Genomic DNA, 243793 nt, shown 5'->3' with positions numbered 1-243793 from the left:
CCTGACCACTTCAGGGCTGACCAAAAATTAAAGCGTATTATGTCCTTAGACAACTAGCTTAGCAAAGCGTGGCTTAGCCAATTAGCAAAGATTATCTACTTTACCTTCAGAGGGTCTGCATTAGCTGGGACAAACCCCATCCTTCGGGTCTGTGCAAAGGACAAGAGCAGATCGATTGTATTTTCGCCTTAAGATCCCTTCCTGTCCAATGTGTGGCCACGTTGGCTTTCCAGTATCTTGAACCCTGGGGAAAAGCCCCTGCAGATACGCCCGGCGGTGGACACGAAGTCGTGCAAGTGCAATGAACGGCAAGATGCCACCAGGACCATCTGCAGAAGGAGGAGGGAGGGATGGAGGGCGCCCAGGCCAAGACCTTGGCTGCACTGACCAAGCGTTGCACGACGAACCGTGGAAGGCAGCTCTTGAGCGTGATCACTGGGGCAGGATCGGCACGAAATCAATACAGGACACTTATCGAACACCCTACCAAGCGCTTCACGTTCATGCACCCGTCAACCTCTGCGGAATTAGTTTTGTGCAGTATCAGTGTGGAGGTTTAATTCGCAGTGAAAACAAAACTTGCTCGGTGAAGCCTACTTTCATGTGATTAGGTACAACGATGTAAACACGCCATTAAACATCCCTCCATGCAGTGCTAGTAAGTTCTGAGATTCTTCTGTAGCTAGTTCTCTAAAGTGTTTGAATGTTATTTTCTTGTTGCTGCTCCTGTTGCTAATTTAAAACTTTAAATATTAATCTTTTCGACTGGTGTGAGGTGTCAGTTCTCTGCAAGTGTTAATTTACTCCCGGTTCGCCGGGAGCGGTAATACGTTACTATCGCTGAGCTCTATCATTTGTTTTATCTTGTTGTTGTTTTCTCTTTCCTAGTCGGGATCACAAGCTTCCCCCTTTCCCTCCCCAGCTCTTCTGAGTTGGGATTGTCTGCTTCCACTTACAATCCTTTATTGTAGACGACAGTCTTACTGGTGGTGGCCATTGCGATTTCCGGCTCCAGCCGAGACGTCTCAATCTGTGAATTAAAGAGAAGGCAAGATCAGAATCGGCATCGTGTTGTTGTGCTGCAGCAGGAGCTCAATAGATCAATTAATTAGTGTGGAGAAGTGGAATATGTAAATAATACCTTGTCGATCTTGTATTTTCCATGTCATTTTGATGTGCTTTGCTCTGCTCACATCTCAAAACGTCCCTGTTTGGATTGATTCGTGCTACAGGAAATAACGCACGCTCCCTGCCTTGCGATATTCAAGGAATTACATCGTCTCTGAGAATCAAACGGATCCCACCCATTGTTTTCCAGGAGAAATCCCACATCCAAGGTCCCCTCACATGGTGCTACAAGGAATCCAGTCCCCAAAGCTGCAAGTTTTGTACCCGTAGGGACCCAACAAACCACGGTGACAGAGGGGACAACACACCCTCCTTCATCTCCTGGACCAGGGCTCTACGTCCTCCAGCAATGATGGGTCACAGATTAAATCTGCCCACCCCCATCTGCACAAAATCTTCAGCCCTTTCCTAATCTGTTTGCTTTGTTCAAAGCTTTCCCATGGTGTGGAATCACTCCAAACCTTTGCATCCTCGGGAAGGGTCGTGGTGCTCCTGGATCCCACGCCAAGCAAAGATCCCGCTCCCAACCGGGACGGGGCACCTTGCGACATCAGACCTTCGGAAATCCTATACATTGCCTTGATGCTGTTGCTGACACAATGCTAGGAACCCACGTTAAAAATCGAAATGCTTTTGAAAATGTTTAACCTAGTTAGACAAATTAGCAAAAATTTGTGCAAAACAATTTAGGTATTTAAAATATTCAATGTTTTTAAAAACTGGAAAAACTGTTCTTAGCTTTCAGCTGCAAAAACCCAACAAAATATAACATCAAAGCAATCTTAACATGAGGTGCAACATAACCCTTCAGCAAAGCTGTTAAACAGCTACTGAAGCATCATGGGAAATAGCACTTCATTTATTCAAATGCACATATGTCAGGTTTTTGCACCATATGTCATTCCAAGCTATTTACAGTAATAATTAAATCTTAATCAACGTTTAACCTCTGTAAAATGTTTGAAGGGATCTAATCACCCTTCAGACTGCACTAATGAAGGAGAAATATATAAACATAAAAAGAAAATGATGCATAGATAGCACACCAGAAAGAACAGTAATTGCAAAATTGTATTTTCTTTTAAATATAATCAGCAAATTATGTAAAGTAAGCCAACGAGTATTTTAAGTGAAGACATCTTGGGTGTCAGAGGTGTGATCAGCTAATTTTGTACTGCTATCCATAACAGATGTAGCATATTTTCTTTTAGTGCCATTATTAGCAACTTCACCATTTCTTTCTGTGCTGAAACACAAAGTGAAGCATTGTGCCGGGGACAGAACCCAGCAAAGGTGCAGGAGAGGCGATTCGCACTTCCACCGGCACCGCCGGGATCCATTTTGAGGGAGGATTAACTCCGCTCTGCCTGGCTCTGACGCAGCTTTTCTTCCTATTGTTGTCTTATTTTTCTTCCCGAGACAGAACGAAAAGCTCCAAGGCACTGGAGCTGGGTGGTGTCACCCACTGGTAGGAAAATAACAAGGCGGGAAGAGCTTTAAATGATCTGGAGTTGGGTGGTCCAACCCTGACCATCTATGCTGGTGCTGGTGGACGTGGGGCACCTCAGAGAGAGCAAAACCCAACCTACTACTGGGACGTCTCTGCAGAAAGCTCATGGAGAACCACCAGTCCCTTCATCTCCAATGCGGGACGGAGAGGTGGGAGCTCCAAGGAAAACCGCGTCTGCCTTGGTGGAGCCCAGATTAGTGGTCTGAAAGCAAGACCTACGGGAAAACCTTACACTGAGGGTGGTGAGAGCCTGGCCCAGGTTGGCCAGAGAGGTGGTGGCTGAACCATCCCTGGAGACATCCCAGGCCAGGCTGGACGGGGCTCTGAGCAACCTGAGCTGCTGAAGATGTCCCTGCTCATGGCAGGGGGGGCACTGGGAGAGCTGGGAAGGTCCCTCCAACCCAAACTATTCTATGAAACACTGAGGACTTGGATGGGCTGAGTCTAGAAGAGCGAAGCTCAAGGGTAGCACGGTGGGATCTGCGTGTGCAAGAGGCGACAGCAGAGAAGAAAGGAGTAACGTTTTGGTCATACTCTCTTGGGACACAGTTCAAGAAGCAGCGAGTGAGATCCAAGCTGAACAGCAGGAAGGGTCTCCTCGTGGGACGGAGCAAAGTGTTGCAACCAAATGCTCAGGGAAGGTGTGGCGTCTCTGCAGTGGGAAGTTTTCAGCACAAATTAGATGAAACCCATCAAAAACAGGTTAAGTAGAACTGAGCTTGTTTTGGTGGAAGGAGACAGTTGAGGTAACTGCTTGTAGGTCCTTTGGGCTTCCTTCCCATGGGTCCAGGAGGGAAACAACCTCTTCATTCATGGCAAGGCTGTACACAATGCTGTTAGATGGGATGGGTCTGGGAGGGACACAACTGAGGTGGGACAGTTCAGAGCCAGATTATGGTGTCTGGGCAGAAGGACGGGCAAATGAATGCCTAATGCAAGATGGACGCACGTTCAGGGACTCCTCTGAAGATCTTCAAAGATATAATCGGTCCCAGGCATTGTTTTGGAGCTGTTACTGAGCTCACTTAAGTCCCTTTCTGAAGCCTGGGAAGAGGTGAAAGAAATTTGCTGGGGAGGGACTGGTTGAACTGGAGGAATCCCTGCACATCTGGTTGACTTTAATAAAGCAGATACTACAAACTGCGCTAGAGCCTCAGCTAGAGGAGCTCCAAGGGGTGCATCCACCCCAAGGAGACAGGTGCAGGAGGGATGTTCTCCGCAGCAAGACTGACTAAGCTGCTCAGAAGCTGGGAATAACTTACTCGTCTCACTGGGAAATCAAATGCAGAAGAACAGGGAGAAGCATTCAGGTGGTAGGCTACAGATATTAATACAACATTCACTAATCGACCTCTTGAGTACCAGTTCATTCTTTGAATCCCTCAGGGTTTCTTGTTGGAAAGTGTAATCTCGCTTGTTTTGGTGCAGACGGCATCCTGGACCTGCTTGGCCAACCTTCCACTGGCCACGGCATCGTGAAATAGATCTGGAGACCACGGAGTTTCTTGCCAAGTTTCTCATGTCTCAGCTTCCAAGAAGATGCCCAGTAGGGTCCTTCTTGGTCATGGCTGTGCTGGGAACCCCGCAAACAAGAGACACCTGCCATGGAAGGTGCTTTGAGGAACAGGTTCTACCCTGTTGGGAACACACTGATGACACCAGGCCCATCTCGTATGGGGTGGCTTTGTCCTTGGAAATTGAGTGCTCACCATGGGACTGGCTTGGAATTGTGTCCATCTTCTTCCTCTCAGTGGGGTAGATCTACTTGTGCTGGGGCAAAGGATGGATCCCCTGCCTGGATCTAGGTGACAGTGCTGAGGTGCCTACCAGAAAAGGGCCTTCACCAGTGAATCCAGGAGAAGAGAAGTCCGTGACGGACACAAGCTCCCAACAGCACTGAGGGAACTGTGGTGCAAAAGCACTGCTCCCAGAAACTGCTACCAGCTGCTTCAGGAAAAAAAAAGGCAGGTTTTCATGCTGATGGATGCATGAGCACCACTGACCCCTCAGATCCTGACATCCCAGCACAGGAGATATCATGACGAGACAGTGGGAGAAGGGGGAATCGCTACTGGAAGCTTTGCTATAGATGCAGGGATCCTCATCATAGAATCCTTTTGGTTGGAAGAGACCCTCTAGATCATCGAGTCCAACCATTACTTGACCCCTGGCACTGCCCCACGTCCTGAGAACCTCTGTCCAACCCTCCAGGGATGGTGACTCCAGCACTGCCCTGGGCAGCCTGTTCCAATGCCCCACAGCCCTTTGGGGAAGAAATTGTTCCCCACATCCAACCTCAACCTCCCTTGATGCAGCTCGATCCTCACTGGGGACACGGCCACAGTGCATCTTCAGACTCATCCAGAAACACGGTCAGTTCGAGCCACAACCCATCACAACACCCGGCAGCTGCTGTGGCCTGAGGACGCTCCTCTTCCCTCTACCAGACAGCCAAGTGGACGAAGAAAAAAGGGAAAAAAACCCCAAGAAACGGTGTTCCCTGACCTTATTGAGGCAACTGTTTACATAAACCGGCATCACCCAGGTAATGCAGGCGGGATGACAGCGCTGGCTTTTTCGCGGTGCTCCTGACCTGGTGAAATCCATCCCTCCCTCCCGGGGAACAAAGCCGAAGGGAAGGGAATCGCCTCTTGCATTGCCCACCGTGCGCCAGCTCCCTCTTCCCCCCGTCTCTGCCTTGTGGTGGGAGCCTCTCTCCTCTCATCAGCACAGACAAGGCTAATTGGGGTGATAAAGAACTGGCTCCGAGATGCTGGCGTGGGCTGGAGGAACAAATGGTGCGGTGGTCACAGCTGGTGCTGCGGAGACGGAGAGGGAGAGGGTGTGAGGAAGGCTCGCGGCGCCCAAAGTTTCGTCAGCCCGCGTTGGGTGCGGGGCGGGTGAGTTTGGGGAGGGGGGGTTGTGTGTGTTTTGCGTTCGTGGCTGACACGGGTGTAGCGTACATGCGCGGCCGGTGAAGCAGAAGCAGGCAGAAAGCAGATGCTTTTTGTTTGGGGTTGATACTCATTTCTATCCCAGCTCGGGGAAAGGTGTAGAAAGGAATGTGCTCCTCGGAGTGCAAGGAGAGAGATGGGTCTAGGCTGGCTGCCAGGGATCCTGGAATGAGATGGAAGGCAGCTAGGGGAGACAGGAGCAGATGGATTTGGCATACAGCTCATCACTCAGCCAAAAAAAGGCGGTGGCGGGGGGGAAAGAAGGAAGAAAGCAGCCAATTTTGGTAGGGGGAGGGTCATACGGGCTGAGGGATGCTGTGCCGGGAGGTGGGGGAAGGGAGGACCAGGCTGCTGCTGCCTCGGCAGGGCCAGCGAGGAGACGCGGTGGTGGCCTCAGTTTGGAACTTGGGAGGGTTCTCCCAACCCCTCCAGCAGCTCTCTGCCATCTCCTGGGCCATTAGACACAGAACAGAATCACAGAACAGTTTGGGTTGGAGGGACCTTCCCAGCTCATCCAGTGCCACCATCTTCACCACATCTTCAGCAGCTCAGGTTGCTCAGAGCCCCGTCCAGCCTGGCCTGGGATGTCTCCAGGGATGGTTCAGCCACCACCTCTCTGCCCAACCTGGGCCAGGCTCTCACCACCCTCAGGGACAACAATTTCTTCCTCATGTCCAGCCTGAATCTCCCTCCTTTAGTTTATGGCCATCAGGGCAGTGCCAAGCTGACGGAGTCCTAGTGAAGCTCGGTGAGATGTAACAAGGACCATGGTTAATAAACGGCCCCATGAAGCACCCTGAGGGACCAGCAGCTGCTGCTTGCACAGTGGTGGGCCCTGTGCACAGCTGGATGGAGAAGTGGGACATATCCAGCACTGCTAACAGACTCTGCTCTGCCCTCAGTGTCCTTGGGGAAAATAGATCATGTTTTCCCTTGGATAGATGAGCTACTGCCCATCACGGTCACCAGGCACCTCTGCTTTTAGCTTGGTATAACCATGGTGTGAAAGCACCTCTGTACAGGTCTACTGAGGCTTCCTTGCACCTTCAACCTAGTAAAACTCCACTGAGAAGCAGAACCTCAATAAATTTGCTTTAACATGCTTACTTGGGGTCAAAATCCAGCTTGGTTGGGTTTCTGATGGTCTCATTCCCGCAGTAAGACTGCCTAAATTGTTCTTCTTTCAGATATTTCAGATCTTCTTTTAACTGACAGTCGCTGAAGGAATGCTGATGGGGCCGAAACCAGAAATCTGAACCTGTGCTTAATTTTGTAAGGCTTTCCAAAATTGGAAACTGTACACTGAATGATTTAAAGACAGCGAGGCTTCTTCCTCCTCTGCTCAGATAAAACTTTTCCCAGACATCAAAAATTAAAGCGTTCTCCATGGATCCACTCGCTAAGGATGGAGATGAGGAAATCGGTGTTTGCTAAGGATGGAGATGAGGAAACCGGTGTTTGCTAAGGAGTATCTCAGACCTATAGACAACTGAAGGTGACCTGACAGGTGAGGGAATTTGAGAAATTCCCCATCTCACCCGAAAACCTTTTGATTCAATCGCATAAGATGTTTTCCAAAAGAAATAAAGCCCCTGGTTAAGGAGTCCAAGCAACAGTGGAGCTACAAGACCTCTCCATATCTCACTTCAAAGACCATCAGCCATCCCATGGTTGGTGCTTTTCCACATTCAGACCATCAGCTTTGCATTTATCTATTTGCTACACCAAGGAGCCATCTCCTGCCAGAAATTTCCTTCCCATTAAAGTATTCAGAGATCATTAAATCACCTTTGTTAAAATCTACAGACAAACCTCATTTTTCTTCTCTGCAAGGCAGATTATTGTTTGAAATACTGGTGTTAAAGCTCTTTTCTGGACACTTCCTAGTTTCTCTACATAGTTAAACTCTATGTACCCCAAAACTGGACGCACTGTTTGAGAGACGGTCTCATGACTGAAGTGCATGGTAACAAATAACTTCATAAATATTTGATGCTCAGTTTGCTGGATAAAGCACAAAGCTGGGGGAAAGCAATTTAGAGATAAGCCTGAATTTCGTTAGGTTTTCCTTCAAAATAATAATAAAAACTGACCTTAAGAGCTGACGGGTGCAATTCCCTTTTTGTTTCTCCCAAGCCTTTTAGACACCTCTCTTCTAAAGAAACAGTCAGCTTTCTAAGAAAAAAAAGGTTGCACAGACAAACTGTTTTTCTCAAAAACATGGAAACAAGTTATTTGACTCCATTTCCACCTGTGATGCTGGTTAAGGTGTTAACAAAACATAAGTGGAGCCTGCGAAGCCGCCGGGTGTCCCCGCACCCATCAAGATGTCCGAATCCGGTCCCACCTGGGACGCCAGCGCCCCGTGGCTCGGTGGGAGCCCTCTCACGGCTTTGCCACCATCCACCTTCCCAAAAAAGTGCTGACTTTGGGGTCGGTAGGAGGCAGGAGGGCTGGACCCCCCCAAAACGCAAGGATCAAAGAGCCGGCGCGGAGGCACCGAGCAGGGACGGGGTTAGAGCCTCCTTTCTCGCCATCCCTGCTTTGATCATCTCCTTTTGTCTGACACGCCAAGGTATGCGGCTGCAACGGGGACTGACATTCCCGAAGGGCTTGCGACGCTCCCGGCCACCTCACTGATCTTCCAGCCGAGGAATCAGCCCTGGTGGTCGGGCAGAGCCCGTGGGCGCTGCGAGCGGAGGCCGAGCATCCTCAGGGCACGTCCGCACGGGCTGGGCTGTGCGATGGTGTGGACCAGGGCAGCGGTGAGACCAGCAGAAGATGTTCTGGGGAGGCAGCGGCTTTGGAAAGAGTACTTAAAAGTGGCCCATAAGGAAGATGGGGACAGACTTTTCAGCAGGGCCTGTTGTGATAGGACAAGGGGTGATGGTTTTAAACTAAAGGAGGGAGATTCAGGCTGGACATGAGGAAGAAATTGTTGACCTGAGGGTGGTGAGAGCCTGGCCCAGGTTGGCCAGAGAGGTTGTGGATGAACCATCCCTGGAGACATCCCAGGCCAGGCTGGACGGGGCTCTGAGCAACCTGAGCTGGTGAAGATGTCCCTGCTCATGGCAGGGGGGGCACTGGAGGAGCTTGAAGATCCCTTCAACCCAAACTGTTCTGTGATTCCATGATTCGATGACACTGAGGGCTGGGAGATGCTGGACAAGCAAATAGGTCAAACCTCTGGTGCTCTGGACCCACCTATTTAGGAAAAAGATTCAAATTCATCATGTACTCCTTCATGAAGGCAACAACTACCATTGGTGCTTGGCTTATATTTGTAATTAAGTCCTGGCAAAGTCTCATCCAAGTGATGCGAGCCTCCAACCAGAACCCTGAAGCACCACGGTGGGAGAGCAGATACCCTCGTGGAGTAAGAGGTTCCTCTCTTACATGCTTGGAGGTAAAGCAAAGCCGGTAGCAGATAAGGACAGCTCAGGAATATGCAGATAAGAACAAGTTCAGGAGTGCATTTAATTTATACTGCCCTTTTACCACCATATAAGTAGATTCACGTGTAATTCAGTGTCTATGTAAAGTATGGAACTATCAGGCAAAGTTTCTTCTTTGGCTACAAATTGGGAAGTATTGCTATGTGGCCTAGCAGGTGGGTGACCTGTTAAATCCCTGCAATGTAGTAGATTTGTGGGGGATTTCACATAAATGGCTCTGAATTCAGAGCCCTGCTTCCATACAGTAAGTATATATAGGGATATATAATTTACCTGTAGAGAGTGAACCAGGGTAACACTGAGAAATGAATCATAGAATAGTTTGGGTTGGAAGGGACCTTCAAAGGTCATCTAGTCCAACTCCCATGCACATTGACACCAAAGATGTATCTCGGCGCTGCTGTCTAAACTGCAGCTGGACATACCTAGAACTGGCATTAAAAAGGACCATTGCTTGGAACTAATTTCATCTCTATTTTCTCTCCCCTTCTTGAAACGACAAAAAGGAGGAAAGTTGGAATATTTGGCTGCTCTGGCTCCATTTCAGAAGCTTTCTCTGGTTTCTGCCATGGATGCTCTGACCACCAGCATCCACGTCCCCAGAAAACAGGGATTCTTCTCACACCAGGCTGGAAAGGGTCTGAAGGTGGCACCACACGTACCCCGCGATGACATCTGTTAGATATAAAGTATGTCAGCGACGCTGTTAGTGCCACAAGCTATTCACACTCTATCACATCTGCTGACACCTCTGCACCGTCCCCTGCAAACGTCACCGCTTTTAGCAAAGCACGAAACGCAAAGTGTCAGCAGCACCTTGGGTGCTATCGGGTTTCTGTGTTGAGACGAGCAGGAATGTTCCTCGTGCTCGACAGATGTTTGGGTACAGACGTGTAATTGCTTTTGAGCCAGCGACAAGGCTTAAGATGTTACTGCCCTCATGTTAAATGGGAACGACTCTGGAGTTTGCGGGAGCGAGTTGAGAGAAGGGAACGGAGCTGGTGAGGGGCTGGAGCACAAGTGTGATGGGAGCGGCTGAGGGACCTGGGGGTTCAGCTGGAGAACAGGAGCTGAGGGGAGACCTTCTGATCTCTGAACTGCCTGAAAGGAGCTTGGAGCCAGGGGGGTCGGGCTCTGCTCCCCAGGAACAAGCGCCAGGAGCAGAGGAAACGGCCTCAAGTTGCGCCAGGGGAGGTTGAGGTTGGATGTGGGGACCAATTTCTTCCCCAAAGGGCTGTGGAGCATTGGAACAGGCTGCCCAGGGCAGTGCTGGAGTCACCATCCCTGGAGGGTTGGACAGACGGACATGAGGTTCTCAGGACATGGGGTAGAGGTGGCCTTGGCAGTGTTAAGTTAATGGTTGGACTCCATGATCTTGAGGGTCTTTTCCAACCAAAATGATTCTATGATCAAGGGTGGGAGTTTTTAACTTCAGCTTTAGCAGTTGCATATTCGCGTATCACAGCTTCTCTAAAGAAAAATAATACGCATATAAAAAAAAAATTAAAGATCAGATGGGAAGAAGGAAACCACGGTGTTTCTTCCTGCCCAGCCAGGCTGGAGCAGACCAAAATGGCCCCTGTGGCAATGAGCTCCCCTCACCCGGCACCATGTGTGTTTCCGATGCTCTAGAAATGACTGATGAGAACAATGTCTGCAGGTGGGATAATAACGTATGACACCTGTGGCTGGGAGGTACCTTCAACCGCTCGGCGTGTCCCTGCCTGTCCTGCAACATGGCAGCTCAGCACGTTCTACTCCTGTGCTCTGTCCCCATCAGTAAGATACCAGCTCTGACCTTCCAGTTGCCCATGGGAACCCTTCTGGTGTCTCAAGACAACACTGAAGATGAACGGACATGGTGAGACGAACGCAAGTTGCTCCTAGGAGCTGGGTTTGGTGAGCACTGGGCTCACACGGCTCTCAGCCCCTCTCAAGTCTTCCAGCTTTACAAAGAGATTGAAAGGTCAACACCGCACATGACACCATCTCCAAGTCATCGCAAAATTGTGGGTTTGAATCTTCTGGGAAAGAAGAGGGTTGCCCACAGCACCAGAAACCTCAAGTATTGAAACAAACGAACAAACAAATAAAGGCTTTGAGACCATAAGGTTTCAAATAGCAAAAAGAGACATTTCCAGCTCTCTCTAGCAATCCAAGAAGGTGAAGGGCTTTCCCTCCTTTGACCCAGTTGGAGGTACCAGCCTGTGTCCCCAGTGACTATGGCTCCTTGTTCTGGGTAAGACACAAGCGACACAAACTCACCACCCATCCAGAGAAATGGAGAAGCTCAGGCATGAGACTGAACAAAGAATCGAAGTGAAGCTGTGATGGAGAGAAGCTGAAACCGCAGCATGATGTATCTTCCATGAAGTGAAGAACCACACAGAGGCCTTCGTAGGAGCTAAGATGCCTTTTCTCCTTGACTTTGGAGAAGAAGGTTTGTTCATGTACAGGAGATAAGTGCTTATGAGGTAAACTCTCAGTTTGCCACACTGAATTGATTTCTACAGGAGCTCCAGAAAGGTGGGTGTCTTAGGCTGGTACCACAGCAGAAACGTGTGTTCTGACCTCAGGTCACTCATGAGCTAAGGACCCTTCTCCCGGAGAGGACTTGCTCCCCAAACTGTTTGCACAGGGCAGTCAGTGTAAATTAGTGTGTAGGGCAAAAGAAACGTCTTCCTGGCCTCAAGGAAGAAGCCTCATGTTACATGATGGAGATTTTGTTGGGGAACATTCAACCTGACTGATGGATGGAAGAGTCATCAGCCTACCTAAAATATGATCCTGAGAACACCCAAAATAGCAGAGTTTAGGGTCACTGCTCCTTGCTGGAATGAAAAACATTCACAAAGAGAGTGGGACTCGTCTCTCCTCTTTCAGAAGAAAAAAAAAAATCCTTGTTTTGAATGTGGCAAGTTTCCCTTTTGATGAAAATGAGCAATTAGGTCCTTTCTGATAGGAATCCCTCCACCAGCTCTGTCGAGGCAGAAAGCATTTGATGCTGTTTGGTGAGAATGTCAATCTCTGCAATCCTCTAGCTATTAGGAAGGAAGAGCATCATGAGTATCGCAGAATTTAGGCATGTCCTTGTTGATTTGAAGATGCTAAGCAAGTTCCTCAGCATCTCAACCTCCGCCACATTTCTTTCTCTTGAAGGACCAACAGCCTCACTAGAAACAGGCTGCTAGGTCCAAATGATTTTTAAAAGCAGTTACAGATAATTATATATAGCCGTGGTTGGGAAAAGTGATTAATAAGAGATTCTCTGCAGGAAGCACGGATGCTCACCGCAGGCCAGTCTGGACAACTGGCCGCCTGCCTTTACTCAGAATGTCCCACATGGAGTAGTTTGAGGTATGATTGCTTCCAATGAGCTGCAAAAACTGTCTCTGAGTTTGCAGAAAAGGACATATAAGGGGTAACAGTTTAAAACTAAAGGAGGGGAGATTCAGGCTGGACATGAGGAAGAAATTGTTGCCCCTGAGGGTGGTGAGAGCCTGGCCCAGCTTGGGCAGAGAGGTGGTGGCTGAACCATCCCTGAGACATCCCAGGCCAGGCTGGACGGGGCTCTGAGCAACCTGAGCTGCTGAAGATGTCCCTGCTCATGGCAGGGGGGGCACTGGATGGTCTTTGAAGGTCCCTTCAAACCAAACCATTCTGTGACTCTATGATTCTGGGACAGGCAACAGCTTGGGAAGAGCTGGGGACAAACGCACCAAATAAAGAGGCTGACAGCAACCAAGAAAGGGGACTGAATTGCCAGGGTGGGCTGGCAAAAAGATGGGAAAGGTCTTGACTTTCAGGCCAAGAAGAAACCAGCAAAACCAAAGACCTGCAGGAGCGCCCAGGGTGGGAGGAGACGGGACGGGACGGGACGAGCGTCCCCATGGAGCAGGGCAGGAATCCTCGGGGGAAGCGCTCGGGAGGAGCCGCTCTGTTTACAGAAGGCGCTGCTGAAAGGTGTCCTGAAGAAAGACAGCAATTAACAGGCCTGGCAAAAAAAATGGCTTCTTTCCACAAAGTGCCTTTTAAGTATGTTTTTCAAGCCACTTTAAGGGTTAATGTTTAGCTGTTTATCCGGAGTTGTCGGATGTCAGCTCTTTCTTTTGACTCCTAATGGCTTATAGCCATCAGGAGGTGAAGACTCCTCAAAAGAGATGGTGTCAGGAATGTTTTTTTATGCCCACCAGCACCCACACACCTGCAGGAGCCTGTGCTTGCAGGAGGGATAGTTTACATACTTGAACCTGTATCCCAGGGACAGAGATATAAACATGAAACCAGATCCCGTCCGACACCGCTGCCGAAGCCCCTGGGCAGTACAAATGGGGCCTTTCTCCCACACCCACCTCCCATGACCACAAATAAGTTTGGTTCGAATCATCACTTCCCAGCAAGAACAAACTCTGCTGGTCCAGGTTACAATTTTAGGGCCAGATCCTGTAAGTTTTTTCAGTAACTTTGACTCCGGTTGTGAAACAAAGGGCCTCTCTGACCAGCAAGACTTCAAAAACCAGCTCGGTGGCAAATCAAAGCCTCTCGGACAGGGAACGCGAGAACAAAGATGCAGGCTCCAAATCAATCAGAGCGCTGCTCACTCGTGACCTTCCCCAGACGAGAGATGGCACCGAACCTCATCATTACACGGGAGGTGCAAATAGGCAAAGCAGTTGTCAATCCAACCACTCCAATGTTTCCTACGGGCTTGCAAAGAGCGATGGTGGAGTTGATGCTCCTGAAAACCAGATCCTTTCTCTTGGAAAGAAGGACATTTGCTCCCAGAAGAAGATCAAGACCTCCCAGTGACAACCCATTAGGGACAGAGGAGAAAAGCTTTGATTTGGGGAAACACATGGGAAAACCAACCAACCAACCAACAAACCCAACAAACATGCAAAGGGGAGATCATGGAGAATCATAGAATAGCGCGGTTGGAAAGGACCTCAAAATACCATCTGGTCCAACCTCTCGTAGGAAAGGGAGCCTAAATGAAAGCTAAATTTCCAGTTATAAGAACATACTAAATCCCTAATATGTTAACACCGCTACAGCCACTTCAGCAATCTAACCGCTAATCATCAAAATGATTAAATTTTCCTCCAAGCATCTACTTAGTCCAAATAAAGACAAAATTTAGATTTCAGAACAGGTCATTTCACACAAGACAGCCAAGACATCTGATTTTCATTCCTGTGCAAAAATCCCTTAACTGCTTGCTGTCCAAATCATAACTCCAATGCAAACATTTAACATTGTTCCTGATGCTTTTATATCATGAGCTCAACTACTTCTTGATATTCTCAGCTTTGGATCACTGAAAAAGCAACGAGTTTCCCCTGATTTTTACATTTTTGTTTGTCTGTTTAGATGGTATTTACAAGAGCTGTAGTTTGTATTGTGCTGTCCTCTGACTTACACAAAAATGCTCATTCCTTTCTCTCTTCCACACTAAATTATATTGAAATAAAAGGTGCCTCTGTCAGAACAACTTGTCCTGATACAGAAATATTCTTTGCTTCGTGAAATTGGTTCCTTCTGTCCTGGTCATATCTCAAGCAAGTGACTCCATAGCAAGAGGAGTTTCTGTTGTGTCAGGACACGAATCAAAACGGTGCTGCAATGAAGAATTATTAAGCTTGAAGGGTCCCCATGTATTTAGGAAGATCTTGACCTGGGAGATGTGTTTGAGAAGGGGCTTTAGAGCCTGTGAGCCCATGTCCTTGTCCTGAATATGCCCGAGCTCCTCAAAAAGCTCTGCTGCCACTTCAACTTGGAAGTTTATAGTATGGAAGGTGGGTCTGACCTTAAAAGCTGTAAAGTAATTCCATCAAAAGCTCCGGGATTCTTTCCGTCTGTGTCACACAGGAGATGATGGCAGAGAGTGAGAAACTCGAGGTGGGAGCAGGAACTGAGGCAGATCTCTGCAGCCAAGAGCGAGTCATAGAATAGAGTCATAGAATGGTTTGGGTTGGAAGGGACCTTAAAGACCATCTGGTTCCAACTGCCCTGCCAAGGGACACCTTTCACTAGAGCAGGTTGATCCTGACTGAAGAACCTGTGCAGGAGGCCTACGAGGGGTTGCGAACAGACCATGAGCATCTACGGACCACAGGAATAACACCGACAATTGTAGAAACGAAATCATAGAATAGTTTGGACCGAAGGGACCTTCCCAGCTCCCCCAGTGCCCCCCCTGCCATGGGCAGGGACATCTTCACCAGCTCAGGTTGCTCAGAGCCCCGTCCAGCCTGGCCTGGGATGTCTCCAGGGATGGGGCATCCACCCTTACTGCAGAACACCAGACACAAACCTTGTTAAGCACCATCCTGCATCTGACGGCCAGAACAGGGCTCAACACTTTTCTAAATACCACAGGTTTTCTCTCCAGCCGTACTTGACCTACATCATTATTCAGCTGCTTGGTGTCCTATAAAGCGTGGGTGTTTCTGCTCAAGTTCCATGGGCATTAAAGAAGCTCCCACAGATCTCCTCTCCATTTTAAGTCCATGTGGAAAATAAAGATACTCTTGCCTACATCAACAGTTACTTTGCCAGAAAAGAAACTGGATCAGCACATAGGAGAGGAACCTCAGATGAACCTCTTAATGCTTCAGAAGTCAACGATGGAGCATCACCTGTGTGTCAGTCTGAAACCAAACCTTCAGGGCACAGCTCGAATCCTCTGCAGTCTTCAGGACACGCACACCACCGAGCTTCCAGCCTCCTGCCGGGCCTGAAGGACCTCGTGCCACTTCTCTTCTACGAGGAGTTCCTTCCCAAACCAACCTCCATCCCAAGGGTAGACCTTGGCCAGCACACTCAGGTCACCGGATTCCCAGCAAAACCATTCCTCAGACCCAAAACGCAAAGAAAAACCACCGAACGTCTCCCTTCTCAAACATTTTTTCCCCTGTGGCAGCTGGCAAATCCTTCCCGTTGCTTCTCATCCAAGTTGGACAAAATTGCTGCAGAGAATCCCTCCTGCTCCCCTCCCCCCCGCACAATGCAATCCCAAGGGAGAAATGGTTTCATGGGGACCTCCTGCTGTCTTGCATCTGATTTCCCTCCTAAGTATGGTATAGGGAAGCGTCTCGAGGGCTACGGCTGTGACCTCCATACAGCTCTTTTGTCAAGTGCCATTTCATTAAAAAATCAGCCTTTTAACTGTGGACACATTTCAACCTCACCAAATCTGCTAATTATTGACAGTTGGTGAAGAGGAGATTTCACTTGTTCCTCCTGTTAAACTGCATCTAATTAGTAATTACTGGTTCACTGTCATCTTTACTGCAATAATCCCACTGCACATTGGCTCATTAACCTTTTGCTTTTCTAAAGCAGCCTGCCAACAAGATGAAGGCTAAAACAGATTGGAAAACAATAGCTCAGCCTTGGATTTTAGGCTGTTTATTCCCCTTGTCCTAGAGATCCAAAAGGAAGATTATTTTTAAGACAAGGCTTTCAGCTGAAACAGCCCCATTCCAGAACATGGTTTAGTTTGCCCTAACCTTTAAACTTAAGCTCTGGTGAGGGCAAGTGTATTATAGCTCATGGAAGGGTTTCTGTGCCATCAGCTCTTGCTTCAGCTCCATTTCTCACCTGGGTTTATCCTTCTTTATCAGCATGGTCCAGCACACTGGGCATGGGATGAGGCAAGCTGCGATAGGACAAGGGGTGATGGTTTTAACTAAAGGAGGGAGATTCAGGCTGGACATGAGGAAGGAATTGTTGTCCCTGAGGGTGGTGAGAGCCTGGCCCAGGTTGGGCAGAGAGGTGGTGGCTGAACCATCCCTGGAGACATCCCAGGCCAGGCTGGACGGGGCTCTGAGCAACCTGAGCTGGTGAAGATGTCCCTGCTCATAGCAGGGGGGGCATTGGATCAGCTTGGAAGGTCCTTTGAACCCAAATCATTCTATGATTCTATGATTCTAAGTTTCGGTGGGTTTGCAGCACCCTGGAAGCTCAACAGCATCCCCTCGGATGCTGAAAATTAAATCAGAGAATCACACAGAATGATCCGGATGAGCAAGGACCAAAAGGTGGAAAATCAGCGGAGCAACCCCATGGTTTGTTCTTTCTTTTGCTGCTATGCTGAATTTCATTTGCACAAGTCCCAGTTTCAGTTTGGAACTGTCAACAGCTGTTTCCATTGGCAGTGCATAGCTGAGTAGGAGTTGTCAGTGGGGATGCTGTAGGAGAGGCGGTTCGAAAAGAGATTCCCCGGGGGGCATGGGAGGCAGTTGGAGGTTGTGGGCTAAATGCATTTAACTAGATGTTTCTCCTAAACTTAACAGCAGTGAATTACTTAATGCATATTGATTCACTTAGGTACCGGCATTAACACTGTATTGGGATGAAAAGTGTATTTCTCAGCATCTTAAGGGTGTTTAGTTGCAAGGACTCATGTCTTTACAGCTGATGTTATAGGGGTTTATTTTTATCAGGTGATCCTCAAAGCCAGAACATCTAGAAACAAGTCATCATTCTGGATCACCATTGCAGACATCAAAGTACAAAATCAAGGAAGGTATAAGGTCTTAGCTAGACTAAGTACCAACCCAAGAGGAGATCTGGATTCATTATCCTCAGCACATGAGGGCTGTTCAGCTCCAGGATGTTCATTTACCTGATACTGGTGTTTCTGAATTCTGATTTTCTGATATTATTTTAAAACAGGTATAACTGAAGCAGTTACAGTTGATGTGATAAGGTGGCTGCATTTATCTAGCACGTTTATTAAATCTATTGCAAGGCTTCAATTCTGCTCGGAAACTAATTGTAAGTTTGAGCCCCTTTAGAAGCATGGATCAAAGGCGGCCAGTCGAGCTCCTGTGCTAAAACAAGCGCTTAATAACACATTAGCTTCTGTGTTTGCTCTCTGACTAAAGAAAAAGGACTGTGAACGTGTGATTAAGGGCAGAATTTGGCTCATTTACAATTCCTGAAAGGGTTGCTGCTCCGACCATAATCATATTTTTGGAACAGAACACGCCTATTACATCTTGTTGTTAATAATTTGCTCCCTGGGTAGTGCTCATTACACCAGCATCATCGCAGTTGTGTTACGTTCCGAGCTGCTTCACCTACTGCGCCGTGAGAAAAAGCAAATACACACCTGTATACATACGTACACATGCATATGCGTATAAGAAGGTCAATTTTCAAACACTCAAACTCTATCAACTTAGTTAATATTATTATTAACAAGTCTGTGGACCACTGATGGGCAACCAAGAACTCTCACGTTCTGAGAAATGTTCTTTGTGAGGAGACTCAGATTTTCTACCCCAGACTGTAAAGAAATGGCTCTGGAGAGATTATTGCAGATAAATCACTTGCTCTGCTCACTTGAGCATCATCACCGTCACCACCGAGATATTGCAGAACGGGAGGAACGTCCTTTGCACACATTTATCACAAGCATCGCTGGAAGACTGATCAGGCCAGGCTGCTATGGAGAACCTGATTCCAGATGTGAGGTCCAGCTGTGCACGTGGAGCTGATTCCAGTCAAGCAGAGCCCAGATCCCAGTAAGTAACGAGCTCCACCACCAGCTGTAATGGTTTCTCTTCATTGACACGGAGCGTGGGCAGAGAGCACGTCATTCTGTTTGATCTGCTAATCAGCACTGATTCATGTTTACACTGCAGATAACATTTCAGCTGCTTTTAGAAGGTCATTTTCAAGTGATGCTGCATGGTTTCAGTACTGCCTGATGCCTGCAATTTGAATACCCTTTGAAGGAAGCCAGACCTTAATTTTCCTTGTGGGCTAGAATTCATTCAGCTCTCTGCATCGACATCATTTTTCATGCTGTAATATCAGATATTATACGCTATAAATTATCTGTCACCCATAAAGCTAAAATACAAAAGGCAAAGAGACCTCCTGAACTTGATTTTTAGATAAAGAAACTAAGGCAATGAATAATTATTTTTGTAGAGTCCCAAGTGTTTAACTCTGAAAGCGTCAGATTCTGGTACCAAAACTTTTGTTCCCACTTACTATTTCAGAACGATGCCTACAGAAAACACCGGAAGTGTATAAAATGCTGACTTTCCAAGCAGAATTGCAGGGTGTTTCCTGTCGATGTTGAAAGAATGGTTCGATTTGGCCAACGTTACCAAACATGCACGTCGTCAGTGAGAAGGGAGAAAATACGCAATGGCTGACGCTTAAGGTGATGACACAAAGTCTGGGAAAGTGGTAAATAATCAAGAGCCCAAGTCACTGAGACTGAGGTCGTGAGATATGTGGGACAGAAATCAATGTGCAGCGTGCTATGGTCAAATATAAAATTGCCTCTGGATGCAGATAGTGCACAGGACACACATGGACCTGCTGGAGAGGGGCCAGAGGAGCCCCAGAAATGACCCGAGGCTGGAACAGCTCTGCTGGGGGACAGGCTGAGAGAGTTGGGGTGTTCAGCTGGAGGAGAGAAGCTCCGGGGAGACCTTAGTGCGGCCTTTCCAGACATAAAAGGGGCTGATAAGAAAGATGGGGACAGACTTTTCTGCAGGGCCTGTTGTGATAGGACAAGGGGTGATGGTTTTAAACTGAAGGAGGGAGATTCAGGCTGGACATGAGGAAGAAATTGTTGGCCCTGAGGGTGGTGAGAGCCTGGCCCAGGTTGGCCAGAGAGGTGGTGGCTGAACCATCCCTGGAGACATCCCAGGCCAGGCTGGACGGGGCTCTGAGCAACCTGAGCTGGTGAAGATGTCCCTGTCATGGCAGGGGTGGGATTAGATGAGCTGTGAAGGTTCCTTCCAACCCAAACTGTTCTATGATTCTATGGTTCTATGATTCCTTCCCTCATTATCTTGAAAGGAGACCTGCCAGGGAAGGTCGTGGCTGCCTCTGGTGGATGAAGCTCCATTCTCTGGAAATCAGAGCACAAGGGATGCTCTCCATCCAGGTCTCCTTCCAGCAGGAACTCTGGACACACTCTGGGCATGGGTGTGAGACCTGGAAATACTCCTCAGGCTTTCATAACCAAAACCTTTTAGCAGAACTTGGGATCGCAGCAAAGAATTGACGGACAAGGAGCTGAGGTTGAGCTCGTGCCAAAATGACTAACAGGCTCTGTGGATGTACGAATTCAGGCAAATCACATTGCTCCTGCAACTGGTACTTGTGCAACTTCTTACTGGAATACTGTGTCTGGTTCTTATGGAAGTGCTCCAAAAAGGATGTTGACTAATTAGAAAAAGTTTAAGGAAGAGCCATATGAATCATTAAAGCTTCAGAAAACACGTCTTTTAGCAAGAGACTCCAAGATTGAGATATATTCGGTTTCTTAAAGAGAAGATTAAGGGACAGTTTTATCTCAGCCTGTAAACAGCTAGAAGGACAACAGAAAATTCGTAATACATTTTTCAGTCTAGCAGACAAGTGTACAACAAGATTCCCTGGCTAGAAGTCGTGGCTAAACCCATCCAGCTTGAGGAAAAATAATTAACCAGTAGAGACTGTGATACTAATTCCCGATCAACTGTTCTAGTTGACACAAACAGAACTCCAGCAAAGTCCTCTGCTCTGTTCATCACTTTAATAGTGGGCCTCCCTGTAAATGTACAAATTTACAACCTGCAAGTCTATAAGTAGCAAACACTGAATGGTCAAAATCAATGACTTAGAGATAAATGCACCTCAGCAAGTTGTTCTGCTAACTTAGAGTGATGTCACTAGTCACGCTGCCTGTTTCCTTGGCCAATTTTCCTCTGGTCACCCCCAGGCCACGTCTTCCCAGAGCCAGGCTGGAAGACGAACAGGCAGAAACCCTCAAAGAAGCTCTGGGAAAGTACATCCATGTCAAACGTGTATCAGCTCAGCTCTGACTTGAGTTCACGTCCCCGAACAAGACGGGACAAACCCAGCTGGAGTCTCAGAGCAGAAATCATCAGTCAGAAACACCAGCATCCCTTGTGATCTGGGCAGACCTGACCTGGGGATCACTGAAGAGGGACAGGACACCCAGCGTGCCAGCTGAGATGCTCCTCTAGCAGGTAGAACATTATCCTCATACATTTTAAAAAACCACCTTATTCCAACCTGTTTGTCCCCCTGATCCCTGGTGTTTTGATTACTGAATGTCCTCCACATGGGAGCAGATGACCCCTGTGGGAGAACAACAGATGTGACAGAAGGGAAGAGGATCACACATGGCCATCCCTTGTCTGGATAAGGTGTGTTTGCTGGGTGGAAAAAAGGTTCTTCTCTTCAGTCCTTCCTCTGTTGGCTTGGGAGGTACATCCCACCACACGATCCAACCATCGGTTAGAAGTACGGGAAAGCTGTGTGATGTTAATCTATGTTATGCTAGTGTGGGTCAACAGAAGAGACCAACACAACCATCGCCTGCTTGGTGAATCTGCACCCAAGTGAAGAAGACAGCAAGCAACTTCATCCAAAAATGGAGGAGGCCCCATAGGAATGAGACTGTTACCCAGGAAGGCCAAAGAAGCCCCTCTGAGACATCCCACCGCGGTGACCAGCCACGTACTGACCTCGGACATCTGCGGAAAGAGACTGATGGCCAAGGGGAGGGCCAGGCCGAAGGCAGCGAGGCACACAAGGCTTTGGACTGGGAGGATCATCCGGGGACGGGACCTCAGGAGCGACGTTCTGCAAAGGAAAGGCTTTGTTAGACCATTTCATAGACCAGAGGAGTGCATGCCACCGTCCAAATCGACACTGGTGTTCATGGTCTTCCCCTCCCTAACTGGTTTAGGTTCCTTCTTAGTAGGTCATCAACAAATTCACCCACAAAAGATACCGAGTCCTGGGGTTTCAAAGCCCACGTCAACCTAAGCGCGAGGTGTCATCTGCATAAAGGTTTTGGAGACAATGTTGAGTGAGATGAAGGAAATCAGGTTCTTGAGAGAGATTGTGAGCTTCGTGGGCTGATACTGAAAAACCCACACCGCTTTGTTAATAAATAAAGCAGTAAACTTGACAACATCTTAATTTGTTAAAAATCAAACATCTGCAGAGTGGGTGATAAGGATGTTTTAATACTTGCTGTCCCCAGGGGATATTTGTGAGTTCAAGACTTGTTAACAGCAAACATTTGAAGGTACCTGCAAGGTCAGGCTTTGATAACGACCCATTAAGTGACCCTTCTGATGCAATTAACACCTAATGACAGGGACAACATTCAGCTGGCATGTTCCGTATATCCCATGATAAGGGACCTCAGACAATTTACAAACATCGAGGGGAAAAAATGTAATTCTTGAGGGCTATTTACACCACAACGACACCTGTTATTCGACTTTTTTTCTACCAATCTGAAACAATTCAGAAAATCAGACTTGCTAGTGAGTTTTGTGTGAGGTTCGGTGGGTATCAGCAGCGTGGAGTCAGCAGATTGGCGGCCTTAGTCCCAATATGAGTCTCTCCTCTGTCCATTCTGATCTTGAGAACACCTCACATTGTCCTGCCATCAAACACGGGCAGAGATCTGCTAATTAACGCCTTTCCCCGGGGTGATGGCACAAGAGCTCTCTCCTGGCCAAGGAAGGTATAACCAGGTTACACCAACCGCTCGACATCCTCGTCTTTACCACCACGGGGGTTTAAAAAGCACATTTCCAACCCAACGCGCGCCCTCAACCCCCATCTACTCGGCGTTCCCTGCCGGCTCCGAGCACACCTGACGGCTTCTAAGGGAGCAGCTGATGTGTGGGAACTCGTTACCCTGCCGCACGTTGTCTGTGTGGCTGAACATTCAGCCTCGGCGCCCTTTGCTAGCGAAGCTTGCTGAAAGCTGTCTTCATCTTGAGCAGGTTTGGGGGAAGCAGGGAAGGAAAACAAGATCCGGAGCCTTAACTCCTCCGGTATCTCAGCTTCTCGTTAATAAGCTATCGAGACGGAGTTGATCCTATCAATTTGTGCTGTGAAAGCCGAGCTTCTGTTCTCCAATATTGAGCTACTTTGTTTTGCGTCGAGCGCGATCAGACCTAAAACACTCCTGCAGAAGTTCACGAGGGTTTTGTCAGAGTCGGGACCTCGCTCCACGCTCTTTAACAAACGCGACGTTGGAGAATCGCCGTCAATAAGCTGTGATAACTAATCCCTCGAATGCAGAGAGGGCAACTCCTGGAACTGATTTATTCTCCCGCTTAAGCTGTCGTGGTCCATGAGAGTCCTCACTGAGAAAATCGTCCAACCAGCATCCTTCAAGCCTCCCTGGAGCACAGTTTAGAATGAAGACATCACTGCTTATACCACCCCTGACATCTTAATTTGGAAGCTGCACCCTCTTTAATTACTGCCCTGTTGGGGATCTTATAATCACCCAAGTACAAACTCAACCAATTTAAAATGATCCCCGGTACAGCCCCCAGGTGTGATTTCCAGGGGTGCTTCAAACTCAGGCCAGTTCAAATTACAATGTCTAACCTCCTAATTAAGAGGAGTTATGGCTTGATTTAAAAAGGAGACGGGACTAATTAACACATGTAGTGTAATGTCTTAATTGGGATTCAGATTCTAAAATTTGTGTGGCTCAGAATAAATGACTCATAATTAGTCAAGAGGTCCACTTTTCTTCCATCCCTAAGATCTTTGCTCTCGACATGGATCTCAAAAAATATTAAGTTAAATATTGCTTGCTGCATTTTGTTAGCTGTCAAATGCAATCAAAACCCCTCTTTTCACCCATTAGCCCCCCATCGGAAGTGAATGATTAGATGTTTCCAAAGGGTTTAATTGTAGAGTGTTATAGCAGGTTTAAAATAAATAAAATTAGTATCTATTTGTTGAAGAGTGAATTAGTTTTAAACCCTGTTCTGTGTGCTCTGCCAAGGGGCTTGATCAGGGAAATAGGGGTCTGGACTTTCAGGTCCCCCCAACAGCCCAGTTTTGCCATTGGCATCTTCTGGAGCAGCCTGCAAAGAAGCAAATGCCATCTCACCCCCCCGTGATCCTGCACAAGTTGTAGGAGCTGTTCTCATAGGAGAACAGGAGCTCTACACACTGTCAGCACATACCCAGGCCAGGCTCTGCTGAGCTAAACCTCAGATTAGACAACACGGCATTGAAAAATTGACACCAAGAGAAGGTCTCACACTGGAAATCTGCAGGAAGACCATAATATACATGTTTTATTGTTACCATTTTGCAAGCCAGATTTTTGGCACCCATGATTTGCCTCCGAAGGGTAAATGACCCACGTTTATATGCCGACCTTCGGGTGGCAAAGAACACACATTTCTGCAATATTTCCCTCCTCCTCTCTCCTCTTCCTTCTTATTTTTAAGAGATTTGTTGGTTTACCCCCCTTCAAAACCCCTTCACGCCTATTCTTTCTGCGATTTGCTGTTGTAAAAATCGCCTGGTGGATCTTAAAAAGGCAGAAACACACTGGGGAGCTTCTGGTTTACTGCCCCAAGGTGGCACTTACTGCCAAGGGCTCTACCTAAAGCAGCGAGACCTTACGGGTAACATTTCGATACGCACGTCCATAGGTACATACACAGACACACATACTTGCACAGACAGTACATCTGCTCCGCGGAGCCGGCGTGTTGTAGATCTTGTAAATACACCTTCATTCAACTTTCATCACATTGTTCATTAGTGGCTTAAATTCTGCATAATTTGGCAGCTGCCTCTGGCGTTTTTCGAGAGGTACTGTAATTTCTTCCATATGGAAGTCAGTTGCTGTACTAAAAAGGAGTTATCGGGTTCAGTGAACCAGAGCTGTATTTGTCTAGAAGGAGGTGTCAGATGCTAAACTAAACATGACAGGAGTTAAGCAAAGTCTCCCAGCTGACAGATTCTGGGGGGTTTCTGGAGTGTTTGCTATAAACAGGTTCAAAGCTTAATACATACATCGCAAGATGCCGAGGATGCCGGCGGGGGATGAAACTGGAGGCTGAAGCTCTGGGTATCCCGGGGTTCAAAACACCCCCCTGACGTGCCAACAAATTTTGGGGTGGTTGTCCTACCCCAGCTCCCCGTTCTGAGAGGCTCCCGGTACCACGTCTCTGCTATTTCTGAGCTTTTCCTCACTCATTTTGGGGTGATTTTGGGAATCGGGAGCTCTTCTAGCTCTGTCTGCCGTCCTGTCCGGCCAGGCCACCGCTGTCCTCACCAAGGAGCATCTCCTGCTCTTGGCTCCAGCCCCAGACCTCCCTCCAGAGGACACAGCAGATGCAACCAGAGTGAGGTTGGGGGGTTTTTGGTGCTTGATTGACATAATTAAAGGAGCAGTTTCAATGTTTACTCTGGATACAGCCACAGCAGTTTAAGGTGTCGTTGCTGGCAGCTGTTTAGTTTAAACAAACTTCAGCGCGGGTTTCGCTGGATGGAGAGAGAAGGAAAAGCACCTGTAGGAAACGCTCTGCACACGCTGTCGAAAGGCGAATATCTGCAGGAAAAGGCCATGAACACGAGGTCCAGGAGGGCCTCCGACCTCACACACGTTTCTGCAGTGAAAAGCATGGTTTAAGCTGAAGAAAACTCCCATCCAGCACCACAACACCATGGGCTGAGCACTGGCTGTCCACCAAGAGAATCCATTTTTCATGGTTAGACTTATTTAGCTAAGCCAGAGCAGCTCTGTAATGTTGATCCAGCTTGGGAGCGTCCTAATTTTACAGCAAAACAGCCCTAAGAGCAGCTGCATGGGGATGCTGACGGGCTGGGGCAGCTCCGCCACTAGCTCAGGATGGCGTGGAGATGAAGAAAGGGCAGAAACACTCCTCTGTCACGGACACAACTCTTTGCTCACCACTTCTGTCTCAGCTCTTGCCCATTTCCAACAGTTCCAGCTTTATCTCTGCTCCACAAACTCAGCACAGTCAGCTCTAGGGCCTCCTCTTGTCTGGCCTGACATACATGAGCTCTTGGAGCTCATCATCAGACCTTCTGCTGCGCTTCAGACCCTCTGAGTTGCTTCTACTGAGAGGCAGAGAAGAGGCTTTAGGATGAGGAAATAAGGTTTTCAGCAGGGCCTGTTGCGATGGGACAAGGGGTGATGGTTTTAAACTAAAGGAGGGAGATTCAGGCTGGACATGAGGAAGAAATTGTTGTCCCTGAGGGTGGTGAGAGCCTGGCCCAGGTTGGCCAGAGAGGTGGTGGATGAACCATCCCTGGAGACATCCCAGGCCAGGCTGGACGGGGCTCTGAGCAACCTGAGCTGCTGAAGATGTCCCTGCTCATGGCAGGGGGGGCACTGGATGGGCTTTGAAGGTCCGTTCAACCCAAACTGTTCTGTGATTCTATGACAAGAAGAGCTTATGTTCTTCAGTTCTTCAATCTCCACTGCCAGCTCCAAGTCTCCACAGTGGACATCACTGGTGGACTGAGCTGTGCTCTGCTTGTCCACCACGTGTCCAGCCCACATGAAGCAAGTACCACCAAATTTGGGCTCTCCCAGCACAAAGCTGGGCCTACAGGAGAACCTGAAGTAGGACTTACACACAGACCTGGACGTTCTACACACAGACCAGCTGTGTGATGGGCTTCGACTCTGCATGGAGTCAGAAGTAAGACAAAGACCACTGGAAAAGTCTTTGGCTGAGAGAAACCTGCACCATTTCCCAAATTTCATCCTAACTACCAGACAAAAGGATTGACAGAAGCATCTGAACAAAGGGAAATGTTTGAGAGACGAAAAGTCCACCCTCATGCAGTGGATGTATTTGTCCTCACACATCCATGACCCAGAGATACTAATGAAGTTGCCATTATCTGCCCCAAAGTCAGCTACACGAGTCGCCTTCATCTCGTAGACGACGCGAAACCAATATTTTTTTCCCTATTAAAGTTGCCAGCACGGCTATTATTTATAAAACTTCGATGAGAATACATCTGCACAAAATAACTGACACCGCGTTCCCCGCGTGGCATATGTGGTCTCAAAATAAACATGGATTCTATATGTTAGCGGCTTCAACAGAGCGTCCGAGCAGCAGGAAATGCATGAAACATGGGGAAAGAATGGAGCGGCGGTGGGAGGCAACGTCGAATTCCTTGGAGAGCAGAGAAGGCGGCCCCGGGAGTTAAAATACACAGCAGGCAAAGAGACGAGAGGAGCCAAGAGAGCTGAAAAAAATGGCACAAGAGACGAGAGAGGCAGCTGGGGGAGTTAAAACATGCAGATGGAGAGATGGCTGAGAGAGAGGAAAGACCTGGATCCAAGTGGAAAGACGGCGACCAGGAACTGGCCACTTAAAATAAACTTTGGTTTTCGAATGTTGAGATGGAAACGAGAAGAGCGGGTTTTCTACGGATCTGAAAACCGCTGGTGCTCCCGGAGGCGTGGAACTGGCACCCACGAGTGGCGGCGTCACCCGGAGCCACCCGGAGCCACCCGGAGCCACCCGGAGCAGGGGAATCGCTCTCTCCTTCGCCACAGCCCCGAATACAAACGACTCGGCGGAGGATCCAGATTGCGACTTCTGATTGCAGAGCCCCAGCCTCCAAATAATAAGCTGTCACTCTTTCTCATTTATAGACGCCGCAAGGATTTCTATAAATAAATGGATAATGCGTGCCTCGGTATGACTCCTGTTACAAACGCCCCAGTCTGACTAAAATTCTACTAAATGGAAAAAGTTACACTTTTCACCAAATGCTCCAAGTTGTTGGGTTTTTTTCCCCAAATGAGGTTTCATCTCTGAGTGCATCCTTCAGAAACCACTTTAAAAGATCTGTGAGTGGACGCGGAATGCGAATCCCCGGCTATGGAAAGGGACGTTCCCCACGTCAGGTGGATGTTCTGTGTCCTACCACCGCCTCTAACCACACTCCATTCCCTATCCCAGCCGTTTTGCACTCAAAAGCTTTCAGGAATCCAGCGATTTCTGATGGAAAATGAAACATCAGGCACAAAGCTCTAAGCAGAATTTAGGCAGGCGGAAATCAGTGCCCAGATATTGTTATATCTACAGAGTTTCATTTAGGGGCATGGGGGGGAAAGTTTATCTTGCAAATCTGAATTAGGACTGTTAGTTAAAACTAGAACTTTTTGAAGACAAACTCCTGTACGTCCATACTTGCTTGACAGATAAAATCAGTTTTCATAAGTCTTGCATGTGGATTTGGTAAAACTCATCATAATACAAGAAGTTATGATGCCCCCCAGTGCAAAGCACATTTTACTATTGGTTTTCTTTGAGCTTGTGGATATTCAACCAGACCCATGATCGTCCCCAGTGTTTCCAGCTGACGACAATAATTTATAGACCAGATTTCTACAAACTTTGAATATTTGCATATAAAAAATGTTGACTGGTCATGTTGATAACCAGAAAAGCAAAGATCCTCTGAATTATATGGATAAACAGCTTGTCCGCCGGCGTGATCTTCCCTGCATGAGGTGATCACCAAGCAATGGTTAGACTGGACTCAGTGCCCAGGTTAAGCCAGCACTAACACTCACAGCAAAGCCTCAGCGTGACAAAAAGGTGGAAATAAGAGAGCTCTGTGGTAAGAATATCAGAAATGGGTGGCATTTTTGAAGTCTCTGGCATGTGGACAGATGAAAACAGGAGTCCTCTCCACTGACAACAGCAAAGCAGCTTTGATGGGATTAGAAAGGCTGGAACCACACATCAGGATTTGAAGCGGGGAAGCTGCCAAGATGCTGGGTTACAAAGTAAGTGACAAGCCCTGTTCTTCTCACACGATTTTGAGCAAGCCCTGAGGAAGGTGCTCAAGGGTAAGGTGCTCCAGGGTAAAGTACTACAGGGTAAAGTACTCCAGGGTAAGACGTGGTGACTCCTAAGCATCTCTCCTGCTGGTAGATCATGGGCTGGGGGACCACGAGGTGACACATGGTCTTGAAGTAGGAAAGAGGCCACAGAGCTTTTGTCAAAGAGGAATCATAGAATCACTTTGGTTGGAAGAGACCCTCAAGATCATTGTGTCCATGAAGCAAAAATCAAATGCTTTGTGCAAAATTAGGGGGACTGGAATGTAGCCCTTGTCCTTGCGTGTCCCCAGGAGCAGTCTGCAAAAAGTATTACCAAGACCGTGCCCTGCCACAGGGAACCACCCCAGTCCTTCGAAAAAGAGAATAAAACTGTATATTTTGGCAGAAAAGGGCTGAAAGAACTTAATTTACCGTTCTCAAAATAGAGTTTGTTGCCCTGTTTCTCCCCAAATGCAGGAACCCATCTTGGTGAGAGCCTCTAGAGGGGTACCAGCCTCCATCCATATTTTTCATTGAGGTGTTAAAAATCAGACTCCAAATTCACAGAAGCAGCCCCGACTCTTCTGTTAAGAGGAGAAAATTGCCCGGAGGTGTTTCTACAAAGGTTAACAAGGCAAACCAAAGCTACGGGTCAATCCCTAATCGTACTAATTGCTATTTACTTTGTCAGTGGAGTGCTTTAGAGCAGCCATTATCAACAGATTTGTGTAAAGGGCGCTTCCAGCTTGGACAAAGGTGGCAAGTCCTTTAGTATCCTCATCTTTCAGTGCATTAATCAGCCTGTCAAGGTGATCCCCACCCCGAGATGCTGATGGGTGTCCTGAGGAGCCAGAGGCACCAACAGCTCCAAACAGGCTCACGGGACAAAAAGTGGAGGTGCTGGAAAGCAAGGTGGGGGAATGGCCAATGGACAGGGCAATTTGGGGCTTTTTTTTTGCTATTATAGCTCTAATAGGAGATAATTAGACATTAAATAATAACCCTGCCCTTTCCTGCCCGCTCTGATGCTCCACAGAGACATATGCACAGAGACATTCGGGCTTAAATAGTGATGGAAAGCAAATTTTTGCAGAACACATGAAGAATAGATTATCCTGGGGAAGTCCAAGCCACTGGATATTATTGAAAGAAAGTACAAGTGAGTTCAAAGAGGGTGTAAGCAAGTCCAACAGTGGCCAAGGTGCCTGGATGTGGCATCAACAAGTCCCTGCGCTCCCCATCCCTGCCTGAGAACTTCGGTCTGAGCCCACGTGGCAGCTGTAATATTTGCTATAAATGGGGAACCAAAAAATATGGACATTTTTCAAGTGAATTCAGAAAGTTTTGGCTCACCCTGAGCATACAGAATAGGGTTATTCACACTGCTGGGGTTCAGAAAGATGATTTAAAATAACAACATAGCACTTTAACAGCCTACAATGATGGTCAAAAATGCTGGAAAGTGAACACTTTAATAGGCAAAAAAAAGTCTTTGGTGGACCAATGCTAAGAAACAGCAATGAATAACATCTCTTGAGCATCTTTTCTCCCTTCTCCTTGAAAAGCCTCCCCACTTGTATCACCAACACTTACTTTTCCAGTATGGACATAATAATTGGAGGTAGAACCAGTATAGGCATTGGCAGGACCACTCTCGTCAGGGCTGTTTCTAGCAGTGCCTGGAAAGAAAAAGAAACCAAATAAATAAACCCAAGACATTTAAAACCAAATCTCGGGATGTACCTGCGCTGAGCAACCAAGGTGCAGGCACAGAAATGGTTTGGCTGCCCTTTCTGGTGGTGTATTTGTGAATGAATGTACCAGCACACACTTACAGCTTTGCTATTTGTACACAACCCATTTTTGCTCTGTTGTTGTTAGAAATGATGGGCTGGAGCCCGTGCTTGGTCGCTAAGCCAGTGGAAAAAACAGAGACGCTTAATAACTTCCCTGATGTCACTTTGTGTGACCAAAAGTGCTCGGCGTATTCCTACACAAACCCGTTTGTGCTGCCTGGGGGCAGAAAAAGAGGCAAAACAGCTGCCTGGAGGATGCTGTAAGGTGCAATATCTCAGTATGGGTTGAGCAGCACCTTAAACCCTTCCTCCCTCAACTGAGTTTCAATTGCAATTACATGCTGGGGGAACACAGAACCTTATTGCCTGCTCCAAGATTTGGTATTGTCTTTTAATCACTGGTGGTTTATTGCAAAGTGTTAACACACAGGGCTCCTCTCTTCCAGGAAGATGCTCAACTGTGAGCTGTGGTTGTCGGTCCACTGGTGCTTCCATAGAATGATCAAATGGTTTGGGGTGAAGGGACCTTCCCAGCTCCCCCAGTGCCCCCCCTGCCACGACAGGGACATCTTCAGCAGCTCAGGTTGCTCAGAGCCCCGTCCAGCCTGGCCTGGGATGTCTCCAGGGATGGGAAATCTGGCCAATGACTCCTCCCTGGTAAGATGCCCCAGGAAGCAGCAAAAGCAGCATGGCATGTATAAATTACCCTGAGATGAGACCTAGAGAAGATCCTCAGCACTCTAGCAAGGTGTAAAACCAAGTCTGTGTCTCCATTTACCTCTTCCAAACACAAGTGCCAGCACCCACCTAGGATGCCCCGAGCATTGCAGCCACAGGGAGATTCAGGCTGGAAATGAGGAAGAAATTGTTGTCCCTGAGGGTGGTGAGAGCCTGGCCCAGGTTGGGCAGAGAGGTGGTGGATGAACCATCCCTGGAGACATCCCAGGCCAGGCTGGACGGGGCTCTGAGCAACCTGAGCTGGTGAAGATGTCCCTGCTCATGGCAGGGGGGGCACTGGGGGAGCTGGGAAGGTCCCTCCAACCCAAACTATTCTATGATTCTATGCATGACGCTTCAGCAGATGTAGGCAGAGGATACTGTAGATTTTGGATGGAAATGCTGAAATTTATGCCTATGGCCAGGCTTGGGAGCACTCGATCCTGGAACATGGTCTCAGAGAGGTGCAGATATGTAACAAACACTAAAGGATCTGCCAAACCAGCCACAACAAAACCCCATACTAAGCTACTCAGCAAAAAGCATTGGGATTAGATGGCAGCTGAGCAGAAGTTCTCAGCAGCCCCAAATTCGATGCTTAAACACCACCTGAAACACACTTATGGTACCTTCACTTTTAATATTTATTTTCTACGTTGTCTCTCTTCCCCTCGACCATCAGGATGGAGAGGGGCAGCTGGGTCCTGGAGCCACTGTGGAAACCTGGCCCCAATAAGTGTCTCCAAGCCCTTCAACAGATTGTTTTAAGCTCCCTGTTAAACAACAATATGGAGAGATATTAGAGATCTCCCATTTCTTGCCGAGGACTGTAAAATCTGTACATTAATTGCTGTCTACGAAGTGCCTTAAGAGCCTTGGACAGAAGGAGCGAGAGAAATGCCAAGCATTTATATTATTAACTCCTCTGCCTGGGCGTGTGCTTCGGTACATGCTTTACATTTCAGATTAAAGCCCACTTGGAAACAACACGCCTCAGACAATCAGATGATGCTCAGGAGACAAAACGATGTAAGAAGGGAAGAAAACAGAATAATTGCAGGCAGATGGCAAAGAGTAGAAGGTTATAGGGGAAAAAACAGGTGTTAGGGCGAGGATAAAACATCTGGCTACCCCCACAAAGCTTCACTTGGCAATTGTTAATGTGGTTTTGACACGGCGAGGGTTAAAAAGCTACTCTGCTCCAAAATGAAGTCTTCCTCATTTAGAAAAATGTGTAAGTTAGCTTTGCTTCATATTCAACATGAACTGCTTACAAGTTTCCAGAGAAATCCTAAGGCTGTGAAAGCGTCAGGGTAGAACAGGATCTTCCCCATGTCAAAACCTTCCAAACCATCAGGGTCAGGCACTGAATTTGCCACCGTGACACGCGCCCGTGCCCACCAGCACGCTCAGCTTTGTGGCTACCTGACCCCACACATGGGCACAACGTCAGCGTGAGGTTTTATCGCTTTGTTCTTCCTGCATGATGGGTGAAGCTCATTCATTTCTATCTCTTTCAAGTCATCGATTCCTATGGCTGTGGGATTCCTTGTGTGCAATTCATCGTGTAGAAGCTCAGGACCATCACCGGTACGTACGTGTTTTGCAGCAATTCTGGAAGACCCGACGATGTTGCCGTTATTGTCCAGAACGTCGATTCCTTCTTCCAGCTCCGTGTGCCTCATCAGGACAACGTTGCAGATATTGGCACTAGCTGAGGATGAGAAAAGCATCGTGATTAGCGAGGCAGCCCTGGTCAATCCCAAATGGGAAGCTTCTGTTCGCCGTGACAGCCCTTCAGCTTTGCTTGCATCAAGCTGCCAAGAAGTTTCTGCAAGTCAAGAAGCCAAGACAATTATTTGATTCTTAAGAGGAGGAAAACAATCAAGATAATTTTCTTTCACTTGCAAAAGGATCTGCTGCCACAATCAGAAAGGTATTGACGCAAAGAAACACCAGTATTCCCAGATATTGGTGTTCGGACCTGCTCCCAGCTCCCATATTTGACTTAGTAGATGAAAATGTTGGGTCACTATGTCCTTGCACTGGGCTACCAGTTGGTCTTGGCCAACCAGGCACTGTTGATTTACAGCTGCCTCTTCTGATGGGGTATCCCAGAGCTGGTTTTAACTCCCCTTACTAAGCCAGCAGACAAACTCTTCTCAAAAGAATGGATTTCAGCAGGTATGATGGAAACACACCATAGGGGACTGCACTGAGCCATGAAGGACAGCTTAGATCTGAGCTCTTCGAGAGGACAGAATTACAGATTTTTAACCAAATAAGACAAAGTTGGGCTGTTTTCATGGGCATGGATCCCATTAGTAGGGCCTCTGCTGACTATTTGCCTTTATTTCACATGTTTTAGCAGAAAAACGGCTCTGCGGACTTATTGTCTATTAGACACCTGCTTGTGCGCTTTAACAATATTATTCCGAACGGCGACACAAACCAGCAGTGCTGTGGAGGACTCACTCTGGCTCCTAAAATTCACATTTCCCAAATGTCAGCTCTATGATCAGCCTCTGTCACCTTTTCGAGGTGACCCCAAATTCTGCTCCTCAAGCAACGTGTGAAGAGTTGGGGTTGAGGAACATCTTCCCCAGATTCAGCTCCTCTCCAGGGCACAGACACTTCCCGATTCTTTTCCAAAGCAAAAGCTGCTAATTCCTAGAAAAGTTTGGGTTTTGATAAATTGGCATTTTCCAGCAACCCCCCTACATTATTTTTGCAAACTTTCCAACCAGAACTAACACAAACCCGCTGTTGCTGCAAGTACCACCGCTTCCAAAAATGTGCTTCTGCACTGCTTGATGGGTTAATATTCGCTAATTAATCTCAATTCATGTCATATAACAAATGTCTAATTTTTTGAGGGTGGTGGGTGGGTGAGCCCTATAGGAACGCAGCTCTCTGCAATCAGGGATGATTTGTGGTGACAAATGCTCCTTACACTCGAGAATAAGAGGAACATACACACACGCACACTCTGTCTCTCTCTTTAATATTCAAACTACCGGACCACTCTTCCCATCTATCAAAATATCTGTGTTAACAACCCTGCAGCTCCCTAATCCAAGATAAAAAAGAAAACAGGCGTTTCACTTAAAGCAAGTTTAGCCCTTTTTCCTTTTTAACCCCATCCTTTTAGATTTTCAAGACTGAACAGAAGATGCTCTGGCCAAGCTGGGATGCACCGACACAAGGGTGACACATGATGGGATGTCCAGATATGAAGCTCCCACCACACCAAGATGCTTCTCCAAGTCTCTGGATCCTCTTAGGGCTTCACTGATCTGGTCCCGAATTCAAAACCTGACTCCAGCCCGTTTATCTGAGACAAGCGACTGTCTTACCTGCCCCGGTCCTGTTCCAGTAAAACACCAAGAAAGCAGAAAATGCTGCTAATGACGGGTAAATTTGGATTTTGTGGAAGTCTCAAATACAGGGGGGAAATGAGAAATAACTAAATATATATGTAGACAACTTGATTTTCAGTGTTTGGAAAGAAATTGTGATGAGAAAGGCTGGAAAATACTTCTGTGCAAACATTTAGTGACATAGCGGGAACTGGGTTCAGATCCAGAAGCGATTCACTACCTTACTTCAATACCTGTATTAACATCCTTCCTGACCCAGGGTGCTCTCCACACACCAAACGCACCCTTGTGCACCAGCTGAACACATTTAACAATTCTAAACCCACCCACAAGAAAAGAAAAACAAACAAGGGAATAAATCCTCCTCGTCACCTTCCTTCTCTCCAACGGGGATCTTTCTAGCAGCTTTAACTTCATGCAGATCAGGTTTGAGATGTCTCCTCTGGGTTTTTTGGGGGGGTTTTCTGTGGGTTTTTTTAGCTATATACATCTCCAGTATAAAGCACAACATCACCAGCGACATCCCTCACCTTCCATACCCAGCGCTTGGGAAGAAGTGGGGAAACTGGGTTCTTCACAATAACCCTGGGCATTGATGTCCTTCACCACCTGCATCTCCAAGAAAGGGTCAAGTCCCTTCTTGTTCAAATTCAGGAATTGTGGCTCCCCACAACGCAGCGTTGACGTGTTCCTTCGCTTCTCCTGCACTGAAAACCTTCACGGAGAACAACTTCACCACCCGGATGATGTTCTGAGGTGGCCAACATGGAGCACAAACCCATTTTACATCAAGCGAAACACTGAGTAGACAGAACCTTGGCCATTTCCATGAGCTCTTCCACCCAGGATGGTTTGCTGGATCCACCCCCCAGGCCTGGGGAGGGTTTTTTGGACAGCCTGGATATCATAGTTTTGGCTATATCATAATTTTTATATAATTTGGATATCATAATTTTGGTTGAAGGAACCTTCAAAGCTCCCCCAGTGCCCCCCCTGCCATGAGCAGGGACATCTTCACCAGCTCAGGTTGCTCAGAGCCCCGTCCAGCCTGGCCTGGGATGTCTCCAGGGATGGTTCATCCACCACCTCTCTGCCCAACCTGTTTTGCTAACTAAGCCCCACAGGCAGCAATTCTGCAGATATACTTTAGTTTACTGGGCAAAGACAACGGCTACACGACCTAGAGAAGAGAGACACAACATGTGGAGCATCTCTGAGGGCTTTCCCAGTGCCCATCTCAGCTTCCCAAGGCTTCATTGACATCTCCGCAGAGACTCTGGCCATCTTCCACCCAAGCAGAAGCTGCACTTCCCCAAATCTTCATCTCTCATGACCCCTTGGGATGAGAAACCACAGAGCTTTGATGCATATCTCCAATTTTTCAGTTGCTATCAACCATCTCAGCTGAGGTCGGTGGGAGAGGGACACAAGGAAGGACTTGGGGAAAACTGCTTAATGGTAGCAGAGCAAGAGCTTTGCTTTTTACATAGAAAAAGTGAAATCCTGCCCTTTTGCTGAGGAAAAGCAACGGGAAGACGCATCTTAATTAAACAGTTTGCCCAGGTCTGCAAACCAATAACTCGCAGCTTTCGAAACCACAAAACAGCAATTAGTGGGAGGATTCCTGATGTCCTGGCACATAATGAAGGATGACAGTTACACAAACAAAATAAGAACTAGAGAATTAATTACAGGCTAAACAAATTAATTATGGGACCTCAATCAATGCCGACATGAGCGTAACCTCGTTCTCCTTACACCCGGGTATGAAAATAGATCAACGCAGTGGCAAAGGCTTCTCATGTGCATCTCTAACTCAAACCCAACCTCACCCCTGGTGCCCTCCTGGTTCTAAAAATCCAAAGAAAGCTGAAACCCTCTAAAAATATATTCCAGGAAAGATCCAGGAAAACAATATCAGCATCCACAGATCCTCTATATACAAGCAAAGTGCTCAGAAAAAAGACCGAATGTGACCTACAGACAACAGTCCCTGTTACCTCCTGTTCTGTGGACAGGTTTTCTGGTAGAAAAGCATGCTGAAAGCCCAAATAAGCTGGGAATTAAAGGGAGGAGGCTCAGAGCAAGCAGCTCTCTGTAAAATAAAGGAGCAGAAAGACCAGAGAAACTGGGAGCAACAGGTAAAGAGGCTCAGGCTCAGCATCCTTGAGCGAAGCCCTCACACAGCGAAGGAAAAAGCTTAAAGGAAAATTTTGCATTAAAACGGCTGAAAAGGGACCTGTGGCAGTGAGCAAAACTCATGTGGTTATTATTTTCTTCCATGCTCGGACAATTTTTGCGCTATCTTTATAAATAAACAAGCTTGGATAAAAAATTACCCTAATGCCGCTGGTGAATTTTGTGAATCTGTGATTTTTTCACAGCTCAAATAACTCATGGGCTGCTGAGCGCTGTAACCTGGGGCTTCAGCAAAGGTGAGTCCAGCGTGTCCCTTCCCTCAAACACCGAGCAGTTCGCTGCTGAACTGCAGAAGGGTTTATTTTGCGCTCCACCAAGCCAGCAGCAGCCTTAATTCTTCACGTGCTTGGGTCTTTCTTTAATCAGCAGCTCCTAGAAATCTGTATATTTAGAGCAGAAGCATTTCATCGCATTTTTATTGCAAATAAACCCCAGTGCTACAGCTTACTCCAAGATTTGATCTGACGTGATTCAAACCGGATCTTGCAAATTAAATGCTCTAGAATTTAGACAGTCGAGGACCAGACAGCGATGATCATTTTCTAAACCGCTTGAGAGCTTGATAAAGCTTCATGAGCTGACTCTGCCGGCAGCTTTGCATCGTTTTCCTGCCAAAATGTTGCTTTGCACCATCCTGTCGCATTCTGCATTAACTCATGTCCATGCCACCAAGGGGATGCGGCACTGAGGGTGTAAATCAAGAAGGCAGGAGTTGGGTGTCCATCACGGTGGCTTTTACCCACCCATAGCTTTACAGCCAACACTTCAAATATAGAGAAAAGGCATCACTTCTTACCGACTGCAGGGAATGGCACAAACCTCTGGATCAGGAGACGAGTGGCGGGAGTAAACTTGTTCGCTCTCTGAACCAGAACATTAAGGCCCACCTTTGAATAGAAAAAGAACAAAACACAGGCAGAAACATTTAGCGACAAGGAGCAGATGCCACAGCTTGCAGACAGCAGCAGAGCTCTGCAGGGGGGCGGATCGGGGTCTCTCCCCATGCAGAAGAGTTTGAGAACTAACCCCCCACACACACCCCGCAGGGTTTAGCTGTGTTGGGTTCAACCCTTTATTCACTGAAGAGTTGAACCCAACCATTGCATTGAACCCAAATATAGGGTTTAAAGGAAGGGTTAAACCCATTGGGTTTAAGTGAAGGGTTGAACCCAACTGTTGGGTTTAAATGAAAGGCTGAATCCAACCGTTGAGTTGAATCCAACTGTTGGGTTTAAATGAAGGGCTGAATCTAACCGTTGAGTTGAATCCAACTGTTGGGTTTAAATGAAGGGCTGAACCCAACCGTTGAGGTGAACACAACCATTGGGTTTAAATGAAGGGTTGAACACAACTGTCGAGTTGGACCCAACTGTTGGGTTTAAATGAAGGGCTGAACCTGACCATTGGATTTAAATGAAGGACTGAATCCCACCATTGAGTTGAACCCAACCACTGGGTTTAAATTAAGGGTTGAAGCTTACCATTGGGTTTAAACCCAAAGGTTTGGGCTGAACCCAATCATTGAGTTGAACCCAATCATTGGGTTACAATGAAGGACTGAACCCAACCCTTGGGCTTGAAGGAAGTGCTGAACCCAACCGCTGAATTTGAACCTAACCACTGGATTTAAACGGAGGGTTGAAACCAAGCATTGCGTTGAACCCAACAGTTAGGTTGAACCCAAACATTGAGTTTACACACAGTATCACAGTATGTTTGGGATTGGAAGGGACCTCAAAAGATCATCTAGTCCAATCCCCCTGCTGGAGCAGGAACACCCAGGTGAGGTCGCACAGGAACATGTCCAGGCGGGTTTTGAATGTCTCCAGAGAAGAAGACTCCACAACTTCCCTGGGCAGCCTGTTCCAGTGCTCTGTCACCCTCACTGAGAAGAAGTTTCTTCTCAAATTTAAGTGGAACCTCTTGTGTTCCAGCTTGATCCCATTACCCCTTGTCCTATCATTGTTTGCCACCGAGAAGAGCCTGGCTCCATCCTCATGGCACTCACCCTTTATATATTTATAAACATTAATAAGGTCATCCCTCAGTCTCCTCTTCTCCAAACTAAAGAGCCCCAGCTCCCTCAGCCTTTCTTCATAAGGGAGATGCTCCACTCCCTTAATCATCTTCGTTGCCCTACGCTGGACCCTCTCCAGCAGTTCCCTGTCCTGCTGGAACTGAGGGGCCCAGAACTGGACACAATATTCCAGATGTGGTCTCACCAGGGTGGAGTAGAGGGGAAGGAGAACCTCTCTCGATCTACTAACCACCCCCCTTCTAATACAGCCCAGGATGCCATTGGCCTTCCTGGCCACAAGGGCCCAGTGCTGGCTCATGGTCATCCTGTCGTCCACCAGGACCCCCAGGTCCCTTTCCCCTACACTGCTCTCTAATATGTAATCTCCCAACCTATACTGGAACCTGGGGTTGTTCCTGCCCAGATGCAGGACTCTACACTTGTCCTTGTTAAATTTCATTAGGTTATTCCCCGCCCAACTCTCCAGCCTGTCCAGGTCTCTGATGGCAGCACAGCTTCCAGTGTCACCACTCCTCCCAGCTTGGTGTCATCAGCAAACTTGCTGACAGTCACTCTATTCCCTCGTCCAAATCGTTAATGAATATATTGAATAATACTGGCCCCAGCACTGACCCCTGAGGCACTGCACTAGATAGTGGCCTCCAACTGGACTCTGCACCATTGACTGCCACTCTCTGGCTTCTCTCCCTAAGCCAGTTTGCAACCCACCTCACTACTCTATTGTCTAGACCACACCTCCTCAACTTAGCTGTTTAAACCCTTTCCAGCCAAAAGATAAGCTAGAAACCACCGCAACACCGTTCAGTCCTTCTGGAAATGCCCCCAGCTGCATTTTTACTCAGTTTACTGGCATTTTCCCCACCCAGCACAAAACCATTGGGGCTGCGAGTCCTCACCCCACTGGGAAAAAGCCAAATATCAGTACTGGTAATTGGCCCAACACAATTAATTCCCCCTCCAGCCCATGCCAACTACACTACCCCACTCCAATGCAAACATTTGGGTTATAAAGGAGCTATTAATAGAAAAAAAAAGAGAAAGCAAGCAGTTTGTTATAACCATGGATCGCTTTTTTTGTTGCCTCCTCCAATGCTTGAATAATCCAGAGCTCTCCGTGCTTTTACAGGGATCTAAGTCATTGCGTATGTTAATAGAAACAGCACAGAGGAGAGTTGCTGCCTCCTCAGCCTCAGCGTGGTTGGGTAGTAGCGATAGTCGGAGATTTCCACCAAAAATGTGTTTCAAACAGGAGCGGGGTTACTAATTAAACAAACCCATTTGCAGGGAATTACTTCTGTCTTCACAATTACTCTCCACTAGAATATTTTCTCCTTTTCAGCCAAAAAAAACCCCACCAAACCCAAATGCGCAAACAAAACCCAACAACCCCAAACGGGGAATTTTCGGCCGAAAATGCAAGTCTTCAGCGACGCCTGGCCAAAAAGTTTCCAGCCAAAAATGCAGTAAAATTTTAAAACAAAAATCACCCAAAGCCAAAAACCTGCCAGCAAATAGTGATTTGGGGGCTTAAAAAAAAAAGGAAAAGAAATAAAGAAAAGCATAGGAGAACATATTTTGCAAGCTGCTACATTATACATGCACCCGTAGTACATCTTGTCTCTTTGGAGGCTGAGAGGACGGTGCTGAGAGGCAGAGCGCTGGTTCTCAACCCACCGGGGAGCGTTTCCTGAGCCCCACGAAGGTCCCACCAGGACCCCCGGCAGGATCTGTCCCTCCTCTCCTCAGCTACCGCAACTCCAGACTGAGCCCAAGCAAGCCACGGCGGTTCCTCTTAGTCTAGGCAAGAACGAGGGTTTCATCTTAATCTTCTTCCCCGTCAAAAATGACTGAATGATATATTTTTTTTTCACATTTTCCAAGTATTTGCAAAATCTGAACGCTTCCAGAAACTAAAATGAGTGGTTTTAAGACTAACGGTAAGACAGCCTTAAGCCTGGCTTTGCTGGTACTGCCCCATGGGTTTGGGTATTTATAGCCTGGATAAAGTTCATTTGAGTACGTGATAAATTCTGTTGGGTTTGCAGCCTCTGCCCGTAGGTTTGATGGAAGGATTTGACTGTGAAGTGGAAGAGCAGCAGCTTTTGAAACAGAAAAGATGAGCCCGGGAGAGACACCGCTGTGAGGCCAGTGGTAATAAAAGCATTTTACTTTCAGATTCAATTTGGTGCTGTAGCTGAACTCGCTCCTCCACTTACAGCAACCACCCCGCTGTGAATATGAAATTAAATGTTGCTGTAGATTTAAATCCAATCTCCCAAATTCCCAATGTGAGGACTAGATTTCGGCAACTAATGAGGCTTTGTTTTTTTTACAGTTTGGAAATTGCTTCAGCCAATCTGTGAACTCTTTCCCGCAGGTCATGATGTGGAATGAGGGTAAACAAGCCAAGGAGAGCATCCAACAACGAGCAGGGACTCCCCAACCTCAGCAAAAGGGCCATCGCGAAGGAGAACTTAATGAGTTTAATCCCCAGGGCTTGCCCAAAGAACACTGACTATGGAGGCAAATCCATCCCTAAGAAAACAAGCACAGGAATAGTGTTATTATTCTCATCCCCCTGCCTACAGCCTGAGTCAGATCTGGGCTGCACAACACTGGCGCCGCACAAACACGTCACCGAGAGTCGGGCGGGATTCATCACACCCAACGTGCTGCCTCCAGATGGGCTCCCGTTGCAGCCCAGTGCGGAGAAATGAGCCTGTTTAAGGGGTTTTGTTCTCTTCCCAAGACAGACATTTGTGGGCGCTCATGTGAAACACCCCCAAGGGTGCCTATTCGTCCCTGCTGACTATCAAAGAAGTCCAGGGATGCAGCTCAGATGAAGACGTCTGCACTGGTGACATCTCCACTCAAGCAAGACAAGTGCTCCTCCATGCAACCAGCAGCTCTGGGCATGGATTTGCTATACTGGTTTCAGTGCAGAACTTACTGGTTTGGGATCAGGGGACAAATCAAGGGACAAATCCAGCTTTTCCATATTGCCTGTTTTCTATGGTTTCTTTCTCCAGCCCACTTCCTTATAACAGAATCATAGAATCATTTTGGTTGGAAAAGACCCTCAAGATCATGGAGTCCAACCACAACCCACCCCTGGCACTGCCCCATGTCCTGAGAACCTCATGTCCATCTGTCTAGCCCTCCAGGGATGGTGACTCCAGCACTGCCCTGGGCAGCCTGTTCCAAGGCCCCACAGCCCTTTGGGGAAGAAATTGTTCCCCAGATCCAACCTCAACCTCCCCTGGTGCAACTTGAGGCCGTTTCCTCTCGTCTTTGATCTGGTTGACAACGTCCCAGCCAGCTGGGCATGGGGGACACATGACACCACAACCGCTCCTGTCCCGCAACACGAAACCAGGTCCAACCTCAGCCGGGGCTCTGCAACGCCTCCGGCAGCACTCGGCCCTTCCTCCCTTCCTCTTCTTCAAGTGCCGAGAATTCCTGCTATTTATTTTGCTACCGGTTTTTGTTTTCAGCATCAACAATGTTATCTCAGCAGAAGGACGGAGTTTGCGGTGTTGCCGGACTTGAAGCTGCACCATCAGACACTGTCACAGAGCGACTCTGTAATAATAAACCAAGATTTCTGTTTCCTTTTCCGACCTCATGTCCACCAAGACATGAATTTGAAAAGCACAGGATTTTTTGAAAAAAAACCCTGCTTTATTATTTATTTCCTTTATGACTATGAACATTTTTGAAGCCTGAGAGATGGCTTGTGAATGCCTGAAGTTGGCAATGACCAACGTTTGATAAAGTCTAAACCTACACCTCCTAAACCAGTTCTAGAGCGGTAAATACATCAGCAGCTCAGTAAGTTATTTCACTTAATTTTGAGAGGGAATATTTAATAAAATAAAGGAATATTAAGAGTCCAGCAAGCAAGGTGGACATCATTTGGTAAATGATGCCACCTAAATGTCACTGAGCAGCTCTCCAGACTTCATTAATTGCATTGGTGGGATCTCCACTGATGTAAGGGATCTGGCTTTCCCAGGTTCCAGAAGCACTGGGACAACCTGGACCACCTGCAGGTGGCTGCTCCAAGTGACCTAGAAAGTCAACTTGGATGGAGGGACTGGCTCCAAAGCAGCTTCTCCTTCAGCCCTCGGATCACCAGATTCCTGAATTAGAGCACTAATTGGATCTGATGAGTAACATGCAGCCAAACTGAAGAAAAGAGCATTAGGAGAAGGAAGGAAGGAAAAAAATCATTCATTAAGGCTGAGATGTGAAGGTGGAGGCAGAGAGATGGAAAACTGGGCTGTTTACCAACTGGAGCTTTACCAAGTCAAGGAGAACAGAATGGAGGAGTATAAGGGATGGGAAAACACTAACAATCCGAGTGGAGAAGGCAGAGGAGTAACAGTAAGGAAAGGAGGAACCTTGAGTCCTACCCAAGATGATGGCAGAAGGGATGACCCCAGGAGCCCCACAGCTGGATGCTTCAATGGAGGAAAATGGTGCAGTCTTGAGAAAATGTAAAATTGCAGGAGAAGTATAGAATCATAGAACAATTTGGGTTTGAAGGGACCTTCCCAGCTCCCCCAGTGCCCCCCCTGCCATGACAGGGACATCTTCACCAGCTCAGGTTGCTCAGAGCCCCGTCCAGCCTGGCCTGGGATGTCTCCAGGGGTGGTTCAGCCACCACCTCTCTGGCCAACCTGGGCCAGGCTCTCACCACCCACAGGGACAACAATTTCTTCCTCATGTCCAGCCTGAATCTCCCTCCTTTAGTTTCAAACCATCACCCGTTGTCCTATCACAACAGGCCCTGCTCAAAAGTCTGTCCCCATCTTTCTTACCAGCCCCTTTTATGTCTGGAAAGGCCGCACTAAGGTCTCCCCGGGGCTTCTCTTCTCCAGCTGAACACCCCAACTCTCTCAGCCTGTCCCCAGCAGAGCTGTTCCAGCCTCGGGTCATTCCTGTGGCTCCTCTGGCCCCTCTCCAGCAGCTCCATGTGTGTCCTGTGCTGAGGACCCAGAGCTGGACCCAGGGGATCTCATCCGATGGGCAGAATCCTCTCCCTCCACCACCCACTCCCGAGGCGCCACGTCCTTTAAAATCCCTAAGGCCCCAACACAACTTTATCATCAGCTCTTCCAATCTACCGTGATTTTCCTCCTGCTACCACCTCCCCATAACATTTCACCTCCACGGCAGCGCCCGCCGTGCTCCATCCCCGCCATCCCTCCTCCTGCTCTGCACCGATTTTCTCCAGCTTCTCAGTGTCCCTCGATGTCCCCAAGCGGTGACGCGCCCTGCGGGCAGTGGGTGGCCTCCCGCGCCACCTCACGAGCTGATTTACGGGCATCACACCAAATTCACAGGCTGTCAATGCAGCCGCTCCGCACGGCTCACAGACAATTATCGGGAAGAAAGAGCTGGGATTAGAAAAATCCACAGGGGCACCTCCACCTAGAGAGGAGAGTGAGAAATGGTGTGTGTGCGAGTTAAGTGTGCGATGGGAGCGCGAAGGAGGAACAACCCGAGCTTGGTGGCACCGATGGTGTGGGAAGGAACCGCTCGCTGCCCCCGAGGGCCGCACCAACGATGCTCTCCCTGCATCACAGTCGAGACTTAAACCTTGGTCCAACAAGCTCCTGTCCTTCCTGAACACGGGGAAAAAAATATATCAATATCCTGTTTTTTTATCACTCATTAATTTTATAAGTGTAATGAGCCAGCACAACTCTAATTCATCTAATTAAAGTTCTTAGATTCTCCTCCTAACTTTGGTTTGACACCCTCAAGCATCACTCGGCTCTTTTTTTTAAAGGACAAAGCTGTAAATGTAACTTTTTATTATTCTCACTCCCCGGCGTGAGAAGATGCTTAAAGCTGCGTATCAGAGCACACGTGTCCCTTGTAAAGGGCATCAGGGACAGTTCGCTGAGCTGTGGGAGTCAGGCCTTGCCAAAGCCACCGTGACACAATCATTACAACTTTAATATTATTTTGCAGCGATAACCTCAGGCTTGAACAATCGTCACCTCTCAGCTCCCTTCGGAGAAGAAAAATAAGAATGTCTTGGGTTGTAAGGGAAGTTTTCAAGACAAAGCGCATTTTGATCTACAAACTGCTACCCACTTGTTTAAAGGTATAATTTTTGCAATGTCCATGCGTCCAGAAGCAGCCTCTCCTTTAATCCCATCTCTCAGACCCACACTGAGCTTTGCTGATTAGACTCCTACACAACTTTTTATTCCTGAGACAGCTAAATATAATATTTAGGCATTATAATTTTCGTGTAACCTCTGTGCTCGACCAGTTCTGACTGCGTCTGAGATTTCTGCACCAATTATAATCTATGAACCCCGTGGGAATACAACCAAAAATCTCAAAGACAAATTACAGTGTTTCGAGAATTCAGCAGCTCTGCAGAAACCCAACAGTAACTACAGGAGTTCCCAAAAAGCTGTATTTTCTTGGAAAGAACATCACCAAGGCTTCTGCACAGGAACAAGCTGCCCCAAGACGACTTAAGTAGAAAACGTGCATTGGAGAGGGGAGATTCCCCACGGTGAGAGCAGCAATTTGAGTCCTGGAGCATCAGGTTTGAGTTTCTGCTCTGAAGAGCTTCCTGCATCGGTTCAATACCAAGTCATGTTGCTTCCGTTTTGATTTCCCAACCGTGCAACAGAGTCCAGAGCGGAGTCCAACCTGCCAGGGGCACCCCAAGGATCTGCAGGGATCCCACAGAGCATGGTGGAGGCTCCTGCAGCACCTGCGCTGCTCCACAGCGACAGCTCTGCCCGTCACTCCTCTCCAAGAGATTCAGTTGTATTTAACTTCAGCAGATTGTTATAGAATCACAGAACAGTTCATGTTGAAGGGACCTTCAAAGCTTCCCCAGTGCCCCCCCTGCCATGAGCAGGGACATCTTCACCAGCTCAGGTTGCTCAGAGCCCCGTCCAGCCTGGCCTGGGATGTCTCCAGGGATGGTTCAGCCACCACCTCTCTGCCCAACCTGGGCCAGGCTCTCACCACCCTCAGGGACAACAATTTCTTCCTCACGTCCAGCCTGAATCTCCCGCCTTTAGTTTCAAACCATCACCCCTCGTCCTGTCACAACAGGCCCTGCTCAAAAGTCTGTCCCCATCTTGCTTATTGGCCCCTTTTAAGCACTGAAAGGTGAAATAAAGTCTCCCCGGAGCTTCTGTTCTCCAGCTGAACACCCCAGCTCTCTCAGCCTGTCCTCCCAGCAGAGCTGTTCCAGCCTCAGGTCATTTCTGTGGCTCCTCTGGCCCCTCTCCAGCAGCTCCATGAGTGTCCTGTGCTGAGGTTGTTGCTGGTTTCTCCTTCAAACTCCTGCTGTGCGCTGGTGGAGACACAAGCCCTCGGTGGGCAGGTCGGCAGGAGCAGCTGGAGGGCCAAACCTCCACCTTGGCTCAGCTGGTTGCAACCGCAGACTCACCTAACCCACCTTTCTCTTCACCCCAAGCCACGAAGTTCCCGCCCGCTCCATTTCTGCACGGCCTCTGGGAGGACAAGAGGGGTGAGAAGCAGCCAAATGGACCCAACATCTTCCCCCCAAAAATCTGCTGCAGCAGTTTGCTGCAAAAAAACCTGTTGAACCCATAAACAACAGTGTCAGGGGCACTAAAACTGATCTGTACAAATCCCCAGACTAGCAGGAATGGGGTTTTTTTCCCTTGCTTTTTTGCAATGAAAAAGTATCAAACCAGATCAGGTCATTAACAACTGTCTTGTTTGTCTCCAGTTTTAGCCTCGTTTGTTTTTATACATATTCGAGTTTAACTCCATGTACTTTCACACTTTGTGAAAGCACCAGGTGCGCACCACACACTAAGCCAGAGCCTCACTAAACCACATTGGAACTGGTTCCAAACCTCCGCTGGCTCATCCCGAGTCGGGATTTAGGGTCAGGAGGCAAGGAGGCACTTTTAAAATGAGAAGACCCGGATCTGCCTGTGAAAAGACACTTTAAACACCCTCTTGTATCCCAGCGGCGACTCCCAGGTGAGTCATTAATGGCATTAATTAATGGCCTGATTTTTTACCAGTTTTTAACTAGTAAGGTAAGTCAAAAGGAAAGCTTCAAACCCTGGGCAGGTACATTTTAAGTGTATAAATCACTCCAAAATACCCAGCCTGGCTGGCAGCCATGGTTACATGACATTGCATCTCTCTCCTTTCTACACAAAAGAAGACAAAACACCTACTTTTGTCAGAATTTAGCTCAGGTTGCTAAGTGAGAGCAACGTATTTATTTGCCTCTGTACTGACAGGACCATCAATCCCAAAGTTGCACTTAATAAAAACCTCATTAGAAGTTACAAACTCCGGTATATTTGAAAGGAGAAGGAAGGAAACTTCATTAACTGGGGCGAACCCCACTGTCCCTCCACTTCAGAGGCGCTTGATCTCACACATGGTTTTGCTCCCCCTTTCATGGGGGGAGAATCAAACCCCCATGACAAGGGGAAGCTCAGTGCCATCATCCCTACGCCATCCCTGATTAAGTTACACACACCTCTATATGTATTATAGCATTTATATATTATATATATATTAATAAAACACGCTCCGACCGCCTGCCAGGCTTGCTATGGGCTAATTAAAGCCCGTCCTCTCAAGAGGAGAGGATGATGCCAACAGCACCGATGGACGCGGCACCTCCAGGGGACACAGAGTGGACAACAGATGGACGAGGAGCTAAAGACCTGGGCACCAAGCTGAGAGGCAAGATGCTGCTTATGGGGAGACATCAGAAACGCGGCCAAATGATAGTGGCAGAAGAGAGAAACCCGTTGGAGAGTCTACAAACAGTCTCCAGTATCATCGAACCAGAATATCGTGGTTGGAAGAGACCTCAAGACCACCGAGCCCAACCATGTTGCAAGGAGCAAGATTTGGAGCTGGTCTTGGCAGAACGCGAAGCTGCGACGGTGGAAATGAAAATCCTGATTGTATAAAGCTCTGATACAAAAGATCAACAGCAACAACCCCTCTGAGATGCTTCGAGGAGAATGTGGGGACAAACCCAACAGCTCATGGGGACAAACCAGAGAGCGGCTGCTCACAGCCCTTGTCTTGATCTCATTTAATATGCAGGTGCTTAATTCCAGCCACAATTCCTGCCCTCAAACTGAGGTCTATAGTAAAAGACCAGAGTACCAAAGAGACGCAAAAAGGATCAGCAAATCGAGTTTGCACCCGAAACTAAGAAACCTACCTATAAAATACGTATAAAACAGTTATGAACAATCACATTGGGTATGATTACATTTTTTAACCTTTTAAAAGCGTGACAGAATTAGCAGAGAGCAAGAGTCTGTTTGTGCATCTGCTGGAAAGGGTTTCCCCATGATTACAAGCCCTCCGATCAGTGAAGCTCTTGGCACTAGAATATTCAAGGGAAAAAGAAGATAAAAATTAAAATAGGCTTGGTCTTTCTCAAGTCTTTTTACTACTCTTTGCCTTTGTTTGCCTTGCTTAGGAAAACCAGCTGGCATTAATTGCACTTCACACAGCACCATCATGAACAGCAGCCAGATAGCAGAAAACATGGTCTAAGCACAGGAATCCACTCAATTGCTTAGAATAAAATATTAAGAAATCAGTGCTCAGCGTCGGGAAAAGCAGTAAAATGAGAGCGATCAAAAGAAAAGGCAGGAAGGAGGCTGGTGTGTGGAGAACATGATAAAAATAAACGACAACCACAGAAGGAGAAGCAGAAATCCAGGTTACTTAGCGGTAATCAGGCTCCTCTAAACATATTGGCCGTCGCGAGCGAAGCTCGGAGCCGTCGCACGCTCGTGCGGAGGAAAAGCCGGGGCACAAGGGTCACGTAAGGAGTTAGAGATGGAAGAAATCCCTTATCTCGGCCTTTTCACCTCTTTTCTCACACTCAGCCTGGAAAATTAACCCTTGTGATGCCTTTGCCAGCCTTACTTCAAGCGATGGATTCACCCGAGCACTGCACGGGAGATGAGAGAAAATTGGGGACGTGGCAAGGATTTCCTTGCCTGAAGCTGTGAATTGGGTTGGGCTGGGGGTAGGTGGGGGAAAAAAAAGGAAAATTGGGGAAAAAATATTGAAAGAATGAAAAATATATTTAAAAAAATACCCATTTCCCAAAAAAACTCCTCCTGAAGGGATGCAGATGGATGTGAGAGAGAAGCGCTGCCTCTCTCCGACAGCAATTCCTCTCTCTCTTAAATGTGAAAAGAATCACGTTGTTTGCAAAGATTTGCTAAGGCTTCCCATTTAATTGCAAGAAGCGCAAAGCCCAAATCTGCTCTTCTTGCACACAGGGGAAAGCAATTTGTTTGTCCCTCTCGTCAGATAACGACACGGAGGGTGAAGCTGATGGGAAGCTCAATCGCAAGTCAACCGGCCTGTGGCTTCCCGAGCCCTCTCCCCGCGTCGTTTGCCAACTACAAACATGGAAGGGGCTCGTTTTAATTAATACGGGGTCTCTGCAGAGCACCGGGAGCAGCGGCACTTGTTTTCAGGTCATCTGGTCCTAATGGGCTCACACTGGGAGGTGATTTGTCGCTAACTGACAGCAGAGATGAGTTATCGAGGGCCGAGGCCTTACAACCCAAGGTAACGAACCTCAGGGCTATCGCTGTATTATTTGCCATCATGATTAAAAAAATAATAATAAACGTTTGGGGAGATGCTGGTTATTAAACCAGATATTTACAATATAAAAAGTACTCCCTGCTCTGCGGGGTTTTCTCAAGACTGCTCTGCATTGGGAATCGAGCTGCAATCAGAAGTGCTGGGAATTATCAGCACACAAGCGATTCTGCGGTGACACACACATCAGTAACGGCCCCACCGCCTCGTCTATGCGAGGACATCGGTGCACGGTGATTACGTCTCCTTTTCACACACCACAAGCACCACAGCACGTTCCGCTTCAGAAGCGGATCCCCAACATCAGGAAGGAGAAAGTGTCCACAGAATCACAGAATCGTTTTGGTTGGAAAAGACCCTCAAGACCATTGAGTCCAACCATTAACTTAACACTGCCAAGGCCACCACTGCCCCATGTCCTGAGAACCTCATGTCCGTCTGTCCAGCCCTCCAGGGATGGTGACTCCAGCACTGCCCTGGGCAGCCTGTTCAATGCCCCACAGCCCTTTGGGGAAGAAATTGGTCCCCACATCCAACCTCAACCTCCCCTGGTGCAACTTGAGGCCGTTTCCTCTGCTCCTGGCGCTTGTTCCTGGGGAGCAGAGCCTGACCCCCCCCTGGCTCCAAGCTCCTTTCAGGCAGGTCAGAGATCAGAAGGTCTCCCCTCAGCTCCTGTTCTCCAGCTGAACCCCCCAGGTCCCTCAGCCGCTCCCATCACACTTGTGCTCCAGCCCCTCACCAGCTCCGTTCCCTTCTCTCAACTCGCTCCAGCACCTCAAGGCCTTTCTTAGCCTGAGGGGCCCAAAACTGAACACAGGATTCGAGTTTGGCCTCCCCAGTGCTGGTACCAGCCAGGATGCTTTTGGCCTTTTTGGCCACCCGGGCACACGCTGGCTCATGTTCAGCCACTGTCAACCAACACCCCCAGGTCCTTTTCCTCCAGGCAGCTTTCCAGACGCTCTTCCCCAAACCTGCAGCATTTCATGGGGTTGTTGTGACCCCAGATCTACAGCTGGTGACAGAGGTGCAGAAAACGGGTTATCCACAAGACATAAAAAGCAGAGGACGGGATAACTGCCTGGTTGACGGCCTGAAGGGTTTTTTCTCTTGACAGAGGCAGAGGAAGGTGGTTCCTGGAACCCTCCCCAAATGCTGCTTGCCTGGCTGTATTTTAAATGCTGGCACATTGAGGCAAGGTCACCGCCCTGGTCCTGCTGGCCACACTACTGCTGATCCAGTATAATTCAATATATCTAAGAACTAGTGCTGATGCAGATCAGCAGGAGCAATCTGCTGGAAATTTTGGGCATGCACGGACAGAGACACCTCATGGTTAAAATATTTTCTGGTTCTGTAGACTGAATTCTGTCAATTAAAAGAGAAACACGCTTGGCAATTCAAACAAACATCTCAAAAGCTCTGCAGTACTACCGCAAGGGAGCAGTTACTTAGCAGGGAAATAGAGAGATATAAAGCGTTACCCACTGCTATTGAGACAGCACTTATGACAGCTCCCAAGTAGCCCTGGATGAACTTGGACGTCGGAGAAGGCTTTGGAAAGAGAAACAAAACATATTTTTAATAAACAAACTTCTGGTTATTAAAATGCAACCAAGGGGTTTTTTTGTTTGTTTGTTTTGTTTTCATTTTATTTGTTTTAAACCAGAGACAGGTTTAATTTTGTCATATTGTTCTGTGACACATGGTCTGTCATCTAGCAGCGGCAAAAGCAAGAAAAATTGTAGCCTCATGAGCAAGGTTAAAGGGAATGGAAGATTAATTGGCATCAGAAAATTATAATAATAGCAGCTCAAAGGAAGTAGTATGTGAATGAAATCGAGCAAATGGTACAAAATTGGTGGTTTTATACACTAGTGATGGACCCCAAACTCTCCACATTAAATATTTGTCTTTGAAATGTTATCTTGACGAGCTGGATGGTTTCCAACTCCCCATCTTGAGCTTCCCACATCCTGACATGGGATGACCAGAGGCTGAGGCGATGGGGGAGCAGGAACAGCCCCAGCACCTCCACCACCGCTGCTGGTGGCACATCTGAAGTCCTCAGGAGATGGCAACGTGACCATGGAGCTGCCTTCTGCTCTCCAAAACCCCAGATACCACTTTGCTTGGTGCTCATTATTAAACCATTTCAGACCAGTTAGAACTACACATTGGCTCGGCTCAAAGTCATTGAGCACTACCCATGTCCCTCGAGCCATTTTGGGATCCTCCTGCCATTCATGGCTGAGGTTTAAAAATGGAAGTGCGCGCAGGAGAATGGCCAATGTGTAAATCCATCACAGTGCCGACTCCGGAATTTCTATTAACAGTGAAGAGACCAGACTTATGTTTTCGTGTCAAAACAGACCTAACGCGCTGCGAGCACTGCATATGTTGGGTCTCCTCACCTTTGTCGCGTTGCGGTTTGCATAGTTGACGCAGGCATTGTGGCTCTGATTCAACCACTGAGGAGGAAACAAGAAGAGACAGGCTTAAACATAACTTCACAAAAATAATATTTAAACAAAATATCTATAAACATGAGAACACCACAAGAAAATTCATCCCCCTTTGGATGGGCTTGCAACTTGTCACCTCTTTCCAAAGGTTCCTGCATGTCCTGCATCAAGCTGGACAGGGCTCTGAGCAACCTGAGCTGGGTGAAGATGTCCCTGATCTAGATGATCTTCTGAGGTCCCTTCCAATCCCTAACATTCTGTGATTCTGTGACTTAATGTCCCTCAAAGTGATGGACAGAGATCCCAAGGCACCTGGAGGTCAACTCTACTTCCCCGGACACTTGACATCCAACTCTTCTCCTGGCCCAACCCACCTCCACACAACACCTCGGTGCTATTGGTTTTTATTTTCATCAGCACCAAATCCATACAGCTGTTAAGAGGTAGCAGTAAGTCCAGCAGCCACCTCGTCAGTCATTAATTAAGCTCCATGGCTCTTAAATAGGAGATCACAGGAGGCTTCAGCTGAGGAACAAGAGATGCACAGCTGGACCATCTTATGGATACAGACACCACTAAACTGGTATTTCTTTTGGAGCAGGATTTGCCACCAAAGTAGCAGGGTGGCAGCTGGGGATGGGTAGCACTGAACTCCTGAAGGGTTTTCCCCACAGCAAGTGCTGGCAATGTGAAGAAAAATGATCGTTTTCATCCTCAAAACGCCATGTTCCCAGTTCAGAGTGTGTCAGAAGCGGAATCCTCTCCAGCTGTGGCCAGGACTAAGATGGAGGAGGAAAGAAGTGAGGCCGAGGAAAACAAGGCACTAAAACATGGGGATCAGCCCAGTCATTGCCAAGTTCACAGCCCAAGAGCAGCTTCTTCCTGCTGACCAGCTCTCTAGCCTGGAACTTTGGACCTAGGAAACCTTGTTTGTTTTCTTTAAATAAAAATTTACCAAAAAAATTACAAAGTCAGCTTGCCAATATGTGCTGGAAACCTGCCGCAGTTTTCTGAATGTGGGGATTTTTTTTGGTCTTTCGTTTTTGGTTTGGTTTTTGTTAACCCCATGGCTCATCTTTACATCAGCAGCTCCACAGGGCCAGGTTAGACCCAACCTGAGACACGTACACTTTGGGCATCAGCAACAACTGCTTCACCGTACAGTCCTGTTCCTATAGCACCCAGTGTCTGTTACTGCAGTAAGATCTATTGTCCCTAAATCCTGCACTGTTTACCTGGACAAATCTCATTTTCAGAGCGGTGTAGACATACCGCTCAGATTTTGTCCTTAATCTAGAGTTTAAGCCATCTCTAGGTTGAAGACACCCCTACTACGCATTTCTTGACTCTGTCATCTTCTCAGGTGGCTGCTTGACACCCTCTTAGGTTTTTTGGGCGACACCTCTCTAGGTTGTTACTCCTCCCACTTGCATTTTTCAGAGAGGTGACCCATGTGCCCATCACGGTGAAGAGTTTGAGAACCGCTCGTCAAGCCGCGGTGGCCCAGGTGGGCTTCGATTGCTGGACTTGCCTGCTACAACCTCCCTCTTGAGTGGGCTCATTTGGGTTCTGCATTTGAAGCATCCTTTCTAGGTTTAAGAGGATTATTCCACCCTTTTAAAGCTGAAAGGTTCTCCCAGCTACCCCGTGATGGTGGGAACAGGAGCCCCTCGTGGAAGCCATCAACAAGAAACCCAACACAAGCCCATCATCAAGGCTGGCTTGTTCCTCACTTGTGCAAGAATCACTTCTTCAAAAGCCAACTCTTTCCATCACAGATGGGGCAGGTGAGGCAAGTTGCCTTCGAAAATATAGAATCATAGAATCATTTTGGTTGGAAAAGACCTTCAAGATGATCGAATCAAACTGTTAACCCAACACTGCCAAGTCCACCTCTAAGCCACGTCCCTAAGAACCTCATCTACATGGAACATTTAATCTGTTCATCCCAGGTTTGAAGACCGTATTCTTCAAAGCGCAGCAGTCAGGAGAAAATACTTGGAAATACAACAAATGTAAAAAGGATAACTTGGTACCTAGTAAATAATACAAAATCACAGGTGTCTCCAGCCGTTATCCCACTCCCAGCAGGTAAACACAGCCACAACTCACAGCTAAATCCACCAGACCACAAGTTACTGGCACGTACTGATATAATCTCGGTTCTGCAGTCTTTCCAACATACCAGGCAGATCCATTCTGCTTCGATATTTCTTAACAGCATAATTCTCTATCATCACTTACACTGTAGACAATAAAAAGACATTCACAACTAAAAATAAGTCTGAAAGTAACTTGGTTTTGCATTTCAGTTAGTGCTGAAATTATACTGAAGCGGGGTGTTTACTATGGATCAAACTCATTCACGTGCACGCTTCCTCCCCTTGCTCTAAATTCTCAAAATTTAATGGGAAATAACACCAACACCTCTCTACACACACTTTTTTTTTACCCCAAACCCCTATAATGCATTGAATGCAGAGCTCCTTGCACAGCTATTCCAAAAATCCATGGGCATGGGGCCTTTGGTCCCACATCTCATGTCACCTCAAAGTCTGTAAACCTGGCTGATGTGCATAACCTCACCTGCTAATATATATTTAATCTGATGTCTGGCTTTATCAATGAATATGGAAAATGGGATAACATTGGAACAGGCTGCCCAGGTGGAGTCACCATCCCTGGAGGGTTGAACAGACAGAGATGGGGTTCTCAGGACATGGGGCAGTGCCAGGGGTGGGTTATGGTTGGACTCAATCATCATGAGGGTCTTTTCCAACCAAAATGATCCTACGATTCTATGTTTTACACCTGTACCAAATGGGTTCAAAAAGCTGATTTTGAGATCTCAGGCTATCTTGCATCTCCCTTGCAATGGCATAGCCAGGCACTGGAAAGCAGACCCAATAATTTGCTTATAGCCTCTTTCAGACCTACCAAACCTTTCCCTAATTATATCCAGCCACATCATCTCCCCATTAACTGAAGCATCACCAGCGCAGAAACGCCATGTGCGTCCGTTTGTCCTCTGGACACAAGTCAACTGCTGCTTTCCTTCCCATCCCATTCTCCACCCGTTCAGATGAGGGTTACCTGCCAAAACACAGTGGATGCCAGCGTCTGGTTGGGCAGGAGAAGACCAACAACCTGCAACAGAAGAGATTTCTCTTGTTAGTAAACGCATGGTTGGTTTGCTCTCGGTGCTCTTCTAGGCATGCAAACAGCAAGCTTCTTTCTAATGACTTAAATAAATGGTCTTCACTTATGGCTTTATTTCATTGTAGTTATTGAATTTCCCTTTGGCCTATTGTCTCCCAGTTTTCCAGTGGTGAAATGGGTAACATAGCTTCCCATGAAAGCTTTGCATATTTAATTATTGCTTGTAGCCCACCTAGAAAAGAGTCTGGCAGCAGATACTGCCCAGAGAATACTTCATTAAAATACAATCAATTATTTACTCCAGGTGTTTCTGGAGGATAACACAAACATTGCACGACTGCAAGAGTTTAAAGTTGTTACAATTGGCAAGGAAGGGGGTTTTTCTTATTTTCCTTTGGCACGTTCACTGTTTCAAGCACAAGAAAGAACTCCGTATTGGAACATCTGAAGACAGGAGTGCCACCTGGAAGCACATGTGCTCCTGTTTGGGAGCTGGAATTTTGTTTTAAGAGAATTGTTGATGTGTCATCGTCTGAGCTGCGAAAACTCTTGCTTGGGTTACGAGCTCAGGCTGATGATCGTTGTCTCCCAGAGGCTGACGGGTGCTTGTCCCAGCACATCTGGCCAGATGCTGCGTGAATGTGAGATGTCACAGGCTTTGCAAGGTCACTCATCACAGCACCCGAGGCCACACACGGGTATGTTGCCTACTTGGGATCCTTGGAACATCTCAGGGTGGCCCAGGTTGGCCAGAGAGGTGGTGGATGAACCATCCCTGGAGACATCCCAGGCCAGGCTGGACGGGGCTCTGAGCAACCTGAGCTGCTGAAGATGTCCCTGCTCATGGCAGGGGGGGCACTGGGGAGCTGGGAAGGTCCCTTCAACCCAACCTATTCTCTGATTCGATGATTCTATGATGTCTTAATATACCACATAGGCACAGGCTCTGTAATTTTTTAAAGAACCCATCCCTTACACAGATCTGGCACCACCAGACTACTCCCCACCTTGTTTTTCTATCAGTCTTTCCTCTTAAAGCATAAGAAGTTGAAGAAAAGGAAAGGGACGCAATGGGACTCCCAACAACAAACCCAACAAACAAGGACAGGGAGATGAGTTCTTGGGTAAGAAACCAGCAAGATGAGATACTTCCTAACATCATTGACATTTTCTCCCCTCCTGTGCCTTCAATATCTGATAGTTTCTGAAGAAGATGGTCCTGTTGTTGCTAAATCACACTCACATCTTTGTTAAGAGTACAAAGACCAAACAACTTCACATCTGCAGCAGCATCAGTTGAGGAGGAGGCAACTTCCACGCTTAAGGACAGAAGAGAGAAATCACAACAAACAAAAGGGTAATAGGGTTGGGAGGCCTGATTTCATTTACGTCTTCTTCCCTTTCTCCTCCTCCTCCTCCAGCTTTTCCTCCCACAGCCTTTCGTGAAGTTCTCCAGTGACTTTGTACGCTGGCCGAGCGCCAATCTGTGCAAGACCCACTAATTTACCGCTTCCATTCAATACGCGGAGCTTGTCATTAATTAATCCGTCGCCGGTCTTAGCCAAGCGAATTCCAACAGGCGATGAACCTCCTCACCCCAGGCCCGACTTAAACCCTTAAACCATGGGGCTAATGAGGCTCCGGAGGAGAGGGAAGACTCCGGGCAGCCACTTTACATTGTCAGCTGAAGCTGAGCGCCCAATAAAAAACAACACACATAAAAAGTTAAAGAGGGAAAATAAATAAATAAAAAAGAGCACCCAAAATCTGTATGACTGAAAGAGGCACGTTTAAATGCAAACTCTCCATATGTGCAAGAGTCTGTCAAGAAATGTACAGTTTCACTTTTAATTACTGTCAGGGGAAAAAATAACTAAGAAGGAAAACAAAATTAAAAAAAAAAAAAAAAGAAGAAGCTTTTAAAGACTAGAAAAGTACCAGCTACAAAATTTAATTGCTGATGGGGTACGAACGGCCACAAAACCAGGACTAAAGCTGGGACACGTGTGGGCTCTGAGCAGCCTCGGGGTGTCTTTGCGTGACAAGTTCTCCTCTTGCAAGCCCCAAATTCTGCCTTGTGTCATCTCCAACCCCATATTAATACCTGGGTCTTCTCCATGCACTTAGAAACCTCAACAAGAACCCTCATTTTTAAATGGTTGGGAAAAACAAGGTGTTTAAGCTGTGAGTGGCAGCTGGGAATGGCAGCACGGCTTCTGCTCCCTGCTCTCTGCCCAGGTTTTGGGCTGAATTTCCTAAACTTAGGTAAATCTTACTCCTTGGAGCTTTTAATCCTTGGGATAAAACATAAATCCAGGGTAAAAGGTTCCAGCCCAGCAGCCGCCCCGCACATCTCACCCCTACAGCAAAGAGAGGACACCAGCGGCTGGAGTTGCCGAAATATGGGTGTGCAAACGCAAACCCCACAATCAAATATCGTCCATCCCGTCCCTTGTTCCACCACCTCAACCAATTCTGGGGTCGAACCATAAACAGAGGCTAACCCTGGGTAAAAGTAACCAGATTTGGTTGTGTCCGGCCAGAAAAGGAACTACAGTTTTCAGCAAGACCTTCATCTTTTTCACAAGGAGCTAAACCATGCTGAATTACTTTGCATTAGCTACAGGGGAATAAAAACCCCCCTATATATATATATATATAGGCAACATCATGTATTGACTGATAGACATTAAACCCGTTAACACATATTACGGCCATGTTTCTGACAGAATCTACGGAAGGTGTTTAATTAAGTGGGACAATTAGCGTGGGTTTGAGGGCCGGCCTGCTATGTTGAGCCAGGCCCAGGCCCACCCAGGCCCATCACGTCCCTCTTGAGGAAACCCCATCCCCCTCTGCGAAACGCAAGCCTCAAAACTGTTTTTATGCTGGAGCAGGCTGCCAATTTTGTCACTAAATTTCACAGATCGATTGGCATAAATGTTACATTTTAATTTTAACATTTGAAACGTTTGGGTTTTTTTTTTTTTTTAAATGACAAGAGGTTCCAGTTTATCCTTTGCAGCTAGTGAAATGGGGCTCATCTGACAGCTCTCGGCTCCTCTGACAGCTCTGGATTTGGGCCGATTTCATTGTCAACTTGATCGTTAACTCGTTTTTGTTTAACCTTTTCTTTTAAAATGCCCCACAGAAAGTCACCACCAAACCTTTACACGTGACAACAAATAGTAAGAGCCACAGTAACTTCTGGTTTTAGGTGTTAGCAACCCCGCTCTTGCTCCCTTTGGGGAAAAATCGTCGCCTTTGAGCAAGACCTTGTGCCACGGTCCACTGGGTTTAGGAAAACTAAATTTAGCAGATTTTGCTCCTTCAACCATTTTAATACAAGTGATTTAACACGCTGAGCCAAGGACCAGTGGCTCGGAGGACCATCTACCTTCTAGCACCAACTTTGGGCCATCTTGGGGAACATTCTGTGCCTCAGTTTCCCCATTCACAAAACGAGGTTAATTAATTGTTGCTGAAGATGAGCTGAGGTTCCAGTGAAGCAGAATTATCTCCCTCCTGGTTTTCGCTATCGAGAGCACACAAACACTTATAAATTTCGCAATAGCAAGTACAAACTAAAACCACCCTTAGCAATAACCCCACAGAAAGCACTCATTGCTTTAATTAATCGAGACGAGAGCGCATGACACCAGCTTGTCACATTCAGGAAACAACTTAGAAAACATGCAAATGCAAAGAAAAAAGTGTCCAAGGATGAATTCTGGAGAGTTGCAGAAGTTGCATTTTGCAGGCAATGAGCTCATCTCGGTCTTCCCTTTCCAGAAGGGAAAGATAAAGCTGAAGATGTTGCAGGGGGCTGGGTGAACAATGTTAAATAGATGTTAAATAGATGCTGAAAAGATAAATAACCTTAAGCACAACACCCACGGGGCAGGTTTGACATGATGAAGCCCTTGCTAAGGTGCGATGGGAAAGGTGGGACCCCCCTGTGAACGTGTCATGAGGAGATGAGGGGAAATTTGATTTCTTGGCACTTGCAAACAAAGCAGGGAAGGGACATAAATACTTACGATGGGTGTTCCAAACGGAATGTAACCTATTAAAAAATAAAAGAGATGCAGGCATTTTAATACACAGTTTTGGGATGGAAAAAAAGTCACATCTAAGACATGTACATGTTTAGGGCAGAAGCCACAGCTGGTGTGAGGGGTTGCATTCACTTCCAGCAGCTCTGGACCACCACGGGGACATCTGTGGACCTACACCTGATGCACCAAGTGTCAATCAGAGCAACCTCCTGACTTTTGCTCAGTATCTCCTTCCCACCCTCTATTTGCTTTTCTTGGGTTGTGGTCTAAGATTTTCCCTAAAACTTTTAACACCAAGACTCTAAAGTGGTGGAATCACCGTCCCTGGAGGGTTGAACAGATGTGGACATGAGGTCCTAAGGGACATGGGGTGGTGCCAGGGGTGGGGTAATGGTTGGACTTGATGAGCTTAAAGGTCTTTTCCAACCAAAATGATTCTATGATTGATTCTAAAGTTTATTCCAGTAAAGCCAGTCTGTGCCAGTATGTGGCGTTAGAACTTCAGAGGGCATCGTGTTGTGGAGCTGGACTGGGCCTCCAGTAAAAACCCAGATCAGCACAAGAGAAGGGAGTTGAGAGAAGGGAACGGAGCTGGTGAGGGGCTGGAGCACAAGTGTGATGGGAGCGGCTGAGGGACCTGGGGGGTTCAGCTGGAGAACAGGAGCTGAGGGGAGACCTTCTGATCTCTGAACTGCCTGAAAGGAGCTTGGAGCCAGGGGGGTCGGGCTCTGCTCCCCAGGAACAAGCGCCAGGAGCAGAGGAAACGGCCTCAAGTTGCGCCAGGGGAGGTTGAGGTTGGATGTGGGAACAATTTCTTCCCCAAAGGGCTGTGGGGCATTGGAACAGGCTGCCCAGGGCAGTGCTGGAGTCACCATCCCTGGAGGGTTGGACAGACGGACATGAGGTTCTCAGGACATGGGGCAGTGCCAGGGGTGGGGAACAGTTGGATTTTATGACCTTGAGTGTCTCTCCCAACCAAAACGATTCTATGATTCTATGAATACTGCTTGGATGCCAGCTCAGAGCAGGAGCCGCTCGGTCCGTCCAGGAGGAGCTGGATCCGGTAGCGGTGACTGAGCTGACCCAGTGTCTCGCTGCCATGGAACAGGGGGAGCTCTTGTCCCCACTTCCCCAGCTCAGTCACACAATCTGTTCCCTCCCTCCTGCCAGTTCTGTTGCTCATCAGACCCTTCCACAACCTCCCTGGAGAAAACTCTCCAGCTCTTCATGCCCCTTGTTGGGCCTGGTCCCACCAGGATGACACGGTGAAGATGCTCATCAAGCCACCTGAAGCTGCAGAGCCCAGGCCAGTTTAGGAACAGGACGATGCCACCAGCACTGGGACCTCCTTCTTTCACCATCTGCTTTATCAACCTCTCCTCTAGTGATTTAACACCAGAAGAGCTCATTTATTTCTAGGTCATTAGAAAAAAGAATAAGGTATAAGCCAAAGAAAGCATATTTGCATTTTGGAGGAGAAAGGGACTATTTGAATCACAGATGTAAGTTAAAGGTCTCTATATTAGAGATAAGCCTTTACCCCAAATCTTGCTGAGAGCCACAGAAATCAAATGCTTCACATTTTCCCCCTGCTAAGTCTGCCAATTTTTGTGCTAATTATAATTCATCTCTGTGGTTTCCACTAGAAGGTCTCAGAGCATTTTACCAATATTACTGAATTAAGCATCGTGCATCCAATTTACAGTCGGAAAGGGGAAAAGACCCGAGAGAAAGAAAATTAAATACATATACATATATATATGTAAGAAGGGAGCGAAGGAATGGGTCCTGGCTTTTCACCCTCAACATCATCCTTCTTCAAAGAACTGGGGAACCAACGCTGTCATTTTTCCAATGTGCTTAGTATTCAGGTGAAGATATTCCCCTCCAAAAATAGGGGAAAGGTCTTATTTATTTAAATAGGTCTTTGGGGAAAGGCCTAAGGCTGCATTTGCCTCCTCAAGAGAGCTGCTGGTCAACCCCCAGCAGAGTTGTGCCCATTATAATGACAGATATACCTCAAAAATGCCCGAAAAGACGTTTGCTTGAGTTCATGTTAAAATATCTGAAGGAACGGGAAATATTAAGCACTAGATCATAGGCATTTAGGATCCTAATTCTCCGCATTTGCAAAGGGATTTTGGCATTTGAATGACCTTGTGATCTTGGTCTAAACGTTTACAAGATACAGTTGAAACACATGACACACACACACACAGAAATTGTACAAATTCACAGTAAAATTAATGCCTGTCCGATGGGGACAAACTGTACCTGACATTCGGAAAGGCATGAAGATGGTCTCGTTTGTGTCGGGGTGGATGATGGCCTGAAAAACAGTCAAAGAGACACCGTGATGGCACAACAACCATGGGCAAAATGCAGCAAAAGCTCTAAAAACACATTTTATAGCAGAGAATATGGAGGAATTCAGTTGTCTCCGCACCCGCTTTGATTCTGCAGCTTGACCAAAGGCAACTGTTTGCTCCCCAAAACCTCCTCCTACCGCCGCTTACCCCTCTCCTTAAATAATATAGCGTAAGTTAATAATTTCGAAGTAAATAATTTCACCTGAAATATAAAAAGCGGCATTTCCTTGGTACAACAATGTCCCCAAAGGCCGCGCGCTGCTGCACCTCAACCCTGGGGGGAAATGTAGATTTAAGAGGGAAAAGGAAGACTTGTTTTCCATCCCTGCCTCTTTTCAGCATCTCCATCGAGGTGCAGATTAATGAACCAAGTCATAGGGCACGTCAGGCTTGAAATGATGCTTCAAGATCTGGCTGAATTGGGATAAAAAAGGTGCAGGGATAAAACGTCACCTGAATAAAACCCCCTCACATGCCACCGGATTTGCTGGGGAATTCAACATATATGTGTATCAGCGGCTTCTCAGCCAACACCGGTGGTTGCAGACAGCCCAACCTCCATCAAAATCCTACATTTATTTTACGAATAAACCACCAACAAAGCTCACTTGGCCCATTTTTACCCATTTTTTACAATGGAGGTTGATGGGGTATTAACTGGCTGGGGCTGAAAGATCCAACCCCAAGTCACGAGCCTTCCCGAAGAACTGTCAAAGTGTTTTCAAAAGACTGGAGACAAGAAATCTCTGGAGTCGACAGGGAGGAGAACATGAAGCCATCAAAATATATAAATATAAAAAACAAAGAAAGAAAGAAATCAGAGTTTTTGGTGGCAACGGCGTTCCCTGCATTTACATTTCTGTGGCAAGACAGAACAGCGACTGGGAAAAGCAATAATGGAGAGGACGGCATCGCTTAGCAAAAAGGGAGAAAAAAGCAGCAATAGTTGAAAACAATCATGAAATATAAAAGAAAAGAGGATTACCTGCTTTATTTTCTGCGCTCCCCACAGCTAGAAAAAAAATAAGAGAATATTGCATTTAAAAAAAATGAGCAGTGTGGTTTATACTGAACCTCAAATATTCATCTTTTAGCTGCTGTAGTAACCGAATGCGAGGGATTGATTTAAAACAGGCTCATTTGCTGCGTTTAAATGTGTTTAAAGATCCTTTGCACATCCCGAGCTCCTTCCGATCTGCGTGGCCACTAAGGCCAGCAAGGCAGAGAAAATATTCTGGTTTATATTAAGCAGTAAGAAAGAATAACAAGAGCCAGACCTGACGCTTTAAACCCGAGAATTATCTCGGTATCTCTGCCGCACGCAGATCTCGAGGTAAATTTAGCGCAGCCGCCCCTTGGAGGAGCTTCTTGTGGAAATCGAGGGGTTTGGGGGCACAAAGATGGAGCAAACCCCGCAGGGAAACCCCAGCAGCATCCCCATAAAACCTGTGTGCAGAATAAACCACCGCCGCTTTTCACTTATCACGAGGGAAACGCTCCGAAAAACGCCGGTGAAGAGGAAAAATCTCATTTAAAACCCTGACGAGCGCCTATTTTTGTTTACTGCCCGTAATTCGGCTCAAATCGGGTGCAGAGAGTGGAGATCGATGGGCACCGAGGACCAAACGTCACACGTGAGGCGCAGGTGGAGTCCAAGAGAAGATGCTCAACATCAAGAGATGCTCTGGCAGCTACAGGAACCCCCAGTTTGACCCCTGCTTAGTAAAGCCAGAGCCGTGAATTACACCCGAATGCAAATTATAATATACAATCTAAAATAACATATAATAATATATAACCTAAAAAAACCCCAACCAAAACATTTTGATGTACTTAATCCTAGAGAAGGATGAAAAAACAGGGTTCCTCTAAAATATCCCAACAGATCAATTGCTTTTCCTATTAAGAACTCAAGTCTGGCTTCAACTTCCAGGCACCGGTTTGTGTCACCTCTGTGTGACAATCTCCAGCGCCGCCTATTTTTGTGCTTCACGCAGGTACCCGGAGCTGCTAAATCACCCTTTAACCTCCGCTTCAAGCATAGAAATAAATATATATAAAATAAATCCGAGCCAGGAGACTGGCTGTTTCATTGGCACGGCGCATTTGCCAATCTTTTAACCACCCTCGTGGCTCTTTTATATCTTTCCAATTTGTCAACATCCTCTTGGATGGAGGACGCCAGAAACCAGACAAATTATTCCAACAAGAGCTGTGCCGGTGCCAACCCAAGGGTACGATAACCTGATGAGTTCTGCTCTTGCTGTCGATAAACCCTGAGATGGTGAGAAGATCTTTTTGCTTGGAGAGCTCAGGATTATCCACCGCAACGCCGACCCGAGCGCCGTGCAAATGTTCTGTGACCCGAGCATCCGCGCTTCAGGTTTTCTCATTATTATGGTATAAATTAAGCCCCGTTATGCAATTCTTCTTCACCTGAGGTTTAGCGCCTTCCCCAAATATAAATGCATTAAAATATTGTTGGAATACGGTAATTATTCTATTATAAACAGCGTATATTGACCCAATGATACCAGCTATTTGGATTTCACTCCAAATTCAGCTCTCACTCCAGAACTGAAGCTCCACGGCGAACTCCACTGCATGAGACAAATTACTGGAATATCTAAATATCACGGGTTGATGCTCAAACCCACAGGGCTCTTTCCTGAAGAAAAACCTCCCTAAAAATCAAGATTCCTCATTTTACAGATGAAAACCAGAAGCTGAGGGACCCAGCAGCTCAAGAACTTCCATGGGGTGAAGGTCCCAAAGTGTCCCAATAACCCCACGGCTGCCCAGGTCTCGTGTGTCTTAGATATAAAACAAACCCATGGGATTTTCCTCTCCAACTGCAAGCAAAAAGGAAGAGGGATGGTTTCTGAGCCAGCACTATGGCTTTTTTGGTCAAATTATCTAATTTCATTAATTGATCCCAATATTTATGCATCTTCCCGCTGCAGTGCAAATATTGTTAGAACACGTGATTTCATTACTTCTCGGGAAGAGACTTTACAAGATGCACCTGATGAGTCACCTCAAGATTCTGCCAGCTCATTTTCACTTCTTATTTTTTCCCTCCTCTAATTCATGTTCTGTCTGCAGCGTTTTCCAGTGGCTCCGGTTCTCCGCCGCGTCGTGCCAGCCGGGGGGCTCGTTTCGCACAGCACAGCTCTATTTCTGCCGGGATTTCATTCACGCTTTGTCCGGCCACCCCCCAGGAACAGCCGGATTTTGATCTCATTTACACGAGCGTGAATCCAAAGCGTCTTCAGCGGAGCACGTGGAATGACTCCAGATTCGTGCTCAAGTTGTGTTTGATTTAGGTCCACGGTCTCTAAATATAGTTACTCGATACTGGGTGGGTCTCCTGGAACAGATGATCTTCATAGAATCATAGACTCATTTTGGTTGGAAAAGACCCTCAAGATCATGGAGTCCAACCATTCCCCACCCCTGGCACTGCACATGTCCTGAGAACCTCATCTCTGTCTGTTCAACCCTCCAGGGAAGAAATTGTTAATAATATCTAATCTCACACATTTAATCCTTTGCAGCAGCTTTGCTGTATATTATTGCCTCAAAGCTCCATAATAGGGGGTTTGCCACCATTTAAATTTGGGTGCAAGAACCAAACCTGCTCATAAATGGGTTTACACCAAAGAAGCTTGAAGGACAAGAGGGCAGGAGGGTTGGAGAAATGTTCACATACAATCATTTTGCTTGGAAAAGACCCTTAAGGTCATCAAGTCCAACCATAACCTAACTTGAGCACTAAACCATGCCCCTAAGAACCTCATCTATACATCTTTTAAACACCTCCAGGGATGGTGACTCCACCACTTCCACCTTCCATATCCACGTATATATATATATATATATATATATATATATATATATTTATATATATATATATCTCCATATCCACTCTCCACCCAGTAACCTAAGCATGCAAGGATGGACAAGTTTCTCCAGCCTGTGGCCATCGCAACCTTCTACCAGGAGAGACCACAGAAATGTCCTTCATGGCCATGGAGGAATGGACTCCAGGACCGTTCGCAGGTGCTCCCAGCACCAGCATTTCAGGACACTGGACTCACGGATGAGATTTTATAGAATTGCTTTGGTTGGAAAAGACCTTTAGGATCATCAAGTCCTTACACTAACACTGCCAAGTCCACCGCTAAAGCTCAGAACCTCATGTCCGTCTGTCCAACCCTCCAGGGATGGTGACTCCAGCACTGCCCTGGGCAGCCTGTTCCAATGCCCCACAGCCCTTTGGGGAAGAAATTGGTCCCCACATCCAACCTCAACCTCCCCTGGCGCAACTTGAGGCCGTTTCCTCTGCTCCTGGCGCTTGTTCCTGGGGAGCAGAGCCCGACCCCCCCTGGCTCCAAGCTCCTTTCAGGCACAACAGTCTGTAAAATTCTCCTGGTCAAAGAGGAAAACCTCAAAGGAATTAGTACTTTTAGTTAATTTATTTAATTTGTCCAGCCAAGTGAAGACAGAGCTCCATCTCCAAATCTGCTCATCCCCTTCTGCTCCACCAGGAAGGTTCCCACCTTTCCATGAGACCCCACCTGCACCCACGAAATCTTGCTTTTAATAAGGTAACAGCCTGGAGTTTGCACCCCAGCGGCAATTTCCAGTAGTATCACACTCTGGGAGTCACAAGCTTTATTAAAGCAAAGCTCAGATTATCTGTCCCACACCGAATTCCAAATATTGGGTGTCAGGAGCAGAACGTGCGAGGCAGCAAAGCTCGTTCTGAGGAAGAAGTGACGCAAATTTACATTGCCATTGGGGACAGAACAATTCTGAGCATACACTACCTGAAAACCAAGGCTGGCAAGGAAGATTCAAGCATTACCCGTCGCTCCAAAGCAAACTTGAACTTCTAGCATGTCAGATTTCCAAGAGATCTTCATTTGTGCAACCTGCTCCAGTGGAAGGTGTCCCTGCCCACGGCAGCGGTTGGACTGGATGATCTTTAAGGTCCCTTCCAACCCAAACCACCCTATGATTCTATGTGCGTGGCCTTTTGGAGGGAGACCCTCCAAATCCAGACGTGCTTTCCAATAATCCCAGTTGTTTAAATGACACAAAGTCAGAGGGAAAAAAAAAATATATATATATATATAAAACCTTGCTCAAAAAGCATAACTTTTTGTGCTTGGAAAATTCGCTGCATGACACTTGAGCCCAGCAACAGGGATCTGGCATCGCATCGGTGTCAAGTGATAGCGGTGACTCTGAACAAGGTTTAATTTCATTTTAGATCCCTTAACTGGGAGTCAAATGGCCAGAGAAAGACACCGGAGGTGGGACTCATCCCATAATAATCCCATAATAAATACCTCCTGCAGCAAATTGTCTGGATTTCTTTTATACCAGTGGGCAGCAAATGGGGAATTTAACTCATGGAATATTCCCAACCTGCACTCCAGCTGTGTTTGCTTCTCTCCGTCGACTTTAAGATGGGACCTACATGATTAGTTCTGGCTCAAATTGGGTTTGGCTCAAGATGTCAAAACATCCCAAAGCATCAAGCACCTGCAGGTCATTCCAACCTCAACTCAGCTTGCAAAAATATGGCTTCTTTGGATTCCAGTTGGAATTTGATGAGAGTTGAAGATTTTATGTCAGGACATTCAGGAATCCCAGATTTAAGCACTACGCCTGTTCCAAACAGATCTTCCACAGATGGAGCTGAGCAGATCTGGTCCTTCCCCAGGGCCACCAGCGGGAACCAGAAGCGCTCAGCAGCTCCAGCACACCTCGTCAGCAGGTTTGGCTCATATTAGTCTTCATTATAAGGTTAAGCAGACTAGAAAACCTGCACAATCCCTTTTGTCGGGACATTTCCATTTGAAACCGCTCCTCACAGTCCAAGGGAGAAGGTAGAGTCTACAGCAATGCAGCTGGAGAAGAATGTCCATCCATGGCCTCACCACTGAAGAACCACTTGCTGAAATAGGAGGTCCATCCCACACAAGAGGTTCTCCTTGATAATATTTCACTGTGCTTCCAAGATTTTTTAAATTGTTTTTAAGTTTACATGGTTATGGATGAAGATCACAGAATCCCAGCCTGGTTGGGGCTGAAGGGACCTCTGGAGATCATCCGGTCCAACCCACCTGCTCACGCAGGGTCACCAGAGCAGATCACACAGGGTCGTGTCCAGGTGGGTTTGAATGTCTCAGAGAAGGAGACTCCACAGCCTCTCTGGGCAGCCTGGGCCAGGCTCTGGCACCTCAAAGTGAAGAAGTTTCTCCTCATGTTCAGATGGAGCCTCCTGTGTTTCAGTCTGTGCCCGTTGCCCTTCACCCTGTCATTGGGCACCACTGAACAGAGTCTGGTCCATCCTCTTGACACCCACCCTGGAGATATTTATAAGCATGAATAAGATCTCCAAAACATTAATAAGATCTCCCAAGTGCCCACGCTCCCCAACACATCACCCTCTCTTCCAGCACCGCATTTTTCCATACTGCTTTCCTAGTGATCAAATGCATTTACAGTGGTCAGTCCACTCCAGGCAGCATCCCCAGAACCTCTCAGCAGGTGACACGGAAAGACATAAGAAATGTATTGTTAGTATTTCACTAAAACTCAACACCCGAGCCAAACACGAGGCAGTTGGGTGCAACCCGACAGAGCTACAACGTGTTCTGCTTCGCTCTCCCCCAGGAGTGCGATCACTCATGCTGCGCGTGGCTTTCTCCCACTTCTCTCCAGCTTACGGCCCAAAATCCCACTTCTTGAAAAGTGATATTTAGCACAGAGACAAACGCACACCACAAGCTGAATGCATTGAGCAAGACTTACAGATTTACAGCGGTGGAATCCACTTTTGGTCGCACGTTTAATGTCACCTGAACGTCGGTAAGCCTGGCTGATGTGCCTAAATCTACCTGCTAATAGATGTTAAACCTGATGTCTGGCTTTACTAATGGACATGCAAAACAGGATAACATTGGCACAGGCTGCCCAGGGCAGTGGTGGAGTCACCATCCCTGGAGGGGTTTAAAATACACAGAGATGAGGTTCTCAGGGCCATGGGACAGCGTCAGGGTGGGTTATAGTTGGATTTGATGGTCTTGAGGGGCTTTCCAACCAAAATGATTCCATGATTCTAACACAAACCACAGCCTACACTTACTCCTCAGTAGGAAATCTCGCCCATGTACCTTTTTTAGCCCTGCTCCTAATAATCTTTACATTAAAAAGGTTTGAGCTTGAAGGAGATAAAGCTCAAATGACTCAATGCATGGGATAAATCACAAAGGATATCTATACATTTTCTGCCCTGTGCCTGGCACTGAAATAAGTCAAAGAAGCACCAGAAGCCACCGCCCCTCTCGGATGCCAATGGAAAACTCCTGCCCCATCTTAAGCATCGTTGATCACAGTGTCAGCTGCCCATCTGCAGGACCATAAAACCTTCAAAGAAATCCAGATGTAGCGGAGCATGGGCTGAGATAGCCCAAGATACTGGAAACCACAACCAATTCTAGAGCAATACACAGATTTACACAGACACACCCCCAAGTGGAGGTGGAAATGGAATCAAGTCCCAACTCATAAAAATACATAGCACTTAAATAACACTTTGCAGCTTCACAGCACCCAATAAACGTTCATTAATCTTCCCAGCATTCTACTGGAAAAACTTGAGCAGAGTAAGAAGCACTCTCAGAAAACCATGACTTGCACCAGGGCTGGAGAAGGACTTAGATGCCATCACACGGCTTAAAGTCCAGCTTTGGAAACCAGCCTTGCTAATCCAACTAGGTTGCCCGAGACCAGATCTGTTTCAGCTTATTTTAGCCACACGGAGCTTGCGAATCTAATCTGATTTGTAATCTAGGCATGAATTCAGATGAACTCTCTTAATCCTCAAATGATGAGATGAAGCGAAGTGGGTTTGTAACAGAGTAGGAACAACCAAAGTAGCATTTAGTGTGGTTTATTTAAGGTGCGTTAACCTGCTGCCCAAGCTCCCTGGGTGCCTTTTTTCATCTGATAGTCTGGAAACGATGCCTAAAATGTTTGACCCATCTTAGCGTCACAAGGATTACAGAAGAGAGAAGGTCCAAGCTCAGCCCTTGGAGCAGCAAACAGGCCACTTTCTGGCCAGGAAAAAGAAGCAGCAGGACAAGCGATAGATCTACGTTTTATCTACATTTTATCCTATCCTGCAAGAGACCAGAGGGGGGAAAAAAACAATACAGTTTACTGCAAATGGACCTCTTCGCTCTTCATCAACACTGTTAAGAAAAGCTATTATTCTCCAAAAGGGATGCTGTTTAGACTCTGATAGATTCATTGTTCTCTGCTGTGTCTGGGACAGCGTGAGTGGCTCTTCCCGCTGCTAACATGATTGAAGGCAGAACACAGTAATAAATATATGCCCATTAAGCCGGTGAGCCTCTTTGCACTTCACTGATACTAATGGGGAAGAAATGAAACAGTTTCAAAACAGCGAGTTGCCAAAAAACCCGCATTTGGAAAGGCTGAGGAGTGAGAAGTCACAAGTGACACGCGGCGGTTCGTGCTCCGCCAACGCGCGGGAAGGGGCTGCCTGGAGAACAGCGAGTGTCTGTCTCCAAGGGACAAGCTCAAAAAGCTGCATTTTCTCTTTTACCCTCTCACTACACTTCCATTTCCATTTATTTTTAATTGTTCTATTTATTTTTTCTTATTATTTTTACTTTTCCTCCTTGTGCAAACCAGGGGAAGCTTTCAGGGTGGAGTTTCTAAGGGTATGAAATGGGGTAATGGAGACATCTCATTGCTATCTTGATTTCTATACACGCGGCTGTAAGTCAACATGCAGTTAAATGAACAGACAGATAAATCAAGGGACCTATGTTGGACTAAATGACCTCCTGAGGTCTCCTCCAACCTGAATCAGCCTCTGATCCTATAGCAAAGATCCAGATGGATCAAAAATCTAAATACCTGGTGTCTCAGGGCTGCGAGGATTTCAGTCAGCAAGTGATCCACAGCTCGAGGTGTTTAGTCTTGGTCTTAAGAGACTTGGATTCATTTCCTACCTCTGTCACCGGCTTATCTGCAGCGGCTTGAGCTGGTTGATATTTATGGTCCCACCATCCCTCCCCATCTCAGGTGTTCGCTCATTCCAGGCAACAGAGAGCGGCCAAAAAATAATACAGAGAGCTGCTCAAGTCCAACAAAACCAAAGCGTTTGGGGAGTGGGGGAAGGGAGCTGTAGTTTGTATTATATTAAGATCAGCTCTCTGAACCAGCTGTGCCAGCAAGGAGGTGGGAACACATGGCCGGGAGGAGAGGAGGCAGAGCCGCGGCAGCGCCGAGCTGCTCACGCTGCCATGGCATCACACTTTCCCTTCCAATAATCCGGGCACGGAACAAATTTGCACCAGTTCACACCCAAAGTTCAAGGACTGAGAAATTTAATGGGTACCGTCTTTATTGTGGGCGCACATTTAAGGACGGAGGCATCACCGCCAGACTAACGGCCGCGTATGTACGAGGCATTTAGTTAATGATCCGGGTTTTTAAACCTCTTATTGGCATTAAAAAATAAAAAGCTTGCATAGAAAAAAGCATCACTCACTGGTGAGAGTCCTTGCTCAGACGCTCCTGCTGTTTGGTGGCTCTTTACCTCTCTCTGCTGGCAGGACCATGGGGAGAAGCCGGGGTACGAGCCAGAGATCAGGACCGAAGGACAGAGGGGAGGAAGATGAGGACAATGACCCTTCATCACTGTATTTCTCACAGTGAATTCTACTTCTCATGTAGACACGAAGTTTTTAGGACAGAGTGGTGGGAATCTACAAATGGGGCAAAGCAGGACCCTGGTCCTAACTTGCTCATCAGCCTGATATCGCTCCAAATATTGAATAGCAATCCAAATATCAGCCTAGGCTGCAGCTCCTCAATATCTGCAGCATTACTAAGCTGATAAGCAAATTATATTAGGCTGATAGCAGCGATTTCTACCCCAGTTTCAAAGGCAAAAATGATTCAGCGCACAACAGAAAGGACCCGTTTTGCTGGGCATGCAAGCCCGTGTAGTTCAAGCAGAGAATTATTGCAGGGAATCCTAGCTAAGAATATAAAAATATAAGCCATTTTGGGGAAAAGCTGGAAGATAAGAGCAATTTGAAGTTCCTAATTAAATCTCCCCAACTCTAATACCTTACTACAATCTTTCCAAGGCAGATCTTTGGTGCCTGAACACCAGCATCCAACGTTCATCAGCCTTTCAAAGGGCTTTTCTGCAGCACCGAGCACAAAAATCCCAGTAAAAAAGCAGCTGTGTTGTAAAACGGGAGTGATTTCCATCTCTCTGTGTCTGAGACCGCTTCTCTTTAACTTTTACCACTGCTGACATGCCAGCGTCAGTCTGTTCCTCCAATCTGTGCTGGTCTGTTGGGCAGGTTGGGAAAGGGACTCACACACACACACAGGGCACAACGCTGCAGAATTAGGGAAAGAAGCCTGAGGATAAAGGACAAAAGCCACATCGTTACACCCTGCAGTTGGGTTTAAGCTTAAACCTCGGTGTCAACACTCCCGAGAAAACATCTGTTTTTCAGCAAGCCGGCTCATCACACTTATTTATCAGGCTGATATGTTGCCACCCCTGTTTTTATACAAGTATTCCCTCAAATGAAACCTTTTTCCTCCAGCGGAGATTCCCTCCAGGAGGCAGTTTGGGGAATTGCCTGCCCTGTTTAGAATTGGATACGTTACAGTCTATACCTTCTGCTGCAAATTGGCTCCCGGTGCACCCGTGTGGATCATTTTCACCTGCGCGCGTCGCACCAACCACCGGAGCTGCGCGCGAAGGGCCGGATTCTGCCAACCCCGCGAGCCGCCCGTGGAAACCACCAGTAAAAACGGTCAGGGATGGAAGGCAAAGAGGTGGCTTAAGTATAATGAGAGAGCACTGAGTGAGGGGCATGAAGCGCAAAGAGCATATGAACAAGAGGAAGGAATCATCCTAGGAGGGCTATAATACAACAGTAGAATCATAGCATTATTTTGGTTGGAAGAGACCCTTCAAGATCATGGAGTCCAACCATAACCCACCCCTGGCACTGCCCCATGCCCCTGAGAACCTCATGTCCGTCTGTCCAACCCTCCAGGGATGGTGACTCCAGCACTGCCCTGGGCAGCCTGTTCCAATGCCCCACAGCCCTTTGGGGAAGAAATTGGTCCCCACATCCAACCTCAACCTCCCCTGGCACAACTTGAGGCCGTTTCCTCTGCTCCTGGCGCTTGTTCCTGGGGAGCAGAGCCCGACCCCCCTGGCTCCAAGCTCCTTTCAGGCAGTTCAGAGATCAGAAGGTCTCCCCTCAGCTCCTGTTCTCCAGCTGAACCCCCCAGGTCCCTCAGCCGCTCCCATCACACTTGTGCTCCAGCCCCTCACCAGCTCCGTTCCCTTCTCTCCACTCGCTCCAGCACCTCAAGGCCTTTCTTGGCATGAAGGGCCCAAAACCGACACAGGATTCAAGGTTTGGCCTCCCCAGTGCCCAGCACAGGGAATGGTCAAGTAGCTACGGAGCTGGAAAAGACGAGACGTAAATGACAACTGAACCAGTTTCTACCATCGACATGTATCCTACACATTTCCTTCTTTCTCCCTTTTTAAGGCTCCTGCTGGTTTCTGGCTTCCTCTGGGCCGGGGAAACAAGAGGACACGCACCATCAGACGACACACGAGCGCTTCAAACACACTTACCCTCAAGGGACGGACATGGATGGACAAGGTCGCCCAACAGAACCAAGCAACAGGAACTTTACTAAGCTCACCCCTTCTCTTCAGGTTTTCACAGCAAAATTTTGTACGTATAAACCATTATAAGAAACAGTTGTTTCTTCACAGAATCACAGAATCGACTGGGTTGGAAAAGACCTCAGAGATCATCAAGTCCAACCCTTGGTCCAGCTCCAGCCCATTGACTAGATCATGGCACTAAGTCCAACAAACACTTCTGGAGTTCAACCACCCCAATCCCGCACCAGGAGACCAAACCTCCCCAAAGCCTTCAGAGCATTTGTTCTCTGAGCACGTTATTATAAAATATCTAACCCTAACAACCAAGACACCAGAAATACACCCCGAATGGTCACACTACCAAGAATATCTTGTTATCTTGAGAAAAACAATGAAATTCTAAAAGGCAATCAGAGAGGGAGCTTAATTACAGTATAGGTTATTTCCACCATACTGAATTGTTTTGGTTGGTGGGGTTTTAATAAGTGGAATTTGAGCCAGTCAACTTAATATCTAATAAAAATGACATCTTCATATCTAATGAAAACCATGTCCACCTCTCAAACATGCAAAGAAAAATTCGAGTAAATAAGCGAAGCTGAAGAAGTTGAGTTTGGAACACGTTTTCTTGCTCAAATACACAGCACTGAATAAATCCTTATCAAGCAGCTATTTGTTCTCTGCTTTGCCGAGCACATAATTGATACACCCATGACAAAAATCATGTTTTTAAAACATTTTTCTAATGTAGGAAAAGCCCCTCTCGTTTCCCTCAATCAAAAGCTATCAGCAGGCGAGCAGCTATTGACAGCTGGGAGATCAATTCTTCATTTTTGCTAATGACACCCAAGAAATGGGTTTTTACCACCTTGAGTTAATTGTCGTTTTCCCGAGCGGTGAAATTCGAAAGGAGCTGCTGGATGAGCGTGAGAGACCTGAAAGTGGAAGAGATGTAGGTGTTGGCAGCACTGGTGCCCAAGAACCATCTCATAACTGGGCCAAGCCGCATTCATTCTGGAAATGAGCTTGGAAATGGTCATGGGGAACTGGAACAAAGTACGATTATGGCTCTTCGGAGATTTTTTTCTTTAGAAGATTATGCCTCTTTAGGGTTTTTTTTCTTCTTTACATAGTCCATCATTGTTCCATTTCAGCTCATTTTGAAAAATCTGCTCTGAAAATGCAGAAGAGAAAGAGTCGTTCTGCAAGAACCCTGTCAAGAAGATAAGTGTGGAGGAGATACTTGACGTTTCATAGCTCTAGGCTTTTATATTTTCCATTTTTCATGTGGTGAAACCATTTCAGTGAGCGATATAGATTGTGCTGAGCTGTTGTGATGCTTTCAGCTACTGCCTGCCATCCCTCATGAGAACCACGGATTTCTGAATGAGGAGAAGAAAAAAGGGATTTGAACACTGTCAAACACGCCGCACCACAAAAGTGGATCAGTCAGGAGCTTAGTGACACAACTCTGTCAAAACAACTTGTCTTCTTGATCTCAAAGACGATATTTGGGGGGGGGTGTTGGGTTCTTAGAAAGCCGATGCATTAAAACTCTGTCCAAGCTGCTATTTTTAAAGGTTTCTAAGGTGATCATGATTTTAATTCTGATTATAAAGCCTAGAAGACCATCCCGGAATCTCTTCTACGCAGTCCAGGTTACAAGGGCAGCAATTGCGTCTTGGTTGGTCTCTTCACAGAACCCCAGAGTGTCAGGGGTTGAAGGGCCCTGGAAAGCTCATCCAGTGCAATCCCCCCATGGAGCAGGAACACCCAGATGAGGTTACACAGGAAGGTGTCCAGGCGGGTTGGAATGTCTGCAGAGAAGGAGACTCCACAACCCCCCTGGGCAGCCTGGGCCAGGCTCTGCCACCCTCACCATGAAGAAGTTTCACCTCAAATTTAAGTGGAACGTCTTGTGTTCCAGTTTGAACCCACTGCCCCTTGTCCTACCACTGGTTGACACCGAGAAGAGCCTGGCTCTTCTCCCAAGGAACGAGCGCCAGGAGCAGGGGAAACGGCCTCAAGTTGCACCACGGGAGGTTGAGGTTGGATGTGGGGAACAATTTCTTCCCCAAAGGGCTGTTGGGCATTGGAACAGGCTGCCCAGGGCAGTGCTGGAGTCACCATCCCTGGAGGGTTGGACAGATGGACATGAGGTTCTCAGGGACATGGGGCAGGGACAGGGGTGGGGGAATGGTTGGACTCCATGATCTTGAGGGTGTCTTCCAACCAAAATGATTCTATTCAATGATTCTATCTCTAAGAGGCTCTACCAATCCAACCTGAATCAGTTCTTCAACAAAGAAGACCAAGTTGAGCGCTTCTCTCTTCAGCATCACAAAGTTCTCCCCAGCCTTTCTGATGAGTAATAATAATGGATTAGTCTCTCTTGGATACAATTATGTTACAACAACAGATGAGACAAGTCCCTCCTCCAGCATACATTGTTGGTCACAGAGAACACGAGAGGGGTTGAAACAATAAAAATCAATCAAAAAATGAAATTACCTCTCATCTGCTGGTCTTCTGCCATCAGTGCATCGAGAGGTGTGTGCGACACTCAGTTATCGGCCACGTAAAACATCAGAGGGCTCAGTCTCTTATTCCAACATCAAGTGGGCACCTCACCATCCAGGCCCTTTCCTGAACTAGCACTAGGACAACTGCTAATTGTTAATGCCTCGTAAGCAGAGCCCATCTAGAAGCCATTGAAATGGTAAACGTAGCTTGAGGAAAGCAAAAATGTGTTGCCCAAGCATCTTTCATTCACTAATAGAAAATTTGAGGTGGTTTTTAGGCAAGCGAGATGTTTCCCCTCCCCTGACGCAACCAACCAGCACATGATGTGTTCTGCAAACGCACCAGTAATTAATGGGACACAGCTGTATACATCTGGCATGTAACGAAAGCCCATTTTCATACAGGTAGAATCACAGAATGGATAATTTACGATTCTATCTTCACCCTTTGCAGAGGGGTCGCAGTTCCCTGGGTGAACATTCCAGCACCACAGCCTTGGTGGGATCTACCCAGCACTTACTCACCTCTCCCTGTCCTTCGGTTTGGTTTAATTAATGCAGCAAAGCACAGTTAAACAACGAGCACATGCTGCAATTCCACCCCAGCCTCCTCCTGGGAGAGCTACTTTTTCCTACAGCCAGCAAAACTACATCAACCCCTCCAAAATAACCAACGCCATGATCAAAGTGAAGCGCGTCAAGATTTTGCTACCAAAAAATAGTATTTTTTCCACCAGTGTACCAACATTTCTCTGGGAAAGGCATTTTTGGCATCATTTTTTCTCTCCTCCTCCACCCCATACCTTTCTTTAGACCTCTATTTATATTTAAAGCCCTGCAAGGTCCAGAACAAGCTTCCCCTCCTGCATGTGCCGTCATGACTGAGGGGAACGAGAAAGACACGCTACTTGGGTTTGCGCTCTCGCAACGCAATTCTGAGCCAGCTCTGGGTGTTTCCAAGGTTTGTCACTACATAAAACCCCAAATGTGGGTCAAAAGCCTGCGTGGTTTGCCACGGCGGATCACTTGTGTTTCATCTGCCCGAAGGCAGATGGGAACTGAGTCATTTGCTGCTGCATCATGCTTTGCTTTTCTCCTTCCCTCAACCCCGGTTGCTTTTTAATTCGCATTAGATTAAGGTTGAAAGAATAATACAGTGACAGGAGGATAAACTATTGCAGGTGAACAGGAAAAAGGAAATACAGGAGTTATTTGACTCTACAGGGTGTGGGAGACGAGCACACTACCACTTCCATCACCTTTTAGTTGGGAGGACATTTAGCACAGCTGCTTCTTATAACTCCTAAAACACATCTGCCTATCAATTAATGCTGGTTTTTATATTACATTTAATTACATAGGGCTGAAGGGGTTTGTGCTAGGTGCACAAACACGCACCACAAAAAACCTGTGTCGGTGTTGTGGTCGAGTGTCCATACAGGGACAGATAAGGAGCAGAGTTGAGGATAAAATCCACCGGGGATAAAGATGCTGATTTTTGCTTCGTGTGACTGATTTGGAGGTAAAAGGCTGAAAAAGCAGCTTAGCCCCTCAAAGAGCAGCCCTACTCATGTCTGCTTTCACAAGTTTTCTGCGTTCATATAGACAAATCGCAGAGAAAAGTCTAGAAAACAGGACTGACGGGGGCTCGGAGATCACCCAGCCCAGCCCAAAGCACAGCAACTTGACCAAAAATGACCCTTTTCTCAGCCTAAATGCCACTAAGACCTTCCCATCAATGGGGTTTCCACAAGCTCCCTCACCTTCCGTCCCAAGAGCAGGAGCATCACCCAACAAAAAGTGCCATTACTGATGGTACCAACTGCAACACAAGGACATACGAGGGGTTATACACACCCCAAATAGCATCGATTTCAGTGGAAAAATGGCCATTATTAGAACTAAAAGGAAGACCGTAGGAGAGGGGGTTGATGCATCACAGCTGCTGGTACGAGGAAGGACAGACAGAAAGGTTTCCTGCAGCTAAAATATAAAATTACTTATTATTTTAATTGCACAAGCACATTTCACAATGGAAAGGGAAGAAACAGCATTGGCCAAAGGTCGTCAATAACTTTGCAAGTCAGCAACCGCAAACTTTCTACTTATATTAAATAAAATGTGCATGTTTGTATTGCAAGCTCCTCGTTATCACTTCTGCTCAGCAACACTTATAACATGGGAACTTCAGAACAACCCAAATTCACGTTAACACCCCGGCAGTTGAGTCGCAAGGGACCAGAAGCAACATTGCAGAAGTCAACGACCAACTGAACAGAGCCGGGACCTGATTTTACCCATAGAGATACCAAAGAAAGACTAAAATGTCACCTCAACCTCCCTCCTTTAGACTGCAGGACGATGCAGAAATTTAACCAAAGCTGGTTTTGCCTCTTACCTCCTTGTTGGTGACTCCGGGGGGCAAAGTCCCATGTTTGTAATCCTCCAAGAGCTGCACGGCTTCCTTCAGACGGCTCTGCAAGTAAAAACAATGGTTTGAAACTCAATTATTTTATCGAAGGCAATGAATTTACACCATAGAATTATACCTTTTCATGCAAGCCCCATGATGGGTCCTCTTACCCATATGATATAAAAAATAGGATATACAGACACTTGTTTTGCTGGTTGCCCAGCCCTGTTCTCTTGTATCTAACTACAAAAGTGATACAGAGGAAGAAACAGAAAAGAAAATACAAAACAACTTCCCCTCGTCTATAGAAGACAACATAAAAAACTTGTGAGTCTTCAGCGTGATACCAGAGATCTGATAGATCTTGGAGATTAATGAGTCATTAAAGACAAAATAGATATATTAATGGATTTATTCAAGTGCAATGTGGATTTATTAATGGATATATTCGCGTGCAACGTGGAATGTCCACCTAAGACATTGGTGTCACCCCACGCCAGCTCTCAGATTGGTGTCTCCAAGTGATGGCTACAAGGAAACCGCTTGGATTGAAGACCCAACTTTGCTCCCGTGTCCTCTCCCAGTACATGTGCTGGGGAGGTATCACTAAGTATGGCAGAAACCTGTGCATATTAAACATCACTACAAGGAACTTGGTACCCACTAAGAAATGGGTACGTTACAATGCAGCAGGTTTTGCCCCATAACGAAGAGCAGCTCCGGCGCATCCCGCATTGACCGGCGCACAAGACAATGCGACGACACCGCTTGGAAACGTTTAGGTTGAGATAACTTATCTGAAATACCATGACATTTTCATCTTTCAAATGATTCCGTCGCGGAGATGAGGTTCTCAGGCACATGGGGCAGTGCCAGGGTTGGGTTAACATTGGACTCAATGATCTTGAGGGGCTTTTCCAACCAAAATGATTCCGTGATATTAAATATAGATCTCAGAGTGTCAGAACACCGAACCACTGACCCGTGCTGCTTTGTTACACCCACATTCAGACAGGGTTTTCACAACCGGTTGTGTTCTCTTAAAAATACCAAAATCAATCCTCAGCGCAGTTAAAGTTAGAACCTGACCATCACTAGCCATTCAAACACTTGCATGGCTAAATAAAGATCTGCTTCACATTGTGAGAAAATAGAAGAATAAACACTTTTCGTGTGTTCAAGGGCTCACAAGAGCACTGATCTTTGCTACCAGCCTGTCAGAATCATCAGGTTACTCCCAGAACAGTTATTCATATATATAGAAATATTAAGAAGTGTTCTGCAGTTGAAGCGAAGTTTATGTACACATATCATACTTTAAAGAACTAAATATATAATAATTTCAAGAATATATATATATTGTATATATATACATACACCATAGTGTGTATGTATATGTGTGTATATATATATACATATATAGTCTATGTAATATATTTATTGAAATTTAAAGACCCATAGGGCAGAACTATACAGGGAGAAAGATTCATCAATTAGTCCAAGCTAAAGAGGAAGAGGTCAGGACACAAAGAGCGGCTTCGGTGGGGTTAAATCTGCTTATCCAACCTCCAGAAAGCATCAGATCGCCCAGTAAGGGCTCCCAAATATTTGAAGCCAAACAAATCCCTCAGCTGAATCTTTTCAAAAGCCTCCTGGCAGGTTCCCCATCATCCAGATGAGTAACGTCGCTCCAACATTCCTGCACCAGCTCGGTTGTTTTGGCAGCTTTTTCTAATATTAGCGCCGGAGGACGTTTTGGAAATACAGAATATTTGGTCTAAAATAACACATAGTGTGCCGGTGGCTGATCTAAAGCCCCGTGGGTTTAATGTAATCGCATCAGTCGGTGCGAGCTCGGCTCTCACAAGCCTCCCGTAAACAAGACGCGCGTCCCCAGCTCATTACCCGCTCGCATCCATGGGATCGGCGGCGGGGAAACTACTTTTCTCCCTTTCATGCCAACATCAAAGAGTATTTTGTTGTTTCCTTGGAAGCGCCAGCAGTTACGCCAACCTGAAAGCGGCAATTAATGAATGACTATTGTCCTCCAAAACGTTCGGCACATGGGACATATGGAACCGCGGCGATCCCTTCACTCCGCAGAGCGAGCGGGTTGGGGTCCAATCCACGACCGTTTTTACGGTCCTGGTATTTTATATATCTTTAATATAAAATATATTAATATCTTATATATTCTTGCATTCATTAGCATCTACTCATTGGAAGTGGAGAGTCTATGAAGATGCCAAATGCGGCTTAGCATCCGATACGAACAAACTGCAAAGAAATTATATATTATTGGCAAAATATGTGCTCTGTTGGGTGCTCGTGCCAAGGCCAGTTCTACCAGCCTGAAGTTCACAACCCTGTGTCACTACACACATGAAATAAATGATAAATTTTCCATTTCCCGCCTTGTTTCTGGGGGTGTTGCTCTGAAATGGGCTCCCTGGTTGACATACCCTGAGCCCTGTGCTCCAGGCCTGACGTCCCCCTGTGGAAAGAGCTGCCGATCGCTCTTCTCCAACCTCTCCAAACTTCCAGAGCTGCTCAGGATTCCTCTTACCAAATGAGATTTAGATCCACTCGCAGGTTCTGGCATCGCCCTCAGCCGCTGGCACGTTCATTCCCCGTCCTGAAGGAGACCAAGTGACGTTGAGAGTCGACACATCTCAAAGAAAGATGGTCAAGGCCCAAACTGGACCATATTTTAGCATTAGGTGCCAGCGCTTTCTTTTGCTCCTCTATTCCCATTTTATTGGGGAATCAAGAGTTCAGAAAACTACATTCATCAGTTTTTACAGATTTTACACAAAATATCAAAGACGAAAGATGATTCAAGGTTAGGAAATTGCCCGTTTCTCCTGGGAGGCTGTTTGTGGAAACACTGCACCTTACCCCCAAAAATCACAGAATGGCTTAATACAGAAAAGCTCTAATTACTGGTTCAGAAAAAGCATCCACCAAGCTCAAACCTTCTCCAAGAGCGGTCACAAGCAGAGGGAAAAGCAAAAGGTGGCCAGCAAAAAAAATAATGTCTTCCCTACACAAACTTCCATCATCCAAGAAGACACAACAGAGAAGCTGTTTATAGCAACAAAAATGTGTGTCTTAACTCTTAGCTCCCTTCTCTTAAGGATACATACACTAAATCTGTCTTGAGATTTAAACTTATCTTGATAAAAAATAATATGCAAGTGATAGAGTGAATATGTGAGTCCTTTCCTGGAAGGAGCTTATGTTCTTTAGGAGCGTAAGTATGTCCTGAATACTGCAACGGATAAGGCCGGTCACTGGTCAGACTTTTCCATGTCTAACCAATATCCCAGACAGAGAAATAAGTCCTTATTATTTCTGTCAAGTCCTCCTGACATTGGACAAAAAGGAAGAGTTATGACTTAAGATGATGTTTTCTGGCAATGCCCTGTTCCTCCAGACGGGCTGAAGATCTCACATAGAAGATAAGTTGACCTTGAGAAAGGGGCACATGGGATGAAATCCCATGGCATGGATGCATGGCCACGCTCTTCTGGGCAGGCTCCAAGTTCTGCAAGACCCTCGGGGCTCTGTAGCTTATCAACTATGAGAATCATAGAAACATTTTGGTTGCAGGAGACCCTCAAGATCATCAAGTCTAACCGTAATCTAACTCTTAAGCAGATAAGAATCACAGAATGGACTGGGTTGGAAAAGACCTCAGAGATCATCAAGTCCAACCCTTGGTCCAGCTCCAGCCCATTGACTAGATCATGGCACTAAGTGCCATGTCCAATCTCAGTTTCAAAACCTCCAGGGCCGGTGAGTCCAGCACCTCCCTGGGCAGCCATTCCAATGCCTGACCACTCTCTCTGCACAGAATTGCTTTCTCATCTCCAGCCTCAATTTCCCCTGGCACAGTTGAAGCCCATGGCCCCTTGTCCTATTGCTGATGCCTGGGAGAAGAGCCCAATCCCCACCTGGCCAGAACTGCCCTTCAGGTAGTTCTAGAGAGTGCTGAGCTCAGCTCTGAGCCTCCTCTTCTCCAGACTAAACAAGCCCAGCTCCCTCAGCCTCTCCCCATAGGGCTTGTGTTCAGGTCCCTTCCCCAGTCTTGTTGCTCTTCTCTGGACTCGCTCCAGCACTTCAATCTCTTTCCTGAGCTGAGGGGCCCAGAACTGAACACAACACTCCAGGTGTGGCCTCCCCAATGCAGAGCACAGGGGAAGGATCACTGCCCTTGTCCTGCTGACCACGCTGGGTTGGATACAGGACAGGACACCATTGGCCTTCTTGGCCACCTGGGCACACTGTTGGCTCATGTTGAGCTTCTGTCCATTAGCACCCCCAGGTCCCTTTCTGCCCGACTGCTCTCCAGCCACTCTGTGCCAGCCTGGAGCGCTGCAGGGGGGTGTTGTGGCCAAAGGGCAGGACCCGCACTTGGCCTTGTTGAACTTCATCCCATTGCAATCAGCCCATTGTTCCAGTCTGTCCAGATCCCTCTGCAGAGCCCTCCTGCCCTTCAGCAGGTCGACACTCCCTCCCAACTTGGTGTCATGAGTGTTGGTTGATCACTGGAACACTACAAAGCATGGGCAGCATAAGAATCAAACAGGATTTTGAGGCTGTTTCAGGCATTTCCAACCTGTGGAGAAGAGTAACCATATAAGATCACCACAGGACTTGAGCTTCTTGAAGATGTTCTTGAGAGCTCCTTGGCCTATGCGCCTCATAGCTGTTTAAAAACATCATATTAGGAAGAAGTATTACCTAGTATCAATAACATATAATTGTATAGTATTTCAGCCAGCCAGAGGTGAGAAGCTGAATGGCTAATGACTGCAGATCCAGGGCAGACAACCCTTCTTGCCTCCAAAGCTCAAAAACAACCCGGGATGCCAGCACAACATTCTGGAGAGCCATTTGTGCTCATTACTGGTGTGTGGTTTTGTCACCGAAATTACCTACACTGGGCGTCTTGCAAATTATCTACACAGAACAGCATGTAACTCTGAATGAAAAACTGGAAGTAATAGATGAATGGGTCTGTGTTCTATTTTTTTCGCCTTCTCTTGAGGAAATCTCAGTAGTTACTATAACAACCCTGGCCAGATCCCATCTCGTTTAGTGTGCTAACAAACAGAAAACAAAAAAGCCCGATTTTGCTTTGAGAATCGCAGTTCTTCATGAATTCCCCCTTTCAGCTCCATGGGGAGGGAAGGGAAACTTTCCCAAAGCAAAGAGTCCCCAACCGACAGTGCCGATGGGTCACCAGGGTGACCAAAAGGTGGCACAGAAAGCGAACAAAAAGGGTTAAACGCAAGGACCACGGTAAGAAAACACCTTCACACAGCTTGGAGGAGCTCAGGTGGTTTTAGCAAATGATCCACAACCTCAAAATTTCATTAGGGAAAGTACGTAGTTGCCTTTCACCGCTTCTAGAAAAGCCAAGCACGGTCTTTTAACCAGTCTCCAAACCCAGGGAATTACTGTGTGCAACAGCTCCTAATGCCAACCAGCTCTGCTGCCCGGCTTTCAGCGGGATACGGCGTGATTGTGAGAGCTCATCACGTCTAAAATTACACTTCGCTTCCACTTTAACAAGGGAAAAAACAGGGCTGTCTACAAGGTTGTGCTAATGCTTCAATATTTATTGTTGCTTCATTCCTCTACCCTATCTGTAGGAAGTGTCGCTTGAGTTTTTACAGCATCACTTAAAAAAGAAAATAAGAAAAAGTAACCACAGTTTTTACTAGCATGTATCATTTCTTTCATACCTCTTTTCTCGTAAAAACGAGAGTGCTTCTACGGAGGATGATGGGGTCTCGGCTGCACAACAGGGTGCGAGACAGACCATCTGCACCCAGAGGATGTTCTTACAAACCTAAGCCCAGAAGCAGAGCCAGGGATGGAATCATCAAATCGTTCTGGTTGGAAAAGACCCTCAAGATCATGGAGTCCAACCATTAACCCACCCCAGCACTGCCCCATGTCCTGAGAACCTCATGTCCGTCTGTCCAGCCCTCCAGGGATGGTGACTCCAGCACTGCCCTGGGCAGCCTGTTCCAATGCCCCACAGCCCTTTGGGGAAGAAATTGTTCCCACATCCAACCTCAACCTCCCCTGGCGCAACTTGAGGCCGTTTCCTCTGCTCCTGGCGCTTGTTCCTGGGGAGCAGAGCCCGACCCCCCTGGCTCCAAGCTCCTTTCAGGCAGTTCAGAGATCAGAAGGTCTCCCCTCAGCTCCTGTTCTCCAGCTGAACCCCCCAGGTCCCTCAGCCGCTCCCATCACACTTGTGCTCCAGCCCCTCACCAGCTCCGTTCCCTTCTCTCCACTCGCTCCAGCACCTCAAGCCCTTTCTTGGCGTGAGGGGCCCAGAACTGAATAACTGAACACAACCCAACCATGTCCAGCGATTCAGAAGCACAAACTCAACACTTGATGCTCCACCAGAGCAGCCTCAGCCACATCCACCTGGGAAACGCCGCCCAACAAGGAGAAGTCTCTGGCAAAAGGCTCGATGATTTTCCAGCCATGTTCCACATGAGTCAACACCCCAGTTTGAACTACAGTGCAGTTCAGCGAGCCCATGAGAGGTGTGCAATGGGTACACTGACCCGTGAGACTGTGTTTACTGTTATTAAACAAGCCAGAGCCCAGGAATAAACCTGGATCAGCACGATCTCTGGCAGAGTTTTGATTCAGACCATCCAGCCCTCTTGCCAAGTGACTCCCATTCACAGTCTGGGACTCACCATGGGTCAGGAGAGCAGCCAGGAGGCACTTTCTGGATAGGAAGAGAGCTCAACCGCATGGCCCAAACCACATCAGCTGGTTGCATGGCCAAAAACCAGACCCCGACTCAGTTTGGTTGAACTGGCTTAGATTTAACCCATAGGTTTTAGTGCAAGGAGCTGATGGAACCTGGTCAGGTCAAGAGGCCTTGACTCAGAAGGTGGTTGCCTGGAGGACACTTGCAGGATCACATCAGCAGAACATGCCAATCTTTGTAGAAAGAGCTGCTGAAGGATCACACTGTTAGGGACTCAGTTCAGCCTGCCAAAGAAAGGAGAAAAACAAAACCAGTACACACATCGCACTGAGCTGATGGCACCTCCAGGGATCACAGAAGGTTTGGGTTGAAGGGACCTTCAAGCTCCCCCAGTGCCCCCCCTGCCATGACAGGGACATCTTCACCAGCTCAGGGTGCTCAGAGCCCCGTCCAGCCTGGCCTGGGATGTCTCCAGGGATGGTTCAGCCACCACCTCTCTGGCCAACCTGGGCCAGGCTCTCACCACCCTCAGGGCCAACAATTTCTCCCTCATATCTAACCTGAAATCCTTTGGTGGCACCTTGAGTCCCTCACGGCCACCACTCCAGCACCCTGATGGGACAGAGGACAACCACACTGGGTCCCAGAGATGACCACACACATGAGCACGTGTCAGACGCCTCCTTCCAGCGCGTGAGCCCTTGTGCTGATTTTCCACCGTGTCCTCCTTGCTCGAGGGCACAGTTTCTGTCTCGACGATCTGCGCCTTGTCTTCTCTTGGATCCCACCGGCTGCCTGCACATGGCTTGGAGCTGCCTCCAGAAACCCATATGTGCACATACAGACCGTAACAACAGCCACGATGCCAGGAGCACGACAACATGACTGCTACAGAATCAACACAAAGAGACTCAAGTTTTGCATTCGAGGCTTCTAAGAGAAAATCCCCCAACGGGACGGGCCACCCTGGAAGAGTTTCCATCTCGCTCCGCTCGTACCGTGCTCAGATCGGGGTTTCGAGGCCCAAGGATGATCCGCTGCACGACTGCGAGTTCCACCGGTTCCAGTTTCACCCCAACGATGACTTATTGATCCAAAACAAGAGTCTTCTGGCCACCGGCACCGCAAATTCCACGTGGGCCAGGGAAATCCAGCTGTGCGCTGCCACCAGCCGCTCAACCCGTCCCGATTTGTGTCTCGCCGCTCGACGGATGATCCATACGGCAGACGTGACTCCAGCTGGCCCTATTGTATTGGATCCGCAGCGACAGACAACAGGAGCCAGAAACTTTTTTGTTCGAGTGGAGCCAGCAGATGTGACACTGAATAAACACAGACAGTCAATCTGCTGAGTAAGAAGGTATCGTTCGTATAAATAACATACATCTAATCCTGCTTCCATTTTAAACCCAAATATGGGAATGCAAGATGCTCGGCGCTCCGGAGGTTTGTGCTTCAAACAATGATATAAAGCAAAGGCAGATAACACACGGCCCCTCTGAGCTCGGTTTAATTCTTATTTCACTTTTGCTCGGAATTATTTTCGGATCCGCGGGTTTCTCCATGAAGAGCTTCCCACAGAGTGTTAACAGTCTGTCCGGGCTCATGTCAGATGGAATAAGTTCGCCTTATCAAAATACCTGCCGGTCCCTACTGCTTCTCCCGATGGACCTTAATTACAGAGCAATTAAAAGTATTATTCCGATCATTTGAACCTCACACATTTCAAAATTAGGCGTTGCACCCACCCAGGGGTTTCTTATGGTCTCAGCGACAGGATTTGTTGGGCTCGCAATATTGACACGAGGTCAGAGAATCGTTTCGATATCATACGCGCTCAGAAGGTTAAGTTTGATACAGATAATTATTTTACTAGAACCCACTAAAGATTAAACCGCTTGCTTTATGTGAGTTCACCGACTGCAAAGTCTGGCTGCACCAAAACCCAGTTCTCAGCGCACATCCCTGGAGGACTGATGCTTTAGAAGCTCTAAAAGACAAGGATGCTCTTAATTGTGTTAAGAATTCGCTTTACTGAAAAAATAAATGAGTAAGAGAGGACTGTCACTGAGATTAATTAGTCTGGATATCAGTGTGCTTGGTTCCCCCACTCACAGGGATCGGCTCATCCTTCCTCAGAACACGGGCACCAGGAGGACGCAATGACGGAGCGCACAGCAATTAGAAAAAGGATGGAGGAATATAAAAATATTATTACATTTCCTAGCATTTTCCATGGGATTAACCTCCATTCTCATTAGAGACTCATTTATCTCTTCGGTTTTTCATTTGCTAGAGAGCTCCTCCAAGACAAACAGCAATTTATTTGTTCCCCGAGAACCCCGGGCCTGAAGGATGCAGCCATCTGTCAGGGGAAGGAGCTCTCCATGAACGGCTGCTTTCTCATCAAACCCTTCCTAGATCTTAATTAGCCACCTAAATTATCAAATGAAACCAAACAGCCTTTAGTCACATGTATATACAAAGTGTTGGTATAAATTGTTGGCCCTGAGGGTGGTGAGAGCCTGGCCCAGGTTGGGCAGAGAGGTGGTGGCTGAACCATCCCTGGAGACATCCCAGGCCAGGCTGGACGGGGCTCTGAGCACCCTGAGCTGGTGAAGATGTCCCTGTCATGGCAGGGGGGGCACTGGGGGAGCTGGGAAGGTCCCCTCAACCAAGACTGTTCTGTGGTTCTGTTTTAAAGGACAAGACCAGAGTGCAGCAGGAGGACAATCACCAAAGCAGCTTTTGTGCTCTGAGAAGTGCTGCCCATGAGCTCGTGTCTGTTTTGGCAAGAGACTTCTCTATGGAAAGAATCACAGAGTCATTTTGCTTGGAAAAGACCCTCAAAACCATTGAGTCCAACCATAACCCACCCCTGGGACTGCCCCATGTCCTGAGAACCTCATGTCCGTCTGTCCAGCCTTCCAGGGATGGTGACTCCAGCACTGCCCTGGGCAGCCTGTTCCAATGCCCCACAGCCCTTTGGGGAAGAAACTGTTCCCCAGATCCAACCTCAACCTCCCCTGGTGCAACTTGAGGCCGTTTCCTCTCAGCTCAGCTCACATAGACCTCACAACACATACTACAGAAGGTCCCCTGAGCCACCACTATCATTTAATTCTAACCCTCAAAGACAACGCACGAGGGCATTTCCTTCCTTGGGCAGCCACCAAGACTTTCCTGAAGACCACCAAGTTCCAACCTACACCCACGAGACCCCACTGAAGGTCACCAAACCTCCCTCGTGTGCTGAGTCCAGATCTCCTTGAGCCAGTCGGACCTTGACAGATGCCTCCAGGGTGACAATGCACCACTTGGCTTTTGCTCCTTTTCTACCTGTGTCTCACCTTCTCAGGACAACCCCATCAAAGGGTGTCTGGAAAAATCCAGTTACACCAGCTGTCTGTCCTGTACCACCCACCTCTTCAGAAATGTTTAACTTCTTCCCAGTTTCCTCGCTGTCTTTAGGTGTTTAATCAATGTTCTCCATGCATGACCAAGATCGTTTCCCGTCTCTAACATCCCGTTCCCTTGTGCATGGGAAGTTTCCTTTCCTTCCCTCCAAAAAGTATCGTTAGGTAGCGAAGGCCCTTTGCATCCGTTTATGAATTTCAGAATCAAAATGAAGAAAATATATGAAAATATATAAATATATATATATGAAATGTAGAGGGAGACCTCCCGAATTACATACTCTGCATCCCCAGAAACACCCGCCGGAGGATTCCCCTCACTTTTTCAATAGTTTCACACAAAATCTCTAAGGTAACAGCAGCACCAAGCTTTTCATGTGCAATATTATTTATATTCTGGCACACGTGCCTATATCCACTTCAAATAGCAGCTCTAACATCTGCAAAACGCACAGGATCCTCAGGTGATATTGTGATTTTAATTCCCTTTTATCACGACATGACGATGGCCGATGGTCCCTATGGAATTGCACTTGGGCTGAGCTCCATGTTAAGTGTCTGAAAGTCAATCTCAGACTTGATCTAAATCTTTTTAGCAGGAAATATACAATATACAATATACAATATACAATATACAATGCAATGGTGTTTCATTTTCAGCGGTTCGCCCATCCAAAAGGTGCTCAAAGGGAACGACACGACACATCTCGGCCATATGTTTTTTTGAAACAAACTCATTGATTTAGAAGTTACTATTTAAAATGTATTTAAATACTATTTAAAGTGGCATCAGGCTGGGTTTTCCCCCCTCCCATCACAGTGTGTCAGGAACCGGATTCAGTTCATCAGCTACAATAAGGAGATTGGCTCCTAGTGTTCTAAGAATTGTTTGCACATATATATACATTTTAAATCTATGAATATATAAATGAAGTGGCAGAATTTAAGGTCACCAGCAGAAATATTTCATCTAAAAGACTCCCCATAACTCTTAATCACTATTTTACCAAAGCAGAGAAATGCAATAACGCCGGAACACACCACCCAGAGCATCCATGTGCCCAAAACTCCAACGCCTGTTACAAAGAGAGCGATAATTAAAGCAAAACTACAACATTTTGCTCAGCAAAGCCCTGAGCCCACCCCAATTCCTCCACCACAATTAAGATTTGTTCTCTCATCTACTCACCTGCTGAGAAAACTACGAGTTTGACTGGAACCGGTTCATAGTCTCCCCGGTTACTGGAGGGAACTGGGAGCTGTGGATTCGCTGCTGTCTAATAACTTTCGGATTTAAGAGAACTCGGGCGATCGATCAACTGTGAGACACAAACCCACTGGAAACCTGTTTTCATTACTTGTGCTGTTCGCAGAGAGAAATTGGTTCTAATCCCAACCTATCTAATAAACGGTATTTTGAGCAAACAAGGCACTTTACCTCGGTAACGAAGAGCGTGCGCGGATCAATGATGTCCAAGAAGTGCCTGAATCTGCCATAAAACGAAGTCTGGAAGGAAAAGGAAATCGAGTTCAGTTAGAAATTGCGTTTCACCCGCTGCAGAGAAAGGTTTTATTTCCTCTGCGCAACTACGTAGCAACTAAAATGGAATAACACAGAAGTTATTCAGCGATTGAAAGGAAAAAATGAGGATTTCAATGGCGCTAATGGCAGCGTTGTTATTAATAGGACACCAATGTAGCTGCTTTAATAAAGGGAGACTATCAAATCGCTAAAGTACCCTTTATTTACCCCCCCAAAAATGAAATATTGCCTGCGGTCAAAGGAATCCCCACCCGTAATGTCTTTAATGCTGCTCATCCTCATCCCCTCATTTTGGGGAGAAGCTCCTGCACCCACACGCTGCTGGGAAATAAAAACGTCAAGTTATAGCTTGAGATGCTCTAAGAAGAGTTTAAAGTCCCAACGAGTGAACAAGGAGTTTTGTCCTTGATGGAAAGAATGAGAAAGGTAAAAGCCAAGTCTAAGTACAAACCCGGTTTTATATTTAATTGTCCAGGCGCTAAACTGGGGTTTCGTTGTGCCAGTCCCTACAGAAACACAGAGGATGGACCGTAAGCCTTAATGTACGTAAAGTAAACCGTAATTTTACGGTTTGGGCTCATTCTTATTTGCACGTTTGGAAAAATCCAACGTGGGCCGGGATAAAGCTTGAAAACGCCTTTGTCGGGAGGAGCAAAAGGACCAGAAATGGATCCACAAAGCAGGAAAAGAGTTGGGAAGGGGAAAGTGTCTGCGAAATAGGCTGGAAAAAAAGTCTCTTTTTATGCCTTTCATGCAGAATCGTGCTATAAATAAAGGGCTGGGATACGGATAAAGCAGCGAGAATGACATTTAATCACAGCCTGGCATAATTTTTATGAGACGTGCTGGTTCTTCTCTGCTGAATCCATCGAGTGCAGAGAAATACCAATAATATTGCAAGTTATTATTTGGGCAGAAATCCCTCTCCGAGGGCCGTTTCCAACCCCCCGTTCTCAGCCGCTTACAAAACTCGCCACTATTATTTTTCCATCTTCTACACTAAAAAAATAATTGAAAAACCCACAACTAAACAAAACAGCCTCACGTAACTTCAGGAAAACAAGCCCAGTGGTTTTTAATTAGCATTGATTTAATTAACGCTAATTCTGGTACTTTCCAGCTTGGTCCCTTGTCTCATTATCCTGAACACCCCATGTCCCACTGCTCCTCTGTCACCCCCCAAACTCCAACAGTGATCAGAGAATTCAGAGCGGTTGTAAGAATGTGGTTTAAACAAAAACAGAAGAAGGGAATTTTAAAATAGAAGTGGTCTGGACTTCTCACCACCTTCATCGTTGGGATCGGCATTTCACGGTGAGAAAAACGATATTAAATAGAATTATTATCTGTAGCACGGAGGGTGTTGGGCTCTGCTCCCCAGGAACAAGCGCCAGGAGCAGAGGAAACGGCCTCAAGTTGCACCAGGGGAGGTTGAGGTTGGATCTGGGAACAATTTCTTCCCCAAAGGGCTGTGGGGCATTGAACAGGCTGCCCAGGGCAGTGCTGGAGTCACCATCCCTGGAGGGCTGGACAGACGGACATGAGGTTCTCAGGACATGGGGCAGGGACAGGGGTGGGTTATGGTTGGACTTGATGATCCTGAGGGTCTTTTCCAACCAAAATGGTTCTATCTCAGTGGGTTTGAAGAGCTCTCAAAGCTGTTCCTCCACCTGTTCAGGTGGTATTAGTGCAGTTCAGGGCTCTGCCTAAGCCAGCAGCTCCTTTGGCATCACCGTCCCCTGGGGAAGGAACTTCAACCCCTCAGCCTTCTGGCAGCTGGGAAGGTCGTTATCACTCATTAAGAGCCTGAAGCTGATTAATGCCCTGTAGCCAATTTAGTACCAGAGCCCAGCAGAGCTGGCTGGATCAGATCTCAGTTGCTCTTACTCAGCACTAAATGCTGGTGGAGTCACCATCCCTGGAGGGCTGGACAGACAGAGATGAGGTTCTCAGGACATGGGGCAGTGCCAGGGGTGGGTTATGGTTGGACTCGATGATCCTGAGAGGCTTTTCCAACCAAAATGTTCTCAAGAACACCTCTGACCCTCAGGGATGCGCAAAGAGGCAGGAGACCCGCGCTCCGGTCCATCCTCCCTCCCTGAACCAATGACCCAACTCATCACCTGCCATTTCCACTTTCTTGTCGCGTTACCAAGAGCCCTCTAAATGCAATTTCACAAACGTGCTTTTCCTTGTTGCTGGAAGTGAAAAACTCCTCTTAAAAGTCTCCCAGGATGGGGGTTCTGGTGCTCAACCACCACCCAACCCTTCCAGAAGCTCCATCATCACCCTGAGGCTCCATCTCTGGCTGATTGAAGCCAAAACCTGCCCGTTGTCTTCCCCAGAAACGGATGAGGTGCAATCGCAGGACAGTCCGAGCTCCTTCAAACCTCATTCACTCCAACACCTGAGTCAAGATTTTAAAGAGCAGCAGCTTTGTTGATCAAACAACTGGAACAAAAACCAAATGAACAACGAAAAGAAAACCCAACACATTCTAACTGGTAAAAAAAGCACTTTGCTCATCCAGCTTCTCCCCATTGTGTGCACACAACCCAAAAAACACAGAGGACTATGAGTCTGAACAAGTTTTCTTGTTTTCAAACTCCGACGAACGAGAAGCTCATTTTTCCGCCACAAAAGCTCTTTCTGTGGTTTCTCTGCGAACCACATAAAACGGAACCAAACTCAACTCAAACCAAGAGCAAACTTGTCTTCTTGAGGTTGCATCTCGACATCACCCCCATGTATTTCACTGCTCAGCCCTTCCAAGTGGCTGCTGCGTATTTACCACCATTGAGCAATAAATATCTGATGTATTCACTGTTGTCCAGCCACAGGACTTTGTGTTTTCCCTTCCCAATGACTATGAAATGCTCCTTCACCACTCAACCTTGCTGGCTGCCTTCCCATCATCCACGTCCTGCTTCTTGGCTTTAGTCTCCCGACTAAATACTATTGGAATATTATTTTATTAAAGATGGGTATTTGCTGTCACAGCGCTGAACGCAAAAAGGCAAAAAAAACCCCTCCCAAATCCTAATTATGCACAAATTTAGAGGCAAATTTAAATCGGATCCAACCGTTGCACCTCAACGGCAACTCGAGCGCAAAACTGAACGCACAGATGGGGATTTTGGTCTCCAATCCGGATTCAAACCCTTTCCTGCAAATACCAAGTTTCTACAGGACATGTAAGAAATCAATAATCAAAGTACAGACTGACCATGGTCAGGAAACCCTCAAGAACGGCTTCTTTGGCTCTAAGGAACTGAATAAATAGGTTCCAAAAAATACTGAAATACGCTACACGGACAGTTTTCTTATTCCTTTCTCTTTATGATTAAAAATTTTAAAAAGCCATTTAAAATTTGGTGTTAATTTTGATCAGCCCGGACGCTGCCACATGGCGTTGGGGTTTGCAGAGCAAAGAGACGCATCAGGAAAACAAGAGACTGACCTCGGGTGAAGCCCAAAATTGCTGGTTTTACACTTGTTTTCCGTAACTGTTTGAAGTTGTGCTGTTGCTCCCCTGGGTCACGACCCATTTCTCTTGAAGCTCCATGAGATGCCTTCAGGGCACTTGGAGCAGCCGGTGCTCTTGTACTGACAGAATTAGCTCAGCAAAACGCTCCCAACTCGAAGAAGAGCGAAATTGGATTTTATTTGCCTTTTAGGTGCCGTTTTAGCGCTAAATCAGCGTCGCTCGCTGGCCCGGCGTGTCTCTTTTTTCTGTGCGTTTTATATTAACCGCTTTATTTTCCCATATCTCCTCCACCCTTTCCCCATCATTCCAGGCCCATTATAAGGGGAAAACAAAGTATTTCCACCTCCCTCCAAGGTTTGAACTGGACGCACCAACTCCGAATCCACCCATAAAACCAAGAGCTGTTGGGAGAAGCGAAGGGGACAAGCAGATTAAACCCTGGGGACCAGGAGCAACGGGACACGGTCCCATACACAGACACAGCAACAGAACACACTGAGCTCACCCAAATCCAGATTTAAGTGAGAATTCAGAATATTTCCTCTTTACCAGCTCATTTCCAGCTCTGGCCATCAACCCCATGCAAGGGATGGAGCTTGCAAGACACCCAGAGATTTGACCTTCAGCTCCCAAACACCCACCCGTTGTCTTGTCTTTGCCATTTTATTCCTCTAAATCTGTTGTAGTAAACTGTTATCTGGGGAAAAAAAACTAAAAAACCCCAAAACTGAACAACACAAATTTCCTGTGATTAATCGCGGCTATTTCGGGATCGTTTCTCACCAGCCTGCGAGATGAGGCTCTGAAGAGCAGCTGGGAATATTAATTCCCCGGTGCGGCACAGCATTTGTGGTGAGCACAGGGACACGTTGCAGCTCCAGCTGCAAGATCCAGCTCACCCCGAGCTCAAAACTGGAAGGAAATTCCTCCAGGAGCGCTCAGGAAATTTGGAGAAGGGACAAAGAGGGAAATGACCACGAGCGAACGTTTTCATCACCTTCGAGAGGGTGAATATTCCTCCAAAGCGACGCTGGGAAGAACAGCAGAGATGCACGATTTGACCAGTTTAATTACAGCGTGATTTTAAGAAGGATTTAATTAAGCCAGAGCAAAAAGGGGTGGGGGTTTTTTTGAGCTAAAAAATCAGGCTTACATCAGCTTTAAATTAATTAGGAGGAGATTTAAGCTAAAGCAAACAAAATGAAGAGGATGGAAGCCATTGAGCAGTGGACCTTGGGCAGGGCCGGACTCCAGGGCTGTGGAACTGCACTCACTGGTCCAGCCCAACTACAAGTTTAGGCTGAATCTACCGACTGTCAGCCCTTCGATACTCTAAACTCAACTTTACAATAGTTTTACTCATGCATTTGCAGGACCCTATGGATCACCACCATTGAGCGTGGTCCAACCTCACCTCATGTAGCATCTACATGCTGGGCCGGACCTGCACGTACAGGAGAGTTAAAGCAGTTGTGAACTAACCTTAAACATCCTCTAGAATACTTTTAAGAACGTTGCTTCTCCATAACAATGATCCTTTAGGAGATGAGCGTTTCATTCACTTTTTTCAAGCGGAAAATAACGTTGTGCTGAGCAGCACGAGTAGAAACTTGTGTGTTAACTTTGTGCTGTGGTTTCTCCCACCGCCCGGACAAATCCTGGCGTCGTTAAGCTCCTTAGAGGCTCATCTAATTAACAGCATCTTTATCTGTGTGTTACTGCAAGGGTTCTCCTGGACACGGGAGCCCTGTGGTTTATTGGGGTAATAAATCCCAGTTGTGCTTTGAACTTGGCAGATTAAAGTATGCAAGGAGTCGAAAATAATGACTTTTAGCACTGGACTGAGATGAACATGGGTAGAGCTCCAACATTTAAAGTATCTGCAAGGCCAAGCTCTGCCAACAGCCCATCTCTAATGATGCTGTTGAAACGGCCGTGGTAGGAACAGCACGTTTGGCCAACAGAATAAAACATCACGCGCTCCAGTCACACCTACATCGTTCAAGGAATAAAAGCAATTTATGGTTCTGGTTTGGGTTTATTCCCCTTTATTTCCCTCTTCTTCCACTGAAGGATCTAAGTTATTTCTGGCTTTGCAAAGGGGACGAGGCTCACGCGTTCTGTTCCTGCAGCTCCCAAGAATTCAACTCACTTCTCGTTCACTTTTCCTCCTCCTTGCACTTCTGCACCGGCTGAGACAACCCGGAGTTACTTTCTAGACGTCTGACCCCAATGAAAACACCCAAATTTAACCGGCACCGTCTTCTTCCGGCAGCTGACGCCCTGGTTAGCAAACAAACCCACAGCCTGCTCTATTCAGACCCTTGCTGGAAACGTTTCCTCAGGTCTTCTGATAGGCAAAAATAAAGAGCGCTTGTTTTGCTCGGGGATACAGGCAAAACACATAGTTAGTGCTCAGTGGAGAGCACTTAAATCCTTAAAGAAATGTATAAAAAAGAAAAAAAGAGGAGTATCCCTAACATGCTGATCAGAAAATTGAGTCCTTATCAAGGCTAATGTCCCTGGTTCTTCTTTTACCTAAAACCAGCCTGATTCCATCGGGAGACAGAGGCTCTTTTCACCAAAGAAATGAAAGAAAACCAAAAGAAAAAGGTGACTCGACAGAATGCCGCTTGCCTGAGGACGAAGGAAAACAAGTGAACTGCAACAACACAAGGGATGCGGAAAGGGGGATTTATTATATTACCATTACTTATTATAATAACCTGGGGACAGACGGCTCCCTCCTGATGCCTGAAATTCTGCTTTTGGGGGCCCTGGGTCACGGCGGGGGATGGAACCACCGTGTCCGACCCCAACCCCGGTGGCCGCGGTTCCTCTCCAAGGTGTTGGTTCCCCACACACGACTCTGCCTCGTCCCCCCTGCATCTCTCCCAGCCCCAGTTTCAGTCCCGTCACCCTGTAAACAGCCCCAGAGCAGCTCCCAGGCAGCGTTTGCGAGGAAAAGCAAACGCTGTCATCGCGCGGAGCCGCGTCTGGAATTTCAACAACCACCCGAAGCGTCACTAATCCCTTCCGAAACAAGCCGGGCGTCCTTTGTCAGCCGGACCGTTGCACTCGGGATCTTATAAACTAGGAAAGGAATAAAACCACTAGAGAAGGGGAATGACTTCAAATACTCGGTGTGGCTGTCAGGCAAAACACCCCAAAGCACACAAGGGAGCTTTTGTTGACCCCAGATTTGGGGTGAGGTGTAAATCACCCGGCTCATAGAATCATTTCAGTTGGAAGAGACGCTCAGGATCATCGAGTCCAACCATAACCCAACTTTAGCATGAACCCACGTCCCCCATCCCACGGGAGGGAGGACGACTCTGCTCAACGCACCCACCGTCACGAACGTTCCGCCGTAGCCCCTCGAAACGCGTTCTAAATGTTGCCACAAGTGACAGTCGCTCCTTAATGAACAGAACGCACCGATTCTGCGCCTGACTCGCTGCCAAGTTGTGCCTCGAATCATCTGTGGTGTCTAGAAGGGAGTAGCGTCTCCTCCTCCTCCTCTCCTTATTAAAAAGCTCCGTCTCCCCTGTCTCGAGCATCCCTTGGGCTCACGCAGCTGCGGGGGATCGGTCGCTCCGAGGAGGTTCCCCCCATGACCTCCCAAACTGGGGTAGGGCAATGGGGGAAGAGTAGATCCACCACCTGGATTAGGTGGTTCCCCCATGGGGAAAAAAATATATATAATAATAAAATGAAATCAGCAACCGGACATCTCAGCAACCCAAACTGGCAGCTTTGGTCCAGCCAAGCTCCACAAGCTGCAATTAGCAAGTCAGATGGTTGGCAAAGAGCGGCCCCGTACAGATTTCATATGGATGGTGGGAAGAGTCGCCTTGGAGATTGACCCAGCAGTGGAAGGGGGGGACACCTATTAAGGAGTACACTCTCGCTCCTCATTCTTGATTTGATAATTGCAAAAGCCTGTTCCTTTCCAGAGGGGTATCACCCAGCTCCAGAGCAACAGCAGGAGGTTTTATGAACTTGGTCAGCTGCATCAGCAGCCTGATGTGGCTCCATGGGAATGAAGAGTGTTCTTTGTCAGCCAGAACATGGCCAGGACCCCAGGGAGTTCTTATAGAATCACAGAAGGCTGAAGGGACCTTCCCAGGTCCCCCAGTGCCCCCCCTGCCATGACAGGGACATCTTCACCAGCTCAGGTTGCTCAGAGCCCCGTCCAGCCTGGCCTGGGATGTCTCAGGGATGGTTCAGCCACCACCTCTCTGGCCAACCTGGGCCAGGCTCTCACCACCCTCAGGGACAACAATTTCTTCCTCATGTCCAGGCTGAATCTCCCTCCTTTAGTTTAAACCATCACCCCTTGCTCTGTTGTAACAGGCCCTGCTCAAAAGTCTGTCCCCATCTTGCTTAATGGCCCCTTTTAAGCACTGAAAGGTGCACTAAGGTCTCCCCGGAGCTTCTCTTCTCCAGCTGAACACCCCAGCTCTCTCAGCCTGTCCCCAGCAGAGCTGTTCCAGCCTCGGGTCATTCCTGGGGCTCCTCTGGCCCCTCTCAGCAGGTCCCTGTGTGTCCTGTGCTGGAGGCTCCTCCTGAGCAGCAACACCCGCCACCCACAGCCCGTCGTGAAGCGGCCAAAGCACCCAAGGCCTCGTAGTCTCTCCGGGCAGCTCCTCACCTCCCTGCAACCTTGGGCTCGCCGCTACGCCCACCGTGGCAGGGCCCAGCCCTCGTACCACCTACCGAGGAGGGGAAGGACGAGGCCGCGCCGTGCGCTGCCCGCCAGGGACCCCCCGCCCGGCCCCGCCGCCCCGAGCGGCGCCCGCGGGGCTCGAACCCGGGTCCAGGAGGTTCACACGGCGCCCCCCCACACCTCCCCGAGCCACAGGGGCACGGCGGGACCCGCCAATCACCGTCCACCGCGGGAGCCGCCGCGAGGCGGGGGGCGGTGGCTCTGAGTAACAGCCGCGTGGCCCAATGGCGAGGGGGCTGCACACCAATCAGCGCGCCGCTCTGCGGGGAGGGCGGGGCAGAAAAGCGGGGAGAGGGGGGGGGGGTCTCATCGCGGGGGGGGAACGACGCCGCGCAGGTGACGGGGCAGCTCCCGCCGCCGCTCCACGTCCCCCCGCCTCCCGCCGCCCCCTCGGTACCTGCTCGAAGCGGGGTTTCCCCAGCTGGAACGGGGGATATTCCGCCGGTTCCGCCATCCCCTTCGCGCGCCGCAAGCGCCACTTTAAACAGCCTCCCCCCGCCGCCGGGCCCGCCCCCTGCGGCACCGCCGCGCTGATTGGCCGCGGCCCCGCCGCAGCTCCCGCGGGGCACGCCGGGAAATGGAGTCCGCCGCCGCCAAGCGGAGCCCGAGCGGGACGCTGCGATTGGGCGGCCCCTCCCCTGCCAGCCAATGGGGAGGGCGCGGCGGCGCGGGGCAGCATGGGAAGTGTAGTCCTGGGCGGCTTTGGGGTGCCGAGGCACGACGGGAAATGTAGTTTGGCGGGGAGCGGGGGCGGCGGGACGGGGATCCAGGTGTCCGCACCCGTTACCGGCGGCGCTGGGCCCATCCCCATCCCCGGCCGCCCACTGAGGGGAGCGTGAGGCCCCGAGGGAGCCGGTAGAGGGTTGGGGCAGAGCAGGGCCTCCCTCCTGCTCCCTCACAGGGCTCTGTGAGGGCTTGAGCCTCCCCCACCACTTCTCCCCGTTCCCCTTTCTGTGAGGAAAATTAACTTGAATTTAACAACTGAGATGCCTGAGGCTGTAACCAGGTGACAGAACTCGGGTCTCCTGCCCCCAGAGGCACGTTCACCCCGTGGCGCATTGTTCTGATTCGCTCCAAAATTCGTCCTTTTTTAAACACGATTTCTGGAATGTGGCGGGTGATCGAGGACACACGAGAGCGGGAGGTGGAGAGGACACATTCACCTCAATTCTGAAATCAAGCAAATAATAACACGAAGAAAAGCGAAAGCCCAAAAACTTCTTAAAAAGAACCCTCAAATGTAATCATTTCCCTGTGGAAATACATATCCTTGCTTTGACAGGAGCCTAACAATTGCTGTTGACCTTTTAAATACGCGACGACAAATCAAGAAAAGGCAACTTGGAGATCATAATTCCGCTTATTTGTCGCTCTGCCCGCATTAGGATTTGCGGAGACGCAGCCAAGGTCGCGGGGGTTTGGGGCACAGGGAGCGCACGGAGCTGCCGCCGGAATCCCCTCCGCCAGATTAGTGGAATAAGAAGCGTCTGGACCTTCAAACGCCGCTGAAATTGTTTGGAGGATTAGGATCGATTCTCCGAGGAAGAGCCAAGGGGCAGTAAACACAGCGGGGAGGAGGATGAAGGGGGAAGGGAGGGTGTCAGAGGGAGGTTTGGTGATGCTGAAGTAAAAGCAACAGATTACAGAGCAGGGCAGAAATAGATTTTTCAGCTAAGGAGGAATTAGTATACCTGAAAAAAAAAACAACAAAAACCTTATTTTTTGCTATACAAAACGTTTTGCTGCGGGGATGCTGCTGCTTTATAAACATGATTCTTTTTTCCCCTTTCCATCTGCAAAACATTTCTGATTTTAGGCTGATTCACTGCTGATCCCCTCCACTGAATTTTGAATCTCCTGCAGCTTTGGGTTGAAATAGGACAGAAAAGGGCCCCGGCGCAGCACCGGCCACCAGTCCGGTACCTCTGATTGTGTCATGGCCACGTTTTCTCAAGTGGGGTGTCCTGTGGTGTCACTTGGGTGACGTGGGACGAGGTAAATCGTGCTTCACCACAGCTTTACCCTCATGTGGGGGCACAGCAGAAGAGTGGCTTTATTATTTTATTTTTATTCTATTATTTTAATTTTATTTTTTGGTGTTCTTCTAGGCTGGGTCTAACGCTGCTCGGTGGCCTAACGCCGCCTTCAAAGGACAAACAAAAATCATTTCGCTGCAACTTAATGCTTTACAAAGCAACTCATTCTTCTTCTAAAGGTTTCACCCCGTACTTCGCAAAAACAAACACAGCGAAACCTTCAGGACTCGCAGTAAATACGGATTATAACCCAAATTCTGCCTCCACACAAGGGAAATCCCCCTCCCTCCCCTCCCAGCCCCAGCCAGAGAATTGATACAAACCCCAATGTTGACGCGCGAAATGTTTTGTAACAACAGAGGGGAGAGAATCTGTTTATCTAAATCCCCATTTGGAGTGACATAAGACTATCACTTTTTTGGTTAAACACCAGAAAGAATATCAATTCTTTGGCTGATATCGATCTAAACGGATCCATTTCGACTGACAACTCGCGTTTCCCTGATTCGGGGAAGAACAAGGGGGGGATTTTGCCTCCCCAGATCAACAACTGTTGAGTCAACGCCGACGTTTCTTTCCCTTTTGGCGGGGGGAGGAACAAGACCCCTCAGTTTTGGGGGTTTGGGGGTGTCGGGCGGCCACCCCACCCGTGCCAGCTGGGGAAAGTCACAGGAACGTTTCTTGTCGGCTTCCATCTGTAAAACCAGATTTGAAGGAAAACTCGCAGCAAAACTCCGGTTTGGAATAAACCAGCCGGTTCTTCCCACAGCGACAGGGATTATGTGCGTTAGTCCCGAGCCTACGCTTAAGCTTTTAAGCACAGACACCCGATATCATCAGTTTTAACAGGACTAAGGTCTTAAAATCCCGCTTTTTATTTTTTACGACTTGACGGATTGCATTTTCCCCACCCCAGCCCCGCCGTTTCAGGCTGGTTTTAGTTAGGACAGGCTGAAGGTCACAGTTCAGGCTCTCAGGGTTAACATGATCCCCCCAGACAGGTGCTGAGCTCAGTTAACAGCTGGATGATAAATAAACTGGGATTAGAGCGAACAAAACTCTTCTGTTGGAGCAAAATAGTCATTTATCAAAGCTTTTTTGAAGGAAAAGACATGAATTAAGAAAGGAAAAGAGCTGAGGGGTAAAACATGAGGCAGGAACAATATTGGGAGAGAAATTCCAGGTCACCTTGCGGCTCCACCGCACACCCGGGGACAGTTAATGACGCTGGAAAAGCCACCGGAGAAGCGGGACAGAAAATAAACTGGAGAAATGTCACTCCCAAGCGCCATCAGCACAGACGCTGCTGTCAAGAACTCCGAAGGATCTAGGAACAGCTTGAACAACTTTTATTGTTTTTGTCGTTGTTTTAAAGTGCTTAAAACGTAAATAACAAGCTCTTTATAAACATCAGTCGCAACTATTAAAACACGAAACACACGGAACCCACTTCCCGCGTACGTGGAGTACGGGGAGATCCACAGCTCCCAAACCCCGACCTTTATCTCTCCCTTTTTGGGATGTTTTTCCACCCCACGTTTATAACGCAAAACCCGCGGCGGGTTCTTCACAGACTGAGTCTACGCGACGCTTTCGTATCCACATCCCTTCAGGTTTTGTTCCAGTTTAAGGAGATATTAATACCTTGGTGGTTCTTCTGGTCCAGAACTCAGGGCCAGAAGGGCCAGTCGAGGTGAAATTAAATCAATTTGGCCAGTTTTTGAAAGCAAGAAACCCACTTTAGGGCTGGCAACAAAAGCAGAGAGCAGCTGCGAGCAACAGCTCCCTGTGGAAGACTTTGTGAAACACACTGAACAAGGAAAAAGGACAGACCAGGAGGCCAAAGGAAAAAGAAACAAAAGAACCAGTAAAAAGCTGCCACTGGCCCATTAAAACCCTTCAGTCCGCTCGGTTCGAAGAGCGACAGATCTCGGGGTGTTCCCCGCACGCTGAGCACAAGTGTCTCTCGCCTCCCTGGTTTTGCAAATAAATCACTAAATGTGGAATTTGGGACATAAGTGACTTGAGAATATTTCCCCCCAATTGTTTTTCTCAGCCCACTCATCTACGAGAAAACATCAACGTCCTCAAAACCAGTTCCCCCCGGTCACTGAAAGGTTTGAACAAGAACGACTTAGTGAGGCTCTGGCGTCAGTGCTGCTGTGGGAATAGCCAAGCTCGCTCGCTTTGCAGAGAATACAAACTGTGTGGTGAGCAAAAAACCCCACGTTTGCAGGACAGCGGGGTGGAAAACCAGAGAACAAAGACAAAAAGCATCCCGAAGACGCCTTTTCCCAAGCACGAGTCATCATCTGGAGACCCCTCCGGACTTTTAAACGCCCCAGGACAGACACAGAACATCAGGGTGGCGTCACCGCTTGATTTTTTGGTGTGTTTTATGTGCGATGCCTCAGCTTTGGAATGTTCTGCTGCCCCGAAGTCACGGTGGGAGCGTTTTTAGGCGCTGGTTTGGGGCCCGGGGCAGGTCACATATTGCTGAAGAGGCCGTACAGCCCGTCGGAGCTCTGAGATTTGAATAGATAAAGTGCAAAACATTCAAGCTTTGGAGAATAAGAATAAAAATAAAAGGCAGAGCTGACTAAGGCAGAAAGGGGATGAGGGAGGCGGTGAAACGTGGTGGGAGAGGAGGCGGCGGCAGCGAGCTCCTCAAAACGTCGGCACTTGTGTGTGGGGAGCACCTACGCCACCAACTGCAGATTGGGGAGAAACCCCAGGAAACAGGTATTTTTGTAGGGCGCAGGAAGCCAGCGGGGGCTGCCCTTCGGCCCACCCGCCCCACGGCGCTTCTCCTGCCGCCGGGCTCATTTGTTTTAGCTGTCCACAACTCCTTCCGAGGAGAGACGCAGCCAGGAAGGGAATTTGGCTCTCAGACCATGGGACCTTTTGATTCTGCAGGCAGAGAAACATTTCTGGGACTTTTTATAAAGAATCAGCTTCCCTCAAACCCTCGTATCTGACACCAGAAACGGGGAGAGAGAGAAGAACGTGAAGATGCAGGTTGAGAGCTGCAAAACCCCAAATTACATCCTAGCCGGGGGGGAATTAACAGCTCATGGCCGGAATCTTCCCAGGTGACAAATCCTCCTATGATGGTCAAACAAGCCAAATGTTGCTCAGCACAGCAACACCAAATCTCTTTTTCTCCTGATAGCTCTTACCCCGGCTTCTCCAACCTCAGACTTTGAGCATGACCCAATTCTGTGCTTATCCTGCTGTATTCAGCCTCGGAATATTCAGTTTGTTCTTCCCTCGGCATCATCTCTTCATATCTTGACCTCCCGCTCCTGCCAAACACCAAAAGCAACCTGCACCCAGGGGCACGAAGGTTCTGCTCTCTGCATTCAAAAATAAACTCGCCTAATTCAGATTAGCAAACGGAAGAGAAAAACTGCCCAAGAAGGGTTGCGCTGAACTGAGAATCGGATTTTAACGCCTTCTTTTTGGTAGGAAACTGCTATTGTTCTATTGCGAAAGGCACAATTTTTCAAAGTCACGGCATATATTGAAGCGAGTAAAGAACGGGAAGGTTCTATAAGAATCCTGCAACTCTGGGAGATGTAGAGGAGAGAGAAGACGACCTTACACATCAAGACAGCTCAAACTCCACGCCAACTGACCCTCTGCCTGCAGGGCCACCTTCTCCAGCCAAAATCCTGGCAGAACAAGAGGGAACAGAATCCTTCCTACACCCTCCCGCAGCATCTCCAAAGCGAGAGCGGGGCATCGCTCGCCAGCCTCGGGCTAACGGCACCTACGGTCGTTAAACTGCATAAATCAGAGGCCATCAGTGGGTCACTCGACAGCCAGCAGAGCTGGTCCACAGCACCTGCGGGTGGGTCTGATCCACCAGAGACCCGACGCCGGCATGTAGACGCGATACAAGCGGTGTTGGGTACTAACGGCGGCTCTGCGGGGATTATTGAATGGCTAATTCGGATAGAGAGCGTTTGAGGGACGCCTGGCCTGGCAGGATGTCACACAGACGTGGCTGGGCGGACAGATGTCCTTCTCCTGCACACGAGCTTTGGTCCCGATGGTGTTTTCCTGTTGCGTTGAGAAAGACGACACAGAGTCGGGGGGGCAGCCAGTGGAAAGCGATTCCTGCGGACGCAGGGAAGGGGGAGTGTAATACTGAGTAGAAAATTCCGCTGTGGTTTATACACACAGGTGTGGTTTATCCACACAGAACATCTCATGTAGTACTGAGGGTGCACAAATCATTACCGGCCCTTTTTCCACAGTTTTGAGCTGGGTAACCGAGGCAGCAATTGTGACTGCATGCGGGCAGTGAAGGAACCAACACCGCTCACGATCGCGCAGCGATGTCACCTCAAGTCCTTGACGCCCTCCAGCTCCACGGCTTTGGGGAGCATCTCCCAGACGGTCACGGCACAACTTGGAGCTTGACCCTTCGCTTGGGGGGACAACTTATGGGGCAGGGAGGGAAACGGCAGCCAAAAGTAGCCCCTTCCCTACCTGCTCAGCAGACAGTAACACGCTGGTAGTTTAAGCATCCCTGATGTCGTCAACCAATTTACTACCAATCCACAGTGCACCAGTTCAGAGAAAAGAGGTGTGGAAGACTGTGGGCAGAAGAGCAGCAGCAGCAGGATGAAGACACGGACCAAGTGGTTGGTTTCCCACTCTCCAGCATCCACGGATCGCTTAAAAGCACTGGCAGGAGAGCCTGAGGAGATGCCACTTGGTCACATTGACAAGAACCTGAAGAGGCATCTGCTCTGCTCCTCCCCGTAGGGTGTGTGACAGCCCAACACCCTAAAGATCCCCGGAGCCAGAGCTGGGATGAGCTGGGAAGGAGCAGATAAACCTCTCCTGCAAAACTCTGCGGGCAGAAGCCACCAGAGCCCTTTTGGAAGAGCATTGGGGAGTGCGGGGGTGTTTGCAGCGCGGTGACTGGACAAGTGCTCTTGGCAAGTGACGCCGGTTGCTGGGAAGAGGTTACTTGGTGTTGCTTTCCCCCAGCGGGATCTGGAGGAGCGTGGGGGACTGTTCCATGATGCGCACCAGCAGCTGGTCGATGTAGTTCTCCAGTTCCTGGATGTGCTCCTCCTTCTTGCTCAGCTCCTTCTCTCTCTGCAGCAGGAGCTGGATGAGTTCATCGTGGGTCAAGTGATAATACTTGGCTGACTGGTCCGGTACGGTGGGATCCTGCGGTAGAAAGCAAGAGGTGAATGAAAACCGCTGCTCCCTTTAGCGTTTGCAAGGTGCAGCGACAACCAAAGCAAGTGGCGTTTTCTATGTCTGGCTTCTTTCCAAAGCAGACCTGATGAGCCCAAGACGACATGCGGTTCTCATGCCCTGTCTTTACAAAGCAGCTTTGCCAAGTGCCCACGCAGTCGCCCAAAAACACTGGAGACAGAACTATAGAATGCGAGGTTGGAGGAGACCATAAGGATCATCTGGTCCAACCTTTCTTGGCCAAAGCCCGGCCTAGACAAGCTGTCCCAGCCCTGTCCAGCTGAATCTTAAAGGTGTCCAACGCTGGGGAAATCTACCACTTCCCTGGGGAGATGATTCCAATGGTTGATTGTTCTCATTGTGAAAAATCTCCCTCTTGTGTCCTGAGTTTCCCTCTCGTATCCAAACTGGGGCTTAATGTACATTTTATAAGGGATGCCAGTACTGAGAAAGTATCTTGGTCTTGAGGAACTACATGCAGGTGTTATATTCCTAGACTGGATTATAGACCAGCACATAAAATGTGAATTTTTCTACAATAAATTCTGTGGTGACTTTATGCTCCTGTGTTTTAAGGGACTCCAGCCCTGGAAGGCTTCAGGACCAGGGGAAGTTTTCCTTCCCAGTCCACCAGAGACAAAATCCATTGGACTTTCTGCATCATGAGGGTCCTCCCATTGCTGCCCAGTAAAGCCAGGCTGCTACAGTTCCCTGCCCATTGTGCAGCCAGAAGGGAGACTGAGCATGAATTCCCAACAAACACGTAAACACACGTGATCCTCCAGTAGCCGCTGAATCCCTGATCTCAGTAGCACTGACTCAGTGCCCACCTTAATCCCTGCTTTTCTCTGCCTTTTGCACCTCTAGAATCATAAAAAACCTTATAATGCTTAAAAACTAACTAAAAATAGATGTGTGTCAGTCGTCTTTCATATAAAATGTTGAGATGAAAGAGCTGAGCTTCACTGGTGTGTTCAGATGACCCTCCCTGTTAGCACAGCCTGGCTCACTCCTCTTCCATCAAAAATCCCCCCCTGTGCAGAGGTGGCTGCAAAACGAGCCGCTGTGGGGTTGGCTTTTTTGTTTCACCCTTATTCCAGCTCCCCCAACCTGCTTACGGTACTTTGTTATTGCTTAGAGAAAGATGCGCTAACACGTTTAATTGAGGAGGATCTTTAGGAAATAGATACCATCCTTGAAATGCCAGAACCTCTGGTCAATTTTCTTAATGATCCTGCAAATCCCCAGGCCCTAAAGTTCTTGTTTGGCTTCTAATAAAGGGGATGAAACATCTGCTGGGTAGGAGGAGAAGTCGTAACAACTGCCCAGACATCCAGTGCAGCCTCCTCGGTACAGGGACCACAGAGCGTTTCCAGCAGCTGAGCCCATCACTTCGCAGGGTTTCCCCAAAAACTGCGTCAAACCTCTCCCCCCGCAACAGCTTTTAGGGTGTGGAGCCAATTAGCCTGGTATAATGAGGCCTGGAATTAGCAACTTCCCCTTCCCCAGTGCTCCAGCAGGACGGGGTGACGCAGGAGCAGAGAATTAAGAGCTGGAAAATCCCTGAGAAGCTCCCAGGGGATAAGAGTTTGGGGAAATCCAGCCAGGTGAACCCTAGGAGCGGCATTTTACATGTTGAGTTGGGGAGGGAAACAGAGCAGCAGCAAAGGGGAAGGAGAAGTCACCCCAGTGAGATCATGCCCTCAGACCTATCGCACAGCTATTTCACTTGCCTCAACGTGCCGGCATTTAAAATACAGCCAGGCAAGCGGCATTTGAGGAGGGTTCCAGGAACCACCTTCCTCTGCCTCTGTCAAGAGAAAAAACCCTTCAGGCCGTCAACCAGGCAGTTATCCCGTCCTCTGCTTTTTACGTCTTGTGGATAACCCGTTTTCTGCACCTCTGTCACCAGCTGTAGATCTGGGGTCACAACAACCCTGTGAAATGCTGCAGGCTTGGGGAAGAGCGTCTGGAAAGCTGCCTGGAGGAAAAGGACCTGGGGGTGTTGGTTGACAGTGGCTGAACATGAGCCAGCGTGTGCCCAGGTGGCCAAAAAGGCCAAAAGCATCCTGGCTGGTACCAGCACTGGGGAGGCCAAGCTCGAATCCTGTGTTCGGTTTTGGGCCCCTCAGGCCAAGAAAGGCCTTGAGGTGCTGGAGCGAGTTGAGAGAAGGGAACGGAGCTGGTGAGGGGCTGGAGCACAAGTGTGATGGAGCGGCTGAGGGACCTGGGGGGTTCAGCTGGAGAACAGGGGCTGAGGGGAGACCTTCTGATCTCTGAACTGCCTGAAAGGAGCTTGGAGCCAGGGGGGGTCGGGCTCTGCTCCCCAGGAACAAGCACCAGGAGCAGAGGAAACGGCCTCAAGTTGCGCCAGGGGAGGTTGAGGTTGGATGTGGGAACAATTTCTTCCCCAAAGGGCTGTGGGGCATTGGAACAGGCTGCCCAGGGCAGTGCTGGAGTCACCATCCCTGGAGGGCTGGACAGACGGACATGAGGTTCTCAGGGACATGGGGCAGTGCCAGGGGTGTGGCATGGTCAGACTTGATGATCTTGAGGGTCTTTTCCAACCAAAATGAGTCTATGATTGTGAGCAGGTGGGAACACAGCTCTCACCTCAGTTTTAGGTTCTTACCTTTAATTTCTTGGGGTCTGTTTTCTCCGGGTGAGAGGAGGGCGCCACGGGCTGGACGCTGCTCGTGGTGACCGTCTTCAGCTTCTCCAGGCCATTGCTCAGCGCGCTCGTCAGGCTGGACCTGTGCTGCTGCTTCTTCTCACTGGAGACCTCTTGCACTGTGGCACTGATGGGTTTCACCGGGTGAGGACTGAGGAGAACAAGGAGGTAGGAAAATTAACACCGTCCTGAGCTGGGGAGTGATGCTGCTACCTCTCCCTATGTTTTTTATGGGGATGGGACCCACTTATTCCATTTATCCAGCTCCACGCAGCTAAATCCTCTATGTTGCTCAGAGCTCACCTGCTCCGAGGAGAACCAGCCCAGAGACCTCCAGCACCCTTTCCACCCAGAGATGAGATAAAGAGCCCCAGGACACGTGTTTGGCCGAGATACGGAGCAGCTCCCCGTGCCCACACCTACGCTGCTCGTGACAGACAGCGCTGTGGGTCAAAACTCCTGGCTGCCAGATGTTGGCACAGCTGGGGGAACTTTAACCCACGTCCAGTGTAATCGGGGACTTCTACATCCACTGCCCAGAGGGGCTCTGGGTGCCCAGGAGCCCCCAGATTAGTGCCTGGGGTCACAGCTGATGCTTTGGAGATGCTCCTGCTCCTCAGCACACGAGTTGAGCTCCACCTGCCTGGGAATCACCACAGAATTTGTCCCCTTTCCCAAGAGGGAGGGCAAGGAGTCTGTGCCTGAGCGCACCTTCCCCGTCAGTTAACGGAGAATTACTTTTTCTTTTTTTTTTTTGGCCTCAAAAGATTGTTTCTGGGCTTATATAAATTACGTTTGCTTTTCAGCGTGATGGAAAGAGAAGTGACCCGATGCTGCCTTCCTGCAACAAGCAGGCAGACCCGTGCACCGTCACTGGGAGGAAAAGATCGGACAATCTACCCAGGAGCTCTGCAAAGCCCCTGCGCTCATCTGATGCAGCGGCCACCGCGCAGAAAGCGATAACCCCAACTGCTGTGCGTCCAAACGACGCTGCGGGGGGAGCGAAGGAACGAAACAAGTCAAGAGAGGGTTCTCCTCCCCCTCTACTCTGCCCTGGGGAGACCACACCTGGAATCTTGTGTCCAGTTGTGGCCCCTCAGTTCCAGCAGGACAGGGAACTGCTGGAGAGAGTCCAGCGCAGCCACCAAGATGCTGGAGGGAGTGGAGCATCTCCCGTGTGAGGAAAGGCTGAGGGAGCTGGGGCTCTGGAGCTGGACAAGAGGAGACTGAGGGGGGACTCATTCATGGGGATCAAGATGGAAAGGGGGAGTGTCAGGAGGATGGAGCCAGGCTCTTCTGGTGACAACCAGTGACAGGACAAGGGGCAATGGGTGCAAACTGGAACACAAGAGGTTCCACTTAAATTGGAGAAGAAACTTCTTCCTGGTGAGGGTGGCAGAGCCTGGCCCAGGCTGTCCAGGGAGGTTGTGGAGTCTCCTTCTGTGCAGACATTCCAACCCGCCTGGACACCTTCCTGTGTAACCTCATCTGGGTGTTCCTGCTCCATGGGGGGATTGCACTGGATGAGCTTTCCAGGGCCCTTCCAACCCCTGACATTCTGGGATTCTGTGAAGTCCTCAGGGCTGGTGTCCTCGTGCCTTGTTGGTGTTGACGGGATCAGGATGTACCAAGCGATCTCCCACTGTGCTGACAGGGCACATCCTGTTCAACCGCCATGGTGCTTCCTCTCCTACAAACGGGTGACAGGACAATGGGAGCCACCACCAGCTCTGGACAGCTTCAAAGGATGGAGAAGGATCCCAAAAACCCGAGCGGGAGCCCACCGGGCATTGGAAAAGTCGCTGTTCTGCACATCAGCCTCAAGCACCGTCCAGCCCGGAGCAAACCCTTCACCAGCAGAGCTGCCAGCACCACGGTATCACCTCACAAGCTGCCCGGCAGGTTTAAGATGTAAGATGGGGTGAGGGTGAACCAGACCAGAGAAACTGCTCATTCCCAAGTCCTCTAAAAACCAGAAGAAATTACACATCCCCACAGCCAGCACAGAGACTGAGCTCATCACAAAGACTCAAACCACTTTAAACCACCAAAGGGGACCTTTTTTAGGACCAGACTTACCAAGGCCACTCTACAGAATGAAAACCTTGATACAAGGTGGCTCAGGGAGACCTCATCACCACAGGCCCATATTTAAAGGGTGGCTACAGAGGCAGAGAAGCCCTTTTTACAAGACGGGCAATGGGGACAAGTTACTCCTGGGAAGATTCTGATGGGACACAAGAGGGAAATTTTTCACTAGGAGAACAACTGGAATAATTTCCCTGGGAAAGTGGATTCCCCAATGCTGGACACATTTAAGATTCAGCTGAACAGGGCTTGGCCATCTTCTCTAGACCGGGCTTTACCAAGAAAGGTTGGACCAGATGATCCCTGTGGTCCCTTAAACCTGGGATTCTGCAATTCCATGAAAACCAGCAACAGCCTTGGGACACCAGTGGGATAGACTGGATGCATTTTGAAAGCAGGGAGACGTTTTCTGCTGCAAATCTGGTCGCCCGTGGCTTCCAGCCCTGCTGCCAGTGGGAACACATTGATTTCCGCAGAGCTGGAAGAGATATTGGAAAAATATATATATTTTCTATTCTTTGCCACTGAGAGGATAGTGTGTGCAGGTTCCAAAAGCAGGATGGCTGGCACCAGGTTCTTCCAGGGGAGAAGTTGCTTCACACCTCATAGCCACGTCTGAAGTCCTGATGGATCTGCCAAAAGTTCAACCTGTTTCCATCCACTGGTTGATGAACTTGAGTATAGAATGCGCTGCTCACACTGCTTAATCCAGCACTGCGTAAGCCTAAAACGAAGCTTAACACGTTCAAGATGAAATACCTGAGGGTGCCAGCGGCACAGTGCTGGTCCCTCTCTGATGCTCCGGGGTCATTGCTGAGCACAGTGAAAAACGGGTGACATCCCCCCTTGGAAATTCAGTTTTTATGAAGCCATTGAAATGCATCTCGCAGAGAATGAGACAACAAACCCAAGGAGATCAGTCTCTAAGCTGCTGGAGCACCCAGAAACGGAGGGACAGGCCTCTACGTGGGGAAAGGGAACGGCTGACCTGGGGACATGGCAAACCGCCCTCCCAGCTCCAAGGGTCCCCAGGGAAAACATCCAGATCACAAAAACCGGCATGTGATTTAACCTGAAACCTCCTTGTCAGAAGAGGAGGAAACTCCGCTGTGCTCCTGGCGTCTGGAAGGCACAAAGCAGCGTGTGCTGGTACCCTGTGATGTCCCCAAGCCTGTCACCTACAACGCCGTGATGTGGCAACAGTCACACATCTGAGCTGCCAGGCTCCTCCAATGACCCCAGTCCCCAAAGCTTGTTCTTTTAGGTCCCACCTGTGCCAGGGGACGTGACCAGAGACACCTGAAGGCACCATCCCATCCTTCCCCAAAAAAAGAGGAGCCTCTGTTTGCTCCAGCGTTGCGACCAATGCTCCGAGCACCCACCTCACCCCAGCGGCAACGGTTTTGGGGTGAGAGTGGGGAAGGATCTGCAAACGCCATCCCAACCCGTGTTCTTCCAGGCTCCGAATTCCCCGGCTGCGTCTTCAAACCTGGCACAGGAGAAGCTGTTCCAGGGGACACAACCTCCTGCTCAGCGTCACCAGGAGGCGTCTCACCCAGACTGGTGCTGCTGATGCTCAGATACACAAATCTGCCGCTTCACCTGCCATCTTGAACCAGAGGACCCGCAGAGAGTCACTGTGGCCACCTGGGTAGAGGACATGGGACCTCACACCAAATTTCCATCCCTTGTGAGGAGCGGACATAACCCCAGCACACCGGACTCTCAATAAACCACACCAGACTCTCAGTAAACCACACCAGGTACCAGCTCCTCCGTTATCTGATGGAAGAGAAAGACATTTTTGTCCCAGCAAAGCCTTAATGCTCTTATGTCTTAATGTTCTAAATTTGAACTCCTTTCTCCTTCCACCTATTTTTTCTACCAGATCTTTTGTCCACGTTCCACTGACCAACCTAATAGATGATTCCAGGAAAGGCAAACATCACCACAAGGACCCAAAAAAGGGCCTTTTCACCTTTCATCTCTCCCCCCATGATAATGAGTCCCATCTCCCGGATCTCGGGAAGCCGTGCAGATCCTCAGAGCCTTCCAGAGACCTCAGCAACTCTTCAAAGCTTCTTGAGTCACAGCAGCATCCAAAACGTCCGCGTTTTACAGGCAGAGAAACCAGAGTGGAGATGGTCGAGGGCTCCTCAGGTGTGTCTCGTGACAGAAGCCAGCGCTGAGGTGACAACCAGCTCTCAGCTCCAAGGCCACCTTCGTCCCACAAGCCAGTCAAGCCTTGGATGGACACACAGTCAAGCCCAAAGATGAGCGCGAGCGTGTACCAGCGACAAGGAAGGCCTTGAGATATTCTTCTCATTGCTTAATTTTACCCTTTAGAATTGCAGGACGCTTCTCTTTCCAAAAACATAACCAAAAAAAATCACCAAAAGGAGGTTTCTCTATACCTGCTCCCTGCAGATTTTAACAAGGTTTTCTGCTGGAGGATGAACAATGCAGGTTGGAATCATTTGAGTACGTGGCCTCAATAACGACAAATAAAATCAGCTCACAGCCCCACGTCTTTGCACATCAAACCCAGGCTGGAGCCGAGGAGGAATGCCCGTGCAGAGGGGCTGCAGCTCGGTTCTGCCGTCCCCGTCCTCCTGCCCTCTCCCCAGCGACATCACCACTACATATTATTCTTGGGCCAGATGGGATTTTATCATTTCAGCGCCTCTGCGAAGCTCCATTTGCTCCAGCCTGATCAAATAAGTCACTGTGAGAAGACCCAGGTTCCCATGTAAACCGTAAGAGCTTGATCTGGGTCACAGAGCCGGTGACCATCTCCTGCCCAGGCAGGTCAGGGGAAGGTGTACCAGGAAAACGAGATGATCTGAAGGACATGGAGCCCTAAACTCAGCACCTTTCTCTGCTTCGCGGCATTTCTACAAGCCCAAGACTGACCTGGGAGGAGGAACAGCCCCTTCTTTTCTCTGAGGTACCACCATGGTCCCCTCATCCCATTCCCCATCATCCCCAAGGACAAAACCGTGTCCTTCAGCACCAATGGGCACCTTGGCAGGAGGGAAGGGAGAACGGCATTTTGCCACCACCCTGGTGAAACTACTTCTTTTGGGTTTTTTTGGCTACGGAGAGAAGGTTTTTAGTACCTGATGTTTATTTAAAAAGGAAAAGAAACCGAAGCTGAATTAATGAAAAGGGGCAGCAGCTGCGCACATGCCACGAGGGACTCACGAGAGCATTAGCGGTTGGAAACTCTCCTGGCAGGCATGGAAAAGGCACCGAATTCGCAAGCACAGGGAAGGCGATGGAGCCAAAATTAGCACCGAGCGAAATGCGGATGCACTTTTGCTGTGGCTGAATTTTCAGCCGGGAAAGGTCTTGGAGGCGTTAAACCTAATTTAGGGCAAACACAGGACACCAGTGGCCATTCCCCACCGCAATCCCAGAGAGCAGAGGCTTTAACTTGTTCGGTTTGGACTCTTTGGGAGCACGGAAAGGAGAAAGGACCTGCAGCAACCCACCGAGCGGCTTCCTCGGAGTCAGCGCCACCGCCAGCTGCCGACGCCGAGCTGGGGTTCGCTTAGATAAGAGCAGAAGGGAGACAGGGTTCACCTCGACCAAATCCACACCCTTGGCCTTCCCCGGAGAATGCTCACCTGGTCGTCTGCTGGAAAAGGGACTTCTCAGCTGGCTGTGTCTCCCTGGGCAAAACCACGAGCGCTGAAGCTTGTGTGTCACCGGACTGCGGCAAAGGACAGGGCCGGGCGGCGGGGCGGCTGGTGGCGGCGGGGACCGCGCTGCTGGCCGGGCACGCCACAGGGGAGGGGAAGTCAAACTGCGGAGGGTTAGTGGCAGCCACGAGGAAAGGGGTGGAGAAGGCCAAGGGCTGGCTGGCATGCAGGGAAGGAGACTGCTCCTCGGGAGGGTTAGTGGGCTGGAAGCCTCGCCCAAGGGCTTCCTCAGGGAGGTGGGTGAAGCTGAAGCCTCCCTGACCGAGCTTTTCGGGCAGGACGGCTTGGATGGGGAGGGGAGTTGGCGGCTTCTCCACAAAGGGGTTGCTGGGGGAGTTTGGGCTGAGCGCCGCAGCGAATGGGTTTTTCGGGGATGAAGCGTCCTGCTCGCGCTTCTCCTCTGCCCTGTCTGGCTTCCAGAAATCGGCTTTCTTGAAATCTATCCTGCTGTATCCTGAGCATCTGCCCTGCGGCGCCTCCCGGGGAGGCTGGACCCCCGCTCGCCCCTCACCGTCACCCCGCACCGCCTGGGAGGGACTGTCCCCACGCGCTAACCTTTGGGCCGCGGGGGGACCGGCCGCCTCCTGCTCTTCCAGAGCCGTCCAGAAGGTTTCCAGCTGGGCCGGGTTTAGCTTGGAAGGTGGGTTTAGTCTTGATGTACTGAGCTCCTCAGGGAACAGCTCCTCTTTGGGGGCCACCTCCCACTCGGCACCGTCCACGCTCCCCGTCAGAGATAGACCCGGCTGGCTCCAGCTCTGCTTAGCTCCCGTCTGGCCTAATCCATCCAGGGAGAACTTGGATGGGCAAGTCTCAAACTGCTCAGCCGCATCTGTCTCATTCATCTCTGACTGGTTTTCCCCCAGAGAGGTGTCCCCTCCTGCCACCTCACCACCTCTCGCCTCCGAGTTATCCGCCGAGTCCGCAGCGGCAGATTTGGCATCCTCGGGCACCGGGAACTCGCTCCTGGTTTCAGATGCACCTGCTCCCAGCGCGGGCGGGCTGGGAGACGCTGGAACCGAGGGCTCGCTGCTCAGCTCCGCGTCTGCCTTCAGGCCCTCTGCGTCATCCCGGCGCTCCTGGCTGTCTCGCTGCCGCAGGTCACCAGCATCCTCCTCCTCCTCACCGTCCCCCCTGCTGCCCACGGCTGCGAACCACCTCGGGGGTTTTGGGGGCGGCACGGCCGAGCCAGCCACCACCTCCTCCCTCTCTCGTGTCCCCGACCATGGAGACAGGACAACGTGCTGCTCCCGAGCGTCGGAGATGAGTTTGACGCGGTTTTCGCCGGCCTCCAGCCGCATGCTGGCCTGGAGCCGGTAGACCGAAGTCCGTATGTCGAATGTTTCCTCCTCGCTCCCAGCACCCTGGGGGTCCATCCCCGGCACGGGGGCCGCGGGGAATCGTCGCGGTGCCACGTCCGCGAGCACCCGCGGGGGCACGGCCGCCACGTTGCTTCCCGCAAGGGTTTCGGAGAGGGGTTCGGGGACAAAGGGGCTTCTGGGCAACACGCAAGCGGCGGCGCGAGAGGCGCTCTTGGCTTCGAAGGCGCCGTCGCTGAGGAAGGCTGGTCGGGGGCCGAATGCGCCGTCCCGCTCAGCCCCGCTTTCGGCACTCTCCGACAGTTCGGGAGCGGTTTCGGTGGCTATTGTCATCCACCCGTTTGTCCCTGTGCTAGAAGGTTCCTCCTCATTACTGTCCCCTTCCTCCCTAGCGCTATTTTCAGCAGTCAGTGGTGTCGAAGCCTCTTTTTCCCCGGGATTTCCCGATGCAAACGCGACTGTCCAAACCGTAGGCGTGCTGCTCTTCCTCCTCCTTCCCCCCGACCCCGCGGCCACGGGGCTCAGCACGTCCTCTATCACAGTCGCCTCCTGGGTTGTGCTCACCAAGTTTGCCCCCACGTCTAAACCAGAGAAATTTGTCCAAGACCGCAGAGTCGCGGGCATTTCGCCGATTTGCGAATCGGCCTCTTCAAAAACCTTTGTCTGCTTCTCGCGAGCCGGCTCGGCCGATCTTTCCGTCGGGCTGGCTGCATCGGGGTCGTCAATAAAAGCCATTCCCTCCGCCGCCACCGAAGCAAAGAAACTCTCCTTTTTCAGTTCTGGTTTGAGCCTGCTGGTCGCAAAGGCATCGAAGGTATCGTCCCACTCCGGGAGGGGAGGAGGGATGGCCGGTTTCTCATCCGGAGGAGGGTGGTCTCCTTGCGATGGGGGGGTAGTTTCTGGCACGGGGACACCAACGCTTTTGGCTGGAGACTCCCTCTCCGAGTCTTTATGTCTTAGGGAGGCAGAGGGACTGCAATCCTCAGAGGAATAAAAGTTCCCAGCGACCTCAGTTGAAGCATGCGGCCCAGACGAGAAACTAGAGAAAAAGTGAGTAGGTGAAGGAGAATTTAGTACCTGGTCAGCAAGGAGGTCCTCAAAGAAAGGATTGCTCTGCAGGGAGTTGAGGAATGGGTTGGTGGGGGACAAGCAGCCGGGCTGAGCGTCTCCAGGAGCGGGAGGGATGTTAGCGCCGGGCATGCGAGCGACATGGGCTACAGCGGCGGGAGGAAAGCGGGGAGGAAAATGAGAAGGAGCATCTGAGCTGGTTTCTACCTGAGGAGACACTTCCAGGCTGTGGAGGGAAGACAAAACAGTCCTCCTGGTTAATGCCGTGACAGTGCTGCAAGCGTAACACCACACACACCACAAACGCGCCAGGTTCCAAGCAATGCAACGATCAAATACAAACTCGGCTCTCTTGTTAGGCAGAGCAATGATTATGGAGTCAAGGCGTGGAAAGGGCATGCACGACAAAAAGGAAAGGGGCAGCCCTTCTAGAACATCCTTCACATCTCCCCTTGCTGCCTCAGGACCCGGGAAGGTTTTCCCACCTCCTGCAGCCCAAGGGCTCGGCTCATTTTCTTCAGGACAGGCTGGGCTCCTGGGCCAGGATTACTTAAGCCAGTAAGAGCACGTAGTAGCAAGTCTTTCCCAGTTTACCCCAGTGCTTCGTTACTTGTCTGGCAACACATCAGCACAACAAGGGCCACAGTGCTCCCTCTCGCATGGCCCCGAAGAGACAGAGCTGAGCAGAGGGAGCACGTGCCCAGGACAGGGCTCCAGCTCCCGACCCTGCCCAGTGTCCCCACCTTCCCTTTGTCACGTCACTTCTGGCCTAAGGTCCCCAAGATGGTTCAAGACCAGGCTGGACGGGGCTCCGAGCAACCTGAGCTGGTGAAGGTGTCCCTGTCATGGCAGGGGGGGCACTGGGGGAGCTGGGAAGGTCCCTTCACCCCAAACTGTTCTATGATGCCTGAACATGTGGGTCCCCAAGAAGGAGGACGGGATCAGTCTCCAATCCAGCTCGTCAATCTCCTCCCACACCTCACCCCGAGTCAGGCAGCTGGTTCTTTGCTGCCTTTTCAAGAGGGACCACACTGACCTTGCTCTGGGATTTCACTGATGTCCCGTTGGGAATTCCTCCAGCATCACCACCCCGAGGAAGCCCCAGCAGGCCGGGGTTGGCTGGCCTGGAGGTTTTCACATCACGAAGGGTGCGATGTGGACACCTCAACCACCGCTTTAACCTCCGCGCTCCCTCCTCCTGAGCCCCTGTGACTTCCCCAAACTTCAAAGAGATCCCAGTCTTGGTTTAGGAAAAATACGGACATGGAGCAGCCAGCAAAGTTTAATGAGGAATTAATACAGTAATTGCTTTGCCGAAAAGCAGGGGGTGCGTCCAGCCCTGGGGCTGCCGTTTCCCCGCCTCCCCTGGGAGGGATCCCGGGCAGCACCGGAAAATCACGGTCAACGCGCTGTCAAATGGCAAAGTTTCTTGGACAACTATTTTTGTGGGTTACTATGGATGTCACAAAAAAGCCTCAGATGCATTTTAAGCGCTAAAATGCCATCTTGAGGCAAAAGTTAACCATGTGCGAAGGCGCCGTCGGCATCGGTTGCTGTTAAAGCCGGCGCGGTTACGTCCCCTCGGACCACAAAGGATGCGCGGATGGGCAGGAGCCCACGCACACTGCAGCAGTGGGGCAGGACCCACTTCTCCCCACTCCTGGCAGCTTCAGAGCCCCCTCACACATCTTCTGAGCAGCTACCTTGGAAAAGCGCTTATTTACACCATCAACTCCACCAAAGTCCCCCAATCCTGGTTTTTGGGTAGGTCACACACCCAGCAAGAGTGTGGCAGGCTCCGCTCACCCATCAGACACCGTGCCAGATACCGCTTAGCGCAATTAGTAATTCAGGTACCAAAACAAAAGCCCCAAACCCTTCATTTCCATTCAAACCTGCAGCTCACTCGGTGCTCCTGCTGTCACCAAGCAGCAGTGGTGGCCGTGGCACAGGTGTCCGTCCTCGTCCCCCTCCCTGCTCGGATCATTGGCGCAAAGACAGCGGCAAACCCAGCGCAGGCACCTCTGCAGAAGGTAACTGAGCAGCCCAGCTCTTGCTGGGTGTTTTAAGCTCTTGGTGAGCACAGAAAACCTGCAGGAGAAGCTGATGGACCTTCAGGCATAAATGACCCCAGAGGGACCAGTGACCGCCCTCTACTGGGGACCCAACCTCTCCGGGCACCGCTATTTGGTGTTGGCCATCCCAACAGTCTCAAGGTGATGACTCGTTAACAGAATCTCTCAGTTCTTCTGTTTTTTCTGAGAGAAGGTGCAAAGAAACGCCTGGAACTGCTGGGTGGTTGTGTGTTCCTCAGCTGAACACACACTGGGGCACGGGCTCCTGTTTGCAACCACTTCTTTTCCCTAAACCCCTTCAAATTTAAGCTCTTTGGGAGAGGAGCATGGCTGCTGTGAGCCCAGGGGAGTTCACAGCATTCACAAATGGGTCCTATCTAACACAGAAAACTCTCCTTTCCAGCTGGAAGGGGAAGGCAGCACGGTCCAACCTAAACCACCACGATGCAAACAGCCCATCCTGATGTCCCACCTCTGCTCGCTCCTTCCCGCTGACACTCGCTTTAATGTTTTGCTCCAGATTAAGATTCCTCATTCGTGATTCTGCTTAAAACCAGCATTTAGTGCTGAGTAAGAGCAACTGAGATCTGATCCAGCCAGCTCTGCTGGGCTCTGGTACTAAATGGCTACAGGGCATTAATCAGCTTCAGGCTCTTAATGAGTGATGGCTGCTAACGACCTTCCCAGCTGCCAGAAGGCTGAGGGGTTGAAGTTCCTTCCCCAGGGGATGGTGATGCCAAAGGAGCTGCTGGCTTAGGCAGAGCCCTGAATTGCACTAATACCACCTGAACAGGTGGAGGAACAGCCTTGAGAGCTCTTCAAACCCACTGAGATAGAACCATTTTGGTTGGAAAAGACCCTCAGGATCATCAAGTCCAACCATAACCCACCCCTGTCCCTGCCCCATGTCCTGAGAACCTCGTGTCCGTCTGTCCAACCCTCCAGGGATGGTGACTCCAGCACTGCCCTGGGCAGCCTGTTCCAATGCCCCACAGCCCTTTGGGGAAGAAATCGGTCCCCTGATCCAACCTCAACCTCCCCTGGTGCAACTTGAGGCCATTTCCTCTTGTCCAGCTCCATTCCCTTCTCCATCTTCCTTCCCCAGTCATGACGGGGCTCACAGGGTGCTGGACCCCCGAAAAAGAGCAGCTCTTGGCCACACCAGCAAACTGCTCCCAGTCCCGAGCTGCTGCCCACGTGGTCCAGGCCACCGGGAATCAGGAAGGTGATTTCAGCAAGACCCCGGTTGCTCCACACCCGTCGTGACCTACACATCAGCGTCAGGACGCAGCAAAACGAAGGTTGTGTTTGGCTGGGAAACAAGGTGGGTGAATGTGAATCTTTTCTTGGAGGGAAGGAAACCAGAAGCGATGGAGCTTCTGGAACCCAAATATCTCATCCCAGATCATCTTCTCCCAACATGTGCAGCCCAAGCCAAGCTAAAGATACAAACAGAGAACTTAAACCCATCTTGTTTTGTAAGATTCCAGTTCTCCTCCTCCAAAACCCTTTCACTTAAGTTTCCTTTCTACTGCCCGTCCCCATTTCAGCCAAATTTGGGGCTGGTAAGGAGATGGAATAACCCACCCCACAAAAAGCCCCGTTTCCCCTCTCTGACGAAGGATTCAGTGAAATGAGGAGCCGAGGACGGTGTATTTATTCCTCTAGAGGGAAACCTGCGCTCGCAGCAGCCCCATGCGACAGCTCTGCTGCATCCAAACGCTGACTCACCCTCCTCCTCCTCCTCCCGGAGCCCAGCACAGCTCCACCAGCCAAAATAAATAGCAGATACCTTTCTGCCCTCATTTATTTGTTTGGCAGCACTTCACAGACGTGTTTGAGCCTCTCGGCGCAAAATAAAACGATAATAAAATACCGGTGCAGAAAGGGGGTGGGAGGAGATGGGTACAGACATTTTTCTGCAGGGTGAGAATGCAAGAGGGAAGGGGTCGGAGAATATCTGTAAATGTTGCTTTTAAATAGCAATTTTGGATTGAAGGTAAGGGGTTTAGCTAGCTGTGCAATAAGCATTTTGCTTTCCCCTTGGTTCTCACCTGCCCATCATCCCAATTATAACAAAGTGCTGCTTTATAGAGATTTGCTTCAAAACCACAGGAATAAAAATAAAATGTGAGAGATGGGGTCTGGTGGGTGCAAAGTGGTGACCCCAATACCCGTTTTTAGGCGGCTGAGCTTTACCTGGATGGCTCCAAAGCAGATTTGTCTCACCAGGGCTGAGCTGGTGCCAGTTTAGGATCTGATTGATCATCCAGCTCCATCCCTGATCGCTTGGACTCGGTGGCTGATCCAACGCGGATGTGAAGTTTTGCAGATATAAGAGCAGAGTGGATATAAGAGCGGATATAAGAGCAGAGACACGTGATGGACCCATCACCGTTATCCGGACGCCCTGGTCCTCACGGCGCGATGCTCCTCTCATCAAATCCCACGCTCTGCTCTGAACGTCCCCGTTAACGGCGTTTGGAGGGGACTGTCCCATGCATTGGTGTCCACAGAGCACGACAAGCCCCCCTGCTCCCCCAGCCTGTCCAGGGACCGCGCTCCCACCGTTCCAAACCTTCGGAATCCCAGCATTTAGAAAACAACACTTTGTAGTGAGGAATGTGAGTCGATATTCAGCCTCGCTGCTGGATCTAAGGGTACAGACTATGGCAAGAGGGGCGACCACCAAGGCGAGTAGTGATTTTACATCTTCCCCCCATGAACAACAGGGGGAAGGGGCTTTATACCTCCAAATGTCACTAATACAATTATTTTTACAAGACAAAGCTCATTTTCTCGTTTTCCTACCGCCAAGCATGAGATGCAGCCGCATTTTATCATCCCGGCTCCCGCTGCAGGAAACCGCCGACCTGTGGAGCTCTGATAACATTGTAGGAAACCCTGAAAATAGTTAAACCAATTGTTTTAGCCCCAGGCCTTGCCTGATATAAACCCGCTGAGCTTCTTCCTTACATACAACCCTTGACCACACAACCTTAAAAACAACAACCCCCCCAAACAGCCTTTTATTCAGGTCTCCAAAAATCAAACAAATCTTCCTCCTGCTCCCATTCAAGCCGGTTTCAAAGCCCGGTAACCACCATGGATTAGCAAAGCCGGGGCCAAAAGGCCTTTGGGACCTGCTTCCCTGTCAAAAATCAGCGAATAAATATGTGTAAATAAGGGCTGAAAGCAGAAATCTCCAGCCCTCTCCCTGCGGAACGGAGCGAGCAGGTTTGTGTCTCGCAGGGCAGCACCAGTTTGGGTACATTTGCTGATAGCTCAGCAAAAAACCCATAACAGAATAAACCCCCTTTTTCTAACGCTGAAGTTAAAACCAGCCGAAAGTCAGCGGCTTCCTTATTTTAGAAAGGGTGCGGTTGCACAACGAGGAGTGGTTAACGAGAAGTGGTTAACGAGAAGCGGTTAACACCAGCTGTGCCAGCCTTGTCTTAGCTGCAGGCTAATTTAAACCTGAACTCTAAAGCAGCTTCCTAATTACAGGCCTTTTAACTAATTATCGGCTGAGGTTTTGGCCTTGCAAAGGTGTCTGCTTGTGATGCTCCCCAGGTGGAACTTGACCTATCCACGGTGGGCAAAACAAAGGTGAGAAGATGCTGATAAGAACCGCAAAGGTGAAGTTTCCAGCATCAGGAGAGCGGGAGGGAAAAATCCCTTCCTGCAGGTGAAAAACTGCGCAATTGAGGTCGGTTCTCTCTACAAAGCAAAGTGAATCCGTCATCAGCGCTAGAAGTTATATGGATAACTGAAAAGCTCCTCCAGATGCAGATGGACATGGCAGAACATCCCAGATGAGCGTTGCTGACTTCTCAGTCTCACGCTCCAGGGACCACACGTGGATTGTCACAACGCAGATGGAATCGGCCCCTGCATTCAGCCAAGACCTGAGAAACCCTTCGACAGCTTTGATTTGGATCAGCAGCCTGAGAAACCCTTCAACAGCTTTGATTTGCATCGGCGGCACGGCCCACGAGGTCATTTGGTGTAAGGAAGGAGAATGAAAATACATAAAAGTTCTGTATGGTTAGAACTGCCCGGCCAGGCAGCTCGAGCACTTCACCACCTTCTTCTCCTAATATCCACCTTAAACCTCCCGCGCTACGGTTTAAACTCATTACTTCCCATTTTCAAATTGCAAACTGCAATTAAAGCCCATTCAGATACTTATAAACAGCCCAAAATGTGGTGGCCCTGGGAATTTGTTCCCCCCAGCGCTTGCTGCTTCAAAGCCAATTCTGATTGCTGGGGGAGAAGAGCCCAGCCAGGGGAGCTGCTCTTGCACAACTCACCCAGATTTCCCCATACACAACAGCTTCCTGCGATGGGATCCTCGACACGCCACGCCACGCCAAACCGAGTCTAAGCAAAGCCGAGCTTTAGCTTAGCTTGAAATTAAACGGTGAGCACTGATTTAACAAATAAAAAGGCTCTCTGCATCTCCATCCATCACACGAACATCGCGGTCACGGAACTTCGCTGCCTGAATCCAGCGGGATTTTCGATGGGTTTCTTTTTCATAGTGTATCTTTTCTATTCTAGGACTTAAACTGAACAGCAGGTTTATTATTGCAAGATGAAAAAAGAATTAAAAGAGTGATGAATATTCTGTCCTTCCTCCCTCCTGGCATTCAGAGACCGGAATCCTTTAGTCTCATCCAGAAACAAACTCAGTACGGGGATGTGACACCAAACAGCGACCGGGGTTTCAAGTCCCCTGGAAATTAAAGACCTGGAAGAAGGAACCACCAGTTTAACCCGTGTGGGAACCTGGTGAAGCTGAATAAACCATGAGCGCCTCCTCATTACACTGAATTAAAATTAGGTTCAAGTCAGTCCAGATTACAAAACCCCCATCATAAATCAACCCTCTAGATTCAACCAGCTCTCGACTGCTTGTTATTTATTTTTCCTGGCTGCTTTTAACCCCGTTTTCTCCCTCTCTGAGCAATGGTAACACCACATGGGGCTCTTGGCTCGGTTCTGGCCACGGGGGACGCGCCGTCGCGGTAAAGCCGGCACAGAAATGGGGCGAACGCCACGTTTTGTGTCCTACAAATACAGCGCTGAGGGTCTGGAGGGATGAATCGTCACACGAAGCGAGAACTATTAGAGATTGGTCATGGGGAGGAGACACGGCTGGGGTGGGACGGGGAAAGGAGAGAGCAGGGCTGCGATTAGTTACTTCAGAAATATTAATTAATAATACCTCAGGTTACCAAAGGACCGCAACCCCAGGCCAGAACAGCCACGTAGGAGTGGGGGATGTTAATGAAAAGAAAATGTGATTACATGTCCCCATGTCCCGCATCCCACGCTGCCTGACAGGGAAGCTTTTTTAGCTAATTAAAGGATAACGAGCCTTTACTTCGAGGCCACAGAAACACTTGGTGTGAGCTCTGTGGAGGGAAACATCTCCCTCACCATGAAGGGGATCCCTCCCTTCCCCGACTGGGAAACAGAACCTGGGAGGACAAACCGAGCTGGTTTGTGGCACAAGCCAGCGGAGGATCGAGAGAAATATCTCAAAGGGAGAGGTTTTTCCCATTTTAAGACCAAGGAAGCATTTCCCCGCTATGGCAATGGGGACGCGTCCTCCGCTGACGCTGGGGAGCGTTTAACAGCGCGGCCGCTGAAAACGGGAGGCTGGGGCAGCGATTTAATGGCCGGGACGTCACCACCCGCCTGTCACTGACCTGGGTTTCTGAGGGGACTCTTTGGGCTCCTTGGAACCGAACCAGCCGCCGGTTTTGCTCCTCTCGTCTCCGCCGGCCGCCGCGTGGCCGGACGAGCCGTGTGAGGGTCCCATCTTCTCAGCCTGGGTTTTGCTCCCCGCGTCGCTCTTGCTGCCCCCATGGTGGAACAGGCCGCCCTTGGCTCTCTTCTCCTCTTTCCTCGTTTCCTCGGGTGGTTTGTCCTTCGTTGTCTCCGTGGGGAAGACCACGGGCGTCGCAGCTTGAGTGGGTTTGTTCTCTAAGCGGCTGTTTTCCTCCATCCTGGCTCTGCCCAGGTGGTTGCTGAGCGTGACGGCTTTCGTGGAGACCCTGAGCTCCTCCTGCAAGGCCAAGCTGGGAGGAGACGGGATGAACCTGGGCTCATCTCTCTGCTGCGCCCTCTCAAAGCCGCTGATCCCCCAAGGCACCTCGTGGGGGTCGGGATGGAGGGGGGTGAAGCCGTGAGCCTCCTCCTGCCGCCTGGGGACGGCCTGCGGGACAGACACGGGGCTCTTTGGCGCGGGCTCGTCGCTGTAAACGTGGCTCCCGTTGATGCAGAGGGAAGAGCGGGACACGGGGTCGTTCTTTGGTTTCAGGTTTTGGATTGCTTTTGGCTCCAGGACCGGGCTGACCTGGGACACATCGTCACTCAACGCTCTCTTGTGGGTCAGCTTCGGAGACGGCAAATAGTCTTTCACTGCAGGGAAACAAAGCACAAAAGAGAGGTGAGGCCGTCTGAGTAACAAGCATGACAAGCATCGTTATCACCTTGCAAACACGAAGATCTGTGAAATCATACTGGCTTTCTCCCTCCCAGGCTTTACCAGTTGATATTTAAATTATTAAAACGCAAAACACGGGTCATAATTATGTGGCTCTACGAGCTGTTCCATATTCTCCCCAAACACGTCGCCCCCCGCTGCAGGATCTGCAGAGGAGTCTCTGTAAGACAAACAAACCCCTTGTCTGAGAGGATCTGCGATCGATAATAAACGCAAGAAACCACCCAGAAGCTACTTAGAGGGCTTACGCTTCCGTGTGATTTAAGAATTTGCATGGAATAAAAGACGACAAGCCCCTGCGCTCCGCTTCGCCAGGCCAGGCTGCAGCACTGCCCGGCCCCGCGGCTGTTGCTAACGCCCAGCAGGTTTTTGGGGTTACATGGGGACCCCGGTGAGCAGGACAGCCCGGGCTGCAGGTGACACACAGCTGCTGTCCCCTCGAGCCGAAAACACCGTCTCCTTCACCATGACGCCAGGATGACGGGGCCAAATCGGAGCCTCTCGGGAACGTCACCCACACCACGCGAGCGGCGAGAAGCATCACGTACCCAGGGACTGCCACCCCGTACAGGAATTTGCCATCGCCAGCCAATTAAACCATTTAATTATATATTTTGTTTGCAAGAATTAATTCACCACAAGGGCCTTTTTTGTTTGCAAATCGGCACTCTCGCAGCGCCAAGAGCTCAGATCGGTTTAATCACCGGGAACCGGTCGCTGTTCCAGCTTTGCCTCCGAGCCGGAGGCGTCTCGTTAGACACCGGGCAGCGACGCGCTCTGCTCCATCCAACCCTCTCCCAGGGGTTCTGCACTCTGACTCAGCGTTAGTGACCCACTTTTAGGGTTTTAGGGGTCCCAAAGCACCCTCGTAGCCCGCAAGCTCGTGGTGAGCTGCAGGCAACACGTGCAGCGTCAGCCTAAGTCAGGTTGTTCATACACAGGCTCAACAGGAAAAGGAAAATTGGAGATGTTTCCTCTCGTTCTGGCAAGCACAGTACTGCCAGCGCGGAGCTCTCGGAGGGTTTGTGCGGGACGACGCTTCTTAGGTAAGCAATTAATTAACAGATTTGCAGGAAAGCCTCAAAAGCCCCTTACAAAGAAGCAGAAATAAAAGCAAAACAAGGGGGGAAGCGGGGATTAAAAGCGATATCCTCTTACCAGAGCGCTCCGTGGACAGGCTGCTGTGTCTGCTGGGGGATTTGGTCACCTCGGGAAGGTTTGCGGCCAGGCCCAGGCTGGCGGAAGAGACGGTGCTGTCGGATCCCAGGGAGGTGTTGGATTGCGTCAGGGACGACTTGCGCAGCTTGTTCTTCAAGAAGAAGCCCTTGACTTTGGATTTCTTGCCCCCGACGTCGTAGTCGTCCTCCCCGTCGAGGGCGCCCATGCTGCTGGGGATGATGGCCGAGGCCGACTCCAAGTCGTATTTCTTCTTGCCCTTCACCTTGTCCTTCAGCTTGCCGAAGGGCGAGCGCGGCTTGTCCTTCATGGACAGGTCGAACATGCTGGCCGTGAGGTTGTTACGCGTGAACTGGATGCTCACCAGGATCTCCCCGCGCTCCTTCTCCTTCTTCCCAGCCTTGGAGTGTAGCTTGTACCACCTGGAGCCAAAGAGGGAAGAGAAGAAAAGGTCCCTCCGTCATTTCCGAGATCTCAGCGAGGACACTGACAGGTGGGACGTCACACAAGTGCCCCTGAAGCCACCTAAGACCCAAGTCGGAGATGTACAAACACCAAACACGGAGGTGTCGCAGGGACCAGACCTCTCCCTAACAGCTCCATCTCCATCCCTGTCCTAAAACGCTTCCACTAAATAACCCCAAAAGCCCCATCTCGCTCGTCCTGGCGTCAGATCCCGCCACGCGGTTCAAGGGGAGGTTACTCGCAACTGAATTTTGGTACGGTCGGCCGGTCTGTTTAAAAAGACGGTGCTTTGTGCTCACATTTGAAATATTCAAGAGCCAGTGACTCAGAACAAATCCTTTCAAGTCAGAGACGGGACCGTAATGGCAAAGGCACTCAACAACATTCATTAAAATAACTTAATGCCATATCCTCGGTGCCTCACCCTAAATAAAGATGCTGAAGTCTGCCTAGAAGTGACCTTGCATTGGGCATTTTGAGGATGCTGCATCCCCAGAGCCCTTTACGGGGCACAGCTTTGGGGTCTGTGATGACCTGATGTGATGGTGGAGGATGCGGCAAAACCCAATGTCCATCCCCTTCCCCTCCGCCAAATCCCTCAGTTCTCCTGAAACCTCTTAAATTTTGAGGCAGCTCAAGCTGAGGAGGGAAAACTGTTTCATTTTAATGTCCCCTGTGCTGCTGGGGCTGGTGGGAGCTCCCAGGGGAGATATTGGCCACATCCACCAGCACAAAAGCTTCAACCGACTCCACAGCAAGTTACTGGGGGATGGAACCCGTAACACAGACTTTGCTCCATAACTTCGCACACAGAACATGGGAAAAGCCTCCAAAACAGTCATGGCACATGGAAAAAAACCTTCCAAGCTGTATTTAGGGCCAAATCCTTCTGCAGGGAACAGCCTGTGCAGGGCACGGAGCGCGCCCTGGGAAGCAATGGGAGAGGGGACCAGCCAAGTTGCTCCAGGGGAGGTTGAGGTTGGATCTGGGGACCAATTTCTTCCCCAAAGGGCTGTGGGGCATTGGAACAGGCTGCCCAGGGCAGTGCTGGAGTCACCATCCCTGGAGGGTTGGACAGACGGACACGAGGTTCTCAGGACATGGGGCAGTGCCAGGGGTGGGTTATGGTTGGACTCCATGATCTTGAGGAGCTTTTCCAACCAAAGTGATTCTGTGATTCTACAGCCTCCTGCCAGCTGGGACCAACAGTGGGTGAGAAGCCACCAAAGCAAGAGATGCCCCAAGACACCTTCTAGTTCCATTTCTTCCCCCAAACTGCTGCCAGCCCCACAGTCCTGGACCCCTCAGGTCAGGAAAGAGATTGAAGTGCTGGAGCGGGTCCAGAGAAGAGCAACAAGACTGGGGAAGGGACTGGAACACAAGCCCTATGGGGAGAGGCTGAGGGAGCTGGGCTTGTTTAGTCTGGAGAAGAGGAGGCTCAGAGCTGAGCTCAGCACTCTCTAGAACTACCTGAAGGGCAGTTCTAGCCAGGTGGGGATTGGGCTCTTCTCCCAGGCATCAGCAATAGGACAAGGGGCCATGGGCTTCAACTCTGCCAGGGGAAATTGAGGCTGGAGATGAGAAAGCAATTCTGTGCAGAGAGAGTGGTCAGGATTGGAATGGCTGCCCAGGGAGGTGCTGGACTCACCGGCCCTGGAGGTTTTTAAACTGAGATTGGCCATGGCACTTAGTGCCATGATCTAGTCAATGGGCTGGAGTTGGACCAAGGGTTGGACTGGATGATCTCTGAGGGCTTTTCCAACCCAGTCCCTTCTGGGATTCTTTCGCTCCCTTCTCCTCCCATGAGCTGCCCAATTCCAGGCTCTGCTTCCCAGGCAAAGTATTAAAATTCCCCTTAACAAGGCGCAAGGAAATCTGCAGGTTCAGTGACACGTTTCACAGGCAGACCGGGAGGTGGGAGAAATTTCTAGGCTGGGGGTTAAGAATTTGCCAGTGATTCCCCAGAAAATCAACATCGCGGTGATGTTTTACATCCACTCGAAAAGTGAGGTCGCTTCACAAGGGGAAGGAAAATGTGAAGGGACGGAGCTGGGTGTGAGCAGCCTGAAATCAGCAGGGCGAGGAAAACACTCGAATCGCGTCCTCCAGGAGTTCCTGAATTACTGCTGGGGAAGTTATCGCATCTCAGACCAAGGGAGGAGCTGGAAAACATGAGGAGCCTTCACCGCACCTCGGGAAAGGGGGTAAAACCCCTAAATCCCCACCAGGACACCTGGAAAAAGAAAACACGTTAAAAAAAGCAGCTTTGAGCCCGTAGAGCGAGTCACAGGGTGCAAAGAGCCACCCGAACAGGCGGATCCACTGCAGGTGGGTCGGTCGGACTCTTCCCATCGGAGCGGGGAGGAAAAAGCTGCTTGGAACAGGCTGCACATCAAATATTGTGTTGCTCAGTTTGATGCAAGACCTGGAAGAGGTTCAAGAGGGAAGAGCTGCCAGCTGGGAGAGGTTTGGGAGCTGAATCATTTTGCAGGAAAACGACACAATAAAAAACAAACCTCGCAAGTAGTTTTTATGTTTTACATCATCCCGTGGAAAATAAGAAGTAGAGAATCCGGGCGGATGAACAGAAGAAAAGGCACGAGCTTGAGGATGATGAGATGGAGCAGCCCGTAGGAGATGTGGATGCGCTCTCAGCATCTCCCGTCCTGTCGCTTATGAATGTTGTGCTCATTAAAATTAATTTGGGTGCTCGGCGGCGATGCCTTTGAGAGAACAAGCCTTAAAACCTGATCTGCTGCAAAAAGCACCCGTTCAAGGCAAAACCTCTGCTTATGCTGGAGCTGGATTAAGGAGCTATTTTTGGTTCCCGAGAGCTAATCAGCAGTCGGGACTACACCTCAACCGGGGAACGGAGCTATTTTTAGGCTGAGCTCTAAGTTTACGGCACCACATGAATGTTTGGGAGGATTAAGTTGTTCCATGTTGGGTTCTTTCTTGTTTTTTTCTTTTCTATGAATCAGTTCCAGTGGAAACAGGCGGTGCAAACACTGACTGGGCTGGGATGTGGCAGGATTTGGGTGGGTTTCACGTCCCAGCCCAGCTAAACACAACCTCCCGCAGCATCTTTGCGCTGTGAACTGCATCCCACGGCCCTTGGTTTTGGTGGCATCTCCTGAGGAAGGTGCCACCCGCTTGGGTCCAGCTCCTCACTGGACACCCAGGACAAGCCACCCATCTCCGGCCACATACAACCAGGGTGCTGCTCTTAGAGAAGTCTGGAGCGGTCACAGCTTGTTCCTGGGGAGCAGAGCCTGACCCCCCCTGGCTCCAAGCTCCTTTCAGGCAGTTCAGAGATCAGAAGGTCTCCCCTCAGCTCCTGTTCTCCAGCTGAACCCCCCAGGTCCCTCAGTCGCTCCCATCACACTTGTGCTCCAAGTTCTATTCTCTCACAGCCAACGGGTCCAACACCTCTGTGCATCAGGCGCCTGCTTGCAGCACTGCACCCCAAAAATACAAAGGCCTTCTCCCACCATCACCACAGGATCTTCCATCCACAGATGTCACAGTAGGAACAGGGACCCAAGGGATCTCTGCAGGGGGAAGGAAGCAGCAAAACACCCGAGTACACAGGGACAGGAGAGGAAACCTCAAACAGAAGCCTCCCCACAGACATCTCGGAAAGAGGAAGCAGCTGGAGGCCCCTGTGAGCTCTTATAGATCATGGAACAGTTTGTGTTGGAGGGCCCTTCCCATCTCCCCCAGTGCCCCCCCTGCCATGACAGGGACATCTTCACCAGCTCAGGTTGCTCAGAGCCCCGTCCAGCCTGGCCTGGGATGTCTCAGGGATGGTTCAGCCACCACCTCTCTGCCCAACCTGGGCCAGGCTCTCACCACCCTCAGGGCCAACAATTTCTTCCTCATGTCCAGCCTGAATCTCCCTCCTTTAGTTTCAAACCATCACCCCTTGTTCTATCACAACGTAGCTCCTGGGAAATGAACCGTGTTCAGTGAGCACTGAGGGTGGACTGAGGGTTCCCAGCCCCCTGCCTGGCTGTGCACGCTCATTTAGGTCATCGTGTTTAATTAGCACATCCCAGCTGCCTCCAGACAGTTGCGGTAAAACCCTGTTCTGTGCAAAGGCTCCTCTCTCCTCCCACTCACCTCCACCGAGAACGACGAGCCGCACGGCACGGCTGCCAAAAGGCAGCTTTGGGAGGAACGGCAGAAAGCGCCCGGCATCTATTTTTATATCTGCTGTTGTTGGGATCAATCGGAGCATCGAGGGAAGCACAGAGAACAGAGCACAAAGCTCCGCTGTAGCTCCAGGCCCCCAAAACCCACGTGTTCTCCCTCATCCCCCAGCAGCATCCCGTACCGGAAAGCCAAGTAATGCTGAGCAAAGGGAAAAAAAACACCCTGGCATGGAAACAAGAGCGTAGGAGCTGTTTGTTAAGGAGGAAAAACGAGCCCACGGAGGATGCTGACACGATGGATTCGCTCAGGGTCAGCGCCTGGTTCGCACCGTCCCGCCCTCTCTGCTCATCATCCTCTGTTGGGCTGCGGGTGATCAATTTGGGGGGGCAAAGGGAGCCCCTGCTTCTAAAAACCTTGTGTTGGGGATATAAACAACAGAGGGAAAATGTTCAGGCAGTTTTTTCTCTCCCTGTCAGTTAGGAAACTGGTTTGGGTTTAAGAGACACCTGGTCTGCAGGGGCTGTTGGGGTGACCAGGGGGACACAGAGCCAAACCTCAACAGAACGGGAACCCTGACCATGGAGAGGGGTCCCAGGGGACACTGAGCCCAAGATTCCTGTCACCTTGTCCCCTCTACATCCCACACCTCCTCAAGTGACTCCTTCAAGCCTGAAGCCCACGCTCAAATACTGCCCAGCTTTGCAGGTCACCATCCCAAAGTGAGCCGAGCTCACTTCGTTGGTTTGGGATTAGCACAGTCGTGACAGCGGGATGAGATTGCGCAAGCAGGGCAGCGAATGGAACGCGCCTCTCGGAGATGCCATGTGGACCATCGGGGCACCATCCTGCCCTACCTTGAGCGAGGACGCGGGTCCTTCCAAGGAGAACATGGGTCCTTCCAAAAAGGAACCACCCTTGCTCTCCCATGGGTCCAGCTGGGGTCCCCAGGGGATCCTCGTCCACCCTCCAGCTCAGCCAGACCTGTGCACCACACCCTGGGTACCTTCAGCAATGGTTCTCCAGTTTCAATGCTGGACTGGTCCCAGTGCTTTAGCAGCAGCAGGTTGACAAGAGCTTCCTCGCGTGGTGACGTCCCTCAGCAACTCGTGGCTTTTGCACAGGGAAGGACGCGCAGCTGGAGCATTTCTAGAGAACTTCAGCGGTCAGACGCTTCCCAAAAATGTCCCAAAACCACTCGGCGTGGTCGAAGTGGCCAAGGTTCAACCCGAAGCGAGCAGAAATGCTCCTGCCCCGCGCGGCTCAGCCACCTCGGAACAAGCGACAGCCCAACGCGGAGCCAATGCCTCTGCCCGGCCTGTCATTTGCTGCTGATTCATCCCTGCAACAAGGTCTTCTCCGCTTAGGAAAAAGCCTCAAGTCTTTAATTAAAGACTATTTGGGCCTCTAGAGCAGAGGACTGAGCGCAGAAAATCAATCCAGGGAAAACAGGGATGTTGGCAGAAGGGGCAAAGCTCCTTGTGCACAACCCACCTCGATGGGGATGGCGCAAATTTACTATTTCAAGAGGCATTTTGGTGAGACAAGAGCTGCAGCAGCCCTGCAGAAATATGAATATATATCACATAATGGCAGGAGGAAGCTCACCTACCGAGAAGGGAAGCACAGCGTGGAAAAAACCCAACCCTGGGGTGTTTTGTGCTTTTTGTGTGGCTTCGTGTTTTTGACACAGCTTCCCCCACGGGTGCTGGGAAGCTTTTCTGCAGCGTAGGTTTGTTTTCGTGTTGGGTTTGGACGGCCTGTTTTGCAAGGTGATCCCTGTAAGCTGTGAAAAGCACAGATGGAAAATAAACACAGGCTGGATCCCCCACGGATGGGGAAGAAAGGGCGCGAGCGGCCGGGGTGGGAAGAAGTTCATCTCTCCAAACCTTCCTCTGAGAAGTGCTCGAAAACAAACTTGAACAAACCAACCCCCGCCACGGCTCGTTAGGTAATTCAGCTCACTGCTAATGAAGGAACTCAGTCCTGCTTCTCTAATGGGTTCCAGGTTTGAGGCCAGGAACAGAGGGGTTGTCACTCCAGTGGGGCTCGATGGCAGGAACAGCCTGTAAACCTGCATGGCAGGGTGAAAACCGAGCTCAGTGGTGAGCGTGGCCTAACACTCAGGCTGTGCTATGGAGCTGGAGTTCCAGGCACGGATCCTGCAGTACCTCAGTGCTCACTGCCCAGGGTCCTGAGCATCCTCACTCCTGCATCAAATAGGATCATAGAATCATTTTGGCTGGGAAAGAACTTTAAAATCTTCAAGTCCAACTGCTAGCGTAGCACTGCTAAGGCCACCACTGACACAGGTCCCCGAGAACCTCATGTCCGTCTGTCCAGCCCTCCAGGGATGGTGACTCCAGCACTGCCCTGGGCAGCCTGTTCCAATGCCCCACAGCCCTTTGGGGAAGAAATTGTTCCCACATCCAACCTCAACCTCCCCTGGCGCAACTTGAGGCCGTTTCCTCTGCTCCTGGTGCTTGTTCCTGGGGAGCAGAGCCCGACCCCCCTGGCTCCAAGCTCCTTTCAGGCAGTTCAGAGATCAGAAGGTCTCCCCTCAGCTCCTGTTCTCCAGCTGAACCCCCCAGGTCCCTCAGCCGCTCCATCACACTTGTGCTCCAGCCCCTCACCAGCTCCGTTCCCTTCTCTCAACTCGCTCCAGCACCTCAAGCCCTTTCTTGGCGTGAGGGGCCCAGAACTGCCCCCAGGATTCGAGGTTTGGCCTCCCCAGTGCCCAGCACAGGGATGGTCACTGCCCTGGGCCTGCTGGCCACACCAGTGCTGGCACCAGCCAGGATGCTCTCGGTCTTTTTGGCCAGGTGGGCACACGCTGGCTCACATTCAGCTGCTGTCCCTGCCACCCTTGGCTATGGGGACACCGGGGTGGAGCCGCTGGACAGGCTGTTTTCTTGCCCCTGGACAGGGAGCAGACAGGACACTCCCCAGCCACCCCACTGCCCCAAATCTGCCCCTGTGGCCTCTGTGCTGGTGGGAAGAGGCAAACGGGGGTGTGACGGCACCAAGGGGGACGGTTTCACAGGTAAGAATAGACACCAGGGACGGAGAAGAGCAATCAACAGCGCTGGCACAGCGGCACGGGCAGGCAACTTCATCCCACAGCAATTCAGGCTGGGGAGAGCAGAGGTTTTCCCCTCGCTAGCACAGGACGGAAAGATAGGAAGGGAAAGGGGGGGAGATTTAAGGAGCTGTAAAACGGTACATGAAACATTTATGAATGAAGAGGAGATTGTAATAGCAGGAGACAGAAAGCGATCTCTTCAGCTATATTTATCTGCTTACGCTCCAGAGCGTCCAAGAATCGCGTCCTCCGAGTCACGAACAAGCCGATAAACCACAATTGCGGTCACCAAATGACCCGAACCGCCAGGCCAGCGCTGCCCGGGCACAGCGAGACGTGGGGACGAGGCCCCTGGTGAGGATGGCAGAGGTGACAGCGCTGGCGACCCGCTGCCCGCTCACCAGAAACCAAGGGCACTAATGAAGGTGAAAATAACAAGTCCTAAGAGGACTCTACAGCATCGCAAAGCACGACTGACACCGAGGAGCTGCTCCGCAGGTTCCCCCGGTGCGTCTGCTTAATGCAGAGCTCAACATGCGTGGGATGGGCGGGAGAAACGCGGTTTTGCTGTAATTTCTTCTCCACTTCCAGCTGGGAAGAGCATCCCGGTTGGGCTGGCACGGAGAACCGAGTAGTGCCCGTCCTCCAAAGGGAAAACCAACCCACGCAGCCCAAAATATCGGCAACACCCGCCTGGGCAACAGGTCACGCATCGATTGTTCATTCACGGCATCAACAGACGCTGCAAAGTGCTCTCAGGCATGAGTCACGCACGGGAAAAAGGAGGAAAAAGGAGCAAATCTTCAGCCTAGCAGCAGGGTGTTCTAATTACACACAGATTTATCCTCGCTGGACACACCGGTGAGGACACATGTGCTGGAAATGCGGAGCTGGGGAGGCCGTGGGATGCAGCTCCCGAACCCCCATCCTGGGCTGGAAAGGCCGTCCCGCTGGAAACCCAAATTCGCCCGGCAGTTACTTGCACACTGAGCACAGGCTCCAACAAGCCATGGGGTGGGAAGAGAGGTGGCAGCAAAGGTTTAAAAGCCATTTTCGGTGGACAGACCGCATGCAGAATGGACACAAGGTCTTTTTTGGACTCAAATTGTGAAGAAAGCCCCACGCAGCAGAGGCGGCAGCCCATGCCAGCTCCTCTGCAACGGAGCAGCACCCAGAGCAAGAGGATTTCAACACGCGAGATGACACCAGAGCGCCTGGAGCCCGCAGGGTTGCTGGGGGCAAGGAGCCCGTTTTTATTTCGTGAAGGCACCTACATAAGCGTGTTTATGAGCTGGAGGCAGCGGGCGGGCAGAATAAGCGGGTCTTGGCTCTGCCCTGGCAGCAGCCACAGCATGGACGCGCTCTCCACCCCAACAGATGGAATCATAGAATCGTTTTGGTTGAAAAAGACCCTCAGGATCATGGAGACCAACCATAACCCAGCCCTGGCACTGCCCCATGTCCTGAGAACCTCATGTCCATCTGTCCAGCCCTCCAGGGATGGTGACTCCAGCACTGCCCTGGGCAGCCTGTTCCAATGCCCCACAGCCCTTTGCGGAAGAAATTGGTCCCCACATCCAACCTCAACCTCCCCTGGCGCAACTTGAGGCCGTTTCCTCTGCTCCTGGCGCTTGTTCCTGGGGAGCAGAGCCCGACCCCCCTGGCTCCAAGCTCCTTTCAGGCAGTTCAGAGATCAGAAGGTCTCCCCTCAGCTCCTGTTCTCCAGCTGAACCCCCCAGGTCCCTCAGCCGCTCCATCACACTTGTGCTCCAGCCCCTCACCAGCTCCGTTCCCTTCTCTCAACTCAGATAAACTCAAGATCTTCATGATTCCCCCAGGAACCACAAAGAACATCCCCAAAAAACTCCTCTCCTGCTGCTGGCTCTCAGACGCTGCCTTTGAGCCCCAGCTCAGCACTTGTAGGGCAAGAAGAGCGGAGAGGAAGAATTGACATGAAATATTTTGCCAGGCTCCGTAGGGAAGGGAGAGAGTCACCTTGGAAAGATGAACCAAGGCAGCAATGCTCCTGAAGGATGGTATGAGTACTACCCAAACTCGAGACATGCAATAGCACCAGCTCCACCTGCATCTGGAGCTTTTTACCAACAGGTTCCAGGGGTTTTTTGAGCCGGCTGTGGGTTTTTCCGCAGCTGCTAAGGGCAAAAAGACAGCTGGAGGCAGTTAAGGCTCTGCAGATGAGCGTGAAACACAGACAGAAACCTGAATCTGCAGCTTTTGGGTTTTTCAGATGATGGAGGGTGACAGGCCAGCTCGCTCAGCTACTCACAGTCCAAACCCAACGTGCCAGATTCGCAAAGCTGGGATCAAACTGCTCAAATATCTTTTAAAAACCAAGCAAAGCAGAGCCTTCCTGGAGCAGAACAGAGCGAGGGCCTCAAACCGGCATCGGCAACTGGGTGAAAACGGGGTTAACCGGGCAGGTAGAAGCAAAATTAAGCCCTGTGTAAGCAGCACCATCGCACAGAACCTTGGTGTTCTCCCTTGGGCTCCCAGCCGGGGGCAAACGCTTGCCTGGCCACGCTGGCCACCAAGGACCCGGCACAAGGCTCCCTCAGGCCCAGCCTGACCTGGGGCAGCGCAGAGAGCACCTCGACCTGATTTTTGGCAGGACAACCCCTCTCCTTGCCCTGCTCGGCAGCATTTCAACACAGCAGGGCGTTTCCCGGCTCAGCTGAGCCGCAACAACCCCTCTGAGCTGCTTTTTCAGCCCCAAAATGAGGATTTCATCACAGCACAGATGGCCAAGGAGCTCGCTGCTGCAATCGGCCACCCCAGAGACCTTCGCCAGCTTTGCCGGGCACCTCTGATCACAGCCCCTGGGGAAAAGGGCTCTGTTTGCCCCTTGTATTAAAAACTTTCCAGCCCTAAACTATCACAGAGCTATCGCTATCACTATCCCTTCCTCTACAAGGTCTCTTGCCCTCCTTGACTTAAGAACAGACGCGTGGAGGACACGGCTGTGGCGATCTGGCCTCGGCTCCAACCAGATAAGGGGCACAAAGTCAATTCTGGCCCTGGGTGTGAAAATTTCCCCGTAGGAGACGCAGCCAAGGCCACGGAGGGAACGGCAAACAGCACAAATCATCCCATCCGAGAGACGCCCCGGCCAAGAGCCCGCAGGCCACAGCGCGAGCTCTGCTGCTAACGATCGGCGCTGATTTTAATGGAACGAGGGGGAACGGTGGCCACAAGCACAGGGTGGGGCAGAGGGGTTGGTGGCGGACATGGGAGCAAGTTCCTGCCTGGGGGAAACACGAGGACACAGAAATCATGTTACCCATCCACTGAAAGGAGGGGATGTGATGGGAACAACCAGCAAGGGGAAGGGAAAAGTGCCTGGCAGGGGGTTTAGCTCTAGAAGGACCAACAGACAGTGAGGGAGCCCTGGCAGGGATTTGGGCAGCGTCCTTTGGCTCTGCGGGTGCTTCTCGCCCCATGCCGAGGTCCCAACGTTGCTTGGCTGCGGAGATGGGCAGCAATGACGTGAAACCTTCTTCCCCAGCCCTAGGAAATCACACAGAAAAACAGACTGATGGGGTTGAAGGGACCTCTGGAGATCATCCAGTCCAACCCACCTGCTCACGCAGGGTCACCAGAGCAGATCACACAGGGTCGTGTCCAGGCGGGTTTGAATGTCTCAGAGAAGGAGACTCCACAACCTCTCTGGGCAGCCTGGGCCGGGCTCTGGCACCTCACAGGAAAGAAGTTTCTCCTCATATTCAGATGGAGCCTCCTGCGTTTCAGTCTGTGCCCGTTGCCCCTCATCCTGTCATTGGGCACCACTGAACAGAGTCTGGTCCATCCTCTGACACCCACCCTGGACATATTTATAAAGACTGGTAAGATCCCTCTCAGCTTCTCTTCTGCCATCCCATCTCCACTGAGCCTTGTCCCAGAACCAGGCTCCATTGGGACACAGGGGACACGAGCCCCGGTGGCCTCAAGGACTTCAGCTAGAAAAGCTTCGCACCCAGAGGAAAGGTTTTGGTACCCCCAGTAGCTTCTTCCCCGATGGGCAGTGGGAAGGAGAGCGTCTCGATCCCGCTGCCAGGACGGACACGCTGCGGCTGCCCCCCAAAGGGCTCCACACAAACCCAGACCCCCCTGAGCAACCAGCCCCGCTCCCTCCACAGGGGAGGGACAGGAACCAGTAAAGGGAACTGTGGCAGGGAGAGCTTTGGCGAATGTAAAGCTGGGCTAATAACGGCTCCGCAGGACTTGTTCCCTGTGGCAGAGGCACCAAAGGCCAATCGCTGCTGTTGCTCCCCGGCCGAGGCAGCAGCCAGCAAACAACTGCAAGTCACTGCAGGAAAATGCCAGAGCCAGGAATGACAAATCCTCTGCTACACCTACTGTGCCCTTCCCTGCACGATCCCCGTGATGCAAAGCCCTGAATTTTGCCCTCCAAAGACCGAGCTCCGGCAGTCTGGTGTTTGCACGGCAAGCAGAGCTTCACCATGGAAGCCACAGGATAACAGAATCATTTGGGTTGGAAAAAACCCTAAAGATCATTGAATCCAACCACTAACCCACCCCTGTCCCTGCCCCATGTCCCCGAGAACCTCATGTCCGTCTGTCCAACCCTCCAGGGATGGTGACTCCAGCACTGCCCTGGGCAGCCTGTTCCAATGCCCCACAGCCCTTTGGGGAAGAAATTGTTCCCAGATCCAACCTCAACCTCCCCTGGCGCAACTTGAGGCCGTTTCCTCTGCTCCTGGCGCTTGTTCCTGGGGAGCAGAGCCCGACCCCCCTGGCTCCAAGCTCCTTTCAGGCAGGTCAGAGATCAGAAGGTCTCCCCTCAGCTCCTGTTCTCCAGCTGAACCCCCCAGGTCCCTCAGCCGCTCCATCACACTTGTGCTCCAGCCCCTCACCAGCTCCGTTCCCTTCTCTCCACTCGCTCCAGCACCTCAAGGCCTTTCTTGGCATGAGGGGCCCAGAACTGCCCCCAGGATTCGTGGTTTGGCCTCCCCAGGTCCCAGCACAGGGACGGTCACTGCCCTGGGCCTGCTGGCCACACCAGTGCTGGTACAAGTCTCACAGCTTCAACTTCTCCCCTTTGCTGTGGCAAAGAAAACAAATGACAACGGTGTTTCAAAGGAGGAAAGGAAAGGTGATGACAATTATGGGGTTTCTTTGCCCAGTCTAGGAAACACCAGGTGGAAAAGGCCTCAAGTTGCGCCAGGGAAGGTTGAGGTTGGATGTGGGGAACAATTTCTTCCCCAAAGGGCTGTGGGGCATTGGAACAGGCTGCCCAGGGCAGTGCTGGAGTCAGCATCCCTGGAGGGGTTTAAAACACACAGAGATGAGCTTCTCAGGTACATAGGTTAGTGCCAGGGGCGGGGGAACGGTTGGTCTTTATGATCTTGAGGGTCTTTTCCAACCAAAATGATGCTATGATTCTATGGCTCAAGCAGGAAGGGAGAAACGATGCTCAACACCGGTGCTTTGCTTGCCAACCCCAAGCCTTGGGATGCCCAAAAAGGTCACGAGGCTGCTCTCGTGCAAATCCAAGAGTTGATTTCCTCCCAGGCAAAACACTGAAAGGACCGAGATGTTCAGCCGAACAAGGCAGCTCACAAACACCCGCAGACGCCAGCTGACGGCTCGTTCCCGGAGAAGAGTCCAAGTTTGACAGAACATTTTCCATCGAGCTGAAAACAAGTATAAAAATCATCGCCGGTAAAGTTTCCGTACAACAAGAATCAGCAGGAAAATGAGAGCAAGGTCAACACGCTGACAATCGAGACCTTTTTTCAAAGCGAGGTCCCGTTCCAACTGGCAGCAGTTTTATGCCCAGGAGCAGAGACCGCAGATGGGCTCCTAAAAACCAGCGTATGGCGGAGACTCGACTCACACATCCCTCGCCCAGGGGCCGAGTTATCTCGGCTGCACAGGCCTGGGCGTGCTCCGCCATGCAGACCGTGTTTGTTTTGTTATTTTTTTAACCTGGGACTAAAATTTCCTCCTAAACAAAGTTGTTTGCAAAACCAGTACATCAGAAGTCGGTCGCAAGCTTAGATCAGATGTTTCTCTCCCCTAATGCTTCTCCCTCCTGGCTGGACAAGCTCCAGCACTTGGGAATCCTCTCCCAGAAATAAGCGCAGCCTGTTCCACACCACAGACCCACCACCCATCCTCAAGACAGCTTCCAGCTCTGAGCAATCAGAGCTGCTCAGGACGCAAGGCGAGAGCTCTCCGTTGTGTTTTCCGTGCTCGCTTCCATCACCAGGGGCCACGGGCAAAGATAAAGAGGCTAAAAAGCTCTGAACGGCGCAAGGGGAAGTTTATTTTCCTTATGCAAGCAAAGCTCAGGAAGGGAGAGGAGATGGGCAGCAAAAATCCTCATTATTTCCCATCTCCCAGCCCAGATCCCCCTGCGGGCTGCACCGCCGGGGTCACCAGCAGCCTCCAACCGCGCTGGACGTTGCACCCGTGGGATTAACAGCCCTTGACGTTGAGACCTTTGAGATGAAACCACAGGCTCCCGAAACCTTGGCGGAACCGTTGCAGGGGCCCCCCGGCTTTGCACAGTGTTGTAAACTTCTACTAACAGGAGCTTTTCCTCGAGACACAGCTCCCGGCGCAGGGCTCGCCACCCAAACCGCAAAGAGGACGGAAAGTCATTTCACGTCGTCCCGTGCCAAAACAACGCGTCTCTCCAGCGCACCCAGATCGGCTCGCCCGCTCTGAAGTCTGTGCACGACGCTGGTTTGAATTAGAAACGACGAATTCAGATCCAGCTCCTCCGACACCGCCCATTCTTCAGGCAGCGCTAATAAAAGCAAAATAAACGCTGGGGGGGAAACACTCAGACACTAACTCCGGGGTTAGTCACTTTTCCTCCCTCTCCACGCTCCCATTTTAGGGCAAGCAGGAGTCCCCACGGGGTGGGGATGCAAACAAGGCACGTTTATCCACAGGAGTTTTTCCAACCCCTTTTCCACGCTAATCTCACCCTGCGGGATCAAGGCTGCGTCGTGCCCCAGGGAGGAGGGCGAGGGAGGCTCCTCTCCCCATCCTGCAGCTGAATTCCTGGGGAGCTGGCGCGAGGCAGAGACGCTCCCGGAGGCGTGTGGCAGCACAGCCAGGTCTGCATGGAGCAAAGCTCCAAAAAACTTCTTCCCTAAAGGAACTGCATCCACATTCCTGCATTTCTCTACTTGGCAAAGGCTAGAAAACATTATTATTGTTTTAAACCCTTCTAGGGGAAGGAGGAAGAACAGCAAATCCCACACACAAAGGGATTTATGCTGGAGGTGACACAGGGCTGGGGTTCGGCTCCCTGAACTGGGGGACCCTCCTGCAGCGGCCCTGTGATAAACCAGGTCACACCAACGGCCCCACCGAGCCTGTGGGGCGTTGCAAAGCCACCGCAGCCATGGGAAGGACAAACCACCACCCGCATCTGTGTCACAGCTTCCCAGGAGTGACAGACACCATGGGGACCCTCCCAGGATGTGCCCTGTCCCCTGAGACACCCTTTCCCGGGGGAGGAAGGATCCTGTGATGCCTTGTCCCACACAACACCCTTCCTGCGGGGATGGAGGGACCCTGAGCCACCCCAACCTCCACAACACCCTTCCTGGAGCACACGTGAAGTCTCGTCCCCTGTGACGCCCTTTCCGGAGCATTCACGGGCCCTGCGATGCCCTGTGTCTCCCAATGCCCTTCCTGGGTCACACACGGGCCCTGTGCCACCCCATCCTCTGTGACACCCTTCCTGTGGACCCTGCGATGTCCTGTCCCCTGTGTCACCCTTCTTGGGGCATGCACAGCCCCATGATGGTGTGTGACCTCCTGCAATGCCCTTCCTGGGGCACCCATGGCACCCCATCCACTGCAATGCCCTTCCTGGGGCTCACATAGGCCCATGACACCCATCCTCGGGCATGAGGGACCCCTGACACTCATCCCAGGTCATGTAGGGACCCCTGATACTCATCCTTGGGCACATAAGGATCCCTGACGCCCATCCCGGGGCATGTAGTAAGCCTGTGACACCCATCCTGGGGCATGTAGGGACCCCCAACACCCATCCCTGGTCACACAGGGACCCTGTGACACCCATCCTGGGTCACACAGAGACCTCATGACCCCCATCCTGAGGCATATAGGGACCCCTCACACCATCCTGGGTCAGGTAAAGACCCCGTGATGCCCACCCCGGGTCATGTAAGGACCAGGGGCACATAGGGACCCCATGACCCCTATCTGGGTCACACAGGGACCCTGTGACACCCATCCTTGGGCACATAGGGACCCCATTACACCCATCCTGAGTCATGTAGGAGCCCCTTACAACCATACCAGATCACGTAGTGACCCCTGACACCATCCCAGGTCACGTAGGGACCCCATGATACCCTGTGCCACCCATCCTGGGTTACATAGGGACCTCGTGACCCCCATCCTGAAGCACGCAGGGACCCCGGCGCCATCCTGGGTCATGAAAGGACCCCGTGACACTCACCCTTGCGCGCATAGGAATCCTGTGACACCCATCCTGAGTCATATAGGGGCCCCTTACAGCCATACCAGGTCACATAGGGATCTCTGACACCCATCCCAGGTCACCTAGGGACCCTGTGACACCCGTCCTGAGTCATGTAGGGACCCCCAACACCCATCCCAGGTCATGCAGAGACCCTGTGACACCCATCCTGGGTCACATAAGGGCCCCATAACCCCCATCCTGAGTCATGTAGGGACCCCCATCACCCATCCCAGGTCATGCAGAGACCCCGTGACACCTATCCTGGGTCACATAAGGGCCCCATAACCCCCATCCTGAGTCATGTAGGGACCCCTGACACCATCCTGGGTCACTCAGAGACCCCGTGACACCCACCCTTGCACACACAGGGACCCCATGACACCATCCCAGGTCACACTGGGACCCCATGATGCCCATCCTGAGACATGTGGGGACCCCATGACGTCCATGCTGGGGCCCATAGGGACCCCATGACAACACCCAGGTCACATACATAGGGACCCCACCACGGGTGTGGGGCGCTGCCCGGCCGGGCCGCACTCACTCACCGCTCGTCGGGCGCTCGGCCCCGCTGCAGCGCGGGCTCCAGGGGCACCGTGGCCTGGCCCAGGAACCGGTCCATGCCCACCAGGGCCCGGTGCATCACGGTGAGCACCAGCCCGCCCAGCTCGGGGGGCAGCTCGAAGGCGCATTCCTCTCGCCACTCGGGGTTCCCGGGGCTCTTCTCGGCCACCGAGGTGCTGTACTTCTCGCGGCCCAGCTGGATGATGGTGTAGGCGTCGCTGGTGCCCGCTTTGCCGCCGCCGCCGCCCTTGCAGCGCAGCCCGCGGGCCCGCACCACCGTCACCTGGACGTGGGTGGGCAGCCAGGCCGGGGAGCCCTCGGCGGGGAGCGCGGCCGCCCGCAGCAGCGCCATGACGGGACGGGGAGGCGGCGCCGGGCCGGACAGAACCGGACACAACCGGACCGGAGCGAACCGGACCGGACCGGGCCCCGCGCCGCTGCCGCAGCCGGGCCGCAGCGCGAGCGCCACCGGCCGCCCCCCCAAGCCACGCCCCCTGCTCTGACCACGCCCGGCTGTAGTCACGCCCCCAGTCACGCCCCTTCAACCCTTGGTCACGCCCCCTATGCCCCAGGCCACGCCCTCTCCCTCCACCACGCCCCGCCCGCCGGACCGCCGGATCAGGAGCGGGATTCACAGAATGACAGTGTCAGGGGTTGAAGAGACCTGGAAAGCTCATCCAGTGCAATCCCCCCATGGAGCAGGAACACCCAGATGAGGTTACACAGGAAGGTGTCCAGGCGGGTTGGAATGTCTGCACAGAAGGAGACTCCACAACCTCCCTGGGCAGCCTGGGCCAGGCTCTGCCACCCTCACCGGGAACAAGTTTCTTCTCAAATTGAAGTGGAACCTCCTGTGTTCCAGTTCAAACCCATTGCCCCTTGTCCTGTCACTGGTTGTCACCAGAAGAGCCTGGCTCCATCCTCCTGACAGTCCCCCTTTCCATATTGATCCCCATGAATGAGTCCCCCCTCAGTGTCCTCTTGTCCAGCTCCAGAGCCTCAGCTTCCTCAGCCTTTCCTCACACGGGAGATGCTCCACTGCCTCCAGCATCTTGGTGGCTGCGCTGGACTCTCTCCAGCAGTTCCCTGTCCTGCTGGAACTGAGGGGCCACCACTGGACACAATATTCCAGGTGTGGTCTCCCCAGGGCAGAGCAGAGGGGCAGGAGAACCTCTCTGACCTACTGACCACCCCCTTCTAACCCACCCCAGGTCCCATTGGCTTCCTGGCCACAAGGGCCCAGTGCTGGCTCATGGTCACCCTGCTGTCCCCAGGACCCCCAGGTCCCTTTCCCCTACGCTGCTCTCTAATAGGTCATTCCCCAGCTTACACTGGAACCTGGGGTTGTTCCTGCCCAGATGTCACACTCTACACTTGCCCTCAAAGTGAAGAAGTTGCTCAGATCTATGAAGCTCCTTGATGTGGAAAGTGACAAGTTGGGTTTGCCCTTGTGAGTGAGGGCCGGGGGAGGGACCAGTAAACGTGACATCATGGTGGGTGACGAGGAACCTGCAGTGAGGGTGGGTAAGTGGGCTCAGTCTTTTCTAAGCATCTCAAGGGAAGTCCCCAGCAAGGGGAATATAAACCTGGGACTGCTGGCCAGGGAACTGAAAGCCAATGTAAGCCTGGGGTGTCATGTCCCTGAAATAAGAAGGTCCAAGCTCCCAAGTAGAGTGTGGAAGGAAAATTGGAAACTGCAGATTCTGGACGTGAGGCAAATGTATAAAACTCCATTAACATAGAAATACCTATGAAAAACTAATGAGAATTTGCAGAATTCTGAAATGAAGACTTCTTACACGCTGACTACACCCAGGTCTTTTCTGCGTATGTGTCAACTTCTGCCCAACATTTTCCTTCAGGGCTTGATGCAGTTGCAACGGGGAAGGGGGTGCGACGGGGGGGACGTGAAGCGCATGGAAGCAAAGCCATGGTGGGCCACCCGGAGTGTCACAACAGGTCACTTGTCACCACAAGGCAAGCTGGGAAGAGGGGGGTGGGGTGGCTGCGTGCCCCATATTCCACTGCAGCTTCCCCGGTTACCCCCCAGGTGCTGCCGTTACCGGCGTTTTACGTGCTCTTGCCTGTTACCCTGCCCAGAGATGCACACGTGTGCATGTGAGTTCATGCACGCACATGTGTGTGCAAGCATGTGTATGCACGTGAGTTCATGCATGTGCGTGCATGTGACTTCATGCATGTGCATGTGTGTGCAAGCACATGTGTGCATGTGAGTTCATGCACGTGTGTGCATGTGAGTTCATGCACCTGCATGCGAGTTCATGCATGTGCATGTGTGTGCAAGCACGTGTGTGCATGTGAGTTCATGCATGTGCAAGCACGAGCATGTGTGTCCATAGACATGTAGGTATGTGCATATGTGTCCGTGCAAGTACATGTATATGTGTATGTGCCCATGCGTCCATGCACTTGCAAGCATGAGCACGTCTGTGCATGTGCAAGTACGTGCATATGTGTCCATGCACGTGCAAATATGTGCATGTGTGTCCATGCGCGTGCAAGTATGTGTGTCCATGCACATGCAAGCTCGAACATGTGTCCATGCACATGCAGTACATGTATGTGTGTTGATGCGCGTGCAAGCACGAGCATGTGTATCCGTGCACGTGCAAGTATGTGCACGTGTGCCCACGCGCTTGCAAACTGGCACCTGTGTGTCCATGCATGTGCAGGTAGGTGCATTTGTGTACATGCAGGTGCAAGCTCAAGCATTTGTGTCCATGCACATGCATCGACACACATACATGTACTGCATGTGCATGGACACACACGCTCGTGCTTGCACTTGCCTGGACACACATACTTGAGCTTGCACAGGCACATATGCATGTGCAAATATGTGCATGCATGTCCATGCACATGCAAGCACAAACGTGTATCCATGCACGTGCAAGTATGTGCATGTGTGCCCACGCAATTGCAAACTTACACCTGTGTGTCCATGCATGTGCAAGTACGTGCATTTGTGTCCATGCACGTGCAAGCTCAAGCACGCACATGCAAATGTGGGCATACGTGTACATGCCCCTTTTGCTGCTGGAGCACCCCCTGCACCCCGGGACGAGAGTTTTTGCAGCGCCCCCACACCAGGAGCAGTTTGCAATTTGCTTCAACGTTCAACACCTGCACACAGGAGCATATTCCCGGTGTCCCCACGGGACTGTTCCTGAGGACGCTGGTGGCATCAAGCCATGCACGACCTTCCCGAGCTTTGCCTCCAATATCCCGCAGCGTTTCCCACGCAGCAGCAGCCAGGCAGGGGGACAGCAGTGTCCTCAACAGGGCCCCAACCCTAATTAGCAATTAAACCCTCTCCGTGACCCTAATAACGACCAAACCCGCAAGGTCAGGCCGAGTGGCCGTGCCGGGTGCTGGGTGCCGGCAGTTTGGGTGCTCATGGCCGGTCTGGGCCCTGGGGCTTTGATGTCACTGAGATAAGGGACGTTCGTGGCCACCTCAGTTAACAGGAGGGGACTGGGCTGCTCTGCTCTATCGCTCCCATCTCCACCAGCAAACCTGCAGCAATTTGGGTTTTTTTTCCCTTATTCTGGTTCATGTCCCCTTCCTGGGGCCCGGGGCCATCTGTTCCGCTCGGCCGCGGGGACGCGGGGTGCCCTGGTGGGGTTGGGGGGGTTGCACGGGTCTGACAACCCCTTTGGGGTCACTGGGTCCCCTCTGAGCTCACTGTGTCCCCTTTGGAGTTGCTGTGTCCCCTTGAGGGTCACTACATCCCCTTTGGGGTCACTGTGTCCCATTTGGGGTCACCATGTCCCCTTTGGGGTTGCTGCATGCCATTTGGGGTGTGACTGTATTCCCTCTGGTGTCACTAGGTCCCTTTTGGAGCCACCATGTCCTCTTTGGGGTTACTGTGTCCCATTTGGGGTCACTATGTCCCCTTTGGGGCCACCATGTCCCCACTGGGCCCCTATGTCCCATTTGGGGTCAGTACGTCCCCTTTTGGGTCACTATGTCCCCTCTGAGCTCACTGTGTCACCTTTGAGGTTGATGTGTCTCCTTCAGGGTCACTATGTCCCCTTTGGGGTTTCTGTGTCCCATTTGGGGTCACTGGGTGTCCTCTGAGCTCACTGTGTCCCCTTTGGGGTTGCTGTGTTCCCTTCAGGGTCACTATGTCCCCTTTGGGGTTTCTGCATTCCCTTTGGGGTCACTATGTCCCCTTTGGTGTCACCATGTCCCCTTTGGGCCGCTATGTCCCATTTGCGGTCACTGTGTCCCCTTTGAGGTCACTGTGTCCCCTTTGGGGTGACTGTTTTCCCTCTGATGTCACTAGGTCCCCTCTGGGATCACTATGTCCACTTTGGAGTTACTATGTTCCTTTGGGGGGCACTATGTCCCCTTTGAGGCCACCATATCCCCTTTGGGCCACTGTGTCCCATTTGGGGTCACTGTGTCCCCTCTGAGCTCACGGTGTCACCTTTGGGGTTGCTGTGTCCCCTTTGTGCTGTGACTGTTTTCCCTCTGATGTCACTAGGTCTCTTTTGGGGTCACTATGTCCCCTTTGGGGTCACTGTGTCCTATTTGGAGTCACTCGGTCCCCTTTGGGGTTGCTGTGTGCCCTTTGGGGTCACTACATCCCTTTTTTGTTTTTTGTGTCCCATTTGGGGTCACTGTTTCCCTTCTGAGGTCACCGTGTCCCCTTTGGGGTTGCTGTCCCCTTTAGGGTCAATATCCCTTTTGGGGTCACTATGTCCCCATTGGGACCACTGTGTCCCCTTTGGGCCACTATGTCCCATTTGGGGTCACTATGTCCCCTTTGGAGTCACTTCTGAGCTCACTGTGTCCCCTTTGGGGTCGCTGTCCCCTTTGGGGTCAATATCCCTTTTGGGGTCACTATGTCCCCATTGGGACCACCATGTCCCCTTTGGGCCACTATGTCCCCTTTGGGGTCACTATGTCCCCTTTGGAGTCACTTCTGAGCTCACTGTGTCCCCTTTGGGGTTACTATGTCCCCTTTGGGGTCACCATGTCCCCTTTGTAGTCACTCTGTCCCCTCTGAGCTCACTGTGTCCCCTTCGGGGTCACTCTGTCCCCTTTGGGGTCACTGTGCCCCCTGTCTTTGCTCTGGGGGCTCCTGCTCACCCCAAACAGCCACTAACCAGCCCAAAGCCACCAAGTGCAGGAATAACCCAATTCTGCCCCAAAACCCTCCCAGCAAGAGCATAAACTGGGGAAAACAGGCCAAAAACCCCTCAGCACCCGTATTTTTGGGGGGTGCTGCGCTGCCCCAAAATCCCACATTAAAATATGCTTCATATAGGAATAAATAAACCACATCAGGAATTTCTTATCGCCCCTGATACGACCTAAAATCCAATTATCCCTGCAGGCCGGTGCTTATCCCCCCTCAGCATCTGCTCTTTATTTTACCTTCTTTTGATTGTTTTCCCCTTCTTTTGGAACTTTCTGATTATCTCTCCTCCCGCCGTATCTCCTCCTCTCCGTTTTCCACCCTTGCCCCCCGTAATTGTTTTGTGTTCCTCCTCCCTCCACCTTCCCTCCCCTGCTCTGATTTATTTGATTTCATCACCACCTTCGCATTTGAGACAGAAAGAGGTTTTTTAATTAACCCCCAAATCTATGATTTTCCTTCTATTCTTTCCGCGGGGAAAATGGGGCAGCGGTAACACAGGGACCACGTTGCTGCTTTATGGGTCCCTTTGCAAGCCCAGTCTGGCTTAAACTTTGCTTTAATTTTGCTTCAGCTTTTGCTTGAACTTTAATTTTAGCTGTACATTTAATTTTAGCTTAAACCTTAATTTTTGCTTTAATGTTTCAATTTCATTTTTGCTTTAAATTTCATTTTTGCTTCAACTTTAAGTTTTGCTTCAGTTCTAATTTCTGCTCTTTTTCCTCCCTTCACCTTTAATTCTCCCTTTAAGTTTCATTTTTCCTTTAACCTTAATTTTTGCTTTAACTTGAATTCCTACTTCACCTTTTTGTTCCTTCAACTTCCATTTTTATTTTAACCTTAATTTTTCCTTTAACCTTAATTTTTCATTTAACCTTAATTTTTCCTTCAACTCTCATTTCTCCTTTAACCTTAATTTTGGCTTTAACTTTAACTCCCGCTTAATCTTTTTGTTCCTTCAACTTTAATTCTTCCTTCAACTTCCATTTTTACCTTAACCTGAATTTTTGCTTCAACCTTCATTTTCCCTCCCACTTAAATTTTTTTGGTTCAAACTTAATTTTGCTTTAATTTTTCCTTCAACTTCCATTTCTGCTTTCATTAAATTTTGCTTTAATTAATTTTTGCTTCCTCTGCGTCGCTGCATCTCCCCCCTAAATATCAACGCACCAGCATCCCTGCCCAAGGCATCTCACCCAACCCAGCGAGAAGCTGGAAAATGATGCTAATGGCATCATTTTGCCTTTTTCCCCCCAATTTGGTGCAAAACCCCACTTTCCATCGCGGTGACAGCCCCCCCCTGGGATTAAAGGGGTGAAGGACGAGCCCAAATTGTGGCTGCATCACCCCAAATCTCACACCGCCACCCAAAACAACCCCAAAATCCCCCAATTTGAGGACGGACAGCAGCACCCAAACCTCCCCAGGTTTCAATTTTATGGGGGACAAGCTGTAAAATCCTCCCTAAAAATGTTTCGAAGGGGATGATTTCCAGCTGCAAAATCCCATCTGGAATGCCCAGGAATAAAGGGAGGGATAAAGCGGGGTGGGGGGGGGCTGGAGCCAAGACAAATAAAGAGTTCAAATGGGAAACGATTAAAACTAAACTCAACTCAAATAAATCGAAAGCGAGCGAGATAAGACGCGGGCGCCCTCGCTGCCTATTTAACATTCATTGGATTGAATAATCAGGCCTCATTATCTCAAATTGTCTGCATATTTGCCCTCAAAATGCTAATTTGGAAGTTGGCTGCGAGCGCCGTCTGCCTATTTTGACTAAAATATGATTTTGCTTTATTGTACGTGGTTTGTAGCTCCGGGGGCATTTCCCCTTGCAAAGCGAAAGGGAAATAGACAAAAAGGCAAATAAAAGATCCCCCCTTTATCAAAAGGCGGCCGGGGAGGAGAGCGGCGCCCTGTTTTGCGTAGAAATGGCATTTTTAGGCCTTGCGGTAAAATTAGAGGCGTTATCAGTTTCTTTTGGGGATGGACAGTTTATCGTTCATCTCGGGAAGGAAAATAGGAGAAATAATTTGCTTTTATTCTGATTGTTCGGCGGAGCTGGGAGGGACGAGCTGTTGCTCCTCATGCCTTGTACCCCCCGTTTTTCCCCATCCTTGCCCCTATCAGCCCTTCACCCCCACCCCCAATTTGAGCAGGGGGTTACAATCCAAACTCTGAGCTTTATCCATCAGGAAAATCAACCATTTGATCTCGGGGCACGATTCAGAGCATCAATCTATTTACATTATTACCCTTCCTAAAAGTCAATCAATAGATAATAAGGTGGGAATAATGGCCAGGAGTTAACCCCCCCCCCATTCACGGCTGAGGATTTAGGGTTATTGAAGGGCAATTGCTTCCAAAAAGTCATTTCAATCCGGTGTTAGCGATGCCGTCCGCCCGCCGGCTTACCCGCAATCCGCCGCTCGCCTCCAAATGACACATTTCTATGCAAACCCCACGCTGACCCCCCCCCGAAAGCTGTTTGCACAGCAAACTGCAATTGTATGGGGGATTAACGGGGCTTGGCGGGGCCGGGGGGGCGGCCAACGGGCCTTGTTGACAAATAAAGGTGGAAATCCGGCGCCATCAATTCCGCGGGTGCCTCTGGATTTGGCAATGACACTGCTTTTGACTTTTCCCGGCTTGGGCAGATGGGCACGGGTTTGGACTCGCTCTTGGATTTTAGGGGGGCAGGTGGTAGCGCAAAAAAAGGGGGGGACCCGGAGAGATGCTGGTTGTCCTGGGGATGCTGCAAACCCCCCGTGTTGGGTTCCAGCCTGGGGGAAATGGGAGGAGAGACGCTGCCGTGGGATATTTTTGGCCCCATTGCCCCATAACCAGCATGTGGAGAAGGACAAACCTCAACCTTCCCCTGTTGGTGCTGCCCCATGGGGCGGTGGGGACAGGCATGGCCTGAGCGTTCTGCCCTGGGATGTGGCCTTTTAGGGTTGATAAATGGGATTTTGGGAGCTGGTTCATAGAATCACAGAATGGTTTGGGTTGAAGGGACCTTCCCAGCTCCCCCAGTGCCCCCCCTGCCATGAGCAGGGACATCTTCACCAGCTCAGGTTGCTCAGAGCCCCATCCAGCCTGGCCTGGTGTGTCCCATACTCCTGTGTACCACCCCAGTGTGTCCCATCCTGATGTGTCCCAGACCAGTATGTCCCACCCTGGTGTGTCCCAGCCCAGTTTGTCCCATTCCAGTGTATCCCACCCTGGTGTGTCCCAGCCCAGTGTCCCTTCCCAGTGTCTCCCCTCCCAACACGTCACATCCTTGGTGTGTCCCAGCCCACTGTGCCACCCTGGTGTGTCCCACCCTGGTGTGTGTCCCCCACTCTGGTATGTCCCACCCTCTGTTTTTCATCCCAGTATCCCCCATCCGACTGTCCCAGCCTTCTGTTCCATCCTGGTGTGTCACAGCCTGGTGTCCCCCACCTCGATGACCCCACTCCAGTGTCCCAGCACAGTGTGTCCCATCCCAGTGTCCTCCTTCCTGCCGTCCCACCCCGCTGTGCCCCAACCTCCTGTCCCAGCCCTGTATCCCACACCAGTCTGTCTCATCCCAGTGTCCCCCCTCTCGCTGTCCCAGCCTGGTGTCCCATCCCAGTGTGTCTTCCACCCCACTGTCCCAGCCCAGTGTGTCTCATCCCAGTGTCCCCCAGCCAGTGTCCCAGCCTGGTGTCCCACGCTGGTGTCCCCTCCCACGGTCCCGGACCAGTGTCTCAGCCTGATGTCCCAGCCTGGGGTCCCTAGTCCGGTGTCCCCAGCTCGGTGTCCCCTCCCATGGTCCCAGCCTGGCGTCCCAGCCTGGTGTCCCCAGCCCGGAGTCCCCAGCCTGGTGTGTCCCCTGCCGTGGTCCCAACCCGGTGTCCCCAGCCCAGTGTCCCCTCCCGCGGTCCCAGCCGGTGTCCCTCCCGGTGTCCCAGCCCGGCGTGTCTCATCCCAGTGTCCCCAGCCCGGTGTCCCCTCCCGCGGTCCCAGCCGGTGTCCCTCCCGGTGTCCCAGCCCGGCGTGTCTCATCCCAGTGTCCCCAGCCCGGTGTCCCCTCCCGCGGTCCCAGCCCGTGTCCCTCCCGGTGTCCCTCCCGGTGTGTCTCATCCCAGTGTCCCCAGCCCGGTGTCCCCTCCCGCGGTCGCAGCCGGTGTCGCAGCCGCGGTCGGGCAGTGGCCTCTGCCGGTCAGCGGCGGAACGGCGGCACCGGACCCCAACTGGGACCTACCGGGACCCTGCCCGCTGGGGTACCTCCCAACTGGGACCCTCATTAACTGGGAGCCCATTGGCTGGAATTGTGCTAACTGGGATGCCTGTTAACTGGGATCCCTGCTAAATGGGATGCTCACTAACTGGAAATCTTGGTAACTGGGAGCCCGCTGACTGGGATCCCTGCTAACTGGGATACTTCCTGCAATGCTCACTAACTGGGATGCCTGCTACTGGGGATGCTCACTAACTGGGATCTTTATTCACTGGGATGCTCACTAAGTGGAAAGCCCAGTAACTGGGATACCCCGTAAATGGGATGCCTGCTACTGGGGATGCTCACTAACTGGGATGCCCACTAACTGGGATACTAACTGGGATACTCAACAACTGGGATTCTCACCAACTAGGATCATACTAATTGGGATACTTGCCAACTGGAAAGCCCAGTAACTGGGATGCCCACCAACTGGGATGCCTGTTAACTGGTATACTCACTAGCAGTGGTACTTGCTAACCGGGCTCCCCTCTAACTGGGATGCTCCTGGGTCCAAACCCCACAAACCACAGCTCTAAAAAGACAGGAGACAGAAATAAAGATCATGGAAAATAAAAAAATACCCTTTTTCCTTCAGGTGGGGACCCATCCCAGCCCTGGGGGACCCGTCCCAGTCCCGAGTCCCCCAGTTCTGCTGCAGAACTCCCCCAGTTTAGAGCTCAACACATTTTACCCATATCACACGGCTACAAATGTTGTTATTTACAGCAGCTCCTGTGTTGAAGCTCTCAACCTCCATCAGCACCTGAGCAAGGAGTTCCCCAGGTCAATTATTTGCAGGATTTAAAAAATATACATTTTTCTTTATTCTTTTCCTGCCTTTGCAGCCACAAGCAGCCCCTGGCGGTGGCGCTGACCTGCGCTTGTCTAAGTCCGGCCTGCAAAAACCTCCCTAGAGCTGGGTCAAGTCTATCGAGAGCAGAAGCGGAGCTGCATATCTTATGATGCTTAAGGCAGAGCTTCGTTCTGCATCCCAAATCCAGGCGACAAGACCTTTAATAACACCAAAGGGAGAGTGGATTGAATCCGGGGGGGTGTCTGGGATTCGGATAAAATTATCTGCAGGACCAAGGGTTGGGCCTGGAGCCTCCTCAGCCACTTGATGGCAGCGGGTGTCCAAACACTTTAGTTTCTTCCAATAATTTCAGCTGAATTGGTAAAAAATACTCATTTACCCTGCAAATTGTGGGTGTCCACAGCAAAGTATCAGCAGTAGGATGCAAAGTTATTGATAGTGGGTGAAAGGCTCCAAGAGCTGGGACGGACAGACAGACAAGGGCCAGACAGGGGGACGCTGCGGGACAGCGGATGGACACAAGACCAAGGGGGGACCCTGGGGGCTGGGGGGTGTCCTGGCTCAAGGGGGTGACCCTGGAAGTCCCACTGCTCCTCAGACAGACAATCCACACCCTGCCCAGACAGCCGGGCTGAGGGCTAATGAGCAGCATTGTTATTAATTAGCTCAGGAGCCGGAGCCTTGGGGGCAATTTTGCCTCAAAATTAGGCAAGAGCCATCCTGGGGTTCACGTTTCCCCCCACCCAGATTGGAACCTGCTAAAAGGTGACACTCGGTTTATGGGCAGCGACCCCCCCATTCCAGCACTCTCATACTTTTTGCACAGCATCACCCCCCCAAATTACTAAATCCCCCCTCTCCAGGACAGGATTTTCCCACCTGGCTGTCCCAAAGCACCACTGGGTACCAGTATCCCCAGTTTGGCCCCGTATCGTCTGGATCCCAACCCCATGAGCATCCCACCCAGCACAGGGGTGCCAGGCACCCCCCACCCTGCACTGGGGGGATACTGGGTGGGGGTGATGTTTGCTCAGCTCCATCCAACAGAGAGAAAAGAAAAAGGGAATAAAAAAAAAGGGAAAGCACCTCCTGACCAAACAACCAAACCCACCAGAGCCCACTGAGCCCTTCGGGGGGGCCTCCTGCCTTTTTATCTCGGCCTTTTCAAGACTGTAATTAAGATCTAATAACACCAAATCTGCCGCCCTTTCATCTCTCCCCCCACCCAGGGCCTGTATTTGCCCCCACCACAGTGGCGATGCCCCCACGATGAGCCAGAGAATGTGGCATCGCCACCGGTGCGGTGCCCACCATGGGTTTTTGGGGGTTTTTAATGTAAAAACAACGCCGGGCAGCCCTCACTCACTAGTACCAGGCTGGGATGTACCCCGGTAATGTGGAATTGCGGGGTCCCTGTCCCCGCCCCCATCCTGAGGTGACCACACACCCCCCCGGGGCAGAGCCCCGTAATGATTTTCTCAGCACCGGAGCGATCCCTTGGGATATTGTTTTATTTTCCCAGCTTTGAGGGGGCCACACGTGCGCGTGTTGGGTTCTGGGGAGCCTGTGAAAGCCAAGCGGGGGGGGAAACTGCGGTGCAGATGTGGGCCCCAGCCCCCCAAACTCCCCCACGCCCCCATTTCCTCCCCAATAAACCCCCCAGCCCTGGTGCAGTCCTTTGACCGGGGTTCGCCCCCCCACGGTGCCAACCCAAGGTGTGACTTTTCCCAGCTCATTAGGAAAAGCTGCGCGATTTTAAGAATTTCAGACCCTAATGACCATCTGAATCCCATCAGCAGAGAGGGGCGAGCTCGGGGTGGGGGGGGGTGCGAGATCACCCCCCCTGCCCCGTCTCTGCCACTGCCTCTTGGAGCATCCCTGGTCCTGTCCCTTTGCCTCGCTGGCCCAGGGTACATTGTGCCCTCCAAAAACCAGCTGCGAATAGGGGTTTGTGCCAGCACGGTGGACTCAGAGTGACAAGGGGGACCCCAAGTCCTCCTGGGGACTTGGGTGGCTTTTGAGGTGATGCTGGCTGTCCTGTGGTTGTCACCTGGGTGCTGGGATCCTCCTGCCGAGGTATTTCAGAGGCAAAACCACCCCAGGCTTGGGGGTGGACATGAGGGTCTCTACTTCAATGGCAGGGGAGTGGGGGGGACACCCCAGTTGAGAGCAGTGGGACATGGGGGGATACCCTGATAGAGGGCAGTGGAAAGCGGGGGTCAGTTCCACCAAGGGCAGGGGGACATGGGCAACACCTCAGTCGAGGGCTGGGAGCCATGGGGGGGCACATCCCCATCAGATGGCAGTGGGATATGGGGGGGACACCCCAGTTGAGGGCAAAGAGACATGGGGGACACACCTCATTAAAGGTCAGAGGGACCTTGGGGGACATACCAGTTAAGGGCAAGGAGACATGGGGGGTACACCTGTTTGGGCGCAGTGAGACATGGGGAGGGCAACCCCATCAGGGGCAGGGGATGGGGGGGACACCTCATTCAAGGGTAGGGGGACGGGGCGGGGACACCCCGATAGAGGGCAGCGGGACATCCCCATTGCGGACAGTGAGACATGGGGGTGACATCCCCATCAAGAGCAGTGGGACATGGGGGTGACACACCAGTCAAAGGCAAGGGGACATTGGGAGGATACACCGGTTGAGGACAGAGGAACATGGGGGGTACACCCCAGTCAAGGGGGTTGGGATCCAGGTGATACGGGGCCAAACTGGGGATACTGGTACCCAGTGATGCTTTGGGACAGCCAGGTGGGAAAATCCTGTCCTGGAGAGGGGGGGATTTAGTAATTTGGGGGGGTGATGCTGTGCAAGGGCAGTGGGACATGGGGGGGACACACCGGTGGAGGGCAGAGAGATATGGGGGACATGCCAGTTGAGAGCAGGGCAACATGGGGGGACATCGCCATCGAGGGCAGTGGGACATGGCAGGGACACCCCAGTCGAGAGCAGGGGGACATGGGGTGAGATCCCCATCGAGGGCAGTGAGACATGGCGGGGACACCCCAATCGAGGGCAGTAGGACGCGTGGGGGACATTCCCATGGAGGGTAGAGGGACCCCGGGCTCCCCCGTCCCCCCGCCCGGGCCCATCCCGGTGCCACCGCTCCCCGCCCGCCCCGTCCCGCCCCGTCCCCTCCGCCCCCGCGCTCCCTGGGGCGGCCCGAGCGCCCCGGGGGGTCGGGTCCGTATAAAGGCGGGCGGGCCGGCCCCGAGCACAGCCCGCCATGCCGGCCCCGCCGCCCGCCGCCCGGCCCGGCCAGGCGTTCACCATCGCGGCGCTGCTGGGAAGCGCCTCCCCGGACGCCCCCCAGGCTCCCGGGCTCGCCGCCGCCCGGCTCCAGCCGCCCGCCGCCCCCCGGCCGCTCTGCACCGCCTGCTGCGGGGCGCTCCCCGCATGGGCCGCCCGCCTCGGGGCTACAGGTACCGCCGACCCCCGGACACCCCCCGCTCCGGCTTTCCCGTGGGGACACCCCCAAATGGGGATCCTTCCAAAGGGGATCTCTGCCCGGGGACCCACCTTTCCTGTAGGGACATAGGGACAGCTCCAAATGGGGACCCCCTGCCAGGTCCCCACGCCGCGACCTTTGGCCACCTCTCCCATGGGGACATCTCTGAACGGGGATCCTTCCAAAGGGGATCTCACCCAGGGGACCCACATCACCTCTCCCATGGGGACATCTCCAAATGGGGACCCCACAATGAGTATCTTATCCAGGGGGACCCAAGTCCACCTATCCCATGAGGACATCTCCAAATGGGGACTCCTCCAAAGGGAAACTTGTCCTCAGGGACTCACATCCACATCTCCTGTGGGGACACCCCAAATGGGGACCTCCTGCCCACTCCCCAAGGGGGACACCTTTGGCCACCTTGCCCATGGGGACATGTCCATAAAGGGACCTCTCCAATTAGGATCTTGTCCAGGGGGGCCCAAATCCACCTCTCCCATTGGGACATCTCCAAATTGGGACCTCCTGCCCCTTCCCCAAGGGGGGACCTTTGGCCACCTCTCCAAAAATGGTGGACCCTATTCAATGGGACCTCTTCTAGGGGTGGCCCCGTCTACCTCTCACATGGGGATGTGTCCAAATGGGGACCTGAATGCGCTGCTCCCACGGGGACATCTCCAAATGGGGATGTCCTTCCATCTCTCCAAGGGGAGGCCATTGGCCACTTCTCCAAAGCAGGGACCTCCCTTGCAAGGGGACTTCTTCCAGGATGGGGACTTCTGCCCACCTTCCCATTTAATGTCTCCAAATGGGAAACATCCTCTGTTTCCCTCTTCCAAGTGGATCTCTCAAGCAAGGACCCTCTTCTGCCCCTCTGGGCTCTCTCAGGGGGACATCTCCAAATGGGGGAGCTCCTTATACCTCTTCGTGGTGACCCCCTCCAAAGGGATTGTCTCCAAGAGGGACCTGTGTTCACCTCTCCAAGGAGATCCTCTCTATATGGAGGACTCTCTCCAAAGGAGACATCTTCAAATGGGAAGATCCTTTTTGCCTCTCCAAAAAAAAGGACCTTCCAAGGGGGGACTCAACTCTAAAGGGGACCCCTCCAAGGGCTCCTCTCCACACTGACCTCCCCCTCTCTCTTTGTCTCTCACCTCTAGGTTTCCTGATCTCCAAGTGTTGCTTCCCCGCAGTCAAAGCCAAGCCCAGCAAAGCCAAGCGAGTCCGGACCATCTTCACCAGCGAGCAGCTGGCGCGGCTGGAGAAGGAGTTTGCGCGGCAGCAGTACATGGTGGGCACGGAGCGGTGCCTGCTCGCCTCCTCCCTGCGCCTCACCGAAGAGCAGGTGAGCCCCACTGTGGCCCATCTCCACCTGCCCCCCCCAGCAGATCCAGGGAGGGTCCCAAACCTGGGTGCCAATGGTTGGGACCTGGACAGTGTCCCTCAGCCTGGGGCAGGAGCCCTGTGGGGTAGGAACCGCAGATAATTTACGTTAAAAGAGTGGAGGACCACAGATGGGGAAGCTGAGTCACAAAGTGTCTGTCCCAAGGCCACACGGAGGGGTTGAACTTGTGTCCAGCTTAAGGCTGGACCTTCTTGTTAAGGTGGATCTTCTCCACCATGGGCAGGTCCCAGCTCACCAAAGCAGGCTCAGCTCCTGGGTTGCAGGGGACAGTTTTCCATCTTGGTGGGGACATCTGAGGCTGTGGGCACCTAAAGGTTTGGGTAGTGTCTGGGCATTGACCGAGTTTAGCAGACCATGAGGTCCATGGAGAAAACCAGGTTTGAAAGCCACACTTTACCTCTTCCTAAGGTGAAAGTCTGGTTCCAAAACCGGAGGATCAAGTGGAGGAAACAAAGCCTGCAACAGCAACAAGCCCAACTGGCCAAAATGCGTTTGGCCACCCCGCAGGGCAGCCCCGACTCACAGAGCCACCATGGCGAGGAGGACGAGGACTTCGCGGTGGAGCTGGAGGACAGCCAGGAGGACACGGCCTCCTCGGGGACAGCACCCGCATGGACTGTGACAGAAAGCTGCTGAATCGTCCCCTCGGGCTGCTTTTGCATGTGTATTCTATGAATGTCTCATAGCTGGCAATGAGCGTAATTAATATAAATGGGGCACCGGTTATTTTTGCAGTGCAAAAATAAATTATTTATGCAAGTCTTGGGCTCATCTTTGCAGGAGGAACAACAACAACAACATGTGCCTTGCATTGGCAGCAAGTGTTTGGTGGGGGTCGTACATGGAAGCGAGGTCTGGAGGTCTGGGGGACACCCGGACCCACAATCAGCCCTGTAGCCAGGCTGGTCCCAAACATGCTGGTCCTCATGCTCTAAAATAGCTCAGGACCTTCACAGAATAGAATAGTTTGGGTTGGGGGGACCTTCCCAGCTCCCCCAGTGCCCCCCCTGCCATGACAGGGACATCTTCACCAGCTCAGGTTGCTCAGAGCCCCGTCCAGCCTGGCCTGGGATGTCTCCAGGGATGGTTCAGCCACCCCCTCTCTGGCCAACCTGGGCCAGGCTCTCACCACCCTCAGGGCAACAATTTCTTCCTCATGTCCAGCCTGAATCTCCCTCCTTTAGTTTAAAACCATCCCCCCTTGTCCTATCACAACAGGCCCTGCTGAAATGTCTGTCCCCACCTGAGCCCAGGTCCTTGTTGAGTATCTCCATCTCATCCATCCACCTTCTTACCAACAGCATCTTCACCACAGCCCCCATCTCTGCCCACAGCTCCCACATCCCAACCCAGCAATTACAACCCAGGAAAGTTGGGAAAACCAGAGAAAATGTACCTGGAGAGAAGAACAGGGTGGTGGCTTTGTGAACTGGACACCTGTGGTCCCACCTCAGCTGGGCAACCATTAGCCAGGTTTCAATTGTAATTGTTTGCCCCTGCTTAGGCAAATGGAGAGGTTTCAAATTCAGCAGGAATGAAATTTCCTTGGTGATTGGGCTGGAGCAAAGATGGTACCCAGGTGGGGGGTTTATTTCGGCAGGTGTGAAACGTGGTGCAAGGAGAGGGGATGAAGAAAAGACAAGGGGATGGTGCAAGGAGCAGGGGACCACTGACAGTGCAAAGAGACAGGGACAAGAAGGGGACAGTGCAAGGAGGGGGGAAATTAAGAAGGGGACTGTGCAAAGAGAGGGGGACAATGCAAAGAGAAGGAGATGATGGAGGAGAGGGGGTGACACCAGGAGAAGGGGATGGTTCCTGGAGACGGGGGGACAGTGCAAGAAGAAGGGGCTGGTGCCAGGAGGAGGATGATGTGACGGAAGCTGCTCTTTGTTCCGGCTGTTTTTAGAGCTGGGATTAAGCCGGCGAGTCTCAAAGAGCCCAAACTGTGCTAATGTCTTCACATGTCTGCTGAGAGCCCAGGCGGGTTTAACCCGCTAATCTCGCCTGCCGGTGGGTTTATTGCCACTGTCCCGAGACAACAGGGTTTACGGGGGATGTTTTAATATCGCCCGGCCGGGGGCCGAGCTGATTGCCAGAGTTAAGTTGTTCTCAGGACACCTTTAATCCCCTGGGAGCTGGCAGGATTGGGACTTTTTGGCGGTGCTGGGTTCATCTGGGATGGACAACGGGGGACCCGCTCCGGGGGGGGATGCTCCTGGGGATGGACACCCCCCTGCGGGCAGTGTCCAACCGGGGAAATGACTTTAATTAAAGCTGCTGGGCTTGACTGAGTTTTGTTTCAAAAGGTAGTTTGTATATGAGAGGAGTTAAACTGTGTCCAGCCCTCTGGCACCTTGGGGTTTGGCTGGGAGGGTTTTCGATGGTGGGTGAGGGGTTGGCCGGTCGCTGGGGGTGCACAGGGCTCAGGACACCTGTGTCCCTTTTCCTATCCCCTGCCTTCCTCCCACCCACTGATTAACCTGTTTGCAGGTTCCTTTGGGTGGGAAGGGAAGGTGTCCGCAGCTGATTACTGCACGGGTGGGGATGAGAAGAGCCCAACGCCCAGGTCTGACCCTGATAAGGGGCTGGCGTTGATGGTTTGCAAAGTCTGGGTCATTTTCTGCCCTGCCAAGCCCCCGCCAGCCCTGGAATCCTGGAAAGGGGGTGGAAATGCAGGTTTGCTTCTCTGTCTCTGGTCCAGGGAGCAAGTCTCGCAGCTGAGCCCAGCTCCCACAGCTCGACTGGGGCTGGTGGGTTGGGATCAAACCCAGGGACAGCGATTTGGCACCACGGAAAAAAATGGAGAGAGAGCTTCTTTGGGTCTTGGGCTGGATCGACCCACCTGGGGCAGAATCTGGGCTCCTCTCATCGCCCAGAAAAGTCTTGCAGAATAAGAGCTGTGTCCTTACCAAACCTCACACGCATCCCAAAAAACGCCACTAGTCCCTTTCCAATCCTACGTATCACGTTGCTTTCTTAAAGACACTAATTTTTTCACCTGTCTGCAAAACCCAACTTGCCTTTCAGTGGCAGATAATTATAAGGAAGTGAGAATTAAGCAGCATTATTAAGAGGATCAAGGTTTATCTGCTAAAGACACAGTGCTGAGCCCTCCCCAGCAAACCTTTGCTCTGGAGATAAGTGGGTTTGTAGGACAGGTAGACTGTGAGATGTGTTAGGATGGATCGTTTACCCGGAGCCTGGTCTGCATGTGGATGGGTGGGGATGAATGCAGGGAATAGGCGCAAATGGGTGGCTGGGTAAATGTGATGGGAGGCGGAGGGATGGAGGGATTCCCGCCAGGATTATTCCTGCTGAGCACACGGCGACGACAGACGACTTGTTTGCACGAGTCGCGTTTATTCAGGATGGGAGAAGTTTGCGGGATGAAGCGTTTGGATGCTGGAGCAGCAGGACCCCTTCAGCCCCCCAAATTCCCATGACCCACACGGTGTCCCAGGTGCCTTTTGCATCCCGACCCCGAGCCGGCAGCCCCGTTCTCCGTGTCTGATTGTCCCCCCGCACTCTCATTTTTGGGGGGTTTTGCTAAATGGGATTATCATGTGCTGAGGAAAGGCTGGGGCGCCGGGGAAAGCAACTGGAGCCGGGACACGGGGCGCCGGGGTCGGCCGTGCGTGTTTGCAGGCTCCGTCTCATCGTGTAATCTCGTTAAATGGTCAGGGAGCATTTCCCCTGGCTTCTCCCTCCCCTTTCATTCCCGATTAAAACATCAAATAAAGCCGGGCAGCTCCACCAGCTCTGCGCTGCCTGCTTTTGGTGGAAATTAAAAAGGATATCATGAGCGATGGGAGGAAATGTCACGACATCCCACTTTTTGGGGTCTTTCTGGGGTGAATTTGCCCCAAGCTGCCTTGCTCAGCCGAAGAGCAAAGGCACAGATTCTTTGCATTAAAGTCTCAGCTGAGAAGTAGCTTTTGGTTGCGTGAAAATCGGGGTGAAGTGTTGGGAAATGCAGCGAGGGAACCGGGCGACGAGGGAGATCACTCACATTGCAGTGGCCAGAGTCTCTGGGTTTAAATCTCCAGGTTTAAAAATCTCAGGTTTAAAAGGTATTTATCCTGCAACAAGGAACATGGGGCTGTCAGAGGGAGGACGAGCGGCATCCTAAATCCTGCATAGGGCTCCATGGGGAGGTGCGGGGTTTGTTTTGGGAACACCATCAACCTCGGGCTGCATCTCATCCCAGTCTCAAAAATGGACAAACTGGGAGGGAATCCATCCCTGGCTCTGCTCTCAGACACACACAGGGCAGGGCCTGAGATAAACCAGTTTTCCTTCTTGCGGTGAGATGAACTGTTAGGAAAAAGAGGAAAAAAAGGATGGATATTGCACCATTCCCCCTTTGAAAGTGGTTCGTGGCACAAAATCCCTCGGCCCTGCGGCACATCCACCCTGGCATGGTTAGGCTGGGCTGTAGCTCAGAGAGCCCTGGCACCAAACACCCTCTGCAACAGCGCGATTTTAGTTGTAAAAGTCGATTAAATTGTTAAATCAAGTAAGCCCTGATGGTATGGGATGAAGAAGAGGATGTCGCCGGGAGGTGTGAGTCTGCTAAAGTGCTCCCGGCTCTGCTAAAACCTCCTCCTGGGACTTAGGCTGGGATCCCCTTGTGCCTCAGTTTCCCCATCAGGGTAAACCCAGCCTTGGCCACGTGTGGTACCAGCTCAGCTCACTTACCCAGGTCCGACCCCTCTCCCTCCCAGCGCCCCTGCTGGGAGCTGAGCCGGATCCGACCCTTGCTCTTCCCCATCCTTCCCCCCAGCTCCATCTCTATTGATTTAATAAGATGGAGAGGAATTAACAGGGCCGGAGCATTGGAATAATGAAAGATGAACAAAGGGGCAGCGCTAGCAAAGATGCTGCCAGCTTTTAATGATGAGGCCGGGCAGATCCCCTGCTAGCTGCCCCTTTGGAGTGGCGATTAAGAACATACTGTTTATTGTTAAGGCAGAGAGATAAATCCCTGCACCGTTTCTGATGTGATCAGCCGAGGCTTCTCCCTACAATTTGTGATCCTATTGTGGACGGTGTTTGCCCTGGGCAAGGAGAGTCTGGGAACCATTTATGAACCATCCTTTGGTCATTAGCCTCCTCATTAGGAGAGAACAATCTGGGAGGAAAAGAAACAAAAAGATAATTGAAGGGAGCGGCAGGCTGAGGGTGCACCCGGGACTGTACCAGGGTTGCTTAGTTTGGTTATAATTCCCAATTAATTTTAAATGTACCGTTTGGGGATGCTCTTAATACCTGGAATTGCAGCCCCTGTGAACACGATGTTTGGGTCTGATGGGAGGAGCATCTTCCCAGGCCTTGCAGGAAGGTATTAGCTTATTTCTGGGGGCATTGCCCAGACTTTGCTGCCAGTTTGGCACAGCCCCATTGTGGGGTCGACCCACAGGATATTCGGGCTTGGGGAAATGGGGGGATGCCAACAGCTGGAGTGGTCCCCAGCAGCCAAGGAGGGTGATGTGTTGGGATGCAGAAAGTCCAGCTCCATCATTTCAAGCTGGACATGAGGAAGAAATTGTTGGCCCTGGGGGTGGTGAGAGCCTGGCCCAGGTTGGCCAGAGAGGTGGTGGCTGAACCATCCCTGGAGACATCCCAGGCCAGGCTGGACGGGGCTCTGAGCAACCTGAGCTGGTGAAGATGTCTCTGTCATGGCAGGGGGGGCACTGGGGAGCTGGGAAGGTCCCTTCAACCCAAACTATTCTATGATTTCACATCTGGCTGAGATGTGAGGCCAAACCAGCTCCCGCTCCCCAAAACACCCCCCCCTTTGTGCCAGTGACAAAACCTCCCCACCCAAAGGCCAGGGCAGGGTCGAGCCTTGCTGAGCCACATTGCAGCCTGAGCTTAATTCAGACCTTGCCTGGAAATACCAACCTGGGTGACAATTCACTGGAAAGCCCCAGGCTGTGGGGGGAGAGGTGTTTGCCCCCCAGGTTGGGCAATGGAGAGCAGCAGGTCCTGTCCCCATCCCCAGGGCCACCCCGGCTGGGCACAGGGCTCCGTGACTTGGGGAGGAGGGGGAAGAGCCACAATTCCTCAGGATGCTTGATATTATCAAGTGCTAATGAGACCTGGATGGGGCTGCGGTGCTTTGCAGGCCATTATCCCAAATTAACCTGACAATGCAGCCGGGAGCAGTGTCTGAAGGGCGGCTGGGGTGTGTATTGCCTGTCTGGGGCTGGGTGGGGGACATGTTGACCTCTGACTTCCCCCACGCACACCCCCCAGCTGAAAGGGTTTTGCAGAGTTAATTTTCCATTACATGAACATGTTGAATCAGCTCCCCAAGAGTTTTGCCAGTCGGGGGTAAGGTGATAGGGATGGAGAGGAGAGTGGGGCTATCGCATCCCAAACTGGTCATAGAATCACAGAATAATTTGGGTTGAAGGGACCTTCCCAGCCCCCCAGTGCCCCCCCTGCCATGGGCAGGGACATCTTCACCAGCTCAGGTTGCTCAGAGCCCCGTCCAGCCTGGCCTGGGATGTCTCCAGGGATGGTTCAGCCACCACCTCTCTGCCCAACCTGGGCCAGGCTCTCACCACCCTCAGGGGCAACAATTTCTTCCTCATGTCCAGCCTGAATCTCCCCTCTTTAATTTAAAACCATCACCCCTTGTTGATGTTTGGCATGTCCTTCTTGGGCGAAACTCTTATGTTCCCAAACCCTGACGTCCACCCCATGCTGCCACTTGCACAGGACTTTTATGGCCCACCCAGTGCTTGGGCAGTGGTTCAAACTGGGGAGCACTGGGCTGAAAAGTGCCTGTGAGCTCAGCTGAAGCATTAAAAAATAAAATAATTTCAAAGACATGTAGATGAGGTTCTTAGGGACACGGGTTAGTGCCAGTGTTGGGTTAAGAGCTGGACTTGATGATCTTGAGGGTGTCTTCCAAACAAAATGATTCTATGACTATTTGCCCAGAGCTGATGGACCCTTAAAGCGGGGAGCTGGCTGGGCTCTTGTCACCTACAACAGGGGACATATGGGGCTCACTGTGCTCTTGCCACCTATAACAGTGGACATATAGGGCTAGTTGGGCTCTTGTCACCTGCAACCCTGTCTCCCATTGCCGTGTGATGCCCTCAGAGCGCACACAGTGTTGTGTCATCACTCCCATCCTTTACCCCAGTTTGGGGCTGTTAATGAGACCCCACGAGGTGTCGAGGACATGGAAGGCGACAGGGACATTGTTTTTTGTCCAGGGAGAAGAAACCCCATGCTCCTCTTTTTGCAGTGAAGATGAACCCCCATTCCCCTCTCCCCATAGTATTCCATGGGATCCGGCTGGAAAGGGACAAATCACAGCTCCGGGAGCCACGTGGTTTGAGGATGTTCCTCGTTGCCTTTCTATTATTGTATTATGGATTATTATTTATTATTACAATGGATTATCCCAGGAGAAACGGCTGCAGAAATGTGACACAAAGCTAAAAGCTAGTGTTCCAAATCCCATTTTTAAGCCAATTTTTGTTAAAAGGCATGAGATCATAATTTCAGACTCGTTATGTTGGTGGTGCCGGGCTAGTTACCCTAATGAGCGCAAGCACACCTGTCTAATCAGCAACAGGAGCCCTGGGATCCATCTTCTCCCTAATCCCCAAAGATGCTCTTGGGTGGAGAAGATGTTTTCCCACTTGCAGAAGGACTCAAATGTACAAAATACAAATCCCCGTCGTGTTTTTTGCATGTTCCTGAGGTGGCGTTTGGGGAAATTTCCGCCAACTTCTTCTCGCCCGCTGGGATGGGGTTTTTGCGACTTTGGGAGAGGGATGGAAATGGAGCCCAAAGTCTCCCCAAGCGATGGGGGCGAGGTGTGAAATTTCTCATGGGCGAACAAGCGAGAGCTGCAGGGTGCCCGGGAGAAAGGGGGACGGGAAAGATGAAGAGGGGGGAGAGGAGGAGAAAAAGCAGCCACCAGAGAGAAAGAAAATCCCCAAAGCAGCAACCTGAAGAGTTTTCTATGGGGGGATTGTAAAATGCGCTCTCTCTTTCCCCTTTGCAGGGGGGAACAAGGGCCCCCACTCTATCTGACAGTCATTAGCATCAATTAGCCCCGTTTGAAGTAGGCAACATCTTTGTCTCTGGGCAAAAAGAGAGAAATAAAAAAACCTTTCAGGGAGCCCATAATAACATCTGGAGCAAGGGAGAGGCTGAGCTCAAGTTCCCCACTTTCATCTCTTGTCGAGGTACTTGGAATGTTAATGCAGCCTCATTCTTTAATGGAGTTATCAGGAAATGCTTTTCACCCCCTTCCCTTTGCTCAGGGGGGATGTTTACAAAGGGCTGGGGGCTTTTGTTGTTGTTGTTGTTTTGTTGGTAGGATTTTTGGGGTTTTGCCCCCTTAAGAAACCGCCTCACTCTCTCCTTTTATTTCTTGCGCTCTTGGGAAAACAAAACCGGACTAAAATTAAAATAAAAACCCACCCCCCCACACAAATAACAATTAACAAAAATAAAGGGGATCAGGGTCCATCCTTTCATCTCCCCTGCCCAAATCCCCTTTTCTGGGAGCAGATGGAGCGGGTGGTTGTGGCTCCTGGGTGCTACATTTCCCAAGTCATTACCAGCGAGTGAAAATTTCCAGCTTTCCGAGCAAAATGCATTAGCTGAGCACACAGTACTAATGGGAAAGGGCTCGCGTCATTAGGCAGCGGGTTCGGAAAAGTCAGTCGGGGTTTTTGTGGCTGGTTGTCCGTCCCTCCATCTCGCTGTCTGTCCGTCTGTCCGTCCTTCTCACCGTAACCCCCTGCTCTCGATGGTTCGCCCATCCCAACAACCGCAACGTCAAACTTCTCCTTTAATAACCAGAGCATCTCCAGCACCTCTTCCCAAATGACAGTGGCAGTCATGACCTATTATAAAGATGAAAAATAACTGAGAGATTTAACAGGATTTTAATACAACGAATCAAAAACTTGTGCAACAGCATCTGCATTTTAATCCACATCCATATTTCAATCCACCCGTGTTTCAATCCACCCGTGTTTCAATCCACCCATATTTCAATCCAGGCAAACCCAGACGCTGTGAATCTCTGCGGATGATTTTATTTCTCAGTGGAGGGTTTTATTTGGGGAGGGGGGAACACGCTTCGGCCCTTTTTCAGCTTTGAACGTGTGATTTCAATTAAGCACAAAGTTACACGGCGGCGGGACTGGGGCTGGCTGTTTGAATAAGCAGCAATAAAGCGGCAGCTGTATTTATTCACTTATTTTTGAAGCTGCCGTGGAAGACAGGATGCTAAATGGGAGAAAGAAAGAAAAAAGAAGTGTTTTAAAGGCAAACTTGAGGGACTCTTTTGTCTCCCGCGGGCATCCTCTTCCCCAGGTTCCCGATGCCATCACCAGGGTGCTTCCTTGCGAGCGGGATAATCCTGCCCCTGCATTCCCGGCATTTCCATTTGCTTTGAAATGCTCAAAAAATATAGAGATGCTCATTTATAACGTGGTCTATTTCTAGGGCTTGGGCAGTGAAAAGAAACTTTAAATGGCACAAATCTCTTATCTAAGGCAGGATTTACTGGGTGAGGACAGCTCGCCCATTTAATGCTGGGTTATTAAGCCAGGGGGGATTTTTTCTCCGCCTTTATTAACCTGGAGACTCCGTTTTGGGGATTTCTCTGTGTTTGCGTAAATCAGAGTGAATTTTAGGTGCTCATTTGGTGCTTGCGGAGACGTGAACAGGACAGTTGGTGCGTGTGCAGGGCGGCAAATCCCCGTCGGTGAGGTGTATGTGGCACCCATAGATCCCATCGAACCCCACCTGGGGTGTCACCCAAACCAGACCAACAGTTAAATTTCCACGGCACAGTAGATGTTGGTGTGGGTGTCTGTGAGGAAGGAATGGGTGTTGGGATTCATGGGGAAGGAGCTCAGGTGCTATAGGGGAAGATATGGGTGTTCAGGTGGGTGTCAGTGGAGGCACAAGCAGGGAAGGAAGGGTGTCCGTGGGGTGTTGGGATGGAAGGAGGGGTATCCGTGGCACCTGGCATGGAAGGAGGGATGTGCTAGGGTTAGGTTATGGTTTGACTCAATGATCCTGAGGATCTCTTCCAACTGAAAAGATTCTGTGATGTCCATGGAGGAGATGGTGGGGAAGAAGTGATGGCAGTCAGGGTATCAGTGGGGAAGAAGGGGTGTCCATGGGGGTGCTGGTGGGCAAGATGTGGTGTTGGTGGGAAAGGTGTCGGTGGGGAAAAAGGGGTGTCTGTGGGGGTGTTGGTGTGGAAGGAGGGATGTCCATGGAGGAGCTGGTGGGGAAAAAGGGGAGCTGGGGGGAAGAAGGGGTGTTGGTGGGGGTGTAAGAAGAGGTGGTGGTGGAGAAGAAGGGGTGTCAGTGGGGACGTCAGTGTGGAAGAAGGGATGTCGGTGTAAGAAGGAGTGGAAGAAGGGGCGTCAGTGGGGATGTCAGTGTGGAAGAAGAGATGTCAGTGTGGAAGAAGGGGTGTCAGTGTGGAAGAAGGGGTGTCAGTGGGGCTGTGGGTGGGGGTATCGCTGGGGGTGCCGCTGCAGACCCGCGGGGCCGGGGGCAGCCCCCTTCCGCCCCCCCTCCACCGTTTTGCATAGGAGCGCGGTTCATCCCAGCCCACCTCACCCTCCATATAAGCCGGCGGGGCCGGCAGCCGCCCCACCGGCCCGGCCATGCTGCGCAGCCCCCAGCCCGCCCCGCCGCCCTCCAAGACGCCGTTCCACATCGAAGCGCTTCTCGCCCGGGACCCGCCGCGCCGCGGCCCCGCCAGCACCTCCGCCCCGCCGCCAACCCCGCGCTGGCCCGCGGCGGGACCGGGCCCCGGGCCGGGGCTGGGGCCGCTGCCGGGCGGCTGGAGCTGGGGATGGGGTTGGGCCGCGGCCGGGCGGGGCGGCGCAGGTGAGCGGGGGCCGGGGGGCTGCGCCCGGCTGGGGCGGCGCGGGGGAGCGGGGACTTATCGAAGGGGTGCGGGGGGGACATAGAAGGGGGACTGGGCATGGTGGCCCCCGCGCTGGAAAACGGGGCTTTGAGTCACCAAAAATGTGATTGATTGATTGATTTATTCTTTTCCTTACGGCTGTAGTTTCACTTTTTGCAGCCTCTCAACCCACCCCAGGGTGATTGGTTGAATTGGGGCTGTAGGATATAATGGCGGGGGAGAAAATTTCCTAATAATGATTTTTCCCTTTTGTAGTAATTGATAAATTAACATTACCCGTTTACCCCCAACAATTAATGACGGGGTGAAGTAATACCCCAATAACACAATTTACATCTCAGGCTTGGCTTTAGTAGAAGGTTTCAGATCGGGGACAGTCGCCCCATTTCCCTGTGTGCCCCCAAGTCCATTTTAAGGGCTGCTTTGCCTTTATTTTGCTTCTCCTCTACTAGAAATGCCTTTGTTTTCACCATGCTTCCAAAAACCTGCTATACTTTCCCAAAACTCCAGCCCTGCAAGTGATTTCTCCCCCATTCCACATCCTTTTCTCCCAGAGCTGCCCTGGGCCAGCTGTAATTCTTCGCAGAAATGTAAATGCTGAGTATTTCACAGCAGCCGGCTCCAAAAACCAAAGGTTTTTTTGTTCTTAATCCATGGGTAAAATTTACGCAGTGGTGTTGGGTGATACCGGACAATCCATCAGGCTCTGTTGTCACTGAGAATTGTAGCTTTTTATAAGCAAAATTGCTCCTCTGATTTACTGAAGTGCCTCTGCTCAGGGTAGCTTGCTTTTCTTGACATCTAAATTATCTTTATAGCGTTCAGAGCCTGATCTTGTTGCCCAGGCAAATCCTGCAGCCAAGCACTGATTTTCCTTGTATCAGGAACTCTTGATTTGATCCTGGTAGCCAAAATATCCGATACCAGAACTATTTGCTACCCTTGATTTTTTTTTTTAACTACTTAAAATGACTATTTAATCCATTCATTCATTTATGAGACAGCCTCTGCATACTTGTGCTTTAATTTATGTACTATATCCAATGTACAGGTAGGAAAATATAGTTAAACAATTTGCAAAGCTGTTTCCACAAAGTATTTAATGTTTGAAATTACACTTGCAATCTGGATATTAAAATAGGAAAAAAAAGTGACGGTGAAATTATTTTAATGATGGAAATAGTTTAAAGTGCTATTATGTCTGTTAAGCTGTCAGGTCTCCATCCCACAAATCCTTAAACACGCACAGAACTGTCACCAAATTAATGAAACAAAGTGCGTCGAGGTGCCTGTTTGTGCCTGGAGAACATGACAACATCAGTCACTAGAAGAGAGACAAGTCGCGGGTGTGAATTGGCATAATTATGTAGAGTATTTCTGTCGAAGTTAAAGAAACTGGGCTTGACATGATGTAGATAAATCTGCTGAATCCAACGGCTGCTCAAAGCAGATCTGGGATTGTGTTGAGGTTTCAGTGGGGAGCGTTAATGGCCTGATGCTGCAAATCCATCTTGCATAAAATGTTTTCTACCCAGAACGGTCCCACTGGCTCTACTGGTGTGTTCTTCCTGCAAGTTGAGCGTGTGCTCAGGTGTTGGCAGGAGAAAAACTGAGGCACCATCAGACAAATCCCAGTGCTGGCGTTATCTGGTTCCTAACACCTTCCCGGCTGTGCCGTGATCCATGGAGGTGTTTGTTGTGTCACCTCTGCAGGCAGGTCCTGCTGCCCGGGGTCTCGCTGGGGCTCAGGACGGGAGCAGAGTCCCTGACACTGTGTATGGTTTTGGGCCCCTCATGCCAAGAAAGGCCTTGAGGTGCTGGAGCGAGTGGAGAGAAGGGAACGGAGCTGGTGAGGGGCTGGAGCACAAGTGTGATGGAGCGGCTGAGGGAGCTGGGGGTTCAGCTGGAGAACAGGAGCTGAGGGGAGACCTTCTGATCTCTGAACTGCCTGAAAGGAGCTTGGAGCCAGGGGGGTCGGGCTCTGCTCCCCATGAACAAGCTCCAGGAGCAGAGGAAACGGCCTCAAGTTGCGCCAGGGGAGGTTGAGGTTGGATGTGGGACCAATTTCTTCCCCAAACGGCTGTGGGGCATTGGAACAGGCTGCCCAGGGCAGTGCTGGAGTCACCATCCCTGGAGGGTTGGACAGACGGACATGAGGTTCTCAGGACATGGGGCAGGGACAGGGGTGGGTTAATGGTTGGACTCAGTGATCTTGAGGGGCTTTTCCAACCAAATGATTCTATGATTCCATCCAGTGGCTTTTGGCATTGTCCAGGAGGGGCTCAACCATCCTTCCAGTGCTCCACACTCAGATGGGCAAAGCCTGTGCTACTGTTTCCGTGCATGTTGTGACTCCAGAACCAGCCTTGGGGGCTGCAGAGGCATTTTTTGCCTTTCCTCAGCCCTCGACTGTGGTGTCTCTCTCCGCAGGTCTCCTGGCAGTGAGACCTGGCTGGAGTGAGGGTCTGAAGGTTCTTCAGCTGGACAGAGCTGGCTGGGATGAGCCCTGTGGCTCCTGGGGGGTTGTCGAGGTGGTTTTGTACATGGAGATGTGTGTGAGTCACAGTCTGTGCTGGAGAAAGCAGACAGCTCTTAGGTTGGTGCCAGCCAGTCCTGGGACACTGCTGGTGTTGTATTGTATGTTGATTAGGTAATTATGGTTCTAATCAGGCCACAACTAGATAGGAGACTGAGACCAGATCCACTTGTTAGTCCTGCTAATGCCTCTGCACAACTTTATGGATCAGTTGAACCTACTGAGACCAAAGGACTAAGGTCCAGGATGGGAAACTGCACAAGGGTTAGTGACTATTCATCAAGCCCGTCTGCCAGGTTGTGTCTTCTCCTGGGCACTGGCTGCCCACAGGTGCCAAGGGAAGGGTAAAACCAGGCGCCCGCATGGAGTGAACTCCCACAACCTTCACATGCTTGTGATTAGGGGGACCTTGAGACAGAGATGCGATTTTTGTGTTCAGCAGCTCTTTATTATTCTGTTACAAAGATGGAGATCAGACCCTGCTCACCTCATTGAGTGGTGACTTCTTTGGGTCTGATTACACATCTCCTAGGTTGTGTCTGTGGGTAAAATCATAGAATAGGTTGTAAGGGACCTCAAAAGATCATCTGGTCCAACCTTTTGTGGGAAAGGGAGCCTAGATAAGATGATATATGTAGGGACATCCCTGCTTTTTGTTGCTACTTTCTCCCAGCCCCCTTTATAGAGCATTTGGATTTCAGCTCCAGGTGAAGCAAACTAGGTTTGGCACATCACTGCGTCTGGAGGAACGTCCTCAAACATGCAGAGACCCCTTCAACTGCTGCTTCTTTCTTGCAGGTCTGGAGTTGTCTCACTGCGTAGGGGCCAACTCGCTGGGCCCTGCTGTGCCCTGGAGGTCCGGGGGGCCCTGCAAGATGAAGAGGGTCCGGACGGTCTTCAAGCCTGAGCAGCTGGAGCGGCTGGAGCAAGAGTTCCTCAAGCAGCAGTACATGGTGGGCACGGAGAGGGTCGATCTGGCCGCAACGCTGCATCTCACGGAGACTCAGGTAAGAAATAAGGGATGTAGGTCCCATGTCTGGGGTTGATCTGTGGTGGTTCCCCTGCAGTGGGAGGAGGATGTGAGCCATCGGGCTCCCTGCTGCAAGATGCTGTTGAAACCACATGCCCGGAGGGATGAAAGATGGGTTTGGATGGTTTAGGAATAAGAACATCCTTTTCATCCTTCAGATGGAAGCACAGCAGGTTCTGTCTGAATATGAGGAGAAACTTCTTTCCTTTGAGGTGCCAGAGCCTGGCCCAGGCTGCCCAGAGAGGTTGTGGAGTCTCCTTTGGAGATGTTCAAACCTGCCTGGACCAACCTGTGTGATCTGCTCTGGTGACCCTGCATTAGCAGTTGGGGTGGACTGGATGATCTCCAGAGGTCCCTTCAACCCCAGCCAGTCTGGGATTCTTAATTCATGAAGTGGAACAAAGAGCATTTAGGAGCATGAACCTCCTTACTTTAGAGTCCAGCTTGGGTTGGACTAGCGTATCTACATTGTTAAGATCCTTCACAGAGACTTTATACTTTAAGTGTCATTTTATGACACTGGATTTATTTTTTTTTCTGCTCTTCCCAGTATGTTTCTGCCCCTCCCACTGACAACTGCTTATTTATTGTGGAGAGGCGAAGCCACATAGTTTGGTGTGGTGGGATCCAAATTCAGCCGGAGGAAAGGGAGAGCAAAGCAAGGGCAGTTTGGGGGAGTGAGGGAGGGTGTGAGCAGCACAGGGAGCAGGGGGTAGGTGGGAAAGGGGCTCCTGGTGACCTTGTGCTAAGCTATTGGTGCTGTTTCCCCGCCAGGTGAAAGTCTGGTTCCAGAACCGCAGGATCAAATGGAGGAAGCAGAGCATGGAGCAGAAGGCGGCCAAGCTGTCCCAGTTTGGGGTGATCCAGCCGGCCAGCGCGGACTCCACGGACATCAAGGACCACGAGGAGGACACTGTGGATGTTGAGCTTTGAACAGATGCCACTGTTTTGTTTTTTTCAGCTGCGTCTGCTTGATGGAGATACCGGGGATGCAGGCGTGTCTGTGCGTCTTTGGTCCAAGTGAGACATTGTGCTCTCCATCTGAGAGTTGGAGCTACAGGACAAACTGCAGCTGGCTGGGAAGAACCCCTCAAATATTTTATTTCATAGCCATGTGCCATAATTCCCAGGGGTTTCATCACCAGGCCGGTTGTCCTTGATGTTGCCATAGCTGTAGCAAGGCATGTGATGTCCTGTTGGCTCTTGAAGCACCAGGACACACCAAGTTCCCAGCAGAGAGGCTGGGGTGACAATCAATCTGAAGGACACTCAAACACGGGGTCACTTGCATTTGGTTGTGTCCTCCTGTGCAAGAATCAAACCCTTGACTCCCACCTTTGATGCTTAGATCACAACAAAACAAACAAACAAAAGAAAATTTGAAAGCCCTTTGCTCCCACCTGCAGGCTGTCAGTACTCTTGCAATAAGATGATCGGAGTCTGATCCTGCCCCTGAACAGAAGTGCCTCCTCTTGTCCTGTGCTTGGTGTTATTTGTGCCTTTGTTTTGGCTTCCCAAACCCGGAGGGCAGAACCCGGTGGGTCTCTGCCTTCTGGCATTGCCTTATTGCGAGGTGTGCGTGCGGAATGAGGCACTCGGGTTGGCTCACGTGCGGGGATCGAGGCCGTTAGAGGAAAAAAGCAGATTTCTAACACCTCTGGTGCTTCAGACGACCCCCTGCCCCTCGTCCAGATGTGCCGATTCTGGCCCAGACGGCAGCCGCTCTGTTTGCTCCTCATTATCCGTCCAGGTGCCACGGGAAACGGCACCTGGAGCGTTTGGCGAGCACATCTGGAACCACCCGATGGAGCTCGCGCTTGTGTTTCTGGAGGGTGGGAGGATTTTTGAGGGGTCAGGATGAAGCACTCGAGGCTCCCCAGCTGTGTGTGAGCAGCTCTGTGCTCTTAGGGCAGGCTGCCACCGCTCGGGAGGTGACAGCCTGAGGTGACATCCCATCTTCAGTCTGCCCAGGGTACCAGACACCATGTCCCGTTGGCTCAGCATAAATTATTGCCTCTCTTTTTGACACAGAACGCTGTATATCACTTTACTTTTATATTGTTATTTATAGAAATAACTTTTTTTTTTCCTTAATAAGTGTCACTTATTTATTTGCTTTGTTTGTTAATAAAAATTAGTGTATTTTAAAAAGAGATGGGGCTGGCTGGGGGAGGGAGGGTTGGGCAGCTCTGTGGTTTGAGCAGGCAGCGATGTCTCTGTGGCTTCTTGTCCCACAGCTGCCATGGATGGGTTATTGATCCTTTTTGCTGTGTTTCTGAGGAAATGGGGGAAAAAAAGAGGAAAACACCTATTTCTCCTGCTAATAAGACCCTTGTTGGTAAAAAGCAATAGCTGCTTTCTAACAGCAGAACTCACAAAAGGGTGATTGTTTCTTTCACGTTTTCATTCCTGACATGCCAATGCAAGTATGAAAGCAGCTTTTTTTCCCCCACATTTGTGTGTTTGCTGGTAAACCTGTGTATTCATCTCAAGCTTGAATATCTGAAGTGGAGCAAGAGCTTTTGAAGAGATCGGCTGAAAACCTGTTTAAAAAAAACCACAGGAAAACACATTTCTAACTACTTGCTTTAAAATTTCCCATTGAGATTATTAACAAAAACCTCCAGTGTGTTTTCATCCTTCCCAAAAGTTTGAGGTTTGTTTCTTTTTTTCCTTAATAAACCATTTTTGACAACACAAAAGCAGGGAAAAAAAGGGTTTTTTTTTGAAATTGATTGGTAACCTGTATCATGAGTGAAAGTAGATAACAGAAATTGTTATCTCTGGCCTAGTTCCTGCAGAGATAGAGCTATTAATATATTTATAGAAAGAAACATAATGTCTATAACAAATATTGTGGGCACCGGGGCTTGTTCATAGACACGAAAGATGCTTTGAAGTGTTGCTGGTCTGGCCACAACTCAAGCTGATGCTCTATGGATAAAACACCAAAACCTTAAAAAACAGGACCTGTAATGCAGTTATTACGACAATGGTTATATGGTGTCCCTGCACGAGCCGACAGTGACATCTAGTGACACAAAACACCCCAAATATTAAATCTTCCCGTATTCCCAAACCCGCCCGGTTGATGAAAAGTAAGTCAGAGGCTGAACAGGCACTGTGTGAATTAGTAAATACAACTAAACACATGTGTTTGTGGATTTTAGGCAGTTGCAGGCAGCAGCGATGGTGCAGGGGACAAGTTGGTGTGTTTTGAAGGTTTTTGGGGGAAAGCTGGGCTAGTTTTGGGCATTCCTTATTTTATCGGCACTGAGGAGCTCTGGGGATCATCCTCCGTAAGTGCTCCAATGACTGGATGCTCTCATGTTGCTTATATTCACATAATTATTACATATGCATTACAATTTGTGGAAGTTTTGACATACATCTATACTACGAAATAATTTACGATGTTAGAATTGTTTAGTTTCTTACATCTATCAATCATCTATCATCTATCAATACATCTATCAATTATTAGTGAAATATAAACTAAGCACTCTGCTTCTAGAGAATGTTATCATTTAATCTTGTCTCCCTCTTGTCATGCAGAAGGATCTAAAACCTGAAAAATATCCCGTTTTGCAGGTGGTTAGAAAGCACTTATAGTGTCCATTGGCTAATGATGGATATGTCTTTTGTAACTTAATCACAGTACACATTAATTTAGCAGCTTCTCTTCAGAACATCCCGCTTTCCCAGCTTGCAAGCCAAGGACACCCTGTTTCGCCTCACGTCCAGTCTCTACAGAGCTGTTGTTTCTCTGTTTGGTTTCTGTTACATTACGCCTGGTCTTGCTACATGATGCCCAGGGGTTTCTAAGACATTTTTGTTCGTCTCATCAGGTTTTTTCTTGCGTGGCTGTGGATTTTAGCGATGTTTTTGGAGGGTGGCGGGGGGCTGAGGGGAGGGACAAGATGGCGGCCGCTCCCGCCGCGGGGCTGAGGGGCGGGGGGGGATGGCGGGCGCGGACCCCGGAGCGGTGAATCGATCGCCATCTTCGTGAGGGAGGAGGAGGAAAAAAGAGGAGGAGGAAGAGGAAGAGGCGCTGCCCGCCCCGGGCGGGTCAGAGTTGGAAGTCGCCGCCCGAAGATGGCGGCCGCGGCGGGGAACGTGTGCGGCGCCGCCGGGGCCGGGGCTGCGGCTGAAGCGCGGTTCATCAGCAGCGCCAAGGTGAGCCCGGCCGGCCCCTCCGCCGCGGGGCTTCCTTCCCTTCCCTCATGCTTCAGCAAAGCAAATTTTGACGGGGCAAAAGGAGTGAAAAAAAGCCCGGCAGCCTCCCCTCAGGCGGGGCGGGGGGTTCCCTCAGCCGCATGGTGGGTTTCGGCTCCGCTCCCTGACCCAGCGTTCTCCCTCGGCAGGGAAAAGGTTTATTCGCCACCAAGAACATCCGCAAAGGGGAAACTGTGTTCGTGGAGAGGCCGGTGGTCTCGTCGCAGTTCCTCTGGAACGCCCTGTACAACTACCGAGGTGAGGGGAGGGTGGTGGCGGCGCGTCCCTGTCAGCTGCCCCGGGGAGGGGACCTGGGGGACCTGCCCGCGTTGTGAGGAGCGGGTTTGGGTTTTGTTTGTGACAAATGCTGAATGCACTGGTGACGAGTGACAAAGTCCTGCGAGGAATGGTGACTGGTGTCAACCCTGGTGAAAAGCATCATGTGCCACCATCGCTTGGAACTCCAGTTTTTTAATGGCGTGGGTCTTATCCCCATCTCACCACAGCCTGCAAAGGTGGCAGCGCTCTCCAGAGGCATCAGAACAAAAACCAAGGCTTTTGAGAGCAGGATTTTCAACTTTTTTGCTCTACCTAAACCATGCTGTGTGCTGAGCTCCATCACAGGTCAGCGACATGGGGACACTTGGCATTGTGTGTCCCTTAAGTGTGTCCCAGTGCTACAGAGCTGGGGGGGTTAAACTGCAGCAGAAATGATCATGGAATCACAGAATAGTTTGGGCTGGAAGGAACCCTCAAAGCTCATCCAGTTGTTTTGCCAGGGAAGGTTTAGACTGGATATTAGGAAAAGAATCTTCACAGAAAGGGCTGTGGGGCATTGGAACAGGCTGCCCAGGGCAGTGGTGGAGTCACCATCCCTGGACGGTTTAAAAAGCATTTAGATGAGGTTGTTAGGGCCATGGTTTAGTGCCAGAGTTAGGTTATGGTTGGACTCATGATCCTGAGTGTCTTTTCCAATTGAAATCATTCTGTGATTTTATGATTCTACCTTCAGCAGCTCAGGTTGCTCAGAGCGCCGTCCAGCCTGGCCTGGGATGTCTCCAGGGATGGTTCATCCACCACCTCTCTGGCCAACCTGGGCCAGGCTCTCACCACCCTCAGGGCCAACAATTTCTTCCTTGTGTCCAGCCTGAATGATCTTTCCAATGGGGCTGTAAGAGACTGGTGTCTCCAGCTCGGAGATGGTGTTGGTACCAGTCAGGCTGTCTTGCCCTGGTCCCTTTGCTTTTCTCACTGTGTCGTCTGTCCGTCTCATCTCCCCACAGCCTGTGATCACTGCCTGCGGGCTTTGGAGACAGCGGAGGAAAATGCGCAGCGGCTGCTGGGGAACAGCTCGCTGGTGCTGCCTCACCCTGAGCAGTGCAGCATCCGCAAGGACCTGCACCAGCAGTGTCCCCGCTGCCAGGTACGGGGCTACTGGGAGGGGCAGTGCTCTTGTTGGGGTCACCAGTTTCTTTACAGCACCTAGCCCAGTGCTGCCCTGAGATGGGTGTCTTTCCGTTCTGCATCGCGATGGCTAAAGAGCTGGGGCTGAGATGGTTAGAGAAGGGGGCGCAGCTGGGCCTAGGACCCTCTTTTCACAGAATCCCAGAATGTCAGGGATTGCAAGGGACGTCAAAAGCTCATCCGGTCCAATCCTCCCACCAGAGCAGGAACACCCAGATGAGGTTACACAGGAAGGTGTCCAGGCGGGTTGGAATGTCTGCAGAGAAGGAGACTCCACAACCTCCCTGGGCAGCCTGGGCCAGGCTCTGCCACCCTCACCGTGAAGAAGTTTCTTCTCAAATTTAAATGGAACCTTTTGTGTTCCAGTTTGCACCCATTGCCCCTTGTCCTATCATTGGTTGTCACTGAGAAGAGCCTGGCTCCATCCTCCTGACACTCCCCCTTTCCATATTGACCCCCATGAATGAGTCCCCCCTCAGTCTCCTGTTGTCCAGCTCCAGAGCCCCAGCTCCCTCAGCCTTTCCTCACACGGGAGATGCTCCACTCCCTCCAGCATCTTGGTGGCTGCGCTGGACTCTCTCCAGCAGTTCCCTGTCCTGCTGGAACTGAGGGGCCACAACTGGACACAAGATTCCAGATGTGGTCTCACTTTTCCTGCTGCTGTAGCCAACGCCGGGTGCTGTGCCTCTCGCTCTAGGTGATGTACTGCAGCGCCGAGTGCAGGCAGGCCGCCTGGGAGCAGTACCACCGCGTCCTCTGCCTTGGCCCCTCTCGTGACGACCCCACGCACCCCCTCAACAAGCTGCAGGAGGCATGGAGGTAGGGAACCCACCTGCCTGTTGCTCCACGGGCAGAGGAGGTGGCTTTTCTGGGCTGGGTGACATTACCTGAGGACTGTCCTTGCTTTGCATCCTTGCGCGGGGTGGCTGGAGGGTGGTGGTGGCCCTGGGACACGGCCCAGCTGCTTGGGCAGCAGGTGAATTTGTGTTGGCAGTGCGAGGGTTTGGACGTGCGGCTCAGCAGTTCTTATTTTTCTCCCAGTAAAGAGTTACAAAGCACTGAGCTGTGTGTTCCTCACTCCTGCAGTTTTATAGTTGTCCTGCAGATCCACAGCCCCTCCTTGTGTCACCCCTGCATATACATGAGTTGCTGTCCCTGCTCGAAGATGACAAAATGGGCACAGAGGGGAGAAGTGACATCCCTGACCCAAAGCTCGTCACAAACCCCAGCTCGTGTTGCAGTCCTGGGCTTTGTGTGGGACCCACGCTCCAGTTTAAGGGGATGGTGGGGGATTATTGATAATGCTCAGTGCAGGCTCCTCCTTGCTCGGAGCGGTGCTGGATCCCCATGCAGTGATGCTGCACTGGCCGCTTTGGTGTGATAGATGAGTGAAGCCCTGACCACATGGATGGCAGCTGCCTCTGACTCCCTCCGGCTTTTTATTTCCGTATCAGTGCTGATCTGCTCATCCCTTTTCATCATTCTTCTCCCCCAGAAACATGCATTATCCACCAGAGACTTCCAGCATCATGTTGATGGCCCGAATGGTCGCCACCGTCAAACAGGTATGTCTGCAGTTTGGAGCTACAGATTTTCTCATCCTGGTGGGTCTGCTATTCCCAAGGGTTGATCTCCGATGACTGGTGGGGTCCTGCTTGGAGAGATTTCAACATCTAGTGGTACCTGGTCCTGAAGACAGCAGGCAGCAAAGGAGGTTCCTCTGTCCTGAGCCAAGCAGGTCTTCTTTTCCTCCACCAAAATAGTCAGAATGGAACCTTTCCTTTGGCTCTGTTTCTTTGGCTTTGCTTTCTCAGTGTTTATTTTTACAATAAACTGCCATGTAACTGCTTCTGGTGGTTCTTGATGGCAGGCTGGATACCTCTGAGCTCAGCAGGGCTTGTCCTCTCCTCCCTCCCTCCTGGCTGGGCAGGAGAGCGGTGTTGCTGCAATTACAGAATCACAGAATCAACTGGGTTGGAAAAGACCTCAGAGATCATCGAGTCCAACCCTTGGTCCAACTCTAGGCCGTTTACTAGATCATGGCACTAAGTGCCATGGCCAATCTCAGTTTAAAAACCTCCAGGGACGGCGAGTCCAGCACCTCCCTGGGCAGCCATTCCAATCCTGACCACTCTCTCTGCACAGAATTGCTTTCTAATCTCCAGCCTCAATTTCCCCTGGCAGAGTTTAAGCCCATGCCCCCTTGTCCTATTGCTGACTGCCTGGGAGAAGAGACCAGTCCCCACCTGGCTATAACTTCCCTTGTTCTCTTTTTTTTTTCAGGCTAAAGACAAGGAGTGGTGGATCAAGACCTTCTCCCAGTTCTGCAGTAAGACGGCAAATGAAGAAGAGGAGATTGTGCACAAGCTGCTGGGCGACAAATTTAAGGTATGAGCTTGGCGGCGCTTGAGGTGTTGAATCCTGTCCCTGAATGTGTCTGTGAACCCGTGGGTGCAGAGGCTCTGTTCCAGCTGGGATGGGAGACACTGGAAGTCCCAGGCTCAAAGTGGGGGGACAAAACCCCCCACGAGGGGCTGGCTGACCCGACAGAGACAAAACGGCTTGTTCAGAGAGCTTTTCAATTGATAGAGACTTAGAATCGTTTTGGTTGAAAGAGACCCTCAGGATCATGGAGTCCAACCATAACCCAGCTCTGGCACTAACCCGTGTCCATGAGAACCTCGTCTAAACGCCTTTTAAACCCCTCCATGGATGGGGACTCCACCACTGCCATGGGCAGCCTCTTCCAATGCTTCACGACCCTCTCCGTGAAGAATTTTTTCTTAATATCCAATCCGAACCTTTCCTGATGCAGCTTGAGGCCTTTTTCTCATGTCCTATCACTTGTAGTGCTTCAGCGGGACACGCTGCTCGTTCCTGTGCTGGGGGTGCTGCTGCTCTGGGGTGGGAGAGGGTGATATTTAGTTGCTGAGTAGGTGGCTTTCGCTGCTAAAACACGTGGCTTTCACTGCTCTGAGGGCAGCAGCCTCCAGCCTTGCAGGGAAGGATGAGCAGCCTGACTCCTGAGCCTTCTAGCGCATGTTTCTAGCCTGGGTTTGACTCCCAGCGCCATCTCCCCACCCTCACGCTGTTGCCATGTCCTGCCAGGGCCAGCTGGAGCTGCTGCGGTTGCTCTTCACCGAAGCCCTTTACGACGAACATCTGAGCAGGGTGAGTTGAACCATCTCCGGTCGTGTCTGCCCCGAAGGCCAAGGTTTTCCCTGGAACTCTGCCCCTTCCTTGCTTCCCCAAAAGCTCCTGTGGGATCTGAGGCTCTTGCAGAGTGGGGTGCTGGCACACGCTGGCCTGGGCTTAGCTGCTTTCTCATCTCCCTTGTGCAGTGGTTCACTCCAGAAGGCTTTCGATCCCTCTTTGCCCTCGTTGGGACCAATGGCCAAGGCATAGGAACAAGGTAACGGGGCTTTCAGGGTGCTCCTTGCAACAGCAGCGGAGAATTGGTGTGGAGGGGATGTACAGTCTGGAAATCTATGCTGGCCTGGAAAATGGCTGGGTTCAGATGTAAGACAGGGGACGGAGAGACAAATTTAAAAGCATTCCTTCATCTTGGCTTTGTCCAACCCTTTTGCATCCCTCTGCCAGCCCTTGGCCACTCAGAGCCACTGAAATTTAACCCTTAGATCCCCCAGGTGAGGTCCCACTGTGTGCTGACAGCACTGTGGGGCTGTAACCGTATCCCTCTGCTTCCTGACAGCTCCCTGAGCCAGTGGGTTCACGCTTGCGACACGCTGGATCTCCCCATGCTGCAGCGAGAGGAGCTGGACGCCTTCATCGACCAGCTCTACAAGGACATGGAGAAGGGTGAGCCCATGTGCTGTTTGCAGAACCTGGTGGTGTTTCTGCTGCGGGAGATTCCTCCCAGTGTTCAGGGCCTGGGTGAGGTTCCCACTGGGGACAGGGACGTCCTGCTCGTCCTGCTCCACGCGAGCCGTCTCTGTTATCTTTGGCTCACTAATGGATAGGCCAAGTCCAAGTTTGTGGGCAGCACGACTTGTGGTGGGTTGGAGTGGCTGGAGGGCTGATCCTGTGCAGAAAAGTCCCATTCAAGTCAAAGTCAACATTCAAAAACTTTTTTATCACTTATTTGCCTGATGCAGGGACAGGCCAGGGAGCGCACACTCAGACTGGGGGCATAAGTCAGAGAATGGTTTAAGTTGGAAAGGACCTCAAAGCTCATCTAGTCCAACCCCCTGTCATGAGCAGGGATGTTTACCACTAGACCTGGATGCTCAAAGCCCTGTCCAACCTGGTCTTAATCTTCATGTCTCTCATCCCCTTGTGGTGGGGAGGGAAGGGGGTTCTGGAAATCACCCTTGAGCACCCAGCCCCCAAAGTGGCACTGGCTTGGTGCGTTCAGCATTGACAGACGTCCTTTCATGAGAGCCCAAAAAGCATGAGCTGCATGTGTGAAAGGGCCAGAACGCCCATGCAAAGCGTTAACCCCTTCTCTGTGCTGCAGAGTCAGGAGAGTTCCTCAACTGCGAGGGATCAGGTCTCTATGTGCTCCAGAGCTGCTGTAAGTAACACAAGGACTTGGGAGGGAAATGAGTAGTGGGGAGTGGGATGTCCCGGGCTAGACTGGCTCATCTCGTCCTAAAAGCTTCTGGAGAAATGGGTTTATTCTTCCTGTCGATGGGATGGGTGCTGCCCTGTGGCCTGGCTGCTCTCTCGGGGTCTCCTGGCATCTCATTTAGCTGTGAAATCATAGAATCACAGAACAGTTTGGGTTGGAAAGGACCTTCCCAGATCCCCCAGTGCCACCCCTGCCATGAGCAGGAACATCTTCACCAGCTCAAGTTGCTTGGAGCCCCGTCCAGCCTGGCCTGGGATGTCTCACCTGGAGCTGTTGTCTTTCACTCCGAAATGTTAACGGCAGAGCAGGGATGAGCAGGGCCTCGGGACTGGCTGCTGGGAGAGCTGCAGAACCGGGAAAAAGCGCCGCCCTGCGCATCCTTCCCCTGGCACTGGAGGCAAAAGTGGTGCTGTGCATCCCTGAGCTTGATCCAGGGATGGATCCACTTGCTCTGAGCAATTTTTGTGGCTCTAAGGGACAGCCCTGACCCTGCACACTGCTCTGCTGGACCCCAGAGTCCCCAGTCTGAGTGGAGAGTGTTGTGCTGGTGTCCCTGAGGCAGATGGGTGGCCACAGCATCATGCTACCTTATCCTTAGCCAGGCTATAACCATCCCAGTTGGAGGCACTGGTTCCAGTGTGCCTGAGCCGCACAAACGGGCAGGCGGGAGCCCCATGGGGTCTCCAACCGTTCCTGTGGAGACACCCTCACTACCACATCCCGTCTTCCCCGTAGGTAACCACAGCTGCATCCCCAATGCCGAGACATCCTTCCCTGAAAACAACTTCCTCCTGCATCTGACAGCTCTGGAGGACATCGAGGCAGGAGAGGTGAGACAGCAGGGCCTGGGTGACCGTGGGGTGGCATCACACCTTGGCAGGAGGTCGCTGTGTCCCCTACATCCCCTGCAGACCCCAGCCCTGTACCTCTTGCGTTGTCCTGGCAGAGGAGTTCGTGCCTTGTCCCGTGTTGGGGCTGCCACACCCCACGTTTCTGCCTGACCCCGGTACAAATCCTGCTGCTTTGGCTTCGTGGGAAGTGATTTGCAGCTCAACCTTGTTCTCTTTGCTCACAGGAAATCTGCATCAGTTATTTAGACTGTTGTCAGAGGGAGCGGAGCAGACACAGCCGCAACAAGATACTCAGGTAGGGGCTGTTTGGAGGAACCTGGGGCAGACACACAGCATCCCTTTGCACCCCCAGCCAGTCAGCATGGGCTGTGTCCCCCACTTGGGGACCTGTGCGTGCCCTGGTGTGTGGCTGTGCTCGTGGCAGGGCGGGTACATGGCACTTTTAGGCTTTGTCCACATGTCATCAGAGTGTGGGGACTTGTCTGTGAGGCTGGAGCTCCCTGCTGTCCCCTGCCGGCGGTTGTAGCCCCCAGAACTGAGGATTTGGGCACCCCCTTTCTTGCACTGCTCTGCAGTTGGCTCCTGCAAACCCTTGCTGTCCTCACCCACCATCCCTCTTGCTTCTCCACCCTTCAAGGGTCAGGGTTCTTGCTGATGGTCACCATGTCCTGTCACCCCTGCGGCGCTCAGAAATCCCCCTCCCCACCCAGATTTCCTCCACCCCACCTGAGCCCAGTGTGATTGAACTCAGGTATAACATCTTTAGCCCCTTTCTGGCTGCTGTGTCCCCAACCCCCTTCCTAGCAGCAGCGTTGGGCTCAACGCTGTCACTGTTTCTCCTTCTTCCTTCCCTTCTTCCAGGGAGAACTACTTGTTCACCTGCTCGTGCCCTAAGTGCCTGGCGCAAGCCGACGATGCCGACGTGACGTCAGATGAGGAGGAGGAAGGCGAAGGGGAGACGGATGATGCCGAGCTGGAGGATGAGATGACCGATGTTTGATCCCAACCCCCCGAGCGAGAGGAAAAGGGAAGAGACGGGGAAGGTTCCTCTGAGAGGCAGCAGCTTTAATACTAGAAACAGGGTTGTGTTGTGGGGTCGGGTGGGAGGCCACGGAGCTCGGGGGAGCAGGAGGCTGGCCCTGCTCCCGCCCGGTCGTGTTGTGTGTGTGTGTGTGCGTGTCAGGCCGTCCCCGTCCTTCCTGCAAGGACAGGCTGGGAGTTGGTGACCCCCCTGCCACATCCTTAGTCCCCAGAAGGGCTGGCCGGTGCTCGCAGGGGAGGCTGGAGGAGAGCAGGGTCCTGCCAGCCCCTGGGACATCACCATGGTCACCTCGTGGCCACCTCCAAGGCTGCTCCGCTGTGTCCGTGCTGGCCATGGGTGCGGAGGAGCGTGTCCTTTCCAGCCCCGCAGGGACGAGGGGAACGTGAGTGTGTGTTTGTGCACGAGGATACTATTTAATGTCTATCTAAGCACTGTCTACACACCAAGGCGCTGGGGTCTGTATATATGTTCCATTCCATGCCTTGGCTCAGCGAGCAGTGAGGGACAAAACGATTTTGCAAGTGGGACAGACACTTTAGAGGGTGGATGTCGAGCGGGGCCGACGCTGGCAGGTTCCTCCCGTCCTGTCAAGCCCCGCGCAGCCACCACCAGGCTGTTGCTCGCCCAGAGCCGACACATGTCACGGTGTCACTGTCCAAAACCCTAAAGCTATTTTGAGTTTTGCAGAGCGTGGGTTGTCCCGCTGGGCCACTTTGGGAGGAGGATGTGCCCGAGTGGGACCTGCCATGCCCAGGGACACAGCGTGGTGCTGGGAGCTTCCCCACACCAAGGTGTCACCAGCAGCCGAGCGTTGTCATCCCTCCCATGCGGTCACACCACTGTCCCTGTCTGGATCTTGTGGCTGGAGGGAGAACGTGGCTCCAAACGACAGGCTGGGGATGTGCCCGGGGTATTTCCTGCCATTCTGGATTTTGGAGAGCTGTTTTCCTGCCGCTGCTTCCAGTGGCAGCTGGATTGTGGGACCGAGTGTGACACTGTAGATGGGCAGCTGTGACGCCACCATCACTGCCACCCCACTGCTTGTCCCCAGCCATCCCAGGGCTGTGTCCTCTTCAGTATTCATAATAAACCGAGACCAGTGAACACGGGACAGTCTCGTTTTGTACTGGTAAAGTGAAGGGAGGTGAGTGCAGAGACAAGGGCTGCGATCCAGGGGCTTGTCTGGGTGCTGGGTGTGTGACCAGCCTGCCCTTGGGGACAAGTGACAAAGGTAATGCTGTCCCCTGCGGCTGTTTCTGTCCCAATGCCTGATGTGAGCCCTGCCCTGGCTGCAGGCAGCACCCCAGGAAGTTCACTAGGAAAAATGGGATGAAATTTGTCAATTCATCTTCTGGCTGATGGAAAAAAAGAAACTCTGTAAAATTTGTTCACACTTCATTAGCTCAGACAAGAATATCCAGCCGTTGTGCCAGCCGTGCTAGTAGAGACCAAGCCTGCATCTCACTCCCATCCCTGCTGGATTGCAGCCACGCAACCCTGCACCTAAATCAGCAGCACAAATTCCTGGTGGCATCTTACACATAATTTAAAATGTTTCTCAGGGAAGCGCTGCCCCGTCCTGGGCCATCACCTCCCTCCCACAAAGTCACTACAAAGAGTTCCCGGTGCCCGGCTCGGCGTTCCTGGGGGTTTGTGTTTGCTGGCAGCAGCAGAATGATCTCTGTGCTCAATCCTGTGAGATCTCTGGACTCTTTCCTCAAACTTTGTCCCTGGGGCGAGCTCTTGGGATCCACCGAGAAGTCCTTGATCCACCGTGGCGGGTTCCTGCTGCTACCAGAAGGTCCAGGGGGGCTGCATCGTTTCGTACGTGGGGATGCTGGTGACGTTGACGGGAATGGAGATGACGGCCCAGGGGAGCCCGTGCTGCTCCAGGGAGCGTCTGATCATGTACCTGGAAGGATAAAGAGGTGACAGGCAGGGCTGAGCCATGAGAGTGGAGCCCAAACATGAGCATAAACCACAAACCAGCTCAAAGAGAAACCCTGCAGGTTAATTATGGCTGAACCTGCCACAACTCTGGCTCACAAAGCCCAGATGGGATGTGCTGATCACTGGGATCTCTGTGTTTTGTGGGGACAAGGCTGTTGCTTGGCCTTTCCCATGAGATCACAGAATCATGGAATTGTTTTGATTGGAAAAGACCCTCAAGATTATTGAATCCAACCATTAACCCACCCCTGGCACTGCCCCATGTCCCTGAGAACCTCATGTCTGTCTGTCCAACCCTCCAGGGATGGTGACTCCAGCACTGCCCTGGGCAGCCTGTTCCAATGCCCCACAGCCCTTTGCGGAAGAAATTGTTCCCCACATCCAACCTCAGCCTCCCCTGGTGCAACTTGAGGCCGTTTCCTCTGCTCCTGGCGCTTGTTCCTGGGGAGCAGAGCCCGACCCCCCTGGCTCCAAGCTCCTTTCAGGCAGTTCAGAGATCAGAAGGTCTCCCCTCAGCTCCTGTTCTCCAGCTGAACCCCCCAGGTCCCTCAGCCGCTCCCATCACACTTGTGCTCCAGCCCCTCACCAGCTCCGTTCCCTTCTCTCCACTTGCTCCAGCACCTCAAGGCCTTTCTTGGCCTGAGGGGCCCCAAAAACTCAATTCCACGCTTGGGGAGACCCGATGTCTCCTGGGCAGGACACCCACCCGTCCCTGCCCAGCAGGAAGAGCGCGGGGATGTCGGCCGTTCGCCGGGTGCTGTCCTGGATCATCTCGATGTAGAAGCTGTCATTATCGTAGGCGTTATCCGCGATGATCACCGCCCGTCCGCCGTGCTCCTGGATCACACGCGTCTTCGACAGGAACGAGCAGCCCCTGGGGACAACAGTGACAAATCTTCGGTGGCCACCACCAGATTTTTGGCAGGTAGGAAACCTGCAACCTGGAGCTGCGCAGACTAGGGAGCCCCATGCCTCCCCCAAATCCCACTCCTCTTCTCTTTTGAGTCTGTTTTAGTCACAGGCTGCCCACACTCTGCCATTTTCTCCTAAGAAAAAATAAAATAAAATAAAACCAGGGCTTTTTCCACCGTAGCACAAGCTGCTTCCTAAGAGACACAACATGAAGCTCTCTGGGCTAAGAGCATCTCGACGTTTTCCTTCATGAGAAGAAGCTGGAGGTGATGCCAAAACGCGGCCACAGCACTATCACCCTGCCTTAGCGTCCCCCCCAAACAGCTCCCGTGTCCCCAGACATACCCCCTCTCCACCAAAGCGATCTGGTCCTGGATGAACACGCCATTATTCAGCTCTCCGCAGGCTTCAGGAGGATCCGCCGGGACCAGGTAGATCTGCTCGTACCTCGTGTTCTCAGAGAAGGAGACAGGGGTGAGCGAGGAGGGTTACTGGGGACACTACTCCCTGTCCCCAGCCCTGCTCATCCCTGGGTGGGGTATGTTTTTGGGGAGATTTAGGCCTCCCGGGTGCTGGTTGATGCTTTTGAGCCCCCGCTCAACACCTTGTCTACATCTTGCTGTCACCACGGGGAGGGGAAACTGAGGCACAGCACCGTGTCAGCCCTTGGAGGAGCAAAGAGTGGGGCATGTGCTCCCTGAACACACATGGGGCCAAATTCCCCCTCCCAAAACTTGCTGAGGCCAAAGGCAACGACCAGCATGTGCCTCCTTCCTAAATTAATTGCTCACGGATGAGTAATTAACTAAAACAGCTTCAGATCACTGGGCCCAGCAAGGAGGGAAAGATTAGGATGGAGGGACCCAAGGCAAATTAAAGTCTTAATACTTACAAACACGCCCCCAAAATCCTTGGCCAGAGTGGCGGTGAAGATGTAGCGGATGTCCCCAGGGCTCAGCACTTGGAAATACAAATATTCATGGATGCGCAGACCTGGGTGTGCACGGAGAGAGGTGAGAGGTAGAGAAAATAAAAGGGGAAATGTAACAGGGCTGGGGTGCAGCGAGGGGAATGCACCTGGATTGGGGTGCTGGGTGGGGAATTGTAATGGGGCTGGGGTGCATAGAGGGGAAATGCACCCGGATCGTGGTGCACCGAGGGGAAATGTAATGGGGCCAGGGTGCAGTGAGGGGACATGCAGCTGGATCGCGGTGCACGGAGGTAAAATGCACCTGGATCGGGGTGCGGGAGGGAAACGCACCCAAAATGAGAAGCTGGATGGGGAAATGCAATTAGGGCGGGATGCAGCGAGGGGAAACGAACCTGGATTGGGATGCACCGAGGGGAAATGCACCCAGACTGGGGTGCAGGAAGGGAAACGCAATGGCGCTGGGGTGCATGGAGGGCAAACGCAGCCAGATTGGGGTGCAGGAGGGAAAATGCACCCGGATTGCGGTACATGGAGGCGAAACGCAATGGGGCCAGGGTGCAGCGAGGGGAATGTAACGGGGCCAGGGTGCAGCGAGGGGACATGCAGCTGGATCGCGGTGCACGGAGGTAAAATGCACCCGGATCGGGGTGCGGGAGGGAAACGCGCTGGACTCACCGCGGGCCGGGCAGGAGCACAGGCACAGGCAGAGCCACAGCGACCTGCGGAGCATGGCTGCGCCCGGCGCCGCCAGCCGCCCCGCCCCCGCGCCCACGCTCCGCGCCCATTGGCCGTGTCTCCCCCACGCGCCTTGCTATTGGCCAGCGCCTGCGTCTTGCGCCTTTCTATTGGTCAGCGCTGCCATCAATCTCCTGAGAGACAGGCGCTGGGGTCTGCGCGGTCCGCGGCTGCGCGCTCGGTCGCTGTCAGCTCGGTGCCCGCTCGCGGGGCGGCGGGACCCGGGTGTTCCCTCACCGGCCCTGCCAAATAAAGCTCCACCCGCCAGCCCTGCTTGCTCCCTCCCATGGCAAATAGTGAGCCTGCCTCTCTATGGTTGTTCGGGGAGGATGGGCACCTCGCCGGGGCCGCTCTATCCGCCCGTACCATAGAGAGCGGCCGGAAGCGGTCGCCTAGCAACACGAGCTTCCCCTCCCGCCCCGGGGAAGCTTCTCGGCGGGCGCGGTGCATTGTGGGGTGGGGTCTGTGAGACGCGGGGGAGGCGCAGACAGGAGCTCCGCCGGGATGATGGTGAGTCCTATCCGCCGCCATCCGCGCCGCCGTCGCGCCCCGCTGCCCGGGGATGGCCCGCTGGGCCTCCGCCGGCCTCCGGGGACCGCGTTTGAAGGGTTTGCGGTGGGGCCGGCGGCGGGGCGGGGATGATGGAGGCCGCGCCGCCGCTGGGGCCTGCGGGCGGGAGGGAGCAGCGGAGACGCGGGTCCCGCCGGGTTCCCGGGCCCGGTCGGGTGGCAGCGGGGAGTGCTGGGAGTTGTAGTCGTGCCCCCCGGTGTGTGGCGGTCCCGGAGCCCCGGGCCCTTCGTTGTGTGTCCCCCTCCCCGGCTCTGAGCTCCGTTCTGTCGCTCAGGAGCGGGCGCGCTGCGGCACATGGGTGGTGTGGCTGCCCCACGCTGATTTTTTCAGGGATACAAGGGTTTATTTTCCATTGAGGTCTGTGCTCTGGTGGGTGTGGAGGAACTCTGTGCGTTTTCTTTCATAGAATCCAGGATTTAGGGAGCCCTGACTAAGATCCCCACGCCCCTCTCTTATTCGAATATCAGGCCCTCAGCACCAGCTTTGTCACTCTGTAGTGCAGCAGTCATAGGATAATTTTACTCTCTGCCTGCAGGTGGTTGTTTAAAGCTGGGTGTCTCCCCAGCTTCGGCTGTTTGGTCTTTGTTTGAGCTTTGCCTGTAAGGCAGGTCTGTTTTCTGAAGAAGGCTGGGGTGCTCTCAGAGCAGGGAGAAGCCCTTGTCTGCTGTGGCCTCTGATATCCCCTCAGCTGCCTCCAGCACAGTTTGCTGTCAGGCAGGTGTAATCACTTAAACTGTGTCTTTCAGCATGTGCCATCCTTGGGCAGCTTGGGCTCTGATTTGAGATGTAACAGGGAAAGGGCCATTGTGCCTGTTCTGAACATCTTGCTGGCACTAAAATAGGAAATTACTGATGTGGTCGCAGCGCTTGTGCAGTTCCTCGCTGCCTCAGTAATTACTGTAATAGAATCACAGAACAGTTTGGGTTGAAGGGACCTTCAGGGCTCCCCCAGTGCCCCCCCTGCCATGACAGGGACATCTTCAGCAGCTCAGGTTGCTCAGAGCCCCGTCCAGCCTGGCCTGGGATGTCTCCAGGGATGGTTCAGCCACCACCTCTCTGCCCAACCTGGGCCAGGCTCTCACCACCCTCAGGGACAACAATTTCTTCCTTGTGTCCACTCTGAATCTCCCTCCTTTAGTTTAAAACCATCACCCCTTGTCCTGTCACAACAGCCCCTGCTAAAAAGTCTTTACCCATCTTTCTTATTGCCCCCTTTTAAGTGCTGAAAGGCCACAATAAGTTCTCTGTGTACTGGCTTTCCCAGTTTAGCATCAAAATTGGCACTTGGCTGAACTACTCTGTATGGAGCAAACCCACTCATTTTAGGGACAGTTACGGTGCAGTCCCAGAGCGTGTACTGGAGACAGCTGGGTGAATCCCCGTTACACTGTGGGAGGTGGAAGCAGTTAGATCCTGTGAACGCAGAGGAATTTTAAGGAGTCTGCAGGTTTTGATTTTAGCTTTTTTGCCTGATGGGATCTTGCTGGGCTGTGTGAGGATTTAGCTCCAGGTTGTCCGCAGGCTGTTGGGATTTGAATAACGGCTCTGCTGTGGGTTCTCTCTCCAGCCAACACCGGTTATCCTGCTGAAGGAGGGGACGGACACCTCGCAGGGGATCCCCCAGCTCGTCAGCAACATCAATGCCTGCCAGGTTATTGCGGAAGCCGTGCGCACCACCCTGGGACCTCGGGGCATGGACAAGCTCATTGTGGATGACCGGGGTAAGTCCTGGGCTGTGGCTTTCCACAGACACCTGCAAAAGCCACTCGGAAAGAATCTCCCAGCACAGGGCATACTGTCAGCCTGCGTATTTACTCATATCTTTATATCAGTTAAAATCAGCAGACTTGGACTTCCTTATGCCATATTAAACTGTCATCATAGAGGTTCAGTTTCTGTCTCGATGTTCAGTTTAACACCTTGGCTCTGATTTGTGCTGTTGAAGAGAAGGTAGTTGTCAGAACTACCTGAGAAACTACCTGTTTGCTGCCAACTGGCCTGAGTTAAGGTGTTTGTGGTCTTTGTGGTGTGATTGGGTAGATACAAGGTTCATGGGACTAGATGTGAGAAAATCTGTGCCAGAAGGGAGAAACTGTCTTCAACTTGGTCTTCAGGTATCTCTGACCATCCCTATGTAATTATTTTTTTAAAGTATATATAATAATATATGTAGTGTGTAGAATTACTCAGCTCTTGTGGCAGAGTGTGAGGTCAGTGGATGTTACTACATTGATTTATTTTATTTTATTTTAATTTTTTTTAATGTGTGTGATTTAGGGATGAGACTCATCCCTCTCTGAAAAGACTTGTATGAAGTCACTAAATTAATGTATTGTTTGTGGGGTTTTTTTATTGCTGTTACTGAATGGTGGGGTGAAAGGTCTTAGTATTAATATTTACAAATAGGGCTCTAATAAATCCAGTTATCCTTTTGAATAAAAGTTAACTTTACCTAATAACTAATACTCACTTCTAGTCTCTTCATGTGAATCTCAGCCTAGAATATATTTTTCTATCTGTCTGGGGAGGCTTTTGAGGAGAGGGAAATGAATTTAAAGCCCCTGTTAATTGGTGTGAAGAGTCATTCTGCACTCAGATAACTTCACTTAATCTGCTCCAAAAGTGGACTAAAAAGGCGCTGTTAATATGGGATGGAGGCACCTGCTGAGACACCCTCTGTGAAACTCATGGGGGTGACCCTTTCACTTTCCTTTTTGGCCAGTTTATAATTGTGTATCTGTAGGAATGTATGAAAATATTGTGGGGTTCACATCTCAGATCACACAGGAGGAAAAAAAAAAAAGCAATTTGGCTGAAGAAAAATTACTTTTAAGTGGAAATTTTGGGATGAGAGCCTGTGGTTGTTTAGATGTAACAAAATTCACTGTGGTGCTGGATCAGGGCTTGGCCAGGGGACACTGTAGCATAATGATGGGTTGGGGACACATTTGACCTGCCAGGTGACCTGGTGGAGCGCAGTGAGAGTTACTGTTGCGTTAACGTCACTGTGAGGTCTGACCAGCTCCTTGGGTGCCTTTAGAGAGTGATCAGGGCTTTGCTTGTGGCAGTTGAACTTGAACTTCCCTTTCTACATCACTCATAGGCAAAGCCACCATCTCCAACGATGGTGCCACCATCCTGAAGCTCCTCGACGTCGTCCATCCGGCTGCCAAGACCTTGGTGGACATCGCCAAATCACAAGATGCAGAGGTAGGAGGGCGGCCTGACTGCGCTCGGAAGCACAAAACGCAGCAGTGAGCTTGTTCCCTTTAGCGGTTGTGTGGACTTTGTGGGAATTGTTCATGGAGTATCGACGTTTTTTTCTGGTTTCTTTGTTGAGGCCTTATCTTCTGTGATTACTTTCAAATCTTTTCCACCTTTTCAGCTGATGGGTGGTTTGGAAATTTTAAGGCTATGAAGTTCACATTTTGTGAACATAAGTGACTGGGTAATGGTAATTCACCCTCAAACGGGATGTAGTCTGAACCCAGCCCTTCTTAATCATTAAAGAATCCAGCTGCAAATCTGCGAGAAGAGAAAACAGTGAAATCAGATTTCCTCTGGAAGCCCTGGCGTGTTTTTTGAAGTGCAGCGTGTGTTTTTTGAAGTGTGTGGGTGACACAACATTTCCTCTCCGTGCAGGTTGGTGATGGTACCACCTCCGTAACTCTGCTTGCCGCCGAGTTCCTGAAACAAGTGAAGCCCTACGTGGAGGAAGGTCTTCATCCGCAGATCATCATCCGTGCCTTCCGCACAGCCACGCAGCTGGTAAGGCAGTGCTGCTTGTAGCTGAGGGGTGTATTTGGTTTCACCAGAGAGTTCTGTGATGGAAGTGGAAAAATAAAACACTTCCAGGCAAAATTCAGAAATTAATGGGCGTGGGGAGTGACAGCAGCAATCTCACGATATCTCACTGTAAACATCAGCTGCTTTCTCTGGTGTCAGTGAGCTGCTGTTACCAGCTGATACCTCTGTGGCGCTATTGCTTCCTTTGTTTTTCCTCCAAGGGGGAATAAATAAGTGGGAAAATTCATTTTCCCATTCTCCTGATCTCTGCTGATTTTTGGTAAACCTTGCGTCTCATTAAGCCCATAAATCCTGTTAAGCTGAATCTTCTTTGGAGGTTAAACCACCTCAGCATCTCCACATCTCTGCTGAAAACAGTGGAGCCGCTCTGAGCCCCTTCCCCATCCTCTTAAACTTATATTGATGTGTTTCTCAGAATTACTGTGCTGGAAGGGGTGGAATAGCTTAAATGCCTGAAACTTCTACGATGCTGAAGTAGGGAATAAAAGGTAACCTAAAATACAAAAAGAAAAGCCGGAGATGTGATCAGCTTACGAGCATGAATCATTAATCCAGCTGTCGGCTTGTGTTTTGACAGGCTGTAAACAAGATCAAAGACATTGCTGTGACGGTGAAGAAGGAAGATAAAGAGTAAGTTTCCCTTAGAGATGACCTGGTTGTGTGACTGGGGTTCAGTTCACTGGTGTGAGGGTGTTTCTGACTCCTCCAGCTGAGGTCTCGAGGTTGTGCCGAGCAGCTGTGCCCCCACACTGGGGTTATTACTGAGCTTTTGGAGTTTCCTGCTCCTCCAAGGGAGACGCTGCGTTGTTGCTTGAACTGCAGCGATGTATTTAGGCCAGTGTCGCGTGGAGGAAGCGAGATACCAAAATAAGTGGCCTGATTTCATTTTTTTTCCAGTGCTGGTGGAGACTTGCAGGCTTTGCTGCAGTCAGTGGCAGCGTTAAACACTGGGCGCTTCTGAAAATCACATCGCTTTTTAGGTGTTGAATTTGTGTAGATAGCTAATAGCAGTGAGGAGATGATTCCTTCAGCTGAGGCGGGAATACTAGAGTTTTTCTCCCTGTGTTTTAAGCTCTTGTCTGCTTGATCTGACCTTACTAGTACTTGCAGTAAAATTTCAAGTTCAGCTGCATAACCATCTTAAATACACCAAAACAAGTTGTTCTGCTGTCCTGCAGTTCTCATGGTCAGCAGTAACTTGGGTGATAGAGCCTGGGAGCTGGATCTGTATTTCCCTGGGATCCTTGATATCATCCACTCTGTATGTTGCCAGAGGGAATTCTTTAGAGAATTGCCACTGTGAGAGGGTTTAGCAAACTTCTCACTACCTCAGGATGAAGGAGAGAATGCTGTTTTGCTCAGGTTTGTGGTGTTTAAAAGCCAAGAGACCCAGCCAGTGCTGGTCTGATGCTCGGGATCTAAAAGGGAGAATCGCTTTTTGACAGTGTGGGCTTTGACATTTGTGCCTTGCTTTCCCTGTTGATACAAGGGAGCTGATCTTTGCCTCTATCTGAATGGATTAATCACACCATGCACAATGTTTTGTGAAAAAATCAGCAGGTGAACACAACCTTGTTTTTTAATTTGTTCCATGCAGTGAGCAGAGAAGCCTGCTGGAGAAATGTGCGGCCACAGCCCTGAGCTCTAAGCTCATCTCCCAGAGCAAGGAGTTTTTCTCCAAGATGGTCGTGGATGCTGTCATGATGTTAGATGACTTGCTACAACTCAAAATGATTGGAATCAAGAAGGTGCAAGGAGGTGCTCTGGAAGTAAGTTCTGTCGAGCCTGTCCCGAAAGGACGGACACGAGGGAGGTATCGCCGCTCTTCTGAGTTGGCTTTAGCAGAAATGTAGCCAGGCTGCCTGTTTGGGAATTACCAAAGTGAAACAAAGCTGGTGATGTGAGGAAGAAAGAGCGAGTAGAGCTGGATTTATTTTCTGCAGGTAGAGAGTCTGCTTTTTGAGCCAGATACACTCATCTCAGGGGGGTACATAGCATCATCCGTTGACCAGAAGGCTACCAGATATCCAGATCCATGAACCAGACTGCCTTCCGGCCCACTACCAACAATGGAAGCTGCTGGGAGCTCTGTGGTAGAATGTTTCTGAGACCTTGAGGTGCTGGAGCAAGTTGAGAAAAGGGAACAGAGCTGGTAAGGGGCTGGAGCACAAGTGTGATGGGAGCGGCTGAGGGACCTGGGGGGTTCAGCTGGAGAACAGGAGCTGAGGGGAGACCTTCTGATCTCTGAACTGCCTGAAAGGAGCTTGGAGCCAGGGGGGTCGGGCTCCGCTCTCCAGGAACAAGCTCCAGGAGCAGAGGAAACGGCCTCAAGTTGCACCAGGGGAAGTTGAGGTTGGATGTGGGGACCAATTTCTTCCCCAAAGGGCTGTGGGGCATTGGAACAGGCTGCCCAGGGCAGTGCTGGAGTCACCATCCCTGGAGGGCTGGACAGACAGAGGTGAGGTTCTCAGGACATGGAGTAGTGCCAGTGCATTAATGGTTGGACTTAATGATCTTTAGGGTCTCTTCCAAACAAAATGATTTTATTATTCTGAATTCCATTTTTGTCTCTGCAAAGAATTAAACATTTTTTATGGGAAGTCTTTGTTACTTCCAGAACTAGAAGCCCCACAGTCCCATTGTTTTTACGAGTACAGGGTTGGCAAAAATGCACAGAAAACGTTACGAAGGAGCTGATGTAGCGGTGGGCAGGGCAGATGGGGGGTGTGTTTTGTACCACAGAGCTGGAATACCTGTCGTGTATGGGGCTGCACAGGGTTGTGTGCTGGGGACCTGTTCCTGGGCTCTGCGAGAGCTGTTGTGTCCATGCTCTGTCCTGCCAAAGTTTGGTTTGTTGGACCCTGTAAATCGTGCTGCAGTCTCTGTGAATTATTATTCTGCAACTGTTAGTGTCTGTAAACACTCTCCATGAGCATTTTCATTGAGAAGAGATGTTATAATTATGCCATTATCTTGCTCAGACAACTAATTGAGTGAATTAGGAAGGTTTCAGCATCTGTTTTCGCAGTGCCTGGGCCTGCTGGCGTTCTGAGGCTTGCAGAAATTGGCCCCTTGGGGAGGGTGGTGTCTCCCATTCTGGGTAGAAGCGCCTCTCCCTACTCCAAATTGTTTTACCCTTTTATTCTGCTGTCATTGGAGACCTGTATGAGGATGAGGCAAAGAATTTATTGCTCTACTTTGCAAGGTTTGCTTGTGAGAGACCCTGGGTCATCTCACCATGTCAGCTAGAGCAGAAATTCTGTGCTTGTCCACGCTCCTAAGGGATAAAGTTCCTCTCGGCAGAGCCGAGTCTGCAGCATGTGGTTAGATACTCATGAGTTGGGAGATTTAGATGCTGATTTTCTCTCCCAATCATGAAATCAAGAAGTTCGCTTCAAGGGGCAGCATTGGGCAGGGCTGTCCTGCTGCAAAACAGTCCAGGAGGTGGTGATGTAGCTTGGAAAAACAAATCAGGGCCAAAAATCTCCACGAGTGTGGGGCTGTGGATGAGCAGCATCTATTTTCAAAGGGTGAAAATGGGAAAGACATCAGAGAGAACAGATTGCTCCTCCCTTGATCTTCAGCTTGTGTGTAGCATCTTTTGCTACAGTGTCTTGAGGGTTAGAAAGGAAGTGATAGAAGCTGATTTTTTTTTTTGAACAGAGGGAAGAAAATATTTGTTGCTTATTTGCTTTAAAAGTGGGTTAATCAAAGGAGACAGCTGTTGATGAGTGCTTTGTAAATGAGGCCTCTGACAGCAGGAGTCTCCTGTGGGAGTTATTAACCCTGTTGAGAACACCTTGGCAGGCTGAGCCTAAAACTAATCTCTGTTTTCAAGGACTCTCAGCTGGTGGCTGGAGTTGCCTTCAAGAAGACGTTCTCTTATGCCGGCTTTGAAATGCAGCCCAAGAAGTACCAGTCTCCCAAGATCGCCTTGTTGAATGTGGAGCTGGAGCTTAAAGCTGAGAAGGACAACGCTGAAGTCAGAGTAAACACGGTGGAGGTAAGAGCTGAATGGGAAGATTGTCCCGTGCTGGGCACTGGGGAGGCCAGACCTTGAATCCTGGGGTCAGTTTTGGGCCCCTGAGGCCAAGAAAGGCCTTGAGGTGCTGGAGCGAGTTGAGAAAAGGGAACAGAGCTGGTGAGGGGCTGGAGCACAAGTGTGATGGGAGCAGCTGAGGGACCTGGGGGGTTCAGCTGGAGAACAGGAGCTGAGGGGAGACCTTCTGATCTCTGAACTGCCTGAAAGGAGCTTGGAGCTGGGGGGGGTCGGGCTCTGCTCCCCAGGAACAAGCGCCAGGAGCAGAGGAAACGGCCTCAAGTTGCGCCAGGGGAGGCTGAGGTTGGATGTGGGGACCAAGTTCTTCCCCAAAGGGCTGTGGGGCATTGGAACAGGCTGCCCAGGGCAGTGCTGGAGTCACCATCCCTGGAGGGTTGGACAGACGGACATGAGGTTCTCAGGACATGGGGCAGGGACAGGGGTGGGTTAATGGTTGGACACAGTGATCCTGAGGGTCTTTTCCAACCAAAATGATTCTATGATTCTGTTCCTCATGGCAGCTACTTGAGAGCCAGGAGGGTAAATGGGCTTGTCCTCTGTCCCCCCTGAAAATCCCCGGTGGGTTATGGTGCCTTGTTTCGGAGAAGTGTCTGGCAGACTTGGAATTTCCGCATGTTTGTGCTCAGTCGCTGTTCCATAGATGTGCAACGGCAAGTCGTCAGCTGTGTGATGACTTCTTTACATCTCGGAGTGGCCTTCAGGGAAAGCTTATTAATCAGTGCTTAAAATGCTGAGAAAGCCTTTCATGTTGAAGCAAACGAGGTCACCATTTGGACAGTGGTTCTCTTTCCATCTTGTTGAAATACTTGTATGAAACGTGATAATTCTCTGACGCCTTCTTGGAAGATGCCACAATGTTGTGTGCGTTTGGTTCCTGCATAATTGTGGTATCTAAAGATCCCTGGGTGCTTAATTTTTGGGCTGTTGGCCCCAGTGATCTCAGTAATTGTTCCCCTCTCTGCCGTGGTGAACACAGCGGTCGTTTCTGTTGCGGTCGCTGCCACGTGTGGTGTTGCTGCTCTTGTGAGCTGTCCAGCTGTCTGTGGCTGTGATTCACAACACGTTCATGTAGCTGCTGAAGCCTGAGGTTTCTCAGGATCTGTGTTTCTCCTCTGTGATAGACACTGGAAGTCTCTGCACCCCAACATCCACTCACAGCTCTGTAAACACCTCTCAGACATCACTATAATCCCTTCTTCTTCCTCTTGAGCTGTTGTTGCCTCTCTGACAGTTCATCCAGCCCCTTATCTACTCAGTTTTGCTGCTGGAAGCATGTTAGTAAAATGGAGTGACCTAAAATCACCGATGAGCCTTAGAAAGCAGCTCTTTGCCCGGCCAGCGTGGAGTGGCATCCCACGCCGCTGTTTTGGCTGAGCTCTCCCTTCATGGGTGCTGTGGGTTGATGTTTGCCATCCTTTGTAACATGAGTGCTTGTCCGTTTCTCTCTCGTCCCTCCTAGGATTACCAGGCCATCGTGGATGCCGAGTGGAACATCTTGTACGACAAACTAGACAAAATCCACAAGTCAGGAGCCAAAGTCGTCCTGTCCAAACTTCCGATTGGTGACGTGGCCACTCAGTACTTTGCGGACAGAGACATGTTTTGTGCCGGCCGTGTCCCGGAAGAAGATCTGAAACGAACTATGATGGTGAGCTGCCGTGTTTCAGAATAAATAGCTTAGATTTAGTTTTAATGGTTCCAGGCTGGTCATTCCCAAAACAGGGCAGCAATTGGTGACTGAACACATGCTCATTACAAAGATTCAACATGAAAATGGCATCATTTTTGCCAATGTGGTTATTATATAAAGTTGCAGTATAATGAAAAAGCTGTTCCTTGATGGAATTAACAGTCGTGCACTAATTGCATCTGCGCTGCTTTTTGTTTCTCTGTTGTTAAATATTAGGGACTGCACATTGCACCAGTAAAGGTTTATTTTCCCTAGTTCTTGCCTGTTCCATTGTGTTTGATTTTTTTTCCCAAGCTTTGTATAGCTGCTGGACTCTAGAGCCTGTGAGTCAGCACTCAGAAGCAGCATACTCTTATTTTGCTGTCGAGGATTATTTTTGATGTCGTAACCTGCCTTGATGCATGAGATGGGAGGGGAAGTAGAAGGATTTTTTTCCTGAGTGGCCTGTGGGCTGGTTTTGCATGGGCTAAAAGCCCAGACCGTCTCTGAAGAGCAGGAGCCCGCTGGGCAAATTTGTCTTGTTTATCTCCTTTTGTCAGCGTTGATCTCTCCTTTCCGCGCAGGCCTGCGGCGGTTCCATTCAGACGAGTGTCAACGCTCTGTCAGACGATGTTCTGGGCCGATGCGAAGTCTTCGAGGAGACTCAGATTGGAGGAGAGAGGTAAATGCACCAGCTGTGAACCTGTCATCCTGTGTAAGGACTTGAATATGTGTGTGAAAAGTTAAGGTGTGAGCGTTGACAGGTTTGAGCATCTCTCAGGGTGATGGTGTGAAAACAAGGTTGGATTATTGTTGCTTTTAATGAGGTGGAGAGGGCAGGGAACATGAGTAAGCTTTCGTCTAAACCTTAGTGCTCTTAAAATATATATATTTGTTCCCCAGTGCCATGTAGAAGGCGTGGTGTTTTGCTTTCATTTGTAACTGAAAGCAATGCATTTTGGGGTTGATGGTGGCACTCTGCTGCTGCTTTACTATCAGTGCACGTGAAGCTGGGTGCTGTAATGTGTTTTTACACATCACTAGAGGAGCAATCCTCTCTGGGGCTCCCTGCTAACATCTGCATCCCTGCCCGGTGAAAATGAGAGCACCGGCTTAGCGCAAAGCCCTGGCAATGGGAAGAGAGTGGATTTTCCTGGCTCAGCTAGAATTTCATTTGTATATTGCCTGGCTTGGCTCCTTCTTAGCTCAAGATCTGATCAGGACGCTGCGTAGGGTGAAACAGCCCCACTCAGCCATCCGTCTTGTAAAGAATTTCCCTGTTCCCGTACTGTTGTATTGGTGCAAAGCCTGTTCGAGCAGTAATGCTGCTTCTCCATCACCTGAACCCTTGTTGTGTCCTTGGCAGGTATAACTTCTTCACGGGCTGCCCGAAGGCGAAGACTTGCACGATAATCCTGCGAGGGGGCGCAGAGCAGTTCATGGAGGAGACAGAACGCTCCCTGCACGATGCCATCATGATCGTCAGGAGAGCAATCAAGGTGAGGATCAGCCCAAATACCTCCCTGCGGAACCGGTGGCGGGGTTGGCGATGAACCTGGCACAGCTGGAGCTTTCTAGAAACCTTTTCACACAGCAGCGTTTGGCTGAGGTCTCTGTGCAGAGACCAGGAGCGCACAGACAGGCAGCGTCTGATCCATTCACTTGAGTGCTGCTCCTTGGCTGAAGCAGCATTTTGCTGCAGTGTTGCCAACTGCTTTTTAGGTTTTTTGCCTTCTCTGCGGTACAGCTGTAACTTGGGCTTGCTGGCTTGTGGTGTGTTCTGTAAACACCCCCATCCTGGAGGGAACACAATCTTAGAATCGTAAACCATAGAATGGTTTGGGTTGAAGGGACCTTAAAAGCTCACTCAGTGCCCCCCCTGCCATGAGCAGGGACATCTTCACCAGCTCAGGTTGCTCAGAGCCCCGTCCAGCCTGGCCTGGGATGTCTCCAGGGATGGTTCATCCACCACCTCTCTGGCCAACCTGGGCCAGGCTCTCACCACCATCAGAGGCAAAAAAATCCTTGTGCTTCACATGTTAATGTGGTATTTTCTGGGTATTTTCTTTGTGGCTGAGCGCCCTGAGGGGATGGGAAGAATCACAGCAAGATTTTTGGAACTGTTTTACTTTCAGAAAGAACATCCCGATCTCCCTGCTGAAACAAATAGGGAGAGGGAAAAAAATAGCAGAACTTGGCTGCTAAGTGCTACTGTGAATACCTAAAATTTGGAGCGCCCTACAAAAGGGAGAGAAGCTTGTCCAGCACAAGGGGCCTGTGATCTGCTGTGTGTCCCCAAACCACCAGTCATCCCTGTGTGTGGCCAGAATGAGGTGCCGGTAGCTGCCACTCAGGGTTCTTGGCCTGTTTCTGAAGCAGCCGGGGCTCTAAATTCCCCTAGGCCTGGCATTTCCGCATCACCTTGACACAACACGGAGCTTTTCCTGCTCTTCACGGAACAAAAACCTTTCCCCTTGTTTTCCAGAACGACTCGGTTGTTGCCGGCGGCGGCGCCATCGAGATGGAACTTTCCAAATACCTGCGGGACTATTCCAGGACCATTCCGGGCAAACAGCAGCTGCTGATCGGGGCTTACGCCAAAGCCCTGGAGATCATTCCCCGCCAGCTCTGCGACAACGCCGGCTTCGACGCCACCAACATCCTCAACAAGCTCCGCGCCAAACACGCGCAGGTGGGTCCCACCTTTGAACCCCGGGCCCTTGGGGAAAACCAGCAGCCTGTGTTGAGTCTGTTAGGCTTGGGTACCCTCTTTGATTAAACACCGTGTTTTGTTTGCAGATCAAGCGTGGGCTTGGCGCAGGTTTCTATAAAAGGAAATGATCCGTTTTCCCTTTGATCGCAGCTGTCGGGTGATTTCTAGAGCTGGGAGTTTTGATTTGCTTTTGAAAATGGCATCATTTGTCAGGAGGGAGGCTTCTATATTAAACATTAAAGTCATCAGAGCACGAAAGTTGGCTGAGCTGGGCGTTTTCCAGAGGAGCTGGAGTCCGAAGGTCCCGATTGGGATAATTTTGGATCTTGTGGCACGTGTGTGTGCACACAGTGGTGATTCATGCAGAGGTTGCCCCTTGGATTCCCTCAGAAGCAGCTGCTGTTTTGTGGGGTCACTCCCCCTAATTCAGAAGCAGCTGCTGTTTTGTGGGGTCACTCCCCCTAATTTTCATCTTGCTGATGACTCAGGGATTCAGAGGGACACCCCAAAATGAGCTACAAAAACTGGGGCTGTGAGTGGGAGAGTGAGACAGCGGTGAGGTGTCCTGTAAATCTGCATCTTCCTTGTCAAGCATCGCCTATTTTCTGAAGCTTTACTGGCACCATTTGCTGACAAAAAAGGTTTTTTGGTGGTTTATTTTGTTTCCCTTCAAATATTCTTCTGTCACAAAGCAAGGTCCCATCTCTGCCTCTCCCTGAATATTCAAGTGTCTTTGCTGGCCCCCAAGTCCCAACCAGCGCAAAATTGACACCCTGTTGTCCCTCCACAGGGCGGGATGTGGTACGGCGTGGACGTCAACAACGAGGACATCGCCGACAACTTCGAGGCCTGCGTGTGGGAACCGGCCATCGTGCGCATCAACGCGCTGACAGCCGCCTCCGAGGCCGCCTGCCTCATCGTCTCCGTGGACGAAACCATCAAAAACCCCCGCTCCACCGTGGACGCTGCGCCCAGCGCCCGGGGCCGCGGCCGGGGCCGGCCCCACAACCACTGAGACCCCGGTGAGACAGGGCTGGCACTCTCCAAAGTGGAAATAGAATTGATTTCTCGCTTAATTAACGGTCTGTTCACCAGATGGTCATTTTGGGGCCTTGGTTAATTAGAGGCAAATCTTGGCCTTGGCAGCGGCGACCTCCTGTGAGCTGCGCTGCCCTGACACGTCCTACACAGCACTGATCCCCTTAGGCTCGGCTTATCCTCCGCATGGAAGCCGGGCTTAGCAGAGCCCTCTTCCACGCCGGCAGGTAGCGCAGGGGGGTTGCTTGTATTTATACTTTTTATTTTGTTTATTCCATGCTGAGGGTTTTGGAACCCAGGCTCCAAACACAATAAAACAATGATGGTGTTTCAGTGGCAAACTGGGATTTTCTTTTTCTGCTGGGTGGTTACAAAGTTAAACCTTTAAAGAGGCTTTTTTTGGTGCCTCAGGGATGAATCGTGGGGTTTGGCAGGAAAATCCCTTTGGGCAACACGGGGGGACGAGGGTCTGGTGGGTTGAAATGAAGGAGAGGGGAAGAGATTTACTCTCAGCCCTTGGAGATCTCATTTAATTAGGGAAGTGACACCACAAATTGCATTAATTCTGTTCACAAAGTATGAACTGGTTTGGTGCTGGGCACCACTGGCTCGGATTCAATGTGACCCCTGGGAGAGCGAAAGCCCCACCTCCATCTCAACAGTTTATTCAACACTGAATCATAAAATATCTCTTTACACACCTTATTTTTTTTTTTTGGTAATTCTTTAAATACACATTGTTTACACTCGGCAAAATTTCAAAGCAACAACATCAAAGTGCGTCTACAGGTGATAGTACCAACCAAAGTGCTAAAAACACGGCTTTCCCGCGGCCGAGGGGCGGCAGCTCCCACCTTCCCCTCTCCTCAGCCCCCAAAACCACCCGGAGCCTCCTCCGACCCCCCAAATTCAGGCTGCACCCCTAATCTGCTGCTCCCCCCTCCGGAGCAGCATCGGGCGGATTTAGCATCAAGGACCCGGTTTAGCATCGAGGGATCGTGGGGAAAAGGGACGTTTGGTTCTCCAGACACTGGCACATCGCTGCGAAAAACACTAAAATAGACCTAAATTTATAGAGATGTTAAAAAAATAACTTAGGAGGCGAAGGCGCTGCCTTTGGGGAGGGGGAGTTGCTGGATGGGGGGAGCAAACGCTGCCAATTCAGGGGAACAATTGCAATTCCTGTAGATGTATATTTCTATATATTTTCCTCTCCCCGGGGGCAGCGCGTCCTCTGATTATCTCTCAGCTTCCCACCCCCCACCATTGCACCCGCTTGTCCCCGGCCCCGTTTGCCTCACCCGAGGCTGCATCAGAAAAACCCCATTTTTCCTGCTTTTGGGCACTTTGAGCTTTACCCCGGGGGTTATTTCATCTCCCACTGACAGGGCAGGTTGAATCGCTCACCGCGCAACACCCTGTGATGCTTCATTCACAATAAACCACCTCCAGTTGCTAAAATCTCCCTGTTCCCTGTTTATTGTTTTTTTGGCACCGATTCCCAAATGCTTTCGCTGCACCCGAACCTGCAGGTTTTCAACCCAAAACGAGGGGCTGAAGTGATGCTGAAGCTCCTGGGGTGGGCTCCTGTCAGAGCTGAGACAAAACGTTGTTTGACCGCTTTAAGACCCTTTACCAACCCTTTTGTTCTGTTTTAACCAAATTCGGAGCCTTTTGGAGGATCCAACAAGCCACCCCAGCTGGGACTGTGCCACACGGTGAGATGGGATTTATTGTCTTGCCTTTTTTATCTTGATAAAGAGGTTTCAATGGACGGAGCCAACCTGTGGGGTTCCCTGCTTTTCCTGTGGACCCCACACGAGAAAATCCAACACGCAAGGAGACAGAAAAACATGGATTTGGGCTAAATTTGGCCCCTGAGGTGGCTTTGCTGGTGATGTTCCTCTGGAGATCCCAGACCAGCACCTAAACTCAAGCGAAGGGGAGCGCCATGAGCATTGGCCATGGGGAAACTTGGGGCAAAATCACCTGAAAAAGGACTAAGTCCCCCCAAAACTGGTCCCATGGGACCCGTCCATCCAACCCCTGCCAGACATGGTCATCACCGTGACCTTGAGCATTGGAACAGGCTGCCCAGGGCAGTGGTGGAGTCACCACCCCTGGAGGGTTGGACAGAGGGACATGAGGTTCTCAGGACATGGGGCAGGGACAGGGCTGGGGGAATGGTTGGATTTGATGATCTTGAGGGTCTTTTCCAACCAAAATGATTCTGTGGTTGTATGAAAGTTGCTCATCGCTGATGCTTGCCCCGGGTTGGGTCCTTGTGCCCTGGCTTTTGTTGGCGATTGTCATTGCAAAGTCCCTCTTGGGGCTTCTCTAGGGTCTCGTATGGGGTTGAGCTCCTGCTGCGGTGATCCCTTCCCCACCAGCACCTCAATTCACCGCATGATTTCAAGGCTTTCTCGGAGGATTTGGTGCTTCTGTGCATCTCTGCCATTTCGAGAAGAAATGGGGTTGAAACTCCACGACTGACGCAGTGAATCCTACGGCCACGGGCAGCATTGCCCGAGCATCCTGTTGGGATGGGGGTTTGTGGGGGAGGGAGAGCAGCAGGGAAACCATCAATATGACATTTCCGAGGAGGAAACATGGAGCCGTTAATTAGCTCGTTGCCATTAACAACCTGGGCAATTAGGAGCCACCAGGAGGGCCAAGGAGATGCAGGGCTCTCATCACCAAGCCTTTGTCACCATGCAGGCTGCCTTCATCCCCAGGCAATGAGGAGGAGGAAGGGACCCATCCAAGCCTGGGAAAAATGGGGGAAAAAACCCCCACTTTCCATCTTCTAATCCTTGAACCTGCTCAAGGTCTTGTGTCACCGCAGGATTTTTGTAAAAACGTGGCTTTGCTAAGTCAGAACTTGGACTTTTTGGGAATGGCCCAAGGGCAGGTGGGTGATTTGGTCTGGTCTCAGTGACACTTCAAAGCAACCAATTCAGGTGAGGTTGTCCTGCCGTGACGTACAAAACGCTTGTGGTAGCGGGGGAACGGGGACATCACGCACCCACCCACAATCCATGGTGCTGTGGCCACCAGCAGACACGGCCATTGGTGGCCACCAGCTGACACGGCCATTGGTGGCCACCAGCAGACTTGGCCATGGATGGCGTCAGTAGACACGGCCATTGGTGGCCACCAGCACTCTTTGCCATGGATGGCCACCAGCAGACTTGGCCATTGGTAACCACCAGCAGACACTGCCATGGATGGCCATCAGCAGACTTGGCCATTGGTGACCACCAGCAGACTTTGCCATGGATGGCATTAGCAGACATGGCCATTGGTGGCCACCAGCAGACTTGGCCATTGGTGGCCATCAGCAGACTTGGCCACCAATGGCATCAGCAGCGTCCCCAGCCTCACTGATGGGCACAGGAGGTTTCTTCAAGAGTCCTCAGCATCTCCCCTGCTTCCCATCACCCTGTCCTTGCCTCCCCATGACCCGGAGCATCCAAGCGATGGTCCAGGCATGGACACGCAGCAAACCCAGAGCAGCCACCTTCAGTCTTCAGACACGACTCTCCAGCACGATAGTCTTTAAGCATAGAGTGTATAAACATGCTGAGTATATAATTTTCCTTTAAAATCTTTTTTTTTTTCTTCTTTATAGAAATAAATACTTACTTTCTTTTTAAGGGAATATCACAAGTCTCTGCGCTGTTTCGAGTGGTGACATCTCCACTGGGACCATGCTCATGGGATGGTGGCCAGGTGGTCCCTGGGGGAGGTTTTAGCTTTGCTGGGTGGCTTTTTTGCTGGTTGGGGCATCCCTTGCTCCTCTTGCCCCTGGATTGTGTCCCAGCCTCCCCGGGATGGAGGTAAATCCGTGGTGGAGCTCATCCCTGACACCAGGGAGCTCATCCAGTGCTGCCCATGGGGACATGGTGGGACGCCGTAGTTTCTCGCAGATGTTTTTTTGGGGGCTCCCACATTTTGTGCATACAAGGAACAGCCTTCCCCTGGAAAGCTGCGGTCAGTGGGGGAATGGTGGTGCTTCAAACGGAGGGTTATGGCCAAAAACCCCTACCCTGTTTTGGAGAAGACAGCGTAGAGAGGTCGAGGGGTGGATGAAATGGTCTCCTGAGGCGCTTTCTGGGGTTGGAGACCCAGGAGCTGCCTCCAGCCCATCACCAGTTTCAGTGACTTGGAACAGGTTTTGTTCTCTATTGAGGTTCGTGGCTGAGATCTGCAGCTCTCATGACATGGATGAGGAAGGTGGTACCAGGTCTGCAGCCCAGGGGGATGCACCATGACAGCCCATCACATCGGTGGGGCTGGAGGAAGGGGAGATGCCCTGGGAAGGGTTGTCTCCTCACAGCCATGCTGGCCAACAGACCCCAAAACCTCCAACGATGGTCCAAAGAAGAGGACAAACCTCCAACATCTGCTTTTCGCAGTCAGCACCTTGCAGCTCAGCATCTCAGGTCCAAGCGTGGCTGGTTGGGGTGCAGGGTGGCAGGGGGTCCCTGCTGCTGGCAGTGCTGTGACGGGTGTCCCTGCTGCTGTCACACCTCCTGCACCTTCTCCCTGTGATGGAGGATGATGGACACACCTGACCCCGCTGGATGCCTTTCAAAAGACTTTTCCTTTGGGAAATATATATATATATATATATATATATATATGTATATATATTTGGGGGGGACGATGCCCTTGCAGCCAGAAGACAGCCAGAAGAAAAAAGCAGAATTAAAAAAAACCCCAAAACCATGGCCATAGATAAGGGATCTACCAGGGCAGTTGGGTTGGTGCTTTCACCAGCAGCTTTGGATTTGAGGACAATTTGGCCAAGGCTTCTCCTTCAGGCTGCTCGGGAAGGCAATGAGATGGCAAATGTGGGTGTCCCATGCCAGTCCCTCTCTCCACACGGGACAACTCGCTCCGGAGTGGGTGGTGGATGTTGGTGGGGACAGAAGCATGACCCGTGTTCCCTGGTGGACGAGGATTTTGGAGGTGGTTTATTGCCTTGGCAGGAAGGTTTGCGTGGAGAGGAGGTGAGGCTGGAAACCTCTGGAAGAGCGACCATCCCTCCTGGTGTCCTCTGGCTCCTACAGCTCCCGAGATGCAGCTTGGCCACCCTGTGCTGTGGTTGCCGCTGGTTTCTGGGTGGTATTTACCCAGGTTTGGGTGCCCCTTTGTTCAACAAATGGAATGAAAACGAGCAGAAACCCTGCAGGAATGTGGGGCCTCATTTCTTCTGGAGGAACGGCCCCTTTCCACCCCACCTTCATCAGCTCATGGAGAGGATGAGGATGGTCCAGCCATGATGCAGCGATGCTGAGCCCAGCATTCTACAAAGAGCCCACAGAGACGGGCTGAGCCACCCTCATCTCCAACACCATCAAACGGCCAAAAAACCCTCCAGAAAGAGATTTTTGAAGAAAAAACACATTCCCCAAACAAGGATCCTTGGCAATGAGCAGCCATGGGGAGGTCTGAAGCCACCTTCAGAAAGAGGTTGATCTGCCTCTTTGGGCAGCTGAAAAATTTCCTTAAGTAGCACCTTCTCGCCCACGAGCTGGCCCTGGGGACAAGTGCCAGCTGCAAGTCACTAAGGCCTGCAAGAGTTTGTTGGGTTTCTTTGTGCATGGGCCAGCGCCTCCGTGCTCCAGGTCCAGCAAAGGATGAGCGGCGGATGGTGGGTTTGGTTTCGTGGGGACCTCTGGCTCCGCCGGGCCGAGGAGGGAATGTGCTTTGTGGTTCCCTGAAGGTCTAACAGCTTCCTTCCACTTTGATGTGTAAAATCTTGGAGAAGCCGGGTCTCTTCCTCAGGGCCTGGAAGAGGAGCAGAGAGTGTGGTCAGTGCAGGACCGGCAGTCTTGCTGCTCCGTAGGTTGAGCAAGAGAGAGGAGAGGACAGGACATCTTGAATGCCCACCATGGGAAGAGATCCACTCAGGTCCCATCCGCACCACCGCATCCCACAGGGATTTGACCTCCTTGTAGGAGTGGCTCAATGCCTCTTAATCCCATGCCCTTGAAGCTAGATCTGGATTTGGGTTCTGTTTAGCTAAACCCACAATTTCCAAAGGACAGATGGTAGTTTGGGGTAGAAGACATCAACACGCGGGACAGGTGGGATTTTCATGGCATGGAGGTGTGCACCCACACAAGGAAAGCCCTTCCAAAGTGGTTCTTCTCTGAAGGTGACCCCAGCTTGGGGTGAATGTGGGTCTGTCTCGTTCCCCACTGGTTTTCCCATGCCAGGACCTGGTGGTGGAGCAGGAACCACATGAGCCCACTGGTGGGCCTCCATCCCCAAGTCCTGCTTTGCATCTCATGGGAGTTTTGACTCATGTCCCCATGGGAGCCCAGCCTGCTGTGGGATAAAGTCAACTGGAGGATGAAGTGAAATAGAAACACCTGTTTTTTCCCCTTGGACATGGATGGAGATGTTTGCCTTGGAGACTCTGACCAGATCAAGGACAGCCCAAGCCCTGTTGAACATCACAAGCTGAAACTCAGCATAACTAAAATTATTAATAATCCTGTTTCGCGTGTGGATTTTAAATCACTTCAGAGAGTCTGGCAAATAAGTTGCCCTGTGGGGGATGCAACAGCCCCTTTCTGTCCCTGGGGAAAAGCCCACAGAGGAGAAGTCCTCATTAAAGCCATGGGAAGGAATCACAGCACGTTAGATCTTGTTTCAGCCTTAGGGCATGTGTGTCTGAAGGAGCCTGAGCCTTCAGGATGTCCCAAGTGACCTAAAATGTTCTCTACTGAGAAACTTCAGCAGTGGGAAAGAATTTGTCCTCAGACCCCATGGGGACGCGAGACTGGTGACACACGTGACCTGGGAACGGCATCCTTTACCTGGAGTTTGTTCACCATTTCTTCAAACATCTTCTTGGCTTCAGGGCTGTGGGGCTCCTTGAAGTAGTCCACAATGCCCACCTGCACCACGATGGACTTCAGGTTCCGGCACACACCTGGGGGCAGAGATACCACCTGGCCTTGCCATACCTGGTGTGGAGACAGCCTTGCCATAGCCAGGATGGACCTTAAAAGCCACCCAGTGCTCCTCAAAGCCTTATGCACTTGGGGAAACCTCACCCTGAAGTAGAGGCGACCCAGTCATGGTGACCAAGAGTGCTATAGGGAAGACAGTGGTCTATGGGTGGTATGACCACCAGGAATGGCACCTCACACAGAACCTCCCACCGTCTGCAGGCCTCTTCCCCTCCTGAAGCTCCTGTCTTGGCAAATGGCTTCAGGAAATGGTGTGACTCCAACCTCAGATACACCAGGGTGAATCTCATGTGTGCCACAGATACTGAGGCCTCCATCACACTAAGGGGAGCATGGAGGGAGTGTCTCCATCCTCCCTATGGCCCAAGGCAAGATCAGCTCTTCTTAACCCATGCTTGGCAGGGAGCTGTTGGATACTCTCTTGTAATCATAGAATCATTTGGTTGGAAAAGACACTCAAGTTTGTTGAGTCCAACCGTTCCCCCATCCCTGGCACTGCCCCATGTCCCTGAGAACCTCATGTCCGTCTGTCCAACCCTCCAGGGATGGTGACTCCAGCACTGCCCTGGGCAGCCTGTTCCAATGCCCCACAGCCCTTTGGGGAAGAAATTGGTCCCCACATCCAACCTCAACCTCCCCTGGCGCAACTTGAGGCCGTTTCCTCTGCTCCTGGCGCTTGTTCCTGGGGAGCAGAGCCCGACCCCCCCTGGCTCCAAGCTCCTTTCAGGCAGTTCAGAGATCAGAAGGTCTCCCCTCAGCTCCTGTTCTCCAGCTGAACCCCCCAGGTCCCTCAGCCGCTCCCATCACACTTGTGCTCCAGCCCCTCAGCAGCGCCGCTCCCTTCTCTCAACTCGCTCCAGCGCCTCAAGGTCTTAGAAACCTTCTACCATGGAGGACACAGCACCTTCAACTGTTGGCAGTGTGCTGGAAGGCAGTCTGGTTCATGGATCTGGATATCTGGTAGCCTTTTGGTCAATGGATAATGCTATGTACCCCCCTGGCATTGCTACTCACTGTTGAAGTGCAGCAAGGCTTTGGGGGTGACTGGTGTGGAGGTCAGCACCAGCATCTCCAGCCCCTTCAACCCTTCTCGACACATCTCTGCTGCAACCTCCTGGTTAATCTCTGCCACGTGGTCCAGCTCCAGAACCTGAAGCCGCATGCAGTTTCGGGCTAGAAGGACAGAGCATCCACCATCAGTGCTCCACAGGACAACCAACGGGAATGGGGTAGTAGGAGGGATGGGTGGCAGCAAGGAGCGACAGGGTGGTCTTTGGTGTGGTCTTCTCCATTGCAATCCCCGTGGGCCATCTCCCAGAGGAGATACCTTGCCTCCAGCAAGGTCCCCTTCTCCTTGTCCCATCACAGAAGAGCTGCTTACCTAAGGACGCCAGTCCCTGGACACCGCAGCCGGCCCCTCCGATGCCCAGCGCCCGTAGGTGGGGCCAGCACCGGCCGATCATCTGAAGGCAGCGGTTGCTGAAACGTGTTGGCTGCTGGCTGGGGAGATGAAGAAGAAAGAGCTGGGGAAAGCTGGTAGAAAAGGTCAGCCCTCACCATGAATGTTCTCACAAGTGGTGGTGGGAATGGGACCTCTTCCACCCCACCATCACGGGGTCACCACGTTGGAAGGGGGTGTCTCCAGAGCAGATGTCTCCATCTGATCAGCCACCCATGGTTGTGTTGCAACCAGGACAGGGCAGGTTCATGCACTCTCCTCTGGGATCTGAACCAGTCCCTGAATTCTGTCGCTTCCAGAGGTCAAATCAGTAGTGGAGAAGCCAAAATGCCATGTGGCGTTTCCCCCAGGGAAGAAACAAGCCATCAGGGACTTGACAGCCAACTTCTGCTTGGAAACATCCCTCTGTACACCTCAATCCAGGTTGAGGGGGGACACGACATCACAACAAACCTCGCATGACAAGAAGAAATGCCCAGGAGGCAGCACCATGGCATGGCCCAGAGGAGCTGAGTGGCCTTCTCTGTGAGCCATGGGCTCCTGAGCACCCAGATGCTATGGGGTCAGGACCCACCAGCATCTCCACACCCCCAAAATGCTTTTCCAAAGCAAGACCAACTGCAGTCGTCTCCCTGTGCAGTGACTCAACACCTTTTTAAAAACATCCAGGCCCTTCAGGGCTGCTGTTGTATGAACATCAAGGAGCTCAGACAAGCGTTTGATGTTCAGCATCATCTACCAGACCCATCACAGCTCCTCTTTCATCTCTGGTGTCAGCAATCTCCCAGGAAACCTTCCCAGCTCAGCAGGGAGGTACCTACACCCAATGGCTCCCAGCCTTCACAGGGAGGGATGGGGCTGAGCTTCTGGTCCCCTAAACTGGCCTCCAGAATTGCTGCTCATCCCAAAAGGACCACCTCCCCAAGCAAATTGGGATCTGGTACCCAATTTCTTTCCATCCCGGTGGTACCCCTCACTCAGCCTGGTCTCCTCCTAGCATGACCCTTACCACGGATGCAGAGGTGCGACCTGGAGAGAGATGATGTCCCTGCAACCTGCTCCAAGGGCCCAGATGACTTCATGACCCACGGGGTCTGTAGAGCTCCTGGAACGACACAGGGGACACATGGTGGCCCCCACTGGCAGTGGTGCCACCTTGGAGGCTGTGTCTGCAGCCTCCATGCTGCTACATCTCTCTGCCCTTGGAGGTACAAATCTGGTCATTATTTGTAACCCACGAACCAGACAGTCCCACCACCAACCCATGCAGGAAGGCTGAAGGTGTTTCTGTCTGGAATTGTGCCTACGGATGTGCAACGTCAAGAAAAATGGAAGAAGGTGAGGTTTAAGGTAAGGCCGAAGGTGAGGTTAGTGGGTGAAGGTGAGGTTGAAGGTGAAGGCAAGAAGTCTTCCAGATGCAAAGGTGGCAAGTGATTGAACTGAGACTGCCAGGAGAGGTACCCTTGCAGAGCAAATACAATGTCTCTGAAGATCCCATTGGGGTGGTTTCACTTGCCATCTGCCCAGCCTGGATGGGGAAGGTGCCAGGAGGTGGTAAAGATGGTTCAGCTGACGGGTGGTAACCTCCAGCCAAGGGGACTGGCTGCTCCATGGCCTCCGTACCAGCTCCATGGTTGCGCTACCACATCTGTAGGTGACTGTTGGCCAAATGTCACTGCAGAGGTTTGCTGGGGGCAAACACAATGGAGGTATCACAACAGACCTCATGGGATGCTGCTGGATTCGTGCAGGGATGTAGCGGAGACGTAGGTTTATGGCACTGACCGGGCGCAGCCTCACTGCCTGTCACCCAGCTTCTGTGCCACCAGCCACGAGGAGCTTCCACGGATGCCATCGGCTCCCTGCACTGAGTCAACGGAGGAGAGATGTCAGAGAGCATCGTTCTGATGCCACCAGCCCAGGTAGAGGCCCCTGGCTGCTTCACCGTGCCAGGCTCCCTCTCAAAGACTGAAGCTGCACTTCCTAACTCTAAATGACCTACTTTGAAATTTCAGGCAAGCCTAAAAATAAATTTTGGGTGTTATCCTGAGCATTTCACACATCTCTGCTGAAGATGCCTGCCAAAAGCCCCTTGAGAGTGTGGCGGGTTGATTAGAGCATGAGTCAGAGTCACAGGTTGCCAACATGCCAGGAGCTCTTGGGCTTGCTCTAATGCCCTTGGAAGGGCCGATGGAGGAGTATTTGGGTTAAATCCAGCTTGGTCCAACATGGAGGAGCTTGCTGGGTGTGCTTTCCCACCTGAAGGATTCTCCATCCTGGGCTGGATGAGGACACCCGTGGGCTGCAGGTGGAATGGATGCAGAAGATGAAGTGGTCATCTGCAGGGCACAGTGGAGCAAGGATCATCTCCTTGAGAACTTAGGAAAGCTAAATCCTGTCTCCATGAGAGGCAGAGGCTCCTCAGGAGATGGCCAAGGCCAAGGAGCAGTCAGTGATCTTCTTCAGGACCTCCAGGACTTACACCATTATGGGTCTTGTGTTCTTGCTCTTGGGCAAGGTCTCCAAGTTGGGTCTTAGCAATCAGAGCCATTCTTCTCTCCCAGGACAGAGAGACCACGAGGTCTTCGCTCCCCATTAGGAGCCTTCATCAAGGGGTGACAGTCAGGTGGGACCTCACTGAGCCCTGGTGTTGGTGCACCTCATCTTCACCCTTCTCTAACATAAAGCAGCATCTCATTACCAAGACCCTGGTCACACCTTCAGCTGGGGTGAGACTGGTGACAGGATGGTGGGAACAGAGCTGGAAGGGAAACATCTGCATGGGAACACACCAGAAGATGATGAGAATTGCAAGGACAGCTTGCACTGGGAACATTGGGGCTGCTGCTGGGCTGGGGACATGGGAAGGTGGGTCCTTCACTTCTGGCCAGATAGGCTACGTTCTAACAGGGAATGGGGATGGGCATCAGAGGAGTCCCAGCACATCCCATGGACCTTCCGAGCCTTCTCCCAGCCAGGGAACCACATGGTCCCCCATGGGCAAGAGGGGGGTTGCTGGTGGTCAACCTTACCGGTAGGTGACAGCCTGCAGGGCCCGGCAGTAGCAGCTGGCCAGCCAGAGCGAGCGGTCCGTCAGCACGTTGGGGCAGTGCGAGATGCGGAGGATGAGCAGGTTGCTGCCTGTCGCCTTCAGCAAGGACTCCAGCCCGGCTTCCAGGCAGCCCCTGCCAAGGATGGAGGCAGGGTCAGGCATGGGGACGTGATCCCACACACCCCATGGCCACCCAAGGGCCACCCCAGGAGGGTGACATATCATAGAATCATAGAATTAATTTGGTTGGAAAAGACCCTCAAGATCACTGAGTCCAACTGTTCACTCTACCCTGGCACTGCCCTATGTCCCTGAGAACCTCATCTCCATCTGTCCAACCCTCCAGGGATGGTGACTCCAGCACTGCCCTGGGCAGCCTGTTCCAATGCCCCACAGCCCTTTGGGGAAGAAATTGTTCCCACATCCAACCTCAACCTCCCCTGGCGCAACTTGAGGCCGTTTCCTCTGCTCCTGGCGCTTGTTCCTGGGGAGCAGAGCCCGACCCCCCCTGGCTCCAAGCTCCTTTCAGGCAGTTCAGAGATCAGAAGGTCTCCCATGGGGATGTCCCATGGGGAACTGTGGCTCCAGGACGCCCAAAACCCACAGCAGGAGCTGGTGTGCATTGAATGTCCGTCAGTGGAAATGGGACATAGGGACTCATGGAGCATCATAATCCCCGAGGACCAGCGGCTCTGGCTGTGGGAGGAGGGTGCCCAGGATGCGAGGACTCACCGTGTGCTCTTCATGTAGTCCTCCTTGCTCTCCTTCTTCCCCCGCTGGCGTGGCTTGAGGTTTTGGAGAGTGAGGGAGTGCATCTGGGTGCACCACTGAGACAGCATGGCCAGGAACTGGGGGAACAGAGGTGGCTGTCACCAAGGAGGAAGTTCTCGGCATGCCCCATGCCCCCCATCGTTGGCTGTCTTGGACGCACACACACACAGAGGCATTTCTGCATGCACACACACTGTAAATATGTGAAAATGCACATGCAAGGTTACACAAGATCAGGTGCAACAAAATCATGGGTGTGACCACAAAAACAAGTGAAAACAAGTGCACATGTGAACTCATGCCCACAGGCACACACGTGTGAATAGAACAGAATAGAATACAATAGTTTGGGTTGGAAGGGACCTTCAGAGCCCCCCAGTGCCCCCCCTGCCATGAGCAGGGACATCTTCAGCAGCTCAGGTTGCTCAGAGCCCCGTCCAGCCTGGCCTGGGATGTCTCCAGGGATGGTTCAGCCACCACCTCTCTGGGTACCTGGGCCAGGCTCTCACCACCCTCATTGCAACACATTTCTTCCTCATGTCCAGCCTGAATCTCCCTCCTTTAGTTTAAAACCATCACCCCTTGTTCTGTTGCAACAGGCCCTGCTGAAAAGTCTGTCCCCATCTTTCTTATCAGCTCCTTTTAAGTCCAGAAAGGCCATAATAAGGTCTCCCTCGAGCCTTCTCTTCTCCAGGCTGAATGCCCCAACACTCTCAGCCTGAATAACATGAACGTGCAACACATCCAGCCACTGGTGCAAGCACACATCTGCATGCACCCATGACCACATTGGCTGACAATCAACGCAAGCGAGATGCTTGCATGGCTTCATTTTTCTGTAAAAGAGATCTCACCCCGGGCAGTTCCATCCCCATCCCCGGTACCTTGGAGGACACCCTGGCGTTCTCCAGCAGCACCCGGGTCCACACGGCTGGGTGCCGGGCCACAAACTTCCAGTCCTTGCACACCTCAGCCGCCCGGAGCAGTGTCTTGGTGTCCAGGTAGGTGAAGATGCAGAAAAGAGCCGCTCGCATCTTGAGGATCTCGGGGCTGATCACCTCGCTGGAGTGGCCTGGGCTGCCCCTCTCCAGTCGGCCCACCTTGCCCCCGGGCCCCTCGGTCCTGGCTGTGAGACATAGAATCACACAGAAAACAGACTGGTTGGGGTTGAAGGGACCTCTGGAGATCATCCAGACCAACCCACCTGCTACCGCAGGGTCACCAGAGCAGATCACACAGGGTCGTGTCCAGGCGGGTTTGAATGTCTCAGAGAAGGAGACTCCACAACCTCTCTGGGCAGCCTGGGCCAGGCTCTGGCACCTCACAGGAAACAAGTTTCTCCTCATGTTCAGATGGAACCTCCTGTGTTTCAGTCTGTGCCCGTTGCCCCTCACCCTGGCGTTGGGCACCACTGAACAGAGTCTGGTCCATCCTCTTGACACCCACCCTGGAGATATTCATAAACATTGATAAGATCCCCTCTCAGCTTCTCTTCTCCAGGCTGAACAGCCCCAGCTCTCTCTGTCTTTTCTCATCAGAAAGATGCTCCAGATCCTTCAGCACCTTTCTAGCATGGACTCTCTACAGTAGCTCCTTGTCCTTCTTAAACTGGAGAGCCCAGAACTGGGCACAGTACTCCAGATGGGACCTCACAATGAGTTGCCACCAGCAGCTGGGGAGGATGATGGGAAAGGGATGCTCCTTGCAGAGCCAAGGAGTCATCTCCATCCCCCACCTTCCATCCTCCCCATCCTCTCACCACACCAGAAGATCCCGTTGTGGTCTCACCCGTCAGCCGGCAGCTGCCACCAGGTCGGGATGCGGCGGATCCAGGTCCCTCTGGCTCCCAGCCCTCGGCCTCTGACTCAGTGGTGCGGGACCCCACGTCGGAGACGTCGCCCTCCTCGCCCTCGGTGCTGTTGCGGTAGGGCCGGCGGTGCCAGTTTTGGATGGCTTGTCGGCGCAGCCCCGAGCCCCGGCCGCCGTCCCGCGCCGGGTAGGGATGTCCATCTGCGGTGTCATCGGTGGGACACGGCTCCGCGCTGTCGCTGTCATAGCAGCCCGAGCTCTGCGACACGGCTTTCGCCCGGCTCGAGGCTCTGGGGGATGGGGATGCTCAGCCTAGCGCTCACTGGGGTATGCAGGTGTGCATCCCCGTCCCATCAGCCCTCACCCACCAAAATGAGCATCCCGTTAAAATCCCAAGTGAACAGTGTGGATAGAATCATAGAACCATTTGGTTGGAAAAGACCCTCAAGTTTGTTGAGTCCAACCGTTCCCCCACCCCTGGCACTGGCCAATGTCCCTGAGAACCTCATCTCTGTGTATTTTAAACCCCTCCAGGGATGGTGACTCCAGCACTGCCCTGGGCAGCCTGTTCCAATGCCCCACAGCCCTTTGGGGAAGAAATTGGTCCCCACATCCAACCTCAACCTCCCCTGGTGCAACTTGAGGCCATTTCCTCTGCTCCTGGTGCTTGTTCCTGGGGAGCAGAGCCCGACCCCCCTGGCTCCAAGCTCCTTTCAGGCAGTTCAGAGATCAGAAGGTCTCCCCTCAGCTCCTGTTCTCCAGCTGAACCCCCCAGGTCCCTCAGCCGCTCCATCACACTTGTGCTCCAGCCCCTCACCAACTCCGTTCCCTTCTCTCAACTCACTCCAGCACCTCAAGGCCTTTCTTGTTGTGAGTGACCCAAAACTGAACTGATGAGGATACTCACCCCGTGCTGGAGGAGGAGCGCTGGTTGGACACACCGTAAGGACCATGCACGACCACCCCTGGCCCTGGGTGCCGATCTCTCTGCAAGGAGACAATACAAGAGGAAGCAATATGGTGAAACTCAAAATGTGGCTTTTGCAGTCAAGGGAGACAACCCCAATAACCCACCCAGCACCAGCTGCGTTTTGGAGTGAAGCCATACCCCAGTGGAACGCGGGAATACAGACCCACCAAGAAACAACTTCGGGATCCCCCCACCCAGCATTACCCATGTCCCCACAGGAATGAGATGGGAGTCACTACACCTCCCCACTCAACCTTTGCAGCCACCAGCAAAGCCACATGGGTGCGTGCCCGAAAACGCTGGGTTGCCCGTGCCTGTGCCCGTGGAGGTACCGGTCGGCCGGTGGCCTTGGCCCCTGGCGTGCCACAGCGTCCCAAGCTGCCATTTGGGGTGGTGCCGCAGCTGCTGCTGATGATCTGGAGCTGCTTCTCGGCCCGGTCCGCCCGGTCCAGCAGCTCCTCGATGAAGTGCTGGAGGCGAACCTTGGCGTTGGCCTCACGGGCTGCTGTCTCCTTCAGGAACTGGTCGATCTGCAGCACCTCCCTGCATGGAGGGACCATGGGTGACACCTCAATCCATCCCCACCCATCCCTGTTAAGCACCTGTCTGCAATCTGGGGTGGGGGGTCATGGATGCTCAAGGACCTGGACCCCTCCATCATCAGCCTGGTTTGGGTCTGGACATGGTTTAGGGCAGAGCAGGGACCAAGGTAGCTCCAGGTATGCAGAGTGGATGTGGTCACCTTGGTTTTGGGGGATATAACATCCCCAGCACTTTTGCTGGGATGTACATCACTCCCAGGGCTGGAGTCAGGACTCTGAGCACGATGGAGTAGAGGGAGGAGGATGATGATGATTCCATGGGATGATGTAGGATGGCAGTGATAACCCACCTTGTTCAGGTTAGACTTAAAGATCTTAAGCCTTGAAGGCACTAAACCCCTGCTCAGCCTTATACCTCGTTAACCCTAGTGGTTGCAGGACCCTGGCTCCCTCATTAACACATTAATTAGCAGGCAGTGGGGAGCTTGGAGCCTGCAGATGGGCACGGTTCACCCTGCTGAGGTGCTGAGATGTCATCCCCAAAATGCAGCCAGCCCTGGCGTGGAATGTGCTGGTGGTTCAGTGACATGAGTGTCCCCTTCCTGCCTTGCACACACATGTTCCCAGGCACACACACACAAACCAACATCATCCGCCTCCCAAAAACATGGGCACGTACACCCAGACACGTGCAGCCGTCACACACAACCCAAAAACACATCGCACAAAACATAAAAAACACAACAACCAAAACACAGAGGCCATGGCCCCTGCAAATGCGTGTGCCCTCTGAAGGCAGCACGTGCACACCTGGGCGGGCACACACGCGTGCACGGACATCGTGCACCCAACACACACACACACAGAGCCGCCCTCGTGTGCACAAGCACTATGAAAACACAAATGCAGGCGTGCACCTCAACACACCCAGCACCGACCACACCTGCACACACACACACATGTGCACAACTGCTCTCACACCTTCATTCAGCGTCCTTGAGCCCCTGTAGATGCACAAACACAGCTCTGCATGCCTGTCTCGTGCACACCTGACTGTGCACACCCGTCCACACGTAACCAACTGTGCACACCTGACCATCATAGAATCACAGAATCATTTTGGTTGGAAAAGACCCTCAAGATCATCGACTCAAACTGTTCCCCCATCCCTGTCCCTGGCCCATGTCCCTGAGAACCTCATGTCCGTCTGTCCAACCCTCCAGGGATGGTGACTCCAGCACTGCCCTGGGCAGCCTGTTCAATGCCCCACAGCCCTTTGGGGAAGAAATTGTTCCCACATCCAACCTCAACCTCTCCTGGCGCAACTTGAGGCTGTTTCCTCTTGTCCTATCACTTGCTACTCAGGAGAACAGACCAACACCCTCCATGCTACAACCTCCGTTCAGGCAGCTGCACACCCAGCCACGCACACCTGACTGCACCAATCTGCACAGGAGCATGAAGGAAAAGAAGAGGGCAGCCCTTAGCAGCATCATTCCCATTGCCACTTATTAATTGCCATCTAATTACCAATTAACTGCCCCCCAACCTGCCGTGTGCAGGGTGAGCCTGGGAGCCACCCAGTGACGATCTGGGAAAGTTCCCAGAGGGGCCCCAGGAGATTTGGAAGGCAAATGGGTGCTGGTGCAGCGGGTGTAAGGCGATGCTGATGGTTATCACCTGCATCTCTCTTGGTCCCATGGACTGGGTGGAAAAATATCCCCCGGCAAAGGAAACGGAGCTCAGGAGCAAAAAAACACACTGGCCTCGGGGTGTTTCGGAGCTGGGAAATGTCCTGGGAAATGTTTGGTTCTTGGGGAAACCTGAAACTGGCTTTGTCAATGGAAATGGTTTCTGATGATTTGCCCACATGCAGGTAAAATAAAAGGTTTTTTCATCAGCTCTTCCCACGCTCTCTCTGCAACCTGGTGTGGGATTTTGTCACTCGGGCTGGAGGGGACTGATGGGGACAGTCAAGGGGCAGGAGGGTTTGTCTAAGGAAAGGGAGGTCCAGGAAGAAGTTTTGGGGCATAAAACCAGGTTCTTAGGTGGTAATGGTGTCCAGGCTCCACCACAGATGGAACAAGATGTGTTTGACCCATTGGTCACCCTCTGTCCGCCCTGTCTTACATGTCTCCAGGCCCTGCTCCAGATTTGTCCACTCTGGTGGCCATTGTCCTGCCACCACTCACCCCAATATGCCCCTGGACAACACCCCCGAGGCAGCTGGTGGCCGTTCCCCAACCGTCCCTGTTGCCTGTGTCACACACATGCATCCAGACCAAGAGTTGTTGTCCTCATCTGGCTCCAGCATCATCCTGCTCCTCACCCCAGGACCATGCCCACCACCAGCACATCCTGTGAACCTTGTTTCTGAGCCGTGATCATTATTTTAGAGCCAAAGTCATTAGTGAACATGCTGATGATGGTGGGGATCAAGACAAGTCCTTGAGGAATCTGACCAGTGTTCCTAACACAGCACAATCATGACTGTCCCTCAGTAAACTGCTCCTCACTGACTTCCTGGACCCCATGGTGGCCTCCAGCTTTGCTAAGAAACTCCTGAGGAACAAGGTCTAGTTCACTTGAGCAACACCGATGGGCAAAATGACCCAGTGCTCGACTGGAGGGAAACTCAGGAGCAGCGCTGGGGTGGGAAGGGGGTATTGAGCAGGGAACATGGGATGAAAGTGAGGATGACAATGCCATGGTACCACCAGTAAACAGAGGTCATACTGCTTGGGCTAACCCACCCTCCTTCTGGGAGAAAAACCCTGAACTGGGTATGGCCAAGGTGGCTCCTCTCGTGTTTATGACCACAGGACAGGTTGATGGGATTGCTCAGGTCCTATAGGGCTGGATGATTCAGCTGCGGAGTCAGAGGGGATGACCCAGCCCTGGTTTTAGGGGGACACCCTTTGGTACTAGAGATGGGTTGCAGCAACATGGCCACCACCACGTTCTTTGGCAGGACAGCAGGATGACCATGTACACCCCCAGCTTGGCTACATTCTGGGGACACTGGTGGCTTTGGGACAATGTCTGGCATGACATGACCCATCTTGGTCACAGACATGGAGATGTTCAGGTCTACATGGACACTGGGAGAAGATGCAAAACCCGATGAGTGATGACACTAATGGGCATTGCCACACCACTTAGTCTGAGGGTTTGGTGATGGTGTTGGGCTCTTGGGGTTCACCACCAGGGACCAAATTCCCCCCACCCTACAGCCAGGAGAAGGGGCAAAGGACTCACTGTTGCTTGCGGGTGAGCTCCTGCTCCTTCTGCACCAGGTCCTGCTTGAGGGAGGCCAACATCTCCACACTGACATCCACTTGGCGGGACAGTTCGGATGCCCGGTCCTCCAGCTCCTGCTTCTCCCGGCTGAGCCGCAGACTCTCCTGCTTGGCCTTCTCCAGCTCCGAGCTCTTGCGGTCCAGCTCCATCTGCAGCCGGCCCACCTGCGAGGCAATCTTCTGCTCCACTTCCTCCGTCAGCTTCTCCAGCCGCTTGTCCACCTCCAGCTTCTCGAAGGCGCGGATCTTCAGGCGGGCCAAACCTTCCTCATAGGCAGCGTCCATCGTGGCCGGCGGCGCTGGGGCCGGCGTCACGGCTTTGCCCCGGGTGAAGATCTCCGTCAGCGGGATCTCGATCTCGTGGACATAACGGGGCGAGGGGGAGGAGGACGGGGCCGGCTCCAGCTCCTCGGCGGGGACGAGGTCGCAGGAGAAGCGTTGGTCCTTGCCTTGGAAGGAGGTGCTCTCAAAGTAGTCCCGCCGGGCAGCCGGCGTCAGCAAGGCCCCGTCGGCGGCCAAGGGGAAGACGGCAGCATCGCAGATGCTGTTGGTCTTGGAGAGGACATAGAGGGTCTCATAGGTGTGGTTGTACTCCAGGTGTGCCCGCAGCGAGGAGAGGCTGCGGAAACGCTTGTGCTCCCCGCAGCGCGGACACCGGTAGGGCAGGTCCAGCGAGGCCATCCCTCAGCTACGCGTCCCCGGCGCAGGGGAACCGCACGGCCACGGTCATGGCGTGGGACGGATGGAGTGGTGGCACTTGGGATGGGTTGGGGACCCCGGGGCGGTGGGGCCGCGGCTCTGCTGGGGCATGGCGGGGGGAGAGACCTGGTGTGGAAGTGGGGGGTCCAGTAGTTCTGGGGGGTGTGTCAGCATCGGCTGGTGCCAGGCGCTGGAAGAGATAGCGGGGTTAGTGATACAGGGATGGCGGGTCCCCAAAAGTCCCTGCTTGATCCTTCTTTGTCCCCCCCTCTGCCTCCAGCCCACCCTCCTGTGTTTCTCCCACTCATGCACAACCCTTTGGAGGGTGCACAATGCTCAAGAAGGTGCAAAACCCTTGGGAATGTGCACAACCCTTGGAAACATCCACAACCCTCAGTAAGATCCACTACCCTCGGAAAAGCACACAAACTTTGGGAAGCTCCATAACCTTTGGGAAGCTCCACAACCTTCGGGAAGCTCCACAGCCCTTGGGAAGATCCACAACATTTGGAAATGTGCACAAACCTTGGGAAGGTGTGCAACTTTTGGGAAGATCCATAACCATTGGGAAGGTTCCGCCACCCGTTGGGGAGGTGCACAACACTTGAGAAGACCCACAGCCTTTGGGAAGACCCACGACCCTTGGGAAGACCCACGACCCTTGGGAAGATCCATGACCCTTGGGAAGATCCGTGACCCTTGGGAATGGGCACAGTCCTTGGGAACCTCCACATTTAGGAAGATCCACAACCCTTGGAAAGGTGTGCAACCCTTGGGAAGATACACAACCCTTGGAAATGTGTGCAACACCCACTCACAAAACCCTCCAAGATATCGGGGTGGGAAAAAACCCTCACTTTTGTGAAATGGGATAAAGCAGCAAAAATCCAGCTTGGGAAGTCACCGTGGTCTCTTCCAGTGTGGGAGGCACCAGCACCCATCAGGGTGCATTTTTGTGGTGCTTTCATCCCAAAGCACCAACAGCACCCATGGGTGGGAGCATCTCTCACTCATCCCTCTTCGATATCTCACAAAGGGCTCTTCCCACCACCCCAAAATCCCTCCAAGATGCCACCATCACCAGCAGCCTTGGTGAGCACCAAACCACCACTGAACCCTCCATGTGCTCGTCTCCCCCACAGCTCAGCACCCCCTTTGGAGGGCAAAACTGGGCCATGAGGTCTGGAAAACCACTTTTTAGGGAAAAATCAATAAAGACAAGAAATCTACGCAGAAAAAAGATAAAAATAAGACGTGCTTGGAGGATTTCTGGAGCTGCCTGGCTGGGTTTTGGGGTCGTTACAAAATGCACCCTCGCATGTTAACCCCACCTGGGTGAAACCTGGCGAACACAAAGCACCGCCGGCAACTTCGGTTCCTGCCGATGGGATGAGAAAGCGCTTTTCCACCGTAGGGACGGGGCCACAGCATCGTTGTCACCGATATCGCAGGCCTGGATCCCTGCCCGCGTCTCCCGGGGCACCCGATCCGCCTCGCTCCGTATTTCCCAACCATAAATGATGGCAGGATCTGGCCCGGCTGGGGGGTGTCCGAACGCACATGCCACCCCATCCCTGTCCACCAGATCCTACCCTGACCACAAAACCTTTTCTCCCTCCTTAACAGGATCGGGATTTAAGGGAATTATTAGTGGAGTCATTACTACGGCTGATAAAACCCACAGGCATCCGGAGCCAGGAAACGCTCCCGGCTGCCGGGAGATTGCAGCAGCGGGTGAAATCCATCCCCACGCTGCTTCACCTGCCATTCATCATGGAGCCTTTCTTTGCTTTGTTTCATATTTTTCCTTCCCCTTGCCATCCCCAAATAAAACAAAATTGCCAGCAGGCAGCTCCGCTGAAGAGGGATGGAGGGGGGATGAAGAAGGGGGGTGGCGGATGCTGCGGGGGGTGGGATGCTGCTGGTACCCGCTGGTCCCCATCATCCCCGTTTGAGGCTGCGTTGGGTGGGGGGCACGACGATGGGTGAGGGTGGCTGAGGATGAGGTGCAGGAGTTGGGTATGAAAAGTCAGGGTGCATCCAGCCCCCCCCGCCACCCCAGCATCTTCATCAAGGAGCAGCGGGTCCCTCCTCATCTTCTGGCAATGGCTTTGTCCCCGCTGTGTCCCCCTCCTTGCTCCCCGGTGGCCCTGGGTGAGCAGCATCTTGGGGACAAGCCGCCGCCACCCAGCACATCATCCCGCTTCGCCCCGTACCTGCTTCTCGTCGCCGACCTCCCGCGCTCGGCTCCTCCGGCCAGGGCAGCATCTCTCCCGCGTCCTCACCGTCACCGTCCCCACCGAGCGCAACGAAAGCGGGGGGCTCCGGCGGGCGATGGATGGAGCACGTACACCCCGCTCCGGTGCACAAAGGAGGCGGGTGATCAGGGCTTTGTGGGGAAGGAGGGATGCTGGGCAGGAGGGATGCGGGCAGGAGCAGCGGGAAGCAGGCGGCTCCCCGCAGGCAGCACCTCCATGGCAGCCAGGCCCTGGGGATGGAGGGATGGAGGGTGGTGGCTGCGGGAGGAGGAGGAGGAGGAGGAGGAGGGAGGGGGGCTGAGGCTGAAGGCCCTGGTGGGATGGTGGGAGGGTGAAGGCTGCTGAGCGCCCTGGGGACGGCGGGTCCCTGGGGGGCTGTGCCTGGTAAAGGCAGCGGTGAGGGATGCAGGGAAGGAGGGAAGGAGGGATGGAGGGATGGATGGAGGGAGGGTGAGCGCTCGCAGCCGCCTCCTCCTCCTTTGCAGCCGGATCCTGGACTGTTTCTCTGCCGCTTTCCTCCCTCACAGCTCCCTCTGCCTGTCTCCCCACGAACACAGCAGCGGGCTCTCGCCAGCCTTGCTGCTGTGCATCATCCTCTGCCCCCCAACCCCACCCTCGGACCCCCCAGGGAAGCCCCTGCCCCTGGTTTGGGCCCAGCTGCGATCACCCCAGAGCATCCCCTTGGAGGGGGCAGCTGGTGTGGGTGCAGGGACCCTGAGTAGCAAGGACCCTGCCTTGGTCCTGATCTAGTCCCTGAGCACCCTGGTTTAATCCCTGGCTTGGTCCTGATCCACTCCCCAAGCATCCTGGCTTGATCCCTGGCTTGGTCGTGATACAGCCCCTGAGCACTGTGGCTTGGTCCTCATCTGGTCCCTTAATCCCTGGCTTGGTCCTGATTGAGTCCCTGAGCACCCCATCTTGATCACTGGCTTGGCTCTGATCCAGTCCTTGAGCACCCTGGCTTGATCCCCAGCTTGGTCCTGATCCAGTCTCTGATCATCTGGGCTTAATCCCTGATTTGATCCTGGTCCAGTCCCCAAGCACCCTGGCTTGGTCCCCAGCTGGTCCCCGAGTACCCCAGCTTGGACCCTGGCTTAATGCCTGTCTGGTCCCTGATCACCCTGGCTTAATCCCTTGCTTGGTCCTGATCGAATCCTAGAATTCCCTGTCTTGGTCTCCAGCTTGGTCCTGATCCAGTCTCTGAGCATCCCAGCTTGGTCCCTGGCTTGGTCCTGATTGAGTCCCCGGGCACTCAGGCTTAATCCCTGTCTTGGTCTTGATCCAGTCCTCAAGCACCCTGGATTGGTCCCCAGCTTGGTTCTGATCTGGTTCTGATCACCCTGGCTTGGTCCTGATCCAGTCCCTGAGCACCCCAGCTTGGTCCCAGGCTTAATCCCTACCTGGTCCGCAATCACCCTGGCTTAATCCCCTGTCTTGGTCCTGATCCAGTCCCCGCGCACCTCACCTTGGTCCCAGCACCAAAGGGATCCAGCACCGGCGTGTTTTCTTGTCTCTGACATGGAGGAAGACGACAGCGTTGGGACGGGGATGCTGCTGGTTTGGGGTGTGAATGGTTGCCCCCAGAGCAGGTTTTGGGGGGCTCAGTCCCATCTCACCCCAGAAGCAGCTGGGTGGTGGGTGCCCTCCTCCCTCCCACCCTCCCTCAGCAGCCGAGGCCGAAGGCTCAAGCCCGGGTGCCTTTGCAGAGCTTCCAGGCTCAGCATCAATAATAGATGCACTTTGGGAGGGGTATTAATAAAAACCTCATGCATCATGCGTGGGGGAAAGCTGGGCTGATACTGCCCAGCGAGAGGTGATGTCCTGCTGAGAGGTGCTCAAAAGATGCTACTTCCTGAGGAAACCTGGGTGCCTATGTCCTTATTAACCATATCTGGGGTGTCCCCCAAGAGAAAAGGGTTTTTCCTGATGCTGGGGGTCATCCGCATCCCGTGGAGTGGTCCTGGCCCAGGGTCAGGCTCTGGTACACATGGGATTTGGGCTGATGGGTGACCACCGGAGGGGCACAGCACCCTTGGGTGCTATGAGGGGTGTGAGCTCTTAGGGACAGGTCCAAGGGGGCATTTAGGATTTGAACCATCAGCCAGGTTTCCATCTGGATTCCTTCCCCCATCCCATCCCATCCCATCCCACGTGGATTTTGCCAGAATGATGGTATAACTGGGGTTTAACCCCAGGATGATGGTACAACTGGGGTTTAACCCCAGGATGCTCCAGCCCACATGTCAACAAAGGGCTGGGGGGACAAAGAGGGGACCTGGGGAAGGTGACCTTCCTCCTCTGTAACACAGTTGGGGGGCAGTTGCCCCCTCTCCAAGGCTGATGGAGGGGACAAAAATCTGGGGAGAGCAGATTTGCAGCCATGCTCAGTGCCCCTTCCCTGCCTCAGTTTCCCCCTCTGCAAGATGAGGCAAATAAACCCCAAAATGCCTGAGCACTGATGATGATCACCAAGCCTCAAGTCAGGGACATGCCACCCCTCACACCTTCTCATCCTGATTAATTAAAACCAAAGACCGGCGTGCCCCATCTGAGCAGGCATCTCCTGTTAGAAGGATGAGATTTTTGGGTGTATCCAGTTTTTGGCCAATTTTTAACTGTCAGAGGAGGGAGGTTCTGCTACCAGCAGCACCTTCCAGGCTGCAAAAATCTCCTCCTGAGATCCAAGTAGGGCAGATCCCTCCAGGGCTCAGCTCCATCGCAACAAACCTAAAGCCACATCCCCCCTTTTTCAGGGGGGGACCCAGCAGTGAGGAGCTTTGCCCCAGGACAAGACCCTTCTATGAGGATGTGCTGATTTGGGGATGCTCGGGAGGAGGGTCACCAACCCCCCCCCACCGCACTGATTGATTTTTCTCCCCCTGCTAATTGTTTAAGCACATTCTTCCCCCATAGGAGTCAAAATCGCAACAGAAATACCACCGGCGTCAGTTGCTGTACGGGATTGAAAAGCAAAGACCAACCCCGGCAACGTCTTTGATTAGCTCAAATTTTTAATTAGAAAAATAGAGACAATTCTATAATATTCCTGATAGATTCTTTTTACAAACAGGAAAATAGTAATAATAATAATAATAATAATAATAATAATAATAATAATAATAATAATAATGACATCACCTTTCCAAAGGGAGCGTTATGCATCGGTTGCCGGAGCCCGGCAGCATCTCCCTCCTTCGGGAGAAAGGGTCGGTGCAGCCGCAGCCCCCGACCAGTGCCAACCAGTAAACAACTGGTCAGGAGCTCCACGTAAAGTGCTGGCCGGGGAAATCCCAGTCAGGCTGCTACAAACACAGAATGTCCGTGGGTTTGGGTGTATAAAAGCCCATTTTGGTGGCGATTTCTTTCTGTACATGTGGGTTTTTTTCCCTCTCCGTGGCACAGGAGCTATAAAAATGGCTCAGTCCCTGCGGTTTGGAGACGGCCGGAGCTGCCACATCCCACCTCCGCAACCAGCGGTCCAGCGCATCGTCTCTGCCTCCCCACGTGCTCTTCTCCTCCCCGGCACAGCCCGATCTGCCGTTGTCTTCTCCAGGGCCACCCCAGGAGGACATTCCCACCCCGGCTCTCCCGTGAGATGCTCGGGGGCAACCTCGGGAAACACCATCTCCCAGCACTCAGCTTGGGCTTTCATAGTGTCCCGAAGGAGAGACCCACCGAGAAGAAACCCAAACCTTTGAGTTTCTCCTCTGTCCGGGCTTTTTGCTTCAGGTGGACTTTGCTGTGTCGCTTCTTCTCGTCGCTCCGGGCGAAGCGGCGGCCGCAGGTGTCGCAGGAGAAGGGCTTCTCGCCGGTGTGGGTGCGGATGTGGGTGGTGAGGTGGTCGCTGCGGCTGAAGTTCCTCAGGCAGATGCGGCACTGGAAGGGTTTGTGTCCCGTGTGGATGCGGAGGTGCCGGTTGAGCTCATCCGAGCGAGCGAAGCTCCGGATGCAGTTTTCCACCGGGCAGGCGAAAGCTTTCTCGTGGGGTTTCGGGCAGAAGCATTTGGAAGAGCACTTGGTCCGGCGAGTCTTCTTCTTGGGCTCGGTCAAAGCTGGAGGGTTGGTGGGCAGCAGGGAAGGGATGGAGGAAGACGTGGGGTGGCCCAAAAAGTCCGTGGCGGGGACGGAAGGTGACAGGTGAGGATGGAGGAGCTCGGCAGAGCTTATCAGACCCGGCAGGACTTCGGGCTGGGCCAAGGAGGTGTCAAACTCCGGCATTAGCGGCGGAGGGAGGTTGTGGATCTTGGCGTCGGTGAAGTCCCCGCGGGCCGGGAAGTTTTCTGGCTCGCAGCCGAAGCCCAGATGGGTGCCGAAGCAGGCGGCATCTTCTGCCAGGCTGCCGAGCTCCGACTGGCAGCTGATGGACAAGACGTTCTCCATCTTGGAACCCAGCGGGTGGAACAACCCCTGGCTGCTTTCCTCAGCTGGGAAAGCTTCAGGGGAATGGTAGCCCGTGGGCAAGTAGGCCTGATGCTGGGTGACTGGCTCCCACTGGGCGCAGGAGGCTTTAAATTTGTCCAGAGGTGGGGAATCGGAGGGCAGCTTGATGTCCTGCTTGGTGTCCAGGAGCTTGGGTTGGAAGAAGCACTGCGAGGTGTTTCCTAAGGTGGGTTGTGCCTGGAGGGGTTGAGCATCCTCGGGCGTGGGGAAGCTGCTGTAGCCCTGCTCCGGGAAGGGATTTTGGGTGGATCCGTTCATTTCGGGTTGGCAGGTGGTGTAAAGGTCCAGCTGGCTCTGAGCCACCTCGGGACAGGGGTAAAGAGCATCCAGGTGCCTTTGGTGGCCTTCGGAGGAGGAGAAGGGGGAGATGCCCAGGATTCCAGACATCAGGTTGAAGAGGGATTCCTGGTCCTGGGGATGCTCCGGTACTGCCTTGATGAAGAAGCTGCCGGTGTAGCTGAGCGAAGGGGAGGGCTGGCTGCCCAGGAGGGGGTAATCCACCACCCCGCCGTTTATTGGGGTGCCCAGCAGCTCACCTGGGGACGCAGAGGGGACGGCGGTTAGAGAGATGGAGGGATGCGGGGATGGGGGGGCGGGAGATGGAGGAACAGCGGGAGGCTGATGTTGCGTCACTGCGAGGTCCCCGTGTCCGGCTCCAAACAGGGAGCCCTGGGCTTCACCCCCCATCCCCACCGGGACCCCCAGGACCTGAATCCACCTTGAACCCACCGCTAGGGGCTGGGGGGAGAGAAGGGGGAGATGCCCGATTCCCGGCTGCAGGGGGGTCCCTCATCCCCACTCAGCTCCCCCCCTGCCCTTACCTCCGAGAAAATCAGCCTCTGCCAAAAGTTGCTGCTCAGGTTGCTCCAAACCCTGCAGGTCTCCGTTTTTCATCTCGCAGATCTCTTCGTACTTGGAGTAAAACGGGTCCGGGCAGGAGAAATCCAGAACGTTGAGCATCTTCCCTGGAGCTGGGGGAGGTCGGGCTGGGGTGAGCCGGGGGGTGCTCCGGGGAGAGCTGGGGGATGCTCAGGGCGAACGGGGAATGCTCCGGGTAGAACCGAGGATGCTCCAGGTAGAGCCGGGGATGCTCCAGGTAGAGCCCGGGGATGTTCCGGGTAAAACCGGGGATGCGCCGGGAGAACCGAGGATGCTCCGGGTAGAGCCCGGGAATGCTCTCGGTAGAACCGGGGATGCTCCGGGGTGCTTGGAGTGATCCAGGGGATGCTCCGGGGTGTCGGGACTGATTCGGAGGATGCTCGGGGTAGGTGCCAGGGACCGTTTGGGGGGTGCTCGGGGGTGCTTGGGGCAATGCGGGGGGTGCTGAGGCTGGGTGCCGGGAGCGATGCGGGGGGTGCTGTGCCCCGGGGCGGGGGTCGGGGTGCAGGTGGGGTGCAGGCAGGGGCAGGCAGCAGCAGCAGCCCCGCACACAACACCCGGTTCTCCCTCCCCGCCGCCCCCTTTATAGTCGGAGCGGGGCTGCTCCGACCTTCCGCCGCAGCCATTTCTGGAGTCCCCAGTGAGGCTGCCGTGACGTAAATGCCCATATATGGACACAGGATGTAGGGAAGGGAGTCCCAATAAGGAAATCTCTCCCGTGACGTGCTGCCCCCTCCCTCCCCCTCCCCCTCCCTTCCCCTCCCCCTTTTCTCTCCCTCTCTCTTTTTTTTTACATTTTTTCTTTTTTTTTTCCCCTTCCATCTCTCTCTTTTTAACTAATAATCGCGATATTTTTAACAAAGCGCCGCAGGGCCCGCGGCGGCTGCCGCTCTGTATGTGTGTGCACAGCATCCCCCCCCGAACCCCCCTTTAAATCTCCCGCATCCCTCCATCCCCTCATCCGCATCCTCACACACACATGTGCACACACACACACACGTGTGCAAGCACAAGCATGTGCATGACGCCTTTGCTTTCCTCCGGGATCACTTTTACCCCTTCAGCTCCTTTGTTTTTGGGGAGGGGATGCTGTGCACCCCCCCAAATCCGGCCCTTGCACCACAGCAAAGCACCGGGGCTTTGGCTCCCCTCCCAACGTGGGCTGCAGTTCTTCCAGATTTACATCTCCCCAGGCTCTTATTCGCCTTATGCTATTTTTTTTCCCCCTGTGAATGCCTTTTGTTGCTCTTGTTCCTTCTAGAAGCGTGAAAGGTGCCGGGTTTGCTATTCCCCCCCCTCGCCCTTCCTTTCCGTGCCTGATTTTGCAATAATTTCTGCTGGCATTTTGTATTTGCTTTTGATTTAGAGCCGTGAAGTGGATGCCGGCTCCTCCTGCGTTTGAGCGAGCAGCCAAAAAAGAGAAGGCGAACGCCGCAGCCAGGCTCCCTCCCTGCGTTTCAGTCATCCGAGTTCATGGCTCCCACCCAGGCCGCCGCGCCATAGGCACGGATTTGGGCTGGGAAAGGGCAAATCCACACTGCAAATCCCACCGGCTGCTCAAAGGGGGATGTTTTAAGAGGAAACCCGACACAAATAGTGATTTGGGGGGATCCTGGCAGTGCTTCCACCTGAGCATCCTTCCCGCTGCGCTGGGGCGAAGCCTCCGGTGAAGCAAGTCTGGAGGTTGTTGCTTTCCCTGCTTAGTTGTTTGGAGGTTTCCAAATTCCCAGCATCGATTCGGAGCCGATCGTGGATTAGCAGCGATCCTTTGGGGAGCAGATCGCCACCAGCATCCAGCACAGGCAGTTTGGATGGGGAGGGGAAGGTTTTCTCTGGGCAATCTGTCTGTTGGGTGCAGAGCCCACTATAAACCACAAATATACAACTATTTACAGGTGCACACCCACTGTTTCTAAATGCAAGGCAGCCGAGGAGAAGGTTCCCTCTGCAACAGGGCCTGCAAGGAAAAGCTGCAGGGTGGAAAGGAGATTTCAACGCTGGTTTCTCCACCTGTACAATAATTCTATTTTAGATAAGGAGGAAAAGGCCTCTCCCCAGCCCCCTTGTGCTTTTTCCTGCCTCCATGTAATTATAGCCCTTGCTGGAAGGCCAGAATCATTGGGGATGTGCAGCAGCATCAGCATCCACATCTGTGGGGCCAAAGGATGCTCGAGCTGGGATGCTGAAGAGGGGCCCTGCTCCGGTGCTATTCCTGGCTCCGGCAATGACTCACTGCATTACCTTGGGCAAATCACTCTGAAATGTGTCTTCCAACCTGGTATTCTATGATTCCCCACATTGGGGGCAGGCTGCTCGTCATTGCCTCTGCAAAATGCACCGGCAAAAAGGTGCAAAGAAGCGTTAAACCCATCGGGTGATTCAGGGAGTGTCAGGGAATGAGCTGTAAAGTTCAGGTTGGAAGTAAAAAAAGGGGATGGAGAGAGATCCAGAAAATCATCAGAGTGTGGAAATGGTGAGTGGGATTCAATTATTCACCATTTCTCATCTCCTAGGAGCTGGGGGGAGCCCAGTGCAATGGCCAGAAAGCGGGTTTCAAGAAAACCAAAGGCAATATTTAGCCCTGCAGTGCTCTATGAAACTGGAACTCAGTGCTTCAGGCTGTTGCGGGCACCAAGATAATAAAACAGGTTCAAAAATTGTCCATTTGTGGCTACTAAACACAACCCCAACCTGGTGCTTGGGGGATCTGCTGGATGCTGGTGGGATATGAGCAAAGTGGTTGGACAGGAGCAGAGGAAACGGCCTCAAGTTGCACCAGGGGAGGTTGAGGTTGGATGTGGGGAAGAATTGATGGGACATCTTCCCAGAAAGGGCTGTTGGGCATTGGAACAGGCTGCCCAGGGCAGTGGTGAAATCACCATCCCTGGAGGGTTGGACAGACGGACATGAGGTTCTCAGGGACATGGGGCAGTGCCAGGGGTGGGTTATGGTTGGACTCCATGATCTTGATGGGCTTTTCCAACCAAAACGAATCTGTGAGTCTATGATGGACCTCGGCATCCTTGATCTCTTCTTCGCCTCTCCTTGGCTGATGGACCCATCAGACCTTGGTCGCTCTTATTTTATTTGGCTGCACTGCATTTTAACTGCGATATCAGACAACCGCTGCCAGGACCAGCACCTCTCCTTTTCTCCCAGAGATGGAAAAAACCGTCCCACCTTTCATATGACACCAGCCTAACGTGCCATGGGAAGGTCTCCTGGCCCAGCAGGGCAGATGCAGCTGAGAAACCTCTCTCCATCCTCAGAGATGATCCTAAAATAGTAGTGACATTTCAGTTCCCCAGCCAAGAAAATAAACAACATTGTGTGGTTTATATTCGCCTCGTCTGCCTGGGAGAGAGCTGCCAACCGCACAGGGGTGGCTGCAGAGGTACTGCCTGGTGCATCTGTCTCTCTGGATGAATCCTTTTGTCCTTTAAATAAATAGACACCCACTTATATTAAAAAAACATTCTGAAGTGACCCTCTTGGATGGCAGTTTCCATGGGAGGAGCGTGGCCGCATTAGCTCCCACCGCGGCGGTGACACCACGCATGAGGTAATGGCAAAACGTGACCGCGACCAGAGCCAAGCGCCAGGACCGGGTCCTGGCACCGCGTTTCCCTTCCCAGAAGGGGCACTTGGCTGGCGAGGAGGCGGGATAACCTTCCCGGGGTGAAACGTGTCGTCATGAAAAGACATGGAGGAAATCCGTGAAGTGGCCAAGACCCCCCGCCGCACATGGACACCCCGGGGAGGTACCAGGCTCTGCCCCAATTTTTGGGTCCTCTCTCTTTTTCAGGTCCCCAAGATGCTGCAGGAGGCTTTGCTTATGGGTTTTAAGAGCTGAAGCAGCTTGGAAAGCGGCCGCAGCAGCTCTGAGCGTGTCTGCGGGGTGTCCCGCAGCAATTTCACCCAAGCAGAAGGTATTCGGGCTTCTGCATCCTCTGCGTGGTGAGAGCATCCTTGGGGCAGCAAACAAGGACCCCAAAGGAAGAAGCGGTTTTGCTCCAGGTGATGCCAGGAGCCTGAAATGCATCTCTGGCATTTCTGGCAAGGCACAGGTTGCTCAACCCCACGCTCGCCCCAAGCTCGCCCAGGACCACAGCCCTTCGAGCATGTCACAGGCTGCCAGCCCCGGGCTCCCCCAGTCACCGGCCATCTGGAACTGCCTGGCACAAGCCACCGTCCCCAGGTGTCCGCTCACCTCCAGGGCTGGTGCTTGCCTGGCGAGCTCCTTGCTGGCTCCTGCTGATCTGCCCGGATGTTCCTCCAGCAGAACCAGGGACAGCTTGGTCCCAGGAGTCACATTGCTGCTGCCCACCTCGCCACGCCACATGCGATCCATTGCAATGGCACATCAGCATTCCTTTCACAGAACCAGAGGATTATAGAATCATTTTGCTTGGAAGACACCTTCAAGATCAAGTCCAACCATAACCCACTCCTGGCACTGCCCCATGTCCTGAGAACCTCATGTCCGTCTGTCCAACCCTCCAGGGATGGTGACTCCAGCACTGCCCTGGGCAGCCTGTTCCAATGCCCCACAGCCCTTTGGGGAAGAAATTGGTCCCCACATCCAACCTCAACCTCCCCTGGCGCAACTTGAGGCCGTTTCCTCTGCTCCTGGCGCTTGTTCCTGGGGAGCAGAGCCCGACCCCCCTGGCTCCAAGCTCCTTTCAGGCAGTTCAGAGATCAGAAGGTCTCCCCTCAGCTCCTGTTCTCCAGCTGAACCCCCCAGGTCCCTCAGCCGCTCCCATCACACTTGTGCTCCAGCCCCTCACCAGCTTTCCCTCCAGTTTCCCAGTCCGCACTCCCAGTATGGAAATCAAACCTACATTCTTGTCCTGTGGTTTTTCCCCTGGCTTTCACCTTTGTGGGCTTGATCTGTGGTCTTCACTATGGTCTGGGGAGATTTTGGCAAAGGGTTGCATGCTCCTGGGACTCCCAGCACTATTGAAGGGCCAAGGAGGGAAATAATCCTTTTCCTGCTGCTTTGCCTTGCCACAAATCAGCAAGGAGCTGGGGGGAGGTTTAGGGAGCACTTTTGCCCCCACAGAATCCCAGAGTGTCAGGGGTTGAAGGGACCTGGAAAGCTCATCCAGTGCAATCCCCCCATGGAGCAGGAACACCCAGAGGAGGTTACACAAGGCAGCCCCGGAGCCACTGGCAGAGATGGGCAGCGCTGATCTGAGCCTGGATTCAGTTTTTCAAAGCGATGGGCTGTGTATCAGTTCATGGCAATACAGGTTTGGCAGCCAAACTGGGGCCCACATGCCCAAAGCTGACAGATATCTAGGGAAAAAGTGTAATTTCCACATGTCTTCTCCAAGCTCCAAGTACTCATGGCTCAAGTATCTTCTTCATTCGACCTGATGCCCTATATTTAAAAGTTCTCATTCCTTTTTGAACCCTTGGAGTCCTCTGTGCTGGAAGAGGAGCAAAATTTTAGGTCTCTCTGTTTGTCTGGAGCGTGCCCGCCGCCTCCACGCTCGCAGCTCCAGAGAAGCCTCCGAGCAAATGGGTGTGTGCGGAATGAATCTGCCGGCTGCTCCGGCGGGAGATCAATTCCCTCCTCCTCCTCACCAAAACCCCTCTGTGCTGATGGGTTCAGCTGGGAAATCCCCTGCCCATAACGCTCACCCCTTCCTAGGGTGTCTCTCAGGGGTGAGAAAGTGGCTTTGTTGACTCTGAACTGCTGGTCCTCAATATTCAAGATGGTTCTGCTATTCAAAAGTTGATTTTTTTCTTTTTTCTTCTTTTTCTTTTTTTCTTTTTCTTTCTCTTTCTCTTTTTCTTCCCCTTTTTCTTTTTCTTTTCCTTTTCCTTTTTCTTTTTCTTTTCCTTTTCCTTTTTCTTTTCCTTTTTCTTTTTCTTTTTCTTCTCCTTCTTTTTCTTTTCCTTTTCCTTTTCCTTTTCCTTTTCCTTTTCCTTTTCCTTTTCCTTTTCCTTTTCCTTTTCCTTTTCCTTTTCCTTTTCCTTTTCCTTTTCCTTTTCCTTTTTCTTTTCCTTTTCATTTTTTTTTCTTTTTCTTTTTCTTTTTCTTTTTCTTTTTCTTTTTCTTTTTCTTTTTCTTTTTCTTTTTCTTTTTCTTTTTCTTTTTCTTTTTCTTTTTCTTTTTCTTTTTCTTTTTCTTTTTCTTTTTCTTTTTCTTTTGTCTTCTTCTTTTTCCTCTTCTTTTTCTTCTTTTTTTCTTTTTCTTTTTTCTTTTTTCCTTTTCCTTTTCCTTTTCCTTTTCCTTTTCCTTTTCCTTTTCCTTTTCCTTTTCCTTTTCCTTTTCCTTTTCCTTTTCCTTTTCCTTTTCCTTTTCCTTTTCCTTTTCCTTTTCCTTTTCCTTTTCCTTTTCCTTTTCCTCTCTTTCTCTTCCTCATCAGTCTCATGGGCCCCTTTTAAGTCCAGAAAGGCTGCACTAAGGTCTCCCCGGAGCTTCACTTCTCCAGCTGAACACCCCAACTCTCTCAGCCTGTCCCCAGCAGAGCTGTTCCAGCCTCGGATCATTCCTGTGGCTCCTCTGGCCCCTCTCCAGCAGCTCCATGTGTGTCCTGTGCTGAGGACCCAGAGCTGGACCAGCACTGCAGGGGGGGGTCTCACCTGAGGGGCAGAATCACCTTCCTCCACCTGCCGGACCTCATCTCCTCCCCCTCCGATCCCTCCAACCATCTCCCCCTTCCAGGAAAACTTCTAGAAACCATGGCTCTGCGTTTCCATGGCAACTGGCACGCGACCAGCCGTGCTGCCGCCCCTATTCCTGGTGCTGTGGAGGGGATGGATGGATGCTCGTGTGACAGAGGGGACAACCCACAGAGAGGGAGCAGGACATCACCCCCACCTCCCGGCCGTGCCCCGGGGGTGACGCCAAAGATGCTCTGAGCATCTTTCCCAAAGAGCATCTTTCCTCAGGCATCTCCATGTGGCCCCAGCAGATTTACACAGCACGTGAGGCTCTACAAAATGCCTGCCAAAAAGGGCTTCTTTTCTATTTTTTTTTTTGTCTTTTTTTTTTTTAATTACAAGGGAGGGATCGCTGGCTGGAATTTCAGCGCTTGGGCACAGCGGGAGGTCGGGGCGGATGGCTATCTTGCTCCAGGTTTTATGTTGCCGCACATCACCATATTCTCCGAGCGCTCGGCGATAACAAACTCTTCCTGCCTTTAAAATTTACGGATCACTTCTGCATCCTTGCTTTTTTTTAAAAAAACCCCACATACAGCTGAGTTTTGGGGTAAAATCCCTCCGTTTTGGCTGCTACCTGCAGTTTAACCAAGGGGAATTACAACCTGGCAAAGACGGCGTATGGGGATGGCAAAGCAGCTTGCCAAAGCGGAGAGGTCGCTGCCTCCTAAAAATAGGCTATGGTCAGAAATAATCTCATCTCCTGCTCCCCGATGCCCCCTGAACAATAAAATTAAACCCAATACTAAAGGCAAAGTGCTAAAGCTGCGAGCTCTCGGAGAAGCAGACGTGGTTCTTTCTATTCTCTCCTTCATCACGTGTTCTAATCACAATATTTTTAGCGTGTGCTTTTGCATGCGTTGGTCAGGGGCAGGAGGATTAATTGAGCTCAGTATAAGCACAGAGCTGAGGCCGAGGCTGTCAGCAACACAATTATTTGACTGTAATGATATAATAAAGCAGGAGAGGACAATTTTCTCAACTTCTTTCCAAATCCACATATTTTCCTAAGAGTCTGTCTGCCTTGATGTATTGACTAGGAAGCTGCAAACACTCCCAAGCAAGCTTGCTTTCCAGTTTGAATGAAATGATTCATTGAGCCCCAAATAAGTCTTTCTCCACTCATTCTCACGCTGGTTTTAATCACTTCTAAAAAAAATTATGTATATTTTTAAATAAAGCATTCTTTAAACTAAGCCACTGGACTGTTTTGTTTAGAAAAAGCTGTAAGCAAAAACACTTGGGACTTTTTGCTTTCCAGGGGGGTTTGGGCAGGACCTGGTGGATGAAATGAGCCCCAAGCATCGTTAGGCTCTGTCCTCGTTAGGCTGCAAGGCTTCTCAAGGCACTTTGCAGATGTAAACTGAGATGTTGTTTGCTTTGTGCTCGGCTCGCTGCCATCCCACGGGTTTTGTCAGGACAAGCAGAGGCTCGCACAGCACCTCAAAGCCTCCGGCTTCACAACCGATATGGGGACGTGTGTCCTAAATGACACACAAACCAATGCTGGCCCGTGTTCCCGCCGGGTGTTGTCAACCTGAGAGCTGCCTTGAAATCAGATAAAGGTGTTCATTAACAAACCATTAGAATAAAATCCTTTCTGAGAAGGACAGGTGAGAAAAGCCAGGCTGGATGGAGAGGGAGGAGCACGTTTGCTTGCCCAAGGAAAAGAAGATAAAGCTTTGAGGTTGCTTCATTTCCAGCCATCCCGCCCTCCCTGGGCACTCGGCTGGTTTCGAGACCCAGTTTCCCAGTGCCCATGGGGTTTTCTGGGAACTGGGGTGACCCATGGGAATGAATAGGGGGCTTCCTGGAGAGACCTGGAGTTAAAAAGGTTGGTTTTGTACCTACCGGTGTGAAATAAGTGAATTGACCCAGGATGTTGCAGAGAGTCTGTTGCAGAGATTGGAGTGAAATCCATGCTCCCTCCAGCCCGCGTTACTTTTAGAATCATAGAATAATTTGGGTTTTAGGGACCTTCAAAGCTCACCCTGTGCCACCCCTGCCATGAGCAGGGACATCTTCACCAGCTCAGGTTGCTCAGAGCCCCGTCCAGCCTGGCCTTGAGCCACCGACTGCACTTTGTGTCCATGAACCGTGCTCAATTATTTATCTCTCTGATTGCAATGAGGGACACAAACACACACACTTGGCCCGGTGCCTGCTCGGAGATGAATTCATCCAACAGCTTTTTATTTATGAGCATTATTTGCTTCCTTGACCAGCTCACTGTTCCTTTTCAGGAAAGTTTCCAAGCATCCAGAAAGAGACGCTCTCCAGAATCATTAATCAGAGCAGCACGAAGATTTATTAACTCTCCTCTCCATGAAATAAAACCATCAACCTCTGAATTCAGCTTCCTGTGCCATTAATTCTTCCCCCAAGTAAATTTAAAGGCTGTCACCTTCAGCTGCTAACGAAGGCAAATCCATCTATCAGGTTCTGATTTGTTGCTTGTGGTTACAGTATCGTGATCTCAACTGATATCCAAAATACAAAAATGAAATGATAGCAGTCCTTTTTTTGCCATTAGTATTAATTATGTTAATAAAACTTAATGATATTCATGCCAAAGGTTGGTAGTGCGTGGATATTCACGGAACTTGTCAAATTAACTGCTCTGACCTCTCGGCATGTAATTAGGAAAATTATTAAATATAGTACGGTATGTAAATTAATACAAGTTCTATCTATTATATAGTTCAACTACAAGAGGAGCAGAATTTGCCATCTCACTTGCAGGATTCAGGCTGCTCAATCCAAGCGCAAATGGGAAAAGTATCACTGTCAGGCATATATGTGCTTTTTTTATCCCCAAATCCCATTGGGAGAACACTGATTTCACCTACTCTTACGTATGTCTTAATCTGCATTTTGAAGACAGTTGCTACAGATGGCCAGAACCTGGGAGGACCTACCAAGGGAATATGAGTGTGGATAGATGGCCCCTTGTGTCTTCCTTTGGCATCCGTGAGTGGCCACCATCGAGGGATGAAGCACATGGCTAGGTTGGTCGTCAGCTTGACTAAAAGTGACTGACTCGACGTTCCTGCTCCAGGACATCATCCCATCACCACGGTGCAGGATGGAGCATCACCCAGAGAAGAAAAGGCTCTGGGGAGACCTTAGTGTGGCCTTTGCGTGCTTAAAAGGGCCAAGAAGAAAGATGGGGACAGACTTTTCAGCAGAGCCTGTTGTGATAGGACAAGGGGTGATGGTTTTAAACTAAAGAAGGGAGATTCAGGCTGGATATGAAGAAGAAATTGTTGCCCTGAGGGTGGTGAGAGCCTGGCCCAGGTTGGCCAGAGAGGTGGTGGCTGAACCATCCCTGGAGACATCCCAGGCCAGGCTGGACGGGGCTCTGAGCAACCTGAGCTGGTGAAGATGTCCCTGCTCATGGCAGGGGGATGGACTAGGTGACTCCTGAATGTCCCTTCCAACCCAAACCATTCCATGATTCTATGATCCCTAACAGCTCATCTAATGTCGCAGGCTCCTTGGAATCCCTTATTCCCACGGCCCCAGTGCATCCAGCATGGGACCAAATGTAACTCTGCTATGGGACAGGTTTGCAGCCAGTTGCTCTTCCTCTCTTTGCAGAAGACTTGGCCAAGAGCTGCAGAGAATTAAATAAACCCTACAAGACAATGTTAGTAGATCACAACGATGTGCCTGTCGGCATGAGCCAGGGGAATCCTATGTTCCCCAAAATGCACAGAGCAGGGCTTGGCCCATGCTGGTTCATTGACAAATAGAAATAAATATAAATGGCACGAAACATCAACTGCCTGCCAGGACAGTGCAATGTCTCCATAGAAACCCCTGACAAGAGAACCTGACGCTAATTTAACAACGGCAGGAATAATGCTCTTGGTGTTGTAAACTTTTTGTTTGTTTGTTTTTAAAGGAAAGTGGGATGTAATTGCTGGGTGGCTGGACACGAAGTCGGGTGCAAGACAAGGGACGGATGCGGCGTCCCCTGTGTTGTGACAGGCAGTGACAACAGATGCCTGCTCAGCTCACACTGATTTCTCCTTCGCTGCTCCAGTTCACAACTGAAAATAAGCAGAAGAAGGTGCTGAGTCTGCTTCAAGGAATTCTGGGGCAACAGATAAATAAAGACGAAAAGTGATATTCCTGAGTGGAGATATTTCTAAAGCTAGATCCACCTCCTTCAGCACTGGCCCTTTAAATCTCTGCTCAGGAAAAACCACCAAATCAAAGAGTTCCTGTGAAAAATAAACATTCCTTTCTCATACAGCCAGAAAAAATACCCCGAGATGAAGATGCAGTCAGCATGGAGGACCCAAAGCGTTCGGAAAGCACAAAGGTGACTCCCCAGATTGCTGGATCTGTAGAGAGGGAAAGAGTGGAGGTGCTTTTGGTTGGTTGGTTGGTTTTATTTATTTTATTTTATTTTTAATTTGCTTTCTGCTTTCAGGTCTCCGGGCAGCAATCGCGCGTGTCTCTGACCACTGTGATTGCAATCATCTAGGTTATATTTTAACTGGGAAATACTCTTTATGACCGAGTCCAAGTCCTGAGCCCTGACTGCTCAGTTTAGGTGTTGGGGGGGGGATCAGGATCCCATGATGAAAAAAACAATCCAGTGAGTTCAATTGCAAATGTGGGCACTTTGAATCACCCCCTGGAATGAGCAGCTTTTCCTACCAGCTGAATTGTGAGATTTGAGCTCCTGATCAGACATTTAATTGCCCAAAGTTAGATGGGGTGCATCCCCCTCCAGCAGGTCAGGACCCCACTCCTTCTGCAGTTTCTCAGTCTCTGCTAATTAGACAAGGTTTTTTCTGTGACTTGATCATGTTTCAGTTCCATGATGGGAAGAGACCTGGTTATACGTCATCCCTCCATCACCTGGTCGCCTATGGAGAGGAGTGTTGGTGCTCTACAGCTGTGACGTTACCAGGGCCAACTGGGTGACACTCAGGGACTGTGGATACGACTCACATGACCCACATTAGTGACTTAACCATCCATGGGAACTTGAGCACTGATGCTAGTTGGTTAGTAAACCCCTTATCCTTCAAAATAGGGGGGTTCTTGCAGCCTGGAGAAGAGAAGCTCCGGGGAGACCTTAGTGTGGCCTTTCCATATTTAAAAGGGACCGAGAAGAAAGATGGGGACAGACTTTTCAGCAGGGCCTGTTGTGGTAGGACAAGATGTGATGGTTTTACGTTAAAGAGGGGAGATTCAGGCCGGACATGAGGAAGAAATTGTTGGCCCTGAGGGTGGTGAGAGCCTGGCCCAGGTTGGCCAGAGAGGTGGTGGCTGAACCATCCCTGGAGACATCCCAGGCCAGGCTGGACGGGGCTCTGAGCAACCTGGGCTGGTGAAGATGTCCCTGTCATGGCAGGGGGATGGATTAGGTGACTTCTGAATGTCCCTTCAACCCAAACCACTCTATGATTTTAAGCTGCCTCTGGGGACCGGTCCCTTGCCCAGCTCCCAGGCTGCGCTAACTCAGAGGAGCCACAACTACAAAAATGTGATTGTTGTTTCCTTGTTGCACTAATAAAACCAAGCAGGAAGGCAAGAGCAGAGCTACAGCCCCACAATCCCTTTGAGACCAGGCTGGGCAATTGAACTGCTTACTGTAAACTGGAGAGGATGGAGCGAGTGCCAGGTGGCCCCAGAGGCTGGGGGTGGATTTGCCATCGTAACAATAACGACCTGATGCAGAGGAATGTTGTGAGATTTAACTAATTAATGCTTGAGCAGTGTTTTAGAAGGAAGTATGAGGTGAAAATCCTCTGCTCAAGGTCATCTATGTCACCAGTCACCTGCAGAGCCGTCACTAAGAGGATCTGAGGAGTGAGAGCTGGCTTCTGGGGGAACCTACTGGTGGGAATTTTGCTGTTGACTTCAAGGGTTCCAACATTTCTGGCAGGTTTCTGCCCTACATCGGACTTTGCGCACACAGAAACATTTGATGCTATATGTGTTTTTGTTTGCTTCGTTACTGTTTGGTCTGAATTCTCCTTTCTTCCTCTCTCAATGGAATGAATGAAGCTGATTTCTAGGAAATACCCATTTCTTGATTCGTCCTAGGGATCACCCAGCTGTCCTTAGGGTCTGAATATGATCACAAATATTTACTCTTAGCTCTGAAACACAACCAGTTCTGGTACAGAACGTGCTAATATTTTGTACTTTAACTTCCGCATGGCGTTTTCTTCTTTCTCCCGCCCTCCTTTTAGACTTCAGATTCAATTAGTGATAGTAAAAGGTCTAAAAAACCACAAAGCACGGGAAGCTCAAAGGTTTCAGAGGAAGAAACATGCCTGTTGTTTCCAGGAGATGAAATGAGGCCACGTTTCGTGGGCACCGCTGTGATCTTCCCATGGTGAAACGCTTTGAAGGTGTGTTACACCAAAGATGGTAGTTCGGCCTTATTCCTCATTCTTTTCAGTGATTATAAGCTCTCGTTGCTCCACCTTCCTCTGCAGTCCCAGAATAAAGTGATTAATGATATTCAATACTTCTCTGATGTGTGAAATAAAATCCCGCGCTGCTTGGCAAATGTCAGGCTCTTGCCTGAACTGAGCCTGGAATGTTTGTTTCTGACTGTCAGGTTTCCTTTCCCTTTCGTCATGTTTAAGTACATGAAAAACAAGCATTAAATTTTGATTTCCATTGAACCACATGGCCAAGCCAGTGACGGGAGCCAACCAATTGTCACTAACTGGGGAGCTGACTCACAAACTTGGCTGGTGTTGAGCTTCTCTTCCAGAGAAAATGGAAAGCTGAGGCTTTAAAACTTGAGTGATATCTCAAATCTTATTGTGCACTTTGCCAAAACGTCTGTATTTGCTTTTCATTACTACCCCCAGCACTTGATCAGTGTAATTTGGAAGGAAAATTAGGCAATGTGTACATTAAATGCTTCCAATCCTGTTATTCCCCCATTCACAGAGATACTTCCTCCAGCGATACAAACATTCTCTGCCTATGGCATGCACAGAATGTGGCCTTGGAGGACAGATTGTCCCAAACTGGGAATGCCAG

At 51.2% G+C, this 243793-nt stretch overlaps 9 protein-coding genes across 12 annotated transcripts; 4 read left to right on the top strand and 5 right to left on the bottom strand.

Annotated features, from left to right (window-relative positions):
• Positions 1-560: 560 nt before the first annotated feature.
• On the bottom strand, positions 561-98637 carry SFXN5 (sideroflexin 5). Of its 3 annotated transcripts, XM_082051910.1 has the most exons (14): positions 98528-98637; positions 89810-89878; positions 78193-78270; positions 62488-62514; positions 61408-61462; positions 59116-59141; positions 55010-55063; positions 51866-51922; positions 50940-51005; positions 37584-37674; positions 32807-32922; positions 30289-30374; positions 21557-21674; positions 561-1030 (listed from the first exon to the last, which is right to left on the bottom strand). In XM_082051910.1, exons 1-14 carry the CDS (start codon positions 98582-98584, stop codon positions 953-955), a joined length of 978 nt encoding a protein of 325 aa, XP_081908036.1. In that variant the 5' UTR covers positions 98585-98637; the 3' UTR covers positions 561-952. The 3 variants fall into 3 exon arrangements, with proteins under 3 accessions (XP_081908036.1, XP_081908037.1, XP_081908038.1); XM_082051911.1 differs by lacking the exons at positions 50940-51005; positions 51866-51922; XM_082051912.1 differs by lacking the exons at positions 561-1030; positions 21557-21674; positions 30289-30374 and adding an exon at positions 31864-31981.
• Positions 98638-101492: 2855 nt separating this feature from the next.
• Positions 101493-143268, bottom strand: RAB11FIP5 (RAB11 family interacting protein 5). Of its 2 annotated transcripts, none has more exons than XM_082051896.1 (6): positions 142764-143268; positions 125984-126423; positions 124026-124740; positions 113775-116204; positions 108019-108208; positions 101493-105356 (listed from the first exon to the last, which is right to left on the bottom strand). In XM_082051896.1, the coding sequence occupies exons 1-6, from the start codon at positions 143129-143131 to the stop codon at positions 105147-105149; spliced, it is 4353 nt and encodes a 1450-aa protein (XP_081908022.1). In that variant the 5' UTR covers positions 143132-143268; the 3' UTR covers positions 101493-105146. The 2 variants fall into 2 exon arrangements, with proteins under 2 accessions (XP_081908022.1, XP_081908023.1); XM_082051897.1 differs by having other exon boundaries at positions 114405-116204.
• Positions 143269-156245: 12977 nt separating this feature from the next.
• On the top strand, positions 156246-158511 carry LOC309439058 (uncharacterized protein; the record flags this gene model as incomplete). Its single annotated transcript, XM_082051181.1, has 3 exons — positions 156246-156441; positions 157631-157815; positions 158284-158511. 3 exons carry the CDS (start codon positions 156246-156248, stop codon positions 158509-158511), a joined length of 609 nt encoding a protein of 202 aa, XP_081907307.1.
• Positions 158512-172222: 13711 nt separating this feature from the next.
• Positions 172223-173310, top strand: LOC309439163 (homeobox protein not2-like; the record flags this gene model as incomplete). Its single annotated transcript, XM_082051348.1, has 2 exons — positions 172223-172354; positions 173152-173310. 2 exons carry the CDS (start codon positions 172223-172225, stop codon positions 173308-173310), a joined length of 291 nt encoding a protein of 96 aa, XP_081907474.1.
• A 3110-nt stretch (positions 173311-176420) lies between these two features.
• Positions 176421-185650, top strand: SMYD5 (SMYD family member 5). The gene is made up of 13 exons (XM_082051909.1): positions 176421-176553; positions 176742-176850; positions 177876-178015; positions 178754-178875; positions 179552-179621; positions 180340-180444; positions 181165-181227; positions 181398-181468; positions 181769-181875; positions 182534-182590; positions 183383-183477; positions 183723-183793; positions 184360-185650. The coding sequence occupies exons 1-13, from the start codon at positions 176473-176475 to the stop codon at positions 184496-184498; spliced, it is 1230 nt and encodes a 409-aa protein (XP_081908035.1). The 5' UTR covers positions 176421-176472; the 3' UTR covers positions 184499-185650.
• Positions 185651-185946: 296 nt separating this feature from the next.
• Positions 185947-189141, bottom strand: PRADC1 (protease associated domain containing 1). The gene is made up of 5 exons (XM_082051915.1): positions 189009-189141; positions 188295-188395; positions 187748-187857; positions 187197-187364; positions 185947-186452 (listed from the first exon to the last, which is right to left on the bottom strand). The coding sequence occupies exons 1-5, from the start codon at positions 189061-189063 to the stop codon at positions 186332-186334; spliced, it is 555 nt and encodes a 184-aa protein (XP_081908041.1). The 5' UTR covers positions 189064-189141; the 3' UTR covers positions 185947-186331.
• Positions 189142-189451: 310 nt separating this feature from the next.
• Positions 189452-203266, top strand: CCT7 (chaperonin containing TCP1 subunit 7). Its single transcript, XM_082051903.1, has 12 exons — positions 189452-189578; positions 191206-191359; positions 192742-192848; positions 193281-193406; positions 194023-194075; positions 195043-195214; positions 197284-197448; positions 198965-199153; positions 199759-199856; positions 200541-200673; positions 201660-201866; positions 202678-203266. The coding sequence occupies exons 1-12, from the start codon at positions 189573-189575 to the stop codon at positions 202900-202902; spliced, it is 1635 nt and encodes a 544-aa protein (XP_081908029.1). The 5' UTR covers positions 189452-189572; the 3' UTR covers positions 202903-203266.
• A 5392-nt stretch (positions 203267-208658) lies between these two features.
• Positions 208659-222497, bottom strand: FBXO41 (F-box protein 41; the record flags this gene model as incomplete). Its single annotated transcript, XM_082050766.1, has 12 exons — positions 208659-208721; positions 209759-209874; positions 210929-211087; positions 211296-211414; positions 212383-212478; positions 214406-214558; positions 215158-215273; positions 216081-216322; positions 216985-217295; positions 217913-217992; positions 218308-218518; positions 221776-222497. The coding sequence occupies 12 exons, from the start codon at positions 222495-222497 to the stop codon at positions 208659-208661; spliced, it is 2388 nt and encodes a 795-aa protein (XP_081906892.1).
• Positions 222498-228061: 5564 nt separating this feature from the next.
• EGR4 (early growth response 4) lies at positions 228062-230193 on the bottom strand. The gene is made up of 2 exons (XM_082050775.1): positions 230035-230193; positions 228062-229749 (listed from the first exon to the last, which is right to left on the bottom strand). Exons 1-2 carry the CDS (start codon positions 230171-230173, stop codon positions 228422-228424), a joined length of 1467 nt encoding a protein of 488 aa, XP_081906901.1. The 5' UTR covers positions 230174-230193; the 3' UTR covers positions 228062-228421.
• Positions 230194-243793: the final 13600 nt, after the last annotated feature.

The sequence above is a fragment of the Streptopelia decaocto genome (assembly GCF_964273445.1).
Source record: "Streptopelia decaocto genome assembly, chromosome: 4".
Classification (NCBI taxonomy): Eukaryota; Metazoa; Chordata; class Aves; order Columbiformes; family Columbidae; genus Streptopelia; species Streptopelia decaocto.
Note: the sequence above shows the minus strand (reverse complement) of the source record. Positions and strands in the feature narration are given on the sequence as shown.

Coding starts and splice junctions, on each gene's coding strand:
- SFXN5 (XM_082051910.1), bottom strand. CDS start 98,584: ATGGCGGAACCGGCGGAATATCCCCCGTTCCAGCTGGGGAAACCCCGC. Junction 78,271..89,809: donor GCACGCTCTTCGTTACCGAG/GTAAAGTGCCTT, acceptor TTTTACTTGCAG/AGCCGTCTGAAGGAAGCCGT. Junction 51,006..51,865: donor CAAACCGCAACGCGACAAAG/GTGAGGAGACCC, acceptor CTCTTTCCAAAG/CCTTCTCCGACGTCCAAGTT.
- RAB11FIP5 (XM_082051896.1), bottom strand. CDS start 143,131: ATGGCGCTGCTGCGGGCGGCCGCGCTCCCCGCCGAGGGCTCCCCGGCC. Junction 124,741..125,983: donor CCTGTCCACGGAGCGCTCTG/GTAAGAGGATAT, acceptor GTTTCCCTGCAG/TGAAAGACTATTTGCCGTCT. Junction 108,209..113,774: donor CTTTTCCAGCAGACGACCAG/GTGAGCATTCTC, acceptor TGTTCTCCTCAG/TCCTCACCCGGTGAAACCCA.
- SMYD5 (XM_082051909.1), top strand. CDS start 176,473: ATGGCGGCCGCGGCGGGGAACGTGTGCGGCGCCGCCGGGGCCGGGGCT. Junction 181,469..181,768: donor GGCCAAGGCATAGGAACAAG/GTAACGGGGCTT, acceptor GCTTCCTGACAG/CTCCCTGAGCCAGTGGGTTC. Junction 183,794..184,359: donor AGCCGCAACAAGATACTCAG/GTAGGGGCTGTT, acceptor CCCTTCTTCCAG/GGAGAACTACTTGTTCACCT.
- PRADC1 (XM_082051915.1), bottom strand. CDS start 189,063: ATGCTCCGCAGGTCGCTGTGGCTCTGCCTGTGCCTGTGCTCCTGCCCG. Junction 187,365..187,747: donor ATCGCTTTGGTGGAGAGGGG/GTATGTCTGGGG, acceptor TGTTGTCCCCAG/GGGCTGCTCGTTCCTGTCGA. Junction 186,453..187,196: donor TTCCTGCTGGGCAGGGACGG/GTGGGTGTCCTG, acceptor TTATCCTTCCAG/GTACATGATCAGACGCTCCC.
- CCT7 (XM_082051903.1), top strand. Junction 195,215..197,283: donor TGCAAGGAGGTGCTCTGGAA/GTAAGTTCTGTC, acceptor TCTGTTTTCAAG/GACTCTCAGCTGGTGGCTGG. Junction 199,857..200,540: donor ACTCAGATTGGAGGAGAGAG/GTAAATGCACCA, acceptor TGTCCTTGGCAG/GTATAACTTCTTCACGGGCT.
- EGR4 (XM_082050775.1), bottom strand. CDS start 230,173: ATGCTCAACGTTCTGGATTTCTCCTGCCCGGACCCGTTTTACTCCAAG. Junction 229,750..230,034: donor AGAGGCTGATTTTCTCGGAG/GTAAGGGCAGGG, acceptor CTGCGTCCCCAG/GTGAGCTGCTGGGCACCCCA.